Here is a 288,358-nt window from a genome sequence, read left to right as displayed (position 1 = left end):
GTCTTACAATGAAGGGGAATCTCAGTCCTATTTCATTATATAATGATCTGACAAATGATCTGGTTTATTGACATTTAAAGAGAAGACCTGTATAACTCAGACCCTTCTACCAGATCCTTTGTATACACACACATGTCCATGTTACACTGCTCCTTTGGCCAAGAACAGGAGCCATCACATTTCTATAAACACGACCTTGCAGATTCCATTGTTTAATCCTGGATCCCTGGGCATAGTCTCCTGCCATGGCTAAAGACCACAATATGGTTGCACAGCTGCACAAGGGGGTGCATTCCAAACTATACTGATCACTCCTTCATCAGGACTTTCTGTCACCCAGCCACCACTACTCTCATCTTAAGCTATCTGCTCTTGCTCCTCTTTTCCTATTACTCTGAATTGTGCATTGGCTGTGCTATGGCCCACGAGGCCCTTTTTATTCCCCTCTCTGTGACACAATAATATGGCATCATTTACAAAACCTAAACCTAACTAAATCTTTATAAGCATTGGCATTCATTACAGAGAATAATGTCTCTCCTACCCAAGGGGGGGGGGGGGGGGGGGGATACTCACTAACTAAATGCAGCATTTTCCCAACTCTTAGAAAATCCAAAAAGTCTCAGATCTGGTCTTTGTCCCACACACAGGGCCTGTAAAAGAAAAAAATAATCTATCCATTATATAGATACATTTGCCCTTCATTAGGTGATCCCTTCCCATGTGTCCTCCCTCTTCAGATCCACCTACAATTTATATAAGCACCATGGGGCATGGAGAGGGCTAAACCATAGTAAGAGGGGTAAACTCAGGAAGATGCCATTTCAAATAGGAACAATATTTGCTCCCCTTACAAACACCTGAAAAATATATCTCTTCAAAGTCCCCAACACCAATTTGATCAGCACTTTTTGCCCTCAGGGAGAAAAGCACTGTAGAAATATTGCGTATTGCTATTATTCCTGATATTAATAAAAATAGTATATTAGTGGGTATCCTAATAGCTAGAGGTGCTTCAAGTGTGTAGGTCCACTGCAAGTTATATACCAACCAGTACACCATTCAGCATGGTTGGGATACGGGGTTCTGCCCTGTTCTTTTGTCCCAGATTGCCATCTAAATGGAACCCACTGCTCTTGTCATGTGCCACACTCTGACCCTTAAAACCTCATTCTATAAATGCTGAGTATTCACATCTCAGAACTATTACAGCAAACCAATCACTGCGCTCAGGAGCCCATACCCACCACATCAATGATGTCACTAGTCGAAAAGTTGTCTGCCAAAGACAACCACTGACTCCTGCACTCACCGAGGAGAAGTTGTTATTAGAATGACACCTTTGGAAGGAACCTCAAACAAGTATTTAAAATCAATTTTTCAAGTAACTAGACAAGAAAGATTCTTTCATTGAGCAAAAAGTTAAAGTGGTTGTTAACCCACTTTCAGTCTTTTACACTATCTGTTCTGTATGATAAATACAGTGCCCCCTGTCTCTGTGTTCCATTAAAAAAATCCTCCTTCACCGTATCTCCGGTGGCTCCCGCTGCTCATGTAACCAGCTGTGTTTCCTCTCTTCCCATCTTCCAGAAGCAGAGGGCGGGCCAAGGTTTCAACCTGCACAATAAAGAGGGAAAAAGTGGGACTTTAAAATGAAGCGGCTGAAGTGTGAGGGTCAGAAAAAGGTAATTTAATTGAATTCATAATATATGATACAAAGTAAATTCATATATATACATACATACATGTGCCATTGTTGGGCACATGTATGTATGTATATATATGAATTTACTTTGTATCATATATTATGAATTCAATTAAATTACCTTTTTCTGACCCTCACACTTCAGCCGCTTCATTTTAAAGTCCCACTTTTTCCCTCTTTATTGTGCTAAATACCGGGATGGAGGCGCTAACCCGTGCCTCATTTAAAGTCCCAAACTGCTTTGCCTACTATTACAGGGATGGGAGCGGCTGGAGATTTGGATTAGTAGTGCTCCCCTGCTATCCATGTGTTAGGGTCATTCTTTAGATGTCCATATGCCCTACAGGGATATGCACATCGGGTACAGCCAAGAACGGACTTGGTCTATTGGTGTATGTTGACAACAAGTCTACTAAGTATTTAATATGACATCTCCGGTACAATTCCTATGGTTATACATGAATACTCATGTCTTTTAAATTATGCATGTCTATGTCTCTGGTGGTGATCTGCATTTGGCTGCTGGCAACGTTGGTGGCGTTGGTGGCCCCTTTTCCTCACCTATGGGAGCTGCGATGCACATTGTGGGCTCCTCCCCCTCCTCCCTGTACATATAATTTTTATGTCCGGGAGGTTCGGGTGGTTGTCCCTCCGTGCATCGGCGCCACGGTTTGCGCGCCATGCGCGTCACGTGGGGGTTTTTTTTTTTTTTTTTTTTTTCCGCGTCATCGCGCTGACGCCGCAGGTACCACCTACGTGACCCTGACGGGGGTGTTTGGTCGGCGCCAATTGCTGGGCGGCTCCACCTGCTCTAGTGTTGGCGCCCCTCCCCCCCCCCTCGGTTCACACACGTGGCGCTGGCGGCTTGTATTTGGGCTTTCCCAGTAGAGGATGGCTGTTGACACAGCCGGTCTCCTCCTGTGGTTCCTGCACACCAGTTGATTTTTTACTGGGTGATGCTGGGCTTACAGCTATCGGGTAGGTGTAATTTGGTCCTGGATTCACTTTGGTTGTTATTTTTATGTTTTTGTTTGCCCACCTTTGTTATATCACTTCATATTTTATTCTATTTTTATCACCCATACACTCACTTGTTTTACATTTTTACCCTTTCACCACACTCACTTAGCACTCCCTCTGCTTTGGCTCACTTCATTTCACACTCTTACCACACTGTTCATCCTTTTCATACCTCTGCAGGCACATCACAACCAACATATATGTTTATACTTCATCCTCTAGTTTTCACTCACATTGTTCTAACACTCTTCCTATATTTTATTTCCATACACTCTTATTCCCATACACTATTTCTCATTATCATGTAATTTTTGTAGATTTATTTTTTCACCCCACACATTTACAATCTCTTTTATTTCATTACATTTCTTTCACATGCTCATGTACATACTTTGTTTTAGATACGTCTATTTGATGATCTATATACCAGCACTGTTAGCACATGGAACTCATCTTCATACCCAGGCACCTGTTCACTTTATCCGTCGCCCTAATATGCCGCCTCAGCTCCCGGGGGGGGGCGATCTGCGCCTCCGACGCACCACGGACCAGTTACTGTTTGCTGTGTTCGCTGCCGGGGATGGTAGATATGCTTAGTTAATCTCTTTTGAAAGCACTCTATGTACTGTATCTATTCTCCTCTATACAGAGTGTGGTTTACCATATCCATATATTTTACAGGTATCTGTCGCATCTGCTCCTGATGAGTGGAGAATACATCCACGAAACGCGTAGAGCTACATTTGATGCTACAGTGATATTTACTACGTCCCGATATTAATTCAGTACATTTATGTTTACATTATGTGATTACAAACATAGGTACCGGATATGTCGCCCTGAGGCATTTTTAGGCTATGCTGTTGCTCCACATACTATTTATTGTTTATATATGTTTTTTGACTTTATGTGTCTTTACATACACCTTGATGTCTTCATATAACACATTTTGTGCCCAACAATGGCACATGTATGTATGTATATATATGAATTTACTTTGTATCATATATTATGAATTCAATTAAATTACCTTTTTCTGACCCTCACACTTCAGCCGCTTCATTTTAAAGTCCCACTTTTTCCCTCTTTATTGTGCTAAATACCGGGATGGAGGCGCTAACCCGTGCCTCATTTAAAGTCCCAAACTGCTTTGCCTAGGTTTCAACCTGCTTACCAGTTAAAAAAAAAACGAAAACTTTTTTGTCTCTCAAGAGAAATTAGCTAATCAGTCTGCTGCTTATCCTTTCACTGTCCAATCATAGGCTGGTGGAGAAAGAAGACCTGTAAATGTTACCGAAGGCAGCATATAAAAATCAGATTTTTTGCCCTGGCAGACAGGGTTGTGCTGTGTGCCAGAGTTGTATAACTCTCAGGCCGCGTACACACGCGGGGACTGTTCGCCCAACTTTGTCCGTCAAACAGTTTCGGCAAACAGTCCGCTCAAAATTAGCATGGACGGACATGGCCACACACGACGGACGAACAGTTTGCTGAAACCGTGCGCGATGACGTGAACGGCACGTACGACGGGACGAAAAATACGACGTCCTATACACTGCATTATAACTTTCGGCGTGAAAATCCTTTCTGAGCATGCACGCAACTTTGTTTGATGAACAAGCCTACACACGCGGGGACTGTCCGCTGAAACAAGGTTTCAGCGGACAGTTTTTCGGAATTTCCGAAAAACCTTGTTCAGCGGACTGTTCGCTGAAACTGTCCGCTGAAAGCCCACACACGAGCGGACTGTCCGCTGAAACTTGGTTTCAGCGGACAGTTTCAGCGAACAGTCCCCGCGTGTGTACGCGGCCTCAGGGATGAATGGACAAAATTACACATCTTTTGGCAGGTAAAACAGCTCCCATATATGTATGTGATCTGCATATTTATCTGTTTACTTAAAGTTCAGCTTTACAACAGATCTATTGGAAGCTTATGTAATCTGAGAATGATCTGTATAATTATGGCCAATGGGTGCCAGTAGCCAGGTCTTAGTGTCCCATTGTAGTTCTTGGGGGTTAATATTGGGATACCTGTTGTCAACCCTCCACCCACCCCCACCCTTCACCATAAAACTGGTGCTGTACATCCAGCTGCTCTTTGCTGGGTTTGTTCTTTTCCTTTGAAATGTGATCATGGCCAATGAAACACTAAGAGGGGGTCCTCAAGGATTATCCTAAAATCACTGACAGCATTCCACTTTGTAACATAGCAAGCTTGTCAAATGACAGGAACACAGAACATTGTATTAGAGCAAAGGATGGTATTTATAGTCTTTGTTGTAAACTTAGCATGCCATGGTTTCCTCTGCAGATGCTGAGCTTGGTACAGAGGACCAATAAGCGTGTGGTTTCATCCATTCATGACAAAATTCTGCAATTATGAATGAACTGGATACTGTCCACTTCTTACACTGCTTCTCCATAGATATACAGTTGTAATACAGTGAATAAAGCATTGGGGGTTATTTACGAAAGGCAAATACACTTTGCACTGCAAGTGCACTTGGAAGTGCAGTCGCTCTAAATCTAGGGTAGATCTGAAATGAGTGAAAGCTCTGCTGATTTTATAATCCAATCATGTGCAAGCTAAAATTCTGTTTTTTTATTTCCTCGCATGTACCCCTCGGATCTACAGCGACTTTACTTCCAAGTGCACTTGCAGTGCAAAGTGGATTTTCCTTTAGTAAATAACCCCCATTGTCAACCTAGAACATTAAGTGTGTCACTGGCAGGATCACTAGGTGAACACAAAAAAAAGCAATACAATCCTAAAAATAAAGAAATAAATCTAGTTCTGATATACGATTGGTTAAACTCTCAATTTTTTACCCCTACCTTTGCTTTACATTGATTTTTTTTAAAATAACAAATAACTTTGAGATTGAATGAAAATAACAAATAGTTTTGTGATTGAATGAATTACCAAAGAGTAGTATAACAATTTTTGTGTAGTATATTTTTTAAAGAGGTCTATACATCAAACTAAAAAGAGGGACACTGAGGAGGAAAATGCAACAGAGAGTTTTGAATGCAAAAGAGCATTGGTCCTTTGGAATAATGGATAGTTGTGAGCTATACTTGAGCTGTGACACATTTCTGTGTTGAAGCAATGCAGGGAATGTGTTGCTTGCTGGCCAGCACTCACCTAACTAAATGTAACACTGTGCAATGTTACGGTGAATGCAGATTTGTATTTAACCAAAAGATGGCAGTGTTTAGCACTACTGTTCCTCACTACCTTACTACAGGTGTACAGGGACTGCAGGGAGTTGTATGCTGGAAGCAGAACTTTCCCCACCCTGAAGCTGAAACTAAACTACAAAATCCGGAGGCAATCACCAGGTAGCGGGAGCAGATAAAAGCAAACGCACAGAAACATGGAGGGGAGTTAGAGAAAGACTTTGTTGATGTAAAGAGCATGTGTGAGAGCTGTGTTGAGCCATGTGGGCCTGGACTGGACCGAGTTAGGCCAAGAAACTGCAGAAAACCCTGTTAAGTTGAGCATTGAGTGGAAGAAGCAGACTTGTGGAGACCTGTTCACTACAGAAATGTGAGAGCCGTTACCAGCAGAGCCGCTTTCTCAAGAGAAAATGGGGCTCCTCATCGCCGGATGCTCATCACTTTGCTGATCGTTACATGGGGACTGGGTGAGAGGGTGTTTGACCCATTTATCATCATTTACAATTAAAAACAATTGCTGCCATTCAGGTTCTTCAAGTTAAAATACATGCTTCTACATAGGCCAATTAATTGTGACACATGCGCCAGTGACTTTTATGTTAGTGCCATCCTTCAAATGCTATCAAGGTCACTGTCTACAGGTTACTGATCTAAGTCAACCCCTCTGCTCCCTAGAGGGCAGAACCCTGTAGCTCCTTTTATTTTGTTCAAGCCATCTAAGGAAGGAAATTTGACACTTAAGTTCAACATCTGCAGGGCTGGCTTAGCCCTTCTTTCTCTGGGCTGGCCGCTCAGTAGACATGTGCAGAGTAAAATATTTCGTTTCGGAATTTAGTTTTCGCCAGAAAAATTAATTTATTTAGTTACTCCCGAAATTAGTTTTTATTTATTTAGTTTTTCGTTCAAAAATTGCATTCGTCCGAAAATCCACATGAATTACGGTCGAATCTGTCTTTGAAGGCTTATGGTGTCTGTCGAATGTATAAAGAAGATTCGAAGGAGCTAGTATATAGCATACTTTGTGTGTACTTTAGAACCCTATTAAAGTCTATGGGACTCCAACGTTCAAAATCTAAAGTGCTAATTTTAAAGGCTAATATGCAAGTTACTGTCATAAAAAGTGTTTCGGGAGCAGTGATTTTAATAATGATTAAAGTGAAACAATAAAAGTGTAATATTCCTTTAAATTTCATACCTGGGGGGTGTCTATAGTATGCCTGTGAAGGGGCGCATGTTTCTGGTGCTTAGAACTGTCCCTGCACAAAGTGTCATTTATGCAGGAAAAAAAGTCCTTTAAAATCACTCGCAGCTATTATGAATTGTCGGCTCCGTAATACAGAGAACACTCATTGAAAGTCATTGATAAAAAAATAAATAAATAAATAAAAAAGCGTGGGGGTCCCCCAAATTCAATTACCAGGCCCTTCAGGTCTGGTATGAATATTAAGGGGAACCCCGCATCAAATAAAAAAAAATGACGTGGGGGCCCCCCTAAAAATCCGTACCATACCCTTTATCCGAGCATGCAACCTGGCAGGCTGCAGGAAAAGAGGGAGGGACGAGAGAGCGGCCCCCCTCCCTCCTGAACCATACCAGGCCACATGCCCTCAACATTGGGAGGATGCTTTGGGGGTCTGTGATCCTTCAAAGCACCATGTCCCCATGTTGATGGGGACAAGGGCCTCATACCCACAACCCTGGCCGGTGGTTGTGGGGGTCTGCAGGCGGGGGGCTTATCAGAATCTGGAATCCCCCTTTAACAAGGGGACCCCAAGATCCTGGCCCCCCTGTTTGAAATGGTAAGGGGGTACAAAAGTACCCCTACCATTTCACAAAGAAAGTGTAAAAAATAGTTAAATAAGACAAACACACTTTTGAAAAATTCCTTTATTAAAAATAAAAAAAAAAGATTCCAGCGGTGGTAATCCACTCTTGCTATCCAGCGACGGATGATCATCTCTCCGGGGTCCAGCGATGGCTGATCTAATCCAGCGCAGTGAATCCATCCATATTCTGTCTCCACAGAGGAGACACTGCAGGGATCCTGGCGGCCTGACGTTTGTTATATGCGGAGGGCGGGGCCACCCGTCACCTGACCCCACCCCTTTCTGACGCAAGGGGAAACCCGGGCTTCCCCAGTAATGTATAGGTGACCCCGCCCCCCTCTGATGTAACAGAAACCTGCCTGTGTTACATCAGAGGGGGGCGGGGTCACCCATACGTCACTGGGGAAGCCCGGGTTTCCCCTTGCGTCAGAGGGGGCGCGGTCAAGTGACGGATGGCCCCACCCTTCACATATAACAAACGTCAGGCCGCCAGGATCCCCGCAGTGTCTCCTCCGTGGAGACAGAAGATGGATGGATTCGCTGCACTGGATCAGATCAGCCATCTCTGGACCCCGGAGAGATGATCATCCGTCACTGGATAGCAAGAGTGGATTACCACCGCTGGAATCTTTTTTTTAAATTATTTTTTATTTTTAATAAAGGAATTTTTCAAAAGTGTGTTTGTCTTATTTAACTATTTTTTACACTTTCTTTGTGAAATGGAAGGGGTACTTTTGTACCCCCTTACCATTTCAAACAGGGGGGGCCAGGATCTGGGGGTCCTCTTGTTAAAGGGGGCTCCAGATTCTGATAAGCCCCCCGCCCGCAGACCCCCACAACCACCGGCCAGGGTTGTGGGTATGAGGCCCTTGTCCCCATCAACATGGGGACATGGTGCTTTGAGGTGTCACAGACCCCCAAAGCATCCTCCCAATGTTGAGGGCATGTGGCCTGGTACGGTTCAGGAGGGGGGCGCTCTCTTGTCCCCCCTCTTTTCCTGCGGCCTGCCAGGTTGCGTGCTCGGATAAAGGGTCTGGTATGGATTTTTAGAGGGACCCCCACGTCAATTTTTTTTACATTTGACGCGGGGTTCCCCTTAATATCCATACCAGACCTGAAGGGCCTGGTAATTGAATTTGGGGGACCCCCACACTTTTTTATTTTTTTATTTTTTTTATCAATGACTTTCAATGAGTGTTCTCTGTATTACGGAGCCGACAATTCATAATAGCTGCGAGTGATTTTAAAGGACTTTTTTTCCTGCATAAATGACACTTTGTGCAGGGACAGTTCTAAGCACCAGAAACATGCGCCCCTTCACAGGCATACTATAGACACCCCCCAGGTATGAAATTTAAAGGAATATTACACTTTTATTGTTTCACTTTAATCATTATTAAAATCACTGCTCCCGAAAAAACTGCAGTTTTTAAAACATTTTTTGCATTGATACATGTCCCCTGGGGCAGGACCTGGGTCCCCAAACACATTTTAGGACAGTAACTTGCAGAATCTTTTCTCTCTGTCAAATCTTTTTTCTCTGTCAAATATTTTCTCTATATAATCTTGGACTAATAGAGGTAAGGTTAGGCACATTCGACCACAGGTTCTATAGACACAGATTGTTATTGTCAGAGTCACGTCGAATCTCCTATTCTATATCGAACTATTGTAACAACGAAAACGAAAATAAAGCATTTATTTATGTTGGATCTTTTTAATTTTTCGGATTCTGTGCTTTCGTTATCGTTTGTCAAAACGAAAACGAAAATACCTGAAATTCGGACGAAAATGCATTCGGACGAAAACGAATGCACATGTCTACCGCTCAGCTGTCGGCTAATTGCCAGCTCTCTTCTCTCTCCACAGTTACCAGCTGTTCCTGATGATGCTCGTCTGACCTGCTTACTTAAAGCCTTCCAGCTCACTTCACCTCTGCCTTCGCCTTAATCACATCACTGAAACCATCTCCTGCGGTTTGTTTAAAGACTGGCTTGCTGACATCCCTTCTGGCTCCTTATCTTGCTTGCTGTGCTCTACTTGGATCCCTGACTTCTGGCCTGGCTGACTACCCGATCTGGTTACTGGACTCTGGCTATGCTTGACTACGCTTTTTCTATTTACCTTTTTATTTTTAATAATAAACAAGTGTGATTTAATTGTAATTCTCTCTCAGCCTGATTCATGGTTTCTGACTACATCATTCTTTAAAGGGGCACATGCCTGTGAACTCTCCCTCCGCCCCTTCTCCTAAGGTGACTTTTCCTATGATTCAACAGGAGAACTGTGCCAACCATGTTGCCTCTTCAAGAGAATCATCCTATTCACCATATCTAAAAGGGACCTTTCACTTTTCACTGTGTGCCAACATAAGGGCCCCAACCAAGCCAGCAGAAGAATCAACCTTCCAGATTGATTGTGCTCAGGGACTATCTTTCTTAGAAGTAATGGTGTGCAGGAGATTTGACAGATTTCCTAGTGCTTAAACCTAGATTCTGCTGACTGAGGGCCTTTGAATGAGCTAGCACTAATTTCTTCCTAATCTCCCAGTCAGAGGGCTATTGTTTATATCTTCAGTCCTGCAAGACTAGTAGCCACGCTGTACTGTATTGCTTTTGTGCTGTTTCCCCTTGCTTACTTTTTAATCATTTTCTGAACTGTTGAATTGTCCGCCATTCTCTGTATTGCCATTAATACAACTTGATCATCTATTTTATAACCGTGTGTGCGAATTTCTCCTGTGCGGCCAAAATATACCAGTAGCTCCTTTGGGGGTGGCCCTACATAAAGAGAGTACAATATTATACTTTAGTGGTTCTCAACCTATGCACTTTTAAATGTTTTTTTTGTCATGGCAGAACAAGTAACATGGAGCACTTAGCTACCTGCAGCCTGGGAGATTGGACACTGATAAGGTCATCTCTCTGCTCATTCTGCTCTCTCCTCATGTCTGCCTGATCTTTGTCAGCATATTTTCATTCAATACACTTATTTAGCTCCCAGATCTACCGCTCTCTCTCCAGACTTATATAAATTCAAACTCAAGTGCTTACACTCATTGCATTTAAAAAAAAGTGTAATTATTTAATCATAAATACAGAAGCCACATTAATTTGTGTATTTTTTGCCTGGAGTTTGTCTTTTCTTTTACTTGTTCCATGGATATGCTTATTTCATGGGCAGAGAGTATTACGCTGATGAATCAATCAAAATTCAACCTTCATAGCTGTGACTTCATAGAACCAAAATATAATTGGTTGCTTACAATTACTTCACTCTTTGCCCTGTCCTACTATGTAGGCCTGATTGGGACTTCTTTAAATGATCTAGGTTTATTTTTGTACCACATTGAATGCACTACAGTAAGTTCTTCAACATCTGTTCCCTAAAATCGTTCAGCCCTTTTCATTTAACACTAGAACGACTGGAGATATCCCACTGCTGTGTGCCACTCAACTGTTTGCTGATGGCCCAGATGTCAGCTCAATTTCAAGGCGAGATAGAAAGAGAGACTACATATATTAACATATTCCCATCAGAAACATATTTAAAACATGTTGACGTAGGTAAATTCTTGTCGGCTTCAGTCAATTCTCTAGTGATGCAGTCAATTCTCCAGTGGTGCTTTTTATAGATGAAGAATTTGCATCTTAAGCTATCCCCGGTGTAATATCAACACATCAAGTCGGAACTACAAAGCTTCTGCCTAAGCTGGGTGATGTCTTTTAAATACTCAGGACAAAAATAAGAATGGGATAGGAATGTTGATGAATCTAGCCTACAACACTGCCAGATAAGTCTTTTTCTTTCTGTATTTGATCCCCCTCCTCTTTAACAAGAGCTCTGTATTATTCAGAAGTACAATAACAAAAAGACTTTTTAGGATCCTCTATTCTTCATAGGCCGCATCCAGTTTTATAGTTTTTGTTTATTTTAAAACTATGATGACTGACAGCTTGGGGGATACAAAAGAAAGCACAAAGGGAAAATTTTAAAGCTGTACAAACAAGCCCAGTCAATGCGTTGTAAGTAAAATGCATGTCTCCAGAGTTCTGTTCATGTTAACTCAGCAAAGTGTATTTTGGAAATGTTGGAGGTGATGTTGGCCATACACTGAGATGTATAATCCATCCAAGCGCTGCTAATATTAATCAGGGGGAGAACCCATGCCATACAAACCTAGGACACCTCCAGGGCCGGATCTATACTTCTTGTGTCTCTAGGCCAACTGTTTTGTGACATTCTCCTTCCCAGTGGACTTGTGGATTCGCTTGTCATATTTTACATACAGTAGCTGAGGTTGGAAGTTGGTAGGTCAAACGAGACTGATTACACTGTCAGAACAATATCTTTTCATTATTTCCGCAATTTGGCTCTAGGTGTACAGAGCCAGCATGATACACTGTTGTACTGTAGGTATGAGGAACAGCACAAAATACATAAATGCTGTGAGTCATGACACTAAAGTCCCATACACACTATCAGATTTTCTGCTGATTTTTGTCTTCAGATTTACCAAAACCATGTAGTGCAAGGGCCTGCCTGATTACATACAAATTGAAACTCCTAAGGTTTGACCTCATATTATATGGTTTTGGTAAATCTGAAGGAAAAAATCAGCAGAAAATCTGATAGTGTGTGTGGGGCCTACGAGTAGTAGTGATGAAGCATGTCCACCTACTCCCTCCTAATACTGTACAACCAAATTGGCCCATCTCCATGTTGGCCAGTAGGGATGAGCCGAACACCCCCCGGTTCGGTTCGCACCAGAACGGACCCCAAATTCGTACGAACTTTAGAACCCCATTGAAGTCTATGGGACTCGAACGTTCGAAATTGAAAGGGCTAATTTTAAGGGCTAATATGCAAGATACTGTCCTAAAAAGGGTTTGGGGACCTGGCTCCTGCCCCAGGGGACATGGGTCAATGCCTAAAATGTTTTTAAAAATGGACGTTTTGGCGGGAGCACTGATTTTAATGACGATTAAAGTGAAAAAAAAAGTGAAATATTTAAATATAGTGCCTGGGGGGTGTCTGTGGTATGCCTGTGAAGTGCCACGTGTTTCCCATGTTTAGAACAGTCCCTGCACAAAATGAAATTAAACGGAAATAACATCATTTAAAACTGCTTGCGGTTTTAATGTTATATCTGGTTCCTGCAATATGGTTGAAAATCATTGAGAAAAATGGCATGGGTAGCCCTCCCTGCCCATTACCAGCCCCTTTGGGTCTTGTACGCATATTAAGGGGAACCCCGTACCCATATTAAAAAAAGGAAATACGTGTGGCCCCCAGGCCCTATATACTCAGAACAGCAGTATACAGGCGGTGCAAACAAGACAGGGACTGTGTAGGTTTGTTGTGTTAAGTTGAATCTGTTTGTAATTTTCAACTGGTACATTTTTAAAGTGTAGCTCCAGTTAAAAAAAATGATTTTTAAGCTTTTTGGAAAACATAGGGAAGGGTTATCACCCCTGTATAATTTGTTTTGTCGTCCATCTTTTTTCATCTCACTTTCTGTTGTCTCCTTCCGTTTGCAAGTAGGAGATGTTTGTAAGTTGGATGTTTGAAAGTAGGGGCCTGCCCTATATGCTCTGCAGAAATGGCGGAACAAGGTGTTGGTTTTGCCACAACATTGTAAGCCCTCAAAGTGACTCTTTGTGGGCGCTGAAGCGCCCTGCTGTGAACGATTATATCAAGAATTGTAATTACATGCCATTTTTGAACAGTGGAAGAAAAATTGACCCTTGGTGGTTGTGGTGCTGGTGCCACAACACTATAAGTCCTCACAGTTACTCTGGGTGGGCACAAGAACGGGCCCTCCTGTGAAATATTATATCAAGAATTGTCCCTGTTAAACAGGGGCAGAAAAATTGGGCCTTAGGCACTGGTGCTGGTGCCACGACACTGCAACCTCTCCCATATACTGTAGTTTTAGTGCAGGAATTAGCCCTGCTGCAAAGCATTGCATCAAAAATTGTAATTAAACGCCCCTGTTAAACAGGGGAAAAAATTTGGACTTTAGGCACTGGTGCTGGTGCTGGTGCCACGACACTGCAACCTCTCCCATATACTCTAGTTTTATTGCAGGAATTAGCCCTGATGCAAAGTATTGCATCAAAAATTGTAATTAAACACCCCTGTTAAACAGGGGCAGAAAAATTGGGCTGATGGCATCACCCAGAACCAGAAATGTTCTTCCAACATATCAGCAGAGGAGGAAGAGGATAGACAATCAACATAACAGGACAGTCACTCAGCATCAGCATAGGCAGTCTTGAAGGGATGTGATATTTAAAAAAAAATTATTCGGTTACATCAGCTTCAGGTGCTTGGTAGCTGTGGGTGATCCAAGACTGATTCATCTTGATGAAGGTCAGTCGATCAACTGATTTGGTGGACAGGTGCACCCTGTGATCGGTAACAAAGCCACCAGCAGCACTGAAGGTGCGTTCCGAAAGAACGCTGGATGCAGGACAGGCCAGTAGCTCAATTGCATACTGTGCAAGCTCTGGCCAGTGATCCATCCTCAAGACCCAGTAAGCCAGAGGATTTTCGGTGGGAAAGGTGTCCAAGTGTGACCTTGCCCCTAGGTAGTCCTGCACCATGTAAATCAGACGCTGGCGATGGGTGCTGGAACCAATCATACCTTGGGGCTGTGGACTAAAAAATTGTCTGAAAGCATCAGTCAGACGGCCACCTTCTCCACCGCTCCTTCTGACCGATGCCTCAGCAACACGTTGTCCAGGACCAGGAGTTTGTAACCTCCCAGTCTCTGGGAACGCGTTGCACAGAGCTTTCTGCAAGGCCTCCCGGAGATGTCTCATCCTCTGCTCCCTCTGCGATGGCAAGATAAGGTCGGCAATCTTACCCTTGTACCGTGGATCAAGGAGAGTGGCCAGCCAGTAATGGTCCCTCTCCTTGATCCGAAGAATATGAGGATCCTTCCGCAGGCTTTGCAGGATCAGGGAGGCCATGCAGCGTAGGTTAGCTGAGGCATTCGGTCCGGAGCCCTCTGGGTCACTAAGGACAACATGATCCGCAGCTACCTCCTCCCAGCCACGTACAAGTCCACGGGTTTCTTGGGACTGTAAATCATCCCTACAAGACTGCTGCTGCTGCTGCTGATGCTGAGTGCCAGCCTCCACCTCCATGCTGACACAATCATCCTCCTCCTCCTCTTCCTCCTCTTCATCCTCTTCCTGTGTGATGGGTGGCACAGCAGGAACACTGTCTGGATAAAGGGGGCCTTGAGAGGCAAGGAAGTCCTCCTCTTCCTGCCTCTGTTCTGCCTCAAGTGCCCTGTCCATTATTCCACGCAGCGTATGCTCCAAGAGGTGGACAAGAGGTACAGTGTCACTGATGCATGCACTGTCACTGCTCACCATCCTTGTGGCCTCCTCAAACGGTGACAGGACAGTGCATGCATCCCTGATCATGCCCCACTGGCGTGGTGAGAAAAAACCAAGCTCCCCTGACCCTGTCCTGGTGCCGTAGTCGCACAGGTACTCATTGATGGCCCTCTGCTGCGTGTGCAGCCGCTGCAGCATGGCCAACGTTGAGTTCCACCTGGTGGGCATGTCCCATATAAGGCGGTTCTTGGGCAGGTTCAACTCCTTTTGGAGCTCAGCCAGCCAAGCACAGGCATTAAATGATCGGCGGAATTGCACACAGACTTTCCTGGCCTGCTTCAGGACATCCTGTAAGCCCGGCTACCTGCCCAAGAACCGCTGCACCACCAGGTTAAGGACGTGAGCTACACAGGGCACATGAGTCAGTTGTCCCTGTTGGAGGGCGGAGAGGAGGTTGGTGCCATTGTCGCAAACCACCATTCCTGGCTTAAGCTGGCGTGGCGTCAACCACCTCTCGGCCTGCCCCTGCAGAGCTGACAAAACATCCGCCCCAGTGTGGCTCCTGTCCCCCAAACAAACCAGCGCAAGCACGGCATGGCATCGTTTTGCCTGCGTACGTGCGTAGCCCCTGAAACGCCTACGGAGCACCGCTGGTTCTGAGGACAGAGCACTGGAAGAGGCCATGGAGGAAGAAGAAGAGGAGGGGGTGGAGGAGAGAGGTGTGTCACAACCAATAGTAGCATTTTGGAGGCGTGGTGGCCGAACAATCTCCAACACTACTGCACCTTGTCCTGCATCCTTCCCAGCTGCCAGAAGAGTGACCCAATGGGCCGTGAAAGACAGGTAACATCCCTGTCCATGCCTGCTGGACCATGAGTCAGCGGTAATATGCACCTTACCGCTGACCGCTGACCGCCCTGTCCAGCGTGGCAAGGACATTGCCTTCCACATGCCGGTAGAGAGCCGGAAACGCCTTCCGTGAGAAAAAGTGGCGTTTGGGGACCTGCCACTGAGGAACCGCACATTGTACAAACTCACGGAAGGGGGCCGAGTCTACCAACTGAAAAGGCAGCAGTTGAAGTGCTAGCAATTTAGCCAAGCTAGCATTCAACTGCTGGGCATGGATGGCTGGGAGTGGACTTCTTTCGCCGGTCCAGCAGCTGGGGCAGGGACATTTGCCTGCTATAATTGGACGTGGGTGTACTGCTAGCAGAGTCCCCGGAAGCACTTGGCTGTGACACACCTAATTCTACACCTTTATTCCTCTCAGAGCAGGTTTCAGAGAGGACTGAAGGTCTAGTGGGGTTGGAGATGCCAGCTGATGAGGAGCAAGGAGAGGTCCGCTTTGTTCTTTGGTGTGGGTCTTTGAGGTACGCTTGCCAACGAGCTGCATGGCAGGTCAACCTATGTCTGGTCAAGCATGTGGTGCCCAAGCGGCTGATGTTTTGGCCACGCGAGATACGCTTGAGACATATGTTGCAAATAGCAGCGGTGCGATCTGATGCACTCGTCTCAAAAAAGGCCCACACCAAAGAACTTTTAGAATAACACGCAGAGGCATCGCCCTGCACAGGCGGAGCTCTGCGGTGTGATTCAGTCGGTGTGCTGCCCCTAAGCTGGCCACCGGAGGGCATCCTGCCTCGTTGGACATGTGCCTCCTCCTCCTCCTCTCTCCTACCAGGCACCCACGTGGAGTCAGTGCCCTCATCATCCCCTCCCTCTTCATCGCTGTAGCAAACCTGGCAGTATGCTGCAGCTTGTCGAACATGACTGCCAGATTGCTGTCCTTCTTGAGCATCCCCTCTCTCTGCATTCACGCTACTGCCTTCCTCTAGCAGAGTGTCATCATCAGAGCCTTCAAAACACTGGGCATCCTCCTGGAGCATGTACCCAACACTGTGCTCAAAGAGTTCAGGAGACTCCTCAGGAGGACGTGGTGGGTCTAGGGAAGGAGTCACTGATGATGACATTGAGACGAGGGAAGACGATGCGTTGGCAGCTGCTTTGCTAGTACCCTGAGACTGGGTGAGAGAGGATGAGGAGGATGAAGAGGGCTTGGTCATCCACTCTACCAAGTCGTTGGCATGTTGCGGCTCAACATGTCCAGCTGCCAAAAAGAAGGACAAGCGTGTCCCATGGCCACGTGCTGATGACAATGCACCGCGTCCATGACCAGCACTTTTGTCTCTAGACACAGAGCCTGCTTGCCCTCTTTTATCGGCTCGCGCCTGTCTGCCTCTCCTTGCTGGCCTTCCAGACATGGTAATGGCCTGAAGGGAGTTGGGTAAAACAGCAGTTGGGTAGTGTATATTGTGCTGGAGGCATAGAACACCCACTAACTCCTGCAGATGCCTTTATTATAGAACACCAGCAATAAAGGGTAGATAAAGGGGTATACTGTACTGGAGGCACACAACACCCACTAAGCCCTGCAGATGGCTCTATTAGAGAACAGCAATAAAGGGTAGATACAGGTGTATATTGTGCTGGAGGCACACAACACCCACTAACTCCTGCAGATGCCTTTATTATAGAACACCAGAGATAAAGGGGTATACTGTACTGGAGGCACACAACACCCACTAAGCCCTGCAGATGGCTCTATTAGAGAACAGCAATAAAGGGTAGATACAGGTGTATATTGTGCTGGAGGCACACAACACCCACTAACTCCTGCAGATGCCTTTATTATAGAACACCAGAGATAAAGGGGTATACTGTACTGGAGGCACACAACACCCACTAAGCCCTGCAGATGGCTCTATTAGAGAACAGCAATAAAGGGTAGATACAGGTGTATATTGTGCTGGAGGCACACAACACCCACTAACTCCTGCAGATGCCTTTATTATAGAACACCAGAGATAAAGGGGTATACTGTACTGGAGGCACAGAACACCCACTAAGCCCTGCAGATGGCTCTATTAGAGAACAGCAATAAAGGGTAGATACAGGTGTATATTGTGCTGGAGGCACACAACACCCACTAACTCCTGCAGATGTCTTTATTATAGAACACCAGAGATAAAGGGGTATACTGTACTGGAGGCACACAACACCCACTAAGCCCTGCAGATGGCTCTATTAGAGAACAGCAATAAAGGGTAGATACAGGTGTATATTGTGCTGGAGGCACACAACACCCACTAACTCCTGCAGATGCCCTTATTATAGAACACCAGCAATAAAGGGTAAATACAGATGTATACTGTACTGTGCTAGAGGCACACACAACTTCCAATAACTCCTGCAGATGGCAGATGGCTCAAATAGAGAAGAGCTATGTATGTGGATATAGCGGTGTGTACTGGGTACAGAGCACGCAGACAGCACGCACAAGCTCCTAACACTGACTGCAAGCTCTATTATAAAAGATAGATATATCGCTAGCTATATAGGTGAGGTGAATATAGCGGTGTATACTGCGGTCAGGGCACGCAGACAACAACCACTACAGAAGAGCAAGATCGAAAAATTAGACGATAACGATCGGTGCATACTGTGTTGAAGGTACACAGAACACCCACTAACTGCTTCAGACACCAACACACTACACAAGGCCGCCGCGCTGGCGGCCTTATATAGTGTGGGGCGTGTACTACACAGCCTGAGCTATGATTGGCCACAGGCATCCTGCCTGTGGCCTATCATGGCTCTCCTCGCTGCCGGCGCTGTGATTGGCCAAGCATGTGGGGTCACAGTGCATGCTTGGCCAATCATGAGCCAGCAATGCACTGCGCCATCGCAGTGCATTGTGGGCCGTGAGCACCACACGAATTTGGCGCGAACGGCCCATAATGTTCGGAATTCGCCGAACGGGCGAACAGCCGATGTTCGAGTCGAACACGAAGCTCATCCCTATTGGCCAGCCTCATTTGCCCATACAATTATGTGGAAGGATGGAGGGGGTTGGCAGGCTATGTCACTAGTAGACATTAAAAATCTATATTAAAAACCATCCTGCGCTCAATCCAGTGAAATCCTCCAAGGAGACTATGATAAAAAAAATGACTTCAAAATGCAAAAATGCAGCCCTCCTCAGACTGAGATATCTTCTAAATACTCTTACACAAGAAAGCTTACGCGTTTCGGGGGACAGGCCCCTCCTCAGTGTTGCATCAAATGTGATAGCCATCTCACCTGCTGGAGCTGTTAATTTGATGAGCTTGATTTTATTCCAATTTTGTGAGTATAACACTGTTGTGTGTGTTTAATGGATGGTTTTGGTGGTGGTGCACCAGGTGTTTACAGCCTCTTGTGTATGTTTTTACAGCATCGGAGGGATGCATCGCTTGTTCCTTCCAGTCTGGATTGCTCAGTGGCTCTGTTACAGTTGGTCTCTATAGCAGGCGGCTCCATGATTAAGAGGAGCACCAAAGTGTCAAGTTTTTATTCCTCTTTTTTGGGGGTGATTTACTAAACCTAATGCACACAGAATTTGGTGCAGCTGTGCATAGTAGCCAGTCAGTTTCTAGGTTTTATTATCAAAGTCTAATTGAACAAGCTGAAGTTAGAAGCTGATTGGTTAGTATGCACAGATGCACCAGATTTTGTGTGCACCAGTTTTAGCATATCTCCACCATTGTTTCAATGCACCCCCTAAGCAGTTTTGTCCTGGGAGTTGGGTGTGAAGGGGCAATAAAAGCTGCTGAAGATGAATTGTATGTGAGAACCTCAAGGTGTCTGCACTTAAAGAGGAGCGAAACTGAGGAAGCTGTGTTAGGCCGCGTACACACGCGCGGACTGTTCGCCCAACTTTGTCCGTCCAACAGTTTCAGCAAACAGTCCGCTCAAAATTAGCATGGACGGACATGCCCACACACGACGAACGAACAGTTTGCTGAAACCGTGCGCGATGACGTGAACAGCACGTACGACGGGACGAAAAATACGACGTCCTATACACTGCATTATAGCTTTCGGCGTGAAAATCCTTTCTGAGCATGCGCGCAACTTTGTTTGACGAACAAGCCTACACACGAGCGGGCTGTTCGCTGAAACAAGGTTTCAGCGGACAGTTTTTCGGAAATTCCGAAAAACCTTGTCCGTCCAACTGTCCGCTGAAACTGTCCGCTGAAAGCCCACACACGAGCGGACTGTCCGCCCAAACACTGTTCAGCGGACAAAGTTGGGCGAACAGTCCGCCCGTGTGTATGCGGCCTTACATGAAATGCAGCAGAAGGCAAATGGCTAGTCATAGGTAATGCCTGAGATTGCCTTCCTACTCATCTTCTCATGGATTGTTCTGTTCTGTATCTATATAAGGAGGCTGCCTTCTTAGAAGGGCTATCTCTATGGTTTTTATTTTTTGTGCTATAAACAAAAAAAGAGAGATGCATTTGAAAAAAAAGCAATATTTTTTACTTTCTGCTATAATAAATATCCCCAAAAAATATATTAAAAAAATTTTCTTCCTCAGTTTAGGCCAATATGTATTCTTCTTCATATTTTTGGTAAAATAAAAATAGCAATAAGCATATATTGATTGGTTTGCGCAAAAAGTTATCGCGTCTACAAAATAGGGGATAGATTTGTGGCATTTTTATTATAATTTTTTTTTTATTAGTAATGTGTAGTAATATTACAAATGTAGAGACCAACAAAAGGATTATTTGAAGGGCTTTCTGCTTAAAGAGGAAGTAAACCCTGATGAGTTTACTTCCTCTTTCATTCCCTGCAAAGGTAAAGCATAATGGACTACTATGCATCGCATAGTAGCCCATTATGTGTCACTTACCTGACACAGGAGCCAGCGAAGTCGCCGCTGTCCCCTGTAGTCCGCCGCATCCATCTTCTTGGTGGGGTCTCGCAGCTCCACCGCTGCCCTACGGCGAAGCCGCGATGACGTCACTCCCACGCATGCGCACGGGAGCCGAGACGCGCGGCATTGCACGGCATCTTTGTTATCGAGGATGCCACGCTCAGTGCGCCTGCGCGCCGCTGTCTACAGCGCATGCGCTGTAGACAGCGGTGCCCGTCTTCGGGAAAATATCTCCTAAACCGTATAGGTTTGGGAGATATTTCTTGGACCTACAGATAAGCCTTAATCTAGGCTTACCTGTAGGTCAAAGTGGTTTGTAAGGGTTTACAACCACTTTAAGTCCTTCAGCAGTAACCTACTGCATCAAATGAAAACTTTGACATTTATTATGTTTAGCTATGTTTATAGCCATGCTTAGTTATGCTAGTCCCAAAGGCAGTTCTTGTCCTCTGAGAAGCAGAGGCGGACATTGCACTTGCTGAAAAGTGTGTTAGTACTGTATATCCTTTACCATATTGTCTGCAGCGTCCTCTAAATGTTTTTATAGGGAAATGTCCATACATGTCCTTGCAAATGTCTTTTGGTGGATGTACAGTTAACATTTTGGCTGGGGTGCCATTTGAAGGACTCCCTTTTTCTGTGGATGGTCTCTTCTTGTCATTTAAGAGCCTCCCTGTCTGCAGAATTGGGCTGCGACTAGGATGAGAGAGGATGCTAACTGGGCTTGAAACAGCCTGCTGAGTCCATCTCAAAGTCACTGTCCCCATTTTGGATGGCATCAGTGACAAGAAAAACATTGTAGACATTGCCCCTGTCTGGTGGCATTCTGAGATGGAAACACTGATTATTTTCCAGGCTAAACAATCTCAATATAGATTAATCCTAGTCTTAAATAACATTAACCTTTAAAAGATTTAAAGTGTTACTAAACCCAATAATATGAAAATAGTTCACCCCCCCCCCCCCCCACAGTGCCCACAGCTTATAAATCTTCTTTTTTCATTAAAATACTGCTACTATATACCTTTTTGTCTGATCTGTATACCATGGTCAGTGATAAACTGCATGGTTTCTCCAGTGCTGAGAGTTCAGGTGGGATGAGATTTCCACAACAGCCTCTATACATGCCAGCATGTGTGATGTCAATATCATGTGACCTGCTTATCTCTGAGACCAAGCAAATGTTCTATCCAGCATAAAAGACACAACTGAGCATATGCAGGTTGGCTAAGATCAAGTGTAGTATCTGTTCTTATCAGTTGCCAGAGGAGGGGCTGTGCCGCTCCCATAGGGGAGGGCAGGCAAATCCAATGGTATCATTGCAACTAGAAGGGCGGTTTCAGTAGTGACTATGCCATGCTGCCCGACAGATACTGGGGGCCGGCCCATGGTTGAGTCTGAGCCACCCGGAAGGGTGCTCCTGGTGAGGATGGGTGCTGCATTGGGTCTGGCCGGAGGGTCGGGTCCCTGGCCTTCTGGCCTAGATTGGGGTAGCTCTAGCTCTGGTCAGTTTTTCGGGAGAGAACACCGGCTCCACTCTTGCTGGGGGAGCGTAGCGCTTAGTATCCCCAAATGTAATTAGGAAGGAGTGATGGGAGCAATGGTGGGGCCTGATGGTAAAGGGCTCTCACCAAGCTCTCAGAACTTCATGCCTTCCTGCCTGGAGTGGGGGCTGCTGTTGTCTGGGTTGTTGGTCACGGTTGGTCCTGAGAGCCTATGGTGTATGTGCCCCTGGAGTGGCAGTCCAGGGGTGCCTGAAGATCACTGTGAGTGAGGGTCACTTTGATTTAAGGCACCATGGTCACTGCACCATTACATGCTTTTTTAGCACCTGGCTGGAGGGCCTGGCCATTTTATTGCACAATGGCCACCTTTTCACTCTCCTCTCCACTTATCCCTTCCCCACTTTATTTTATTTATTCCTGTGTTTGTCACATTTTTGTATTTTTATGTTTTATGCACTGTTTGCATGTGTGATGAGTAGGGTTGCGGGTCCTCAGGCCTGCTCTGAAAGTCTTGGGAGGGGGTGGACATGGCCTTTTGGCTTAGCTCACCTTCTCTCATGGGGTCTCCCTTTGGGGGAGTGCCACCGGGTACTTGGGTGGGTCTGTTTCGGCAGACCCTCCAGAGAAAGGGGTCCTTCTGGTTTCAGCCAGATGGACCGAGTGTAAGTACCCTTGTCCCCGTCTGGGGGATTCAGGGCAAGGCCCTCTGATTTTAGAGGGCTTTTGTACCCATTGCACTTTTTTGCGTTTCACTCTTTATGTGTGTGCACATTTTTTGGGCACTGGGTAACGTTTTTGAGTATGTTTCACATGCCATGGGCCTTCAAAAAAAAACAAAACTGGAGTTGAGAGACTACACCCTGTGTGAGCATCCAGGCCAAGAGACTGAGCCACTGGGCCCTGTCTAAAACCTTCTGATAGCCAAGCCATTGGGACCAGATCAGCTGGCTACCAGGTGGGGTAAGCTGAACTACACATCTTAACCTCTCACCAGACAAAGTTAATACCCTAGAGACTGCTTTTACTCAGCTGCTCAATTATGTTCTCTGCCAACACTCTTATAGGGACAGTTCACGTGTACCACCAAAAGAAGGGCCCCACCAAAAGACAGCCAATGTTAATTATTAGACATACTCTCCCCTGCTGCTGGGGTTATATGCATGGTCCTACTGTTCTTCTGAGTTCATTGATGCAGAATCTAGTTGCGCCTGTAATAGTTTTATTTATCTTTGCATTAGTCTTTTGAGGGCAAGTTAGTGAGTTAATAACTGTTCACCTGAGTTGTGGCAGAACAGGGATCCTGTCATCACCAGCAGCTCCTGTGGGGGTAAGCACTACATAGACTTAAATGCTGGCTTTATACTTAGCTGTTGACTGTTGGAACATAGTTTGAAAAATCCCCTTTGAGATTTTCGCACAGATGTGATGATTCCTGCATAGCATTAGCAATACATTGATTGTTATAAGTTGTCTGGCTTGTATTTTATATATTGCCTGTTTGTGTTTTATATTCTTTCATCAGCTCTCCTGCATAGTTCCAAGATTTTCTCCTTGGCTAAATATTTAATCATTCTCTATGTTCCCACAATTTAAAATAAAATTTTTACAGCAAAAAAAATAAAACAAAAACACAATGTAATATCTTTAAAATGTGACTTAAACGGGCTCATCTGCTAAGTTATATTACCAACCTTGATAAGACACACCCAAAACTTACAATCCTGTGTCCAAATGTGGAATAGCTCTGTATGATCCAGGAAGTAATAATTGTCAGTGATATATAGCTTTGTGTCTGCTCAATGTGTAACGCTTCATCCTCCTTTGTCATGCACCAAGTATATTGGCAGACAGATCACTTTTCACACTCATCATTGCATGTTTTGTAATGCCATATTGAAGTAGATTCTTCAAAGGCAATTAATGACGAAAGGCAACCACGACTAAACTGAAAGCAGCCCTCCCATAGTATATAATCTGCGTCTGCATTGCTCTGTTTAGGTTCTGCCAGCAGATGTTTACAGCTCAGATCCACAGGCCTCTCATTTTAGTTCAGATGATACATAAAACATATTTAAAGGGAGGAGGACCATTTATTTACAAGTTATGGTAATTTAAAGCAGGTTCATTAAAGAAAACATCAATTGGCCTATTCAGGGCAAAGTGACAGGTTCTCCCAACAGGCCCATCAGTTTATTTTTGTCACATCAAAGAGATTTCCTTTAACTTCCTACCCAGAAGACACATCAGGAATTGAGAGGGAATCTCTACAAGGTGAGGTAAAATACCCTTTTAGACAGTTGTCACCAGAACAGGTGTCTACATTAGAACCCTCTGTTCCTGTCCTGATGACATCTCTAAAGTGTTGGATATTCTATTACTTTCTGTGTTGGTAACAAAGGTCACCGGCATGACTAGACAGGGTGAATCTATCAATGGAGACACAAACAGCAATCAAAACTAACAACAGGGGTTCTAATCCTTTAACATTGTATCCAATGATCACTCCTCTTCTAAGCTGAATGTAAGCCCAGGGCGTCAATTGCCCCTGCCCCGGCCTCAGAGAAAAATGCTGCAGAGAGCTGCAGCACATCATTATGTGACAATGCCCTCTATATCATTTGGGATCCACCAACTGCTGAAAGAAGAAGGCATTTAAGAGGAGCTTTGATGCCAAGGCCCTGGACTGAGGGCTAAAGGAAAAAAGGTATGTGTAAAGGTTTTACTTTATGGGTCATGGGGTGCTCCAATTTACAAAAAAAGGCAAGAAAGAAAGTTAACCACAATAGGGAAGAACTTGACTAATCAGGTTCCATATACTGTATTATCCTCTATGACAACAAAGAATCTCACTGGTCTCTCTATCTGATAAGCAAGTTCTACACAGTTGATAGTTTGATCTTTCTATGGTTTAAGTTGTAACCAAATGGGTTAACTTACTGTCCCCCAGTGCCTTCAGGCATCATTGCTTTCTGCCACGTTGCTGCGGCAATATGAAAAGAGTGAATAAATGGACGAGTGGAGATGGGGCCCGAATGTTCCCCTCTTTGAATAGAAAATCATAAGAGAATTTCTTCAGATCAATACTGTATAAAGTAAAACATCTGGGAAGCATACAGCACAGCTCGTGAGATCAGAGCTGGCACGTGCAATGTTTAGTTTCCATAGTTGCTGCTATACATCGATATAAGGTCTGCGCATCAGGCTTGTAACCAATACACCAACAGGCCGTTATAGCCAATTTCACCTTTTTTACACACTTTCAACCAGTAACACATTTTCTGTGCATTGTTGGCTTTCTGAAAATTTTCTTAATCTACTTTTCGCCTTCTTCATGCCCTTTCTGAGCCTGCCCACTCCTACAGATTTTTTTGGATTGGAAGCCATGGCCATACCTCCAGGAGCTTCTAGCTGTATAGAATTGGTTGTTGGTGCTCTCATGTTGGCTCATTACTGCAGGTTTTTAGAGAGTGTTGATCACAAAGGAATGTCTAAAGGTCTATTAATATGTTAAGCCTTGCCCATGCAGCACCAGAGTCAAAATGAAAATGTGCATACAAAATCAATTAAATGTTAGGGCAAGGTTATGAGACTGTTATTGCTAACCTGTTTCTGAAAATATTACTTCCATAAAGCGGAGTTCCGTCCAAAAATGGAACTTCCGCTTTAAGCACTCCTCGCCCCCTTACATGCCACATTTGGCGTGTAATTTTTTTTGGGGTGGGAGTGGGGGCTTCGTTAGGAGGGGGAACTTCCTGTCCCACTTCCTCCTTCCGCTCAGGGACTGCCAAGGCGACTCCTCCATTTGCCTTAGGCAGCCCCTCCCTCTAGGTGATCTACTGGGACACATGACAGGGACACATGCTAGAATAATGAATTTGTTTTGCTGCTGATATTCACACAGAGTTCTGACAAACTGATTTCTTTATTATTTCTCGTGATCTTACAATTAGTATAAATTTTTTTTTTTTTTCATCAAATCTCCATAATAATGTTTAAAAATGTTTTTTTTTTTTTATCAAGATCTGCATTTTTTTATTCTTTTTCTAGTGCTCTCCATAATAATATTTCTCGTTTTGTGTGTCAAGTTACCACAACACCATTATTATCCATTATTATCCTGTATTTTTTAACCTCAAGAAGGTTAGTTGGTGTCAAGTATTTCTGAAAAAGAAATAGCCATTTATTCTGGGTCATAACAAAGTAAAGAGGAAGGCAATGCTGGAGAAACTGGTGAAATTTGTGAAGCCTTTGTACCCCAGGGCACATATCAATTGTTTTACATTCAAAATTGGTGGCCTGAGGAGTCCTTATAATAGTGAGCACAATCCAGTCCAGGACTACAAGAGATCATAAACAGCAGCAGATGACATATCTGTCCCCATGCTGCGGTCATACCACAGCCTGCGTCTTTTGTCATACTAGACTGAACCCAAGCCATCACTCTCTGGTCTTCTTTACATGCTTCCTTCCAGGCTGTGGCTCTGGTGTTGGAGTTGTGGCAGGTGGTGGAGGAGGAGGAGGAGGACCTGGAGGAGGAGGACCATGGTTAAACTCACAAACGTGGCTTCAGCTTGTGAGTTCACCCCTCAAACCCTTATTTAGGGCTTGATAGATCACTTCCTCACATTAGAGGCGTTGGCCCTCCTCCATTCCAGCATTTTGCAGGCTACCATGTAGGATTATTGAATACTGTGGGGGTTTCTGAGGGCTGCAGTAACCTTCATAATTAGGCCAAGTGCTGCCTCCTCCAGGTCAGTCCTCTTCCTGACACTTTTTTGTGGAAGGCCGAGGGGAGGGACCTGGGATTCGGGCAGGCTACTGGGCTCGGCCACCTCCTGGCTGCCACTTTCCATGGCTTGGTTGACACTTTCCTGTGTATGAAAAAGGGACATAGTTTTATTTTTCGGTTCATCAGTCACACACAATTTTCAGCTAATGTTGCAAATTGAATGTTAATAAATAGAAAAGACTATGATTCTGACCCCAGCATTTTTCATTCTTGTTCCAATCATTTGTGGCCACTACTGTCTATTAAATTCTTGATGTCTGCAGTGGGGATCATCGGCTTCACAAATTCAAGCAGTTTCTCCAGTGCTGCAGGGCCGTCTTTAATATTGATTGGACCCTGGGCAAAACTTTTCTTGGGGGCCCCCTCCCCATGCAGTCTAGCTCTCCACCTGCTCTGAGACGTACAATAAATAGCAGCTAGACTCAAAATCAGTTTACTGAATCAGATAAGGCAGCTATTGCGATTGGTTGCCAGAGGTTTCAGTGTATCATTACCGCTCACTGACTGGTTGCTAGAGGTTACAGAACACATTACAGCTCCCTGGTTAGTTGCTAGAAGTTACAGCACATGATTTCTGCTTGTTGATTGGTTGCTAGAGATTACTGTGGATATGACCTTAGGGGGGCATGATATACATATCAATGCCGCCTGCCCCCTCTATTTACATATGAATTCCGGTAACTTACATGTAAACACAAGGTCTCCAGGTGAGTTATCTGGGACACAGCACAGGACTAAACCTCAAGGGATGAGGGAATTTAAACCGGGATAGTTGGCAAGTATGAAGCAGCTGCTTTGGGCCCCACAACAATGACAGGGCCCAGGGCAGCTTCCCCTTTTGCCCTGCCTTAAAAACAGCCCTGCTCCAGTGGATACTATAGGGGTGTCTACATGTGTGATACTTTAACAAAAAATGTAAGTATTCCAGCTTTAGAAAGGAAATAAAATGTTCTTCAGCTTGGAACTCTGCGAAAACAGACAATTGTATGACACTTCCAAGCAATGTTTCATATTCCTAATTCTGCCATCAAATATCTGTGTGCTAAGTATACCTATTTTTAATTCACACAGGGGAGAAAAGACTTGGGACATCTGAGGACACCACGAACCCCCACCTCCTAAAGAAGGGGAAATCCCAAAACCACAAGCAGAGGATGAGGAGGGAGACATTTATGAAGTGGACAAAATTGTCAGCACAACAGGTGAGTGTCTGAGACCACAGCTTCAGGTAATAGATGTATGCCTGCATATTTATAATACATGGTGTGTTTTTTTTTATTTTAGGTGATGTGGATGTTGTGGAAGAAGAATCTAATTTCACCAGTGAAAGTGCCCAGATCCTCATCGGGGAGAGAATGGGGTGCAAGCGTGATTTAGAAAATATAAAGGAAAACATCAATGATGTTCAACAAAAAATGAAGAACATCATTGATGTTTTAGGCAGGGTATAAAACACACAAAAATTGGAACATTTTCTTGTGTATTTTTGCTTTGAAAAAAAAGTTTTAAAGTACTTTAAAAGACAAATTTTGAAGATGCACATGGTGTGTCAACATGTGCTATCTGCCATCACGGGATATCAATGTATGTGTTTTGTGGGTGCAATCCCTTCCTCTCAACTCAATTAGGTGAGAGGAAGGGATTGCACCCCCAAAACACGTTCATTGATCCCCATGATGGGAGCTAGCACATATTGACACTAGGCATGTGATCAGGAGGGAAATCCCCAATTTGAAATCCAATTTGTGTGCATCTTCAAAATTTGGCTTTTACAGGGATGACATCATCCTATCTGATGAAGGAAATATCAACACAGTTTGGAGATACTCATGTCTGATATTGCCTTCACTTTATCAAAGTTGAACTTTGAAAGTTCCTGAGTTGTGTATGTTATGCTTTGAAACATGCCTGTTTAACCCAAAAAAGGATCTTTACAATTGTACAGGACGCCATGGTTGAGTCCTGGATGGGTGCTATGTAGCACCTATATTCGGGTTGTGGTCCCTTTAAAGGAATCCCGGTAGGCTTCAGGGGGTCACCCAAAAATGGGTGAGAAATTCCGGGGATAGTCTTTAGGAGAGGACTGACTCGCGGTCCTCTCTATAGTAAGAGAGATAGTTGGTACCCGGAATTTGGGGGGCTCTGAAGTGACATTTGGGTGGGAAAGAGCCTCCCTCCCTGACCACAGGGATTCGGCATACAGGGGATTAAAGACCTCCAACAAGACAGCTCATAAGACAGGAAGTAGTAGAGAGGTGGTGGTGAGGAGGAGTAGGAGATTAACACCTGTCTGAGGAGCTGTCTTGCTGTTTTGCTGTTTTGGAGGCTGCAAAAGATCTCTGTAAGGACTCTGAAAACTTTGGGCTGAAGACCCGACTACAGAACTGTAGGTGCTTTCTTTTCTTATTTTTGTGTGCTGAAGATAAGCGGACTTTAATTTTCATTTGTGTGCTGAAGTGAAAAGACTTATTTTTGATTTAATTATAAATAAAAGTATTTTGGTTTCACCTTTTACCGGTTTATGCACTTGGTCCCGCGGAGCTAGTATCCCCAAACTTTACACAATGTGAAAAAAAAAGTTATACACCAAAGATGTTGGTTTGTTCAAAAACCCTTTTCTAACGCACATGTGAATGCACTTTGAGTAAAATGTTTTCTACTCAACAATGTGTGGCTTCTTCTTTCAATGCTCAGTAGCAATTTTTGTAGTAAGTTGGCTTTTACAGTGACAATGGGGGTTATTTTGCTAAAGACAACTCTACTTTGCACTACAAGTGCACTCTCAGTGCAGTTTCAAGTGCACTTTTGCAGTGCACTTGGAGTGCAAAGTGGATTTTCCTTTAGTAAATAACACCCACAGTGCTTTATAATTCGCCACAATCACGCCATTTTCATAAGTTCCCAAAATTAATTCATGGTGCTGAAAATTAAGAATATTTTTCTCATACATTAACAACAAAAACAAGGTGTGTGTAGCAGACCTACAACATAATAATATTTCGCTGAAGAAGAGATTGTCACCTCATGTATCAAATAAATTACATTTGCACTATTGAAGAAAATGTCCAAAAAGAAAAGGGAACTAGAAAGTTCTAGTTTTATTATAACATTTTAACATGTTCTGCCTAGTCCTCTCCTGAAGGTGGCGTAAGAACCCGATGGTCTAAGAAAGGAGCTGTGCCAGTCAGTGAACGTAAGAGAATTAAAAAAAAAAAAAGTGAAATATTCCTTTAAATATTGTACCTTGGGGGTGTCATACTATATGCCTGTAAAGTGGCGTATGCTTCCCGTGTTTAGAACAGTCCCTGGACAAAATGAAATTTCTAAAGGAATAAAAGTCATATAAAACTGCTTGTGGCTGTAATGTAATGTCGGGTCCCGGTTATATGGATGAAAAGTATTGAGAAAAATGGCATGGGTAACCCCCCCAGCCCATTACCAGGCCCTTTGGTCCTTGTATGGATATTAAGGGGAACCCCGCACCCAAATTAAAAAAAGAAAAGGAGCGGGCCCCTATATACTTAAAACAGCAGTATATAGGCAGTCCCTGGGTTACAAACAAGATAGGGACTGTAGGTTTGTTCTTAAGTTGAATCTGTTTGTAATTTGGAACAGGTACATTTTTAAGTGTAGCTCCAGCCAAAAAATCTATTTTTAAGCTTTTTGGATAACATGGGGAAGGATTATCATCACCCCTGTAACATTTGTTTTGCTGTCTGTGCATATGTTCAGAATATTTCACCTCACTTTCTGTCCCAATGACAATTGGATTTAGAAAATTTGGGGTTTTTAGGGAAACAAAGATTAGTAATAAAGCATCAGTGGAGACACCTTTTTCCCATATTAACTCTTACAGGAGAGAATTTCCCTTCCTAGGGGTAGATTTCCTCTCACTAAGTAGGAGTCGTTTGTAAGTCGGATGTTTGAAATGAGGGGACCACCTTTATATACTATACGGCCATATATACTCTGCAGAATTTTGGGCCTTAAGTGTTGGTGGTACCAGAAGACTATAAGCCCTCACAGTTACTCTTGGGGGCCCTGAAACGGGCCCTGCTGTGATATATTATATCAAGACTTCTACTTACATGCCCCTGTTGAACAGGGGCAGAAAAATTGGGCCTTTGGTAGTGGTGGTGCCACAACACTGTAGGGCCTCACAGTTACTCTTGGTGGGGACTGGAATGGGCCCTGCTGTGAAATATCATATCAAGAATTGTAATTACATGCCCCTGTTGAACAGGGGCAGAATAATTGCGCCTTTGGTGGTGGTGGTGGTGGTGGTGCCACAACACTGTAAGCTGTCACAGTTACTCTTGGAGGGCGCTGGAAGGGGCACTGCTGTTAAATATTATATCAAGATTGTAATTACACTCCCTTGTTGAACAGGGGCAAAACAATTGGGCCTTTGGTGGTGGTGGTGGTGCCACAACACTGTAAGCCCTCACATTTACTCTTGGTGGGCACTGGAATAGGCCTTGCTGTGAAATATTATATCAAGAATTGTAATTACATGTCCCTGTTGAACGGGATCAGAAAAATTGGGGCTTTGGTGGTGGTGGTGCCACAACACTGTAGGGCCTCACAGTTACTCTTGGTGGGGACTGGAATGGGCCCTGCTGTGAAATATCATATCAAGAATTGTAATTACATGCCCCTGTTGAACAGGGGCAGAATAATTGCGCCTTTGGTGGTGGTGGTGGTGGTGCCACAACACTGTAAGCTGTCACAGTTACTCTTGGAGGGCGCTGGAAGGGGCACTGCTGTTAAATATTATATCAAGATTGTAATTACACTCCCTTGTTGAACAGGGGCAAAACAATTGGGCCTTTGGTGGTGGTGGTGGTGCCACAACACTGTAAGCCCTCACATTTACTCTTGGTGGGCACTGGAATAGGCCTTGCTGTGAAATATTATATCAAGAATTGTAATTACATGTCCCTGTTGAACGGGATCAGAAAAATTGGGGCTTTGGTGGTGGTGTTGCCACAACATTGTAAGTCCTCACAGTTACTTTGGTGGGTGCAGGAATGGGCCCTGCTATGAAATATTGGATCAAAAATTGTAATTACACGCCCCTGTTAAACAGGGGCAGAAAAATTTGGCCTTAGGCAGCGGTGGCGGCGACACAACTCTGTAAAGCCTCACAGATACTCTTGTTGAGCACTGGAATGGGCCTTGCTGCGAAATATTACAGCAAAAATTGTAAGTACACGACCCTGTTAAACAGGGGCAGAAAAATTGGGCTTTAGGCACTGGTGCTGGTGCCACAACACGACAACCCCTCACAGATACTCTAGTTAAGTGCAGGAACAAGCCCTGCTGCAAAATATTACAGCAAAAATTTTAATTACACGCGCCTGGGCAGAAAAATTGGGCTTTAGGCACTGGTGCTGGTGCCACAACACTGTAACCTCTCACAGATACTCTAGTTGAGCGCAGGAATGAGCCCTGCTGCAAACTATTACAGCAAAAACTGTAATTACACACCCCTGTTAAGCAGGGGCAGAAAAATTGGGCTTTAGGCACTGGTGCTGGTGCCCAGAAACAAAAATGTTCTTAGAAGCTATCAACCTGAACATTGAGGAGGAATAGGCTAGTCACTAAGCATAACAGGATAGTCACTCAGCATCAGCATAGGCAGTCTTCAAGGGATCTCACATTCATTAAAAAATGAATTTGGTTAGATCAGCGTCAGGTGCTTGGTAGCTGGTGATCCAAGACTGATTTTTTTTTATGAAAGTGAGTCAATCAACCGAGTCTGTAGACAAGCGCACTCTGTGATCGGTTCAAAGCCTCCAGCAGCACTGAATGTGCGTTCAGATAGAACACTGCATGCAGGACAGGCTAGTAGCTTGTATATTGCATACTGTGCAAGCTCTGGCCAGTGATCCATCCTCAAGACCCAGCAACCCAGTGGATTTTCGGTTTGGTCTCCAAATCTGATCTTGCCCCAAGGTATTCCTGCACCATGTAAATCAGACGCTGGTGATGGTTGCCGGAACCGATCATTCCTTGGAGCTGAGGACTAAAAAATTGTCTGAACGCGTCAGTCAGACGGTCACGTTCTCCACCGCTCCTTCTGTGACTGACTGAAGCCTCAGCAACATGTTGTCCAGGAGGACCAGGAAATTGCAACCTCCCAGGCTCCAGAAACGCATTACACAAACCTTTCTGCAAGGCCTCCCAAAGATGTTTCATCCTTTGCTCCCTCTGCGAAGGCTGGATAAGTTCCGCAACCTTACCTCTGTAACATGGATCAAGAAGGGTTGCCAGCCAGTAATGATCCCTCTCCTTGATACCAGAAATCCGAGGGTCCTTTCGCAGGCTTTGCAGGATCAGGGAGGCCATACAGCGTAGGTTTGCTGAGGCATTCGGTCCGGAGTCCTCTGGGCCACTAAGGACTTCATGATCTGCAGCCACCTCCTCCCAGCCACATACAAATCCCTTGAAGACTGCTGCTGATGCAGAGTGCCAGGCTCCACCTCCATGCTGACACAATCCTCCTCCTCCTCCTCCTCCTCTTCCTCCTCCTCCTCCTTCTGTGTGATAGGCAGGCCTGCAGGAATACTGTTTGGATAAAGGGGACCTTGAGAGGTAAGAAAGTCCTCCTCATTCTCCCTCTGTTCTGCCTCAAGTGCTCTGTCCATTATTACATGCAGCGTGTGCTCCAAAAGGAAGACAAGAGGGACAGTATCACTGATGCATGCACTGTCACTGCTCACCACCCTTGTGGCCTCCTCAAATGGTGACAGGACAGTGCATGCATCCTTGATCATTAGCCACTGTCGTAGTGAAAAAAAAGCCAAGCTCCCCTGACCCTGTCCTGGTGCCATACTCGCACGGGTACTCATTGACATCCCTCTGCTGCGTGTGCAGGCGCTGCACCATTGCCAACATTGAGTCCTACCTGGTGAGCATGTCACAGATGAGGCGGTTCTTTGGCAGGTTGCATTCCTTTTGAAGGTCAGCCAGCCAAGCACTGGCATTATATGACCGACGGAAATGCCCACAGACTTTCCTGGCCTGCCTCAGAAGATCCTGTAAGCCCGGGTACCTGCACAAGGACCACTGCACCACCAAATTAAGGACATGAGCCAAACAGGGAACATGGGTCAAGTGTCCCTGTTGGAGGCCAGAGAGGAGGTTGGTGCCATTGTCGCAAACCACCATTCCTGGCTGAAGCTGGCGTGGCGTCAACCACCTCTGCACCTGTCCCTGCAGAGCTGCCAAAATCTCTGACCCAGTGTGGCTCCTGTCCCCTAAGCAGACCAACTCAAGCACCGTATGGCATCTTTTTGCTTGAGTGCTTACGTAGCCCCTAGAACACCTACGAAGCACTGCTGATTCTGAGGACAAATCTGCACAGGAAGAGGCCATAGAGGAAGAAGAAGAGGAGGGGGTGGAGGAGAGAGGTGTGGCAAAATCACTACTACCAGCATTTAGAAGGCATGGTGGTGGATCAAGCTCCAATATTACTGCACCCTGTCCTGCATTCTTCACAGCTGCCAGCAGGGTTACCCAGTGCGCCGTGAAAGAAAGGTAACGTCCCTGTCCATGCCTGCTGGACCATGAGTCAGCGGTAATATGCACCTTACCGCTGACCGCCCTGTCCAACGAGGTCAAGACATTGCCTTCCACATGCCGATAGAGAGCCGGAATGGCCTTCTAAGAAAAAAAATGGTGTTTGGGAACCTGCCACTGAGGTATGGCACATTCCACAAATTCTCGAAAGGGGGCAGAGTCTACAGCTGAAAAGGTAGCAGTTGGAGTGCTAGCAATTTAGTCAAACTAGCATTCAGCCGCTGAGCATGTGGATGGCTGGGACCAAATTTCTTTCGCTGGTTTAGCAACTGGGGTAGGGAAATTTGCCTGCTACGATCGGATTTAGGTGTACTGCTAGAAAATTGCCCACAAGTGCTTGAGACACCTAATTCTACACCTTCATTGCACTCAGTGCAGGTCCCTGAGAGGACTGAAGGTATAGTGGGGTTGGAGATCCCAGCTGATGAGGAGCAAGGAGAGGTCCGCCTTGTTCTTTGGTGTGGGTATTTTAAGTACTGTTGCCAACGAACTGCATGGGAGCTCTACATATGTCTGGTCAAGCATGTGGTGCCCAAGAGGCTCCTGTTTTCGCCACGCTTGATACTCTTCAGACATATGTCGCAAACAGCAATGGTGCGATCTGCTACACACATCTCAAAAAAGGCCCACACCAAAGAACTTTTGAAAAAACTGACAAAGCCAGCAGCGCCCTGCACATGCGGAGCTCTGCGGTGTGATGCAGTTGGCTGGCTGTACTTAAGCTGGCCCCTGGATGGCATCCTGCCTCATTGGAGATGTGCCTCCTCCTCCTTTCTTCTATCAGGCACCCACGTAGAGTCAGTGACCTCATCATCCCCTCCCTCCTCACCACTGGAGCAAACCTGGCATTATGCGGCAGCTGGGGGAACATGACTGCCAGTTTCTTGTCCTTCTTGGGCACCCCTTCTCTCTGGGCTCACATTACTGCCTTCATCCTCAACCTGGGTACCATCATCGGAGCCATCAAAACGCTTCGCATCCTCCTGCAGCATGTACTCGACACTGTGGTCGAACATTTCGGGGACTCCTCAGGACATGATGGTGGGGCTAGGGAAGGAGTGACTGATGCCATTGAGCTGATGGAATAGGCCGCTTTGGCAGCTGCATTGGCAGCCAAACTTCTCTTAGCCTGGGTGACAGAGGATAAGGAGGATGAGGACGGCTTTGTCATCCACTCTACCAACTCTTCTGCATGTTGTGACTCAACATGGCCAGCTGCTGAAAAAAAGGACAAGTGCGCCCCACTGTATCCATGACCAGCAACGTTGGCTGTAGAAACAGAGCCTGCTTGCCATCTTTTAATGGACTATGAGCATCTGCCTTTCCTTGGTGGCCTTCCAGACATGCTGTAAAATTGGATTAGCAAACACTGCCTGAAGTTTAGAGGAAAAATTACACCAGGAATGGCCTGCAGTCAGGTATAGGCTTGGCTAGACTAGAATGCAGTGGATATATATGTCAGTTTACAGTGAGATTTAGGTAAACTGGATACAGTATATATATATATATATATATATATATATATATATATACAAAGTAGGGATTAGGGATGAGCTTCGTGTTCGAGTCGAACGCATGTTCGACTCGAACATCGGTCGTTCGTGCGTTCGCCGAATTCCGAACGTTTGGGCCGTTCGCGGCAAAATTCGTGTGGCCCACAATGCACTGCGATGGCGCAATGCATTGCTGTCTCACGATTGGCCAAGCATGCACTGTGACCCCGCATGCTTGGCCAATCGCAGTGCCAGTAGCGGGAAGAGCAATGGTTGGCCACAGGCATCCTGCCTGTGGCCAATCATAGCTCAGACTGTGTAGTGCACGCCCCACACTATATAAAGCTGCCTTTCAGGCGGCCTCGTGTAGTGTTTGTTAGCATCTGAAGCAGTGGGTGTTCTGTGTACCTTCAACACAGTTACACACCAATCGTTTTTGGCTGATTTACTATTTTGCTCTTGTGTAGTGGTTACTGTCTGTGCCCTGACCGCAGTATACACCACTATATTCACCTCACCTATATAGCTAGTGATCTAGCTTTAATAATAGAGCTTGCAGTCAGTAGTGTTAGTGCGTGCTGTCTGCGTGCTCTGTACCCAGTACATACCACTATATACACCTACATAGCTGTTCTCTATTTGAGCCCGATTGTCATTTGCTGGAGTTATTGGAAGTTGTGTGTGCCTCCAGCACAGCACAGTATACATCTGTATATACCCCTTTAACTCTGCTGTTTTCTTGTTATTGTCTGCGTGCCCTGACCGCAGTATACACCGTGATATTCACCTCACCTATATAGCTAGTGGTCCATCTTTAACAATAGAGCTTGCAGTCAGCAGTGTCACTCAGGAGATAGTGCGTGCTGTGTGCCTGCTCTGTACCCAGTACATACCGCTATTATCCACCTACATAGCTGTTCTCTATTTGGGCCCGATTGACATCTGCTGGAGTTATTGGAAGTTGTGTGTGCTTCCAGCACAGCACAGTATACATCTGTATATACCCCTTTAACTCTGCTGTTTTCTGGTTATTGTCTGCGTGCCCTGACCGCAGTATACACCGTGATATTCACCTCACCTATATAGCTAGTGGTCCATCTTTAACAATAGAGCTTGCAGTCAGCAGTGTCACTCAGGAGATAGTGCGTGCTGTGTGCCTGCTCTGTACCCAGTACATACCGCTATTATCCACCTACATAGCTGTTCTCTATTTGGGCCCGATTGACATCTGCTGGAGTTATTGGAAGTTGTGTGTGCTTCCAGCACAGCACAGTATACATCTGTATATACCCCTTTAACTCTGCTGTTCTATAAAAAAGGCATCTGCAGGAGTTAGTGGGTGTTGTGTGCCTCCAGCACAATATAAACTACCCAACTACTGTTTTACCCAACTCCCTTCAGGCCATTTCAAAAAATGAATTTGGTTAGATCAGCGTCAGGTGCTTGGTAGCTGGTGATCCAAGACTGATTTTTTTTTATGAAAGTGAGTCAATCAACCGAGTCTGTAGACAAGCGCACTCTGTGATCGGTTCAAAGCCTCCAGCAGCACTGAATGTGCGTTCAGATAGAACACTGCATGCAGGACAGGCTAGTAGCTTGTATATTGCATACTGTGCAAGCTCTGGCCAGTGATCCATCCTCAAGACCCAGCAACCCAGTGGATTTTCGGTTTGGTCTCCAAATCTGATCTTGCCCCAAGGTATTCCTGCACCATGTAAATCAGACGCTGGTGATGGTTGCCGGAACCGATCATTCCTTGGAGCTGAGGACTAAAAAATTGTCTGAACGCGTCAGTCAGACGGTCACGTTCTCCACCGCTCCTTCTGTGACTGACTGAAGCCTCAGCAACATGTTGTCCAGGAGGACCAGGAAATTGCAACCTCCCAGGCTCCAGAAACGCATTACACAAACCTTTCTGCAAGGCCTCCCAAAGATGTTTCATCCTTTGCTCCCTCTGCGAAGGCTGGATAAGTTCCGCAACCTTACCTCTGTAACATGGATCAAGAAGGGTTGCCAGCCAGTAATGATCCCTCTCCTTGATACCAGAAATCCGAGGGTCCTTTCGCAGGCTTTGCAGGATCAGGGAGGCCATACAGCGTAGGTTTGCTGAGGCATTCGGTCCGGAGTCCTCTGGGCCACTAAGGACTTCATGATCTGCAGCCACCTCCTCCCAGCCACATACAAATCCCTTGAAGACTGCTGCTGATGCAGAGTGCCAGGCTCCACCTCCATGCTGACACAATCCTCCTCCTCCTCCTCCTCCTCTTCCTCCTCCTCCTCCTTCTGTGTGATAGGCAGGCCTGCAGGAATACTGTTTGGATAAAGGGGACCTTGAGAGGTAAGAAAGTCCTCCTCATTCTCCCTCTGTTCTGCCTCAAGTGCTCTGTCCATTATTACATGCAGCGTGTGCTCCAAAAGGAAGACAAGAGGGACAGTATCACTGATGCATGCACTGTCACTGCTCACCACCCTTGTGGCCTCCTCAAATGGTGACAGGACAGTGCATGCATCCTTGATCATTAGCCACTGTCGTAGTGAAAAAAAGCCAAGCTCCCCTGACCCTGTCCTGGTGCCATACTCGCACGGGTACTCATTGACATCCCTCTGCTGCGTGTGCAGGCGCTGCACCATTGCCAACATTGAGTCCTACCTGGTGAGCATGTCACAGATGAGGCGGTTCTTTGGCAGGTTGCATTCCTTTTGAAGGTCAGCCAGCCAAGCACTGGCATTATATGACCGACGGAAATGCCCACAGACTTTCCTGGCCTGCCTCAGAAGATCCTGTAAGCCCGGGTACCTGCACAAGGACCACTGCACCACCAAATTAAGGACATGAGCCAAACAGGGAACATGGGTCAAGTGTCCCTGTTGGAGGCCAGAGAGGAGGTTGGTGCCATTGTCGCAAACCACCATTCCTGGCTGAAGCTGGCGTGGCGTCAACCACCTCTGAACCTGTCCCTGCAGAGCTGCCAAAATCTCTGACCCAGTGTGGCTCCTGTCCCCTAAGCAGACCAACTCAAGCACCGTATGGCATCTTTTTGCTTGAGTGCTTACGTAGCCCCTAGAACACCTACGAAGCACTGCTGATTCTGAGGACAAATCTGCACAGGAAGAGGCCATAGAGGAAGAAGAAGAGGAGGGGGTGGAGGAGAGAGGTGTGGCAAAATCACTACTACCAGCATTTAGAAGGCATGGTGGTGGATCAAGCTCCAATATTACTGCACCCTGTCCTGCATTCTTCACAGCTGCCAGCAGGGTTACCCAGTGCGCCGTGAAAGAAAGGTAACGTCCCTGTCCATGCCTGCTGGACCATGAGTCAGCGGTAATATGCACCTTACCGCTGACCGCCCTGTCCAACGAGGTCAAGACATTGCCTTCCACATGCCGATAGAGAGCCGGAATGGCCTTCTAAGAAAAAAAATGGTGTTTGGGAACCTGCCACTGAGGTATGGCACATTCCACAAATTCTCGAAAGGGGGCAGAGTCTACAGCTGAAAAGGTAGCAGTTGGAGTGCTAGCAATTTAGTCAAACTAGCATTCAGCCGCTGAGCATGTGGATGGCTGGGACCAAATTTCTTTCGCTGGTTTAGCAACTGGGGTAGGGAAATTTGCCTGCTACGATCGGATTTAGGTGTACTGCTAGAAAATTGCCCACAAGTGCTTGAGACACCTAATTCTACACCTTCATTGCACTCAGTGCAGGTCCCTGAGAGGACTGAAGGTATAGTGGGGTTGGAGATCCCAGCTGATGAGGAGCAAGGAGAGGTCCGCCTTGTTCTTTGGTGTGGGTATTTTAAGTACTGTTGCCAACGGACTGCATGGGAGCTCTACATATGTCTGGTCAAGCATGTGGTGCCCAAGAGGCTCCTGTTTTCGCCACGCTTGATACTCTTCAGACATATGTCGCAAACAGCAATGGTGCGATCTGCTACACACATCTCAAAAAAGGCCCACACCAAAGAACTTTTGAAAAAACTGACAAAGCCAGCAGCGCCCTGCACATGCGGAGCTCTGCGGTGTGATGCAGTTGGCTGGCTGTACTTAAGCTGGCCCCTGGATGGCATCCTGCCTCATTGGAGATGTGCCTCCTCCTCCTTTCTTCTATCAGGCACCCACGTAGAGTCAGTGACCTCATCATCCCCTCCCTCCTCACCACTGGAGCAAACCTGGCATTATGCGGCAGCTGGGGGAACATGACTGCCAGTTTCTTGTCCTTCTTGGGCACCCCTTCTCTCTGGGCTCACATTACTGCCTTCATCCTCAACCTGGGTACCATCATCGGAGCCATCAAAACGCTGCGCATCCTCCTGCAGCATGTACTCGACACTGTGGTCGAACATTTCGGGGACTCCTCAGGACATGATGGTGGGGCTAGGGAAGGAGTGACTGATGCCATTGAGCTGATGGAATAGGCCGCTTTGGCAGCTGCATTGGCAGCCAAACTTCTCTTAGCCTGGGTGACAGAGGATAAGGAGGATGAGGACGGCTTTGTCATCCACTCTACCAACTCTTCTGCATGTTGTTACTCAACATGGCCAGCTGCTGAAAAAAAGGACAAGTGCGCCCCACTGTATCCATGACCAGCAACGTTGGCTGTAGAAACAGAGCCTGCTTGCCATCTTTTAATGGACTATGAGCATCTGCCTTTCCTTGGTGGCCTTCCAGACATGCTGTAAAATTGGATTAGCAAACACTGCCTGAAGTTTAGAGGAAAAATTACACCAGGAATGGCCTGCAGTCAGGTATAGGCTTGGCTAGACTAGAATGCAGTGGATATATATGTCAGTTTACAGTGAGATTTAGGTAAACTGGATACAGTATATATATATATATATATATATATATATATATATATATATATACAAAGTAGGGATTAGGGATGAGCTTCGTGTTCGAGTCGAACGCATGTTCGACTCGAACATCGGTCGTTCGTGCGTTCGCCGAATTCCGAACGTTTGGGCCGTTCGCGGCAAAATTCGTGTGGCCCACAATGCACTGCGATGGCGCAATGCATTGCTGTCTCACGATTGGCCAAGCATGCACTGTGACCCCGCATGCTTGGCCAATCGCAGCGCCAGTAGCGGGAAGAGCAATGGTTGGCCACAGGCATCCTGCCTGTGGCCAATCATAGCTCAGACTGTGTAGTGCACGCCCCACACTATATAAAGCTGCCTTTCAGGCGGCCTCGTGTAGTGTTTGTTAGCATCTGAAGCAGTGGGTGTTCTGTGTACCTTCAACACAGTTACACACCAATCGTTTTTGGCTGATTTACTATTTTGCTCTTGTGTAGTGGTTACTGTCTGTGCCCTGACCGCAGTATACACCACTATATTCACCTCACCTATATAGCTAGTGATCTAGCTTTAATAATAGAGCTTGCAGTCAGTAGTGTTAGTGCGTGCTGTCTGCGTGCTCTGTACCCAGTACATACCACTATATACACCTACATAGCTGTTCTCTATTTGAGCCCGATTGTCATTTGCTGGAGTTATTGGAAGTTGTGTGTGCCTCCAGCACAGCACAGTATACATCTGTATATACCCCTTTAACTCTGCTGTTTTCTTGTTATTGTCTGCGTGCCCTGACCGCAGTATACACCGTGATATTCACCTCACCTATATAGCTAGTGGTCCATCTTTAACAATAGAGCTTGCAGTCAGCAGTGTCACTCAGGAGATAGTGCGTGCTGTGTGCCTGCTCTGTACCCAGTACATACCGCTATTATCCACCTACATAGCTGTTCTCTATTTGGGCCCGATTGGCATCTGCTGGAGTTATTGGAAGTTGTGTGTGCTTCCAGCACAGCACAGTATACATCTGTATATACCCCTTTAACTCTGCTGTTTTCTGGTTATTGTCTGCGTGCCCTGACCGCAGTATACACCGTGATATTCACCTCACCTATATAGCTAGTGGTCCATCTTTAACAATAGAGCTTGCAGTCAGCAGTGTCACTCAGGAGATAGTGCGTGCTGTGTGCCTGCTCTGTACCCAGTACATACCGCTATTATCCACCTACATAGCTGTTCTCTATTTGGGCCCGATTGACATCTGCTGGAGTTATTGGAAGTTGTGTGTGCTTCCAGCACAGCACAGTATACATCTGTATATACCCCTTTAACTCTGCTGTTTTCTGGTTATTGTCTGCGTGCCCTGACCGCAGTATACACCGTGATATTCACCTCACCTATATAGCTAGTGGTCCATCTTTAACAATAGAGCTTGCAGTCAGCAGTGTCACTCAGGAGATAGTGCGTGCTGTGTGCCTGCTCTGTACCCAGTACATACCGCTATTATCCACCTACATAGCTGTTCTCTATTTGGGCCCGATTGACATCTGCTGGAGTTATTGGAAGTTGTGTGTGCTTCCAGCACAGCACAGTATACATCTGTATATACCCCTTTAACTCTGCTGTTTTCTGGTTATTGTCTGCGTGCCCTGACCGCAGTATACACCGTGATATTCACCTCACCTATATAGCTAGTGGTCCATCTTTAACAATAGAGCTTGCAGTCAGCAGTGTCACTCAGGAGATAGTGCGTGCTGTGTGCCTGCTCTGTACCCAGTACATACCGCTATTATCCACCTACATAGCTGTTCTCTATTTGGGCCCGATTGACATCTGCTGGAGTTATTGGAAGTTGTGTGTGCTTCCAGCACAGCACAGTATACATCTGTATATACCCCTTTAACTCTGCTGTTTTCTGGTTATTGTCTGCGTGCCCTGACCGCAGTATACACCGTGATATTCACCTCACCTATATAGCTAGTGGTCCATCTTTAACAATAGAGCTTGCAGTCAGCAGTGTCACTCAGGAGATAGTGCGTGCTGTGTGCCTGCTCTGTACCCAGTACATACCGCTATTATCCACCTACATAGCTGTTCTCTATTTGGGCCCGATTGACATCTGCTGGAGTTATTGGAAGTTGTGTGTGCTTCCAGCACAGCACAGTATACATCTGTATATACCCCTTTAACTCTGCTGTTTTCTGGTTATTGTCTGCGTGCCCTGACCGCAGTATACACCGTGATATTCACCTCACCTATATAGCTAGTGGTCCATCTTTAACAATAGAGCTTGCAGTCAGCAGTGTCACTCAGGAGATAGTGCGTGCTGTGTGCCTGCTCTGTACCCAGTACATACCGCTATTATCCACCTACATAGCTGTTCTCTATTTGGGCCCGATTGACATCTGCTGGAGTTATTGGAAGTTGTGTGTGCTTCCAGCACAGTATACATCTGTATATACCCCTTTAACTCTGCTGTTCTATAAAAAAGGCATCTGCAGGAGTTAGTGGGTGTTGTGTGCCTCCAGCACAATATAAACTACCCAACTACTGTTTTACCCAACTCCCTTCAGGCCATTACCATGTCTGGAAGGCCAGCAAGGAGAGGCAGACAGGCGCGAGCCGATAAAAGAGGGCAAGCAGGCTCTGTGTCTAGAGACAACAGTGCTGGTCGGGGACGCGGTGCATTGTCATCAGCACGTGGCCATGGGACATGCTTGTCCTTCTTTTCTGCAGCTGGACATGTTGAACCGCAACATGCCAACGACTTGGTAGAGTGGATGACCAAGCCCTCTTCATCCTCCTCATCCTCTCTCACCCAGTCTCAGGGTAGTAGAAAAGCAGCTGCTAACACATCGTCGTCCCTCCTCTCAATGTCATCATCAGTGACTCCTTCCCTAGACCCACCACGTCCTCCTGAGGAGTCTCCTGAACTCTTTGAGCACAGTGTTGGGTACATGCTCCAGGAGGATGCCCAGTGTTTGGTGGGCTCTGATGATGACACTCAGCTAGAGGAAGGCAGTAGCGTGAGCACAGAGAGAGGGGATGCTCAAGAAGGACAGCAATCTGGCAGTCATGTTCCACAAGCTGCAGCATACTGCCAGGTTTGCTACAGCGATGAAGAGGGAGGGGATGATGAGGGCACTGACTCCACGTGGGTGCCTGGAAGGAGGGAAGAGGAGGAGGAGGAGGAGGAGGCACATGTCCAACGAGGCAGGATGCCCTCCGGGGGCCAGCTTAGGGGCAGCACACCGACTGAATCACACCGCAGAGCTCCGCCTGCGCAGAGCGCTTCCTCTGCGCGTTATTCTAAAAGTTCTTTGGTGTGGGCCTTTTTTGAGACGAGTGCATCAGATCGCACTGCTGCTATTTGCAACATATGTCTCAAGCGTATCTCACGTGGCCAAAACATCAGCCGCTTGGGCACCACATGCTTGACCAGACATATGTTGACCTGCCATGCAGCTCGTTGGCAAGCATACCTCAAAGACCCACACCAAAGAACAAAGCGGACCTCTCCTTGCTCCTCATCAGCTGGCATCTCCAACCCCACTAGACCTTCAGTCCTCTCTGAAACCTGCTCTGAGAGGAATGAAGGTGTAGAATTAGGTGTGTCACAGCCAAGTGCTTCCGGGAACTCTGCTAGTGGTACATCCACGTCCGATTATAGCAGACAAATGTCCCTGCCCCAGCTGCTGGACCGGCGGAAGAAATTTACTCCCAGCCATCCACATGCCCAGCGGTTGAATGCTAGCTTGGCTAAATTGCTAGCACTTCAACTGCTGCCTTTTCAGTTGGTAGACTCGGCCCCCTTCCGTGAGTTTGTACAATGTGCGGTTCCTCAGTGGCAGGTCCCCAAACGCCACTTTTTCTCACGGAAGGCAATTCCGGCTCTCTACCGGCATGTGGAAGGCAATGTCCTTGCCTCGCTGGACAGGGCGGTCAGCGGTAAGGTGCATATTACCGCTGACTCATGGTCCAGCAGGCATGGACAGGGACGTTACCTGTCTTTCACGGCCCATTGGGTCACTCTTCTGGCTGCTGGGAAGGATGCAGGACAAGGTGCAGTAGTATTGGAGGTTGTTCCGCCACCACGCCTCCAAAATGCTACTATTGGTTGTGACACACCTCTCTCCTTCACCCCCTCCTCTTCTTCTTCCTCCATGGCCTCTTCCAGTGCTCTGTCCTCAGAACCAGCGGTGCTCCGTAGGCGTTGCAGGGGCTACGCAAGTACGCAGGCAAAACGATGCCATGCCGTGCTTGCGCTGGTTTGTTTGGGGGACAGGAGCCACACTGGGGCGGATGTTTTGTCAGCTCTGCAGGGGCAGGCCGAGAGGTGGTTGACGCCACGCCAGCTTAAGCCAGGAATGGTGGTTTGCGACAATGGCACCAACCTCCTCTCCGCCCTCCGACAGGGACAACTGACCCATGTGCCCTGTGTAGCTCACGTCCTTAACCTGGTGGTGCAGCGGTTCTTGGGCAGGTACCCCGGCTTACAGGATGTCCTGAAACAGGCCAGGAGAGTCTGTGTGCATTTCCGCCGATCATTTAATGCCTGTGCTCGGCTGGCTGAGCTCCAAAAGGAGTTGAACCTGCCCAAGAACCGCCTTATATGTGACATGCCCACCAGATGGAACTCAACATTGGCCATGCTGCAGCGGCTGCACACGCAGCAGAGGGCCATCAATGAGTACCTGTGCGACTACGGCACCAGGACAGGGTCAGGAGAGCTTGGTTTTTTCTCATCACGCCAGTGGGGCATGATCAGGGATGCATGCACTGTCCTGTCACCGTTTGAGGAGGCCACAAGGATGGTGAGCAGTGACAGTGCATGCATCAGTGACACTATACCTCTTGTCCACCTCTTGGAGCATACGCTGCATGGAATAATGGACAGGGCACTTGAGGCAGAACAGAGGCAGGAAGAGGAGGACTTCCTTGCCTCTCAAGGCCCCCTTTATCCAGACAGTGTTCCTGCTGTGCCACCCATCACACAGGAAGAGGGTGAGGAGGAGGAAGAGGAGGAGGAGGATGATTGTGTCAGCATGGAGGTGGAGGCTGGCACTCAGCATCAGCAGCAGCAGTCTTATAGGGATGATTTACAGTCCCAAGAAACACGTGGACTTGTACGTGGCTGGGAGGAGGTAGCTGCGGATCATGTTGTCCTTAGTGACCCAGAGGACTCCGGACCGAATGCCTCAGCTAACCTACGCTGCATGGCCTCCCTGATCCTGCAAAGCCTGCGGAAGGATCCTCGTATTCTTCGGATCAAGGAGAGGGACCATTACTGGCTGGCCACTCTCCTTGATCCACGGTACAAGGGTAAGGTTGCCGACCTTATCTTGCCATCGCAGAGGGAGCAGAGGATGAGACATCTCCGGGAGGCCTTGCAGAAAGCTCTGTGCAACGCGTTCCCAGAGACTGGGAGGTCACAAACTCCTGGTCCTGGACAACGTGTTGCTGAGGCATCAGTCAGAAGGAGCGGTGGAGAAGGTGGCCGTCTGACTGATGCTTTCAGACAATTTTTTAGTCCGCAGCCCCAAGGTATGATTGGTTCCAGCACCCATCGCCAGCGTCTAATTTACATGGTGCAGGAATACCTAGGGGCAAGGTCAGACTTGGACACCTTTCCCACTGAAAATCCTCTGGCTTACTGGGTCTTGAGGATGGATCACTGGCCAGAGCTTGCACAGTATGCAATTGAGCTACTGGCCTGTCCTGCATCCAGCGTTCTTTCGGAACGCACCTTCAGTGCTGCTGGTGGCTTCGTTACCGATCACAGGGTGCGCCTGTCCACCGAATCAGTTGATCGACTGACCTTCATCAAGATGAATCAGTCTTGGATCACCCACAGCTACCAAGCACCTGAAGCTGATGTAACCGAATAATTTTTTTTGAAATACCACATCCCTTCAAGACTGCCTATGCTGATGCTGAGTGACTGTCCTGTTATGTTGATTGTCTATCCTCTTCCTCCTCCGCTGATATGTTGGAAGAACATTTTTGGTTCTGGGTGATGCCAGCAGCCCAATTTTTCTGCCCCTGTTTAACAGGGGCGTTTAAGTACAATTTGTGATGCAATGCTTTGCAGCAGGGCTAATTCCTGCAAAAAAACTAGAGTATATGGCAGAGGTTGCAGTGTGATGGCACCAGTGCCTAAGGCCCAATTTTTCTGCCCCTGTTTAACAGGGGCGTTTAAGTAAAATTTTTGATGCAATGCTTTGCAGCAGGGCTAATTCCTGCAATAAAACTAGAGTGTATGGCAGAGGTTGCAGTGTGATGGCACCAGTGCCTAAGGCCCAATTTTTCTGCCCCTGTTTAACAGGGGCGTTTAAGTAAAATTTTTGATGCAATGCTTTGCAGCAGGGCTAATTCCTGCAAAAAAACTAGAGTGTATGGCAGAGGTTGCAGTGTGATGGCACCAGTGCCTAAGGCCCAATTTTTCTGCCCCTGTTTAACAGGGGCGTTTAAGTAAAATTTTTGATGCAATGCTTTGCAGCAGGGCTAATTCCTGCAAAAAAACTAGAGTGTATGGCAGAGGTTGCAGTGTGATGGCACCAGTGCCTAAGGCCCAATTTTTCTGCCCCTGTTTAACAGGGACATGTAATTACAATTCTTGATATAATATTTCACAGGAGGGCCCCTTCCTGTGCCCACCCAGAGTAACTGTGAGGACTTATAGTGTTGTGGCACCAGCACCACAACCACCAAAGGTCAATTTTTCTACCACTGTTCAACAATGGCATGTAATTACAATTCTTGATATAATCGTTCACAGCAGGGCGCTCCAGCGGCCACCAAGAGTCACTTTGAGGGCTTACAATGTTGTTGCAAAACCAACACCTTGTTCCGCCATTTCTGCAGAGCATATAGGGCAGGCCCCTACTTTCAAACATCCAATTTACAAACATCTCCTACTTGCAAACGGAAGGAGACAACAGCAAGTGAGATGAAAAAAGATGGACGACAAAACAAATTATACAGGGGTGATAACCCTTCCCTATGTTTTCCAAAAAGCTTAAAGATATTTTTTTTGACTGGAGCTACACTTTAAAAATGTACCGGTTGAAAATGACAAACAGATTCAACTTAACACAACAAACCTACACAGTCCCTGTCTTGTTTGCACCGCCTGTATACTGCTGTTCTGAGTATATAGGGCCTGGGGGCCACACGCATTTCCTTTTTTTTAATATGGGTACAGGGTTCCCCTTAATGTGCGTACAAGACCCAAATAGGCTGGTAATGGGCAGGGAGGGCTACCCATGCCATTTTTCTGAATGATTTTCAACCATATTGCAGGAACCAGATATAACATTAAAACCGCAAGCAGTTTTAAATGGTGTTATTTCCGTTTAATGTCATTTTGTGCAGGGACTGTTCTAAACATGGGAAACACGTGGCACTTCACAGGCATACTATATAGACACCCCCCAGGCACCATATTTAAAGGAATATTTCACTTTTTTTTTTCACTTTAATCGTCATTAAAATCAGTGCTCCCGCCAAAACGGTAGTTTTTAAAACTTTTTTTTGCAGTGACCCATGTCCCCTGAGGCAGGAGGCAGATCGCCAAACCCTTTTTAGCATACTATCTTGCATATTAGCCGTTAAAATTAGCACTTTCCAATTCGAACGTTCGAGTCCCATAGACTTCAATGGGGTTCTAACGTTCGTGCCGAACGCGGTGGTCGTTCGCAAGTTCTGGTGCGAACCGAACCGGGGGGTGTTCGGCTCATCCCTAGTAGGGATGTATATATATATATATATATATATATATATATATATATATATATATACAAAATACACTGCATTTAACTGAATCAACTGCCTGCCTAAAGTAGATTAGAAACAGTACAGCAGGAACGGTCTGGAGTGAGATCTAGCTAACTGAATAAACTGCCTGCTCAAAGTAAATGAAATTACACTCTCTCTCTATCTCTCTCTCCGCCAGCAACACACTACACAAGGCCGATGTACAGGCGGCCTTATATAGTGTGGGTCATGGACTTAACCCCCTGAGCCATAATTGGCCAAAGGCACCCTGCCTTTGGCCAGTTATGGCTCTCTTTGCTTACAGCGCTGTGATTGGCCAAAGCATGTGGGTCATAGTGCATGCTTGGCCAATCATCAGCCAGCAATGCACTGCGATGGGGTGTGACGAGCTGCTCAAATTTGGAGCAAATGCCCCATAATGTTCGATCTTTGTTGAACGATCGAACAGCCGATGTTCGACTTGAACTCATGTTCGACTCAAACTCGAAGCTCATCCCTATTGGAGAACCTAGGAGACAACTAAAAGAAACCCAGGCAGTAAATCAAAGGAAATCTTCTGTCAGTTTCTGGCATATCAATGGCCCCTCTCCCCGCAAAGTACTCAACATACTTCTGTCTTGCTTCGTGGGTGCTTTGGGGGGGCAAGGTACAAGCGCCATCAGGGTTTCTTCTTGAAGTCCGGCCTCAGGTCCAACTGAAGTTCATTGAAGTTCTCCTTAAAAGGTTGTGTAGAATGCAGCCTGCAAGGATTATATGGTTAAGTTTATATTCCGCCATGTTGATTGGCGTAAGGAACCAGCTGGCCATTATCCCAAAAGCGTTCTCCAACACTCTTCTGGCTCTGGCCAGACGGTAGTTATAAACCCTCTGGTCTAGGGTGAGGGTCCTCATGGCTTCGAAATGGTTGGCTGGTCAGAACGAACTAACAGAAAGCACTGAAAATCAGAAAGGCCGGAGCTGAAAATCAGAAACGAGCGGACAAGAAAGCACTGCAAATCAAATACGTAATATAAATAGGAACCCACAAGCACAAACAGAAGAGCAGTAACAATTAGAAAAGAATGAATCGTCTGTCACCAAACTTCTACTAACATGAGATTAGTGGAAGGAGCCCAAAGGGTGGTGCACTTGGTATTGAATACCCTCTTTCTAGTGCCGTCGTACGTGTTCTTGATTTTTGCAAATTCTGACCAACTTTGTGTGACCGTGTGTATGCAAGACAAGTTTGAGCCGACATCCGTCGGAAGAAGAGCATGGATTTTGTTTTCGGAATGTTCGATCGTGTGTATGAGGCATTACAGATTACAAGATGAAAGAGGAGTACTGTTCTTGGAGGGAGTAGTGTCACGTACCTGATAGGAGACTGAAATGATGAGGTCATCTTGTTTCACTAGCCCAGGCCCCACTGGAAGTGGAACAGAGGGTACCGAGGGACAGGAGGAATGCAAGTGCCAGCAGATGTTGATAGGCAAACTTCCAGTAGGACATGTGGTCCCAAGTAGACTGGCCAACCAATGGGTCAGGAACAGTAGCTATATTCAGTAGTCTAGCCCCCCGTTGAAGGGGCGCTACTCTTGCGCTGCAGGTTCAGGACCTGTGGCTTATCAGACCTCTAAGCAGACTTAAGGCAGAAACACTAAGTGGTGTATAGAGCTTGTACAACAGAAAGCCAGGCAGATACTCGAGCAGGACAGAAAGCCGAGGTTAGAGACAGAAGCATGGTCACAAGAATAGCCAAGGTCATCAATAGGCGGACAGAAAGGTACTAAATCATGAGAAGAGCCAAAGTCAGGAACAGAGCCATGTCAGGAATTTGTGAAAAGTCAGAAGCAGAAACCAAGATCAGGTCAGGACCAAACCGGTCAACAACAAGGGAATCATACAGGAAAAACACAGGACGCATGGAACAGCTGAAGGTCAGTCAGCATAAAACATGGGCATGAGCATCCTTTAAATAGCTCATCTGGCGCCAACAGGAATTGTGCATGTGCACGCACGCGTGCAAGTGTGCATTCTGGCGCCTGCCTGGTCACCCTTCTGTCGGAAATACAATGCACATGCGCATATCTGCGCTCCAGATGTCTCACAGGGATTCTCTGACCAGTAGTCCTATTACTGAGTAACATTCTGATCCCCAAAAGTCGGTTATCCAGCTGCCAGTGGAAGACCATTCTGAGAAGCTGACAGAGATGGAACCTAATGTCTCCTTAACCAGCAGAGTCTCTGTGCCAATCTTGCCCCCATACTCCCATACGGAATTCTGAGTCAAGATAGCTGTTTATATCTCATAGGATACCAGTAAAGAATAGGATTGCCTTCAGGGGTCAAGTCCTGGGGAAAAAAGTGTGGGAGATCCAAGATCCACTCGCCCACCAAAAAAAAATGATATGCTCATATGCACGAATGCTTCAAAAGTGGTATTTTTCATCCAATTTTCGTATTGTGTGTATAAAGCTTAACTGTTAGTACATAAACAAACAAAACAATCCTCAATAAACATAAATACGGTAATTCTCTGAATAATCAGCATTCATTCAATTGAGCTTCCATGCAAATGTGAACATCATGTTCTGATCTTTATTGGGGAATTTTATTTTGTATATAGAGTGTTTATGTGGTGAGTTTACACTTTTATTATTGAACAGAGTTTGGATAACACAGGGTTAAACGGAAAGGTCATAAATTAACTGCACATTATCTGGACAGAATGCTTGGGGAGATAGTGATGTGTTCCTGCTTAGGAGATGTATGTTAGCTTGGGGGGCTGCAAACTCTGCAGGGCTCCAACACACATTCGCTGATATTCCAACCCTTCACATATTTCCACATAAACTTCCCTCCTGGCATTAAACTTTGCAAGGGTATTGTGCTCAGCTTACCACCCCAAACTGATGTTCCTCTCCCAGCTCACCTCTCTCCCTGCATGTCCTGTGAAGCAGAATAGCTGTGCTCCTCCTCTGGGTTCTCTCATCATGTGGCACTGAAGATAGAGGAGGGGGAGATTCAACAGGACACACAGAGCAAGTATGCAGCAGAAGGGGGGGGGGGGGAGATGAGGAGACAGAAAATCAGGAGGGGAGGAGTGCATCACAAGAGGTCTGACTAAATACAATCTCTTAGCAGCAGGGACCTGATATACCCGTCAGCTAGCTGTGATTGACAGGTAGATCGAGGCAGAAGCTGTCATGGGGTCCCCTACTGGCAATGCCTGAATAGTGAGGTGTGCGGCACTTACTATTGCGAGCTGTGTCAGCAGCTGCTGGTGTAGCACCTGTCACACAGCTCACATACTTCAAAGTCTTGCAGGACACGGCTGCTAGCTAACGGGAACTGAGTTCCTGTTGTGGAAAAAGTACAGGAACTCCGTTCCCATGCGTTCCCGCAGGACTTGAGCCCTGATTGCCTTCCTCCCAAAGATGGCTGCCTGGAGCTTATAGCAGGAAACATTAAATCCTCAATAGGCTACTCACAGCCTGAAGGAATGACACAGTGTCACCTTAAGGTTAAAGCAGTGTTTGTCAACCTCTTGTCAGTCAAAGCACCCTTTAAAATGATGTACAATCTCTAGGCACCCCCTTCTAAAATGTAAAAAAATGAAACAAATAATTTTACGTAACTTAGCAACATCCACACATGTAGGGCACCCAACGTGACTTATTCTTCCAAAGCATATACACCTTTGCACATCAGTATTGACCAGTTTTGCAATGTTTCTCTCCCTCCCTTTCTTAGCTAATGTGACCCCATTGCTAATGGAGAAGGACAGGAGAGTGGCAAAAATAGATGCCATGCAGGCACCCGACCCCCTCCTTTAAATTGATGATGTCATTAGTTGTTAGGACACAGATGGCTGGAAGGTTGTAATTGTGCACAATGAAAAAAGGCAGGCATGGTCCACCGGCTGGCTTGTATACCATTTTTGGGCCTTTTGTAGGCATTTTTTTTTACCAAGGCACCCCTGAAGAAACCTGAAGGCACCATAGGGTGCCTGGGCACTCTTGTTGGAAAAGGCAGGTTTATCCTGCACCTGCCTATACACTTATACTGTAGGGCTTGCATTTTAAAAATTGCATTTAATAATGTATTATTGATTACAGAGCAGTGTCTTTTATATCAACTTGGAGTTCAACTTTCATTTATAGAAAAGTATTTGTTATACTTTAAGTATCCTTTAACTTTCTGAAGAGAAGGAGAAGGTACATGCTGAGCCATTTCTCTAATCCAGCCATATTTCTGCCCCAATGTTCCCCAGATGGTAAACAATACTCTTTAGGCATTTATCATTGCATGCGGTTACCATTATATTATGTTTCTTTGCTCCTTCTGTTTCACAAACAATGGTCATAAGCTCCAGAATAAACTCTCCTTTTGTTGGTCGTGATGTTTGCAGAGTTTAATGTACATTTGTTGTCATAAACATCGTGTGCTACTTTGTTTCTTTTTTACGAAGATGAGAGACATACAGCAATTTTTGTTTTCTGAAAACGAATACATATGGAATGATCATAAATGACTGTTTATCTTATGAAAGGAGCACCCGGCTTTTGATGAACACAATAAAGAAAAGTAAACATTAACCGAGAGCTTCTTTTTTTTGTCCAATATGCTTCTGATGACATGAGAGAAGGCTGCTGTGTAAATATGCCTGCAATTCTTCCTTTGTATTTGCCACTGGCTTTTGTTCAATGTTTCTGTCAATGGTTGTACTTTAAAACATATTTTGAAAGTACAACCGGTCTGGTTATATGGTGAGAGGACCCAAAGGAACTAAAACGTTTTGAAGTACAGCATTGCCAATTTAAAGGGTCAGGTGGGCCACTTTAACGTGAAAATTCAGCTGTAGGTGGTGTCTAGTTGGTAGAATCAGTCACCTGGGTTCTTATATGTCTTGGATACTGCTACAATGAGCTCTCCTCTGCCATAGTTCTCAACGTAACTGTTTCTGTCTAAATGGAGTTCTTGGGTGGTACAGCTCACCTTTGAATGTTTTGGCTCCTCCTGTTACAGCCTGCATCAATAACAATGGAACAAATCCAGCAGAGGTGGTGCAAACCCCTCATAATGGGCATGGCAGGTGTGTAGTTGCAGGAACTCAGTGCAGAGATCTCACTAATAGACCCCATGACAGATAGAAAAGATAGGTGTTTACCTTCCTAGGTTCTATTAAAAACTGAAATTTTATTTTAGGATAGACTGACCCTTGAAAGCCCAACTCCAGACGATTTTATTTTCCTGTTGTTTTCACTTTTGAATAGTGTTGTGGAAGGATTGAATCCCGTACCAGTTCTGTACCAGTAGGTGTCCCATTTGGAGAGGTTTTTGCCTGTCCCATAGACCTGCTGTCACACTCTGAAACACAGGGTGTCACCAGAGTAGGAAGTGGGAATTAGAGACAAATAGAGATCAAAACCTTATATAGGTTATATATATATATCTATATAGATATATATAGATATATCTATATATATACACCAATCAGCCATAACATTATGACCACCTACCTAATATTGAGTATGGCCCCCTTTTGCTTAAACAGCCCTGACCCACTGAGGCATGGACACCAAAGTAACATCCACATGAATGCCAGTACCTAAGGTTTCCCAGCAAAACATTGCCTGAAGCATCACACTGCCTCTGCCAACTTGCCTTCATATAATGCATCCTGCTGCCATCTCTTCCCCAGGTAAGTGATGCACACACACACCCAGCCATCCACATGATATTAAAGAAAACGTGATTCATCAGACCAGGCCACCTACTTCCATTGCTCCGTAGTCCAGTTCTGATGTTCATGTTACCATTGTAGATGCTTTTGGCTGTGGACATGGGTTACCATGGGCTTCACAGCCCCATACACAACAAAAGGGGTGAGTACACCCCTCACATTTTTGTAAATATATTATTATATTTTCATGTGACCACTGAAGAAATTACACTTTGCTACAATGTAAAGTAGTGAGTGTACAGCTTGTATAACCATGTAAATTTGCTGTCCCCTCAACACACAGCCATTAATGTCTAAGCCACTGACAACAAAAGTGAGTACACCCCTAAGTGAAAATGTCCAAATTGGGCCTAAAGTGACAATATTTTGTGTGGCCACCATTATTTTCCAGCACTGTCTTAAGCCTCTTGGGCAAGGAGTTCACCAGAGCTTCACAGGCTGCCATTGGCGTGCTCTTCTACTCATCCATGACATAGCTGGTGGATGTTAAAGAACTTGTGCTCCTCTACCTTTCATTTGAGGAAGCCTTATAGATGCTTTATGTCTGAAAACATGCTTGGCCAGTCCATCACCTTTACCCTCAGCTTCTATAGTGTCAGGTCACCTTGAGGCGAGGTGACAGGTGCACACCGTAGGAATCAGGAGTGCACTGCAAGGTTGTGGACCCTACGGCTGACTGCTGCAGACGGGGGACAGATCCCACTGGGGTTAGAGCGTAAGATTCCCTGGGATGCGGAGTCTAAGAGCCAGCAGGTGTTCACCAGCGCCTCCAGTGGAGAGGATCGACTTGGCTGCAACTGGCTCCAGGTCGCGACCCTCAGGGTCCCCCAGCTCACACCCACAGTAGGCAACAGGAGGATAGGGATGGTGAGGGACAAAGCCAAGGTCGGGGCCACAAGCAGACAAGAATAGTCAGGTACACGCCAAAAGGTCAGGATCACAGGCAAACAGGGATAGTCAAGACACGCCAAAGTCGGTAACAGAAAACAGAAGCAGAGCACACGGCAGGAAACAGGAAGCTAACACACAAAGGAATACACAATGGTTGATCAGCACTGATTGCCTGCAGTGCACAGGTTAATATAGGGCTCCCTGATAGGGCCTGGGGTTGAGCCATGCTTAGAGGAGAGGTTATAAAAACCACCAGGTGGAAGTGGCTGACCTCTTAGTCTGAAGACATGGGGGGAGGTAAGCAAACACAGGAAGATCACTGCATAACCATGACATATAGCAAGGCATTGGTCATCTTGGAGGTGTGTTTGGGGTCGTTATCATGTGGAATACTGCCCTGTGGCCCAGTCTCCGAATGGAGGGGTTCATGTTCTGCTTCAGTATGTCACAGTACATGTTGGCATTCATAGTTCCCTCAATGAACTGCAGCTCCCCAGTGCCGGCAGCACTCACGCAGCTCCAGACCATGACACTCCCACCACCATGCTTGACTGTAGGTTTTTGTACTCCTCACTTGGTTGCCGCCACACGCGCTTGACACCATCTGGACATAGCTCCAGTAATTCATGTTCTTAGTCTGCTTGTCTTCAGCAAACTGTGTGCGGGCTTTCTTTTGTATCATCTTTAGAAGGAAGCCTCTTCTGGGACGACAGCTATGCACACCATTTTGATGCGGTATGCAGCGTATGGTCTGAGCACTGACAGTTTGAACCCCCCCCCACCCCTTCAACCTATGCAGCAATGCTGGCAGCACTCATACGTCTATTTCCCAAAAACAACCTCTAGATATGATGCTGAACACGCGCTCTCAACTTCTTTGGTCGACCATGGGAGGCCTGTTCTGAGTGGAACCTGTCCTGTTAAACCACTGTATGGTCTTGGCCACCGTGCTGCAGCTCAGTTTTAGGATCTTGGCAATCCTCTTATAGCCTAGGCCATCTTTATGTAGAGCAACAATTCTTTTTTTTCAGATCCTCAGAGAGTTCTTTGCCACTAGGTGCCATGTTGAACTTCCAGTGACCAGTATAGGAGAGTGAAAGCGATAAACGCCAAATTTAAAACATCTGCTCCCCATTCACACCTGAGACCCTGTAACACTAATGAGTCACATGACACCAGGGAGGGAAAATGACTAATTGGGCCCAATTTGGACATTTTCACTTAGAGGTGTGCTCACTTTTGTTGCCAGCGGATTAGACACTATTTTGAGGGGACAGCAAATTTGCACTGTTATACAAGCCATATAATCACTACTTTACATTGTAGCATAGTGTCATTGCTTTAGTGTTGTCACATTAAAAGATATATTTACAAAAATGTGAGGGGTGTACTCACTTTTGTGAGATACTGTATGTGATGGATCCAATCCCACACTCCGATTGAGTGCTTCCGTCAGTATACCGCTTCCTCCCAGCCTGAATATAGATATCAGATATTCCAGCTGCTCACAAGCACAAAACAAGACGACACTTGCTTAGCTGCTCAACATGGACTCCTTTATTAGAACCAAAATGACAAGTATTTATAATACAGTAGAAGACTAAAACCTAACCTAATTAGCATGAGCTAATTATCTAATTATTGATCAAGACTAGTTGTCTGAGAGATAAGACTTTTCAGGGTAAGACTTTGTCTCCTAGCTCACTGATTGACTATTCAATACACATTACCATAAACATAAACATAGGGTTAATTAGCACAAACAACAATGTGTGGAATACTCTTACATGCCAGACTAGACTCATTTACACAACTTACAGGTGGCTGGAGTTGATAACATTAGCATCTAACAGTTTGTGTCCCAACAGTGTGATTCAGTCTATTGCTAATATGGCAAACACATATCCATGGTGTGTGTGTGTCTTGGGGGGGGGGGGGGGGGGCATGGATCTGAATCCAAGTAACACCACCTCAGGGGTCCCCAGGCATACAGCTCACAAAGAGCACTGTTCCCCCAAATGCCTGGGCCCATAATAACAAGGCAATAGGCTCGCATTCTGTCCCCTCCAACAGCCTCTGTCCCGGCTAGGTCTGTCACATTTCTCCCCTTTCGACAGGAGACTAATACAGGAGGACACCCCAGACGGGTTGACTCTGAAGTTAGTCAGTGATTCCAGTCCCCCAATGCCGGTATCCACACAGTACCCCAAACAAATTGGCCCAAACAGAGTATTCCTCACCCAGCCAACCTCTGCCTCTCTCAGAGAACATATCTACCGCTGGGGAGAGGCCTGGACTAACCCTTCTCCCTCAAGTCTTTTCAGCCGCTGGAGAAGACAGGGTGACTGGGCTCACTCCATTAAGCTGTTGGGGATCTGGGCCAACTGCCCAGCATCCCTGGGGTATACAAGTGAGGACTGAAGTTCCATCCATCGATATCAGCTCAAGCTGCAGTTGTGTGTAGGGGCCAGTAGCATTCTGCCCTGTTAGCACTTCAGCTGAGGACCCCACATCATCCACTCCAGCTGACTTTTGGGGAGTCAGGCCGACCGCCCCGGCTCCCTGGAACTCTTCAGCCGCTACCAGTGCTGGGCAGAGGTTGGTAGCACTCTGCCCGGTTGCCAGCGCTTCAGCTGGGTTGGTGTCATCATTCTGGGGTGCCGTCTGCTGTTGGAACTCCCTTTCACTGGTATTGTCTCCCAGGTGCATGAACCCTTGTTGGGGAGGGAAAATGTCTGCTTCTCCTCCTTTCGTCTCTGAAATCCACTGGGAGAGAGGGACCATCACCTTCTCACCTTGGGCCTCCGAAACTGTCACAGGTGTGGAGCAGGGGTCTGCAGTACTCTGTCCTGCTGCAAGTACTTCAGCAGGTGATGCATAATCTATGACATCCTCTGATGAACAGTCCATTAAGTCCATACATTGTGTAATCTGTGGCTGGAGAGATGAGCCAACTGCCCCAGTTCCCTGGAACTCCACAGTTGCTGCCGGTGCTGGGCAGAGTTTGATAGCACTCTGCCCTGTTGCCAGCACTTCTGCTGGGGGCTCCACATCATACGCTTTGCCTAACTGTTGGGGCAGGAGGCTGGATTCCTCCACTCCCAAACTTTGTAGCTGCCATTGGGGAGGTGAGCTGGCTGCTTTGCTTTCCATTTCCTTATCTGGCTGCTGGGATGACATGTCTGTGGTACTGTCTCCAAGGTGCACGGATCTTTGCTGGGGAGGAAAGACCGCTTTCTCCACCCTGGCCGATTGTTAAGGAGGGACAATAAACACCTCCTCTCCCTTCTCCCCATGTATCTGCTGCTGGGAAGTGATCGCTACCTTCTCACCCTGAGCATCCGGAACTGCGGCAGGTGTGGAGCAGAGGTATTGGACCCTCTGTTCAGTTAGCAGATCTTCAGCTGGAGAAGTTTGTGGTAACTCCATAGATGCTGCTGGCAGAAAATCACATGTCCCTGTCAGTGTTGTGGGAGAAAGGCCGACTACCTCTTCTCTCAAGAAGGCCGAAGCCACTGTTGGTGCTGGGCAGAAGTTAGCAAAACTCTGCCCTGTTGTCAACACTTCAGGTTTGGGGACGACAATCTCCAGAGTTTCCACTGCTGATTCTCTGGCATTTTGTTGAACGTGTTCTAGCAGTTTCCTGTATGCCCTTTCCAGATGCTGTTCCTTCCTTAACAAATGGTCCAGATCAGGTTTAAGCTCTGAGACCCCTGCAAGACCAAGCATAGCCTCTCTATATTCTTGCAGGTTCTCAAGGGTAGGTTCCCCTTCATCACCAAACACAAAACGATCTGTAAGGCTCTCCCACAGCAATCCAGGGCCTCCAAAATCATATCCCTCCGGAGAGCATTCTGTTGTCTCCCCTAAATATCCCTGCTTTGCATGCCATTGCAGAGCCCGATAATGATTGTCCAGCTCTATCTCCTGCTGGACCAGCCTGTCCAACTCAGTCACCCATTGCTCCTGGGGCCGCTCTCCCAGGAATGCCATCCACAATGCCCGTTGGTCACTGGCCCGTTGCTCTTGGGTTGGAAAGCACTTGCCCTGTTTTATACCAGGGAGCTGGAGGGCTCCAATCCAGAGCTCCTCCCAAACTGCTGCCTGAGCTCCAGGTATTCATCCGCAGACACAGTCCTGGTGTATGCTGAAAGGGTGATCCGCAGCAGCCCCAGGAACTCTGATGCCAGGTTCATATGTCCGCTGGGGTGAACGAAGACTGCTATCCTGATCTTGGATCCAGGTGGAGGTTTGGATGTCCAGACTGCAGGAAGCAACCCACTGCTTGCCACCAATGTGACGAAATGTCCCTACACTCCGATTGAGTGCTTCCGTCAGTATACAGCTTTCTCCCAGCCTGAATATAGATATCAGATATTCCAAATGCTCACAAGCACAAAACAAGACGACACTTGCTTAGCTGCTCAACACGGACTCCTTTATTAGAACCAAAATGACAAGTATTAATGATACAGTAGAATACTAAAACCTAACCTAATTAGCATGAGCTAATTATCTAATTATTGACCCAGACTAGTTGTCTGAGAGATAGGACTTTTCAGGGTAAGACTTTGTCTCCTAGCTCACTGATTGACTATTCAATATACATTACTATAAACATAAACATAGGGTTAATTAGCACAAACAACAATGTGTGGAATACTCTTACAAGCCAGACTAGACTCATTTACACAACAGACAGGTGGCTGGAGTTGATGACATTAGCATCTAAGAGTTTGTGTCCCAACAGTGTGATTCAGTCTATTGCTAATATTGCAAATACATGTCCAGAGTGTGTGTGTCTTGGGAGGGGGACATGGATCTGAATCCAAGTAACAACACCTCAGGGGTCCCCAGGCATACAGCTCACAAAGAGCACCATTCACCCAAATGCCAGGGCCCATAATCACAAGGCAAGAAGCTCGCATTCTGTCCCCTCCAACAGCCTCTGTCCCGGCTAGGTCTGTCACACTGTATTTATTATATCCTTTCCTATGTGGTTCAAAACAATATGGATGATGTTCAACTTTCAAAAAACAAGTATTTAGATGTAATCACTTAAAGAGGAATTGCAGTCTGCTCACATAATTTGTAATAAAAACATCTTTGCCATTCTGAAGCTTTCATTATACTCCTTTGCAAATTATTTTATATATACTGTGATTCTGTACTTGCCAAATATGCTGCATAAATCTCAATCCACTAAGTCTGGCTGCAACTATTTTAACTGTGGGCATCTGAAACTGCTGCCTGTTCACTTCCTGGATTTACACAAAGAGAAGCACACCTCCAGCTCTGCAGCCCTGCAGCTTTCATTGGCCCTTTTATGGCTCATCACCCCTCCCTTCCCTGAAAACTCTTACGACAGCGAGAGAGAGAGCTGTGCATGATGTCATAAGCCTAGGCCAATGACCAGACATGAAAGAATAAGTGGGCTCTATAAGGTATTTACTGGCAGAAAAAAATGTTTTATTATTCAAAGTTAAAACAAGGGCAGAAGATTTAATAGATGGAAAGCTGAAAAAATTGTTGAAGGTCCGCTTTAAGTGCTAAAAATTAGCTTTCCATTTAATTTTGATGTATGTAGTTAGGGTTAACATTCAGATATTGCTTCCCTTTAACTGTAGAATCCTAGCCTAGTAGCAGTTAGGTCCTTGATTCCAATCCCAATCAGGACATTATCTGCATGACATTTGCATGTTCTGATGGTGTTTGTGTGGGTTTCTTCCAATTTCTTCCAAAACTCTAAAGACATACTTAGTATGTAAACTCCTTGAGGTTAGGGACTGACACAAATGTACAATAAGTAGAGATGTGTTGTTGGAGCTAGAGTGGGCATAGAAAGAATCACCCCCTCTAAAATAATCACATTGTGTTGCTTTGCGGCCTGAAATGAAGACACCATTTTATCAAGCTTTATTTACTTCTTAACATCCAAGTGAAAGATATAACACCAACATGTCAGAATTAAAAAAAAATGTAAAAACAGTATCACTGAGTTGGAAAAAGAATCAAGATAGAAGGAAAAATGGATCAGGCAAATTCTTGAGGAAAATGTGCTGCCCTCTGCCAGAAAGTTGTCAATGGGAAGAAGGATTACCTTCCAACAAGACAATGACCCAAAGCACACAGCAAAAATTACCACGCAGTGGTTGAAGGATAAAAAGGTGAATGTCCTTGCATGGCCTAGTCAGAGCCCAGACTTAAACCCCATTGGAAATCTTTGGAATGACTTGAATGCTGCAGTTCACAAACGGTCACCATCAAATTTAACTAAATTTGAGCAGTTCTGCAAAGAAGAGTGGGCAAAAATTGCAAAGTCTAGATGTGCAAAGTTAGTAGAAACATATCCCAGCATACTAAAGGCTGTGGTTAACCACTTCAGTCCTGGAGGATTTGGCTGCTCAACGACCAGAGCACTTTGCTGATTTAACTGTTAATTGCGCGGTCATGCGATGCTGTTCCCAAACAAAATTTGTGTCCCTTTTTCCCACAAATAGAGCTTTCTCTTGATGGTATTTGATTGCCTCTGCCATTTTTATTTTTTGCAATATAACCCTTTCATGACTAAGCCTATTTTTGGAATTTGGCGTTTACAAGTTAAAATCCATATTTTCTGCTAGAAAATTACTTGGAACCCCCAAACATTATATATTTTTTTAGCAGAGACTCTAGAGAATAAAACGGCGATTGTTGCAATATTTTCTGTCACACGGTATTTGCGCAGCGGTGTTTTAAACGCAACTTTTTGAGAAAAGGGACACTTTCGTGAATAAAAAAAAACAAAACAGTAAAATTAGCCCAATTTTTTTGCGTAATGTGAAAGATAATGTTACGTCGAGTAAATAGATACCAAATATGTCACACTTTATAATTGCGCGCACTTGTGGATTGACGACAAAGTACGGTACCTAAAAATCTCAATAGGCGACGCTTTAAATTTTTTTTACGGTTACCAGGTTAGCGTTACAGAGGAGATCTAGTGCTAGAATTATTGCTCTCGCTCTGACGATCGCGGCGATACCTCACATGTGTGATTTGAACACTATTTACATACGCGGCACGACTTCCGTATGCATTTTCTTTGCTTCGCAAGCTCGCCGGGGCTTTAAACATTTTTTTTTAATTTTTTTATTTATTTTACTTATTTTAAAATGACTAAATTGTTTTTAAAAAAAAATAAAAATTGATCACTTTTATTGCTGTCACAAGGAATGTAAACATCCCTTGTGACAGTAATAGGTGGTGGCAGGTACTCTTTATGGAGGGATCGGGGGTCTAAAAGACCCCCACCCCTCCTTTACACTTCAATGTATTCAGATCGCCTAAAATGGCGATTCTGAATACCGGATATTTTTTTAAAACCGGCACCATTGGCAGCCGAGTAAACAGGGAGTGGCGTCATGACGTCGCTTCCGTGTTTACGATGAGGAGTTCCTCCCAAGCAGCCGGAGGAAGCGGAATTTGAATCGGTGCTCCCGATCGAGCGGGAGCACCGGTAACAGCGGCGGGAGGCGGCGGGAGGGGGGGACGTCCCCTCCCGCTCCTCCGGCATAACAGCCGAGCGGCTTTTAGCCGCATCGGTTGTTATTCCTGGATAGCCAATCGCCTGCTGAAAAAAACTGTACCGGGATGATGCCTGCAGGTGCGGGCATCATCCCGGTATACCCCCCGGAAGCCGAGTACACACATCTGCGTACGCTCGGCGGGAAGGGGTTAAATGGAAAAAGACGGAAAATTTTGAAAAAAAATGATAATTTCTACTTTTTGTTATAAAAAAATGTAATAAGCTCAATTTTAGTCATACATTTAGGTCAAATGTATTCAGCCACATGTCCTTGGTAAACAAAAAGGTCAATAAGCGTATATTTATTGGTTTGCGCAAAAGTTATAGGGTACATTTTCTGGAATTTATGCAGCTTTTAGTTTATGACTACCAATCTCATTTCTTAAGGTGCTAAAATAGCAGGGCAGTACAACCACCCACCCCCCCCCCCCCCCCCAAATGACCCCATTTTGTAAAGTAGACACCCCAAGGAAACTGCCGAGAGGCATGTTGAGTCCATTGAATATTTTATTTTTTTATCACAAGTGATTGAAAAATAACAAAAAAATAACAAAATTACACAAAGTTGTCACTAAATGATATATTGCTCACACATGCCATGGTTATATGTGCAACTGCACCCCAAAATACATTCTGCTGCTTCTCCTGAGTATGGGGATACCTCCATCGCAGTGCATTGCTGGCTCATGATTGGCCAAGCCTGCACTGTGACCCTGCATGCTTGGCCAATCACAGCACCGGCAGCGAGGAGAGCCATAATTGGCCACAGGCAGGATGCCTGTGGCCAATTATAGCTCAGGGGGTTTAGTACATGCCCACACTATATAAGGCCGCCAGCGCGGCAGTCTTGTGTAGTGTGTTTCGGCGTCTGCAGGAGTTCGTGGGTGTTGTGTGCCTCCAGCACAGCACAATATACACCTGTATCTACCCTTTATTGCTGGTGTTCTCTAATGCAGCCATCTGCAGGAGTTAGTGGGTGTTGTGTGCCTCCAGCACAGCACAATATACACATGTATCTACCCTTTATTGTTGTTGTTCTCTAATACAGCCATCTGTAGGAGTTAGTGGGTGTTGTGTGCCTCCAGCACAGCACAATATACACCTATGTCTACCCTTTATTGCTGCTGTTCTCTAATACAGCCATTTGCAGGAGTTAGTGGGTGTTGTGTGCCTCCAGCACAGTATACACCTGTATCTACCCTTTATTGTTGGTGTTCTATAATAAAGGCATCTGCAGGAGTTAGTGGGTGTTGTGTGCCTCCGGCACAGTACAGTATACACCTGTATCTACCCTTTATTGCTGGTGTTCTATCATACAGGCATCTGCAGGATGGGTGTTGTGTGCCGCAAGTACAATATACACTACACAATTGCTGGTTTTCCCATCTCCCTGCAGGCCATTACTATGTCTGGTAGGCCAACAAGGAGAGGCAGACAGTCACGAGCCAATAAAAGAGGGCAAGCAGGCTCTGAGTCTAGAGACAACAGTGCTGGTCGGGGACGCGGTGCATCGTCATCAGCACATGGCCATGGGACACGCTTGTCCTTATTTTCTGCAGCTGGACGTGTTCATGCCGAAGACTTGGTAGAGTGGATGACCAAGCCCTTTTCATCCTCCTCATCCTCTCTCACCCAGGCACAGGGTACTAGCAAAGCATCTGCCAGCGCATCCTCTTCCCTCGTCTCAATGTCATCATCAGTCACTCCTTCCCTAGACCCACCATGTCCTCCTGAGGAGTCCCCCGAACTGTTTGAGCACAGTGTTGGGTACATGCTCCAGGAGGATGCCCAGTGTTTTGAAGGCTCTGATGATGATACTCAGCTAGACGAAGGCAGTAGCGTGAGCGCAGTGAGAGGGGATGCTCAAGAAGGACAGCAATCTGGCAGTCATGTTCCACCAGCTGCAGCCTACTGCCAGGTTTGCTCCAGTGATGAAGAGGGAGGGGATGATGAGGTCACTGACTCCACACGGGTGCCTGATAGGAGAGAGGAGGAGGTGGCACATCTCCAACGAGGCAGGATGCCCTCCGGGGGCCAGCTTAGGGGCAGCACACCAACTGAATCACAGAGCTCCGCCTGTGCATTATTCCAAAAGTTCTTTGGTGTGGGCCTTTTTTGAGACAAGTGCATCAGATCGCACCGCTGCTATTAACAACATATGTCTCAAGCGCATCTCACGTGGCCAAAACATTAGCTGCTTGGGCACCACATGCTTGACCAGACATATGTTGACCTGCCATGCAGCTCGTCGGCAAGCGTACCTTAACCACTTGCCGACCGCCGCACGACGATATACGTCGGCGGAATGGCACGGGCAGGCATATGGGCGTATATATAAGTCCCTGCCTTCCCGCGGGTGGGGGGCCCGATCGGGCCCCCCCCCGGTGCCTGCGGCGGTCGGCATTCATTCGGGAGCGATCCGGGATGAGGGGGCGGCCATTCATTCATGGCCACCCCCTCGCGATCGCTCCAGACGAATAGAAATGCTCCCTGACATCACTTCCTCTCCTCACAGGAGAGGAAGTGATGTAATCTCTCCTCCGTGTCGATATTTTTCGTTCCGGCACCGAGGAGAGAGGATCGGTGAGTTGCACCAACACACCACACGTACAGTAGAACATGCCAGGCACACTCACACCCCCCCTTTACCCCCCGATCACCCCCCCAATTACCCCTGCCCCCCCCAGTCACAGTGACACCAATTGCATTTTTTATTTTTTTTGCATTGGTGTCATTTGTGACTGTAATAACTGTTAGGGCAGTTAGGGTTAGCCCCCTTTAGTTCTAATGTGCCCCCCTAACCCCCCCCCAATAAAGGTTTAACCCCGTGATCACCCCCCGTCGCCAGTGTCACTAAGGCTGGGTTCACATTGCAGCGGTTTATGAGAACGAATGTGATTCGCACCGCACTGCAGTGCAAATCACATCCGATCTCTGTGCGATTCGAGTTCAGCCATACAGATAGTATGGCTGAATTCGCGCCGCACGCGCCGCACCCGCCGCAAATTCGCACGGGACCCTTTTTTTGGTCCGCAGCAGAATCGGATCGCATGGGTGTTCACACCATGCGATCCGAGTTTGCAGATCGCACTGCGATATGCGAACTGATCTGGGGGTGTCATTAACATTTCACTGACACTCCCAGCAGTTCGCATAGGGCAGTGTGAACTGCCGCCGGGAGGCATGCGATGCGGGAACCCGCCGCGGATTCGTGGCATTCCCGCATCGCTCCAGTGTGAACCCAGCCTAATAAGCGATCATTTTTCTGATCGCTGTATTAGTGTCACAGGTGACGCTAGTTAGGCAGGTAGGTATTTAGGTTCGCCGCAACTTTTTATAGCGCCAGGGACCCCCATATACTACCGCATAAAGCCCCCTGATTGCCCCCTAGTTAACCCTTTCACCAGTGATCACCATATAACTGTTACAGGTGACACTGGTTGGTTAGTTATTTTTTTATAGTTTCAGGGCACCCGCCATTTATTACCTAGTCTCACTAGTGTACCCCTAAATTTAGGGGTGTCTACTTTCCAAAATGGGGTCATTTGGGGGGGGGTTTGTGCCATCTTGGCATTTTATGGCCTTCAAAACTGTAACGCCCTTAGAAAGCCTGAAGGCGGTGCTTGGTTTTCGGGGCCCCGTACGCGGCTAGGCTCCCAAAAAGTCCCACATATGTGGTATCCCCGTACTCAGGAGAAGCAGCAGAATTTATTTTGGGGTGTCATTTCACATATGCCCATGGCATGCGTGAGCAATATATCATTTAGTGACAACTTTGTGAAAAAAATAAATAAAATAAAAAAGTTTGTAATTTTCCCGCAACTTGTGGCAAAATATAAAATATTCCATGGACTCAACATGCCTCTCAGCAAATAGCTTGGGGTGTCTACTTTCTAAAATGGGGTCATTTGTGGGGGTTTTGTGCCATCTTGGCATTTTATGGCCTTCAAAACTGTAATAGGTAGTGAGGAGTGAAGTCAAATATTTACGCCCTTAGAAAACCTGAAGGCGGTTCTTGGCTTTCGGGGCCCCGTACGTGGCTAGTCTCCCAAAAAATCCCACACATGTGGTATCCCCGTACTCAGGAGAAGCAGCAGAATTTATTTTGGGGTGTCATTTCACATATGCCCATGGCATGTGTGAGCAATATATCATTTAGTGACAACTTTGTGAAAAAAAAAAAAAAAAAAAATTAAAGTTTGTAATTTTCCCGCAACTTGTGGCAAAATATAAAATATTCCATGGACTCAACATGCCTCTCAGCAAATAGCTCGGGGTGTCTACTTTCTAAAATGGGGTCATTTGTGGGGGTTTTGTGCCATCTTGGCATTTTATGGCCTTCAAAACTGTAATAGGTAGTGAGGAGTGAAGTCAAATATTTACACCCTTAGAAAACCTGAAGGCGGTTCTTGGCTTTCGGGGCCCCGTACGCGGCTAGGCTCCCAAAAAATCCCACACATGTGGTATCCCCGTACTCAGGAGAAGCAGCAGAATTTATTTTGGGGTGTCATTTCACATATGCCCATAGCATGTGTGAGCAATATATCATTTAGTGACAACTTTGTGAAAAAAATAAATAAAATAAAAAAGTTTGTAATTTTCCCGCAACTTGTGGCAAAATATAAAATATTCCATGGACTCAACATGCCTCTCAGCAAATAGCTTGGGGTGTCTACTTTCTAAAATGGGGTCATTTGTGGGGGTTTTGTGCCATCTTGGCATTTTATGGCCTTCAAAACTGTAATAGGTAGTGAGGAGTGAAGTCAAATATTTACGCCCTTAGAAAACCTGAAGGCGGTTCTTGGCTTTCGGGGCCCCGTACGTGGCTAGTCTCCCAAAAAATCCCACACATGTGGTATCCCCGTACTCAGGAGAAGCAGCAGAATCTATTTTGGGGTGTCATTTCACATATGCCCATGGCATGTGTGAGCAATATATCATTTAGTGACAACTTTGTGAAAAAAAAAAAAAAAAAAATTTAAGTTTGTAATTTTCCCGCAACTTGTGGCAAAATATAAAATATTCCATGGACTCAACATGCCTCTCAGCAAATAGCTCGGGGTGTCTACTTTCTAAAATGGGGTCATTTGTGGGGGTTTTGTGCCATCTTGGCATTTTATGGCCTTCAAAACTGTAATAGGTAGTGAGGAGTGAAGTCAAATATTTACACCCTTAGAAAACCTGAAGGCGGTTCTTGGCTTTCGGGGCCCCGTACGCGGCTAGGCTCCCAAAAAATCCCACACATGTGGTATCCCCGTACTCAGGAGAAGCAGCAGAATTTATTTTGGGGTGTCATTTCACATATGCCCATAGCATGTGTGAGCAATATATCATTTAGTGACAACTTTGTGTAAAAAAAAAAAAACATTTTTTTTTGTCATTATTCAATCGCTTGAGGCAAAAAAATAAAATATTCAATGGGCTCAACATACCACTTATCAATTTCCTTAGGGGGTCTACTTTCCAAAATGGGGTCATTTGGGGGGGTTTTGTACTGCCCTGCCATTTTAGCACCTCAAGAAATGAGATAGGCAGTCGTAAACTAAAAGCTGCGTAAATTCCAGAAAACTTACCTTAGTTTGTAGATGTGACAACTTTTGCGAAAAACCAATAAATATACAGTTTTTGACTTTTTTTTTACCAAAGACATGTGGCTGAATACATTTTGGCCTAAATGTATGACTAAAATTGAGTTTATTGGATTTTTCTAATAACAAAAAGTAGAAAATATCATTTTTTTTCAAAATTTGCGGTCTTTTTCCATTTATATCACAAAAAATAAAAATCGCAGAGGCAATCAAATACCATCAAAAGAAAGCTCTATTTGTGGGAAGAAAAGGACGCAAATTTTGTTTGGGTACAACATTGCATGACCACGCAATTACCAGTTAAAGCAGCGCAGTGCCAAATTGTAAAAAGACCTCTGGTCATTTACCAGCAAAATGGTCCGGTCTGAAAGTGGTTAAAGACCCACACCAAAGAACAAAGTGGACCTCTCCTTGCTCCTCATCAGCTGGGATCTCCAACCCCACTAGACCTTCAGTCCTCTCTGAAACCTGCACTGAGAGGAATGAAGGTGTAGAATTAGGTGTGTCACAGCCAAATATTTGCGGGCACTCTGCTAGCAGTACACCCATGTTTGATTGTAGCAGGCAAATTTCCCTGCCCCAGCTGCTGGACCGTCGAAAGAAGTTCACTCCCAGCCATCCACATGTCCAGCGGTTGAATGCTAGCTTGGCTAAATTGCTAGCACTTCAACTGCGGCCTTTTCAGTTGGTAGACTCGGCCCCCTTCCGTGAGTTTGTGCAGTTCCTCAGTGGCAGGTCCCCAAACGCCACTTTTTCTGACGGAAGGCGATTCCGGCTCTCTACCGGCATGTGGAAGGCAATGTCACAGTTTTTTGGATCCAAAAAAAAAAAACAGTCGGCACAGGCACAAAGCACAGGAAATTATTAAGATTTCTGGAAGGATCAATAAATACTTTTTGAACTCTCATATCCCCAAAAGTGGTGGGTTTCTTTGATGGCTTTGGAGGAGCGAGGATCTGTGAGAGAGTGCAGGGAAAGTAAGTATAAGGTGAGGGGTCTTTCCATAGATATTGTCCCATTGCTCTGCATAGTAATTATAATGAAAACAGAAAATAAAACTTAGCAGTCAGTGTGGAAAAGGTCATGGGAAGGCCTACATCAAATATGTGTAGCACTGCCCCCTTGAGGACTGCTGAGAATCACCTGCTCATCTGCACGGCCATGACCAAGTGAACCTTCCAACCCACCTGACACTCTGGATTCAGACATACTTGTAACACTGTACAGCAATAATCAAAAAACCCAGTAATATTAGGTTCTGAAATATTTTACTTGAGCCAGAAAAAGGAAGTTATTTCACAAACAGAGGTAATGAATCTGCTAAGCCGGCTTATCAGCGTCAATCCAGCAAACAAATTCCTCTCAAAGACACTGACAATGGTCCAGCAAAGTACAGTTATCTACATTTAAGTACACTATATTTAGATCCAAAGTCACCCCCTAGCAGATATTTCAGTCAAATACTTATGGGGCTATTTTAAGAAGGATGTAATCTAGCCACGCTATGCTATCCTAATGAAAGGGTAGGTCTACTAAAGGTAAGATATAGGCTTTCCTATAAGTAATGACAAAAGAGTTCCACATTGCAGATCTGATGTTCTTCTCTAGTTAGATGGAACTTGGTAATTGTAATCCGCTTGACTGGAGATGAAGCAATAGGTTCCTAGGGGTGAAGATCTAAGGCGTCTGAGTGCAGTGTTCAAGCAATCAAGTAAAATGTTCTTGGGGTAAAGATGTCTGTGCACAGTGTTCTGTAATAGTGGCAATGAATAGATAAAGGGTTGAACAGTTTGCCTTCTCGCCAGCAACCAAATCGACCCGAAGTCTTCTGGACAGGAACATGTGTAGCAGCACTCAGGCAGCAGGATCCGCTCTCTTGGTCTTCCAAAGTGAACCTTGCCCCACGCACCCAGACTGACAGGCATGCGATCCAACTGATGTTAGTGACAGGATGTCTGGCAGTTGATAACAGAGCTAGGCCCCTTAGGCCTCGGGTTGGAAGAAAGGCTCTGCATGGTAGGTCACGACCTCTCTCTCCTGGTTACACAGAGAGGTCTGTCTCGCTTCAGGCCCAGGAGAGAGACTCTGCGTGGGCTTCTCGCTCCTTATATGGTCACTAACAGCAACCTATATGTCACCGCGGAGATCCCTGGGATGTGTAGTCTTAGGCCGCGTACACACGGGCGGACTGTCTGCCCAACTTAGTCCGCTGAACAGTGTTTCAGCGGACAATCCGCTCGTGTGTGGGCTTCAGCGGACTTTTTCAGCGGACAGTCTGACGAACAAAGTCTTACGGAATTTCCGTAAGACAGTCCGTTCAAACTTGGTTTTGTCCGTCCAAACTTGGTTTCAGCGGACAGTCCGCTCGTGTGTAGGCAAGTTGGACGGACTAAGTATGGCGCATGCTCAGAAAGGGTTTACACGGCCGAAGGTTGCATTGCAGTGTATAGGACGTCGTTTTTTTTACTAGTCCCGTCGTACGTGCTGTACACGTCATCACGCACGCTTTCAGCGGACTGTCTGCTCATCGTGTGTGGTCAAATCCGCTAATTTTGAACGGACTGTTTGTCGGATTGTCTGCCGAACTTAGTTGGGCAGACAGTCCGCCCGTGTGTACGCGGCCTTAGGGTACGTGGTTGCATAGTAATAGTCTGAAGAACTATACATTCCATAATTCACTTTGTTGGACGCACAGATATGTGGTCACTGATTGCACTGATTACCAAGGGGACAAGCGATGTCTAGAAACACTGAAAGTCCATATCGCTACATATGAGAAAGTTAAGAATCTGCAATTCAATTTGCTGAAAACCTTCCCATGCTTATATACACCTGGAGCAATTCATAAAAAAAAAAAATCTGAGTTATACTTTAAGGATAGTGGGTAGGAATGTGTAAATGATTACATTATGTCCCTGTGGTCACCTATGCATACCAGAACAGATACAGCCTAGAATACACAGACATTTCTCTAACATGCTAACAGCTGCTTCCAGCTTGTTAGCCCTCGGCAATGTAAGATATAGACACCCTGTCTTCTACAGATTAGGGCTTGGGGAGCAATGAAATAGTTAGGGAGTTTAAATACACCAAATAACTCTCCAATAATCTCAATGCTGTATAATATAGAAATCCTCTATTAAAATAGAAGTTTTTCTATATGTCATCAATTCCATTACAAATTCAAAAAGGAGTTTATTTTATGTAGCAATAAGTACCTAGGGCCCTGTGGTCAGCTATGAACCTTTGGCCCACCTCATCCTATCCTATTTGTCATACTGCCTCCCTACTTTCCATCACATACTCCACGGTGTGCTTTATTAAAGTAGAACTTCACCCAAAAGAGGAAGTTCTTCTCTTCCCCCGCCCCCTCTCTAAAATATTTGGCACATATAATTTTTTTTTGGGGGGGGGTGTGCGGGTACCTAGTTTTGACAGGTACCCACTCTCACCCCCCTGCTCTCAGTTGTCTGGGACACCACAGTTGGCTGTGAAGCCACAAGAAGTCACAGTCGGCTGCCCACAGTTAACATGCCGAGGCCGGGAACCGAAGACCACTAAAGAAACAGGCTCAGGCGAACACATCACTGAATCCCTGGATGGGTGACGGTCTGTTTATTAAAAGTCTTTGTTTTTGTAGCTGCTGACTTTTCATTTTTGCAGAATGACTGAAGAACTGCTTTAAGTTCTCTTATTCATTAAATGCAACTCTCTGTCTATTGTTCTGCAAAGCTACTTTGTTATCAAGTATAATGTTGCCCTTAGTTATCTAGCATTCCTGTACATGTAGTTTATTCTCTATTCTGTTGTGTACTCTTTAGTAAGGAAATTCCAGGTTCAGTGTCTATTCTTGCCTTGGCTGTCTAGAATACATCTTCAGAATTCCTGACAGGGCTGTGATGAGGTGCTTCAAATGGGGTTTGGTGCAATATTGTATAAGCCACAGTTAAAATCCACTGTCTCCTTAAAGTATTTAAATGTGATTTCTCATGTTTGTTTGTTTTTTTTTATTTCTGGCTGCTGATGCTCTAATTGAGGTTGATGCTGCCTGTGCTGCTCCTCCTTTAAGGAAACTGACCCTTACTAGCATGGCAGCCGATTCAAGCTATCATGTTAAAGGTATTGTAAAGTCAAAAGTTTTTTTTTTATCTTAATGCATTTAGATAAAAAGCCTTATGTGTGCAGTGGCCCCCTCAGCCCCCCCTAATACTTACTGAGGTTCCTCTCTGTCCAGCAATGTCCACGAGTTTCTCAGCCGTCCATTGGCTGCCGCTGCTGTCAATCAAATTCCGCTAGCCAATCAGAAAAGAGATTGGGTGGGGCTGGATCTCCGTGTCTAAATGGATACAGGGAGCTGAGACTCGGCTCAGTTGCCCCCATAGCAAGCTGTGTTAACCAGTTCCCACAAAGGGCAATTCTGATATTTCTCTATATAGCATATTTCCTATATGTAAAGATCTGTATTTTTTGGAAAAATTACACTTTATTTTATTTTTTTTTGCACACAAATGTCCGATTTTTGGTAAAATATTAAAGATGATGTTACGCTGGGTAAATAGATACCAAAGATGGCACGCTTTAAAATTGCGTACACCTGTGGAACGTCGCTAGACTACAGTATTAGTGATGCTTTAAATAGTTACTAGTTTAAATCTGGAGCTAGAATTATTGCTCTCACTGTGACATTTGCAGCAATGCATCACTTTCATAATGCGTATGCAAAACTTTTTTTTACAGTGTGTCTAACTTTTTTTATCAACTTTATTGTTTTCACAAGGAATGAACAATCGAGCAACCAATCCTTCCAGCAATCGACCGACTGATCCTTCCTGCGATTGAACAACCAATCCTTACTGTGATTGATCGAGAGATCTTTCCTGCAATTGATCGATCATTCCTGCAATTGATTGACCGATCCTTCCTGTGATTGATTAACTGTTCCTTCCTTACTTTGATCCTTCCTGCGATCGACCGTCCGATCCATCCTTTGATCAATCTTTCCTTGCTTCAATCGATCCTTCATTCCTACCTTTGATCCTTCCTTCTTTCTTTTTGTGCTAGTAATTTTTTGCAATGTTATTCATCCTATTCCATATAGTATAATACCTGGGTGATCCTGCCTGTTCCTGTGTTCCTGTCATTTCCATGGTCTGTGTGAAACCCCTCCTCTCTCTGTCCCAGCCTTCCCCTTCTAAAACGAAACTAGAAGAGGGATGTGAGTCCCTCCCACCTGAGTCTCTCCGCTAGGGGGAAAGACCTGAGAAAACCATGTGACTGCACAGAAGCACTGCTGGGAAAAGGTATTTAGAGATTATATTACTGAAAAACAAACACACTGCCATTACCATTGCCCCATAAGAAAACCTATCATGGGAGTTTATTGTGGAGACTTTACAACCACTTTAAACTGAACAAGCAGACATAAAGAAACAATGGGATTTATTAATTAAAGCTGGAGAGTGCAAAATCATGCTCACTTCTGCATAGAAACCAATCAGCTTCTAACCTCAGCTTGTGCAATTAAAGTGATTGTAAAGGCATTCTATACATTAAGATAAAAAAAAAAAACCTTCTGTGTGTAGAAGCCCCCCTCAGCCCCCCTAATACTTACCTGAGCCCCATCTCTATCCAGCGATGTACAGAAGTGCCTCGGCTGTCGGGGACTTTCCCTCTTGATTGGATGAGACACAGCAGTGGCGCCACTAGCTCCCGCTGCTGTCAATCAAAGTCAGTTAGCCAATCAGGAGAGAGGGGATGGGGCCTAACCACAGCTCTATGTCTGAATGTACACAAAGAGTGTACATTCAGACATAGCAACCTGCTTGCAGTTGAGGCACTCAATGGGAGGAAGGGGCCTAAGAGGGACCAGAGAAGAGGAGGATTCGGGTTGCCCTGTGTAAAACCAGCAGGTAAGTATAACATGTTTGTTATCAGGAGAGAGGGGATGGGGCCTAACCACAGCTCTATGTCTGAATGTACACAAAGAGTGTACATTCAGACATAGCAACCTGCAGTTGAGGCACTCAATGGGAGGGAGGGGCCTAAGAGGGACCAGAGAAGAGGAGGATTCGGGTTGCCCTGTGTAAAACCAGCAGGTAAGTATAACATGTTTGTTATTTTTATAGAAAAAAAACAATACTTTACAATCACTTTAAGCTTTGGCAATAAAACCTGGCAGCTGACTGGTTTCTATGCAGAAATGAGCCTGGTTTTGCACTCTCCAGCTTTAGTAAATAAACCCCATTGTTTCTAACTGGAAGAAGGAGAAGCAGCACAAGGAGCCAATCAGTTCCTATGCTGACAAGAAGTATGTGGACAGGATGACAATACAGTTCATCACTGTACTGACTCTACTTTCAATGTCCAGTAAAAGGAGTGGGGTAGGTACAGTGCCTTGCGAAAGTATTCGGCCCCCTTGAACTTTTCAACCTTTTGCCACATTTCAGGCTTCAAACATAAAGATATAAAAATTTTATTTTTTGTGAAGAATCACCAACAAGTGGGACACAATTGTGAAGTGGAACGAAATCTATTGGATATTTTAAACTTTTTTAGCAAATAAAAAACTGAAAAGCGGTGCGTGCAAAATTATTCGGCCCCTTTACTTTCAGTGCAGCAAACTCACTCCAGAAGTACAGCGAGGATCTCTGAATGATCCAATGTTGCCCTAAATGACTGATGGTGATAAATAGAATCCACCTGTGTGTAATCAAGTCTCTGTATAAATGCACCTGCTCTGTGATAGTCTCAGGGTTCTGTTGAAAGCGCAGAGAGCATCATGAAGACCAAGGAACACACCAGGCAGGTCTGTAATACTGTTGTGGAGAAGTTTAAAGCCGGATTTGGATACAAAAATATTTCCCAAGCTTTAAACATCCTAAGGAGCACTGTGCAAGTGATCATTTTGAAATGGAAGGAGTATCAGACCACTGCAAATCTACCAAGACCTGGCCGTCCCTCTAAACTTTCAGCTCAGACAAGGAGAAGACTGATCAGAGATGCAGCCAAGAGGCCCATGATCACTCTGGATGAACTGCAGAGAACTACAGCTGAGGTGGGAGAGTCTGTCCATAGGACAACAATCAGTCATACACTGCACAAATCTGGCCTTTATGGAAGAGTGGCAAGAAGAAAGCCATTTCTCAAAGATATCCATAAAAAGTCTCATCTAAAGTTTGCCAGAAGCCACCTGGGAGACACACCAAACATGTGGAAGAAGGTGCTCTGGTCAGATGAAACCAAAATCCAACTTTTTGCCCACAATGCAAAACGATATGTTTGGCGTAAAAGCAACACAGCTCATCACCCTCAACACACCATCCCCACTGTCAAACATGGTGGTGGCAGCATCATGGTTTGGGCCTGCTTTTCTTCAGCAGGGACAGGGAAGATGGTTAAAATTGAGGGGAAGATGGATGCAGCCAAATACAGGACCATTCTGGATGAAAACCTGTTGGAGTCTGCAAAAGACCTGAAACTGGGACGGAGATTTATCTTCCAACAAGACAATGATCCCAAGCATACAGCAAAATCTACAAAGGAATGGTTCACAAATAAACGTATCCAGGTGTTAGAATGGCCAAGTCAAAGTCCAGACCTGAATCCAATCGAGAATCTGTGGAAAGAGTTGAAAACTGCTGTTCACAAACGCTCTCCATCCAACCTCACTGCGCTCGAGCTGTTTTGCAAGGAAGAATGGGCAAGAATTTCAGTCTCTCGATGTGCAAAACTGATAGAGACATACCCCAAGCGACTTGCAGCTGTAATCGCAGCAAAAGGTGGCTCTCCAAAGTATTAACGCAAGGGGGCCGAATCATTTTGCACGCCCCACTTTTCATTTTTTTATTAGTTAAAAAAGTTTCAAAAATCCAATAGATTTCGTTCCACTTCACAATTGTGTCCCACTTGTTGGTGATTCTTCACAAAAAATAAAAATTTTATATCTTTATGTTTGAAGCCTAAAATGTGGCAAAAGGTTGAAAAGTTCAAGGGGGCCGAATACTTTCGCAAGGCACTGTATTAACAATTTTTTATTTATTTTTGGGTCCTTGGATTAAAAATGTTGGAAGCCCCTTGGTTAAGTCAATGGAGGGTGCCTAGCACACCCGGGGAGGATTTTTTATGTATGGTTGAGCAGAGTTCAAAGTTTTACCAGGTTTTTACAGTTTCTTGAGGTCCCAACCAGTAGTGATGGCCGAACGGTTCGCCCGGCGGTCGTTTCGCGGCGAATTTCCGACTTTCGCCGTCCGCGGGTTCGAACGCCTTTTTCCGTCGTTCGCCCCGGCGGACTTACGTGTTTAATGTATACAAGAACTTTAACCTTTCGTGACACGTTTATCATGTGTTACAGGACAACCAATTGAGACATGACAGCTCATGGACACTTGGACATTCCCCCTAACCTATAAATACACCCGATCCGGTGGCCATTTTACATTCTTTCTTCTGTCACTGTAGGGAAAGGATCCTGTGTGGAGTAGGGACAGAGAAAACGCTAGCTATTTGGTACACAAAAGTTCTTTTCAGGACTGGTATAGGTGTTAGGTCAGCAGCCTGAGTTTCTTTTGTCAGTTTAGATAAAGGGACAGAGCGCTGTATGCTGCTATTTTAGGGACAGCTCAGCCAGATTAGTCTTTCTTCATCATCATCATCATCATCATCATTAGCTGTTACTATCAGGTCCACAAAAGAGCTGTTCCAGCTAATCGTTCCAGCCTACTCTTTTTTGCCAATTTGTATAGGGACAGGCAGGAAGCAGTGTGTCAGGCAGTGAGGATAATTTTAAAGACTTGCTGTTACTATTAGTTCCACAAAGGTTCTTTTCAGGACTGGTATCAGTGGTACGGTAATAGGCTTGTACACGTATAATATTCTTTCTTCCAAATATAGAAAGAATATTATACTTGACTGCTGCCCTTCTGCTGCAGTCTGCTAATCATTCACAACTCACTTGTTCCACAAAGCTCTTTATCAGGACTGGTAACTTGGTCTGTCTAGGGTGCTACGGTACATAGGCTTGGGTGCGGTACAGTCTGCTGTTCTGTAAGGACCGCTATCGGTCCACAATACATAGGGTTGCCGTGCACTACTGCTGACCGCTGCCCTATACTGCAGCAGTCCTTCATTGGTATAGGGACTGACGTACAGTCTGCTAATCACTAACACACAACCTGCTTGGTCCACAAAAGTTCTTATAAGGACTGGTAACTTGGTATAGGGTGCTACGGTACATAGGCCTGAGTGCGTTACAGTCTGCTGTTCTGTAAGGACCGCTATCGGTCCACAATACATAGGGTTGCCGTGCACTACTGCTGACCGCTGCCCTATACTGCAGCAGTCCTTCAGCGGTATAGGGACTGACGCACAGTCTGCTAAACACTAACACACAACCTGCTTGGTCCACAAAAGTTTTTATAAGGACTGGTAACTTGGTATAGGGTGCTACGGTACATAGGCCTGAGTGCAGTACAGTCTGCTGTTCTGTAAGGACCGCTATCGGTCCACAATACATAGGGTTGCCGTGCACTACTGCTGACCGCTGCCCTATACTGCAGCAGTCCTTCATTGGTATAGGGACTGACGTACAGTCTGCTAATCACTAACACACAACCTGCTTGTTCCACAAAAGTTCTTATAAGGACTGGTAACTTGGTATAGGGTGCTACGGTACATAGGCTTGAGTGCGGTACAGTCTGCTGTTCTGTAAGGACCGCTATCGGTCCACAATAGATAGGGTTGACGTGCACCACTGCTGACCGCTGCCCTATACTGCAGCAGTCCTTCAGCGGTATAGGGACTGACGTACAGTCTGCTAAACACTAATACACAACCTGCTTGGTCCACAAAAGTTCTTATAAGGACTGGTAACTTGGTATAGGGTGCTACGGTACATAGGCTTGAGTGCGGTACAGTCTGCTGTTCTGTAAGGACCGCTATCGGTCCACAATAGATAGGGTTGACGTGCACCACTGCTGACCGCTGCCCTATACTGCAGCAGTCCTTCAGCGGTATAGGGACTGACGTACAGTCTGCTAAACACTAATACACAACCTGCTTGGTCCACAAAAGTTCTTATAAGGACTGGTAACTTGGTATAGGGTGCTACGGTACATAGGCTTGAGTGCGGTACAGTCTGCTGTTCTGTAAGGACCGCTATCGGTCCACAATAGATAGGGTTGACGTGCACCACTGCTGACCGCTGCCCTATACTGCAGCAGTCCTTCAGCGGTATAGGGACTGACGTACAGTCTGCTAAACACTAATACACAACCTGCTTGGTCCACAAAAGTTCTTATAAGGACTGGTAACTTGGTATAGGGTGCTACGGTACATAGGCTTGAGTGCGGTACAGTCTGCTGTTCTGTAAGGACCGCTATCGGTCCACAATAGATAGGGTTGACGTGCACCACTGCTGACCGCTCACCTATACTGCAGCAGTCCTTCAGCGGTATAGGGACTGACGTACAGTCTGCTAATCACTAACACACAACCTGCTTGTTCCACAAAAGTTCTTATAAGGACTGGTAACTTGGTATAGGGTGCTACGGTACATAGGCTTGAGTGCGGTACAGTCTGCTGTTCTGTAAGGACCGCTATCGGTCCACAATAGATAGGGTTGACGTGCACCACTGCTGACCGCTGCCCTATACTGCAGCAGTCCTTCAGCGGTATAGGGACTGACGTACAGTCTGCTAAACACTAATACACAACCTGCTTGGTCCACAAAAGTTCTTATAAGGACTGGTAACTTGGTATAGGGTGCTACGGTACATAGGCTTGAGTGCGGTACAGTCTGCTGTTCTGTAAGGACCGCTATCGGTCCACAATAGATAGGGTTGACGTGCACCACTGCTGACCGCTGCCCTATACTGCAGCAGTCCTTCAGCGGTATAGGGACTGACGTACAGTCTGCTAAACACTAATACACAACCTGCTTGGTCCACAAAAGTTCTTATAAGGACTGGTAACTTGGTATAGGGTGCTACGGTACATAGGCTTGAGTGCGGTACAGTCTGCTGTTCTGTAAGGACCGCTATAGGTCCACAATAGATAGGGTTGACGTGCACCACTGCTGACCGCTCACCTATACTGCAGCAGTCCTTCAGCGGTATAGGGACTAAGAGTTTTGTCACAGGGTCATTTAAAAAATGACATGCAGAGGAAGAGGCAGGCCCTTCCGCAGGGGTGGTAGGGGTAGGGCAGGAGCAACAGGCTTGAGCCAAAGTGGGAAGTTGCAGAAGGTGCGTTCAATTACTTTAAAGGATGCACCAGACTTGGTTGAGTGGCTCGCTCAGCCTTACTCTTCTGCACCCTCCTCATCCTCTCGATCTGCACCCTCTTCTTCACTCTCTGCTATGTGCACCCCCAAAGACACTACCACCAACAACACGACCACCACCACCACCACCACATACCTTCCGCTTGAGTCACTGGAATTATTTTCCGATCCATATCAAGAGGACATTTCTGATGCGCAGCCACTCTTGGTATTGGATCAGGAAGAGGAGGTAGCAACAAGCGCTACTCAGCAGTCTGACGCCAGTACCCAGATCAGCCCAAGGAGGAGGTTGGTCCCCGGTGTTGCTGCCTACTCTACTTATAGCGGTGGGGAAGGTGACGTTGATGATGACGTGTCTAGTGATGTCACGTGGGTGCCCACAAGAGAGGAAGAGGAGGGGAGTTCAGAGGGAGATATGGACCAGCAGATAGGGAGGAGAAGCAGCAATGACTTACATTGCACAGCAGGGACAAAGCAGACTGCAAATGTATCAGGAGCGAGTCATCGACCATGTACGGTCACATCTGGCGCTCCCAGGACACCGGCACATGGCTCCGCAGTGTGGGCTTTTTTTAACGTGTCCGCTGCTGACAATAGCGTTGCCATCTGCAATCTTTGCAGTCAACGCGTTAGTCGCGGTAAGCCCAATACTCACCTAGGGACGACCGCCTTAAGAAGGCACATGAGCAGCCATCACCGAGCCCAGTGGGAGCAACGGAACACACAAAGCCACACTGCAGGCTCTCACCGTCCAGCCTCGTCTTCTACTTCTCCTTCTCCTCTCTCCTCACAATTGTCCTCCACTCCACCTTCCATCACGCCAAGCTCACATTTTTCTGCAAAAAGGCAGGCTTCCGTGGGCCTAATGTTTGAGCGTAAAAAAATGATGACGCCGGATAACCCTCTTGCCCAACGGTTGGCGGCTGGCTTGTCAGAACTCATAGCCCGCCAACTACTGCCATATAAACTGGTGGACTCGGAGGCCTTTCGCAAATTTGTGGCCATTGGAACACCACAATGGAAGGTCCCAGGAAGGAAGTATTTCTCAGAGAAGGGCATCCCAGAGCTATATGGCCATGTTCAGCGGCAAGTGAATGTATCTCTGGCACACAGTGTCGGTGCCAAGATACATCTGACCACAGACACGTGGTCTAGCAAACACGGGCAGGGAAGGTATATCAGTTTTACTGCCCACTGGGTGAACCTTCTGACGGCCGTCAAGCATGTAACCCGTGGCACCCGTGTAGATTTGGTTTTACCGCCACGGATTGCATGCAGGCCTGACTCTTCTTCTCCTCCTCCTACTCCATCCTCCTCCCTCTCCTCCTCAGCTGCCTCCTCCTTTTCCGCTGCTAGCGTCTCTTCCACTGCACCGCCCAAGCTCCCCAGAACCTATTCCACATGCCAGGTGAGACGTTGCCATGCCGTGCTGCGTCTGTTGTGCCTGGAAGCAAAGAGCCACACTGGCCCGGCACTCCTTTCAGCTTTGCGTTCACAGGCAGATGAGTGGCTAACACCGCTCAATTTGACAGTTGGTAAAGTGGTGTGTGACAACGGTGCCAATCTGCTTAGCGCATTGAAACAGGGCAAAATCACGCACGTGCCGTGCATGGCACACGTCTTAAACTTGGTCGTGCAGCGATTCCTTGTCAAATACCCTGGGGTCCAGGACATCTTGCGGCAGGCAAGGAAAATCTCGGCCCATTTCAGAAGATCTTACACGGCCATGGCTCGCCTTGCTGACATTCAGCGGCGACACCATCTGCCGGTCAGACGTCTTATTTGCGATTGCCCGACGCGATGGAACTCAACCTTCTATATGCTTGATAGGCTGCTCCAGCAGAAACGTGCAGTTAACGTCTACCTGTATGAACTCTGCGAAAGAAACGGTTCTGGGGAGCTGGGTTTTTTTTCACCGCGCCAGTGGCTGCTCATGCGCGACACATGCAGACTTCTGCGGCCATTTGAGGAGATCACCAAACTGGTCAGTCGCAGCCATGGCGCCATCAGTGACATGGTACCTTATGCCTTCTTTCTGGAGCGTGCATTGCGTCGTGTCATTGATCAGGCTGTGGAGGAGCAGGAGCGGGAAGATGAGGAAGTCGCAATGCTGGATGAATTCCCAGGGGGGGCTACTCTATCTGAGACAAGTCAACAACAGGAGTCTGATGAGGAGTCAGAGGAGGATGGTGCCGGGGCGGATGAGCAGGAGCAAGAAGAGCATGCTTTAAACCTTTCTGGGATCCCTGTTGTGCGAGGATGGGGAGAGGAGAATGAAGAGGACGACATTATCCTGGATGATGAGCAGGAGCCAGGCCACCACACCGCTTCCACTTTAGTGCAAATGGGGGCCTTCATGCTCCAGTGTTTTAATAGGGACCCCCGTATAAAAAGCATGAGGGTCAAGGACCAGTACTGGGTGGCAACGTACTTAGACCCCCGGTACAAACACAAAATGGCGGAAATGTTACCGCCGTCGCAGAGGGCTGTCAGAATGCAGCACTTCCAGGCCTTGCTTCGAGAAATGCTGCATTCTGCTTTTGCGTGCGCTGGCAGAGGAGCAATTCCCACTCCCAGAGAAGGATTTGCGGGTACCAATCCAACAGCGCCTGCAAGAAGAGGCCGGTTTGAAGATGTGTTGGTGACTTCGGATATGAGGTCATTCTTTCAGCCGACCCATCGACAGGTGTCATCCGGATCCAGCATCAGGGAACGCCTAGACCGTCAGGTGTCCGACTACATTGGGTTAACGGCCGATGTGGACGCTCTGAGGAGTGATGAACCCCTAGACTACTGGGTGGGCAGGCTTGACCTCTGGCCAGAGCTTGCCCAATTTGCAATCGAACTGTTGGCTTGCCCCTCATCCAGTGTCCTGTCCGAAAGGACGTTCAGCGCAGCAGGGGGGATTGTGACCGATAAGCGTACTCGCCTAGCTCACCACAGTGTTAACTACCTCACATTTCTAAAAATGAATGAGGCATGGATCTCGGAGGAATTCAACACATGTGATCAGTAGACCATGTATATGTCTATAAACAATTTTTGGAATCAAGCACACAGACCTTCTTAATTCATTTGGCTCACTTCCCTGACCCAAAAAAGCACACCGTACTATATGCCCCTACCCTCCTCTTTGAAGAGGTTGAGCGGTGTCATATTTCTACTGGGGCTGCTTATTATGAGGGGTTCCCACCATCCCTGTGCTGTGCTGACTTCCTCCTGGGTGTTCTTATTATGAGGGGCTCCCACCATCCCTGTGCTGTGCTGACTTCCTCCTGGGGGTTCTTATTATGAGGGGATCACACCATCCCTGTGCTGTGCTGACTTCCTCCTGGGGCTGCTTACGGTGCTGCTGTCAGCGCTGTATGTCACGGAGCTGCTGTCAGCGCTGTATGTCACGGAGCTGCTGTCAGCGCTGTATGTCACGGAGCTGCTGTCAGCGCTGTATGTCACGGAGCTGCTGTCAGCGCTGTATGTCACGGAGCTGCTGTCAGCGCTGTATGTCACGGAGCTGCTGTCAGCGCTGTATGTCACGGAGCTGCTGTCAGCGCTGTATGTCACGGAGCTGCTGTCAGCGCTGTATGTCACGGAGCTGCTGTCAGCGCTGTATGTCACGGAGCTGCTGTCAGCGCTGTATGTCACGGTGCTGCTGTCAGCGCTGTATGTCACGGAGCTGCTGTCAGCGCTGTATGTCACGGAGCTGCTGTCAGTGCTGTATGTCACGGAGCTGCTGTCAGCGCTGTATGTCACGGAGCTGCTGTCAGCGCTGTATGTCACGGAGCTGCTGTCAGCGCTGTATGTCACGGTGCTGCTGTCAGCGCTGTATGTCACGGAGCTGCTGTCAGCGCTGTATGTCACGGAGCTGCTGTCAGCGCTGTATGTCACGGAGCTGCTGTCAGCGCTGTATGTCACGGAGCTGCTGTCAGCGCTGTATGTCACGGAGCTGCTGTCAGCGCTGTATGTCACGGTGCTGATGTCAGTGCTCTGTATTACGGTGCTGCTGTCAGTGCTCTGTATCTCCTGCACCCTCTTGTTTGCCTACCCTGGTCCCTGACCTTCCCTCTCCTCCATTGCCTTCATTAGCTCCATAGTCCTGAATTGTCAGAACAATTTCCCAAATAAAAAAAAAATGCTTGTAGTTATCGATCCCAAATTCACCTCATACATGTATTATGCTATTGTCCAGGTGGTGGGACTACGTGCTACCCCCTAATAATTACCCCGTGGCCGCAAATTCGACCTAAAGGTTTGCGAAATTCGCCTCCCATTGAAGTCAATGGAGCCCGCGGCGAACGGTCGTTTTCGCGAACGTTTGTGTCCGTTCGCGTTTCGCGTTCGCGAAACGTCCCGTCGGAAGTTCGTCCATCACTACCAACCAGGCCAAAACTCTGTTTTCATTTGATCTTCCGCTATTTCCTGCAAATTCTGTAGATATTCCTACGGAGAATATTTCTTGCTTTAGCATCCCTGTGACAGAATCAAATGTAAAAACACAACTGGGAAAAACATAAAATAAATGGACTATTTCAGTTCAGTTTTGGAGACAATTGCCTCTTCTGTAATCCTGTACATTTCTTGGTCCCTGCTGTGCAGGTAAATGAGTTGCCCACAGGGACTATAAACAGACTCCAGACAAAGGTGTGACTTAGCCCCTGGCTTGTGTTGTATGTTGGATGTGGATGGATTTCATTGCGACGCTGGCCCAGAACTGAGTGGAAGATGTGGGGACTATCCCAATAATCTCACTTACAATGGCGCAAGCCACATTCATACTTTCCCAGTCTATCACCAAATTATCTCACAAAAGTATCAAATGTACCTAAATATAGAACCAGAGCACACTAGGATGTTATTTTGCAGTTCATAGCAGTTATAGAGGGAAGAATAAGCAACAATACCGCAAGAAAACTGGGAAAATATCTGTAAGCAGTACGGTACTGTTAGACCACCGGTGCTGATTAATCAGAGAGTGGATGAGACTTTTTTTTTTTATTGGTCCTACAATTATTTTTTAAAAGGAGAGCATTAAAAAACAATTTGAAAGTTATTTTCTACTTTTTCTCCACTGAAAATAGGGCATACAGTTATCTAAAAGCTGAACTCCAGGCAGCTATAAAAAGCACAAATTAACACAGCTCCGTAATCAATAATGCACTAATAAATGTATTTTTAATTTGCAGTGTAAGTACCAGGGATGAGCTCGGCCATGTTTAGCTCCTAGTCTGAACCTACCTAAGCTATACTGCCATGAAGCTGTCACTGCACACTTCCAATCAAAAGCAGCTCCTTGTATGTGTATGGCTGTGGAGCAAGCAACCATTCAGCTGCTTATGACTGGCAGTGTGCTGGGACAGCTTCCTGAAGGATAGCTGAGGTGGTTTCAGCATAGGATCCAGACACGTCTGGTCTCATCCTTATTAAGTACCTAAACTGGCATGGTATCAGTCTACTTCTGGCGTCACCAAGCAGAGGGTTGTTTAACCAGTTTCCACACTAAGGCCCACAGGAGAAGAATACATTTATTTTTGAGATGGTGGGCCAGTGACCAAAACAGCCATCTCCCCAGTTCTATTATTATTATAATACAGGGTTTTTATATCACCAACCATTTGTGCATCGCTTTTCAACGTTAGGGCAAACAGTACAGTTATGCCGCATACACACGACCAGACTTTCCGGCAGACTTGGTCTGGCGGACCAGAATCCGATCATGTGTGGGCTCCAGCAGACTTTTTTTTTCCCAAATGCCTGACGGACTTAGAAATAAAACATGTTTCAAATATATCCGACGGACTCAAGTCCAATGGACTAAGAATTGGGAAACCGTTCGTCTGTGTGCTAGTCTGACGGACCAAATACGACGCACGGGCAGCTATTGGCTACTGGCTATTGAACTTCCTTGTTTAGTCCCGTTTACGTCATCAAGTTCAAAACAAACTGACTTTCAAACGGACTTAGTCCGGTCATGTGTGGCTAAGTCCGTTTCATTCAGAAAGTCCATTGGACCTCTGCTGAAAGACCGTCGGACCTAGTCGGTCGAAAAGTCAGGTCGTGTGTACGCGGCATTACAATACAAATCAAGACAGGAGGAATCAGAGGACCCTGCTCGTTACAATCTAAAAGGGAGGGTCAAAAGGTTAATAATTGTGGGGGGTGAGTTGATGGAGAAAATAAAAGTACAGGTGTCAGGTGGAGGCAGGATAGGCTTCTTTTAAGAGAAAAGTTTTCAGGGATTGTCTAAAAGTGGATAGCGTATGAGATAGTCGGACAGACTGGGGTAGGGAATGTCAAAGAATGGATGAGGTTCAAGAGAAGTCCTGGAGGCGAGCACGGGAGGAGGTGACAAGGGAACTAGAGAACAGGTGGTCTTGGGAGGAATGAAGAGAATGATTTGGTTGGTATGACTGGGTTAGTGAGTTAGCTGAGTGCCGAGTTGTGGATGGCTTTGTAAGTTATTGTTAGTATTTTGAATTAAATTTGTTGGGTGGGTGGCAGCCAGTGGAGGGATTGGTAGAGAGGGGTAGCAGATGCTGAGCGGTTTGTAAGGTGGATTCATGATGGACTGAATAGAGGATAACCACTTCAGCCTTGGAAGGATTTACCCACTTCCTGACCAGGGTATTTTTTGCGATATGGCACTGCGTCGCTTTAACGTACAATTGCGCAGTCGTGCGATGCTGTACCCAAATAAAATTGACGTCCTTTTTTCTCACAAATAGAGCTTCCTTTTTGGTGGTATTTAATCACATTTGTGGTTTTTATTTTTTGCACAATAAACAAAAAAGAGCGACAATTTAAAAAGAAAAACAATATTTTTTACTTTTTGCTATAATAAATATCCAAAAAATAAATAAATAATTTCTTCCTTAGTTTTAGGCCAATATGTATTCTTCTACATATTGTTGGTAGAAAATTGCAATGAGTGTATATTGACTGGTTTGTGCAAAAGTTACAGCATCTACAAAATAGGGATATATTTAAGGCATTGTTATAATTTTTTTTTTTAATAGTAATGGCAGTGATCAGAGATTTTTAGTGGGACTGCGACATTACAGTGGACAGATCGGACACTTTTGACAGTTTTTTGGGATCATTGACATTTATAGAGCGACCAGAGCTAAAAATAGCCACTGAAAACTGTATACATGTCACTGGCAGGGAAGGGGTTAATACTAGGGAGTGATCAAGGGGTTAAGTGTTCTCTAGGGAGGTGTTTCTAACTGCGGGGGGAGTGGACTGACAGGCAGTAGAGAGAGATCACTGTTCCTGAACAGCAGATCTCTCTACTTCCCTGACAGAGGAGCAACATCGCAACCGCCGACCACGCGCACCAGCTCCGGCGGCACTCGCATGCCCCCTATAGCCCTTTGTCTTTTTGGAGAAAAAATAAACTGATAAGGTTTTACCTCTACCATTCAAAACTAAATAAAAGAAAAACTCTGGCTATTCATATGACTGCAACTAGCAATGGTAATATTCAAAGTGAGGGAAATCAGATATCATCTTTTGCCTGAGCTGACTACATAAAGTAAACGCTGATTGGCTGCTATGCACATCATCTTTACTCTTCACTTTGCACACCATCTTTGCACAGCCTTCAAAATTACCCAGATGACAGACATTGCAAATTATTTAATTACCATGGAGTTCTTCTTTAACCTTTTGCAAGAGTTATCAGTCCTTGAATGGAAAACAAATCTGACGGATCCTGGAATTTCTAATATCCAATGTGGAATTACATAGGAGCTGCCAGTTGTGCAACATTTAGGAAATGAAGTAAAATATATTAAGGCAAAAAGAGGAATGATTTGGGAACTGGAATCATATGCCAACATAAGCAAGCTGGAAGCTTAAAGCTTTAAGCTAATGATGGATAGCGGACTTTTAAATAGACATTCAAGTGGTGTGGCTGTGTGGGATAGTTAATCTCCATCTTGAATTAACATTTTGGAGGTATTTCAAAGATAAATGATTAAGATTTTCCCTTGCCAACAAAATTTGGACTAAAGCTCATATAAATACTGCAGGAGATTTTTAGATATTTTAGCCACGTGGGAATACTTAACAGTGCTGGAAGAGCAGAGATCTAAGAGAAGCCCTTTAAATGGAGAAACACTTGTAATAAGAGGACAATTGTCAAACTCAATTGTAGGCCAGATTAATAATATACAAGAGTTATATGAAGTATGCTCTGTCTTTAAGGCATCAGCCACCTGGCAAGCCCCATCTACCCTTGCCAAACCCCACTCACCTGGAAAACATACCGAACTGGTCCACATGTTTCATACCTTTTGTTTTACCTGTACAATCCAGCCAGGTACTTCTCTTTTTGATCCAGAGCAGTGTTTCTCAAGTTATGTCACAAGTGGCATCTTTCTGTCATAAAGAATGCAAAGTGTAACTGTAGCCAAACTTTTTAGTTTGGATCAGTAAAGTTTTATTGAAAGATGAAGTTCAGTGTATGGCCTCCATTTTCTTGAAAGTGGAGGTATACGTTCACAATTAAGGGAAACTCAAGGTTCACTCCAACCTACCCTCCTCCTTTTTTGAAGCCCCTGTCCACATTATATATACTATGATCTTGAGCAGTTAACTTAATGGTGCAGAGTGTTTCAGTGAGCTCACGCCAACCAGAAAGTGCATTTTCAGGGCTTCATGGCCCACTTTTAAAACAAAAGAAAAGTACAAACAAAACAGTTGTCTACACATGGGTTTCCACAATTATGCTAAACATGAAAGAAAATGTTATCAAGCCTCCTGGCTGCTTTCCACAGCATTTTTGCTCAGGCCTCCAGCCTAGGCCTTTTGTTTTAGTCCTCCAGACTGACTTACAGCATGCCTGCGCTTAAACCGGAGTTCCAGACGTTTTTGTGTTTATTAGCAGCTACAAAAAAGTGGACACTTAGGCCCCTTTCACACTGTGGCAGGAGTGTCGTTGGCGGTAAAACGGCACTATTTTTAGTGCCACTTTACCGTCGTTTTAGCGGCGGTATGCGGCCGCTAACGGGGCGGTTTTAACCCCCCACTAGCGGCCAAAAAAGGGTTAAAACCGCTCGCAAAGCGTTGCTGCAGTGGCGCTTTGCCGGCGGCATTGCCGTGCTGCCCCATTGATTTCAATGGGTAGGAGCGGTTTAGGAGCGGTGAATACACCGCTCCTTCACCGCTCCAAAGATGCGGCTAACAGGACTTTTTTCACCGTCCTGCTAGCGCACCGCTCCAGTGTGAAAGCCCTCCGGCTTTCACCCTGGATTGACGTGGGCCAGATTTTTTCAGGCGCTATACAGACGCCCCAGTGTGAAAGGGGCCTTAATGTGAGTTTTCTTCCCTCCCAAAGCTGGTTGAAGCCTTCAAACTGTGGAACCCAATCCAAAAATACCAAAACCTGGTAAAAGCTGTAAAACCACCTTTTTTCCAAAAATCACGCACATTCTGGAGCCTCTCAATCTGGATTAATATGAACCTTGTGTGCCTTTTACCTTTACTTATACAGTAGCAGGGCCTAGCACTGTCACAATACCTTAAAGTAGAACCTTACTCTCTCAATCAACATTGACTAATTTGAATCCTTATGCTGCTAGCATTAGTAATAGATATGAAAGTATATCCACTTGTTTTAAACAGTTTTTACATGTAGCCAAGTCCTGAACCTCTCCAGGCCTAATGGTGATCAAGGACAGCTGACATCCTTCTATGTAGAGTGGGTTATGAGGCATGGTGGACGCAATGCAAGGTAGATTGTAGGAGAGAGGGTTAGGGCCAGGACACCCTTTAGTAGATGCAATGCTAATTGGCAGACTCCAAGACTTCTATAGGTAGACAGCCATGCAAGAAAAGGCACCCAGCCGGACGCCACATCTGCATGTGTAGACACGCTGTCTCCTATGGCAACAATCTTGAACAGTTTCTAACAAAAGTTGCAATGAATTCTTTCACTTCTTCCACAATCTCCTCTTTCGATCTTCACTCAACTGAGCTCCCAGTCTATCACTAAACCGCTGATCCACTGCCACTGGATCTCCTGAGCTCTTCCAATCTTCTCACCGAGTATCTTCCTCAAGCATCACTCCTACGTCCCTGCCGGGCCCTTAGCTTAGCACTCACAGATACTCCTCAAGCGTCACCCCACTGACCAGTTCGGTCCCTAGCTTGTCACACAAGACTGCTCTGCAAGCGTTACCTCCGCTGACTGGGTCCCTGGCTTGACACTTGCTGAAGTTTCCCAATTCTTCACCATCCCTGGTTGGGGAGAATACTGCTCTGGTACTTGCTTCAGCTACTCACGGTCGTCCCTGGTAAGGTGGCTGGTCCCTTCTCCTCTACCTCCGACCACGACAGATTCTCCAGCGGGCAGAACAGTCACTTCTGGTTGGACTGCAAGCCACAGTCCCAACCCTACTCTGCTCTCTTGTTTCTGGATAGGCCCTCAGACAGCCTAGCAGCCAGATGCCCCCGGGACAGGCCTCAGGCTCTGGCCTAGCAGCCCAGGGCAGTACAACACAAGTCCACCCATACAGCTGTCCAGGTGGCACAGAACCCTGATCACCTGACCTCACCCAAATAAATAGGCTCTGCCAGCAGGCGAAGGGACCCAAGAAGAAGAGGGATGACTAATGTCTGCACTGTCTCTCCCAAACTGTCTCCAAATTGGTGCTAGGACATGGTGGTCAGCTGGAATGAAGAGTAATGCTGCGTGCACACGATCGGACATTCCAACAACTAAATTATTTTTTCTGACGGATGTTGACTCAAGCTTGTCTTGCATACACACGGTCACACAAATGTCAGAAATACCGAACCTCAAGAACACAGTGACGTACAACATGTATGACGAGCCAAGAAAAATTAAGTTCAGTGAGGCTCTTCTGCTTGATTCCAAGCATGCATGGAATTTTGTGCGTTGGAATTGTGTACACACAATCGAAATTTCCGACAATGGATTTTGTTGTGAACCAGCTCTCAAATTTTTGTTGTTGGTAATTTCCGTCAAAAAATTGTCCGATGGGGTGTGGGAAATATGGAATGCCCAGTGGAATAATAGCAAAATTGCTGTGGACAACTATGGGCACTCTTTGTACACTTTCCCAGACTCCTCCTGCACAACTCTTGCTTGCAGACTATTGCTCTCTCTCTCTTTCTATCTAGGAGCAGCTAGCACATGGTTAGGCCTGACACTGAATCAGCCAGGCCTTAGAAATTGCCCTTTGCAAGCAGGGACCACGGGCCCCTATAGTGTAGCAGAAACTATGGAAAGTCTCTCTAGTGCCAGCTGTCCTGACAGAGGAGGTAGCTGTGGATCATGTTGCCCTTAGTGACCCAGAGGACTCCGGACCGAATGCCTCAGCTAACCTACGCTGCATGGCCTCCCTGATCCTGCAAAGCCTGCGGAAGGATCCTCGCATTCTTCGGATCAAGGAGAGGGACCATTACTGGCTGGCCACTCTCCTTGATCCACGGTACAAGGGTAAGGTTGCCGACCTTATCTTTCCATTGCAGAGGGAGCATAGGATGAGACATCTCCGGGAGGCCTTGAAGAAAGGTCTGTGCAACGCGTTCCCAGAGACTGGGAGGTTACAAACTCCTGGTCCTGGACAACATGTTGCTGAGGCATCGGTCAGAAGGAGAGGTGGAGAAGGTGGCCGTCTGACCGATGCATTCAGGCAATTTTTTAGTCCGCAGCCCCAAGGTATGATCGGTTCCAGCAACCATCGCCAGCGTCTGATTTACATGGTGCAGGAATACCTAGGGGCAAGGTCAGACTTGGACACCTTTCCCACCGAAAATCCTCTGGCTTACTGGGTCTTGAGGATGGATCACTGGCCAGAGCTTGCACAGTATGCAATTGAGCTACTGGCCTGTCCTGCATCCAGCGTTCTTTCGGAACGCACCTTCAGTGCTGCTGGTGGCTTTGTTACCGATCACAGGGTGCGCCTGTCCACCGACTCAGTTGATCGACTGACCTTCATCAAGATGAATCAGTCTTGGATCACCCACAGCTACCAAGCACCTAAAGCTGATGTAACCGAATAATTTTTTTTGAAATATCACATCCCTTCAAGACTGCCTATGCTGATGCTGAGTGACTGTCCTGTTATGTTGACTGTCTATCCTTTTCCTCCTCCGCTGATATGTTGGAAGAACATTTTTGGTTCTGGGTGATGCCACCAGCCCAATTTTTCTGCCCCTGTTTAACAGGGGCGTTTAATTACAATTTTTGATGCAATGCTTTGCAGCAGGGCTCATTCCTGCACTACAACTAGAGTATATGGGAGAGGTTGCAGTGTCGTGGCACCAGCACCAGTGCCTAAGGCCCAATTTTTCTGCCCCTGTTTAACAGGGGCGTTTAATTAAAAATTTTATTGCAATGCTTTGCAGCAGGGCTCATTCCTGCACTACAACTAGAGTACATGGGAGAGGTTGCAGTGTTGTGGCACCAGCAGCCCAATTTTTCTGCCCCTGTTTAACAGGGACGTTTAATTAAAATTTTTATTGCAATGCTTTGCAGCAGGGCTCATTCCTGCACTACAACTAGAGTACATGGGAGAGGTTGCAGTGTTGTGGCACCAGCACCAGTGCCAATAGCCCAATTTTTCAGCCCCTGTCTAACAGGGGCATGTAATTACAAATCTTGATATACTATTTCACAGGAGGGCCCGTTCCTGTGCCCACCCAGAGTAACTGTGAGGACTTGTAGTGTTGTGGCACCAGCACCACAACCACCAAAGGTCAATTTTTCTACCACTGTTCAACAATGGCATGTAATTACAATTCTTGATATAATCGTTCACAGCAGGGCGCTCCAGCGCCCACCAAGAGTCACTTTGAGGGTTTACAATTTTGTGGCAACACCAACACCTTGTTCTGCCATTTCTGCAGAGCATATAGGGCAGGCCCCTACTTTCAAACATCCTACTTGCAAACGGAAGGAGACAACAGTAAGTGAGATGAAAAAAGACGGACTGCAAAACAAATTATACAGGGGTGATAACCCTTCCCTATGTTTTCCAAAAAGCTTAAAAATAGATTTTTTGACTGGAGCTACACTTTAAAAATGTACCAGTTGAAAATTACAAACAGATTCTACTTAACACAACAAACCTACACAGTCCCTGTCTTGTTTGCACCGCCTGCATATTGCTGTTCTGAGTATATAGGGCCTGGGGGCCACACGTATTTCCTTTTTTTAATATGGGTACGGGGTTCCCCTTAATATCTGTACAAGACCCAAAGGGGCTGGTAATGGGCAGGGGGGGCTACCCATGCCATTTTTCTCAATGATTTTCATCCATATTGCCGGAACCAGATATAACATTAAAACCGCGAGCAGTTTGAAATGACGTTATTTCCGTTAAATGTCATTTTGTGCAGGGACTGTTCTAAACACAGGAAACACGTGGCACTTCACAGGCATACTATAGACACCCCCCAGGCACGATATTTAAAGGAATATTTCACTTTTTTTCACTTTAATCGTCATTAAAATCAGTGCTCCCGAAAAAACTGAAGTTTTTAAAACTTTTTTTTTGCATTGACCCATGTCCCCTGGGGCAGAAGCCAGGTCCCCAAATCCTTTTTAGGACAGTATCTTGCATATTAGCCATTAAAATTAGCACTTTTAATTTAGAACGTTCAAGTCCCATAGACTTCAATGGGGTTCTAAAGTTCGTACGAATTTGCGGTCCGTTCGAAAGTTCTGGTGCGAACCGAACCGGGGAGTGTTCGGCTCATCCCTATTCCTGAGTAAGCACCTTGTTGGCTGCAAGGCTTTGTGAGAGAGGGACTGTCCAACTTGAGTGTTCATCCAGCTGCGAATGGCTATTCTCTGGATGCAGTCAAAGTAAGCAAGTTCTTTAACGTTTTTTGGACTTTGACATTGAGAGTACCTGAACTACCTTTCCCAACCCTCTGATCCCAAGTTGAAAGACTATTCAATGGTTTGAGTTTTGCAAATAAAATACATTCAAGTGGATCTATTGTCAGTCTCAAGTTACTGGGTCATCTACCACGGGACATCCCCTAGACGTGAAACAAGGAGAACGGAAGGTAACAGTAAGCCAAAAAATAACCAGCAGCTCCTTCGGGGGTTAGTGCTACATTTAAACGACTCTTGGACGTGTATCTTAAAGAACACAACATACAGGGATATGGGAAATGATTATCGACACTGACACACATACACCTTCACAGGTTGAACTGGATAGACTATTGTCTTTATTCAACCTTACCTACTATGTAACTTTGTTAGATGGGTTTCCTCTGGGTACTCCAGTTTCCTCCCACACTCTAAAGACATGCTGGTAAGTAAATTGGCCCTAGTCAAGCGTGTCGGGACCCTTCGGGGTAAGACCCCGCTATATCAAGATACCTCTCAACTCAACTCAGATGACCTCTGGTCAGAAGTGGCTAATAACTCACATGCTAACAACCTGATATTTTTCACGTTTCACTTTCACATACAGGTCTCCTTCCCACCCTAGCCTCTGACTGGACAGTGAAAGGACAAACAGCAGAATAATGATCTAATCATTCGGTCACTCTGCTCTTATCTCCTATCAGCATGCTACCTGCACTGCGGCACATTCCATTAAAAAAAAATAACATTTAGTGATGTATCAACGATTATCAAGCTACATTAATCTGTGCCTTGTTAAGAGTTCAGCTTTAATTCGCTTTTTAAATCTCCTTCTAGCCAGCTACAGAAACTCCACTGCGTCCTATAATTATCAAACAAAAGTGAAAGCAAATCATACATATCAATGAACGTACCTTCTCTTCCTTGTTTCCGTAATGATAGTGTAGTGCTGGAATTAAATCTTTTCCCTGTGTCAGTTTTTGCCCATTGAGATCCTCTCCAGGTGTTCTCGGTATACACCTGTCTCACCTTGCCTCTGTCTCCTGGATACACAGGTCTCTTGCATCAGAAAGACAGAAATACAATGGAAAACAATTACTACCCATTAAAGAAAGAAGAAAAAAGTGCCAAAGGAAATAAATAGAATTAAGACGTAGGTTGTTGCCATGACAAAAAAAAAAAACTTTGGGATTTCCCTCCCTTGGCCATTGTGCCATTGACATTTCAAGGTTATCAGTCTGCAGGAAGATGAGCCAGAAAGTTTTAGCACTCATTCGGAGATTCATGAATGGTGCACGGTAACCGCTGAACTCTTTCATTATAAACGCCAATGCGCACTCTGATATCGGAAAAGGCCGGCCAGAGAGGGGGCGATCCCTGGATTAAAAACTGATATGCTAAAGGTAATTGAGAAAAATATGGGATTATGTTACTTGTGTATTTTATTGTATGTGGAATGGACAATACCAGAGACGCAATTCAATTGTATCATATTGTAGCAGAAGACTGGAATCTTTTTGGAAATCACCACCTTTAAGGCCTGATTCACACCTATGCATTTTTAGTGCTTTTTGCATTTTGCAGATTTGCACTGCAGGCCATTTATCATGGTTTCCTATGGAACACGTTCTGTAGTGCAAATCTGCAAAATGCAAAAATGCATAGGTGTGAATCCAGCCTTACTGCATTTATTTCTATGCATTGTGCTACAATTAACCAATTGCAATCTGGAAGATTTTAGCCCCTTCATGACCAGGGCATTTTATGCTATTCAGCGCTGTGCTGCTTTAACTGGCAATTACGCGGTCATGCAATACTGTATACAAATTTTTTATTGTTTTTTTCATACAAATAGAGCTTTCTTTTGGTGATATTTGATCACCACTAGGTTTTTGATTTTTTGCGATTTAAACAAAGAAAGACTGAAAATGTTGAAAAAAAAAACACAATATTTTCTACTTTCTGTTACAAAACATATCCAATAAAATCTAATTTCTTCATAAATTTGGGCCACAATGTATTGTGTGCTATGTGTCTTTCGTAATAAAAATCCCAATAAGTGTATATTAATTGGTTTGTGTGAAAGTTATAGAGACTACAAACTATGGTATATATATATATATATATATATATATATATAAACTATATTTAATATATTGAAGCTTACTAATTATTAAATGTGGCAGCTGCATTAATTTCCTTTTGATAGGCATTTTCCCTCTGTTTTCACCTTGTGATCTAGCAGCAACACACCTTCTGTAATTGAGCACTCACGCTCTGGATAAAGGAAGACAGGGAGCCCCTTTGGATTGTCAGTCTGGGGGGACGGGAGTGTTATGTCGCTTACACACGAGCGGAATGTCTGACAGAAAAAGTCAGACGGAAGCTTTTTATCGTATATTCCAATCGTATGTATGCCTCATCTGACTTTTTTTTTTCGACAATTCTGACGGACCTAGAAATAGAACATGTTCTAAATATTTCCGACGGAACCAATTCCTATCGGGAAAACCGCTAGTCTGTATGCTGTTCCGACGGACCAAAAACGACGCATGCTCTGAAGCAAGTATGAGACGGAAGCTATTGGCTACTGAACTTCCTTTTTCTAGTCTTGTCGTACATGTTATACGTCACCGCATTCTTAACGATCGGACTTTGGTGTGATCCTGTGTACGCAAGACAGTTTCAGCAGAACTCCATCGGGAAAACCGGTCATGTGTACGCGGCATTAGATGTACAAGGAGATTTAGGTACACTAACAATTTGAAGCTGAACTCTAGCTAACACTTTATAAGCAGTTGCAATATGGAATAAAGGTTTTGCGTTAAAAAAAAAAGCTGATTATAGTAAGCACCCCTAGTAACGTTAAAATGGTTTGTCTCATCTCTGTAATTTATACATTCTGGGTACAGAAGGATAGCACAGGCTGGATCACCAGATGAAAATAGAACAATAAAACCTAAAAAGGAAAACGAATGTAGCCATCATCACATCTAAGAATTAGTAGGTTGCAAATTAATAAATGTTTGCTTTTGGGTCTAATACCGCTTTAATGGTGCTTTTATTTGACTGGCCTTTGTATGTTATAATTATACCTATACCACTTGATTCAATATGTTGGTTTGACTTACATTTTTCTTATACCCACGGTTTAGCATTATGCGGCCAGAATAATAGAGAGGTTTTTGGTTAGTTACATCTGAGATCTGCAAATGTAATTGTTTGGAAGAGGAGTGTGAGACAGGGAGGGATTAGAAGGACACTGATCCGGAAATTAAACGTTGCATCATTTACCCACAGAGACCACAGAGCTAATCCAAGCTGTGAGTACTTTGCAGTGTTGACACATAGAAAGTCTTTACGAAAGGGATACTACAAGCTACTGTTGTAGGTGACAGAGAGCTGGGAGTGGAGTGTCCCTGAAAGCAGAACATTGGTCTTTTTAAAAATTAGGATATTGTTTTGTAATAAGGAACTGAGTGGATCACTATATTTGTTTTTTTGCAGGACTGTAAATACATAGCACATTTTTGTTTCTGTGCTTGCTTGGTATTTTCTCTATCTCATGCTACTGACAGATTACAGTTTTGCTCATACGTTTACATACCCTGGCAGAAGTTATGATTTCTCTGCCATTTTTCAGAGAATATGAATAACACAAAAACTTTTCTTTCAATCATGGTTAGTGTTTGGCTGAAGCCATTTGTTATCAATCAACTGTGTTTACTCTTTTTAAATCATGATCACAACAGAGACTACACTGATAAAAAGTTTACATATCCCCATATCTTAATACCGTGTATTGCCCCCTTTAACATAAATGACAGCTTGAAGTCTTTTTTTGGCATTTGTGATTAAAAGTTTACATATCCTTGTGATTTTGGCCTGATAACATGCACACAAGTTGACACAACAGGGTTTGAATGGCTATTAAAGGTAACCATCCTCATCTGTGATCTGTTTGCTTGTAATTAGTGTGTGTGTGTATAAAAAGTCAATGCATTTCTGGACTTCTGACAGACCCTTGCTTGCATCTTTCATCCAATGCTGCACTGATGTTTCTGGATTCATGGGGAAAGCAAAAGAATTGTCAAAGGATCTGCGGGAAAAGGTAGTTGAACTGTATAAAACAGAAAAGGGATATAAAAAGATATCCAAGGAATTGAGAATGCTGATCAGCAGTGTTCAAACTCTAATCAAGAAGTGGAAAATGAGGGGTTCTGTTGAAACCAAACCACAGTCAGGTAGACCAACTAAAATTTCAGCCACGACTGCCAGGAAAATTGTTCGGGTCGCAAAGAAAAACCCACAAATAACTTCAGGTAAAATACAGGACTCTCTGAAAACATGGGGTATGGCTGTTTCAAGATACACAATAAGGAGGCACTTGAAGAAAGATGGGCTGCATGGTGGAATCGCCAGAAGAAAGCCATTACTATGCAAAAGCCACAAAGTATCCAGCTTACAATGCGCCAAATGGCACAAGGACAAGCCTCAAACCTTCTGGCACAAAGTCATTTGGAGTGAGGAGACCAAAACTGAGCTTTTTGTCCACAACCATAAAAGCTTCATTTGGAGAGGAGTCAGCAAGGCCTATGATGAAAGGTACACCATTCCTACTGTGAAAATGGATGTGTGCTCTACAAAGGCTCAGGAAATTTGGTCAAAATTGATGGCAAGATGAATGCAGTATGTTATCAAAAAATACTGGAGGAACATTTGTATTCATCAGCCAGGAAGCTGCGCATGAGACGTACTTGGACATTTCAACATGACAATGATCCAAAACAAGGCCAAGTCGACCTGTCATTGGCTACATCAGAATAAAGTGAAGGTTCTGGAGTGGCCATCTCAGTCTCCTGACCTCAATATCATTGATCCACTCTGGGGAGATCTCAAACGTGCAGTTCGTGCAAGACAGCCCAATAATTTACAGGAACTGGAGGCTTTTTGCCAAGAGGAATGGGCAGCTTCACCATCTGAGAAGATAAAGAGCCTCATCCACAAATACCACAAAAGACTTCAAGCTGTCATTTATGTTAAAGGGGTCAATACACGGTATTAAGATATGGGGTATGTAAACTTTTGATCAGGATAATTTGGGTAGTTTCTGTTGTGATTATGATTTTAAAAAGAGTAAACACAGTTGATTGATAATAAATGGCTTCATCCAAACACTAACCATGAGTGAAAAAAGTTTTTGTGTTATCATTCATATTCTCTGAAAAATGGTAAAGAAATCATAAATTCTGCCAGGGTATGTAAACTTATGAGCACAACTGTATATTATTCCTCACTCTCTACTATACTGGGGACTTTTTCACACACATTGAACATTGACCTTTATTTTCTGAATGATAATTTTTCCTCCTACTGCCCACCAATATTGCACCATTTTAACTCCCAGTTACCACCAACTTCAGGACATTGTCTGTGTTTCTTGTTAACAGTTTTTTTCTTACTACTGACACCAACACTGGGGCATTTTTCTCCTTCCACTGACCACCGGCAATGCTTCACACTGGCCACTGACAATGGGGCATTGCTTTACACTAACCACAAACAATGGGGTATCGCTTCACACCGGCCACCGACGACAGGGAATTTTTTTCCCACGTCACTGATCACCAAATCAGGGGGATTTTTTCTTCTCAGTGACCACCAACACTGGACCAAGTTTTTCTCCCACAGTCTGTGGACAATTTTTTCCTCTAAGGGCTCTTTCTTCGGCTTCAACACAAATTAACGGCTAGTTTACACTTGATTCAAAATAAGGCTTCGAACACGCTTTGTTAAAGCTCTCTGAACGCTAGTCAAAGGTTTACTGAGGCTGCACACGACCTGCTTCCCTATTTGCTATAATTCGATAAGTGATTCGATATAAGCGGCAATTACGAGTGACCTAGTGCGCTTCCTGAAGACGTTAACAACGAAACGTACGTCGGAGCGGTACTTGGTCATGCTATTCGACGCCACTTCCGGCCCTCTGGTTCATCGGTCTGCAGGCCTGGAACGCACATCAAAATCGAATGCGGAAGGACCTTTTCCTGGGTCGGAGAGTGAGTCTTTCGGTCAGAGCGAGCAGTCCCAGTGCCAGGTCAGGCACATAACCATGTAAGGAGCCTTTTGGCTGTCTGTTTTTTACTTATTTTTTATTAAAGTCAGTATTATGCCATGGATCTTTTTGTATTTTTTCACATTTGCCGCTTGAATCTGTGAAGAGAGACATACCATCTACTATCATTTGCATCAGTATCCATATGAGCAGGCATTATCCTGTACAAACAAAGGGATAGGGTGCGCTATGGAATTTGTTATACAGAGAGTATGTAGTGTAATATAGGTAAGAGCAGCCTCTATTATGTTTCCATCCAGATGGATGGAACAGTGAAATAGGTGAGAGAAAGAGAATAGATATGGCGCTATACCTTATTAAACTCACTAAAAAAATTAAATAAAATTGTACAAATTTTCCAGCTTGCTGGCTAATATTTTTTTAAAAACAGAGATAGACCTTGATAGACTGAATAATAAAATCAATAAATGATAAAGTGCTGGGGGTCAATCCTTATTAAATAGTGAATGCAAAGTGAATATAAATTTTCCAGAGTGCTGGTTAGTAAAATGAAATAAAACTGTACGGTCCACAAAAAATTAGATAAAGATGAATAAATAAATATTTAGATAAATAATTAGAAAAACTACCATGAATCAATCAATATTCAATAGTGAAAACTACTCAAGGTGCTTGTGACTGTGATTGTGGCACAACCAAATGAATGGCCACAATGGGGAACAATTTTCTAATTATTTATCTAAATATTTATTTATTCATCTTTATCTAATTTTTTGTGGACCGTACAGTTTTATTTCATTTTACTAACCAGCACGCTGGAAAATTTATATTCACTTTGCATTCACTATTTAATAAGGATTGACCCCCAGCACTTTATCATTTATTGATTTTATTATTCAGTCCATCAAGGTCTATCTCTGTTTTAAAAAAAATATTAGCCAGCAAGCTGGAAAATTTGTACAATTTTATTTTATTTTTTTAGTGAGTTTAATAAGGTATAGCGCCATATCTATTCTCCTTCTCTCACCTATTATCCTGTACAAGCATGGTTTGACTTACTTTTTAATTAAAGTGGTCAAACGGATCTGGTAAGCAGTTTGGACTTGCATCTTCACAACTGGTGTAGTTCTGCGTGTAAGATGGAGGGAGTCGCAAGCCTTTTTCCTGACTTGTTGCTATATCACGATTACTATCTGTTTTCCACATTCTGGATCGGCAGAATTCGGGCAGAATTCATTTTTTGTAGAGACACGTCATTGGGACTTTACATTGTCAATTATTATAATTATTTGTGGTGGTTCACCAATGTTCACTATTTCTTCAGTGTAATTATTGTCATCATATATGTGCATATTTTTACTCTGGTGATTATTATATTATTTTAAGTATTTTTGCCACAGCTATTGTAAATTAGTGGTTTAGAAAATATTTTTTGCAGAGTGCCCCTAATTATTGTTATCACTCTATAGGTGTCTTTTTCACTTCTCTAGGGAGCTGCTCTTTGTGTTTTTTTTTTTTTTTTTTTCACATGCCGCGGAATTTGAGCAGTTGAATTTCAACTGTTTTGTCCAAAGCCCGTTACTAAATAAAATGGTTAGCTTACAGTCCTGTTTACACCTGATTTTGCTTTGCTTCGCTTCAGTCTATGGCAAAGCTTGCTTAAAGCCCCACTGAAGCCTCATCGAAGCCCCACGAAGCCCCATCGAAGCTCCACCAAAGCCTCACCTAAGCCTAATTGAAGCTTCATCGAAGCACCAAGCAAATGCAAGGTGTAAACAGGACTGTAAGCTAACCATTTTATTTAGTAACAGGGGCTTTGACTGGCGTTCAGAGAGCTTTAACAAAGCGTCTCCAAAGCCATGTTTTGAAGCAAGTGTAAACTAGCCCCAACTGACCATGGACACTGTTGAATTTTTTTCCCCCAACTAACTGTGGGGAATTTTTTCGTCCCTCTAACCACTGACGTTGGGGTTATTTTTCTTCACTGACACTGGAGAATTTTTTTTTTGCCACTGACTACTGGCACTGGAGAATTTCTTCCTCTCATTGATCACCAACACCACAGCATATCATTCTCTTACAGACACTGGAGATATTTTTCCACTGGCTGACCATGAACACTGTTAAATTTTTTCCACCAAATGAGACTGGATATTTTTTTTTCTCTCAATGATTATTGACATTGCCACTTTTTTTACCTCTGTTAACCGCCCATGTTCGGGAACTTTTTTCCCTCATTAACCATCAATGCCAGGGGTGTCTTTCCTCCCACTGACCACTGATTCCAGAGCTTATTTTTTCAAAATGGTTAATGTGTGCCAACATGGACACTATTGCCAGTTATAGTAATGATACCCTTTACACACAATAGATATGAGGAAGCTCCCATTGCTTCCTTTGGAGAGGTGAAATGTTTCCTCCCACTGACCACTGATTCCAGAGCTTATTTTTTCAAAATGGTTAATGTGTGTCAACATGGACACTATTGCCAGCCATAGTAATGATACACTTTACATACAACAGATAAGAGGAAGCTCCCATTGCTTCCTGTGGAGAGGTGAAATGTTTCGCTCAGCTATATCACACTGAGTAGACCAAACAGGGCAGTGCAGATCGGGTGGTATATACATTGCAGTAATACCATACAGAAAATGCTGCGTTATATCAGTCTTGAAGTCATAATCTATTGTAACAAAATTTATTATTTAGCTCTTGTTTTACTGTCATATTGAAACCTTGGATGTTGGGAGGGGGAGGAGTCGGTACCAGAGCACCTCCCTGAATTCCTCAACCCTCTGTTTTTGGTGCTGCAGACAAGTGGGTTTGATGTTCCAAACGTCGTGGTCTGGTTGTAATGTCAAGTATTTCTGGATATGAGTACATGCCCTGATATACTCCGCTACTATGGTATATATTATTAAGGACCCCAGAATAGCCTTGCTTAATGAACCTGTTGAGGGCGCGCTTAGACAAACTCAGACTAATTTGCAACTACTTGGAAGAAACCACTGGTTGACCTGGCAGTGATGAAGCACAAGCTCACTTGGATCATGGTTAATGAGAAGCTGGTCAGTATACTTCATTATACATGTCCATGGTTGGAGAGAGTTTGGAATTCATGGATAGAATACCTTCAATCTTCTTTGTTATGGCTACTATGGTGGTAATCGGGAGTGGTGGCAGGACAGCCCCCCCCCCCCCCCCCCCCCATTTTTCTTTATTTTTCCTTCTTTTGCCTCCTTTGTGCTCATTTTCCTGTTGATGTCTATACAGGATCTTTAAGTGCTGCCAACCACCTGTTGTACTAGTGGGGGGTATTTTTTGTGCCTCAGTAGGCACTTGGTACTAGGTTTGGGAATTGTGCCCTTTAATTGGAGAGCTTGCAATGTATGTCAGTTTCCTTTTAGCATATGCAATGCTGATGCTATTCTTTACCTTTCTTGTGACCCATGTAAGTCTGCAATTACAAATGATTATTGCTGCCCTTACTTATTTGTTTGCAATGCATTTTGCTTGCGTAGTGGACTTGCATCTGCCTTTCTGATTGACGATTGAGGATGTGTCTGTTTTGGCCTTGTTCCCCCTTTTCTATAAAAAAAAAATCTTCAATAACATTTATTCAAAGGAGAGTGGGAGGAGTCACTGCATTCTCTTAAAAAGTCACTAATTGGTAAGGTTGAATAAAGACACTAGTCCATCCAGTTCAACTTGTGTGGATGTGGGTGTGTGTGCGTATTATGCCTTTACAACTTTCCATAGCCCTGTGTATTGTGTTAGCTAAGATGCCCATCAAAAAGTTGTTTTGAATTTATCGTCACTCCCTGCTAATACCACCAATTATGGAAGGGAATTCCACATCCTTACTGCTCTAACCATAAAGAACCCTCTACATAGTCTAAGGTTAAACTACTTCTCAACTTCATTGAGTGGCCATGTGTCTTCTTAAGCAACCTGAGTCTGAATAATTTTCTCTCTGTGCTAGAATCACCATTTAGATATGTGTATTGCAATTATGTCTCCTCTCAAACGTCTCTCTTCTCCAGGGAAAATAAGTGTAATGTGTGTAGCCGTTCTTCATAAACTAGATCATCTAGACCCTTTTTTAGCTTTCTTGTCCTTCTCTCCAGTACCAGCGCATCCTTGCTGGTGACCAGAACTGGCATACTCAAGATGTGGCCGAACCACAGTTTTGTAAAGCATCTGAATTATTGATTTATCTCCTGAGTACATACCCTTTTTAATGCATACAAATGGTCTGCTGGCCTTGCTTGTCGAAGCTTGGCTTTGCATGCTATTACTGAGTCTGTCATCTACTAGGACCCCCAGATCCTTTTCTATCCTCGATTCTCCCAGATGTTCTTCCTAATGTGTAACTTGCATTCACATTTTTAGCCCCAAATGCATTACTTTACATTTTCCTCCACTGAACCTCATTTGCCGCGTTGCCCACCCCTCTTTTTTATTGAAATCTTCTTCTTCTTGCCCCCCCCCCACACACACACTTGTACACACTCAGCTGCCCCCCCCCCCCACACACAAACACACACCTGTACACACTCAGCTGCCCCCTCCCCTGTACACACACAGCCTCCTCCCTTCACTTGTATTCACAGTCCCCACTTGCAAGGTGGCTTTCCTAGTCCCAGGTCCTGTTTCTACATGTCTCTGTGAGACACAAGAGCAGCTTCAATCCAAAATATAGTACACTCAAGGGGTGCACATGCAGGAAGCAGCCAGAGGTGACAGTAAAGAGCCTGACTGTGAGCTGAATAACACAGAGCAGCAGCTGCTGACGCACGAATATAAAGAGCCAGCCACAGCTACAAAGCACACGCCCTGCCTTGCCTCATTCCATGTTACCCTGCTTTCCCGCATATGGAAGGACCTAGAGGAGTGGGGCGGTTCCTCCTTGCCATGGTTTGAGCGGATCAATAACCTTAAGATGGACATCCTGCCCAAGCTTTTATATCTTTACCAGATGATCCCCATCATGGTTCCTAAATCCTTCTTTACATCCCTACGCTCTCTCGCTATCAGAAGTATGTGAAATCAGGGTTTGCCTAGGGTAAAATACAAATTACTTACCCTTCCGAAGCTACAGGATGGAGCGGGCCTACCTGCTTACGAGACCTACTACAAAGCTACTCATGTGGCATGCATCCTGGAATGGTTACCATGCCCCTTCCTGAAGGCTTCTGTCACCATAGAACAGGACTTGGCACCCGTAGACCTCCGGGCACTTCTCTGGGGATATAAAACCGACCTTGCCCATCTGCCCTTTCCCTCACTGCTAACACTCGCCTTTCTCAGACTCTGGTATAACAGGGGTCTATGTTCCACTCTGTCTTCTGACCCTTCCTGCTGTATTCCTTGTTTGATAACAATAGGGCCCTTTAAACACCCTGACTGACCTCAAGCACACTCCTTTGTACATCTGCTGCAAAGGACACCAGTTACGCCAGCAGGTTTTCATGACTGGCTCACCACCCTACATTCGTCCACGTTCACAAAGCACTGACATGCTCCCTCCCAAATCCACTGATCCCATACTGAATTTGAACGACTGTGCTCCCTCTCGGAAACACCCGGACACCTTCTCTCAACTATATACTGTGTTCTTCAAGCTCTTACACATGATAACTTACCACCTTACACCAGGGTGTGGTCTGTAGACTTGGGAGAGGACATCCCCCGACCGGATTGGCAAACCTTGTTTGATTATATATCCTGCTATTCTCAGGAAAAGAACTACACAATTCTGTCAAGGTGGTACAGGGACCCCTCCACATTGCCCAACATTTTCCCATCTACTCCAGCCTCTTGTTGGGGATGTACTTCTTCTACAGGGACATATTTACACATCTGGTGGGAGTGCCAGAGGATCTGTCCCTTTTGGAATCAGGTATTTGAATGTTATAATAAAATCTATGATGAAACACTGACACCTTCCCCTAAGATTGCTCTTCTTTCAATACTCCCTGGGTCAATAACATCACAAAAATTGAGTCTCCTCCATTTTTTCATGTCCTCAGCAAGACAGGTCATCATTTTGGAAGACAACCTCCACTCCTCCCTTGTCATGATGGGTATCGATTATGAATAATACCATAAGAATGGAGGAGATGCTGGCCCTTGACAAGGACACCTTAGGTAAATACCAGGTACTCTGGTCCCTCTGGCTCCACTTCTCAGCCTCTGATACCCTTGCCGACATGCTACAGACCACGATACAACTACCCTAAAATGCAATCCAACAGTGAAATGATGTACATGCCAAATGCCAAATGGATGGACAGGGCATGGATGGACAGGGCATGTACCTACGGGTCATCGCCCCCCCCCCCCCCCCCCCACTGTCCTCTGGTAACTCTTTTCAACAAATGTCCCCACAGCAGCCCTTGCGCTCTACTCTGACTATCTTTTCTCCACTCTCCCCCTGTCTTCTCTTCCTTCCTCTCCTCCTTTCTTTCTCAATTCTCACTCATCTTTGGGTCACTTCCCCTCCTTTTTTTTCTTTTTCATCCCTTTTTTATTTTTATTTTTTTTAATCTAATTTCTCAAATTATTTGCATACAATTTTATTATTACTCTTTGTCCCCAGTGCCAGTCATCAATGCTAATAATACACTATATGTCGATAGGAGTTAAGCTATGGGCGATAACCATTGGTCTGACTCACCACACTTGCTATCGTGTGATTGTCACCAGATTGTAATTTTAGATGTTGTTCCTTGTATTGTTTGTTAAATTGCTAATAAATATATATTCAACCCTAAACAAACCTCCAAATCGGAGCCTTTCCCTTTTATTCCTGTTCTGGTGACAACATTTTATTTTTATATAACTATATATATATATATATACACAAACCCACTGTACATTCCTTTTAAAATGAATGTCCATCTATGGAAACATAGAAAGTATTATATGAACCCTCCCTTTGTTGAGATAAGATGAAAATCTTTCTTTGGAGCCACCCTTTATGAGTGGTCTCATGACCCAAATCCTTGTGTGATCTTTGAACATCATTTCTCCAGTGTCCACAGGTACAGAATAATAGATAAAAGAAGAGTTTTACACCTTGGGCAGGGAGTTAGTGCAAGATGCGTAAGCAAGGGAAAAGCAATTAAATTACAAATTATTAAAAAAAATGTAACTTGGAACCATATTTTGAGTTGTAGCAATGTGAATTCTTTTATGGCTTCCTGTCTGGCCATCAGCTGCTCAGTAAACATATTTAGCTATGAAAGTGATTATCCTGACCTTTCAAGCATCCTCAGTGATCCCAGCAAATTCTTGGAGGGATCAAAAATACTCAGAAAGTGTAAAAAACTGTAATTTCCTGTAAATTTTTAGCAGACATAGCAGGACACAGACATTAATATCTGTAAATGTATTCTTTATCTCTTCTGTCTCTCTAAGCCATTGTTTATGATTTTATCAGAGTTTCCCCTGTTGGAACATTGTGTACTTTCAACCCAAGTCAAGGAATGTTTAGTTCAGGAATTAGCTCACAGTTTAGCCCTATGCATGAGATTAACCGAGAAATCCAAGGAGAGTGAGACTTCTTTGCCCACCCCCTGTGTAATCATCAGGAGATCAGGATTTTAAAGGAACCAGCTGCAGCACCACCAACTGGCACCACTGCATAACTACAAAATGCAGCTTTTCTCTATAGGAATAGTTGTATTGCAAACTATTGAAAAAAAAAAAAAAAGTGTGATTTTAGCCAGTTACATACTTCATATAGCAGTCCGGATGTTATTTTTCATGATGCCATTTGGAATGCATTGTTTTAAAAATCTAAAAAATCTACAAGATATAAAAAATACAAAGGAAGAGGGCATCAATGTATTTTATTCATCGTTACATTCTCATTTTACCTCCACAGAATGCAATTTACCATTACTATTCCGATTATTGATAAAGAAATCCATGAAAGAAATAAAAGAAAATAAAAAAAAATCATTCGAGAAAAATGGAGGCTGCCATTGCTGACATCTAATTGTAAATATGCAAAATGCCTGGTGGTCATCCTGAGTCTCTGGCTTTTATATCTTGAACTGCAAACCCAGAACTGATATGCAAACTTTGCTCTGATTTTCCCAATGTTTTAAAGGGTACATTTAACAGCCAGACAACTAGGGTTTTAAAAAGGAGGTCAGCTATGTCAACTTTCATATTTCTCTTAGAAACGGTTTACTTCAGCGATATAAACTACTACTGGGTAGTGGTACAAAATGTTGTTGTGTATATTCATGAGCTAGAAGTCAACATGTGGTCAGGCAACTCTCAGACTTCAGAAGGTCCTTCAGTTGTGCACCAGAGTCATCCTAATGCAAATTAATTAATGCTGTATATAGGGGCAAATATACCTTTCCTAAGTAACCTGCACAGCTTAAATCATTTAAGAATGAATAGTCAGATGTTTTTATTAGCCTACGACTGGTTCGATTTAACTAAAAGCAACATGTAACAGCAAGGCTGGGGGCAAAACTGCGGTCATAGCATATCTCATACACAAACATCTAATTGTCCTGTTTAATCTTTGGGTTATAATAAACCTGGATTTTTAGTCCTGACAATCCCACTAATGCTGAAACAGCACAAAACCGCGGGGAAGAAAATGTAATGCAATTGAAGAAAAACAATATATTTTGCACATATTTTAAATGCAAACAGGCAGCTGATAATTAAGGGGTAAAGGGGGAGTATAGTTGGTTCCCCTGACTTCATAGATCTAGGAACACTTGCACCCTCTGCATCCATCCTGATTACATTTCTGTTAAAGGTCATGAGCAGCTGGCAAGCTCTATAGATATTTTTATTTTTGGCTTTTTAATGCAATAAAAATTATCATGATGAATACATTGTTTTAGAGGCCAAATGCTCCAAGCAGACGTCTGGGAATGCAAGATTAATTTTCCTCTCACGTGTCACACTTTGTTTCTGGGGTCCCTTTATTTTTAACTCACGGGGAAAATGTATAAATATAATTGTCCTTACAAGACAGCAGTCTGTTTTAAAGGGGATGTATAATCTTATTGATTTTTTAGATATCCATACAAAAAAGATCAGCTTGATGTCTATGACCTTATAAGTATTGTTCATGTCCCTTGCAAATTTCCCCTCCGTTTTCGCTGTGAATTTCCTAAGCAGCTATTCAGCTGCAAATTAGATAAGGTTCAGGTGCATCTTTAACATTAGCTGGTGGTTAAGGAGCGGTCCAGGAAGCCGCCTACAGCGTCCTTAACAGCGGATGCTTCATTAGCCTTCAGCAGGGTTCCCCACTGACAGATGAATGTAAAAAAACAAAACAAAACATTGCTCTCAAAAAAAAGTCTGGTATGGATTTTAAAGGGAACCCCACACCAAATTTTTTTTTTAAAATGACATGTCCTCCCCCCCAAAATCTATACCAGACCCTTATCTAAGCATGCGGCCTGGCAGCCCAGGAAGGAGGTGGACAAACAAGTGCCCCCCTCCTGAACCATACCAGGTCACATGCTCTGAACATGGGGGGGGTGCTCTGGACTATGTCCAGAGGAAGCGGTCCTGGGGACCCTGAACTGGTTCCCGGTGACTGTGCTTTTGGGTAGCTTTTATTAAGACAGCTCTCACAGGGTCTCAGAGTACTGACTATACCCTTGTCCTCAGTAGAGTGTGAGCCTAGAGAAGAGTGTTCTCCCATTTACTGTGCAGTGTTGTTGAGTATCCCATGCCCTAACCCCTCTCCCGTTTAAAGTTCTTCAAGCAAAACATTTCTAAAAGACATCCGCTAGACTGAGTTACTAAAGATGGAGTGGATGGACTTCTGGTGGTGGGCAGCCTCTGCACAATTAGAGAGGAACAAGCTATCACCATCAGCTCCTGCAGAGATAGTGCTACACAAGGGATTTTCCCTTAGCTTAGTGACTGTGTTAAAAATACCCAGTGACTTTTAAAGAAAATTTTTAAAACTGTATTTTTGCTAACTCATGATCAGATGATGAAGTCAGTAGAGATGACTGAGCTTCACCTCATTCCCTTGCAATGTAAGAATTCCCTTGCAAAGTGAGAAGCCTATTTGCCTTTAGAAGCAACCCCGGCCACAGAATTGTTGTTTTTTTCTAGGCATCCCCTCACACTGCAGTAATAACACAATTAATCTATAATTATATTTGCTAGTGGACAGTAATCATATATATTTTTTTTATTTACTCTTTAGATGATCCTCTTCTGGCTGTTGCCATGATGATTGTGGGCATATGAAGCCCAATTACAACCTCCTCATGGATAACCTATCGAGATGTGCATGCCGGGTAACCAGCATGCACCTCTCGAACTCGCAAATGCGCGATGCTTCATCGGCCGTAGCGCCGATTGTTTAGCAAGTTGCGGCAACGTAGAAAGGTCCCGCCTTGTTGTTACGGCAACATAGATAACATTGTCTATACAGAGCTGTGATCCGCCGTAAATAGGGAAATTTCCTGTTGAGAAATAATGCAAATTTTGCACACATTCTTGCCCACTGACTTCTGGGAAATGATGACTCACATTTGCCCAGAGTACAGGCGAGGGAGGAAGTGATGTGGAGTGCCGTGGAGCCAGACGTGGCAGATTAGGACCCACCACCTAGCAACAGGGCACTTCTGGTAAGTATAAAAAATGAATTTCACTCCAAATGTTTATTTATAATCAAGGACTAGGAAAATCTAGGAACTCTGCTTTAAATAGTGTGGCAGTTTTTTTTTACTTTACTTTATATGTTATATATTCATTTTATATACAGTATATATACATATATATATAATTAGTATTTTTTTTAATGTTTTGGCTGTTCCTTACTACATATGGCACTAAACGCACAGTAAGAACCAGGGCCCTATTTAAAATCTAGGACAAAATTTCCTTTGATCAAAAAGTTGATTTAAGACCTTCAAGATAAGTATATCTAATTTAATGCTTGATTTATCTAGTATATACAGCCCATTGAGAGCAATGTGGCATTAAATAAACTTTAACTAACCCAGTGATAAACCCTTTCAGATGTAGACAATCTTCCCTGGACTTTAGCGTTGGACCACATTTCATCCTGGATGGTTTTGAGGAATTTAAACACATTAACAGGCTGCAATCATCATCCCAATCTGTAAAACAATGTTACAGAAAACACTTAAGTGAAGAATCCTCTTTCTGAGCCTTTGGGGCAGAAATTTTCCAAACAAATAGCACATTGCAACCTCTATTTACAGAGTTTTAACCATTCCCAGTAATTATCAACTTTTGCAGACCCTAATGTTTATTTTTTGAAGTTAAGTGTTGGAATTGTAGTGTATTAAGCTTCCTCTACTTCCGATCGTGGATCAGGAATCCAGACAGCCAGGTGGAAGAGAAGAGGGTGATACATTCAGCATAATAAAGCAATTAGATGACTTGCACCTGTAAATGCTTAAAAGAAAAGTAGCACGTTGGACTAAGCACATAGAGGCACCTGCAGTAAAACAGACAATGGCCTAGACATCAGTGGTATATTACTATATGCCTATGCAGTGTAGCGGTTGGTTACCACTAGTTACTAACATCTACCAAATCACCCTGCCGCCAGACCCCCATCTATCACCTCTGAGACAATGAGCATTAATTTTCATAGTTTTGTTGCGTTTATTTCAGGATACAGCTTGGCTGAGATAAAGGAAGATATGGGATGCCCATAGCACTTATTGAATTGTCATCACATTTGTAGAACATTGTTTAACAGCTTTAGCCTTGAACATGATGCAATTCTAACATTCACAGTCTGTTTCCCTTGCATATCTCCAATGCAGACTATTGCTCCTCTTCCTCTGCACTCACTCCTGCAGATTATCACTCTTCTTGTACAAATCCTCTACTGAAAAACTGTTAGATTCCTGTTGCTTCACTTCCAGTAATACAAAAAGGGATCACTCTGAATAACCCCAGTTTGCTGGCTGTAATTAAATGGTGTTGCTTCAGCAAATCAATAAGCCAGAGGCATGCAATACCTCTTCCTGATGGCTCAGTGAATTGGTAGACACACAGTCTCTTGGAAGTTATTACCGGAGTGCTTTACCAGGCCAGAGATACTCTGTACCTTTCCCCAACGGCCTACATGGTAATGGGCGGACTACTGTTCCCAGCCAGTCCATAACTGCAAACACTGCGTTCCCCGGCCACAGCATTCTGCATTGCTCGCAACAATTCTCCTTTGGCTTCTTTCAGACTGACCTTCTCCTGTGTGCAAGTTCTGTGTTCCCCAGTCACAGAACTTTGTTCTACTCTCCTCAGTTCTACTGTCTCTTCTCCTTCACCTATCTTCTCCTCCTGTGTGCAAGTCCTGTTCCCAGGTCACAGCAGCTGGACACCAACTTCATGGTGAAGATCTTTATCCAGGAAAACATCCTAGTGGCTCCTCCATCCCTCCTCAGCGGGGACGCCCTGCGGCAACTACCTATATCTCCATTCTCCTTTTCTCCTGCACCATCAGAACCCCTGGGCAGCATGTGACCCCAGTTTATATGGGAGGCCTGCCCCCTGCCAATACCAAATGGTAATTTGTCAGAGCTCCTCACATGAGCTGCCTGCCACTCATACCTCGGTTCCAACCTCTGTTCCAGAACAATCTTCCTGAAAGCAGGGGAGGCGCTTCTGAGTCAGAGCACAGGTGGCCAAACCCACCACTACACTAAACACTCCCAATCTCAAATCTAAACAAACAGGCCTAATTTACAGCACAGGCCTGTCTAAATTTGCCTACACTGATATCTTAAACCAGAAAAATCCTATTCTAGCACCTACCTTCTAGTAGAGGGTGCTACAACAGTATATATACTACACCAGTGATGGCGAACCTTGGCACCCCAGATGTTTTGCAACTACATTTCCCATGGTGCTCAACTATACTGCAGGGTGCATGAGCATCGTGGGAAATGTAGTTCTAAAACATCTGGGGTACCAAGGTTCACCATCACTGTCCTACACCCATTGTAAAGTGAATGCATAGATAGAAGTCAATGCCCTATACAATGCCTTGAAAAAGTATTCACACCCCTTGACATTTTACACATTTTGTTACAACCAAAAAAATAAATGTATTTTTTGGGGATTTTTTGTGATAGACCAACACAAAGTGGCACATAATTGTGAAGTGGAAGAAAATGATAAATGGTTGTAACATTTTTTTACAAATAAATATGAAAAGTGTGCCGTGCATTTGTATTCAGCCCCCCTGAGTAAATACTTTGTAGAACCACCTTTTGCTGCAATTACAGTTGCAAGTCTTTTTGGGTATGTCTCTACCAGCTTTGCACATCTTCTTCTTTGCAAAATAGCTCAAGCTCTGTCAGATTGGATGGGGAGCGTCTGTAAACAGAAGTTTTCAAGTCATGCCACAGATTCTCAATTGGATTTAGGTAGGCCATTCCAACACATGAATTTGCTTTGCTCTAAACCATTCCATTGTAGCTCTGGCTGTATGTTTAGGGCCGTTGTCCTGCTAGAAGGTGAACCTCCGCCCCAGTCTCAAGTATCAAGTCTTTTGCAGACTCTAACAGGTTTTCTTCTAAGATTCCCCTGTATTTAGCTCTATCCATCTTCCCATCAACTCTGACCAGCTTCCCTGTCCCTGCTGAAGAAAAGCATCCCCACAACATGACGCTGCCACCACCAAGTTTCACGTTAGGGATGGTGTGTTCAGGTGATGTGCAGTGTTGGTTTTCTGCCACATATAGCGTTTTGCTTTTAGGCCAAAAAAGTTCAACTTTGGTCTCATTTGAGTAGAGCACCTTCTTCCACATGTTTGCTGTGTCCCCCACATGGCTTCTCGCAAACTGCAAAGGGACTTCTTATGGTTTTTTTCAACAATGGCTTTCTTCTTGCCACTTTTCCATAAAGTCCAGATTTGTGGAGTGCACGACTGAGGCCGCGTACACACGCGCGGACTGTTTGCCCAACCTTGTTCGTCAAACAGTTTCGGCAAACAGTCCGCTCAAAATTTGCATGAGCGGACTTGCCCACACACGAGCGGACTGTTTCAGCAAACTGTTTGCCAAACAGTTCGCTCAACTTTTGAAATGAACGGACTCGCCCACGTAAGGAGGAGGCAAATCCGCCCATTTCGAGCGCGTGTACAGGTAGGCGGGGCCCGCGAAGGAGACGTCGCGGGCTCCGCCGCCTGGAATGGGCTTAAAGGGGAACCCCAACGCCGAAAAAAATCGGCGTGGGGGTTCCCCCAAAGTCCACACCAGACCCTTGTCCGAGCACGCTACCCGGCCGGCCAGGAAAGGGGGGCGAGCGAGCGCGCCCCCCGTCCTGAGCCGTACCAGGCCGCGTGCCCTCAACATGGGGGGGTGTCTTGGGGAAGGGGGGGCCGCGCGGCCCCCCCACCCCAAAGCACCTTGTCCCCATGTTGATGAGGACAAGGGCCTCTTCCCGACAACCCTGGCCGTTGGTTGTCGGGGTCTGCGGGCGGGGGGCTTATCGGAATCCGGGAGCCCCCTTTAAGAAGGGGGCCCCCGGATACCGGCCCCCCACCCTATGTGAATGAGTATGGGGTACAATGTACCCCTACCCATTCACCTGTGAAATAAAGTACAAAAAAAAACACAACACAGGGAAAAAATATTTTATTGCACAGCTCCGGGGGGTCTTCCGTCTTCGGGGGTCTTCTCGCCGGACTCCTCCGCTATCTGTGTGTAGCTCTTTTACTAGCGGAGGAGTCCGGCTTTCTTCCTCCCCACCGCCGGCCTCTTCTCCCGACTTCGGGGGTCTTGTCCCCCTCTTCGGTTCTTCTGCCGGGCCACCGCGCCTTCTTGTAGCTCTTTTACAGGCGGTGGCCAGGTCTTCTGTCGCCGCTGCCTTCCGTTCTTCTGTCGCCGCCTTCGGTTCTTCTGCCGGGCCACCGCGCCTTCTTGTAGCTCTTTTACAGGCGGTGGCCCGGTCTTCTGTCGCCGCTGTCGTCGCCGCCGCCGCCGCCTTCCGTTCTTGTTCTTCTTCTTGTTCTTCTTCTTCTTCTCCTGGAGATGTTGACTCGACGAGCTCTCCGGCCGGAATGCCAGGGCCGCGCTGTGCGGTCACTTATATAGTGACAATGGGGCGGTGTCACATGGTATATGTCACATGGGTTGGTCACATGGGTTGATGTCACATGGGGACTATGACATCGTAAGGGGGCGGGGTCACCATGTGACCAACCCATGTGACATATACCATGTGACACCGCCCCATTGTCACTATATAAGTGACCGCACAGCGCGGCCCTGGCATTCCGGCCGGAGAGCTCGTCGAGTCAACATCTCCAGGAGAAGAAGAAGAAGAACAAGAAGAAGAACAAGAACGGAAGGCGGCGGCGGCGGCGACGACAGCGGCGACAGAAGACCGGGCCACCGCCTGTAAAAGAGCTACAAGAAGGCGCGGTGGCCCGGCAGAAGAACCGAAGGCGGCGACAGAAGAACGGAAGGCAGCGGCGACAGAAGACCGGGCCACCGCCTGTAAAAGAGCTACAAGAAGGCGCGGTGGCCCGGCAGAAGAACCGAAGAGGGGGACAAGACCCCCGAAGTCGGGAGAAGAGGCCGGCGGCGGGGAGGAAGAAAGCCGGACTCCTCCGCTAGTAAAAGAGCTACACACAGATAGCGGAGGAGTCCGGCGAGAAGACCCCCGAAGACGGAAGACCCCCCGGAGCTGTGCAATAAAATATTTTTTCCCTGTGTTGTGTTTTTTTTTGTACTTTATTTCACAGGTGAATGGGTAGGGGTACATTGTACCCCATACTCATTCACATAGGGTGGGGGGCCGGTATCCGGGGGCCCCCTTCTTAAAGGGGGCTCCCGGATTCCGATAAGCCCCCCGCCCGCAGACCCCGACAACCAACGGCCAGGGTTGTCGGGAAGAGGCCCTTGTCCTCATCAACATGGGGACAAGGTGCTTTGGGGTGGGGGGGCCGCGCGGCCCCCCCTTCCCCAAGGCACCCCCCCATGTTGAGGGCACGCGGCCTGGTACGGCTCAGGACGGGGGGCGCGCTCGCTCGCCCCCCTTTCCTGGCCGGCCGGGTAGCGTGCTCGGACAAGGGTCTGGTGTGGACTTTGGGGAACCCCCACGCCGATTTTTTTCGGCGTTGGGGTTCCCCTTTAAGCCCATTCCAGGCGGCGGAGCCCGCGATGTCTCCTTCGCGGGCCCCGCCTACCTGTACACGCGCTCGAAATGGGCGGACTTTCCGAGCGGGAACAGTCCGCTCATTTCGAAAGTACAGCGGACAGGCCCACACACGGGCGGACTGTTCGCCCAAACACAGTTTCAGCGGACAGTTTTTCGGAATTTCCGAAAGACTTTGTCCGTCCAACTGTCCGCTGAAACTGTCCGCTGAAAGCCCACACACGAGCGGACTGTCCGCCCAAACACTGTTCAGCGGACAAGGTTGGGCGAACAGTCCGCCCGTGTGTACGCGGCCTAATAGTTGTTCTGTGGACAGAGTATTTGAATTGATGACCCTAGTGCAGCTAGGCAAAAGTGCTAACCACTTATCCACTGTGCTGCCTATATATATATATATATATATATCAGCATAGTGGCTTAGTAGTGGCTTAGCAATTCTGCTTGTCAACAGCAACAGTTCTTGGTTCAAATATTCCACATGACTTGGTCTACATGGAGTTTGCATGTTCTCCCTGTGATTGCATGGGTTTCCTTCCACATTCCACATTCCAAAGACATACTGGTAGGCTGATTGGCTTTTTTCTAAAATGGCTCTAGTATGAGTTTTCAATTGGCTATGCACACTCTGCATTCCATTCCCAAAGCCAGAGTAATTGGGATGATTGCAGATAGCCCTGGGGATCCACCTGGTAAAAAAACTGATAAAAAAATGATATGCGGAAAAAATGCTCACATTTTCCAAGAGTCAGATAAAACTGTATGACTATATGATATGTATGTGTGTGTATATATATATATATATATATATATATATATATATATATATATATACACTGTTGTACATATGTTCTTTGGATTTTATTATTACTGATCGTTTATTACTGATCGATTAAAGGGGCATTGTCACTATTTCTAATTTCAAACTAATGCATGCCTGAAAAGTATTAATACTTGCCTCTCACATGGCATGCATCAAAAGCTACATTAGCTGAAATAAACTTCTGTACCGGACACTTTCAGGAGTGTCGGTTAATTGGTCCCCATCTGCACTCTGGTTTCCTTTCATTTGCAGGCATGGGTTTGGCTTGGAATTTCAAAATAGTGACAGGGTCTCTTCAAATTAATTTAAAACAATTTATTTCTTTTTCTTTCTTTCTTTCTTTCTTTCTTTCTTTCTTTCTTTCTTTCTTTCTTTCTTTCTTTCTTTCTTTCTTTCTTTCTTTCTTTCTTTCTTTCTTTCTTTCTTTCTTTCTTTCTTTCTTTCTTTCTTTCTTTCTTTCTTTCTTTCTTTCTTTCTTTCTTTCTTTCTTTCTTTCTTTCTTTCTTTCTTTCTTTCTTCCTTCCTTCCTTTCTTCCTTTCTTTCTCTCTTTTTTTCCTTCCTTCAACAGTGTGCTCTTTCTCTCTCTGCATGATCCTTTCTATAGTCTTTCCTTCATCACTTTATTATTTCCAGCCACAGAGTGGCACTGTTGCAAAAGCCACAGGCTAAACTTTACATTAATATATTTAATACTGGCAATTTTTCTTGCAATGCATGCTACATAAATCGTGTAAACTAGAACACAAATCATACAACCATCCTTTCTTATTTTATTTTTTTAGCAAATAGATGAATTTAGACACCCAAGTTTTACAACATCTTCCTTCCAAGAAAGGTAGTGAAATATGTAGTAATATTTGATTATTTTATTCCATGCGCGCTGTGTTCTATGTTTGTTGTCACTGTTAGCTCTGGGTGCCTAAAAATATAACAAAGTTAATTCCCGAGGAAGGGCCAAGCTCAATCGGATCTGGATTATAACACGTCTTAGCTGTCTCTCCACAGCCTATCAGTCTTGTAGTTAATCACATGCTAAATGCCATTCTAGTTTATCTGCAAAAAATATATATTTTTATTTTTTATTTTTCACTCTTCTGGTTACCATTCCTACTGAAAGAGATTGTAATTTAAAATCTGCATCTTTTCAAACCAAATAATACAATCCAGAATCGATTCTAAAGAGATAACATATGCTTCTTGTATGATCAAAGATAAATAATGTTGAAAAAATGCAATACACGCTTCGTGCTGAAATGGGTCCGCTGATCTAAAGACTAAAGACTGTTCTGTTTTAGAGACATTTTTCTTGACTTTTTTGTTCTCTGTGCATATTTGGCACGAAAAAGCTGTCAGATCTCAAATTACAAGGCGTGTTGTTTGCATGCAAATGTGTACAGTACACACGTACTTGTTCCCCTTGCTCAGACACACGGACACACTTATGCTCATGAATGATCCCCCCCCACCCTCCACCTCCAAACGATCCTAATGCAATAGCATGCCTCCTCTGGTCCCTGTTTCTCTCTGGAGGAAGCTGTAATAGCTATGAGCTGTGTACACTGCTTTACTTAGCCAGATTTTCGTAATGCTTGGTGATATGAAAGAGGTTCATAGCTGTGTCTTATCTCTGCCTGGTTTAACGCTTCTGGTTGCCACCAGCACATGGTGACTTTTGCTCTTTTTGCTGGGCTGCAGTCCTCTCTCACTACAAACTCTGCATTGGATGGCTTAATCTGTCACTCATAACCCAGGGAGTGGTGTATTCCAAGGGGAAAACATTGTCTGAGACTTGCCAGGCACCTCTTTCACAGCAGCAAGTTTGACTTGGCTTGTCTAAACTCCCTGATCGGTTGTTAGGACTCATGTTGAGGAGTCAATCTCGCTACGCTGGAAAATCTTTGCCCTGTTCGCGATTTGTTCTTTCAACTTTTGAGGACTCAGAAAAATGCTCAGACCATTGACTTTGCAAGCTACTGAGAAGCAGTTTTCTGAACGAATTCACGCCGAGGAGCTTGTGTTTGATACTTCTTCTCCATCTGACTGCGAGCCTCCAGTCGTGACAACAGGTCTACCAGCGAGGGATGATCAGACAAGGGCAATTTGTATAGAGAAGATTTTTTTCAAGCTTTTTTGTCTGCTTCATCTGATTGAGAGAGTTCTTCGGATTCAAAGTGAAATTTACCCTACTACAAAACCTAGACCCAGCAGAGGGTTTAGGATTTCCTGAAAAGAGGAAACAGGTAGGGTCAAAATGGCAAAAGATATTTGAAGATGCAAAAAAAAAGGGGGAAACTGGAGATGGAGATACAGAGGAACAAAAGGAGTTTGGGGAAAGTGGAATAGAAGGAACTGCTCCTAATTTCATTGTAACCTAATGCTTTCAGTCTCTAAAAGGTATTTGAAGGTCCACTTAACCAATGCAAGAATATACATGTCATCAATGCTATTCAACTGATACTAACACATGTATATTTTGACACGCACAAAAGTTTCTTTAGAGTACTCTGATGCTTTTAGAGATAAGGGCTTTTGTGTTTGTAGAATCTAGGTAACTTAAGTATAACTTTGTGCATGCCTCATCGATAAAAGGTGGCATAAAATAGAGTTTGCAGTTTTGTCAAAATTTTCAGATATACTGCAATAGCTGGCATTTTTTGCCACACATCCAAAAGTAGATTTCCCGTATGAAGTCATAGTTTTCTATGTAAAATTTGTGTTTCTTTATGATTTAGGGGCATCACAGGTTTTAGGTAAAAGGCAGTCAAATCTTTTTCTAATATATTTTAAATATCAAATATCTTATTAAAAACAAAATTAGCCATTTATATTGGAGCACGGTTGCAGGACCCATCTTTACTTATATCAGTTTTCTCCTATATGATTTAAAAAGGAAAAAGTCAAGTAATACCTTGGCTACCTCAGTTCCTATTTTCTCAAAACAGGTGTGTAACAGATTTTTTGTGTCTGCAATCCTAACATTGGTTTATTATAAAAATAATATGCAATAGTTAAAAAAAAAAAATCCGTACAATATCACATCAATAATCTCCTTACATCATTCAGAAAAAAAAAAAAACGTAGTAAAGTGTGAATATTTTATTTTTTACAATTTATTTTATTAGCCCCTATGGCAACGTACACATTTTTAAATTAAATCATATCAATATCAAATTTTACCCCTTTTTTATGTAAAACCATGTGACGCTGTGATACAGTATCACACAAGCAGTCAGAAGGGAAAGGGTTACTTTGCAGAGCACCAAGCCATCTGGCTGGGCTGGTTTGGTATAATCGAGCAGATTATGTTCACAAGACTCAGAGTTTTAAGACTCCTCACCCATAGAGCAACTCAGAAATCTTCGTACAAAGCTAGCAAAAGTCAACTTCTTTTTTTCTCAACTCTGAATGAATAGAGTTCCAGAAAACTACAACTTCATGTTTCTTCACAGCCTGATGCGGATGCCATGGTTAATCCAACCGCCACGGTAAGACAAAATACCTATGATCTGGATGGCAATGTGCAGACCAGGGAACAAGCATGAACTAGGGGGCTCTGAGAATTTTAAACTACAATGCATCTATTGTATGTATACTTTAAATTAGATTTTTAAGATAGTTGAAATTGAAATCGATAATATTAAATAGATATTGAATAGATTTTGAAAAAAAAATGTTTTTCTTGCAATGGATGTCACTGCTAAGTCTTAAAGGACATATTCTTGGGTTAAGGAGAAGTTGTTGGTGAGAAAAATGAAAAATATTTTAAAGACAGGAAAAAAAAAATTGTTTTAGTTCAAAGGAATCTAGAACCAGCTCTAACAGACCTTTTACACCCCAGAGGCAAATTTTAACTCTTGACAAAGCAGTCAAAATGTCTTTCTTTCTCTGTTTTCCTGCTCAGGTAATGCACTTAAGCTTCTAGCTTAGCTACACATTTGCCACCATTGTTTTTTTAATAACACACAGTTCCACATGTGCTGGATACTGTAAGTGTTCCTGTGGAGTGCCGTGATAAAGTTATTTACTATTGCAGCAATCTCTAGGGTATACTAATTCTGAACATACCATTTCCACAGGCAGAAACTGTTACTTAATAGAGTCTGGTATCCAAAAATAACGTCCTGTTTCTTGGGGACATGTCAAACTGTTTTATTGCAGGATTTTAGTTAAAAAAAAAAAGCTTTTCACCTAAAAAGATAAAATACTCTACATTTTTTTTTTTTGTTTTTTTATGTTTAATGGCAAAGAAGTACATTTTTAAGAATAATTCACAGCTGTACAGGACATTGTAAACTGGTATTTAAGGTTTGCCATCTGGGCAGCAGCTAAGGTTGTCCACAGATATAGTGCATTATAGTTTGGTTGCTCAAGGGCCAGATCACTGTTAGATGATGCATGTCTGTTTGGAATCAGTTTCTGCAGAATGGTTGTGTAACCAATGTCACCAGTGTTTAGCAATCAAAGTAACACTTTTGATTCCAAGGTAGCATTGTAAGTTTATAAAAAAAAAAAGTGTGAAATCTTTGGCATGCACAATCATAAATGTGAGTGATGGTACAGTTGTTGCTACATGCATGGGCATAATAGATGGTTATTATGACTAAGTGCTAAAGGGAAGCTAGGAGTGTAATAACGATGAATGATTTCAACTAATTACCTTGCTGGCTTGGAAAACCATTAAATGAAGTGTAAGTGTTTTTGCAATCATTAACTTGAATGTGAGGATTCCATACGTTGACTTGGCTTGCAATTTTTTATTTTTTTTTCTAATTGTCTCAATGATATAATTTAAGGCTGTGGGCATACACTGTGCTGGAATCTCCTTTAGTAATTCTCCACTAATAGGATTGTACTGGATAGTGTGATGTAGTCACTAGCACTCTGCAGTGTGTAGAAATTGTGTCATGTGTTTATTTATTTTTAGACTAGTAATATGGAATTTGGATGTTTCCTAATTTGCTGGTTGACAGGTTGTAAGAATGAAACCTTCCTTTTATTCATACTGAAACGTTTTGCTCTCCTATTTAAATCATAATATTAAAATGAATTGTGTTTTTCTCACTGTTTGTGGATTAGACTTTAATCATTTTTACAACTTGAGTTGTAGTTTGCTAAAAATTAGGCAAAACTTATGTCTGGTGGCAGAGGATGGGAGTAACAGGGGAGTGGTCATGTATTTGGCAGAGGAAGTCTTTGCAGAGTTAACTTTATTGGGTGCCCCTTTAAAATGCAATCAGGCCCCTTTACAGTACATTAACTACTGGTAAATGTTAATACTGGCAGGTTTGTGAACAGGTGTTGTGCTGCCATATGGAGTGGTATGAAACAATGGAATGTTGGCCCTTTAATATTAGAGTGTTTTTTCAGTCAAAACGTTTTTTGATAGAGAAGGGAAAGGTTAGTACCTTTTTTATTTTTTACTGCTATCTGGGGACTTGTTAAAAGTATTTTTACTTAACCTTGTCCCAGTGACCATGGTTTTACCAGACTAGAAATGAGAGAAAATCTGCAACAGGGACAAAGAAAGCAATAAAAATCTGACACAGTTCTACCTTTCCTACCTTAGTACTTTTATTTCTGTTTTAGATTTAGATTGTTTTAGATTTTCTTTCACTTCCTGTCTGGTAAAAGCTTTGTCAACAGGACAGTGAGGGAAAGCTTCCTAACAAACCTCTATATATCAGAAAAAAACCAACAGGCGTTCAAATCTCCCTTTTAAGATATAAACTCATTTTGGTGTATACTTTTATTTTTTTATAACACCGTTAATTTAATGACTAGCCCCAATGATATTTATTAGACAATCACTGTTAAGTTATAAACTCTATTTAAAATAATGAACATTATCCATTGCTTGTTTATTTGTTCTAAGCTCAGGATAATTTTGAAATGAGTTCAGAAAATCTACACCGCGTAAATTTGTGGTCAAACATCATGTTTGTTGAGACCCAAGTCTTAGTATTCTGTTAGTTTGGACCCCAGTGTTGGTTTGCTACTTGGCAAAAAAAAACATGCAGTACATTGCAGATCTGAAAACCAGAGGGTCAAAAAATTGATGCTGGTTCCCCATTGGTTGTACACCTAAGCTGATAGAAACGGCTGTGTGCATTTCCTCTTTATTGCGGGTTTATACCTGCAACAAGGATACACTATAGTGTGCAACTAGACAATCATGTGACTTTGTTCCTTTCCATAATGGCTCATAAACCTCCAGTGCAACCATAAATATGTCTTTGATGTCTCTGATTTGCCCTGTTGATGCTCCATTTAGTTTATATATTGTTTGCATTTTTCTATAAGCACAGTATGTGGGAAAATCAGAGTTTAACAAAAGCAAGCAGCACTCTACAAGCAGCGGTTTGCATATCTAGGGTAACTGTTACAAATCTTAAAACAGGGACTTTTGATATAAAAAAAAACGTTAAAACTTTTTCTGAGCAAAGGTCTCCATTTTGATCCCATTCACACCTATGCATGCACACCTAGCACATGTCAATGCATACTGTAGCTGTGCAAACTGTTGTCCTGTATAATAATAATAAACACAGGAAGCCATTGTTTTAAAAGGTGTAAATGTACATATGTTTGATGAGTGGACATGTTTTTTTATGCATCAGCACACATCATTTGGCCTATTCATAATGTATGTAAAACACACACACAAAGGTATGACTCCAGCCTTTGATAGCCATGATCAATGGTCAGGCTTATTTTTTGAACTGTCAGAAAGTAAAAGGCAAACTCTGTTGTAATACAGGTTGGCCTGGCAAGGCCATCTCCCAGTTTTGTTAAAACCCTGGTGTAAAGTGAACACATCTTCTCTTTAACAAAACCTTAGCACTCCTTAAAGTAGTTGTAAATGACCACCTTGTAAAACAACCTATTCCGTTTAAAATAGGAATAAAAGACAAAACATTTGTTTATAGATATAAAAATACATTATAACACTCTTTTCCTTTTTTATAAGTGATCATTTTCCCTCTGTGCTCAACTGCATATGAGCTGGGGGAAGGGAAGCAGGAGTACACTGAGCCTCCCAGTAAATAGCTGTATAAGGGGGGTGGGGTTGTCAGGACAAGTCTTACCATTGGAGGAGAGCACATTGAGTTCCCAGCATAGCTAGAGAACTGACCAAGGTGTGTGTTTAGTTTTTAATAGGAAAGCAAGGGAACTATAAAGAACACACAGGATTTCACATAAAGGAAGCAATACAAAGAGAACAGGATACTTTCTCATACAAGTACATGGTACAGCAGGCACATATCAGGAATATGAAATGTTGGGGTAAAAAACAAACATAAAGTTGGTGCCATATCAAACCATGGGGTACCAAAGCTGTATAGGATTATAAAGAAATTGCATACAGGCTACCATTCCATAGCCATAACCAGATGGGTTTTAACAATTTGACATCCTACAAAAAACAAAAATTACCCCATTCATAGATCTTTTTTGTTTCTTACCTACAAATTAATAGTAATGTCACTTCTTCAGCCCACCTCCTCCTCTCCTCAAAGACTCAGTCTACAAGACCCCCAAGGCAAAGGCTTTCTATCAACTATACAGTATATCTGTCCTTATTGGAGGGCTAACACCCAACTCATTTTTAGCTTTTACCCTATATAGTATACTGAGGAAGACCTAAATAGACATTTATACCCACTGTAATGGAGTCAAATCTGGGACACCATAAACTCAAAGGCCATTGAACATGTTGCCCTAGAGGTTGGCCAAATTTGTCTGTGGGGCCTCTCCTTATCAATTTTGGGGTTGCACAAACATAGGCTTGCTCATCCACGTTTCATGGGGTTACCTAACAAAGACTGATTTATGGGAGGGTTTGTAAAACATAAAATCAAAGAGGTGTCCCAGCTCCCAATTTAGGCTTATAACTTTTGTCTTTATGGCTGCCAAGCAAATCTTAGCTAAAGCATGGAAATTGGCTACCCCAATTGTAAAGTGAGTTAGGCAGGACTCTGTTCGCTTTGCAAGAGAAGCTGTACTTTGCAAGGGAATTTTCCCCACAGCATAGTGACTGTGATGAGATTTCACTTTGCAAAGAACATTCAATCATGTGCAAGGACATTCAAACAACAGGATTTGTGCTTGCACATAATTGGAAGATGTAAGTCAACAGAACTTTACCTCATTCACTAAGCTCTGGTGAAAATTACCTCACAAAGAGAAACTTCCCTTGCAAAGTTAACAGTTTTGTTTGCCTTTAGTAAGTCAATCCCTATGCCTAAATTTCAAAATGTCTGGACGCCATGGATAACACATTACATGTCTCCAAACTTTGACAACACATTGCTCACTATATGATAAGCTCTTGAGTTTGTAATTAGCACGTCTACATCTTCCCTCTACCAAATTTAAATGTATGTTCATTCTTGGTTTAGCATGATATTTTCAACATGTAATATGATATGATTGTATTCTATATATCTTTTTGTCTTCGCCTGTTATGCTCATTTTGGAAGGAAAAGTAACTGGTGTACTGAAGTTCCTAATTTCATTTTCAAAAACTTCAGACATTCTGAACCAGTAGGCTAGATGGAGCATGCAGTAAATGAAATCACAACTGATCTGCATGCTTGTTGAATGTCAGTGACCCAAAAAGATTTGAAGACACCAGCATGACAACAAAGCTATTAGCATTTTTAGAAGAAGGCAGCAACTTTCTTTAAAGTGAACCTATGTCTTATCCATGAAACTTCCCTTTCTCTGCAGATTTTACTTGCTTTCCTTTCACCCCCATTCCACATCACTCAATGCAACAAAAACGACCCTATGTAAGTTCATTTTTTTTCTCCAGTTACAGCTTACACTGTTACCCCACCCCCATGTGAAAATGCAGGGCCAATCACCAAGCACATGCACTGTCACATGGAGTAAATCCCATGCTCCTCCATTGGGGGGGGGGGGGGCTTTGTGCAAAGGGAAGGTGAGTATGTACTGCTAGGTAATTAGGCTTTAAAGAGCACATGTTGCTTTTCCCTGCATAGAAAAAGCACTGGTTTGCCTTAAGCTAACTTTTTGATTTGACAAAGAAAAATTAAGGCCCTGAGTAACTAAACGGTTAGGATATCTTGAAACAGCTGCAATTTCAAATAAGCAAGAGGCCAAAGAGGAGCAAATATTTAAGTTAAGGATCTCTTTAATTGCTACAGGGGTCTACCCAGGTGAGGGACATGTCAGGCTAGCAATCGATCAATCTGCCAGCAGCAGGATTGCTATGAAGGACACAGAAGGGCAGTAGATAACTCATATGGCTGCATGTGTCATTTCCTTGCCAGCTGAATGATGGAGGCTTTGCTCACTTGTGAGCGATCTACATTTTACAGTGTTTTTTTCAGCAAGGGAGGCATGCTTTGCTGACAAGGAGAGACACGTGAGTGAGTGTTTTCACTGCACATTTTGGTGATGCAATAGCTGGCTAGTGACAAAATTGCTAGTGTGATAGGGACCTAACAGATGTCAAATAAACAGTTACAATATTGAATTACTAATACCAAGGTCTTGGTCACAGTTATACCAAACAACATGTTCACTATGGAAACTCATAACTTGGGTCCAAGGTCTTAAGAGAACTTGTTTGTTACAAAGTTTTATTATGCCTAAATTTTGGTTGTAGCCAATGAAGTTCTCTGTTAGTAGCTATGTTGTGTTATTCTGAGGGTTAAGTATTTGGGGAAGTAAGTCAAATTAACAGATGTGCTGTTAGGAATTCCAATGAGCTGAAATGGATTTATGACTCCATTGTCTACAAGAAAATGCCTAGAAGGGATGGAAGTAAAATTATGCCTACATTTATGTTGTAAAAGTTGAAGTTAGTCCAAAAGAAAGACTTTTGTTCGTTAGCGGTACCCAAGACTTAGCCATTTAGTGCAATTCTGAATGCAGCGTATGCAAATTCAGACCATATACTTAAAAGTTTTACTATTTACTTGTTATGATGAATGATCACAATTGTTCCTATAGTAACAATACTTGTTGTACCCTTTAATAAGCATTGACATGATTTTTTAAGAGCATTTTGGAGAATTTACTATACCTGGAGTAGACAGAATCTGGAACAGCTATGCATTGTAACCAATCCAATTCAATCTTCAGCTTGTACACTGAAGCTTTAAAAATGAAAGATAGAAGCTGATTGGTTGACATGCACAGCCGCTCCAGATTCTGTCCGTGCCAGTAAAGTCCCCTCATTCTGTTTTTACTATTCTTTGGAGTTAGTCATAATGTTTGCCTTGGTCTTTAAATGTTCTTTTTCACCGCTGGGAGTGGTGCAATAGAATACGTCTAGTGTATCATATGGAATAGATTTTTCTTTTTGTGCTTTGAATAGGCAATGATTTTGTTCCACAATTTATCCAAGACAATTTGAGTACATCGAGTACTTGAGTAAATTGTTACCAATGAAAAATGAATTGAGCAGTTCAGGGTTGTATCAACAGGAATTAGCTAAGACATGACTTAAAACAGGAGGATTAATGCGGTGGCAAAGGCTCAAGACAAAGTTTGTAGAGGTACACGGTTGTATTGTCACAGTATCTGAATTTCAGCTCACTTGTTCTTGTGAATTACATATACTGTATCTGTCACACTGGATGGGTGGGATTGGCACCACTACACACAATGGTTGCAACTTTGGAACTTTTGGAGTCCCCAACCTATCATCAGAATGTTCAATGGACCAAGTGAGCTTCCACACACTGGTCAGATTTTGCTCTCCTGCCTGGTAACCTTTTCTGCCCACCCAAAGTGTCTGAAATGGATTCGTTTGACACAAAGGAAAGTCTGATTGTCTTACAGTTCTGGCATTCCTACTCCCACGTTGATTTCTCATGTCCAGGAAAAGTATATCTAAATCCAAGACTGTGTTTTTTTTTATTCTGGATAGGGTAGGAACTGCTTAAAACCATGTCAATATTTTCATAATATTTGTGTTGCTACCTGTGTTTCATTGGAGATATTGTCTATTATTTCCTGTCCTAGAGACAAAATAGGAGGTGAGTGGAAATCTCTCTTCTGCCACTGTTCTGGTGACCATCGTAACATTTTATATATGGCTTTCTGTCCTGTTGACCGTTGTCCCTATGGGTGAATCCTCTAATGGGGGTACAGATAGCAATGCAAACCGACAGTTCTGATGCTTTTACATTCTAAAAATAAGTTTTGGCTTTAGATATAAAGCAGTCCTTTAGGCCTCCTTTGCATGGGCATTAACCCACAAACACTGGATTCAAGTGGCAAGAACCAGTGAATTATTACTGTTGGAATAACAGGTGCATGTAAATAGCAGTGGCCACTCTGCCTGTACAAATTAATGACAGGCTAACAGCGGCCGTCACTTTTCACATGTGTAGCCGCACACCAAGGGGTTATTTGCTATTAGGAACACATGTCTGAGCCTGGATGTATCTGACTGGGAAAGACTATCAGCATAGACTTTTTAATAGGATTTCAGGGCAGAAAATAAATTTTACTTTATAATGAAAATTCATTCTTTGCGCAGTCATATCTTTCCCTGAAACCCTTCCTATGGTTCCTTTCAACAAACTCCCACTGCAAACATGATGTCTGAATTCCTTTTGGCTGTTCAGGGCAATGCAGACAGCAAAGGTGGGAGAGCAAGGCATGGCATATTTTTTATTGCAATGTTCTTGTCTACACTGTTTATATTCTTTGTTGAAGAACAGCTCGCTATTTTTGCCAGGTCTAAAAGCACATAAAGCATACTTTTTCATCCATTTTGTAAGCCGACTTAGAGAAGTTTAAACAAAACTTTGTTAACGTTTACAATTCACAATTCACTTGAGTTCAATTGAAATTGACCACAGTGAAATCAAACTGTAAACCTCAAGTGTCTGCGGTAACCCTTTACCATAATATCTGCGCTATTCAAATGAACCTTCCCTATTGAACTATTTAAAAGCCAAGAAATGTGAGCTGAGAAGCACTATAAAAGACAAGAACCAGTTAAAACTATTTTTAAGCACTTTAAATTTTTTTAATAAAATGTTTTTTTTTTTTTTTTTTTACTTGTAATACCTATAGCATGAAGTATCTTAGCTTGCAGTTATTTATCTACTCAGTCCAGGACCATATTTAAAGTATATGTTTTGCGCTAAATATTTTTTCACTTTTGAATAGAATCAAAATATTTAAACCTTCTTTAAGTTTATTGTTTTCTGTCTGTGTTCCGTTGTGGAGATTTGCCTTCAAGTGGTTTTAAACTTCCGACATGAAATATGAACAAAGCATATCCCTCTATAGTGCATACTTGTCTCAATCCAGAGCACTAAACGTCATTTCTGCTGGCTGCCTTGTTCCTCTGCTATCTGTATGAGTCACTTCTAACAGGTTTTCCTGACACCAAGCGGTAAAAAGTTGACAGGGGAGGGAGCTCCAGCACACAGCCTGTGACTGACAGCTCTGTAGCTGTGTGCAGTGTGGAGGGGGTGTGTGCCTTCCTTCCAATCAGCTCTCAGCTCTCCTCACTGAGCTCTGCAGAGTGTAACAGCTCCCCATCCCCTGCTTTCTGAAAGCTCAGACAAGCTGTGCAACATCTGCTATTGAAGGGCTGTAGAAAAGAGATTCCAGCTGATAAACGGGTACAGCTTGTATAGGAGGATTTGTTTCCTCTCTGTGTATCAACTGAGGCCAGTCATTTTGCCGGGTATGTGTTATGCAGCGTACACACAACGTGGCATTCCCGCAGACTAGGTCCGACAGAATCAGTCCGTCGGACACAACTCCGCCGAAAGTCCGTTGAGAAGACCGTCGGACCTAGTTTGCAGGAAAGTCTGGTCGTGTGAATGCGGCATAAGGGTTTACAATCACTTTCACTACCTGCCTCAGGGATGCAACACAATGTGAATGGAGATTTCTGCAAGATGAAATTAATTTCCTTCTTAGACACTTGTCACCAGAAAAAGTGTTTCCTTTGAAAGATTTCTCCTCACCTTATGCTCTGCTGACAACTCTAAAATGTTGTATTTCCCACAATTTTCTGTCCCAGTGACAATAGTCACTGGGGCAATTAGAGATGATCAATCTCCCCAGCGGGATACAGAAAGCAATAAAAACTTGACAAGGACTTTAATCCTTCCAAACTTCCACAAAACTCTTTGGTAATACATACTCTTTAATATATAGATTTAAAAACTGTGGTAATTTTTGTCCTTTTGTTTTCAGTGACCACTTATGGACAGCTGTGTGTACATTATTTTATGCTAAAAGAGCATGGGTGCTCAACATGTGGCCCTCCAGCTGTAGCAGAACTTCAAGTGCTATCATGCCTCTGCTTTTGGGAGTCATGCTTGTAACTGTCAGCTTTACAATGCCTCATGGGACTTTTAGTTTTGCAACAGCTGGAAGGCCACAGGTTGAGCACCCATGCTATAGAGCAGGGGTCTCCAGACTACGGCCCTCCATCTGTTGCAGAGCTACACGTCCCATGAGGCATTGTAAAAGTCTGACATTCACAGACATGACTAGGCATGATGGGAATTGTAGTTCCTGAACAACTGGAGGGCCATAGTTTGGAGATCCCTGCAGAGCAATGTTAGTCAACTTTCTAGATATAGGAGCCTCAAGCATGGCCTCTGCAATCACCAGCTACCAATGACATCATCTCAGCCTAGGAAATGTCACCCAAGAATGGCTTTTTTAATCATAATAGGTGGAGCTTTTCTGAAACATTTTATTGTTTTTGTACATTGTGACAATAATTTAAAGTGGCCAGACTATGGATGTTAAAGTGGTTACATATTCTTGACAAGTAGTATAAGGACTTTAAAACAAAGCATCCCTGACCTCTCTAGCTGCCTGTACTGTGAAATAATTCATTCTTGAAAGTCCTTAAAGTGGAATTAAACTCTGCTTTTTGTTATTTAATTGGCCCCCTGGAGCTTTATGCCATAATATATAAGTATACACCACATGTTAGTACATTATGGCAGACTTAGCTGTCTTAGCTGTCAAACAATGCCCTCCAGGCTGCATTGTCAGCACTACTCACAGGCACTCCTATTTGCTCCAGGTCTTCCTTCCGGGACTAAGAACAACCAGGCCATGCATGTGCAGAGGAGTTACATCAATGTTTCTCAACTCCAGTCCTCAAGTATCCCAAACAGGTCATGTTTTCAGGCTTTCCATTATTTTGCACAGGTGATTTGATCAGTTTCACTGCCTTGGTAATTACCACAGCCGTTTCATCCGAATGAAATCCTGAAAACATGACCTGTTGGGGGTACTTAAGGACTGGAGTTAAGAAAAATTAAGTTGCATCATCACAACATAGTAGGGGGAGCCGTAAATATACGCTGAGCTGCACGTACATTACCGCTGACATGTAAGGAGAACCATTTATGACAGAAGAGACCAATGAGGCCTTTTCGGTCATAAAAACCCTATCTGTCAGCATTAAACTCAACATTAAAGAGGTGGTAAACCCTCATGTTAGGGCATCATAGGATGCATTAAGGTGAAAAAACTTCTGTCACTGACCAGCCCCCCTGTTTCACTCACCTGAGTCCTGTAATTCACACGTGCTCTTCCCCTCTGCCCATTGTCTCGGCTCTTGATTGGATAGATTGATAGCAACACAGCCATTGGCTCTCACTGCTGTCAATTAAATACAATGACGTGGGCACCGGGGGCTGTGTTCGCATTCTGCGTCTACGGACACAAATGCTGGACTCAGGAGTGTGCCCACAAGGTAACCCCCTAGGAGAGCGTTTCTCCTAGGAGGTTATACGATGCCATCTACACTGCCCATCACTGTGTATAAGAAGCTTTGGTAACCATGGAAACAAAACAGACAACAAAAGCTTGGATGTCCTAAATTTAATAAAATTTTCTGAAATGATCACTAAACTTAAACAGCTTTTTCATAAAAACTGTAAAAGATATCGAACTGAAAAGATATAGCCAGATAGCTGAATATTTTGTGAACATTTTAAAATTTGTTTGGCGTCTGTAGGTGAAAGTATGAAGGAGCTGAAACTTTTGGCAGCGGAAGAAGATTTTACAGATTTTAAGCATGCTTTCTTTGACTTCAATGTTAAAAAAATGTGTTAAAAAACATAATATTTTAAAAAGTTTAAATAGTAGAAAAAAAGTTGAAGAAGTCCCATCATCAACTGAAAGAGCTGAACATTTTAAAAGTTGAATGGCTTTAATAGCTGAAAGTATGCAGAGGTTATGCAGATCCAAAAAACTTACGGAATAATGATAAATTAAAAAGATGATTAATTACTAAAAAAACTAATAACAATAGCTGAAGCAGTCCACTAATAAATGGTAGTCATTTTTTTAAAAAAGTCAGGCACATTGATCCATGTATCCCATAATAAACATAGTAAAAAATCATGATTGTTACAGCATAATACAATAGAAAGGTAATAAGTATAGTAAGATGATCCCATATAGTAAACATGATTGTAGCATTGGAATATCTCTACACGTTTCGTGGAACTTTACACTCATCAGGAGCAGATGCTGCTATATATCTGAAATTGATATGATTTTTTAATCATTTAGCTATTGGTAAAAGGTCTACGATAACAGGAGAGTGTATGGGGAAGAATAAAGAGGAACAAATATAAGCCAGTGTGGGACAAAGAAAAATAACATATCGCAAACTTACAGATCACCTGTGGGTCTGATTGATAGCGATAAGGGCTGCAATCCAGCCGGGCAAATCATCAGTCCCGGGAACTGAGGTGGTATATACCTAGATAGGATGCTGGAAATTACCCTCAGAGGACAGGTGTCCCTAAGAGTGGGATAACCCAGACTGTCAAATGGAAAGTGGATAACATAGCCATAAATAATCTGTAGTGAGTATGAAATAATAATGTGTATTATTACATGTACTATGTAGTATGTTTACTAAGAGTAGATAATAGGGAAGAACCAGTGTATTGCACCAAAGAAGGGTGGAAATAACTAAATGGGAATAGCAGCTATGCAGACTTTGGAAGTACAGTGTTTCACCACCGAAGTACTTAAAAGATGTAAGAAACCTGTGGAAAAACTATTTAAATAGTAATCTTTACCTCCAACAGAATGGGCACACCCAAGCTCGCTGTCCTAAGAACAGTGCTATAAATCTAGAGGGATAGATAGAAGGACCTCATTATACAATGACTTTCATTTAAAAAGCCAGCCTCTCTGTCTGGCATAGTCCAATGCAACAAATACGGTATAAGCGTGAGTCAATTATGTACTTTGAGTAAAAATCTGAGGTCTGCAATTTTGATAATTAAGATGCATGAGGGCATGCCGGATGTCAGCTAATCAGCTTCTGCTGCCAATGTTGTTCATATTGGGTAGAATATATTTTTGCCATATATGCACATTTCCCATTTTTTGTCTCCTTAAAGAAAAATACCAGCTGACCCTGCCAGAAATCCTAAGCAGTCCACTCTGTTGCACTGGAGTCCCAAGTAGGAAATTGGGAGAGCACACTATATTTCTGGCACAGCAACCTTTGCAGCATTTTTAGGGTATTTTTTAGGGAAATATGCATGTATTGCAGATATCTACTGCATATTTTCTTTGTCCGCAAATATAATGTAAGGCAAAAAGGCAGTGGGTGTTTTATTTAAAACTAAGAATATAATTGAAGTTGACCTAACCTTTTTAATAACCATGTGGATGTTCTTTGATTGTGGTGCTGATCGACACTAGCCATTGATGGTCAATGTAAAGAGTGGGGACCCATGTTTGAAAGAGACAATTAATGGATTATGGCTTAAGTAATGGAATCCATAATTCAGGCTATTATTTTTAATTAACAGTTTATAGTAGCAAGAGGAGCAATTAATAACATCTGCTTAAATTGGAGTTTTCTAGGCTTTATGGATAGACTCCGAAAGTCATTGTCAGTTACTGCCATTAGAACAAATCAACTAGGGTTTGGATCATTTCAGCAATGCTAATTAGTCCTGGGAAGCTGCTAAAAGCTTGCAGATGTGTATCTCATATTGCAGCTGCATTAATAGGGGCAAGATTGTTTACAAAGATATGCAAATGTACTCTTCTTCCTACCCCAGACCGGGAGGATAGAAAGTCCTTCCACAAGGGAAGGGTAAATGGCTTGGGAGTTTGTGGCTAAGAAAAGTGTCTTTCATTTTCATGGAGCAGCATGATAGATAAGGTGGTTAGTACTCTTACCGGGTAAAATGTAGCTCATAGGCTTACAGCTGAACTCAAGGTAAACAGCTGAAATATATATACAGAAGCTGATTACCTGCCAAAGAATTTGTATTTCTGTCCATCATTTCTTCAGACGATGGAAAGTCGGCAGGTTCAGCAGGAACATGTGTACATATGTACCGCTGTCTATTCAACAGGAGCCTGTGTAATCAACGAGCATTTGATCAGCACTTGCAGCCATTGGTAGTGTATTCTGGTGGGTGGGGGGAGGATGCAGGGATCTGTCCATTTTTTTTTTAAACCAGCTGGTTGAAAGAAAAAAAGATTATGTGTGTGTGCCCAGCTTTACACAGCCAGCATGGTGACCTGATTTGTCTCTGCTGCAGTAAAACAACTGGGCTAGGTCACCTTCCCCAGTCCTCAAATGGACAGTAAAGGAGAAACAGCAGACAGTGACTCTGCTCTCTCCTCCTGTCAGTATGACCCTTGTCAGCAAATGTGCACTGCAGCAAAGCCTGATTGGATCATAGCGGTACTCCTTCTTCTCTCAGTCTAAATATAAAGTAATATTAAAGTGATATTAAACCCCAAGATCAAAAATGTAATATAATACAGCTTAACAATCCTTAGATGTGGTGGCTCTTTTATGTTTTTGTTTTTTTTCAGGCCTTTTCCCCTTTATTTCACCTGGTGATCTATATAGTTCCCAACTGTCCCCGATTTCAAAGAACTGTCCCTGATTTGGAACAAAGTCCCTCTGTCCCTCTTTCTTCCTCTTTTGTTGCTCATTTTGGTCTGATTTATAGTTGTATATAAAATGCACTATTTATATCTCAAAAAGTGTTTCACGGTGCTACGCTTTTCATCTTGATTCTAAATTGCTGCATCTGTAAATTTCAAGAGCCAGTATAACTGAATAGTAGTGGTAAAAAAAAAGCACTTGTCGACTTAGCCAATCATTTTTTATTTATTTTTTTATAATTCTCTTCATACATTTATAAATGATAAATTCTCTTTCTAAGGGGGCGTGGCAGGGGGTGTGTCCTATGCCTACATACTTTTACTAATAAGTGTCCACCATTCCTATCTCAAAAAGTTGGGAGACATGGATCCAGCCAGTAACACACATTTTATCCTCATTCACACGTGTTGATTATGAAGAACAAAGCAATGCTCATTAAAGTGCCTATAGCATTTTTATTACATGTTTTGGATGGATGGAGAGTATTCTTTCCTTTCCTGAAAGAATACAGACCGCAATCACAGTACTGATCGCTTCGGTATGCATTAATCACTGACACATAGTAAATTGTGTTTACTAGTTGTCAGTTTGAGAATGAAATATAGTAAACACTGTTTACTATATTTAATTTTATGAATAAATAGGAGTCTTAGATCTCATTCATCCACAGTGCAGCTCAGACTGCAGAGAAAGGGACAGTCTTCAGTCCCTTTCTCTGTCTCAAAAAAGAGACATTAGAGGGCTGTTTAGACACCTGATTTCTATCTAAAGTCCCCCCCCCCCCCAAAAAAAAAAAAACTTTGTAAAAAAATAATAATAATATAATATAAAATGTTAAAATTAAAATTTTACCTGTACAGTAAAAAAATAAAAATGAGGTTGTAAAAAAATTAAAAACATAGTAAGAGCCCTTTCACATCGGCAGGCTCTTCGCTATGCAGAGTGGACACGGACACCTCCTGCTCTCCTCTATGGGGCAGTCAGATGGAAACGGACCGCCTTTCCATTTCCATACAACTGCCATCCAATCCGCCAGATAGGTGGGGCATAGATCCTCCAGTCGTCCATTTTTGGCAGACAGGATAGGATGATGGTGGGTGTTAACAGATAGGAAGGGGTGGGACAAATTTAGATAGGGGGTTGCCCGATTTTAGTCTTGCCTAGGGCAGCACAAAACCAAACTACACCACTGCTCTAACTACTACTTTGTCTGGGCAGCTTGGTCTGTTAGAGGAAATAAAAAAAAAGAACAGACTTACTGGCTGGATCCATGGTGTGTATGTGAGCCACTCAGGCTGCAAGGAAGTGTAGTCCTGGGCCTGCTGCTGTGAGTGCTGGCTGGGAAGGAGTCCACCCACGCTCCAGACAATGGTAGATAATAGCTGAAGGTCCCAGGAGTCACACATGCACATTAGAACAAGTGGCAGCCTCAACTTGGACCCTCACCAGGCCACGCCCCCAACGTGTTTCACTCTGCCCACCGGAGCTTACTCATGGGGATCACTAGGGTGAAAATAAAGCAAAAAACAAAAAAAGGGGGAAAAAAAGAAAACTAATGCAGCCACCACATCTAAGAAGTGAGCTGGAATTTAGTACATTTTTGTTTTTGGGTTTAAAAAAAATGAGTACTGTCCATGATACTTTTTTTATTAGCACTAACATACAATTTTTCAAGTTTTCAGTGTATGTCTCCTCCTTCAAGGCCCAAGCAGTATTAATTCAAAAATTTAAAGTTTTAGCCGAATGTTAAAAAAAGACAATCTCTAAAGGAAAGGGGAAAAAAAAAACACGAAACAAATAAACACACACAAACAAATTTTTGGTTACATTTACCCAATACATTTCATGTTTTTTAAGAAACAAAAATTGAATTTATTAAACTGATACTAAACAGTATTTAATGCCACTCTATTTAATTTAATCTAAACAATCATCTAAGTAACCTTTTTAACCACTTCCCACCCGGCCAATGCATATATACGGCCGGATGGGAGCCGTCTACTCCTGATAGGACGTTCAGGAACGTCCTTCAGAAGTAGCGGGATCGCGCGTGCGCGTGCCCGCGCAGCGGCGCGATCCCGATGTGCTCGTGTCACCCGGACACGGCACATCTCAGATCGGCAGGAGGGCTCTGTGATTGGCCCTCCTGATCACATGACGGCCGTGTCTAATCACGGCTGTCATGTGATGTAAACAAACAGCCGGTTGCTAGGCAATTGGCTCTCCTCTCCTCACACAGAAGTCATCGCTGAGGAGAGGAGAGCAGAACGCTGCAGCCGGCTGATGATCAGTGAGTATGAGCTGTTTTTTACAGCTTTTTACTCACTGATCATCAGTCTAGTGTAAACACACAACACACAACACAGTGTAAACACAGTCCCCACATATGTCCCCAAAACACACATGTCCCCAAAACATACATGTCCCCAAATAATAAAAACACATGTCCCTAATAATAAAAACATGTCCCCCCACATATGTCCCACTAAAATCACATGTCCCAATGATTATCTGCACACATATGTACGTGATCACCTGCACACATATGTACATGATCATTTGCGTACATATGTCCGTGATCACACAAACCAATTATTATACACTTAACGGAATTTTTTTTACCAAAAACATGTAGCAGAATACATTTTGGCTTAAATTTATGACAAAATTTGATTTTATTGGATTTCTTTTAAAATAGAAAAAAGAAAATATTGCTTTTTTTCCAAATTTCCGCTTTTTTTGCGCTTATATCGCAAAAAATAAAAAACGGAGTCGTGAATAAATACCACCAAAATAAAGCTCTATTTGTGCGAACAAAATGATAACAATTTCATTTGGGTACAGTGTAGCATGACCGCGCAATTGTCACTGAAAGCGCTAGAGCGCTGAAAGCTGAAAATTGGGCTGGGAAGGAAGGGGGCGAAAGTGCCCTGTATTGTAGTGGTTAATAATTGTTGTTCAGAAGTCACATGATGTTTCCCAGGTCTTTACTGTCCTGTGGAAAGTTCTGAGGGAGAAGTTTCTAGTAATCTGCTGATGTATAAAGCTGTGTCTGCACAGCACTGACTGTTGCTGTGCCAGTTACTTGATATAAAAAAAGCTTTCAGAATAGAGAATCAAAATAAATAATTAATAGTAAAAAAGTGTTGTAAAGCTGCATACAAATATATATTTGGAAATGAACAGCTTAGAAGGGAACTAAAACAATATATTAAATATAGGTAAATAACCCAAATCAGTGTATATTATTTGGTCTGTGTGAAAGTTATAGAGTCCACAAGCTATGGCACCAATCATTGAAAATTGATCACACCTGATGTGCTGACAGCCTGTATTATTTTTTGAGACCCCAAAATACAGAGACAGTACACATATCCCTCAAATGACACCTTTTTGGAAAGTAGACAGACCGAGGTATTTAGTAACAGGCATGGCGGGTTTTTTAAATTGTAATTTTTTTCTCACAAATGGCATAGGCAAAATACACCCCAAAAAACATTCTGCTATTCCTCCTGAGTATGGCGATACCACATGTGTGGGACTTTTTTTTACAGCCTAGCCACATAGAGAGGCCCAACATGCAGAGAGTACCTTCAGGCAGTATCTGCTTAAAGACTAGCCCTTCTTCTGGCACATTTTGTTTACAAGTAAAAATATGTATTTTTGCTAGAAATTTAACTGTCAAACATTTTATATTTTTTGAGCAGAGGCCCTCGAGAATAAAACGGTGGGTTTTGCAAATTCTTATGTCACATGATATTTTCGCAGCAGTTTTCTAACACAATTGTACACACTAAGCCCTTGTACACTCGGTCGGACATTCCGAAAACCAAATCCGTGGGATTTTGTCTGACGGATTTTGTTCAGCGGATTTTGTCCGAAACTGTTGCATACACACAGTCGGACAAAGTTGTCAGAAAATCCAATCGTACTTAACGTGATGGCGTTATTTCGTTAGGACGGGACTACGTTCAGGCTAGTAGCCAATATCTTTGGTCTAAGAATTTGATCTGAGCATGCGTGGCACTTTGTCCAATCGGAATTCTCTACACATGATCGGACAAAGTCCGATCGGATCATGTTGTCGGAAAATTTTATAGCCCAGCTGGAAAACTTGGTCCGTCGGATACTCCGACATAAACAGTCCGATGGAGCCCACACACTGTCCGATTATCCGACAACACGGTCCTATCGGACATTGTCCATCGGAATGTCTGTGTACAAGGGCTAACACATAAATACATTTTCAATACACACAGAGACATTATAACACCCACATTTTTGGTAAAAGATAAAATATGGTGTTGTGCCAGGTAAATAGATATAAAACATGTCACTCTTTAAAATTGCACATGCTTGTGACATGGTGCCAAACTTCGGTATTTACAAATCTCCATAGGAGACACTTTATAACCCTTTACTGAGTTCTGTGTGGGGACGTACTGAGGTCTGTCTCACAGTCTCTGCTCTAATTCATCCCAAAGATGTTCTATCAGGGTGCAGGCCAGACAAAGTTCCTCCACCCCAAACTCTCTCATCCATGTCTTTATGGACTTTCCTTCGTGCACTGGTGCGCAGTCATGTTGGAACAGGAAGGGGCCATCCCAAAACCGTTCCCACAAAGTTGGGAGCATGAAATGTTCCAAAAGGTCTTGGTATGCTGACGCCTTAAAGTTCCCTTCACTGGAACTAAGGGGCCAAGCCCAACCCCTGAGGAACAACCCCACACCATAACCCCTGTCCACTTATTGATTTGGACCAGTGCACAAAGCAAGGTCCATAAAGACATGGATGAGCAGGTTTGGGGTAGAGGAACTCGACTGGCCTGCACAGCCTTGACCTCAACCCAATAGAACACCATTGGGATGAATTAGAGTGGAGACTGCGAGCCAGTGCCTGCCCTCACAATCGTGCATCTGGAAGAACGGTCAAACATTCCCATGGACCCACTCTCAAAACTTGTGGACAGCCTTCCCAGAAGGGTTGAAGCTGTTATAGCTGCAAAGGGTGGGCCAACTCAATATTGAACCCTACGGACTAAGACTGGGAGGCCATTACATTTTGTGTGCGTGTAAAGGCAGGCATCTCAATACTTTTGGTAATATAGTGTGTATACATATATATATATATATATATATATATATATATATATATATATATATATATATATATATATATATATATATAATTTAAAGGTAAAGGTAAAAGTAGAAAAAGTACATTTAAGGTGTGCTTTTATGGCCTTGAACCTATTTTTAGGTCATTGTACTTTTATTTATTCCGTATCCACTATGCCCACTGTTTTACATTTCACCTAATATTGTTCAAGATGGTCATGTTTCATAAAGACATTTTCCCATGCTTATACAGTTTAAAAGCTTTTTTATTTCACGTTGCGCCCATGTTTGCTACACCCCGTACTGACGCACACTGGGTCTAGGTGTGAGCTGAAGAATAGGCCTGTAGCAAAAACCTTTCAGCACAGCACAAAGTCTGTTACCATCCTTTTGTTGTAGTACATTGGACAAAGCAGACAAAATGACATCACTCAATCTTTTGCACACTTACCAAGTTAAAGTAGAACATCAGGCAAATTTAACATGTTCATGCACAACTCAAGGCAAATATATTATAAAATAAATGTATTTGTTTACTACATTTTAAAATACTGCCAATGTATATAGCCTGAGAAAGATCTTTGCTTTATTCTGCCATAATCCCTTGCACCGCAGATATCAGAATAAAGCCTCGTACACGCGGTACGAGTGTTGGACAACCGAGTGTTTGATTTTTGTCAAAAGGGTGTGTGCCAGGATCTTGTCTTGCATACTAACGCTACACAAATTGTCGCGCCACAAACATGAACGTAGTGACATACTATGAGGAATTTCAGCTCTTGAGCGCCACCCTTTGGGCCCCTTCTAATAATTTCATATTTGGTGAGCATTGATTCCGAGTATGCGTGTTTGTACTTTTGACTTTTGTGTGGCGGATTTGTGTACTGACAATCCGTAAGAACCTTGGACAACAGCCTGTCAAACGACAATTCCCTTCTGATTTTCATACCGTGAGTACAAGGCTTAAGAGTGGGTGGTTCTGGACTCCAAGCCAATCATGTTCCATTTTGTTGCAGGCTACTATCAGTTTTTTTCGGGACTGAAGGAAGAGGCATCAGGCAACTGATAGGGGATGGTTGTACAGGGAACACCTCCGCACTGTGATAATACTGATTAGCGCGGAACCATGAGCAAAATAAAAAAACATATATGAAGCAGTCTGTCACTTACATTAACACAGCAATGTTGTCTTTTGAGTCCACCCCGCAACGTAGGTTTGTCACCTGTTGATACTGAAAGTAGATCCATTGATTTTCCACTTTCTTTAACAGAGTGACAACATTGTTTGTTCTGCAGTGAAATCATAGCAATGTTGTCATCCTGGAGTAAGTGACATATTAAAACACGGCTCCATCTAACACTTTTTAATTCAGTAACAGTCTTTATTAATTTTTTTAATTTTCTTTATTTTTTTACCAATCAAACAGCAAAGGAAGAGAACCAATATTCACATAAAGAGTAAATACCCGATGACACAAAGAGGCAAACATAAAAAAAAAAAAAAAGGCTTTATTTCTATTAAAAGCTGAAGTTTAGTTAAAAAAAATGTCTTTCTCTACAGATTTAGTTATATTACATACCGTAGCTGTAAAATATGTCCCACAAGGTGCTGGCCGGGCGCTAAATTCTGTAGGAATCTTCACTACCGGGCTGCCCCATCCTCTGCTGCCTGTAACACATCTGTGAATGAGGGAGAGTCTGCTCAGTTCTTAAAGTAGAGGGCCACCCTGAAAAACAAAAGTACATTAAAAATTAGCAAAAAATTAGAAAAAAAAAATGATTTTTTTTTTTTTTTAAGTTACCAGAAATGCCTGTTGCTAGGCATATCGTCCTAATCTGCCTCTTCCTCCTCCGCGGTGATGTTCTGTCTTCTCTCCTCCGTGCAGCGTCTTCTGGGTAATGGGTCGCACTGTGTTCTGGGAACTGTGTGTCCCAGAACACAGCGTGTCCCATTCAAAAAGCGCTACACAACTCGCGCATGTGCAGTAGGAAACGGGCAGTGAAGCCGCAAGGCTCCACTGCCTGTTTACCTTACTTGAAATGGTGGCACCGGGACCCGAGAGCCGAGGGACAGGTCGGGCTCGGGCGGCCGACTTTGCGGGCGCCCTGGACAGATAAGTCTGCTTATTAAAAGTCAGCAGCTACAGTGTTTGCAGCTGCTGACTTTTAAAATTTTTTTTTACAGCTGGCCCTCCCCTTTAACATTTAACAGCAGGAAGAGGACAGGGCAGCCCTGCAAGAAGGTTTTTACAAAGTCTAGCAGGTTGCACATCGTGGGACCGTCTGTATGCTTTATCGGACAATTGTTGTCGGATTTTCCATGGACAAATGTTGGATGGCAGGCTTTAACATTTTCTGAGGACAAATGTCTGTTGTCAGATTTTCCGAGTGTGTGTACACAAGTCTGTCAGACAAAAGTCCAAAGTACAAACATGCATGTTTGGAAGCAAGGACGAGCCAGAAGCGGTCGGTCTTGTAAACTAGCATTCGTAATGGAGAATTAACATTCGTGATGCAAATTATGAAATCTCAAAATGCAGCGCACATTCTCTTCTTCTTTAATGGGATAATAATGAAGCTGTTTTGCTGGTGATAGTGATGGAGTTATGGCAAACACATTTTCAAAGGCTTTTTTTCTTTTTAGTGATATCAAGAATAATATTATTATGTTTGTTATTTATTTTATTTTTTTTGGTGCAAGTTACCACAATACCATTATCCCATAGTTTTTAGGATCAAAGATACAACTATGTTGCTGTTCCTTGTTAATTTTGCATTGTATTTTTTTAATGTAGCTGTCTACTCCCAAACTGTCATTTGAAGTAAAACAGAAAAAAAGCAGAAAAAAAAGAAAACAAATAAAATCAGACATGCTATCTGCCAATAGAATTTAACTAAAAAGTACATTATATGCATCCAAAAATATAGAAAATATACTAAATCAAATCATTATGATTCAACCAAAAAATAAAATAAAAGCCTCATGCATGTGTCATGCTTCTTAATATAGGGGATGCAATGCCAAAAGTTGGTGAAAGCAGGGGTCCGAAAATCATTCGGATTATTCTCCTGGAGCTCCTACAGCAAAGGCATATGACATAATTGGTCACGATTAATTAAGTAACCAATTTTTGGTCCAAGAAATCCTCCTCCTCCTGGTCCTGGACTGGACTTGGGTCAAAGCAATAACTCCAAGGCCTATAATAAATAACATGTTATCTTATCTGATTCCACAACATGGCTGTTTGACGAACGGCCATTCAGAAATGAACTGAAAAGCGTGAAATGAAAAGCGCAACATGAAAAGCGCAAAATAAAAAGCATGAATCAACACTCACCAAACTTCTACTGACACAAAATTAGCAGAAGGAGAGCAAAGGTTGGCGCTAAAAAGCTGAAAAACCACATAGTATGTCACTACATTCGTGTTTGTTGGCCGACAATTGTGTGCCGTTTGTATGCAAGACAAGTTCCTGCCCTTTGGACAAAAGTCTGCGGTTTTGTCCGTGGAAAATCCGATCGTGTGTACGAGGCTTTACCCTTACATCTCTATTAAATACTGTACTGCAGTGATGTAGGGATCAAATGCTGGAACTATAGCACCCAACAGGGGACAACGGAATCCAAAACTACCAGAAGTTTTCAATGATAAAGGTTTTGTCCCAGGCTTTAGCACTGCAGCAGAGTGAAGATAAATTGGGGACTGCCAGAGACATAAGTATAAAAGCTTATCTTTTGCAGGAAGCTGTTTTTGAGATTTTTGTTGTTGACTGCAAAAGTTCAGGTAGAGTTCAGGCATGTGTCTGGAAGCAGGCATAAAACTCTTAGGCCGCGTACACACGGGCGGATTGTCTGTCCAACTTAGTCCGCTGAACCGTGTTTCAGCGGACAATCCGCTCGTGTGTAGGCTTCAGCGGACTTTTTCAGCGGACAATCTGACGAACAAAGTCTTACGGAATTTCCGTAAGACAGTCCGTTCAAACTTGGTTTTGTCCGTCCAAACTTGGTTTCAGCGGACAGTCCGCTCGTGTGTAGGCAAGTTGGACGGACTAAGTATGGCGCATGCTCAGAAAGGATTTACACGGCCGAAGGTTGCATTGCAGTGTATAGGACGCCGTTTTTCTAGTCCCGTCGTACGTGCTGTACACGTCATCACGCACGCTTTCAGCGGACTGTCTGCTCATCGTGTGTGGTCAAGTCCGTTCATGCAAATTTTGAACGGATTGTCTGTCGGATTGTCTGACGAACTTAGTTGGGCAGACAATCCGCCCATGTGTACACGGCCTTAGATCCCATACACACTATTAGATTTTCTGCAGATTTTTTTTCTTCAGATTTACCAAAACATGTAGTGCAAGGGCCTGCCTGACTGCATAGAAATTGATGCCGCGTACACATGATTGGAATTTCGGCCAGCAAAAGACCAATGAGAGCTTTTCATTGGTTAATGCGACTGTGTGTATGCTCCATCGGAATTTAGCTGGCCGAATTCCCGGCAGCAAAAATTTGAGCATGTTCTCAATTTTTCCGATGGAAAAATTTCCGATCGTGTATATGCAATTCCGAAACACAAAAACTCACGCATACTCAGATTCAACTACGAGGTGGAAGATATTGGCTATTAGGTATTGAACTTTCTTTTTCTAGTCCCGTCGTATGTGTTGTACGTCACCGCGTTCTTGGCGGTTGGAATTTGGTTTGACCGTGTGTAGGCAAGACAGCTTGTGTGAAATCCCGTCAGAAATTTAGTCGGGAAAACTATCAGAGCTTTTTCCGATCGTGTGTATGCGGCATTATGCCGCATACACACGATCGGACTTTTCGATGGAAAATGTGCGACCGGATCATGTTGTCGGAAAATCCGATTGTGTGTGAGCTCCATCTGACTTTTTCTGTCGGAATTTCCGACACACAAAGTTTGAGAGCTGGACATCAAATTTTCCAACAACAAAATCCGATTGCATAAATTTGGATCGTGTGTAGACAATTCCGACAGAATTGTGCGTGAAAAATCCCAGTAGATCAGCAGTTTTTGAAAAACTCAGACCAGCCCATCTGGCACCAACAACCTTGCCAATGTTGCTCAAAGTCACTTAAATCCCTGTTCTTCCCCATTCTCATACTCGGTTTAAACTTCAGCAAGTCATCTTCACCATGTCTAAATGCACTGAGTTGCTGCAATGCGATAAGCTGATTAGCAATTTGTGTTACCAAGCAATTGAACAGGTGTACCTAATAAAGTAGCCAGTGAGTGTATATAAACACTATATTGTCAAAAGTATTGTGACATCAGCCTTCTATTGGGTCGAAGTCAGGACTCTGTGCAGGCCAGTCAAGTTCTTCCACCCCAAACTCGCTCAGCCATGTCTTTATGGACCTTGCTTTGCACATTACTCAAAATCATTTGGTGGAGGGGGTATTATAATGTGGGGTTGTGCTTGGCCCCTTAGTTCCAATGATGCAGCCATGTTGGAACAGAAAGGGGCCATCTCCAAACCGTTCCCACAAAGTTGGAAGCATGAAATTATCCAAAATGTCTTGGTATGCTGATGCCTTAAGAGATCCCTTCACTGGAACTAAGGGGCCAAGCCTAACCCCTGAAAAACAACCCCACACCATAAACCCCCTTCACCAAATTATTTGGACCAGTGCACAAAGCAAGGTCCATAAAGTTGGGGCGGAGGAACTTGACTGGCATGCACAAAGTCCTGACCTCAACCTGATAGAACACCTTTGGGATAATTTAGAGCGGAGACTGTGAGCCAGGCCTTCTCATCACACATTAGTGCCAGAGCTCACAAATGCACTTCTGGAAGAATGGTCTAACATTCCCATAGACACACTCCTAAATCTTGTGGGCAGCCTTCCCAGAAGAGTTGAAGCTGTTATAGCTGCAAAGGGGGTCAACTCAATATTGAACCCATGGACTAAGACTGGGATGCCATAACAGTTCATGAGCGTGTAAAGGCAGGTGTACCAATGCTTCGGACTTTATCATGTTGTCGGAAAATTTTATAGCCCAGCTCTAAAACTTTGTCGGTCGAATATTCCGACGGAAACAGTCCGATGGAGCCCACACACGGTCAGATTATCCGACAACACGGTCCGATCGGACATTTTCCGTCGGAATGTCCAACCGTGTGTACCAGGGCTAAGAAATCATGCCTGAGAACAATTTCCATGGGGGCAAGGAAAATAAATTTGAACTCTTGTGAAGTATTCTTGCATACCACAGCTGGCTACAGATTGTAACGGAAAGGTAATCTTTAACAAGCACTATTACAAATTCATCCCAAAGTCTATTTGCTTTTTGAGCCTCTCAAGCCTCTCCTTTCCATTAGCTACTAAGTGGGCTTGGCGTGGGCTGCTGCTATTTACTAAGATACAGAGCTGGTTTTCTTACTTTCCTGTCTGGAATATCATGTTTTTGGCTTTAGATAGCTGTTAGGAAACATCAATGAAACTTGTAGCCGCTACCCTTTAACTAGGTGAAGATGAGAACTCAAGGAAAGGTGATGACATCTTAGAGTTGGCAGTGATCTCTAAGGCAAGCTTTATATATCAGGATAGGATTACTGTGTTGAATAAAAATGATTCTCTGAATGCAAACACAACACTTAAGAACCCTCTTGATGACGAGGTGTTCTTGTTGAATGTGAGATAAGTAAATACACGAGAAATTATCATTATGTGATTGCATAGCCCCTTTTGTTTATTGTGGATAGAGTAGAGAGGTGTTGAAATCCCTATCACATTATTTCCCATCACGTTATTTCCCTTCATGTCCTTTCTTAGAGATATAACAGGAAGTAAAAGAACATCTGAAAAAGGAGTTCCTGTCTTATGCCGCGTACACACGTTCGGAGAATCCGTCGGAATGTGTCTTATCGGACCGTGTCGTCAGATAATCCGACTGTGTGTGGTATGCATCGGACTGATTCCGTCCGAATCTCTGTCGGACCCAATTTTCCAACATGTTGGAAATATTTCCCCGACCAACTGGGCCGGTCGGACGTAACCCGATCATGTGTAGAGAATTTTGATCAGACCAAGTGCCACGCATGCTCAGATCAAATTCCTACATCAAAGCCATTGGCTACTAGCCTGAATCTAGTCCCATCGTAACGAAATTACGTTATCACGTTCTGAAAGATCGGATTTTTCGACAACTTAGTCCGACCGTGTGTATGCAACAGTTTCGGACACAATCCGTCAGACTAAATCTGACGGACAAAATTCCGACGGTTTTGGTTGTGGAAATCTCCGACCGTGTGTACGTGGGCTTAGACCGTTGTCTCCAGATCATTTGTCCAACTTGAACAATTTCCACTTACTTCACAACTCTAATGCCACGTACACTCGATCAGATTTCTCGTCGGAAAAAGATATGACGGCTTTTCTGACGGGATTCCGCTCAAGTTTATCTTGCATACACACGGTCATGTACAACACTACGACGAGCCGAGAAAATTAAGTTCAATGCTTCCGAGCATGCGTAGGAATTTTGCACATCGGAATTGCCTCAGACGATCCCATTTTTGGATAGGAACTTTTCCCGACCAAAAAATTGAGAGCATGCTCTAAATCTTTTGCTGGCCGGAATTCCACCAGCAAAAGACCGATGGAGCATACATACGGTCACATTTTCTGCCAAAAAAATCTCATCGGTCTTTTGTGGGCTGAAATTCCGATCATGTGTACGCAGCATAAGGCTTTGCTTACACTGTGCCCTCGTTTACAACTGCCCCCTTAGGAAGCAACTGAGATTTTAGGTTCTGCTATGGCTGCAGAATCCACCTATAGGGGGCGATGCAGGTTTAACCTGCAAGTGAAAATGTAAACTTGGAGAAAACGTAGGGGCTGTTTTTGTGTAATTTTCGCTGGCTGTTGTTGTATTGGTAAACGACTCGAAATTTAGTTTGATATCTGTGTACAGATTGTCAGTCAAAACATTAACTACTTCAATAACAGGCACTTACACCCACCCCCTTCCTGCCCAGGCCAATTTTCAGCTTTCAGAGCTGTCGCTGTTTAAATGACAATTTCGCAATCATGCTACACTGTACCCTAACATAATTTTTATTGTTTTGTTTCCACAAATATAGCTTTTTTTTGGTGGTATTTGATCACTTCTGCGTTTTTTTATTTCTTGCAAAACAAATAAAAAAAAGACTTAAAAAAAAAGTTTTTCTTTTTCTTTTGTTTAAAATTTTACAAATATGTAAGTTTTCTGCCTCACTGATGGGCACTGATAAGGTGGCACTGAGGGGCGCTGATAAGGTGGCACCAATGAGGTGGCACTAATCGGCACTGACAATGGGCACTGATAGGGGGCACTGATGGGCACTGGTAGGTGGCACTGATGGGTGGCACTGATATGCAGCACTGATGGGCATTGATAGGCGGCACTGATGGGCACTCATGGGTGGTACTGGTGGGCACCGATAGGCGACATTGATGGGCACTGAAAGGCTGCACTGATGGGTACTTATGGGTGGCACTGCTGGGCACTGATAGGCAGCATCGATGAGCACTGATACGTGCCACTGATGGGCACTGATAGATTGCATTGATAGGCATTACTGATAGCACTGCCAGGCATTGGGGATGGACAATGATTGGCAGCTGCCTGGGCACTGGTTCGCATTTTCCTAGTGGTCTAGGGTGGCATACCTGGTGGTCCAGTGTGGTGGCAATCCCTGGTGGTCCTGGCAGCATCCTGGTGGTCCTGGGTGGGTATCCGAGAGGGGCTGTGCTGATAAACAATCAGGAGAGCAGCTGATCGGCTCTCCTTTACTCGTGTCTGCCAGATGCGAGTGAGGAAAAGCCGATCAATGGCTCTTCCTGTTTACATCGTGATCAGCCATGATTGGACATGGCTGATCACATGGTAAAAAGCCTCCATCAGAGGCTCTTTACAAAGATCTGTGTAGCGGTGTGTCAGACTGACACACCACACCACTGATCGCCACGATGCGAGTGGACGTTCTGGAGGGCCGTCATATGACCCGCATACCCTATATATATATATATATATATATATATATAGGGTCTGGGGGTGGTGGCCCCTATATATGTGTGTATACACATAGCAGAGACCCTAGAGAATAAAATGGTGGGTTTTGCAATTTTTTATGTCAAATGATATTTGCACAGGGATTTTAACCACTTGTCAACCGCTGTCAGCATATATACATCGGCAGAATGGCATGACTGGGCAAAGTAACGTACCCATATGTTACTTCGAAATTTCCGTTGTGCGAGCGCCTGCCACGAGCTCTGTGACCGTGCCCACGGGACCCGCAAACTCAATCACCGCGGGGATACCCACGATTGTGTCAAGGAGCTCAAGAACAGGGACATGCCAATGTAAACAGCATCTCCCCGTTCTGCCTAATGACTGTCATCGGGGCAGCGATCAGTGTTCACATCACACACGCCCATCCCCCAGTCAGTTAGAAAACAATCCCCTAGGACACACTTAACCCCTCCCTGCCCCTAGCGGTTAACCCCTTCACTACCAGTGACATTTTTACAGTAATCAATGCAATTTTAAAGCATTGATCGCTGTATTAATGCCAATGGCCCCAAAAATGTGTCAAAATTGTCCGATGTGTCCACCATAATGTCACATTCACAATAAAAATCGCTGATCACGCCATTAATAGTAAAAAAATATATATATTAATAAAAATGCCATAAAACTATCCCCTATTTTGTAGACACTATAACTTTTGCGCAAACCAATCAATAAACACTTATTGCGATTTTTTGTTTACCAAAAATATGTAAAAGAATACGTATCAGCCTAAACTGATATATATTTATATATTTTTGGGGGATATTAATTATAGCAAAAAGTAAAAAAATAATGAGTTTTTTTTCAAAATTGTCGCTATTTTTCTGTTTATAGCGCAAAAAATAAAAAACGCAGGGGTGATCAAATATCACCAAAAAAAAGCTCTATTTGTGGGAAAAAAGGACACCAATTTTGTTTGGGAGCCACATCGCACGACTATGCAATTGTCAGTTAAAGCGATGCAGTGCTGAATCGCAAAAGGTGCTCTGGTCAGGAAGGGGATAAATCCTTCTGGGGCTGAAGTGGTTAACCGCTTGCTGTCCAGCCACCGTCATTATACTGAGACAGGTTGGCACGATGGCTGCGCAAATTGCCGTAGCTGTACGTCGGCTGCTTTAAGAACAAATCAGGCGCGCACGTGCTGCCAGATTTATTATAGTAAAAAGTTAGAAATATTGTTTTTTTTCAAAATTGTCGGACTTTTTTTTGTTTATAGTGCAAAAAAGAAAAACCGCAGAGGCGATCAAATACCACCAAAAGAAAGCTCTATTTTTGGGAAAAAAGAACATACATTTTGTTTGTGTGCAATGTCGCATGACCACAAAATTGTCAGTTAAAGTGAGGCTGTGCCGTATCGCAAAAAATGGCCTGGTCATTAAGGGGGTAAATCCTTCTGGGGTTGAAGTGGTTAATGAATTTTAATGCACACAAACACAATGTAATACCCCATTTTTAGAAAAGTATAAAAGATGGTGTTACACCGAGTAAATAGATACCTAGCATGTCATGCTTTAAAATTGCAAACGCTCGCAGAATGGTGCCAAACTACGATATTTAAAAATCCCCATAGGCAACACTTTAAAAGCCTTAGGATACCAGCGGAGAGGTTACCAGTGGAGGTCTTGTGCTAGAATTATTGCTCTCGCTCTCTAATGTTCACAGAAATATCTCACATGTGTGGTGCAATCTCCGTTTACGTATGCGTGCAAGACTTTTATTCCTGTCACAAGGAATGTAAATATCCCTTGTGCCAGCAATAGGCAGTGACAGGTGCTCTTTATGGAAAGATCTGGGGTCTATTAGACCCCAGATGTCTCTTCTGTTCTCAAAAGCATCTGATCACACTAAGCCCCTGTATACACGGTCGGAGATTTCGACAACCAAATCCGTCGGATTTTGTCCATCGCATTTTGGTTGTCGGATCTTGTCCGAAACTGTTGCATACACACGGTCGGACAAAGTTGTCGAAAAATCCGATCTTTCAGAACGTGATGACGTAATTTCGTTACGATGGGACTACATTCAGGCTAGTAGGCAATAGCTTTGATGTAGGAATTTGATCTGAGCATGCGTGGCACTTGGTCCGATGAAAATGCTCTACACATGACCAGAGTATGTCCGATCGGACCAGTTTGTCGGAAAATATTTCCAACAAGTTGGAAAATTGGGTCCGATGGATATTCCGACGGAATCAGTCCAATGCATACCACACACAGTCGGATTATCCGACAACACGGTCCGATAGGACACATTCCGACGGATTCTCCGATCGTGTGTACAAGTGCTAAGATTGGTGTGATCAGAATGCTTTCCTATTTTTAAAAATGGTGCTGTTTACATGGGGGAAACCATAAGTGACAAAGTAAAGGTCACTTCCGGTTTCATATGTCATAGAGCTGATCAGCCTTGAAAAGCTCTATGGTCACCGCCAGGGGAGGGCTGGCAGCCTTAGGCCTGGGGGGCAAGTCCAGTCAAGTGGCCCATTGAACCACTTAATCAGCTAGGTGAGTCCACTGGTTGGGGGGTGTTAGATAAGTCCGCTGGTGGGGGGAGGGTGTTAGATAAGTCTGCTGGTTGGGGGGGGGGGTGTTAGATAAGTCCGCTGGTGGGTGGGGGGAGGGTGTTAAATAAGTCCGCTGGTGGGTGGGGGGAGGGTGTTAGATAAGTCCGCTGGTGGGTGGGGGGAGGGTGTTAAATAAGTCCGCTGGTGGGTGGGGGGGGCTGTTAAATAAGTCCGCTGGTGGGTGGGGGGAGGGTGTTAAATAAGTCCGCTGGTGGGTGGGGGGAGGGTATTAGATAAGTCCACTGGTGGGTGGGGGGAGCATGTTAGATAAGTCCGCTGGTGGGGGGAGGGTGTTAGATAAGTCCGCTGGTGGGGGGAGGGTGTTAGATAAGTCCGCTGGTTGGGGGGGAGGGTGTTAGATAAGTCCGCTGGTGGGAGGGTGTTAGATAAGTCTGCTGGTGGGGGGGAGGGTGTTAGATAAGTCCGCTGGTTGGGGGGAGGGTGTTAGATAAGTCTTCTGGTTGGGGGGTAGGGTGTTAGATAAGTCCGCTGGTTAGGGGGAGGGTGTTAGATAAGTCCGCTGGTTGGGGGGGAGGGTGTTAGATAAGTCCGCTGGTTGGGGGAGGGTGTTAGATAAGCCCGCTGGTTGGGGGGTGTTAGATAAGTCCGCTGGTTGGGGGGGAGGGTGTTAGATAAGTCTGCTGGTGGGGGGGAGGGTGTCAAGTCCTCTGGTGGGGGGGAGGGTGTTAAGTCCGCTGGTGGGGGGGAGGGTGTTAAGTCCGCTGGTTGGGGGGAGGTGCTAGAAAAAAAAACAACACACGCTGCCACTGCCAAAATTTTAAATTGTCATGATGACTATGCATTATTAATTAAATTTACAACTGAAGCAGATTTTCCCATTCTATTCCATTTTGTGAAGGTTATCACAGATGCCTTACTTCAGGCTGGGGAGCGTTGATTCAGTGAGGACTGGAGACACTGAGCCAGGTCCTTGCCACTCTTCGGGGGGGGGGGGGGATGATGATCCTGAAGCAGGTCTCATCTTCTCTGCAGACTACAGCTAGCCACTGCTCCCCATAAGCCCAGGAGGTCACGTGCAACGTGACGTTCTTTGACGCCGGACGTCCCCTCCCCTGACGTGCCACACACCTGGCCTGCCTCTGAGACTCCTGGGAGGTAGGAGTTGTAGTCTGCTGTGCTCACACCAGGGGCGTACCTAGAGCATTTGGCACCCGGGGCAGATCCTATATCTGGCACCCCCCCACCATAAAATGTAAAAACGCCCACTGTGTCCCCTGCATACCTCTGCATCCTTCAATATCTTTTTGTCACTACTGTGTACCCCCCCTCTCCACAACTGCACCTCTGGACCCCTTTAAATTACACAGAACCCTGCATCTCTGGACCCCTTTATATTACACAGCACCCTGCACCTCTGGACCCCTTTACATTACACAGGACCTTGCGCCTAAGGACCTCTTTACATTACACAGCACCCTGCACCTCTGGACCCCTTTACATTACACAGGACCTTGCACCTAAGGACCTCTTTACATTACACAGCAGCCTGCACCTCTGGACCCCTTTACATTACACAGGACCTTGCACCTAAGGACCCCTTTACATTACACAGCACCCTGCACCTCTGGACCCCTTTACATTACACAGGACCTTGCACCTAAGGGCCCCTTTACATTACACAGCAGCCTGCACCTCTGGACCCCTTTACATTACACAGCAGCCTGCACCTCTGGACCCCTTTACATTACACAGCACCCTGAACCTCTGCACCCCTTTACATTACACAGTCCCTTACAGCTCTGGACCCCCTGCATGTTACACAGACCCCCTACAGTGCAGACCCCCCTCCCTACCATGCAGACCCCCATCTACAGTGTAGACCCCCCTACAGTACATAATCCTCCCCTACAGTGCAGACCCTCCTACAGTACAGACCCCTCCACCCTACAGCGCAGACCCCCCCTACAGTGCAGACCCTCCTACAGTACAGAATCCTCCCCTACAGTGCACACCCTCCTACAGTACAGACCCCTCCACCCTACAGCGCAGACCCCCCTACAGTACAGACTCCCCTACAGTGCAGAATCCTCACCTACAGTACAGACCCCCCTACAGTGCCGAATCTTCCCCTACAGTACAGACCCCTCCCCCTACAGTGCAGACCCCCCTACAGTGCAGGACCCCTCCTACAGTGCAGGACCCCTTCTACAGTGCAGACCCCCCTACAGTACAGGACCCCTTCTACAGTGCAGACCCCCCTACAGTGCAGGACCCCCTCTACAGTGCAGGACCCCTTCTACAGTGCAGACCCCCCTACAGTGCAGGGCCCCCTCTACAGTGCAGGACCCCCCCTACAGTGCAGGACCCCCGCTACAGTGCAGGACCCCCTCTACAGTGCAGGACCTCCACAGTAAAGAACCCCCCTACAGTGCACAGACTCCCCTAAGGACCCATAATGTACCTCGAGCCTAAGGCAGTGGCATTGCAGGGGGGAGGTGCGAGCAGCACCTGAGTGGAGTGACATCTGTCGGCTCAGTGATCGGGGACCCGGCGCAATAATCCCCGTCTCTCTGTGGTTGCGTGACTCACGTCGCGCCGTTCTGATCAGTCCCGGCAGCGGCTGTCACTCACAGCCGAGCAGAGTGAAGCCACCTCCCCCTCCTCCTTTATGTCTACACAGTGCTGTGCATGGAGGAGGGGGAGGCGGCTTCCCTCTGCTCGGCTGTGAGTGACAGCCGCTGCCGGGACTGATCAGAACAGTACGACGTGACCACAGAGAGAAGGGGATTATTGCGCCGGGTCCCGGCTGCCCGTCACAGCGTGAAAAAAAAAAAAAAAAATGAACAAACAGCCAGCGGCCGTTTTAAACATAATGTAGGCGCCGGCCTGGGGGGAAATTTCCACCCTGCCCCCCGGCCCAGCCCGCCCCTGGTCACCGCCTGTAAATACAATCCAGCGGCTAATTAGCTGCTAGGATGTTTTTTCCAAAAAAGCCAGGCATCATCCTGGTATACCACTTGAAAGTTGCAATGTAAATATACGTTTTGCGGTCTTCAAGTGGTAAGTGGTTCTAAAGTAAAAAATAAAAAAAAGATTTTTATTTTATTTATTTATTTATTTTTGTACCTCAGTGCATTCTATATATTAAAGTGATACTAAAGTCTCATTTTTTTTTCTAAATAACGAACATGCTATACTTACCTGCTCTGTGCATTGGATTTACACAGAACAGCCCAGTCCCCTCCCTCCTGTCGCGTGCTCCCACAGCAAGCAGCTTGTTATGGGGGCACCCGAGCCGAGCTGCAGCTCTGTGTGTCTATTCAGACATGGAGCTGTGGTTCGGCCCTGCCCCCTCTCTCTCATGAATGGCTAACTGACTTTGATTGACAGCAGCAGGAGCCAATGGTGCCGCTGCTGGGTCTCAGCCAATCATGAGGGAGAGTCCCGGATGGCTGAGGGACTTATGGACAGAGATGGGGCTCAGGTAAGTATTAGGCGGGCTGAGGGGGCTGCTGCACATAGAAGGCTTTTTATCTTAATGCATTGAGGCAGGGGACTCAAACTGGCGGCCCTCCAGCTGTTGCAAAACTACAAGTCCCATGAGGCATTGCAAGGCTGACAGTTACAAGCATGACTCCCACAGGCAGAGGCATAATGGGACTTGTAGTTTCACAACAGCTGGAGGGCTGCCAGTTTGAGACCCCTACATTAAGGTAACAAACCTTCTGCCTTTACAATTCCTTTAAGGTAAAAAACTCCCCACTACTTAACACTCCCTAAACACTTACCTGGCTCCTCTCTTGATCCAGCACGGTCCTGCTGGCAGCACAAATCTTCTCTCTTCTTGGTTTCACAGGTGACACTGAGCTTATGGCTCCTGCTGCTGTCAGTCAAATAGTGTAACGAGGGAGTGGGGACATGGCTGAGCCATGCTGTGTATGTCTATGGATGCACACAGCTTGGCCCACAAGGGTGGTCCCAAACACAAGGATGGGGGCTTCATAGATGCATTCTGGGAAGGCTACATCACCAGCTCATGGTGGGCCTTGCACCGTGCGCCTGACAATTGAACTTTTTGAGATGATTGTGTACATCTCAATAAGGATTGTTTAAACTACTCCTACCTAATACTTAACTTTTAGCACTTAAAATAAAATGATATCCGGTACCAGATCAGCTTTAGTGGAAAATCAGTTTTGATTTACGTTTATAAATTCATAAACATTATAGCAAGTATATAGAAAACGCATCTCAAACTAATCTCAAATGCCTGTGTGCCCCCACCCTCAAACAGGCGAAAATCTGCTCCTACGCTCGTGCTTTGATAGATTTCAGCACTAATACAAAACCGTTCAATACTGCTTCTTCACAGTTCCAAGATTCTGCTGATATCATCTACATTTCAGAATACATCTACATGTTCCAGTTAGCTGTAATCGGCTTAGCCTTCAGTGTCTTCGTTTATTTGAAAATTAATTTTCATGCATCTAATTAGAAACAGAGCAGAACAATTACAGGAGGGATCATAAAATCACATCTTGATGGTGATTAAATCAAGATAGATCTCTTCTTCTGCCATCAAATCACAGAGGGCCCATCCATAAAATCAAAGCAGAGAAGTTTTTTGAATGAACTGGGAACCTTATAGCTTTTTATCTAGGCTAGAACTGGTGTTCTGTCAGCTTTGGGGCTTTCCTGAGAGTCTGGTGCATTTATGAGAGTATTTCTGAAGTGATAATTATTTTGAGCTACCCAAACTTACTCCTATAAGCCCCTGTACACACGGTCGGAGATTTCGACAACCAAATCCGTCGGATTTTGTCCGTCGGATCTTGTCCGAAACTGTTGCATACACACAGTCTGACAAAGTTGTTGAAAAATCCGATCTTTCAGAACGTGATGACGTAATTTCGTTACGATGGGACTACATTCAGGCTAGTAGCCAATAGCTTTGATGTATTAATTTGATCTGAGCATGCGTGGCACTTGGTCCAATCAAAATTCTCTACACATGATCGGTGTATGTCCGATCGGCCCAGTTGGTCGGGAAATATTTCCAACAAGTTGGAAAATTGGGTCTGACGGATATTCCGACGGAATCAGTCCGATGCATACCACACACTGTCGGATTATCCGACAACACGGTCCGATAGGACACATTCCAACGGATTCTCCGACCATGTGTACAAGGGCTAAGATGGTGCATTTTATAGTCCGTGTGTATTGTGGTTACAATCTTTACAATGTGGAAGGGAATAAAGAGTGGTGCAGGCATTAATCCTGCACCACTATTCTAATCTGAGAAAACAGAGCAGAACTTCAGAATTTCTGATTAGACCCTGCCTGTCTGAGGTGAGGTTGAAAAAAGACACAAGTCCATCAAGTCCAACCTATGTGTGTGATTATAGGTCAGTATTACATTGTATATCCCTGTATGTTTTGCGGTCGTTCAGGTGCTTATCTAATAGTTTTTTCAAACTATTAATGCTCTCCCACTGAAACCACTGCCTGTGTAAGGGAATTCCACATCCTTGCTGCTCTTACAGTAAAGAACCCTCTACGTAGTTTAAGGTTAAACCTCTTTTCTTCTAATTTTAGTGAGTGGCCACGTGTCTTAATAAACTCCCTTCCACAAAAAAGTTTTATCCCTATTGTGGGGTCACCAGTATGGTATTTGTAAATTGAAATCATATCCCCTCTCAAGCGTCTCTTCTCCAGAGAGAATAAGTTCAGTGCTTGGCTTTGAAATCGCGCTGAAGTAACGCAATTTCAAAGTTGCACCGGTGTGAACCAGGGCATACACCGATTTCTTTCACACGTGTACCTACATAAATTATTTTTGTGCACTTTATGGACCTATTTTACCTTTTGATGTGTACTAATATAACTAGTTTCATTTAAAGACCTTTTGCATTATTTTTGTTTTTATTTCAGTATGGTAGATTTCATTTTAGCTCTGCAGAAGTGAGCCTGATTTTGCACTTTCCAGCTTTAGTAGATAAAGCCCATTGTGTACTTAAAAGTGGGGTATGCCTGTATTGCAGTCACTAACACCAATGCTGAGGGTTATTATTACAGTTACTGGCACCAATGTGGGGGGTTATTATTACAGTTACTGGCACCAATCTTGGGTGTTATTATTGTGACCACTGGCATCAATGCTGGGGGTTACTATTGTGGCAACTGACACTAATGTTGGGGGGTTGTTGTTGTTAGCACTGACACCAATGCTAGGAGTTACTATTGCTGCCACTGATGCCAACAACGGTGCTTATTTTACTCCAACTTACTCTTCAGTGTGTAAAACATTTAGCAGGGCAGACATTTTCAGGTATTGACATCTAATGCGATGCAGTGTACTTCAATGTACAGAAATAAGTTGCTATTGTGCAGCCCTAAAGAATCTGAATAGGCACCTTTAGGAACTCACAATGATATTAACTGTATGGTGTGGCAACTTGCCATGCCTGCTGCCTTAGAAAAGTGTAGTTTTAGAACTTTTTATTTGAGCACAGGTACACTGTAATTTGACTTTAAGCTGGGCTCACACTATTGCGAATTATATGTGGGTTTCTTCACATCCAATTCACATGTCGAGAAACTGTGACCGGCTCTCAATGGAGACGGTGCACACAGCTCCGGGACGGCTGCAGAGCGAATTGCACAGGAGCCCCCTGTGTGTATTCTGGCCCGTTTCAGGTCCAAATTCAGCCAAAAATTCACACCGAAATAGGACCTGAAAAGAGAACAGGGATGCACTGGACACCTGCCGTGAGATGCTCTGCACAGCAGTGTGAACTCAGCCTTAATCTTTAATGCAAACATTTCCTTTTAAATTGTTTTAGAAATCACTGTCAAATTATTAGATTATAAAAAGTTTACTGATGCATTATCAATAGAAAAAACTCTGTTCCCATCTGTCGCCAGAAACCCATTTACTCCCTAGTTCCCCATGTCCTTCCCACAACAGTCATGCCAGGGGACATGGTTATTGATAGAGTTTTGGGCTTAACTACAGAATTTTTTGCAAAAAGTAATAACCATATCAGTAACAGCTCTGTTTAGTCTGCTCAGGCAGCATGTAATACTCAAAGGCGTGCATTTGAGCCGTTAGAGTAGATTGTGATGTTATCACTATAGTGACAGACTTGGTAATGTAAAGGGCAACTTGGCTAGGTTCACACTGCAGCCATCCGATTTTGATTCTGTTTTCAGTTTGATTATGTAGTGCAACTAGGAGGCAACTTGGATGTGGTTTTCATATTCTCTGGAGCCAATATCACACTGGAATCGTACCAAATTAGTACAGAAATATTTTCCGAAATTGCGCCATGCTTAGTTGTATTGATGTGAAGGGGCACAATTGAAAACAATGTGATTTCCATTGTCATGCAATTCTGTGTGACTCAAGTCACATCTGAAATCACACTAGTGTGAACAGAGCCTTACTGTAAAGAAATCCAGCTGCATATACAATAATAAATGCACTGCTCTTTTAGTTTGTGTTCTTTAGATCTTAAGTGCTGCAGCATGGGTTAAATGCCTTGTGTTGGCAGCACTTTGGAGAGTTGGACCTCTGCCCTCTCACACAAGCACTGGAGTAGCATCCAGATGGGCATTTCAGATTACAAGGCAAGTGTCTATGTGTAAAGCAGAGGTCCAACTCTCCTCTGCTGTTAGCACAATGGGGTTGATATACTAAACCTGGAGAATGCAAAATCTGGTGCGGTTCTGCATAGAAACCAATGAGCTTCCAGGTTTTATTGTCAAATCTTGATTAAAAAAAAGCTGAAGTTAGAAGTTGATTGGCTACAATGCACCGCTGCACCAGATTGTGCACTCTTCAGTTTTAGTCCCCTTATACATGGGCTCCTCTGCTTGCTCAGGGGGATCTCTCCGCTATGCAGAGAGGACACAGACACAGTCCCGCTCTTCTCTATGGGGCAATCGGATGGAAATGGACCGCTTGTCCATTTCCATCCGATACCATCTGATTCAATCTGCTGGACAGATGGACATCTGTCTGTTTTTAGCGGACAGGATTGGATCAGATGGCAGCAGGTGTCAACGGACATGTGTTCGCTGTCATCCGCCGCTCCTTAGGAGAGACTGGAGGGTCTGATCAGGTAAACCTAAAAAAAATTTGACCTGATCAGACAGCCTGTGTGAAAGGGACCTAAGTAAATCACCCCAGTGTACCAATGCTGCAGCACTAAGGAAATTTAAAGAAATGCTACACGAATACTGTATATATTGCTGTATATACAGTCTGACTATGTATGTGTGTGTGTGTATATATATATATATATATATATATATATATATATATATATATATATATATATATATATATATATATATTTAAATGTTCTTTTTCCTCCTGCTCTAAATCTGGCTACTGATTAGTTGCACATTTGGACTTGACTTGGTTGACTTGGCTGGGCAGACAAGCTGAATCATTATTTAATCAAGGACATGGGTCCAGGTTCCCATGAGAAAGCTGAACAATCATAGTCCCTGACTCAGAAAAGGGTCAGATATGCTCTGTATGTCAGCCGTTCTAATGGCATTCGCTGCAGACTTCCTGATCATCTTTCATACTCAAAATGTCATATTCAAGTGTCTCAGTGCCGTCTCAGTCCAGACAAATTTGATAGAGTGGTGGCTGTTTTATAACAACGTCAAGTGGACATGAGATTGGAACAAGGAGCAACACTGCATTCTGATTCAAAGTATATGTAAACTCTAACTGGATAACATTACGATTGCTAAAGCATTGCTTGACTAGGGTATTAAAGTTGAATTTCTGGCAGTCATGCCACCTGACCATCCCTCCACCACAGGTCATTACCTAAATAGAACAAACCAAACATTGCCTGGAGTTTTAATGGTCACAGCAGCCTTTTATTAATAAATATAAATAACAAAACAGAATGACCTTCAATTCAATGTTAATGGAGCCCCAAGGTGTAGGCATTTTAACTCCCTGCGACAACCTGTAAGGTAGGCCTCCAGCTGCACCACACCAACTTACAATCGGCAGTAGCCTGGTACAACCATGAATGTACAGAAATGAGGGAAGCCATACCCAAGACAGCTCCTTACCATTTCACGCTTAACCTGCTGCCCACCTTCAAACACCTTGAAACCTGCCAGCTGCCATGACTGAATGTCACAACCTAAAACAATCCCCAAACAAAAGGAAAGAACTAAACAAAAAAATTAATTAAAGTGGTTTTAAAAGCAATTTTTTTTTTTTTAAATAACAAACGTGTCTATACATAACTGCTCTGTGCAATAGATTAATTATTCATGAATTAATTCATTATTAATAGATTAATAGTTGCACAGAGTGGCATTGATCATACTTTTCTCAGGTCCTCTGCTGGCACTCCTAGCTCCATCTCTTTTGCTGGTGCCCCTAATAGGAAACCGATTCCCAGGGGGACTCCAGTGTGGGCTCGCTCCCAAGCCCCGCTGCTACAACCATTGACACAAACAGTGAGACTTAGCCCCGGCCCCCACTGCCTCGATTGACAGGACTGGCCACTGCTCTTGTGCACATCGCTGGATCGGATTGGGCATAGGTAAGGATAATGGAGTGGACTGGAGGGACCCTGCAGCAGAGAAGGTTTTTTTACTGAATGCATAGAATGGCATTAAAACCACTTTAAAGAGGAGAAAGGAGGGTGTGAAGATTCCTCAAGGGTTGCTGTCCTCCAGCCAAAACTTTCACAAGACCCTTCTGCCTACAACCACTTGGAATCCCGCCTGTTCCCTTCCGGCCACACCAATCGGAAGGTACCCAAACTCTTAGCATACTTTAAATAACAAACTCCTCCAGGACGTCAACTCCCCTTTTAACCCAATCATGTAGCCCCTCCATCAATGTCTTTTGGTTTTACTCCAGGCCTAACTTTCTTATAGTCACAACTGTGGCTTTTACTTTGCAGTGTGTAGATATGGCCTCTTGTAGTCTCCATCAGGGGCTCATGTGACAGGGTAATAACACAGGATTAAAAAAAGAAAGAATCCACTACTATGGCCATATTTAGATCCCCAAGCACATCTACAGACACACTGCAGAGACGGGATCATATGTTCCTGACACACGCACTGGCCTTCTGGTGACCATGGTCCAAGCCCATATGTGCCCTCTGCTAACCTATAGGACTAGTATTCCTCTGCCATTCACAGGCATTGCAATTTTGAAACCTTCCTGGGTGGCAGCCTATTTCTAATGGGGACCTTCGTGGGGCACTTAGGGGGCTCCTGCTCTTGATGTGCACACTACCTCTGATCCGCCTGGGTGTCATCCCACCATACCCTCTACAGCAACGGCATCTGGCTACATTCTTCTATACATAGAAGGTGACAGAAATAAAATAAGTAACTCCTTAAGTAACACCCCCGAGGAAAGGTTATACTTACCTAAATTGCAACGGATGAACAGAGAAACTATTAAATCTGTCACACACTCTCTTATGGTCATGTATATCAGACAGATTTTGGTATTATGGTATTGTGTTGCGATATATTTTTTTATATGTATTTTAAGCTTTTGAATACATTTCCATTTTTTTTTTAACTTGATGTTTATGTGTTCTGCTTGCCTTTAAAATCCCACCTTTCATGGTGGTCCAACCTTTTTAGTGTGCAATTGAGTACAACTGAGAGACAGCTGTCACCCCATAACCAAAAAAAAAACTTGAACAAAGACATTTTCTTGATGAGATTACCAGGAATTATTTTTAAATTAACATTGCAAATTTAAAAACATTTAAAACAATGTTTAACGTTTAAAATTACATTTACATCTTAAAGCGTATATGAGATTTTATTTATACATTTTTGGCAATTTTCAGTTAAAGGGTATTTAAACCCAAGAGCAAAAATGTAATACCTTGCATCTAACAGTCTTTAGATGTGGTGGATACATTTGTTTTTTTTCAAGCTAAGAATATTTTCCTCATGTACTTTATTATACATTTATTACACCTGTTGCATGCAGAATCTGATGCAGCTGTGCACAGTAACCAATCAGCTTCTTACTTCAGCTTGTTCAACTAAAGTGGATGTAAACCCTCACATACAAATATTTTATTATATCTTTTCATGTGACAACACTGAAGAAATTACACTTTCCTACAATGTGAAGTAGTGAGTGTACAGCTTGTATAACAGTGTAAATTTGCTGTCCCCTCAAAATAACTCAACACACAGCCATTAATGTCTAAACCGCTGGCAACAAAAGTGAGTACACCCCTAAGTGAAAATGTCTAAATTGGGCCCAAAGTTTCAATATTTTGAGTGACCACCATTATTTCCAGCACTGCCTTAACCCTCTTGGGCATGGAGTTCACCAGAGCTTCACAGGTTGCCACTGGAGTCCTCTTCCACTCCTCCGTGACGACATCAAGGTGCTGGTGGATGTTAGAGACCTTGCACTCCTCCACCTTCAATTTGAGGATGCCCCACAGATGTTCAATAGGGTTTAGGTCTGGAGACATGCTTGGCCAGTCCATCACCTTTACCCTCAGTTTCTTTAGCAAGGCAGTGGTCCTCTTGGGGGTGTGTTTGGGGTCATTATGATGTTGGAATACTGCCCTGCAGCCCAGTCTCCGAAGGGAGGGGGTCATGCTCTGCTTCAGTATGTCACAGTACATGTTGGTATTCATGGTTCCCTCAATGAGCTGTAGCTCCCCAGTGCTGGCAGCACTCATGCAGCCCCAGACCATGACACTCCCACCACCATGCTTGACTGTAGGCAAGACACACTTGTCTTTGTGCTCCTCACCTGGTTGCTGCCACACATGCTTGACACCATCTGAACCAAATAAGACTATCTTGGTCTCATCAGACCACAGGACATGGGTCCAGTAATCCATGTCCTTGGTGTTTTTGCCGCTCAGTTTCATGGTCTTGGCAAACTTCTTATAGGCTAGGCCATCTTTATGTAGAGCAATTATTCTTTTTTTTTTTAGATCCGCAGAGAGTTCTTTGCCATTCACACCTGAGACCTTGTAACACTAATGCGTCACAGAACAATGGGGAAGGGAAATGGCTAATTGGGCCCAATTTGGACATTTTCACTTAGAGGTGTGCTCACTTGTGTTGCCACCGGTTTAGACATTAATGGCTGTGTGTTGAGTTATGTTGAGGGGACAGCAAATTTACACTGTTATACAAGCTGTACACTCACTACTTTACATTGTAGCAAAGTGTAATTTCTTCAGTGTTGTCACATGAAAAGTTAGAATAACATATTTACAAAAATGTGAGGGATGTGCTTACATTTGTGAGAAACTGTATATATTGAGTGAAGTGAATAGCCTCAGATGATACACAGAGATGAAACAAATCTCCCTACATAAGTTGTAAATGCATATGTGCTGTCTTCAAGTGGTTGTAAACCCTTAAAAAAAAAAAAAAAAAAATCTGCAAGACAAAGACATAATGAGCTGCTAGTATGCATAGCATACTAGCTCATTATGAATTACTGACCTGAGATTGAAGCCCCCGCAGCGGTCCTTGTTCACTGCTCAGGCAGCCGACATCTCTCCAGGGGGTTACTTCTGGGTAATGCGCTGTGATTGGCTGGGGCTGTGATGATGTCACTCCCGCACATGCGCGCTGGAGCCGCTGGTAACGGCACAGTACAACTTTGCAGTTTGCTTAAGGGCGCATGTGCCGATGACGCTGGCACATGCAAATACAGGGATATCTCCTAAACCTTGCCAGCGCGAGGCACAATCTGACATAGAAATTTCTTCCATCGGCTATTGCGCGCAGGCGCCGTCTGGTAACATCAGCTGTTGTGCTGTTCTGTATGGCACATGCACAGTACATCCCGGGCACTACTCGATAGCAGGCACTATCCAACAGAACACCGGTTCAGTAAAAACCAGCCTACATTCAGTCCATGTGTATGGCAGCCGCCGACCGACTCTCTATCAGCATTCTCAGCTAATGGCAGTGAGCGCTGACCGTAGTGTTCTGGCAGGGGGGCCACCCATGTCAGAACACAACAGCTCAGCTGGGGAGATCGTTAGTACAATAGCTCCGACCAGAGCTGACAGTTTTTTTTTTCATTCAACCCATTGGGTTGAACGGAAAATAAACTCATAATGTATACCAGGCTTTAGATATGGTGTTCTGTGTATGAAAGACAGCAGGAAGTCAGCAGTGTGTGTGTGTGTGTGTTTGGGAACTGCTCTTTTACATTACAGACAGATTCCAGAGAGCTCCTTGTATGTGATGTGGGTAGGTTTACCCCTTGCACTCTGAGCTGTGTAACTTTCTCTTTCCATCTGATGTATGTATTGTAAACAGAATACAAGGCATTTTGTGAATAGACCAGGGGAAAGGAAGGTGAGAGAAAATGACACAACCTCCTAACTGTATGAAAGCCGGAATTATCAGCTGCAGCATTGGAAGAAGAGTGCTTTGTATAGTAATCAGGAAAAATAAAGTTGTAATTTCAATAGTAAATAGCAGTGCTGCCACTTTTAGCACACTTTTCATTAGAGCAGGGATGTGCAGCCATGAACATTACAAAAAAAAAAAAATCGAGCCTCAGGGGATGTAGCCCACCACTGGTAAAAATTTGGGGCTCCTACGACCTATGGTTCCGGAGATACGGGGCTACCTACAGAACGACCAGTTTAAATACAAGCTGACACACTCTGTTTGCAGCAGACTGAGAGGTTGAGCTCACAGTGCCTCTACTCACTTCTTGTCAGAGGCACTGAGCTTGGTGTCTTGGACCAATGGTAAAGTACCATTGACCCAGCTGTCCAATAAAGATGCTGCAGTGGAGGCACGCCTCTCACTGCATTGTCATAGAAGGAGCATGTGTCTAAAAGACAAATGCTCCCTTCCAGCCCTCTTTACTACAAGGAAATACATGGGTCTATGGGTATAAGATTTAACCACAATCCCGTGTTTTTCTCACACAGTTAAAAGGGAGAATGAGAATCTGCTGCTGCTGAAAAGGTACTGCTACAATCAAGCTAAATCGTATATTAATATGCTATATGTTATAACATAATAATGTATTATTTATCTATTGACTGTGAAATTACTGGTTTTAACTTCAAACTTCAATAATTTGTCTGTTAAGCCACCTGCTTGAGTACAGATTTTGAAAATAATAGTAAATTACCTTAAAAACAATATATAATAATTATTTGTATATTATTTACTTATGGTAATTAACCCCTTAACTCCTACATGTAATAATCATCTTTTTTTGCTAGAAAAATTCTCAGAACCCCCAAACATTTTATCTATCTATCTATCTATCTATCTATCTATCTATCTATCTATCTATCTATCTATCTATATATACAGTGGTGTGAAAAAGTGTTTGCCCCCTTCCTCATTTCCTGTTCCTTTGCATGTTTGTCACACTTAAGTGTTTCGGAACATCAAACCAATTTAAACAATAGTCAAGGACAACACAAGTAAACACAAAATGCAATTTGTAAATGAAGGTGTTTATTATTAAAGGTGAAAAAAAATCCAAACCATCATGGCCCTGTGTGAAAAAGTGATTGCCCCCCTTGTTAAAACATACTATAACTGTGGTTGTCCACACCTGAGTTCAATTTCTCTAGCCACACCCAGGCCTGATTATTGCCACACCTGTTCACAATCAAGGCATCACTTAAATAGGAGCTGCTTGACACAGTAAGGTCCACCAGAAGATCCTTAAAAGCTACACATCATGCCGAGACCCAAAGAAATTCAGGAACAATTGAGAAAGAAAGTAATTGAGATCTATCAGTCTGGAAAGGGTTATAAAGCCATTTCCAAAGCTTTGGGAATCCAGCGAACCACAGTGAGAGCCATTATCCACAAATGGCGAAGACATGGAACAGTGGTGAACCTTCCCAGGAGTGGCCAGCCGCCCAAAATTACCCCAAGAGCGCAGCGACGACTCATCCAAGAGGTCACAAAAGACCCCACAACAACGTCCAAGGAACTGCAGGCCTCACTTGCCTCAGTTAAGGTCAGCGTTCATGCCTCCACCATCAGGAAAAGACTGGGAAAAAATGGCCTGCATGGCAGAGTTCCAAGGAGAAAACCACTGCTGAGCAAAAAGAACATCAAAGCTCGTCTCAATTTCTCCACAACACATCTTGATGATCCCCAAGACTTTTGGGACAACATTCTGTGGACCGATGAGACAAAAGTGGAACTCTTTGGAAGGTGTGTGTCCAAGTATATCTGGCGTAGAAGGAACACTGCATTTCATAAAAAGAACATTATACCAACAGTAAAATATGGTGGTGGTAGTGTGATGGTCTGGGGCTGTTTTGCTGCTTCAGGACCTGGAAGACTTGCCGTGATAAAAGGAACTATGAATTCTGCTGTCTACCAAGAGATCCTGAAGGAGAATGTCCGACCATCTGTTCGTGTACTCAAGCTGAAACGAACTTGGGTTCTGCAGCAGGACAATGATCCTAAACACACCAGCAAGTCCACCACCGAATGGCTGAAGAAAAACAAAATGAAGACTTTGGAGTGGCCTAGCCAAAGTCCTGACCTGAATCCTATTGAGATGTTGTGGTATGACCTTAAAAAGGCCGTTCATGCTCGAAAACCCTCTAATGTAACTGAATTAGGACAATTCTGCAAAGATGAGTGGGCCTAAATTCCTCCAGGATGCTGTAAAAGCCTCATTGCACATTATCGCAAACGCTTGGTTGCAGTTGTTGCTGCTAAGGGTGGCCCAACCAGTTATTAGGTTTAGGGGGCAATCACTTTTTCACACAGGGCCATGATGGTTTGGATTTTTTTTCACCTTTAATAATAAACACCTTCATTTACAAATTGCATTTTGTGTTTACTTGTGTTGTCCTTGACTATTGTTTAAATTGGTTTGATGTTCCGAAACACTTAAGTGTGACAAACATGCAAAGGAACAGGAAATGAGGAAGGGGGCAAACACATTTTCACACCACTGTATATATATATATATATTGTTTTAGCAGACACCCTAGGGCAGTGATGGCGAACCTTGGCACCCCAGATGTTTTGGAACTACATTTCCCATGATGCTCATGCACTCTGAAGGGTAGTTGAGCATCATGGAAAATGTAGTTCCAAAACATCTGGGGTGCCAAGGTTCGCCATCACTGCCCTAGGGAATAAAATGGTGGTCATTTAAAATTTTTATGTTACACTGTATTTCTGCAACAATTTTTCAAACGTGTTATTTTTTGGGGAAAAAAAAATTAATGAATATATATATAAAAAAAAAACGCTAAAGATAACCCGATTTTTTTATTTATTTTTGTATAATGTGAAAGATGATGTTACTCCAAGTAAATAGATACCTAACGTATCATGCTTTAAAATTGCGTACACTTGTGGAATGGAACCATACTTCAGTACTTAAAAATCTTCATAGGAAACGCTTTGACATTTTTTACAGATTAAATGTTTAGAGTTACAGAGGAGGTCTAGTGCTAGAATTATTGCTCTCGCTCTAATGATCGTGGCATATATAACCTGTGTGTATCTGGCTCTTAGCCCTTGTACACACGGTCGGAGATTCCGACAACCAAATCCGTCGGATTTTGTCCGTCGATCCGACAGGTCTTGTCCGAAACTATTGCATACACACGGTCGGACAAAGTTGTCGGAAAATCCGATTTTTCAGAACGTGATGACGTAATTTTGTTACGATGGGACTACGTTTAGGCTAGTAGCCAATATCTTTGATGTAGGAATTTGATCTGAGCATGCGTGGCACTTTGTCCGATCGGAATTTTCTACACATGATCGGAGTATGTCCGATCGGAGCAGTTTGTCGGAAAATATTTCCAGCAAGTTGGAAAATTTGGCCCGACGGATATTCCGACGGAAACGGTCCGATGCAGACCACACACAGTCGGAATATCCGACAAAACGATCCAATCAGACACATTCCGACAGAATCTCCGACCGTGTGTACAAGGGCTTATACTAGCCAGCGCCTCATTTGCCACTGACCTCACCACATGTCCTTGCATTAGAGGTACCTTATTTCAAATGTACTATTTAAAAAAAAAATCCTTGAGCTCCACTTTAAGGCCCCATACACACTATCAGATTCTCTGCTGATTTTTGTCTTCAGATTTACCAAAACCATGTACTGCCTGATTGCATACAAATTAAAACTCCCAAAACTCATATTATATGGTTTTGGTAAATCTGAAGACAAAAATCAGCAGAAAATCTGAGAGTGTGTATGGGGCTTTAGTGTCTATAGATCGCATAGAAAATCTATACATTTTTGGAGAAACGAATAAAACAAAAAAAAACAAAAAACGTTTTGTTTGTTCTGAAAAAAATATGTATTACTTTGCTCTTATCTGAAAGTAGAGCTCAAAGCAAAACTTTTTTTTATTAATTTTGAATAGAACAATGGCTAGTTGTAACTTCATGTAAGGTTGATTTTATTTCCATATTTGTCCCACGGGAGAGATTTCTTTTTACTTTTAGTCTCATATCCAAAACAGAAAGTGAGATAAAATCCCTCTAAAGTGAGGGAACCCAGGGGTGTTACCAGGGTCACCAGAACTAGTGTTCACTTTGTAAGATATCCCTACAATTTCTGTTTTGGGGACAACCCAAAATTTGGGGTTTTCTTCTACTTTTGGTGATAACAGTAAGCAGAACTAATAGAGAGGGTGACTTCCTAATAGGGGCACAGACACTAAACAAAAGAGTGGCAGGAGTTCTAATTCACTTCACTTTATCTAAAACTAAAAAAAAATTACTATTAAAACTAGTACACCTACCTGTCCAGCGTTCCTGCGATCTCAGCACCCCAGCTGAATTTCTGGATTGGCTGTCAGGTGCTGCCCCCACTTGTTCTGGTAAGCGAAACTGGCTGTGAAGCCTTTTGGCTCACAGCCGGGTCCCTACTGCGCATGCGGAGGGAGGAGACCGATAAGTGGAAGTTCCACTTTTGAGTGCAACTCTGCCTTAAGCCCCATATACACTATCAGATTTTCTGCTGATTTTTGTCTTCAGATTTACCAAAACCATATAATATGAGGTCAAACCTTAGGAGTTTCAATTTGTATGCAATCAGGCAGGCCCTTGCACTACATGGATTTGGTAAATCTGAAGAGAAAAATCAGCAGAAAATCTGATAGCGTGTATGGGGCCGGACTAAAGATGCTGTTTTTTCTATTTGACTTGTGTTTGTTTAAAAACAGCAAGTGTTTGGACACCTTCACTCCATCATATGGTGTCGTGGTTGTGCACCAAGCATAGGATGATGTACATTGTGGTTTAAAAAATAAATACATTTGAGTGTTTTTTCTTGGGCTAAGGCCCATTCAGAATGAATGTGATAGCTCAGTATGCTGTAAAGTATGATAAAGTGCATTGCAACACATTCAGAACCACAATTCAAGTGGGAGTGAACAGGCCCACACTGTGGGGTTTTTTTTTTTTTTGGTAGTTTTGCAGTTTTTTGGTAGAGACAAGATGTGCACCTCCCCTTCTCATTTAACCTTGAAAAGCCTGCACCACTGCACTACAACTGTGTGCATTGTAGTGCAGTTGTGGTGCACTTTAATCATACCTCACAACTTTTTGTGATGGGAATGAGGGACACCTATTAGTAAAAGTATAAAGGCATAGGACACACCCCATGCCACGCCCCCTTAAAGTAGAACTATACAATAAAAAGTGTTAAACACACACATGCTTTTTTTAACCACTACTATTCCTTTATATTGGCTTTTGAAATTTAAAATGCAACAATTTAGAAATTGGATAAAAGGTTTAGCACTGGGAAACACTTTTTGAAAGATAAATAGTGCATTTTATATACAACTATATAGATCAGTGCAAAATGAGGGACAAAAGAGGAGGAAAGAGGGACAGGGGGACTTTGTTCCAAATCAGGGACAGTTGGGAGTAGGGATGAGCCGAACACACCCCGGTTCGGTTCGCACCAGAACCTGCAAACGGACCGAAAGTTCGCATGAACGTTAGAACCCTATTAATTACAATGGACACGAACGTTCGAAATCTAAAGTGCTAATTATAACGGCCAATATGCATGTTATTGTCCTAAAAAGGGTTTGGGGACCCGGGACCTGCCCCAGGGGACATGTATCAATGCAAAAAGAAGTTTTAAAAACTGACGTTTTTTCTGGAGCAGTCATTTTAATGATGCATAAAGTGAAAAAAAAGTGAAATATTACTTTAAAAATCATACCGCGGGGTTTCTAAAGTATGCCTGTGAAGTGACACATGTTTCCCATGTTTAGAACAGTCCCTGCACAAAATGACATTTGTAAAGGAAAAAAGCCATTTAAAACTGCTTGCGGCTATTAAAGCATTAATTAAGTAATTATTAAGTAATGTCTTGTCCTGGCAATATGGAGGAAAATCTTTGAGAGAAATGGCATCACCCCCCTACCCCAGCCCATTACCAGCCCCTTTCGGTCTTGTATGGATATTAAGGGGAACCCCGCACCCAAAATATGTTATGTTAATGTTAGGCAGATGCCTGTGTTGCACAAATGAACTACACAACACCAGCAACGAGGGGGTAGATTCAGGTGTATGCTGTGCAGGAGGCACACTACACTGACTGAATATTAGGCAGATGCCTGTGTTGCACAAATCAACTACACAACACCAGCAATGAGGGGGGGTAGATTCAGGTGTATGCTGTGCAGGAGGCACACTACACTCACTGTAACAGTGGTATCTAAAGAAGCAAAGCAAAGCTGACACTGTCACTGCCTATCCTTCTCTCTATGAACGCCACAACACACTACACAAGGCCGCCGTGCTGGCAGCCTTATATAGTGTGGGGCGTATACTAAACCCCCTGAGCTATAATTGGCCACAGGCATCCAACTTGTGGCCAATTATGGCTCTCCTCGCTGCCGGCGCTGTGATTGGCCAAGCATGTGGGGTCACAGTGCATGCTTGGCCAATCATCAGCCAGCAATGTACTGCGACTGTTGCAGTGCATTGTGGGCCGTTCTTATCACACGAATTTGATGCAAACGCCCCACAACGTCTGTTTTCGACGAACGGACGAATGGCCGATGTTCAATTTGAACATGGGTTTGAATCGAACACTGGGCTCATCCCTAGTTGGGAGCTATGCTTTAATGCACCAGTACCAATGCTGAACATGATAGGGAGTATAATTTTTGCAGTGAAGCAAAGAATTGCAGCTGTGAAACATGTTGGGAGGTGCAGCAGTAAACATGACTAGGGTACCAAAGAGGGTTTAGATCCAGTGCCTAACCACCGGTCCACCAACCACTTATAATAAAATTGACCAGACGTAAAACAGACTGTAGTTTAATGGCCATAGCAACCTTTTATTAACCACGTGCACAGTTCTTTCTTTTGAGGGGTAACGGTAAATCCCAGACTGTGAGCCCCCACATGTAGCACTAACCCCCGAAGGAGCTGCTGGTTTGATTGGGCTTATCGTTACCTTCTTCACCTCGATTTACGTCTAGGGGTTTCCCCGTGGTAGATGGCCCAGAAACTTTAGATACTGACGACAGATCCGCTTAAAGGGATTTTTATTTGCAAAAATGTAGTTAACAAACAGTCTCTTAGTATAGGATCAGAGGGTTAGGAGAAAAGTCCAGGTACTCTTAGTGTCAAAGTCAATAATAAAGAACTTACTTCGACTAAATCCAGAGAATAGCCATTCACAGCTGGATGTTGACTCAAGTTGGATAGTCCCTCTCTCACAAGGCCTAGCAGCCAACAGGGTGCCCAAATCAGGAATAAGTCTCTGCCACAGACTTTGTTGTAGAACACGTAGGAATAAGTCTCTGCCACACACTTTGTTGTAGAACACGTAGGAATAAGTCTCTGGCACAGACTCTGTTGTAGAACATGTAGGAAACTAGGACTTGTGGAACACTCATGTGGTACCAGGATCTTTCAGCCAATTTGGCGATACCGCACAAGATAGGATTCACTCAGGTCCTTCAGCCTTACCAGGCTCTTGCTAAGAGGCCAACCCTTGCGTGGCCTTCTTCTGAAGAGTCCTCCCCTGGATAGCTATGAAGTTGCTGGGCTTCTCCACAACCCGAGACAGCACCGGACCACCTCCGAATCCTTTCCTTAGTTTCCTTGCCTCAGGCTAGCCAGCCCCAAGACATAAAGTCGGGTGGATTTGCACCCCAGGCCATAGCCTTCCTGGGGGATGGTCAGGAGGACCAGGACCATGGAGTCAGAACATACTTCTGGACCAGAAACCCGAACCATGTGACATCTGCATCTTAAGTACCCTCTCCCAGAAAGCACAGCAAGAGTGACACTCCCACTGGGCGGGCTCCGAGAGAAAGTAACCTTAAAGCACCCAACCAAACTGCGTTTCCATGCCTGCCAGAAGAGACAGCGCCCCCTATGGCCAAGCCGAACACCCTATAGTCCAGTCACACTGATGCTGAGGTCAAAATTTGGAATAATTATACCCAAACCAAACTGCAGTTCAGGTGTAACATTAAATTTTAAAACATATAGCGTGTGCTCTTCAGGAGCCGGCACTGCATATATATATATATATATATATATATATATATATATATATATATATATTAATCATATTAACAAATTCACATATTAACACATGAACATCAGACAGTATTCCAGGGGCCCCAAGGATCTTGTTTGTGGGCATGCACTCCAAGTACCTGTATAACTACCATTTTAGGCCTCCAGCTGAAGAAAGCACAGACTCGGAGACAAACCAGCATTGCAGGTACCACCAGCCAGAATAATGGGAGCAAACAAAACAACCACAATACCCAAAAATCCCTTAGGGAGGGAGGGTGGGAAGATGTCCTGTCCAAGCTCTCTTCTAACTGAACTCCTCCCAAATCCTTCCTACGTACCAACTCCTGCTCCCATCTTTTCACCAATCAGGTGAGTGCAAAAACTTTACCTTACACTAGTAACTGCTACTCCTATTCTCAAACCTCTTCTGACCTAGTCATGCTGTCCCTCTGTTTATGCTTGTCCTTTACTCTGGGCCACTCTCTTCAGTGGTAGAGAACAGAGATTTTATTAATGTTAGAGTTCAATAATTCCCAATAAACCCAGCTGGAATTCGCCTGACCGGGAACATAATAGAATGTAACAGCAGTGGTAGCAAAGCAGGTCTCAGTGTGCCTACAGCATCTGTCTTTAGGTACAGGATGCAACCAGGCTGTTCCATACCCAAATGGGGAGGGCTCCAGAAAGGTTTCCATGACCCTACTCTTTCCCTACTCATCTGGAAACTCTACCTGCTGCTAATCACTGTCTCTGCCAGACAGGTAAATTGTCCCTACACTACCCACACGCAAAATGCATACCAAGCCTGGGAGCCAAGGCTTTAAAGAGGAGCTCCAGGCTTCCCCCTAAAAATTAAAAGTCAAACACTGTAGCTGCTGACTTTTAATATAAGGACACTTACTGTACTTGTCCAGGGATCCAGCAATGTCCTCATCAGAAACGATTCTTCAATAGGCTTTGGGTGGAGGCGCTGCCATCTCTAGTAAGGGAAACAGGAAGTGAAGCCTTGTGGCTTCACAACCTGTTTCCTACTGTGCATGTGCAAGTCACGCTGTACCTTGTGAATGGTCCCATAGTCTTCTGGGACCTGTGATGTGTCCCAGAAGACTGCAGGTTTAAGGAGGGGGGGGGGCAAACTGAGCCGGAAGTGTCAAAACCAGTAACCCGCTCCGTCTCCATCCCAAAAAGTGCCAAATGTGGAGGGTACAGACAAGCAAAGCTTCCACTTTTGGACGTAGCTCTGTTTTAAATAGGCTCTGCCTGACCCAGGTTGGCTGCCAGAGCTAGCAGCATCCAACTGGATAGCTTCCCCAGTGACCCAGGAAACAATAGAGGAACCATGTTCCTCTTGATCTCCCCTCCAACTGCAATGACGTTGCAGTTTGAGTGCCACCTACAGTGGAAAAATAAGACTGCACCTGCCTACATGTGTTCAACCCACTCCTGCCGCTGTATTTGGTCAAGGGGAGCAGTCAGGCAGGAGTAAATCCATAGCTCAAGCACCTATTTTTATTCCCCCCCCCCCCTTTCCCTAACCACAAGCGTAAACAAGTCCAAAATTTTATTCTGGTAGATTAATTGTCTCCTGTCTAAATTTGATCCAGTATGTGTGTACAAATGGCCTATGCACACATATTATCACATTCTGCATGCTGATCCTAAACCATGCAATTGGGGAGGGTTAAGCAAAGACCTGTTGACCTACCTCCCAAGAAAAGTTGCTACAAAAATGTTATGGAAAAAGACTTTCAAACATTTCAGGCATGGTACCCAGAGAGCTGAATGCACATATACATATGTGTCATATTTCAGCAACTGTCGGGTGTGCACAGAATCAGCTAGTTACAGGTTGCTTGGGTGTCCCACGATTAACAGATCACAGGAAGAAACTGTCGTTGGGTGGGCATGCACAGATAGTATCCCCCGTTGATAATTTTTCCTGCTTTTAGAGAAGGTCGGGATGTAGTCAAATTAAAATATAAACAGAGAGGTGAAAATGATCTTGTGCATATGCTGCATGTATTCCTGAAAGATAGCCGTGTGCTGTAAGAGTCATTCTAGGTCCCCAGTCCCACAGACTGCACTTGGCATCACTTTCTTCCGTTATCTTGGAAAAAGTTCAGATGTGGACAAATTAAGGAAAGATATGAGGAGTTCGTCCTAGGATGTATGTTTGGGTTCTGTGGGAAAGTTTCTTTTCTGTTTTTAATATAATTTCTGATAGGACAGGATCAGATCCTGCTTAACCCGCAGTAAATATTCATGTTATGATAAAAATATGGTTAACCCACTGGAAAAATAATACGTTTTATGGAAAATACATTAGCTTAATGTCAAATACTTTTTTATTATTAAATAAAAGTACTGGGAGCTGGGCCATTTCAGATGTTTGTCATATGGAAGTGGCATGGGAAGCCAGTAACTAGGAGGGCAGTGACTGATTCTTTTGCCTTGTCTACTTTTTTCAGTATAACTTCATCTGAATCAGTCACAAAGCAAAATATCAGCCGGAGAAGCCTTGGATGGAGGCAGGCATGGTCTGAATGACACACATAATCTTTAGAGGGAGTTAAGCTGAACCAAATGAGTTTCACCAGTACTTCTGTAATGGCTATTTATTTACTATGCTCAGTTTCAGGTGTTGAATGCTTTATCTCCTTATCTCGCAACTCCTTGGGCTTCTGGACATGCCCAGAGAAGATAGGATTCTCAGCCCCCCTCCCTCTGCAGCTCAGAGCGACCAGACCTAATAAGCCAGAAGTAGCTGTGCAAGTGATGTGCAGCTAGGTGGGTGGCCCTCCACCATCAGAACCTGTGTGCAGACAGCTGAGCTGGAGCCTAATAGAACGCAGATTCAGAAGACCCAGTTACTGTGTTGAACCCCAATGGCTACCAGAGTACTTTTGCTTCAGAGTGGTGGCCATCTGTATCCTTGGGCCTTGTAAGTAGACATGTGTAATTAGTTTCCTTCCAAATTCGTTTCTTAACGAATTTCTACAAATTTTTAATTCGAAAATATCCAAATTAATGAACACCCATTTAACAAAATTTTCTGAATATTGGTAAATTCGAATGTTCGAAAATTTGTAAATTCGTACATTTGCACATTCATAAATTCGTACATTCGCACGTTCGTAAATTAGTAATTTCCTATTATATTATAATTTCCTAAATTCGTAAATCTGAAATAATAATTAACTAATAATAACTTAACTATCATTAACTATTGAATTATAGGTATTTGAATTTCCTTTCAAATTGGGCTGTTAGTGAACGTAACAAATACAAATTTATCTGAAGTTACGAATTATCCGAAATAATGAATGCCGTAGCCAAACGAATGGAGCAGCCAAACGAATGGAGCATAATTAATTAATAATAATAAATAACAATAATAATAATAATAACAACGTATTATTAATTTGTTCCGTTCCATTTGTTTAGATGCGGCATTCGTTATTTTGGATAATTCGTAACTTCGGATAAATTCGTATTCATTACGTTCACTAACAGCCAAATTTGAAAGGAAATTAAAATACCTATAATTTAATAGTTACTATTTCCGATTTTCAAATTTTCGGGTTTTTTAGAATTTCCAAATTTCCGAATTTTCTAATTTATGAATGTACAAATTTACAAATATACAAATTTTCAAATTTACTAATGTACGAATTTACAAATTTAAGACTTTACGAATTCATGAATGTGCGAATTTACGAATGTTCGAATTTACGAATGTACGAATTTACTAATTGCGATCATAACGAATGACACGAAAAAAAAAAAAAGAATGAAACGAAAACGAACAAATATTTTGGCTACTTGTAAGCAGTCTACTTGTAAGCCTTCACCTGTGTTACCAGAGATACCCTGGACTGTAAAGTGTGGGGGGGGGGGCTATTTCTAAACTGTTTTATTAGTAGTTCTAAGCTAAATGCTTTGTTGTTGTTATAGAGTCATATAGATACTATGCTATGCAACCACATGTTACCCTGACTGAGCCACAGAGACATTGCTATGAAGACTCCATGTCTGTGCAATTTTCATTTTTTTAATACCCCACAGTGTATGCATGTTTTTTGCTATCCTGGACCTGTTTTGCATTATTGAATCCAACTTTACTCCTGTTTAGTGAACGTTACAGTCACTCTGTCTGATCATTCGGCTGATTAACCATCCTGGTACACTGCTACTTCCTCTTACGACTTCCGAGAAAGGTGTTTTGCTTCAATTTACCTATAAAAATGACAGCTGTTTTACATGTTATGAGCTTTCTAGACTTGCTGCTAAAAACATATCTCAAACAATTGAAAGGCTAAAATAGAAATTAAATTCAAAGCTAAACTCTGGGAATTACACAAAAATACTCTTACAGTGCTCCCCCCACCCCAGGGTCACAGTAGGGGGGTACCCCTTGATTTCCTGTGGTTGGCATGGCCCCCCAAGGGGTAATCGGTGCAGCAGGGTGGGAGGACAATTACTGAACGCTGCCCCTCTCTGCAGCAGCTGAAAGACGGTTTCTTTCCCTCCTGCTGCAGGGAGAGACACAGGCACAAGGCATCATTCTGTAACTGCCTCCCTCTGCACCGATCACTATCCATGTTCTGCCGACATCTTATTCCCCCTGTGTGCTCAGGGTCCCCCTCCCACAGCTCTGCTGGTTTACCTGACCTTTCAGCTGATACGGGTACACAGATGGATGTGTCAGAATGAAGAGTAGTGGAAGGAGCCAGTAAATGTCATTTACCAACACCTTCCTTTTTTTAATAGACAAAATGAGTGATCAGTACTGATTACTTGTGTGTCCATTGATAACTGAGCATAGTAAATTATGTTTACTATGCTTCATTCTATTAATGAACAGGAGTCTCTGTCTCCTGTTCATTCATCTTCAGAGGCTGCAAAGAAAGGATTTGAAGAATCTGTATCCTCAATTCCTTTCTCTGTCTCAAAGGTGAAATGTCAGGGGTCTGTTTAGACCACTGACATCTCACCAAAGCCCCCCAACAGCATTGTAAAAAAAAACAAATGTAAAAATTATTTTAAACATTTATAAAAATAACAAATTGTAAAAAATATTTTTTCCAAATTTGTAAAAAAATAAAAATAAAAAATAAAAATGAAGGGCCCATACAGTGTGAATGAGCATAAAAGAGTGTGACTGAGGATAAAAGGTACTTATATTTTTTTGGACTATGGACTTTTATGAACTATGTGACTATCTGCTGGAAATCGTTAATTATACTAGTGTTTGCACCTTGATATTTTTTTTAACTACAATGTGAAGTATATTCAGACTGTGTGAGCCTCCTTCCTTCCTGGCGTGAGTGAGCTTACCATCTATGGTGACTAAGGTGTCCCCCCTCCCTCCCTTTTCTCTCCTGCCTTTGATTAAACAGATGTAAAGGGTGCTTAGGGGACTCTGTTGTAAGAGGGGGGCTTTTGTGAGCAGAGCTCCCTTTTACACTATAGTCCAAAGACCCCCTCACATCAGAGACCCCCCCCCCCCCCTTAAATCAGGGTTTCCAAAGCACACCTTACATCAGAGTTTCCCTTTACATTAGAGTCCATAGATCTTACAGTGAAATTCTATGGACTCTGATGTGGGGGGGGGGGGGGCTCTGCTGACTGCAAGTTCAGATATAAAGGGGAACTCTGCAGCTTCAAATAATAAAGGGAAGTCTGCCGGTTCAGATGGAAAGGGGAACTCTGTAAGCCTGCTGCAGAACATGTGAAGGGGTCCCACTGTGGGACCATAATGAAGGGCCCTGTGATGGCAGTAAAGACCTCAGAGATCAGTGGGAATAGCCCCAGATCGGAGGGAAGGACCTGGGTCGGGGGGGCCTTCATGGTTTCTTGCACTGGGGCCCTGAAGGTTGTAGTTACACCTCTGAGTCTAAGGCCTCATGCACACAGGACCCCAGCCCCCCCTAAATGCCTTTGTCCCAGGGGCAACTTAAAAAAATGTACCTAAAGCCGTGATTAGGTGCATTCCCATGTTCAGCATTAATGCACTCTATTGGCCAAAAATTAATATATTCTGCGCATTAGAGCAAATTATTATTATTATGATACAGGATTTATATAGCACTAACAGTTTGCGCATCACTTTACAATGTAGGGAATGACTTAACGCGCATGCGTATTTGCCATTTTTTTTTAGCCCAAACACTGAACGTGCAAGTGATGTGTTTTTTCTGCGTCTAAATTCTGGTGCCTTGAAATCCATGTAACTGCCTAGGTGTGCATGAACAAATAGGCTTACATATAGGGGCATTTAGAGGCAGAAAAAAAAGTCAAAAGCCTGTAAAAGTAGCGTTTTTGACCCCCTGTGTGCAGGTATTTATGGGCCGCAAATCAATGACTAGTGCTGATCACATGTAACCGGTCAAATGATCAGGTAGGGGGCCCAATTTATGATTTTGCACACATGCCCTCTGCATTCAGAAAACACCCCTGCTATTATATTTATGTTCTTGGGTTCAGATATGCTGTAAGGGTTTATTAATATATTCTTTCCAAATCTATTACCATTGAACATTTTCTTTCGATGTGAACATTTTATTTTTCAGTGTTATAAACTTTTTTTTGGTAGTTATCATTTGTAAATGTTATTGGTACTGAAAGTCCCCAAAATACCATGCCTAATTTATAACTCCAAAAACGAATATAGCAATCACCCTTCAGGAAAGCTGCAAATAATGGAGACAAAGATGTGGTGACAGGTTCACCTTAATGACAGCTCCAGTGACGGCCGTATTATGTGGCTGCCTCCTCATCTGCATGCATTACTGGTGGGATTCAGAGCTAGGTGCCGCCTGCCAGCAGACCGGGGTTGAGTCACCAGTTAATCAGATTGTGAGGTGTGAATATAATCTCCTGATGGGAGCATTTTGCTGATGGCAAAATCAGCTTGTAGTTTAATTGTAAAAGCAGAAGTCTGACAGAGAGAGGCACAGGCAGCAGTTTAATCAATTTATTCTTTATGAGTGTCCTAATACTATATGATGGAACCTCAGTCTTGGTGATAGTTCTGACATCTGGGGATGACATAGGCCAAGCAAGTTGTGACCATTTCTTGCCACGGCTATGAAAACAGAAGTATGTTCTTCTCATTACTGCACACTCAGCCGTGTGTTGCCATTGCGTCTTCATAAGCTTCTTTAGTGTCTATCTCCGGCATGTCCCTTCTGAAAGCTTGTTCCCATTTCTTGGCGGAGCCATTGTTGCTGTTATTGGTGGGATGAACTACTTTTCAGCCCTTTAAAAACTCACACATACATACTTGCCAATATTATGATCCTGGATTCCAGAATTGCTGGACCCAGTGTGGCTATTGGTGGTCAGAATGATGGCATTGCAACCCTTTAATAACTGATGCTGATACTTAAAGGTTTCTCCCTCCAAGACTAATGCTGCTCACACACAACCGGACTTTTCGATAGACTTGGTCCGGCGGACAATCCGACGGACTTTGCAGCTGAGGTCCGCCGGACTTTCAAGCGAACGGACTTGGCCACACACGATCACTACAAAAGTCCAACGGATTCTAACATGATGACGTAGAATAAGGAAGTTCATAGTAGCCAATAGCTGCCCTAGCGTCGGTTTTAGTCTGTCGGACTAGCACACAGACAAACGGATTGTCTGCTAAAAGCCGAGTCCGGCGGACAAATTTGAAGCCAGTCTTATTTCTAGGTCCGCCAGACTTTTGGGAAGAAAAAGTCCACTGGAGCCCACACACGATCGAATTGTCCGACGGACTCTGGTCCGCCGGACCAAGTCCGTCAGATAGTCCGATCATGTGTACGATTAGCCTCTAAATATGCACAGACTACCTGCTCATGACACTCTTTAGTTATTGCACTTGTGCAGTAACTCGAATAAGATTGATGCTGTGGTCCCAGGAAATGGCTTGCATTGAAGAGGATAATGGTCACGATTAGGGATGAGCTTCGTGTTCGAGTCGAACGTACGTTCGACTCGAACATTGGCCGTTCGGCCGTTCGGCGAATTCCGAACGTTTTGGCCGTTCGCGTCAAAATTCGAGTGACGCACGCGCGGACCACAATGCACTGCGTTGGCGCAGTGCATTGCTGCCCGATGATTGGCCAAGCATGCACTGTGACCCCGCATGCTTGGCCAATCGCAGCGCCGGCAGCGAGGAGAGCCATGATTGGCCACAGGCATCCTGCCTGTGGCCAATCATAGCTCAGGCTGTGTAGTGCACACCCCACACTATATAAGGCCGCCTTTAAGGCGGCCTCCTGTAGTGTGTTACTTTGCATCTGAAGCAGTGGGTGTTCTGTGTACCTTCAACACAGTACACACCAATCGTTTTTGGCTGATTTTCTATCTTGCTGCTGTGTAGTGGTTGTTGTCTGTGCCCTGACTGCAGTATACACCACTATATTCACCTCACCTATATAGCTAGTGATCTAGCTTTAACCACTTAACAACTGCCCATTGCCGATTAACGGCTTCAGGGCGGTTGTTTAACTCAGAGAGGCCGTTAATTAACGGCCTCCCAGAATTCTGCTCTCGCGTGCCCCGAGGTGTGCGCACTCGAGAGCATCCGTGACCGCCGGGTCCATAGGACCCGGCGCATCACGGTAAACAGCCGCTCATAGCGGCCGTTTACCACGTGATTGCTCCGTCAAATGACGGAGTGATCACTTGGAAACAAACCGGCGTCATGTTATGACGCCTGTTCCTACCTCCCCTTTCTGTACCGATCGGTACAGCGGAGGGGAAAGAGATCGGTGTCAGCAGCGATGTGGGCTGCATCTGCAGTGCCCACATCGCTGCTCACCGAATTTAACCCCTCAATTCCCTGCCAATACTCTGCAATACCAGTGCATACTCTGCAGTACCCTGCCATTACTCTGCAGTACCCCGCCATTACTCTGCAGTACCCCGCCATTACTCTGCAGTGCAGTACCCTGCCATTACTCTGCAGTGCAGTACCCTGCCATTACTCTGTAGTACCCCGCCATTACTCTGCAGTGCAGTACCCTGCCATTACTCTGTAGTACCCCGCCATTACTCTGCAGTGCAGTACCCCGCCATTACTCTGCAGTGCAGTACCCTGCCATTACTCTGCAGTGCAGTACCCCGCCATTACTCTGCAGTACCCCGCCATTACTCTGCAGTGCAGTACCCCGCCATTACTCTGCAGTGCAGTACCCCGCCATTACTCTGCAGTGCAGTACCCCGCCATTACTCTGCAGTGCAGTACCCTGCCATTACTCTGCAGTGCAGTACCCTGCTATTACTCTGTAGTACCCCGCCAATACCCCGCCAATACTCTGTAATACCCTGCCATAAATTGCCATACCCAGCCATACTCAGAGATACCCAGCCATACTCGGTGATACCCTGAAATACCCAGCCATAGACGCCCCCCACCCCTCACCGCCCTCCGGTGCTTCTACCAACTCGCCAGTACGATCAAAGCCAGAATCTTTTTTTTATTTTTTATTTCAGGCTTCCCAGCCTAGAGGTGAGATGTGGGGTCATATTGACCCCCCAGATTTCACTGTAAAGAGGACCTGTCACCCCATATTCCTATTACAAGGGATGTTTACATTTCTTGTAATAGGAATAAAAGTGATCAAAAATATATTTTTGGGAAAAAAAATGTCAAACTAAAATAAATAAAGTAAAATGAACAATAAAAAAATAAAATAAAAATTAAAGCGCCCATGTCCCCATGTGCTCGCATGTGCCACACATGTGAGGTATCGCCGAGAATGTTAGAGCGAGAGCAATAATTCTAGTCCTAGACCTCCTCTGCAACTCAAAACATGTAACCAGTAAAAAAATATTTAAAGCGTCGCCTATGGGGATTTTTTAAGTAGCGACGTTTGGCGCCATTCCACGGGCATGTGCAATTTTGAAGAGTGACATGTTTGATATCTATTTACTCAGCATAACTTCATCTTTCACTTTATGCAAACATTGGGCTAACAAGTGGTTAATAATAGAGCTTGCAGTCAGTAGTGTTAGGAGTGCGTGCTGTCTGCGTGCTCTGTACCCAGTACATACCGCTATAATATAGGGCAGGCCCCTACTTTCAAACATCCAACTTACAAACATCTCCTACTTGCAAACGCAAGGAGACAGCAGCAAGTGAGATGAAAAAAGATGGACGACAAAACAAATTATACAGGGGTGATAACCCTTCCCTATGTTTTCCAAAAAGCTTAAAGATAGTTTTTTTGACTGGAGCTACACTTTAAAAATGTACCGGTTGAAAATGACAAACAGATTCAACTTAACACAACAAACCTACACAGTCCCTGTCTTGTTTGCACCGCCTGTATACTGCTGTTCTGAGTATATAGGGCCTGGGGGCCACACGCATTTCCTTTTTTTAATATGGGTACGGGGTTCCCCTTAATATGTGTACAAGACCCAAATAGGCTGGTAATGGGCAGGGGGGGGGCTACCCATGCCATGTTTCTCAATGATTTTCAACCATATTGCAGGAACCAGATATAACATTAAAACCGCAAGCAGTTTTAAATGGTGTTATTTCCGTTTAATGTCATTTTGTGCAGGGACTGTTCTAAACACGGGAAACACGTGGCACTTCACAGGCATACTACAGACACCCCGCAGGCACCATATTTAAAGGAATATTTCACTTTTTTTTTTTCACTTTAATCGTCATTAAAATCAGTGCTCCCGCCAAAACGGTAGTTTTTAAAACTTTTTTTTGCAGTGACCCATGTCCCCTGAGGCAGGAGGCAGGTCGCCAAACCCTTTTTAGGACACTATCTTGCATATTAGCCGTTAAAATGAGCACTTTCCAATTCGAACGTTCGAGTCCCATAGACTTCAATGGGGTTCTAACGTTCGTACCGAACGCGGGGGTCGTTCGCAAGTTCTGGTGCGAACCGAACCGGGGGGTGTTCGGCTCATCCCTAGTCACGATAGGGACTGTCCTGGCAAATTGGGGACATATTATTTGCACAGGTTCTGTGGTCGATTAAAAAATTGTATTTGATATACGATATATAGATGTATATTTGTTTTATATCCAACATTTTGAAAATATATACAATATTTTTACATATACAGTATTTATAGAAGAGATCATTTTAAAGCAAATAATATTGTGTTCTAATATTAACTAGTTGCTGACCGCCGGCCGTCAAATGACGGCCAGGCGGCACAGCTATTGTGGCGGGAGGCCGTCATATGACGGCCTCCCGTTTAAACAGGGATGCGCGCGATCGTGCGCGCGCATCCCTGTTTCTTCGGTGGCGGCGTGTCACGGAGACACCGCTCGCCACCGAAGGGGGTGAACAGCCATTCGTTATGGCTGTTTACCACGTGATCGGCCGTGATGAAGTCACGGCCGCTCACAGATGGTCACACCCCCTACGTGCACGGCGCATGCGCGCGATCGCGAGCGCGCTGTGCGTGCACGTCGGTGGCGGCGTGTTCCCCGGGAACACTGCTCGTCACCGACACTGGTAAACAGCCATTGGCTGGCTGTTTACCCACGTGATCGGCTGTGATCCTTTCACAGCCGATCACTAAAATGTAAACAAACCGCGGTAACGGGATGTTACCGGGTTCTCCTCCTCACACACCGATCGTGTGTGAGGAGGAGATTGCGGTAACATCTCGTTACCGCATACAGTGTACACCAAACATACTGATTGCCCCCCCCTCCCAATAAAGAGGACCTGTCACCACCCCTCATAGTACCTGTCAATCACAGTCCATCAGAGTACCTGTCACAGTCCATCAGAGTATTTGAGTACCTGTCCCAGCCCATCAGAGTACCCGAGTACCTGTCCCAGCCCATCAGAGTACCCGAGTACCTGTCCCAGCCCATCAGAGTACCCGAGTACCTGTCCCAGCCCATCAGAGTACCCGAGTACCTGTCCCAGCCCATCTGAGTACCCAAGTACCTGTCCCAGCCCATCTGAGTACCCGAGTACCTGTCACAGTTCATCTGAGTACCCGAGTACCTGTCCCGACCCATCAGAGTACCCGAGTACCTGTCCCGGCCCATCAGAGTACCCGAGTACCTGTCCCGGCCCATCAGAGTACCCGAGTACCTGTCACGGCACATCAGAGTACCCGAGTACCTGTCACGGCCCATCAGGGTACCCGAGTACCTGTCACGGCCCATCAGGGTACCCGAGTACCTGTCACAGTCCATTAGAGTACCGAGTACCTGTCACAGTCCATTAGAGTACCGAGTACCTGTCACAGTCCATTAGAGTACCGAGTACCTGTCACAGTCCATTAGAGTACCGAGTACCTGTCACAGTCCATTAGAGTACCGAGTACCTGTCACAGCCCATCTGAGTACCCGAGTACCTGTCACAGTTCATCTGAGTACCTGTCACCGCCCTTCAGAGTACCCAAATACCAGTCACCAAACCATCAGAGTACCTGTCACCAGGCCATCAGAGTACCTGAGTACTTGTCACCAGGCCATCAGAGTACCCGAGTACCTGTCACCAGGCCATCAGAGTACCCGAGTACCTGTCACCAGGCCATCAGAGTACCCGAGTACCTGTCACCAGGCCATCAGAGTACCCGAGTACCTGTCACCAGGCCATCAAAGTACCCGAGTACCTGTCACCAGGCCATCAGAGTACTCGAGTACCTGTCACCAGGCCATCAGAGTACCCGAATACCTGTCACCAGGCAATCAGAGTACCCGAGTACCTGTTCCAGTCCATCTGAGTACCCGAGTACCTGTCACAGTCCATCTGAGGACCCGAGTACCTATCTCCAGCCCATCAGAGTACCCGAGTACCTATTTGCAGCCCATGTCTCATAGAATATACGTTGGGGTGTTTACTTTCCAAAATGGGGTCATTTTGTGGGTAATTTCACTGTCCTGGTGGTCCAGGACCTTCAAAAGTGTGATGGGTAGGAATGAAATAAGATGTGTCATTTATGCTCCTAGAAGGCCTGAACGTACTACTTCAATGTTCGGCCTCTCTATGTGGCCAGGCTGTGTAAAAGTCACACACATGTGGTATCACCATACTCGGGAGGAGTAGCAGAATGTATTTTGGGGTGTAATTTTTGCTATATACATGTTATGTGTTAGAAATATCTTATAAATTGACAATTTTGTGTAAAAAAAAAAATGCGTTTTAATTTTTTTCCACATATTAAAAAACTTCTGGAAAAAAATGAACCGTTCAAAAGACTCATTATGCCTCACAGATTATACGTTGGGGTGTTTGCTTTCCAAAATGGGGTAATTTTATGGGAAATTCCATTGTGCTGGTACTCCAGGGCCTTCAAAAGTGTAATAGGTGGTTGAGAAATGAGATGCGTAATTTTTGCTCATAGAACGTCTGAAGGTACTACATCAATGTTAGTGCTCTGTATGTGGCCAGGCTGTGTAAAAGTCTCACACACGTGGTATCGCCGTACTCGGGAAGAGTAGCAGAATGTATTTTGGGGTGTAATTTTTGCTATATACATGCTATGTGTTAGAAATATCTTATAAATTGACAATTTTGTGTAAAAAAAATGCGTTTTAATTTTTTTCCACATATTCCAAAAACTTCTGGAAAAAAATTAACCATTCAAAAGACTCATTATGCCTTACAGATTATACGTTGGGGTGTTAGCTTTCCAAAATGGGGTGAATTTATGGGAAATTCCATTGTCCTGGTACTCCAGGGCCTTCAAAATGTAATAGGTGGTTGAGAAATGAGATGCGTCATTTTTGCTCGTAGAACGTCTGAAGGTACTACATCGATGTTGGTGCTCTGTATGTGGCCAGGCTGTGTAAAAGTCTCACACATGTGGTATCGCCGTACTCGGGAAGAGTAGCAGAATGTATTTTGGGGGGTAATTTGTTGTATACATATGCTGTGTGTGAGAAATAACCTGATAATATGACAATTTAGTAAAAAAAAATAAAAAAAAATAAAAAATCTTCATTTTGCAAAGAATTGTGGGAAAAAATGACAACTTAAAAAAACTCACCATGCTACTTACTTAATACCTTGGGATGTCTACTTTGTAAAAAGGGGTCATTTGGGGGGTATTTGTACTTTCCTGACTAGTTAGAGTCTCAAGAAATGAGATACACCTGATGTACTGAAGGCCTGATCAGAAGTGATCAATTTTTAGTGATTGGCACCATAGATTGTAGACTCTATAACTTTCACAAAGACCAAATAATATATACTAATGTGGGTTATTTTTACCAAAGATATGTAGCAGTATAAATTTTGGCCAAAATTTATGAAGAAAAATTACTAATTAGCAAAAATTTATGACAGAAACGAAGAAAAAGGCATTTTTTTCACAAAATTTACGTTTTATTTTATTTATAGCACAAAAAATAAAAAACCCACTAGTGATTAAATACCACTAAAAGAAAGCTCTATTTGTGTGGAAAAAAGGACGCAAGTTTCATATGGATACTGTGTTGGATGACTGAGTAATTGTCATTCAAAGTGTGAGAGCCTGAGTCTGAAAATTGGTCTGGTCAGGAAGGGGGTGTAACTGCACTGTACTGAGGTGGTTAAAGAAACATTTAATATATATATATATATATATATATATATATATATATATATATTTTTTTTTTTTTTTGATACAATGTAAAGTAGTGTACAGCTTGTATGACAGTGTAAATTTGCTGTCCCCTCAAAATAACTCAACACACAGCCAATAATGTCTACATGGCAACAAAAGTGAGTGCATCCATAGGTGAAAATGCCCAAATTGGGCCCAAAGTGTCAATATTTTGTGTGGTCACCATTATTTTCCAGCACCGCCTTAAACCTCATGGGCATGGAGTTCACCAGAGCTTCACGGGTTGCTACTGGAGTCCTCCCATTGCCAGAGGTTTAGACATTATTCGCTTTGTGTTGAGTTACTTTACATTGTAGCAAAGTGTAATTTATTCAGTGTTGTCACATGAAAAGGTATACTAAAATATGGGACATACTTTGTAGGTACAGTGGTGTGAAAAAGTGTTTGCCCCCTTCCTCATTTCCTGTTCCTTTGCATGTTTGTCACACTTAAGTGTTTCGGAACATCAAACCAATTTAAACAATAGTCAAGGACAACACAAGTAAACACAAAATGCAATTTGTAAATGAAGGTGTTTATTAATAAAGGTGAAAAAAAATCCAAACCATCATGGCCCTGTGTGAAAAAGTGATTGCCCCCCGTGTTAAAACATACTATAACTGTGGTTGTCCACACCTGAGTTCAATTTCTCTAGCCACACCCAGGCCTGATTATTGCCACACCTGTTCACAATCAAGGCATCACTTAAATAGGAGCTGCTTGACACAGTAAGGTCCACCAGAAGATGCCGAGACCCCAAGAAATTCAGGAACAATTGAGAAAGAAAGTAATTGAGATCTATCAGTCTGGAAAGGGTTATAAAGCCATTTCCAAAGCTTTGGGAATCCAGCGAACCACAGTGAGAGCCATTATCCACAAATGGCGAAGACATGGAACAGTGGTGAACCTTCCCAGGAGTGGCCGGCCGCCCAAAATGACCCCAAGAGCGCAGCGACGACTCATCCAAGAGGTCACAAAAGACCCCACAACAACGTCCAAGGAACTGCAGGCCTCACTTGCCTCAGTTAAGGTCAGCGTTCATGCCTCCACCATCAGGAAAAGACTGGGCAAAAATGGCCTGCATGGCAGAGTTCCAAGGAGAAAACCACTGCTGAGCAAAAAGAACATCAAAGCTCTTCTCAATTTCTCCACAACACATCTTGATGATCCCCAAGACTTTTGGGACAACATTCTGTGGACCGATGAGACAAAAGTGGAACTCTTTGGAAGGTGTGTGTCCAAGTATATCTGGCGTAGAAGGAACACTGCATTTCATAAAAAGAACATTATACCAACAGTAAAATATGGTGGTGGTAGTGTGATGGTCTGGGGCTGTTTTGCTGCTTCAGGACCTGGAAGACTTGCCGTGATAAAAGGAACTATGAATTCTGCTGTCTACCAAGAGATCCTGAAGGAGAATGTCCGACCATCTGTTCGTGTACTCAAGCTGAAACCAACTTGGGTTCTGCAGCAGGACAATGATCCTAAACACACCAGCAAGTCCACCACCGAATGGCTGAAGAAAAACAAAATGAAGACTTTGGAGTGGCCTAGCCAAAGTCCTGACCTGAATCCTATTGAGATGTTGTGGTATGACCTTAAAAAGGCCGTTCATGCTCGAAAACCCTCTAATGTAACTGAATTAGGACAATTCTGCAAAGATGAGTGGGCCAAAATTCCTCCAGGACGCTGTAAAAGCCTCATTGCACGTTATCGCAAACGCTTGGTTGCAGTTGTTGCTGCTAAGGGTGGCCCAACCAGTTATTAGGTTTAGGGGGCAATCACTTTTTCACACAGGGCCATGATGGTTTGGATTTTTTTTCACCTTTAATAATAAACACCTTCATTTACAAATTGCATTTTGTGCTTACTTGTGTTGTCCTTGACTATTGTTTAAATTGGTTTGATGTTCCGAAACACTTAAGTGTGACAAACATGCAAAGGAACAGGAAATGAGGAAGGGGGCAAACACTTTTTCACACCACTGTATATATTACTGTGCAAAAGTCTTAAGCAGGTGTGAAAAAAATGTGTGAAATTATGTAAATTAACCACTTGACCTCCGGAAGATTTACCTGCCTTAATGAGCAGGCCATTTTTCGTGATACGGCACTGCATTACTTTAACTGACAAATGCGCAGCCATGCGATGCTATACAAAAATACAATGTATATACTTTTTTCCCTACAAATAGTGCTTTCTTTTGGTGGTATTTGATTACCACTGCAGTTTTAATTGTTTGCGCTATAAACAAGAAAACTAAAAAAACACAATATTTTTACATTCTGTTATAAAAAAAAATCCTATGAAAAAAAAAAAATCCAATTTCTTCACAAATTTAGGTCAACCTGTATTCTGCTAAATATTTTTGATGAAAAAATAAATAAATCACAATATGCTTATATTGATTGGTTTATGCAAAAGTTATAGTGTCTACAAACTATGATAAATTTACTGGATTATTTTTTTTTATATACTAGTAATGGCAGTGATCAGCGACTTATACCTGGACAGACAACATTACGACAGACAATCCAGCACTAACTGACACTTTTGGCACTTTGCTACAGTGACAGTGCTTAAAATATGCACTGTACTAATGACACTGGGAAGGGGTTAAACATCTAGGGAGATCAAAGGGTTTAATGTGTGCCTAACCAGTGCTTTTGTATTTACTATGTAGTGCTTTTACTAAGACCCCTTTCACACTGTGGCCACCCAAGTGTTAGCGGTAAACAGCCACTCGTTTTACCGGCGCTTTACTACTGTTTAAGCAGCACTTTACAGCCGCTAGTGGGGCGCTGGCCATTCACTTCAATGGGCAGGGCGTTTTGGGAGTGCTGTATACAGCGTTCCCAAACTGCCCCAAAGATGCTACTTTTCCTAACGTCTCCTCACAGATCAGCGGGTGCCAGCAGACATCCATTGGCCGGCACCTGCTGATCGGCTTCTGCTGTGACTAATCACAGCTGAAGAGGCGTGAATGCCCCTTACCCAGAAGAGCCCGGGAGAGTCACTCTGCCGCTGTATATCTATGTTATACAGTTCAATAACAAAAATGCGGGAGAATGAGCATGTGAAAGTGTACCTGTACCTAAAGCTCCAAAAGCCAAAACCTTTTATTATTAGTTTTGGATAAAAAAGTCAATATAGGCAAAAAAAGAAAAAATCTATTTTTGTATTGCTGACTGTGTCGCAGCTTGAGATAGTCACACTACTTGTCCTAGTAACTATTGTCAGAGAATTTCTCTTGCTTTTGTAGCACTCTACTAGATAGGTGCTAGGATTAGGTGAACAGCTGTTAGGCTTAGGTAAATTTAGCCATGGCTCACTGTAGCCAATGGAGCTGCTGTACGTTATTAGGTAAATTTTAGTTTTTGCCTCGCAGTAACCAGTGTGTCTGCGTTGATTGTGTTAGCCTGTTCTATGTTTCAGTAGTTGCAGGTTTGACTGCTTCCCCCTGTTTGACCAGAAAGCTCTGGAAACTAGTGGGTTGCCTATTAGGGTCCTGCATTTTTTCCTGTAATCTCTACAATAGCCATTCAATCATAGGAATATAGATGGGCTTTGAGGTGCACCTAGGGTTGCCACCTTTTCATTAAGCCAAACGTGAATACTTCAGCGTTGCAAAGCATTTTTTTTGCAGTATAATCCCTCCCTGGTCAGTCTATCCTCCAGTATATCCTCCCAGGTCAGTCTGCCACCTAGTATAATTCCCCCATGTCAGTCTGTACCCCAGTAAAATTGTCCCCCCTACCAAAATAATTAAAAGCACTGGAAGCTGACAGGAGGGGAGCGGGGGGTAAAAGGACTGGTGCTCTGGGGCTGCCACTGGTTTCAGGTGGATTGAAACCCAGACACAGGATTTAAAACACAGACTCTCGGGGCTGTGAGTTGGCAACCCTGGGTGCACCTGGGCCATTTTGTAAGGAAACCCCTTTGCAAAGATTAAAAAAAGATATTGCTGATCTTAACACTGAAGATGGGTCGTGGATGGGCCTTCGACATTGACCCAAAACATACCACCAAGGCAACAAAGGAGTAGCACATTAAGGTCATGGAGTGGCTTAGCCAGTCTCTAGACCAGCCTTTCTCAACCTTTTCAACACAGAGGAACCCTTGAAATAGTTCTCCGGTCTCTACAACTCATGATACATACGTGTGATGGTCAGTGAGAGGAATGGTCCTTACACTTGTGGTCATTGGGAAGAATTACCTCCTTATAGACCTTATAGATAGCTAAAAAGATCAATGGTGTCTGTGGGAACTTATCTGAGAGGCAGAAATTGCCCAATGCTGAAGGAACCCCTAACAACCTCTGGAGGAACCCTAGAGTTCCACAGAACCCTGGTTGAGAATCACTGCTCTAGACCTTAAAGTGTTTGTTAACCCAAAGCATGTTATACAGCACAGTGCTTGTGCTGTGTCATTTGGCCCCCTGTATACCCTAAAAAACCTGGCTGATCCTGCCTGACTATACCCTCCCCTCTGCCACATGACCACGATAATAATGGCTGCTGAGCACCGTGTACAGATCGGCAGATTTTTTATATTACACAGGCACAGGGACACATGTTATTATGGTACAGAGAGGATAAGACAATTTAGTAGAAGTGGGTTAACAACCACTTTAATCCTATAGAAAATTTATGAAGGGAGATGAAACTTCAAGTTGCCAAGTGACAGCCAAGAAACCTTAAGGATTTAGAGTAGATCTATAAAGAAGGGTGGACCAAAATCCCTCCTGAGATGTGTGCAAACCTGGTCACTAACTACAAGAAACATCTTACCTCTGTACTTGCCAATAAGGGTTTCTCCACCAAGTACTAAGTCACGTTTTGCTTGGGGATTAAATACTTATTTTACTCACTGGACTGCAACTCAATTTTTTAACATTTGCATCATGTGTTTTTTTTCTGGATTTTTGGGTGATATTCTGTCAATATTCCCGCTCTTATGGTGTAAGTGAAAAAATATACGGTAATACATTTTTATTATAAGGTTTTTATTACAATCTTCATCCTCATTATTGATTTTTACTCTCTATTTGCCCTAACGGTGATTGCCTCTGAGACAGAAAACGAGGGGAAATGCAACATTTTGATCAACAGAGCAAGAGATGAAGGAAAATGGCTTTTCCAATGACAACTGTCTAAGATGGAAATTCTCTTTACTTTGGGGAGATCATTTCATTTTATTTCATGTTGCATCTCTATGACAAGTGAAGGGAAATCTTCAAAGGGGGGCACAGGCAGCAAAAAGCAACTTGACAGGTGTTAATGCTTTTCTATTCTATCCAAAGTTAGCAAGAAATGTTTTGGCTTACATATATTTTAATATATACTACAAAAAAATTTGTGAAGAGTCATTTTAATGATAAAATTACTGTAAAAAAAAGAGAAAAGAGAAAACCTTTCTAATAGCTCATACAGCTTAGTGAACTGACCATGATGTGTATTGAAGTACAGTAAAACCTTGGTTTGAGAGTAACTTGGTTTGAGAAAGTTTTGCAAGACAAGCAACATTTTTAAATACATTTTGATATACAAGCGATGTCTTGATATACAAGTAGCGTCATGTCACAACTGAGTATAAAAGAGAAGAGATGCGCCTTTAAGTGTAACAATATGGTTACATTTAATGAAGGTACAACATTTAGCAAGTCACATGGATGATGATTAAAACAGGCACATCTAAGTATGCAGGCATCCGGGGTCAAGTTGTCCACATAGACCATCCTCCTCACCGCCATCAACATTGTCTCTTCCACGTTGAGCTCTATGAGCGGTTCAATTGCTCTACTGCAGGGTAGTCTTCCCGGTCATGATTGCAAACTGACAGCGGTGAGAGCCAGCAGTGGGGGGGATGGTCTATGTGGACAGCTTTACCCCAGATGCCTGCATACTTAGATGTGCCTCTTTTAATCATCAACCATGTGAGTTGCTAAATGTTGTACCTTCATTAAATGTAACCATATTGCTACACTTAGAGGCACCTCTCTTCTCTATTATACTTTGTAGCTCCTGCTGGATTTTGTTTCTAATCTCCTTGTGGAGGCTGCCGGTGGCATCACTGGGGGGCCTGAGGGGGCCATGGCCCCCCCAATATTAAAGTGTGCCCCCTCATTTGCCCCCCTCAAGTATAACTCATCAAAACAGCTGGCTTTGCGGCTGTCCGACTGACTCGTCACTTGCCAGTCTCGGAGCCGCTACCTCGAGGAAGTTGGGGCTAGGTGATGTCACAAGATCTTGGGAGCTGGCCACGTACCCGTGGGCCCTGGTGGGAGCTGGCCACACACCTGTGGGTCCTGCTGGTCACTGACCTGTGGGTCCTGCTGGCTACTGGCCTACTTTATCCTTTATTCCTTTTCTGACAATATGATTGCTTGGTATGAATGCTATAGATGAATTACTAAACTGGTTAAAATATGCAGTAGTGATACCAGTATTACCATCACCGATTTGAAATGTAGTAACACTTTTTTTCAGCTAATCTGATTTTTAACTTTGACACTATAGTTATAAGGCAGTGACCCTTTAAAAGTGATACATTTTGAAGGGGAGGAGTTTTCCTGTTATAAGCATGGCAAGAAGCCCACTGCATTGTTCTGACGAAGCTCACAGAGTTGAGCGAAATGCATTGATATTTTGGTGTCCTACAGCCTGGTTCTCTTGCTGCAAACAATGTGGTCTTTTCCCCCACTTCACCCTGAATAGCACGGAACTGGTCAGGCATCACAGTACCATGGAGGTTTACTATACAGCCCCACTGCACAGTCCCAGTGTGAAAGAGCTCCATGCAATATATACCCGGATGAAGTTCATTCCAATGGTATCATGGAACGTAAGACAGACTAATTGGGAGACCTTGTGAGCCTTTTGGTGGTAACATTTCATGGTCATGGATGGACCATTGGAGCAGGCCACATGACGGGTGAGACCTATCCACGGGACGGTTTGTCCTTTATAGCTTCACACTGTGTTTTGATTATATAGACCAGTGATTCTCAACCAGGGTTCCTCCAGAGGTTGCTAGGGGTTCCTTCAGAATTGGGCAATGTCTGCCTCTCAGCTAAGTTCCCACTGACACCATTAATCTTTTTAGCTCTCTGTAATTCTTCCCAATGACCACAAGTGTAAGGACCATTCTTCCCACTGACCATCACACTAATGTATCATGAGTTGTAGATTTCTAATTTTTAGCAGGGGTTCCCTGAGACTGGAGAACTATTTCAAGGGTTCCTCTGTGTTGAAAAGCTTGAGAAAGGCTGATATAGACTCTCACACCAATACATTGCCGCAGCTTCACACATCAGAGATAATCCATCTCCACCTATATGCTCTTTCACTGACAGTCTCCATGTCCGCACCATTTCCATTTGGGATCTGTCTGTATACATCCACATGAATAACTAGTGGACAGAGTTCATCTCAGCACTTACCATACTGTTAGTTCACTGTGGTTGTTCCTCCAGAGTGGCATTTCTGGCTCTGAGTTTGTGACATTTTTGTTTCATCAGTTAATTCAAAGTATCCTTGAATTTCATGCTCCCCAGTAGGGATGAGCCGAACAACACCCCCCCCCCCCCCCCCCCCCCGGTGCGGTTCGCACCAGAACCTTCGAACGGACCAAAAATTCATACGTAGAACCCTATTAAAGTCTATGTGACTCGAACGTTCAGAATCAAAAGTGCTAATTTTAAAGGCTAATATGCAAGATATGCAACAGACAACACCAGCAATAAGGGGTATCTTCAGGTGTATACTGTGTATACTGTGCTGGAGGCACACAACACCAACTTTAACTCCTGCAGATGCCTGTATTAGAGAACACCAGCAATAAAGGGTAGATACAGGTGTATACTGTGCTGTGCTGGAGGCACACAACACCCACTAACTCCTGCAGATGCCTGTATTAGAGAACACCAGCAATAAAGGGTAGATACAGGTGTATACTGTGCTGTGCTGGAGGCACACAACACCCACTAACTCCTGCAGATGCCTGTATTAGAGAACACCAGCATAAAAGGGTAGATACAGGTGTATACTGTGCTGGAGGCACACAACACCCACTAACTCCTGCAGATGCCTGTGGCCAATTATGGCTCTCCTCGCTGACTGGCGCTGTGATTGACCAAGCATGCGGGGTCACAGTGCATGCTTGGCCAATCATGAGCTAGCAATGCACTGCAATGGCATAGTGCATTGTGGGCCGTTCGTACCACACACATTTGGTGCGAAGGGTCCACAAAGTTCTGAATTTGCCGAACAGATGAACTGCCGATGTTCGAGTCGAATACCGAGCTCATCCCTACTCCCCAGTACTTAGTATTACCGGATGCCTATTCCCAGGCTGTCAAACATAGAGTCACCTCTGTGTATGTGAGAAGTGAATGTCTGTTTGCAAGTTAGCCCGGGTTGTTTTTATTCATATTGTAACAACGTTGCCAGAATGTTTTTATACTTTTGGTGAAGGTTTTGTTCATTTTGGCTCAACGTTGGCTGTAACGTTTACATGTGTCTTTGTTGCATCAATTTCTGTTTGCATGTTTCCCATGGCTTTGGGATTGGGGAATCCCAGTTTTATTTAAGCTGAGTTGGTAGGGTACTTTTTATACTATTAGTCAGCGTGGATTATATGATAATATTGAATATATCTTTTTTTTCTCTGCAGTTTCTTTTATTTTTATTTTTTGGATGAGCACTGGTGACGCTGCTTTGATGGGCATTGGGGAGGCTGCTTAGATGGGCACTGGTGAGGCTGCTTTGATGGGCACTGATCAGGCTGCATTGATTGGGCACTGGTGAGACTGCATTGATTGGGCACTGGTGAAGCTACATTAATGGACACTGGTGAGGCTGCATTGATGACTTCTGAAGTGCATTCTATTCTTTAAAAAAAATATATATATATGTATATGTATGTATATGTGTGTGTATATATATATATATATATATATATATATATATATATATATATATATATATATATATACTGTATATACTATATATATATATATATATATATATATATATATATATATATATATATATATATATATATATACTGTATATACTATATATATATATATATATATATATATATATATATATATATATATATATATACACATACAGGATTTATATAGCGCCAACAATTTGCGTAGCGACAGTACACTTACAATACAAATAAATGCAGGAGGGATCAGAGGGCCCTACTCGTTAGAGCTTAATATATATTTGCGTGTTGTGGTTGGCCTCCCTTACTTTTGTTAATGTCCCCTCATGTGCCCCCCCTAAATTTGAAAACTGGAGATGCCACTGGAGGCTGTCATTTGTGGGTGGACATTTTATGGTTACACAATCTATCACATTACTATTATCTTTTTATATGGACTATAAACTGAAGGACTTATGAATAAATGGTTGTGGAACAAAATATTTAAGATGCCATTATTTCTTATGCGGAAATTCGCTTTGCTATACAAGTGCTTTGGATTACAAGCATGTTTCTGGAACTAATTATCCTCGCAATCCAAGGTTTTACTGTAATTTAAAGGGTTATCTCAAATCTCAGGGAAAGGCTTAAATCTGCTTTTGGATCATGCATTGCCACCCAAGAAAAAACAAAGCTGAATCCGGTTTGTAATGTGTGGCTTGTGTTGTAATTCCCTGTTAGCACCCATGTTCCACCCAACACATGACATCCTATCATGGCAGTATTTATGTCCTTGTTTGACCCAGCAGCGCTGAATGTTCATAATAGCGATACATACTTTTGTAATCTTTTGTTGACTTTAGAACGTGATTTATCAAGCATAAAAGTGTTTAATTGGACACTATGATGAATAATTCCCATCTCTGAATCTTTTCCCCATTGTGCTTGCTTTTTTAACAGAAAGAGGGGTCTGATTCAACAAGGCCGATGTATAAGGCTGCATTTGCATGAGCGTTTAGCCACAGTGCAAATTCCAGCGGGCAAAAATCTACTGATTTCTGCTGCTTGGACTTACAGCTGAGTGTGGGTAGTTAGTTGCAGTTACCAAGCTTGTACACTGCATTGACAAGCTACCGGTGGTTACAGCTGTTTGTGGCTGTTTACACAACCAACAACTTCCTGCAGTGATGGTGGCTGAAAGCACATAAATAACAAACAAATACCTGCAGGTGTAGACAGCATGTCACTACTATCCACACGTAGCTATCAATCCCTGCAGCAGGAATCAGTGAATTCCTGCAGCTCAGATGTGCACCATGGATGAACATCTGTGTGAATGCAGCCTTAAGCTAGCCATACATGAGTCGAATTCCGAAACAAATTCTGTGATTCAATGGTGCCACCATTGATTTTGAAATGAGACCAACCAAAACGTCAATTGCACCTTATGTTGCTACAGAAAATACATTTCGTGGCTGGGAGTCTTCTTTTCTTTCCAGGTCACAGTTCATGCACATTTTTTTTGATTATATTTCTCACATGATTCTCCCATCATTGATTAGAAATTCATAAATTTTTTTAAAAATTTCCAACACGCCGATCACTCAAATTCCATGGTTGTGCAAAAATCGTCCATTGCTATGGCCCACTAATAATGTGAAAGAAAATTCTTAGTTACAATTTTCGTAAGAAGTTTCTTTAGAAATTTGACCCATGTATGAACATTCCCACTGGGGGGATGGGAGGAGCCGCTGACACGTAGCAAGCCGCCGGAGCGGCGTGCGTCCTCTTCCCTCGTCGTCCCCGCCTCCCGCCCTCCGTGTCGACCGCACCGCCCGCCAGCCATCAGCTGTTCGCCTGCACGATATAGAGCGGACGCCCCAGGTGAAGACAGCACAGAGAGAGCGGGCAGAGTGAGCGTTTCCCTGTGAAGCAGGGACACAGCGGTGGGACGGCAGCAATGTGCGGAGCCCTGCGCCCCCCCCCCCTCTCCACTGAGCCGACCTGACTCCACGGACATCTCTACCCCCTCACGCGTAGGTAAGGTCACGGATCAGATAACAGTGACAGAGCAGAGGAGCAGCGGAGCGGTGAGGTGAGCAAGTAATGTGGATGAAAGAAGGGGGGATGGACGGTTGATCTCTTGTGTATCGCTGCTCACTGAAGCTGACTGAAAGTATTGATGAAACGGCTCTTTTTTAAAGTGATAAGGCGAATAGTTATAACACTCCTAATGAATGCTATCAGTGTGACGCTCACTACCAGACCACCGGATTGGTATTAATCTTGTCTGATCAGTTGGATATAAACCCTGTAGGACGAGAAGTTGTGTGAGGTGGATGGATATATGAAGGGCAGACAAACAGCCATGCAGTGTGGAGTTTTCTCTCTCTTTTACATACATTTCTCACACAGAGGCACAAAGTAGTGAGGCCGGTTAGCGCTCGCTTGCGACTATCTGCCCCTTTGCCTATTCGACATTGGACCGGCAGGTAGACACAGGTGGCAAATGCAGGTATTGATGCGGGAATTGAACTACGGCATATACCTATGACTAAAAGGGACTAAAAGGGAAGCCCACTGCTCGTCAACAGCATCTGCTGTCGCCCGTTGGCAGACTGGCATAAGGGGGAAGAACTACACCATTGTGCGCTGCCCTACTTCGCGAAAGAAGGAACGGGGAAGGGGAAGAAAGGAAAAACTTCCATGCAAAATAATTCTCTTCAGCACCCTTCCCTAATTGATAGTAGTGCCCCGCTCCTAGAAAGTGATGTAAGCAACCTGTACCCCACAAAGAGTTATAGGAAAAGGAAAAGGACCTTAGCCCTGGAAAAGGTCTTGAGTCTCTGGAGCTGACCCACTACAAAAGGAGTATGCGGGGGAAAACGAACAAAAGGGGAGGGGCGGGACCTACTAGTCCTGGGGGGATACAACGATATCTGGTGGGGGAGACAAGTACGATGGAAAACAGCCAGGAAACCCCCAGCCAGAAGACATTAAGAAAATCAGGCGCGGGCATCAGCAAAACTATGGAGACGGGAGAGGGGCGGGGAGCGGAAAAACCTAAGGACTTATGCCCAACTCGCACTAGGATGGGGGGGGTTAGCTCCCGAGAAGATGACAAGGTTAAAAGAAGGGAAGAATCGGGGAGAAAAGGAGAGGCCCCTCCCCAACCCGAAACTCAACCTGAAACTCAATTTGATATAGAAGGAGACCCAGTGCTGGCGGAGCCACAAGCGACCCTGGGCATGCTGAAAGAGATATTTACAGAGGCATTGTCTAAAGTAGAAACTTCACTTAAATCCGATATAGCTGGGATAAGGGCGGACATTGGCCTAGTACTAGGCAGGGTGGAGGAAATGGAGGAAAGAATGAATGGGTATGAACAGAAACTGAGGGACCTAAGCGAACAAGTGAAATCAGCCCAAAAAATAAATAGAGCAATCCTATATAAAATCGAGGATCAGGAAAACCGCGGAAGAAGGAAAAACTTAAGGATAAAAGGTTTGGAAGAAAAATTTAAAAATGAAGATCTTCCTAAGGTGATGCGGGACCTGTTTAATCCCATCCTAGGAAGAGCGGAGGATGAAATACTAAAAATAGATAGAGTACACCGAGTCTTGGGATATCGGCCCCAAGCCACAGAAAAACCAAGAGATGTAATAATCAGATTTCATTTCTATGAGGAAAAGGCGCTAGTACTGGGGAATGTCCGAAAGAAGGACAAGATTATGTTCCAGGAATCGGAGATACAGATATTCTCAGATCTGGCGGGGGAAACACTGAGGAGAAGAAGGCTTCTTAAACCCCTGACAGATCTGATGAGGTCATTAAATGTTCCCTATCAATGGGGATTTCCAGCATGTCTCAGGGGAAGGAGAGACGGCCGCACTGCAGTATTAAGGTTCCCAGAGGACTTAACGGACTTTTGTAATAGGCTAGAAATCCCCCCACCATCAATTCCAGGATGGGAGGAGGGGGGGGGGGAATAACGGAAGCAGTGGGGCCATGCAGTGGTCTAGGGTCAGGGACAGGGGGGGGAGAGACGGGGTATAATCACCATCAGTGGGGAGCGGGGGGTGGGGGCGGGGGAGGGGGCGCGGGTGCTTCGATAGGCTGTGATCGAGGCGGCCCTCCCAAAGAGAGCTAGGCGGGCAAAAGGTGACCTGCGGGTCACCGGGACACCTATGCGAGGAACAAAAATGGAATTTGTTCACTCCTCTGAAGGGAGGAGGGGGGGAGGGGGGTGGGGGAGGGTTAGGGAGGGAGGGGGTCGGGAAGGGGGAGGGTGGAAGGGGGGGTGGGATGGGGGGCAATCTCTCTCTCAAATAGGGGACATGTACTCTCTCTCGCTCTCTCTCGTCTCCCCCTCCTCTCGCTCCCCGCGTTGACCTCCGGCGGGGGGGGGGGCTTCCGCCCCCCCCCCGGCGGGGGGCGGGGGGTGGGGGGAGGGGAGGAGGATGAGCGAGATATGACAAGGTTGAATTTGATAACATACAATGTGAGGGGTATAAGTACTCCCCAAAAAAAGTTTAGAGTAAACAAGGAGCTAGAATTATACGGGGCGAATGTGATCTGTCTGCAGGAAACGCATATGTCACACGAGGCTAGAGGGAGATTGACATCCTGGAAGTTCCCTACATGGTTCTATGGTGACTCTACTACATGCTACGCTAGGGGGGTAGCAATAGGATTCGAGAGGAGTGTCAGGTTCGAAGTTGAGAAACAAATAGCCGACCCGGAAGGGAGATTTTTGTTCATAAGGGGAAGAATCTCGGATGGAGTATACACTTTTGCGAACATATATGCCCCAAATAGGGACCCAGATAAATTCCTAAGGAAGGTCCTGGATTTATTGGCAGAGTTCAGAAAAGGTAAACTGATAGTGGCGGGGGATCTGAATATGTGCATCGACCCTCGGGTGGACTCTTCAGCGGGGTCCCCCCGATGGACGGGGCTCAGATATAAAAAGATAAAGGCTATGCTTTTAGAATTTCAGTTGGTCGACGCTTGGAGGATTAAACATCCAAATAGCAGAGACTATACCTTCTACTCATCGGTGCATGGGACATTTACACGAATCGACTATGTACTGATTGAACATCAAATGCTCCCAGCACTCAAAGATATAGTAATAAAACCTATCTCCCTATCTGACCATGCCCCAGTTATGGTACAGCTGGAGCTAGCAACAGACCAGGCCAAAAGAGAGACATGGAGATTAAATGAAGCGCTAATTCAGGACCCAGAGACTAGAAGTAGGATCGAAACAGAGCTGGAAGAGTTCTTTATAAGAAATGACTCCCCAGAGGTTACGAGGGGTACGATATGGGAGACCCACAAAGCATTTATAAGAGGAATTTTAATAAGCATCGGGACAGGGAAAAAAAAGGAAACAGGGAAAAGGCTACAAGAGTTAAATAAGGAGATTTGGGAATTGGAGCAACGAACAAGACCAAAGGGGATCCCAGAGAGAGTAGAACTAAAAGATAAGAAGCTAGAATTAGAAGGACTTATGGAGAAGGAAAGGGTGCGAGTCAACCACTGGGCAGAGAGTATAAGATACCAGGAGGGGAATAAATCTGGGAAATGGTTAGCAAGAGTAGTGCGGGAGAGAAGAAATGTGTCCTTCATATCAAAAATAAAAAATGAAAAAGGGGAAATGAAGCACTCCACTCCTGAAATCGCAACGGTCTTTCATGGTTATTATAGCCAGTTATATAAGGTAGGACAGGGAAAGGAGAGAAGCAGGAATAAAAAAGATACTAGCGAGTATCTAACAGGAATAGAGTTCCCTACAGTTCCAGAGGATGAGTTAGAGAGGTTAGACGCCCCGGTAACGGTAGACGAGGTGGTGCGGGCAATAAGGGGGATGGCAATCGGGAAGAGTCCAGGCCCGGATGGGTTCCCAATCCTTTATTATAAAAAGTTTGAAAAAATACTGGCGCCCAAACTATGCGAGTATATGAACGCAGTCGCAGAAGGGGAAGAACTTAGGGAAGAAGCACTGATGGCTTACATAACCTTGATATTAAAGGAGGGGAAGGATCCAACAACCCCGGGGAGCTATAGACCGATCTCTCTTCTGAATACGGATGTGAAGATATTTTCAAAAGTGATAGCAGAAAGGCTAAAACCATTACTACCCCAATGGGTCCATAGCGATCAAACGGGGTTTGTCATAGGAAGGGAGGGTAGAGATAACTGCCTTAAAACCCTCATGTTGATCCATGGAGTGGAAAGCAGCGGATCCCCAGTCGCCCTGTTATCAGTGGATGCTGAAAAAGCATTTGACAGGGTCGACTGGGGCTTCATGTTCGAGACCTTAGGATATCTGGGATTAAAAGAAAAAACATTGCGATGGATAAAAGCATTTTACTCCCACCCGACGGCAAAAATAAAAATTAACGGTAACCTTTCCCCAGTAGTAAAGCTATATAATGGAACCAGACAGGGGTGTCCTCTGTCTCCAATGCTGTTTGTTCTGGCCTTGGAACCCTTGTTGGTCTCGATTAGGAAAAATGAAGATATAAGGGGAGTGAGAATTGGTAGAGAAGAGTATAAGGTGTCTGCGTATGCAGATGACATATTATTTTATGCTTCAGAACTCAGGGTGACTCTCCCAAATATAATTAAGGAGATCCATAGATATGGGAGGTTGACAAATTTTAAGATCAACATGTCAAAAACTGAAATTCTGAACATAACAGTACCTAAAAAAGAACAAGAGGAACTCCAGAGCTCTTTCCCCTTCATTTGGTGTAGGGAGGAGCTGAGTTATCTGGGGGTAAGAATTACGCCCACATTGTCATCTGTATACGCGGCCAATTATACATATATATTAAATAAGGTCAAAGAATGTTTTAAAAGTATGAGATATAAACCCTTGTCACTAATAGGGAGAGTAAATGCGTTAAAAATGTTCATTTTACCAAAATTGACATATATGTTCCAAATGATCCCAATAAAAGTTCCGCAGGAGTTCTTCACGAAACTTAAAACTCTAACTTTAAAATACATATGGGGACGTAGGAATCCCAGGATCTCTTATGCGACTCTGGAAAGGGGGAAAGTAGGAGGGGGATTAGCAGCCCCAAATTTTAGAAGATACTATCAGGCAGCAGTAATCTCACGAGTGGTGGATTGGGTGTATGACAAAGGGGATAAAGGGTGGGTAAATATAGAGAAAACACAAAGCGGAGTTAATCTAGGAAAAAGGATCTGGATACCAAGGGATTTTCGCGATTTGGGGAGGAGCACTAATCCACTAACTACTAATCTGTTCAAAACATGGGATAAAGTGGGCGAATCAAATCACTGGCAGTACAACTCACCTTTAATTTCTTTATTAGACACAAGTTTTTTTAAACCAGGGAAGGAGGAATTTGTTTATTTCACTAGATGGGCAAAAAAAGATGATATTTTACTGAAAGATGTGATGAACGGGGATAGATTATGCACTTTAGGAGAAATAAGACAAAGATGGGGAAGTAGGAACTTAGATAGCTGGAGATATGCACAAATTAAACATTTTGTTCAGACCTTGCCTCGGCCACTCCGAGGGACAGGAGATCTCAGACCAATGGAGAGAATGCTCTCGGATTCGAGCTGCAAGAAAAAAAGTATGTCCAAAATTTATAAAATCTTACAGGAGGAAGAGGACCCAGGGGAACCACTATTCCTGAAAAAATGGGAAGAAGAGTTGGGCTCCGTGGGGGATAAGGAACGTAGAAAGAAGATCTTAAAGATAGCAGGTACAATACCTAGGGACAATATGTCATTAGAGATGTCATTTAAATTAATGGCAAGATGGTATGTTGTCCCACAAAGAGCGCATAAGAGGAGAGCAGGTATATCAGCACTATGTTGGCGGGGCTGTGATAAGGTGGGAACCTTTGCACACATATGGTGGGAGTGTGGAAAGATTGGCCCATACTGGGAGAAAATTATAGAAAATATTCTCCGAATAACAGGGGAAGAGGTAAAAAAGGAACCATGGACATGCCTGTTTCACGATACTGACAAAACACTGGGGGAATATAAAAACTCATTGATCCCTCACTTATTGATTGCAGCAAAAAGCCTGATCCCAAAGAAATGGGGCACCCCCGAACCCCCATCTATGAGGGAATGGTTAGGCAAAATAGAGTGGGTAAGATCAATGGAGGAATCAATATCTAGAAGAGGGGACCAAGTGGAAACTTACTGCAGTAAGTGGGGAAAATGGCTGGAGTTTAAGAAAACAAGGGAATATCTCAGAATGAGTGGATCCGAGGGGAAATGAGGGGGGGAGCGCGGGGGAGAGATGGAGAGAGAGAGAGGGGAGGGAGGGAGCGGGTTTAGGGGGGGGTTGGGGATAGATACGAAAATGGAATGGGTAGCACACTTTTTGTAATATACTTCTTCTCTGAAACCTTAATAAAATAAACAAAGAATTATACAGAGGAAAATGTTAAAAAGGTTTGCATGTGATGTGAAAATAGCACTGCCAACAGGCAAAATTGTGGCGATAAGAAGAAGGAACTAAGGTAACAAGGGCGCAAAGTTAGCCACAATTTGATGAAGTGAGATCATGGCGTGCTGTATACTGATGCAAAAAAAAAAAAGAAAAAGAACAAGAAATTTGACCCATGTATGGCCTGCTTTAAACCCCATACACACTATCAGATTTTCTACTGATTTTTTCCTTTAGATTTACCAAAACCATATAATATGAGGTCAAACCTTAGGAGTTTTAGTGTGTATGCAATCAGGCAGGCCTTTGCACTACATGGTTTTGGTAAATCTGAAGACAAAAATCAGTAGAAAATCTGATAGTGTGTATGGGGCTTTAGGCTGAAGTCTAGTGAATTAGGTAAAGCTGTGTTCACTTTTGCCACGTACACATGGTCGGATTTTCTGAAGTAAAATGTTGGATGGGAGCTGTTTGATGGAAATTCTGACCCTGTATAGGCTCCATCGGAATTTCCGCCACACAAAATTTGAGATCTGGATCTCAAATTTTCCGACAACAAAATCCGTTGTCGGAAATTCCAATCGTGAGTACACAATTCCAACGCACAAAGTTCTACACATGCTCGGAATTAAGCAGAAGAGCCGCACTGGCTATTGAACTTTCTCGGCTCGTCATACGTCACCGCGTTCTTGACATTCGGAATTTCCGACAACATTGTGTGAACGTGTGTAGGCAAGCCAAGTTTGAGCCAATATCCGTCGGAAAAAGACCCATGGATTTTGTTTTCGGAATGTCCGCTCACGTTTACGCGGCATTAGAATACGTGGATGACTGCTGTACTACTTAAAAATGTTAGTTGCATTCAGCCCTAAGCTCTAGTTTCATTCAGCCCTAATATTGGGCTCCGAGACTTGCATTTCGGCTCTCATACAATGTGTACAGTGAGTGTTTTGATGGTCACTCACACGATTAAAATATTCGTCAACCTTGGTCCATACATTTTTTTAAAAAGCCACGAACTGCATAACATGGGTTTAAATGGCCACAGCAAGCCCTTTTATTAGCAAATTAATAAATAACATCAATAAACAATTTCAACAATGCAGATTCAACATTAGAACCAAGAAGGGTTCTTTGATTGTCCTTAAGGCACACTTTAAAACTGTAACCACCCCTCAGCCGCACCCTGATTGGCTCAAAGACATTACGCCCTCACGTATTCTTACATCCCCCCCCCAGGAGACTTAGCTCCTGGGAAAACTACCAATAACAAACCAAGTGGAAGCATCATACCCTAGATGGGCCCCCAGTTTTGTAACAATGTAGGTACACACTGACCCCCCCAAAGACCCCCTGTCCCGCCAAACTGCTGTTATTTGCATACGTATTCGTAACCACAAAATAATACCCCACAACCCTAAATACACCAGGAAACCAGAATATAGGACAGGAGGAAGGGAAAGTTTTCTGGAGTAAATACCTAGCATCCCTTGCACAACCCACCGTTGTGGCGCCACCCCTCCCATATGACAATAAGCTTCCAATCAGGTAACAAACTACACCCCATTCCCCACTAACTACCAAGATTTAAACCTTCTCTGAGCTATTCCTCCATTTAGTCTTGCCGACCCACCATCCATTCTCTCTTCTCTTGGTCACACTCTCCACCTTCTCCATTCATAAAATGTCTTGCGTTCTTTTCACTATTCTGTAATTGGAGGAGGCAAGATCATGTCATGCATACATCCTTCGCCTCTCCTCCTTGAACTGCATAATGCCTTGTGTTCAGTGAAAAGGATACAGGACATTTTATGAATGGAGGAGGCAGAGTGCGGGTGACCCACATAGACTTCACTGTATGAGAGCATAACTATATTTAACCAGCAGTAAGAGCTTTTTAGAGTTGGGATGCTTGGCTTGTTCAGCTACCACATCCTAATCATAATGCATATACTGGAAAAAAAATCACACTACTCACTACCAGTGGCGGCTATTGTTTTTTTTTTGGGGGAGTACCTCTCCCCCTGCTGTCTGCTGATTGCTCCGGCACTTACCCCATCTAGGTGGGTAGGGGGTGTCAGGCAGCATACAGTGGCTCCGTGCCCTCTCCTCCATCGGCAGCTTCCAGCAGCTCCTCCTAGGCATCCAATAGGATTGCCTGTCCTTTCAGCCAATCTAGTGACATGTCTCAAAACCTGCTTTGGCTGGGAGGAGGTTCAGTGTTACAATAGAGAATATTCGTTCGCTGTTGTAACACACCTGGGTAGCTCCGTTCGCATTCTCTGTGCCCTGAGCCCACCCTGTTTTGAAGCCTATTGGCTCTAACAAGGTGCTTAAAAAAAAAAAAAACACCCCCGCCATTGTAATTCATGCATCCGGTGTACTGCAAGGGGCCAGTTGCATGGAGAGTGGGAGGCTGTAATGGACGGGGGGGGGGGGGGGGGGTATCCGTGCACCTTAAAAATCCCACTACTTTCCTTTTTTATGGCATAACATTAGACATCGCAGCACCCATCTGCATGAGACACACTTCATTAGAGACAATTTATTATATAATATATATATTAAATATCCAAAATATCACTTTTTGCAGGAATTCATCGGTATATAAAAGTTCATGACAAAATAACAAACACATTTCTAGTCATTGAATGTCATTTTCTCCAGAGCCAACATAAGGAAATAGAACAAATGACGACTTGTGTATGTATGTATGTATGTATGTATGTATGTATGTATATATATATATATATATATATATATATATATATATATATATATATATATATATATATATATATATATATATATATATATATATATACTGTATGTTTTTTTTATATCTGCTTTAAGTTTAGCTTTATTTTACAGTGAAGTCTGAAAGTCTACAGGGTATTTGCCACGACCTGCTATAAATCCAACACTGAATAATACCTATTGTCTGTAGACACGGACGTCAACCCACCCCTCTTTCCAATTTCCGCAACAGAATAGAATTACGCTGAAATCTTTCTGAACTGAGAGCTAAGAATTTTACTGGGTTATTAAACCTATTCACTACAAGCTGTCATCCCACCGAGGCGAGATCTATTACTCTACCATGTGTTCCACACAAAATTCCATGGCAGACGGTCCCTTCTTTGCTTCTACTTTGCTTCTCTTAATGGGGGACCAGCCAAGTTCTTACACACTGGGGAACGTTAAGGATGTTTGGTGTACTGCAGTCACACACGTAGGACATAATTTATAGTTTGGCTTGGTTTACCATTTGAAAAGGACAGTTTTTATTTTATTTTTATTTTTATTTATTTTTTCAAGCTTTGTTTTTTCTTAAAAACAGACTAAACAAAACTTTTTGTTTCTAGTGACAGTATTGTATACTAAGATATATTTTGCCAGTGTTGGCAAAATATATCTTATTATAATTGGTGTCACATTAAAGCCCAACTGCACTTTTCTGGTGTATCAAAACAAAAGTCTAAGGGCCCATTCACACTAGAAATGTATGGTAGGCTGTATGGCTCCTGTGCACTTCACATGTAGTTCTATGCAGTGCAATTTCAGCCCCATTAATTTTGAATGGGCTGAAATTGCAGCGCACTAAAAGTAGTGCATGCACTACCTTTTTAAACATGCGCAAACCACATTGTGTGGTACTTTTGTACCATGTGATCCCGTGCAGGTCTTCGCACTGTGTTTGAGATCTGCGTTTGGGGTGTAATTAACTTGAACTGACCGTCGCAGCAGATCTCAAGGGCATTGCGATCTGAATGCGGTATGGGAACCGCAGGAACATGGCTCTCCCACAATGCATTCCAGTGTAAATGGGAACTTAGAGTTGATGTTTCTTAGAAAGACAAAAAGCATGGACAGTGCTCAGGAACTGAGCTGGAATTGATATGTAATGTCTGCAATGAACCACATGTATACTCAAAAATGTTGCTGGCGATTTATTCCAAAGATTAAAACAGTACAGATTAAAACAGTACAAATTTGAATGACAACGTTACCACAAGGCTGTAAGGCTGGCTCAGGCACTGATGGATCACTAGGACTGTCCAGGACAACCAACCAAGGGACACCGACCATGGAAAGCCACAATGACTTGCCAGTAGCAGTGTGTGGTGTGTAGAGTCGGACCCGCCGACAAGGGAAGATGGTGGCACTAACACTGGCAATGTGAATAGAGCCAAGCAGCTAACTGTGTCCAGGGGAAAAAGCTCCATGAGGAGCGTTGAAGGAAAGGGGTGTTACCGAAGACAACCTGGAACTGAGGCATCAGAGAAGGAACCAACGTGGAGAAGGCTTCTATATTGCCATGACTACTGGTTTCACACACTTGCATGCTTTGTCAAACACTGGAAAATGATTAACAGAAGCAATATAACCCCACTGTAGGGGCAGGGCTAGGCAAAGAGTGAATAGAGGTCTGGACTAATTGATTTGATCAATTAGTGCCCTTAACCCATTAAGAACAATTGTGGATTATAATATGATGTCCATAATTGTTCTAAATGGGTTAAGGGCACTGACTGATCAATTATTCCAGACCTCCATTCACTCTTTAACCTTGCCCCTACAATGGGGTTAAATTTCCTCTGTTAGCCATTTTCCTGTGACTTGACAAAGCATGCAAGCGTGCAAAACCGATAGTCACGGCAACAGAGACACTTGGTTTCTTTGCCGGTATCTTAGTTCCAGCTTGTCTTTGGTGACACTCCTTTCCTTTGACGCTCACCACTGAGCTTTTTCCTCTGGACACAGTCAGCTGCTTGGCTCTTTTCACATCGCCAGTGTCAATGACACCATCTTTCCTTGCCGGCGGGTCTGGTTCTACACACCACACACTGCAGCTAGCAGGTCCTTGTGGCTTTCCATGGTTGGTGTCCCTTGGTTGGTTGTCCTAGTGATCCATCAGTGCCTGAGCCAGCCTTACAGCCTAGTGGTAACTCTGTCATTCAAATTTGTATTGCTTTAGTCTTTGGAGTAAATTGCCAGCAAACTTTTTTAGTAAACATGTGGTTCATTGCAACCATTATACCCATCAATTCCAGCTCAGGTCCTGAGTGCTGTCAACCCTTTTTGTCTTCAGCATTGCAACATCTGATCCTTTGTCATTAGACAGCAGCACAGTTCAGCTGAACATATATTGCATTATGTGTTTTTTTCCTGTGATTAGAGCCTGGGACTCATCGTTTCTTTAATGTTTCTTAGAAAGCAGCATGAGGCCTGCTCCCTGTTAGCATGCTGTAAGGAATGACCCTTGCTAAGGGAATGCATTGATATGCATGAGCTAACCACGGTATCACCCAGTCAAATAAGCCCACAACCATATTAAAAAGCCAACATGCTGCAGAGAAGCACCCCTTCTCTCTGTCTGGAAGCAGTGGTCTCTCTATTGACCTCTGACATGGCCCCCATATCAAGTCAGAGCAGAAATTCTCTAATCTGGAGGGAGCATGAGCTTTGCTGACTGCAAAGCTATAAGTCTGGCTCAGCAAGGGGCATGTCGGACCTCTGCAGTAGACCACTGCTTCCACAAAGAGGCCAAGGGTCCTTCTCTGCAACATGCTGGCATGGTACAGACTTTACTATTCAGGCTATGGCTGCTTTAAAAACAAAACTGTACACACAATCGGTTTTTCCGACAACAAATGTTGGATGTGAGCTTGTTGGCTGAAAGTCCGACCATGTGTATGCTCCATCTAACATTTGTTGTCGGACTTTCTGCCAACAAATGTTGGCTAGCAGGTTCTCAAATTCTCTGCCAACAAAACTTTGTTGTCGGAATTTACGATCGTGCGTACACAAGTCCGATGCACAAAAGTTCATGCATGCTCGAAATCAAGCAGAAGGAGCTGCACTGGCTATTGAACTTCCTTTTTCTCGGCTCGTCATGCGTCTTGTATGTCAGCATGCTCCCATGTTCGTAATTGTTGGCAAACATTTGTGTGACCGTATGTATGGAAGACAAGTTGGAGCCAACATCCTTCAAACAAAAATCCATGGTTTTGTTGGCGGAAAGTCGGATCGTGTGTACGGGGCATAAGACTTTGAACACCATTTGATTTGATATCCCTTAAATGTATTAAGCTAATTTATACTGAAAGCTGAGTTAGGTTTTAAAGTAGATATATAGTGAATTTCCTGTAGCTGGATAAATCAATATGCATCATAATTTTTTTAAATAATAAAATACTTTGCTTTCATCTTCTTTCCATCCTTTGTGGCATCTTGTTGCTGCTGATCCACGTTGCATCTTTGCAGCCACTTGCTAACTACATGTGCTCTAGTCATGGCTGCATGGTCGTTGAGGGTAAGTTACACAACAGAGACACTTGTTGCTTTGATAAAGGGGGGATTTTCTTTTCCTTTGGCAAGAATTCTGTTGTGTCTTACTTACAGGAAGTAGGATATTCTTCTTGATGGGGACACTCAGCAATAAAAACCTGCCAAAGAATTTAACCCTGCTCCACTCAATAAAAAAATAGTTTTGGCTGGACAAGTTGTCTTTGAATTGAGTTCAGTCCCTGTAGTGCCTAACGTGTATGTAAATCCTAGCAATATATTTTACTTGTGGGCAGGTGCAGAAATTTGGTACCCAAGTTAAGGAAATGACACACAAAACCCAGATAAGGTTGAACAGTTATTGTATTTATGAGTTGCAGTTAAAAAGGATAAAAAGGTAGGCATCAATCTGCAATCACTAGCACTAGTAATATTGTGGTAGTTGACTGCAGCAGAACAGTTGCAGTAACAGTTCTAAGCTCTTGTAGTAACAAACTCAGTATTACTGCTAGTAACAGGTACAAAAATACTGGTAGTAACAGGCACAGTAACACCAATGTGTAACAATATATCTTCAGCACCACAAGGTATCACACAGGCATGGCCTACATTACCAGGGTGGCATTTGCAGGAGGGGTGGCTGACTGGCAGGGTGGCGGCACTGGTAAGTAGTAAGCCATACAGCAGTGTCCCTAATCTCTCCTTACGCACACAGGAACCTTTCCCTAAGGCTATTTTTCTGTCTTTGACAAGCATAGATCCTTTTCCTACACTGCTATTTATTAGCACTGCCCTGAACCAAGATGGCCGTGGAAGGTTATTGGGAGTTTTAAAGTCCAATTGGACAGCTACCTCTCATGTGACACCTATGGAGGCTGCGAGGGAAACATTACCCCCCTAGGTCTCCACTCCATCCCTGAGTGGCAAGGTGCCAACTGCTTGTTGGGGAACAACCACTTCTGCCAACACACTTATTTACTCCCTTTTGGTCTGTTGAATATATCATTAAAGAGGAAGTAAACCCTGATGAGTTTACTTCCTCTTTCATTCCATGCAAAGGCAAAGCATAATGGACTACTATGCATTTGCCCTGTCTTTGGCAAATGTCTCCTAAACCGTATAGGTTTAGGAGATATTTCTTGGACCTACAGGTAATCCTTAATCTAGGCTTACCTGTAGGTCAAAGTGTGTTGTAAGGGTTTACAACCACTTTAAAGGTGTCATATTATAACTGTTCAATAAGAGCAAAAAAATATACAGTACCTGTTGATCCTGCCAGGAATATGTGTTCTCTGCCTGTGCTGCACTTTTAAATTCATATCAGTGTTCCTAGCTACCTCTGTGGCCCACAAACCCCCTCCGCATATGTTACACAAATGTAATGTAGCCACAACATGTAGGGACTAGTAAACTGCAATATTTTAAATTTTCGTTTTTGGGTTTAGATACACTTTAATGAGAAGGCCTTTAATCACAGGAGGTGGAGAGAGTAGAATGATGCAGTTACTGTGGAACTTTTTGTAGCCAGAACCTAATCTTACCTGTAAGGAGGAGTGAGATGAGGATTCGTCGGGCTACTAATCAGGCATATTTTTATTACTTTATTACTTTGTATTATTCCTTATTATATAACACCTAAAGTTAGTATAATGTTTTTACCTCTTTTTTTAAGTTTGCATAATTGTATGGCTTAACTAGTAGCAGACTTTGGGTTTCATCATTGTACACAGGACGTGTGTAGTGCATCCAGTCTTGCTGCCCTGCTGCTGGGACTCCCCCAACCCTCCCGGGACCCCTCTCCCCTCCCAGTGTACAACAAATGTCTGCTCTGATGGATCAAAGCCAAGATCACCATATAGTCAGAGAAGAAGTCAGCAGCTGTGGTTGTCAAAAAAGAAGTCTGAATCAGCATTTATAAACAACACTGCTCCAGACTACTATTCTACAAAGATACAAATTAACATATTGTTACATTTGTATCTTTCTGTTCATTCATCTGCAGAGATGAACTTACTGTAGATCTGCAAATGATGTCAGTTAAAGCAACCTGATAAGTTGCTTAACCACTTGCCGACCACACTATAGTCAAATGATGGCTCGGTTGTCCAGTTCTGGAAGGGCATCTGTTGGCATCCTCCCAGAACCATACCTCCCTGGCTGCTTGCTTCAAGCAAAGTCCCAAAATTTCCCAAAATGTATTAACTGATAATAAATTATTGGTTACATTTGACTATTGGATATGTTCCACTATTTTTATTTTTAAATTTTTTTTTTCTCTCAGCGTTGTCTTTTCAGCTTTTTAAATCATGTTCTAGCTTTAAAAAAGTATAAAATAATGATCCCAAACTATTTACTTTCGAAAAATTGTAGAGGTCATTCCTTTTGTCCATCATTTGAAAATGTTAGTTGCAGGGTTCTGATACCTTAAATCAGTGGTTCTCAAACCTGTCCTCAATTATTCCCAACGGGCCAGGTTTTGTGAATTTCTCTTAAAAAAGATGTCCAAAATATTAAGCCATTGACTCTGATTTAAAGCACATGTGAAAGATAAAGGAAAACCTGCAAACATGGCCTGTTGGGGGTACTTAAGGACAGGGTTGAGAACCACTGCCTTAAATGACTGACCTAGAACAATTGCTGCTCTCCCGATTAGCCATGTAGACATGGGTGAAAGGCTATCTCTGTCAGAACCACACCCCACTGATGTGTTTCGCCCCTTAACATAGGGTCTTTACCAGAACTGGACAGCATATTCTAGGTGTGGCCAGACCAGAGTCTTGTAGAGTGGTAAAATTATCGTTTTATCTCTGAAATGAATCCCCTTTTTAACGCATGCCAATATTCTGTTTGCTTTGTTAGCAGCAGCTTGGCATTGCATGCCGCTGCTGAGCCTATCATCTACTAGGACCCCCAGGTCCTTTTCCATGCTAGATTCCCCCAGAGGTACTCCCCCCAGTGTATAGATTGCATGCATATTTTTGCCACCCCAATGCATTATTTTACATTTTTCTACATTGAACCTCATTTGTCACCCCCATTCATTTGTTCAGATCTTTTTGCAAGATTTCCACATCCTACAGAGAAGTTATTGCCCTGCTTAGCTTAGTATCGTCCACAACTAGAGAGATTGAACTGTTTACCCCATCCCCTAGGTCGTTTATGAACAAATTAAACAGGATTGGTCCCAGCACGGAACCTTGGGTGACCCCACTACCCACCCTTGACCATTCCCAGTACTCTCCATTTATCATCGCCCCCTCTGAACTCGCCCTTGTAGCCAGTTTTCAATTCCTGTACTCCATGTACCCTATGGTCCATACCAACAGACCTTATTTTGTACAGTAAAAGTTTATAGGAACTGTGTCAAATGCTTTTGCAAAATCCAGATACACCATGTCTATAGCCTTCCTTTATCTATTTTGGCAACTCACCTCCTTATAGAAGGTTAATAGATTGGTTTGGCAAAAACGATTCTTCATGAATCCATGCAGATTACTACTATTGATACCGTTCTCATTACTAAAATCTAGTATATAGTCCCTTTATCATCCCCTCCAAGAGTTTACATACTATTGATGTTAGGCTAACTGATCTGTAATTCACAGGGATGTATTTTGGGCTCTTTTTAAATATTGGTGCTACATTGGCTTTTCTCCAATCAGCTGGTACCATTCCAGTCAGTAGACTGTGGTTTACTGTGGTCAGTAGGAGGAGGAAAAATGCCCCATCATTGGTATTAGTGGCAGGAACAGTACACCATTGTTGGTGCCAGTGAAAGTAATGGTGCCTTATTGTTGATGTCAATAGGAGGAAGGGCCAGACAAAGGCAAGTAAAGGGCCACATCCGGCCCTTAGGCCACAATTTGGAGACCACCGGTCTATACACTTTAAATCTGAGGCATGTGTATTCTCCCTTAAATCTTGGTGTGCTTTGTGTATACTTTTCAGATCTGTGCAGTAATCCAATGTGAACCTTTACCTATGTGTAGGAGCTTCCTGCAATAAAGATTGGTCACTGTTGCTCTCTCTCTGTGTTCAGGGTGATTGGTCTTGTTGCCGCCCCTCATGTATTTATCTGCAGGCAGCCTGTAGTGGGTGGAGCTTCTGGGCCCCTTCCACAGACTAGTCTGTGGAAGTCTAGTGATGGTGCATGGTGCATAGTGATGGAGTTACCACTTATTTTCCTTGGTAATATCTGGGCACACACAAAGTGGATAGTTTGTGGCTATTGAGGAATATACACTATATTACCAAAGGTATTGGGACGCCTGCCTTTACATGAGTATGAACTTTAATGGCATCCCAGTTTTACCGTATATACTCGAGTATAGGTCGATCCGAATATAAGCCGAGGCCCCTAATTTACCACAAAAAACTGGGAAAACGTATTGACTCGAGTATAAGCCGGGGGTGGGAAATGCAGCAGCTACTGTAAGTGGCAAAGAGGGTCAACAATGCCCATCTGCAGCTGCATGTCTCACTGTGTCTATTGCATGCCTCCCTGTGTCCTGTGCATATCTACCTACCTCACTGTGTCCTGTGTATGCCTCCCTGTGTCCTGTGCAGATCTGCCTACCTCACTGTGTCCTGTGTATACCTCACTGTGTCCATTGCAGCCCACCTGTGCTAATCTTCATCCTTTGTGTCCTGTGCATGCCTCCGTGTGCCCATCTGCAGCCACCGATCAGCGTGTCATAAAAACATACGGCGGCCATTCCAGTATTCAAAAGCCGCGCCTCCTCTTCGTCTGTGATAGGCAGAACACTCAATTTCCCAGCAGTCAGTTTTCAGCCTATCACGGACATCCGCTCATCCTCGTCTGAGGTATTGAAGAAAGAAATATAGGCTTAGGGATATAATGGTTGTATGATTATAAGTGTGCACCCTCATCCCAATAGTTAGATCAATAAGGGATATGGATGTCTCCTATCTCCCATTATGGAGACATCAACAAGGGAAAATGAGTCTGAGGTATGAGGATGAGGGGATGTCCGTGATAGGCTGAAAACTGACTGCTGGGAAATTGAGTGTTCTGCCTATCAGACGAGGAGGAGGCGCGGCTTTTAAATACTGGAATGGCCGCTGTATGTTTTTATGACACGCTGGCCACCGTCTGTCTACATGACATGCCTGATCAGGTAGGCAGACGGCGGTGACTCGAGTATAAGCCGAGGGGGGCACTTTCAGCCTAAAAAAAGGTCTGAAAATCTCGGCTTATAATCGAGTATATATGGTAGTTCGTACTGTTCAAAATTTAGTTGGCCCACCCTCTGCAGCTATAACAGTTTCAACTCTTCTGGAAAGGCTGTCCACAAGGTTTAGGAGTTCCAACATGACTGTGCACCAGTGCGCAAAGCAAGGTGCATAAAGACATGGATCAGCGAGTTTGGGGTGGAGGAATATGACAGTCAACCCGATAGAACACCTTTGGGATGAATTGGAGTGGAAACTGCGAGCCAGGCCGTCTCGTCTAACATCATTGCCTGACCTAACAAATGCGCTTCTGGAAGAATGGTCAAACATTCCCATAGAAACACTCCTAAACCTTGTGGACTACACATAATAGCTCATTATGAATTACTTACCTGAGATCAAAGCCCCTGCAGTCATCCTCGTACACCACTCCGGAGGCTGGCATCGCTTCCGACATGCACGCGGGAGCAGCCGGTAACGGCACACTCACGTACGTGCCGTCGCTTTAGTACGCATGTGCTGATGAAGTCGGCATATGCAAATACAGGGGATATCTCCTAAACCATTCAGGTTTAGGAGATATCCAGGGTAGCTACAGGTAAGCCTTATTATAGGCTTACCTGTAGCAAAAAGTGTGTTGTAAAGGGTTTACAACCACTTTAAGGCTTACCTTTACTTATGACTATACATACGCTTTAAGGCTTTTTACAGATTTTACTGTTTCATTATAGAGCCTTGTACAGACATTGCTAGAGATTTAGCTTTTCTTGAAACTGTAAAAAGATTGGCATTTGGCCTAAGTGGGAATAGACTCCGACCTTAAAATAGAACCATGTAAAGTAATTGTTGAATTGTTGAAATAGTTCACATGATTCTGTTTATAAGAGTGATGTGCCTTTGAATAATTGTTAGGACAAAGGACTCTAAACCCGATTTGGTGCAAAGCATTAGAAGAACTGGAGATTGTTTGATGTTATAGGCTTTTTTTGACTGATGGAGTGTTTGTAAATTGAAATGGGGGTTATGCGAAAAGGAAGTCAAAGAAGTATTTATGACCACTTTATGTAATCTGGAAAACACTGTGTAGAGAGGAGACTGGAAAGGGAGATTAAACTAATAATGAGCATGGAAGAACTTAAGCCGCGTACACACGGGTGGACTGTATGGCCTACTTAGTCCGTCATACAATCCGACGGACAGTCCGTCATACTTTCGAATGAACGGACTTGACCACACACGGATGCACAAACAGTCCGTCGAAAGCTTGCGCGATTACGTGTACAGCACGTGCGACGGGACTAGAAATAGGAAGTCCAATACACAGCAATGCACCCTTCCGCCGTGTAAATCCTTTCTGAGCATGCGCCATTCTTAGTCCGTCGAACTAGCATACTGACGAGCGGATTGTCCGCTGAAACCAAAGTATGACGGACAGAATTTCGAAAAATCTGAAATACTTAGTACGCCAGACTGCACGCTGAAAAAGTCCGCTGAAGCCCACACACGAGCGGACTGTCCGCTGAAATGTGTTTCGACGGACTAAGTAGGCCATACAGTCCGCCCGTGTGTACGCGGCATTAGTTGCAATGAAAGTATGGGTGAACAAATTTTATCCTTAAGTGAGAAGAATTATTTAGGGCTCATTCACACTAAGGGTTGTGGGGTGTACATTTTCCACACCCAACCACTATCCTGTTTAGCTGCAGAGGCAGCGGCCAGGGGTGTACATAAGTTGCTGCAAGAAATATACCTCCTGTCATTTTTACATAGCACCTGCCAAACATGACCCATTCAAGTGAATAAGGCAGCTCTGCATGCCCCATCGCCATAGTGTGTAATGCACACAGTTGCTAGTGCAAAATTCAAGGAGATAAAGCAATCCATAAGGAGGTAATACAGCACCTCCTTCCAGCCTGACAAATGCACCTTTAAGAGCTATCTGAACATGAATCACTCTTCAGAAACCAAAGCTGGCGTGAACGAGACCATAACCACTTCAGCTCTGGAAGATTTACCCCCCTTCAGGACCAGGCCATTTTTTGCTATATGGCACTGCGTTAGTTAAACTGATAATTGTGCAGTCATGCGATGCTGTACACAAATAAAATAGATTTCCTTCCCCCCCCCCCAAATAGAGCTTTCTTTTGGTGGTATTTGATAATCGGTGGGTTTTTTTTTTTGCGCTGTAAACATAAAAAGACCAATCATTTTGAAATATAAAACACATCCAATAAAAAAAAATCTGAAAAAAAACGAATTCCTTAATAAATTTAGGCCAATATGTATTCTGCTACATATTTTTGGTAAAAATAAATCCCAATAAGCGACTGTTAAATGGTTTGCACAAAAGTTATAGCATCTTTATTTTTTTACTGGTAATGGCGCGATCAGTGACTTAAAGTGGGACTGCGATATTGCAGTGGACAAATCGGACACTAACTGACACTTTTGACACCTTTTGGAGATCAGTGACACTAATACAGTGATGAGTGCTAAAAAAATGCACTGTCATTGTACTAATGACAATGGCAGGGAAAGGGTTAACAGCAGGGTTAAATGTGTTCCTAGCAAGTACTTACTCACTGTGTGGGATGTGCTTCTACTAAGGGAAGGCAAAGATTTGTGTTCCTGCTTAGCAGAAACACAGGATCTATGTCATCCCTACTGACAGAACGGCGATCTGCCTTGTTTACATAGGAAGACAGCCGTTCTCCCTCTGTACTAAACAGCCAGCAGGTGCCTGCCACTGGGCTACTGCTGAGTGTGATCACAGCGGGAGCGGGTTGCCAATGGAGTGCGCGCACCCCAGACCATACCAGGTATGTGATCTGGTGCAGAGCAGCTGCCATGCCTCAGTAAATGTGCGGTAGGCGGTCAGGAAGTGGTTAACTTCTTCCCACCAGCTGTACTCATATATGTGGCCTCTCGGTAGGTGGGCCTTAATACCAAGAGGCCACATATATGCGGCCCTATGTAAACATCTTTCTGCACACGCCACTGAGCAGCACAATGCATATATTCAATAAGGGGCTTTCCAATAGCCAATCACATTGGTCACGTTATCAGAATGCCTGCCTCCTGGCATTTAGAACCTCTTAAAGGACCAGGAGGTGGCGGCAGGAAGGAGTTAAAGTCCAACTAGAGACAAAATATTTAGTTTTGGAAAGAGCTGGGATGGGTTGGAGTTTTGGAGTTGGAGTTTTTGGAAGCTTTTTATTGCTTTATATGTCATTGCCTGCTGATTTCTCTTCATTCCTTGTTGGGCCAGGAAGTGATAAGAAATGTCCAATGAGAACATCAACAAAAAAAAGGGAAAGTTGTATTACATTTGTATTAAATACTTATTAATTTTCCTTTCCTGGTGCCAATCCATGGCAGAATACTACTACATGTTAACTTCTGACAATGTTTTTGCTCTTCGTGACCTCTTGCATCTTGACATTTTTTCTTGAATGACACAAGGGCTGGTACTGAGGAAAAATCTTTCAAATTAGGTGAAAGACATAAAATTATATATTTTTGTGGGCTGGAGTTACACTTTAGAAGGTTCAAGATATGATATCCATACATAAGGATAGTTTTTATTTATGTAGAAAATTCAGTGGAAAGCGATTTCCTTTAAAAGACAGCCTCGCCTTTTATAAATCTCCCTGGAATAATGCCCGCTAAATGCGTTAGCTGTGCCCTATCCAATGGTCATGCGTCTGGTTGTATCCTGCACAATTTACGCCTTTGTTTATTCTCCCTTTGTGAGTACAATGTATTACCTTTTTACTATTTAATAGAGAGTTATACAATAGTTCGCTAGCCTGGTGCACCTTCTTCTTTTGCTTATGTTTTAGTTTTGGTTTTTCTGAACCAAAGGGGGCAGCAAAGCTTCAGTGCTTATATTGGTGGTTCCAGTTGATGGAAACATACAGAGGTCCATTTGGTTACCCAAGGTGAAAGTTTGTCTACTTGGGCTCCATGAAGAATGGACTGGCAGGAAGAGTGTCATTCCTGTAGTGCAGGCATTGTTATATTTATCTGGTATAGTTATGAATGAAACGGTTATGTATGAAAAACACAAGCCTTTAATGTTTTTTAAGCTGAATTCCAGGTATGGATATTGGTTCTGGAAATCACTGTAGCAGATGTCGCTATTACAGTGATCTCTGCCATCTGTTGGGTCCTGTGCCAAGCGATGGCCTTGCTGCTTGAGGTCCCTCACTCAGCATGCACGCCATTCAGAGAACACATTGCATTTTCTCTAAAAATGCAAAGTGTTCTCTGATTGGACAAGGTGGAGAGGCAGGGGATGGTGATATCACAATAGATATCAAATATGATGTTGACTTATATCTATTTCCCTTACTGCGCTTCTCATTATAGCAGTGTTTAGAATCTAACTGATCATTTTTTTTTATACATTCAGGCAAATGCTTGTTATCAATGTCATTTTATAATAACTGGGATTATGTCCAGCCTTTGAGAGTTTAGACATGTATGAAAAGGACAGTTTTAGGCCAAGTAGAGTTAGACCACACATGTGTATTATTTCTAAATGATTTAAGACAACCAATTACAAGTCTATGGCTTATTAGAGTTTCTTTAACCCAGTTGTGATGAGGATAAATTGTTGAATGCTCTGCTAGAGGTCTTATGACATGGCAGATTTATTATGGGGCTTGATTAGATGTTTTTGGAGTATTTTTAGACTCTGTTAAGTACTATTATGCATTCCAACCTTCTGCTTAGCTGGCTATTTTCTAGTGTGGGGGGGTTCAACTTAGTGGCTTTTTTGTCCTGTACTGCAGCACAAGCATCAGATTTACACCTAAACATTTTGTCGAAGACTTGCGAGTTTTGGAAAAATTAGGGTATCACTGTGCGCAATACGAATTCCATATCTCCTCACTCAGTTTGGGATTCATCAGACCTCCTTGTTGTAATTTTAGTTTAAGAAGGGTGTATATCACTTCTTTATTAGGTCAGTAACATTATAGCAGCCAGGGCATCTAGCTCAAAGCCCTATTCTAATTGATAATAGAGTTCCATTCCTGTGGATGATAAACAGATTTCAAACGCATTTGATTCCTCAACTGGTAATGGCCCCAGGGGTCTGATGGAACCTTCTGTTTACTAGATTAATATGCATGATCCTAAATCTGTGGTGAACATTCTCTCACAGATTGGTCTGTTCAGGGTGAAATTCTACTTTGAGCAAATAGATAAACTCATCAAAATATATAAAATCATTAATTGTTCCTAGTTTAGAACGTTTTGTCTGTTTTCGTTATATATTTTTAGAATTAAACTAATTTGATGACAGAACAAAGCAATAATTATATTACCAACTGTAACCTGGATATGTATGTGTAATCCATCAAAAGAAGATTTGAAATAACACATCACCATGTGCATACTATAGATTCTAGAACGGGATATTTAATAGTTCTCTGCATTTCCCGAGTGTGTCAACAATTATTGGCATCATATGGAAATAAACTATCCTGCTTTACATTTCCTGCCAAGATTCTGTTATATATTCCCTTCTGTTTTAAGAAATATATTGTAATTTATTTTTATAGCAGAATCTATAACTTTTTTTTTTAAATAGAAAAGTGTGATCCATTTGATGTAAATAATAGTATCATCTATTTTTAATAAATGTTCTTGTTTATAGATTCTAATGATATAAGTACATGGAAGCAGTATCATTTGCACAAGGGGTCTCTGCTTCTTCCTTAGTATATCAGCACAGTGATTGTGTTTTACTGTATCAAAATTCAAAACTATCAGTGGACACACAAAACATTTTATATAAAGGTTTTCCAGTTCTTATATCTAAGCATTTGTTCAAAACTGTTATTAACCACTAAAGAGGGGTGGGCAGACAAATGGCAAATGAGGTTCAATGTGGAAAAATATAAAATAATGCATTTGCTGGCAAAAAACAAAAATGCAAATGATTCACTAGATTAGCCTTTCTCAACCATTTCAACACAGAGGAACCCTTGAAATAGTTCTCCGGTCTTCGGGAACCCCTGCTAAAAATTAGAAATCTACAACTCATGATACAATAGTGTGTGGTCCTTACACTTGTGGACATTGGGAAGAATTACCTCCTTACAGATAGCTAAAAAGATCAATGGTGTCAGTGGAAACTTATCTGAGAGACAGAAATTGCCCAGTGCTGGAGGACCCCCTAGCAACCTTTGGAGGAACCCTAGGGTTCCACGGAACCCTGGTTGAGAATCACTGCACTAGATGGAAATCCTCTGGGAGAATCAAAGATGGAGAAAGATCTAGGGATCCTAATAGATGACAGATTGAGTAATAGCATGCAATATCAAGCTGCAGCTGCTAACAAAGCAGGCAGAATAGTAGTATGCATAAAAACGGGATATACTTCAGGGATAAAAGCATAATTCTGCCTCTTTATAGAACCCTGGTTAGGCCCCATCTGAAGTATTCTGTCCAGTTCTAGTCCCCGGTCCTCAGTAGGGATGTGCTGGAGCTGGACAGAGTAGAAAGAAGGGCAACGAAATGAATAAGTGGACTGGAGGACCTCAATTACGGGGACCGGCTGCAAACACTAAATTTATTCTCGCTGGAGAAGCGATGCTTGAGAGGGGGACATGATAATGATCTTCAAATGCCTCAATGGGGATCCCAGCATAGGAAAAAAACTATTCAGTCCCAGGGAAGTGTATGAGGACACGGGGCCACACATTGAGACTGGAGGAGAAGTGGTTTAACCTTAAACTGCGCAGGGGGTTCTTCACTATCGGGACAATAAGGATGTGCTACTCTCTCTCTCTCTCTCTCTCTCTCTCTCTGGTGGATGTGGAGAGTATGGATATTTTTAAAAGACTCTTGAATGTACAACTTAAAAAAACGCAGCATACAGAGATATGAAAAATTATTATAGACACTGACACACGTACACCTACACAGATTGAACTGGATGGACTATTGTCTTTTTTCAGCCTTACCTACTATGTAACTACTGTATTTAACTTTTCCCTCTAATTTAATGTTATTTCTAACAGACTGGCCACCAAGAAAGCACACTAGGTTTGTGGCCCCAGACCCAAAGATGTCATAGCAGAAGTACTAGTGAGTCAGTGACATATCACAGAGGTTGTGAGAAGAAAGAGCCACATCGGTGGTTTGCAAGAAAATTGTCACAGATGAGAGTCTTGGGATGACCATACATGTCACGATATGGTTGTAGAATAGGGCCCTATATTAACAAGTGGACAACTGGGAAGAGGACAGATTGACCTAGTGTGTTGGAGAAAAATGAGATGCTAAGCAAAACTTCATGAGATGCTATGCAAATCATGAACTGATGCTTGGGCCCTTGGGATACCAAGACAAATGGAATATCCCCAAAGAGGTGTGTATCCTAGGTATAAGGTCCATGCTTAACCTAGTGGGGGAATATACTAACTCTAATGTCTGCAAGCGGTGGCAGATACCAGAGGTAGCCTGATACAGTAGATATGTGTTTATGTGCTTTCCACTAGAAACTTTGGAGAAGGTAACATCCCAACTGATTTTTGATCATGTAGGCTGGTGGAATATGTTTTATATTACACTGTACAGGTGACCCTCAGAAACAGCAATGGTTATGATGGTGGTAAACTACTCAGCCAAGTTTTCTTTCTCCTCATGTCCTTTTCAGTAGACAGTTGGGTATTTTAGGTAGAAATCATCATATGTTGGTTTAGCCTTATGATGAATTGTAAAAAATCCAAGCAGCCTAGTTGACCATCCATCTGATTCTGAACTTTTGAAGATCGAAGTCTGGATAAGTCTAAGCAGATGTACACATGTTCTGGTAGATATTTCATGAAGAGTGTCAGGTTGTGAGTCATTAGTCCACTGGAATTTTTTCTCCATCTCGAAAATCACCTGACTGACGTATTTGTGTGCTAAAAGGGATTGTTCCTTTTTTAAGAGGAGAAAGGGAATGATTTCTCCTCAGTGAGAGATTTTCTGGTGTGTTAACAAAAGATTGCAATTGTTACAGTATAAAGGACTTCTTACGTATACTATATTTTATCTGGTTCCTCCTATACCTCTAAATTAGTAAAAGCTGTACTGATTCAGCATGTATAGAAGCAACAAATAGATGGAATCCTAAAAATGATACTACTCATTCAGTAAGGTGCTTTAGCAATATCCTCTCCAGCTTCCAGAGCCTGAAATATTAAAGTAAAACTTCACCCAAAAGGGGAAGTTCTGCTTTTTTTTTCCTACACCACCCTCCTTTCCTCTATCACTTTTGGGCACTCTTTTGGGGGAACCACAACACCCTTTACACACATAAAATGATGAAAGGCTCACACCATAGCACTAGTGACACTTTCTGCATCACCGAGGACCGCCCAGCACTGGAAGAGATCCAAAGAAAAAGAGGACTCACATGCGCATCACATAGCCAGCCTGATGATAGCCAAAAAAAGTATGCTAAGTAAGCTAAGTATGAATAAAAAACAAGAGGTACAGCCAAGGGGCATCCATGGGCAGGAGTAAGGACTAGGCATGCTAAAAGTTGCCACTCAACTCAACCAGTATTAATGTATCTCGTGGCAGCTTGTCTTAAGTGCTAAATGGCAAGCCTTACATCATGCAGCCTGATAAATCAGGACCAATGTGTTTACCATACATAAGAAACAGATGTTAGGCGCAAAAAGTGTATTGTTGATGGAATCTCATCATTGTTACAGCGGCACATGACAGAACAATTTTTGGCTGTTACTTACTTTCACAAAATAATAATGGTAACATAGCAGCAGGCAGCAGGCCAGTTTTGCTTTTTGCCACCAATCAGATTGCATTTGACATCTTTCTAAAGAAAGACAGCATCTGATTGGTAGCTAGGGGCTTATCCACTATTTTCCTTTCCTCCATATTTTTTTAAGGAAGCCCAGTGGTTTTTATTACTTGTGGTGATTTTCTGTGGCTTTCAGCTATGTATTATTACGTAGTCACAGTTATTTATTTTTTGTTTCTGTGGGATAAAGTACACACCACCAATCTGGATAAAGTTGAATCCATCATAAATTGTTCAGATTACTCATATTAATTGACTGAACAAAGTGTGTTGTTGACATTAGCCTGATTCCAACAATAAGCAGACCCAGATACTTATCTCTGAGATTTATATTCTGTATGGTGACACGGGTAGTTTATTTACTAAAGGACAACATTTTTTTTGCTTAGCTATCTGAATTTGTGTTCACTTTGAATGTCCAATCGTGTGCAGAGGAATGCAGAATAAATGAACATAATTGGATGATTGACGTGAATACAGCTTATAGTGCATGGAAAGGATTTTTCTTTTCTTTTAGCATTGAACAAAGTAAAGGGTGGGTTACACTTTCTGTAAAGATTTTATTGCTAAATGGTCTATGATTAAAACACCACACCACAGATTAATCATCCAGGTACACATTTATTTAAATGTACGATTGAATAGAAGACTTTACAACAGAGGCAACACGTTTCAGGGCTGAACCCAATTAAAGGGTTGTTTATCTTTTCACAAAAAATTAAATGGTGTGGCATTAAAATGCCCAGACCACTACATAAGCTAGCGTGGGCAGTGAAAGATAATCGTCCATGGAGGTAAGTGCTGCGGAGACATGTGAAATAGTTCACCTTTTCATATTTTGTGTGTAGTGCTACCCCCGTATGGGCCGCTAAATGATGCTTGTCCTCTAGAACTGCACTGATCTTGCTCACAAGCAGGAAATTATGTTTTTGGGGGATGCTTTGTACACATTTTGTGTACAGAACACCTAGCCATATTGTATTGAATCTTACAGAAAATGAGAGCTGCAAATTGAAAAGGAAAGGTCATTTTTATTAACATTTAATTACAATATGACTTGTGTCGCAATTCTATTTGCTATATTATCTTTTTTTATTTGCTATTTTTTCCCATGAAAGTGGAGTTACCCTTTGGAGTTACCCTTCAGTGTAGTCCATATATTGTTTCCTATCTTCAATCCCTGATAAAGGAAGCAGTTTCTAGCCCCCAAAACGCATTTTCTCTGTTATAAGATCCTCTATTCTATCATACTGTACATCAGAATAAATTGCTGATATGTGATAAAATAACCTGGATGATTAACCTGGTGTGGTGTTCTAAGTCCTATTTTCTGAAGCTGGATTGGCTGCTGATTCTTAAATTAGCTGAAGACCAGACACAAAACATTATGTTATGTCTGAGTCAAGGCCTAAAGTGAACAGTCCTTTGCCTATGGAAAGCAGTTGGCACAGGCTTACTTAAAGGGGTTGTAAACCTTTGTATTTTTTCACCTTAATGCCCGAAAATGGGCAATCATGTACGAGGTTTACAAGCTTCGGTTGTGCTGTCGGCTGCAGCTATATTTTTTATGGGTGCCGCTGCCCGTAATGGACATTTATGGGCAGCCCGAAAATGGGCTGAAATTTACAGGCTGTTGGTAAATGAATGGGCTGTTGGCAAGACTGGCCTCAATCAGGGTGCAGCACTTACTATGTGAGCTGTGTCTGCACCTGCTGGTGTAGTGCCTGCCACACAGCTCGCATACTTCAAAGGCCAGTTCTGCAGGACATGGCTGCTAACGGACGGGAACGGCATTCTTGCTGTGGAAAAAGTACAGGAATGCCGTTCCCATGCATTCCTGCAAGACTCAAGCCCTGTTTTTTCCTAACACTGGTTCATGACTGTTGTAGCCATAGAATTCATAAGCAGCAAAAACTGTGACCAGAAACCAGGAACAGAGGTGGAGGAGTTGCCCGCTGCACCTAACATAATTTATTATTTCATAGTCTCATCTAATGCTGCAAAACCCTACCTTGGCTCCAATTTACTATGCTATAATTATACATTTGTCACACAGTGCGTGTCTTTCTTTTTCACTAAAATATTTTTTTCTATACTTGCATTGGAATTATTTGATGTCACCCGTATCAATGGAGCTTCCATAGCCTTCAATGTTTAGTACATATTATTATTTATAAATATTTAAAACAAGAAATTTTAGAGCATTTTTAGAGCTGGAGTAATTGATGTCAGCCAGGAGAAAAGCAACACCCTCTTACCATTTACTGTATAAGATCTTCCTTTCTGACACAGCCCCTACGTATAGTAAAAGGCTAACTCTACCCTTTGAACTATGTTACATCCACATTTAGGGTATAACATGGTTCAAATGGAACGTCCCCCCAGATTTGGTGATGGTTAAATTCTTTGTCTGGTTTTATATTTTTGTTGGGGTGTATGTGTCCAATTGGGAGATTTCCCTTTGTTCCTTGCCTTGGAGACACAAGAGGAAGTTAGAGAAAATCTCTGTAAAATAAGGCCCCTTTTACATGGGCTATCAGAACAGGTCCGCATTTAAGTTTTTCAGGCAGACCTGACCGGACCCTCCAGTCTCTTATATGGAATGGTGGATCCGCTGACACCCACCGTCATCTGATCTGATCTGATCCTGTCTACCAAAAAAATATGGATGGTGGTTCTATTCCTCATCGGTCTGTCAGATTGGATCGGATGACATTGGATGGAAATGGACAGGCTGATTTACAGTTATTTATAGGTTAGAAATACTTAAAATTGTCCTTTGTTTAGATACATATTTAAACTGTATCTTTTTAGTCCTGATGGACAGATTTCATATATCAAATAAAGTAAACTGCAGGCTGGTCTGTTTCTATTTTTTTTTACAGCAGCCGTGAAGGGGAACAAAACAGTGGAACTGAGGGTGGACACTAAGCAGGCCTTATGTGCTATCACATGTTCTCCCGGTGTTTGCGTGGGTTTCCTCCAGATACACTGGTTTCCACAACCCAAAAACATGCTGGTAGGTTAATTGGCATCTGGCCCTAGAGTGTGTGTTTTGTATGACTGTGGTAGGGGCTATCATTTTAATAAGGAACAAATGTGAAAGGTGTTATGTAATATGTTAATACTGTAGTAATATGGGAAATAAAGTTTAATGGACAAATATATATATATATATATATATATATATATATATATATATATATATATATAAAATCAATTATATATACACAAAAGAAATATTGAACATGTAACCATTTATCATGGTAAATGTATCTCTACATGTGCTATTGACATGACATTTTCTCCACATGTCAGTAACAATCCATGCAATCCATACATATAAATAAACCAAAACAAATATGTTCAGAACTTAAGTTACAGTATGTCTAATAAAATGGAATGACACAAGGAAAATTTATTGAACACACTAACTGAAATTTATTTAAACTTGGCACAAAACTATTTTGGCCCATTCTTCCACACAGTCTTCACATCTTGACGGTTCCATGGTCCTCGTCTATGAACTCTGATCTTTAGTTCATTCCATAGATTTTATATTGGATTCAAGTCAGATGAATGGCTGGGCCATTCTAGCAGCTTTATTTTCTTTCTTTGAAACCGATTGAGAGTTTCCTTGGCTTTGTGTTTGGGATCATTGTCTTGCTGAAATGTCCACACTTGTTTCATCTTCATCATCCTGGTAGATAGCAGCAGAGTTTTATTAAGAATGTCTTGGTACATTTTTCCATTCATCCTTCCTCCAATGCAGTGGTGGCTGGTGCTCAAAATTTTTTTTTGGGGGGGGGGGGGGGCGCAAACAAACTGAAACCATGATGTTCACACCTCCAAATTTCACTGTTGGTTTGGTGTTTTTGGGGTGATATGCAGTGCCATTTGACCTCCAAACATGGTGTGTATTATGCCATCCAAAGAGTTCAATTTTGGTCTCATCTGACTGGACTATATCCTCCCAGTATTTCACAGGCTTGTCTAAATGTTGTGCAGCAAATTTTAAATGAGCTTCAACATTCAACTTTTTCTTCAGAAATGGGGTCTTGTGTGGTGAGCGTGCATACAGGCCATGGCCATTGAGTGCATTACCTATTGTTTGCTTTGAAACAATTGTACCTGCTAATTCTTGGTCTTTCAGAAGCTCCTCAGAGTTCCTTGGCTCTTGGACAACTCTTCTGATAATTCTTTTCATTCCTCTGTCAGAAATCTTGCGAGGAGCACCTAGTCATGGCTGGTTTATGGTCAAATTATGTACTTTCCACTTCTGGATTATGGTCCTAGCGGCGCTCACTGGAACATTCAGTTTAGAAATCCTTCTGTACCCAATACCATCAGTATGTTTTGCAAGAATAAGGTTGCAAAGGTCTTAAGAGAGCTCTTTGCTTTTACCCATCATGAGAAGTTTCTTGTGTGACACCTTGGTAATGAAACACCTTTTTATAGGCCATCAGTTGAGACTGAACCATCTGATATAAATTTACACTGACAAGGGGCAGGATTGCTTTCTAATTAATGATAGGTTTCAGCTGGCTTTCCATGCCTTTTTGCACCTCCCTTTCTTCACGTGTTCAGTACCTTTTCCCTGTGTCATTCCTTTTTTATTACAGATTTCTTTGTATGTATGGATTGCTACCGACGTAGTGAAAATGTCATGTCAATAGCACCTTTAGAAATATATTTACCTAGAAAAATTGTGCTGTGCAATGCTTCAATACTTTACCCTATTTTATTTATTTATATATACACAACATATATAATAGTTAATATAATCACTAATAATTTAGATTTTTCATTATTTTTTTAAATAATAAATGGATATTAGCTTTCCTGAAAATAAACATATACAGTATATTTAATGCATAAAAATGGTATGCAAACATTGCAAGCTTGGATTTATTTTGCTATCATCAATGTGTTAGTAATATGATTGTTTATACATATGTATAACTAGATATAATATATGTGTGTGTGTGTTTGTGTGTGTGTGTGTGTATACAGTAGCTCAAAAAGTGAGTACACCCCTCACATTTTTGTAAATATTTTATTATAGCTTTTCATGTGATAACACTGAAGAAAAGAAACTTTCCTACAAAGTAAAGTAGTGAGTGTACAGCTTGTATAACAGTTGGTGACGTAAAATTCGAAAAATATATGCATAAAACTATTTTTCATAAATAAAAAACGGATAATTGGCATGTGCGTATGTATTCACCCCCTTTGTTATGAAGCCCATAAAAAACTCTGGTGCAACCAATTACCTTTATAAGTCACATAATTGGTGAAATGATGTCCATCTGTGTGCAATCTAGGTGTGACATGATCTGTCATTACATATACACACCTTTTTGACAGGCCCAGATGCTGCAACACCTAAGAAAGAGGCACCACTAACCAAACACTGCCATGAAGACCAAGGAACTCTCCAAACAAGTAAGGGACTATGTTGTTGAGAAGTACAAATCAGAGTTAGTTTATAAAAAAAAATCCAAATCTTTGATGATCCCTAGGAGCACCATCAAATCTATCATAACAAAATGGAAAGAACATGGCACAACAGCAAACCTGCCAAGAGACGGCCGCACACCAAAACTCACCAAAACACACCAAACTCAAAACGCAAGGAGGGCATTGATCAGAGAGGCAGCACAGAGATCTAAGGTAACCAACCCTGGAGGAGCTGCAGAGTTCCACAGCAGAGACTGGAGTATCTGTACATAGAACAACAATAAGCCATACGCACCATAGAGTTGGGCTTTATGGCAGAGTGGACAAAAGAAAAGACAGAAGAAAGACAATACTTTCATCAAAAAACAAAATGGCACGTTTTGAGTTTGCAAAAAGGCATGTGAGAGACTCCCAAAATGTATGGATCAAGGTGCTCTGGTCTGATGAGAATAAAATTGAACTTTTTGGCCATCAAAGAAAATGCTATGTCTGCCGTAAAACCAACACATCACATCACCCAAAGAACACCATCCCCACAATGAAGCATGGTGGTGGCAGCATCATGCTGTGGGGATGCTTTTCAGCAGTCGGGACTGGGAAACTGGTCAGAGTCGAGGGAAAGATGGATGGTGCTAAATACAGGGATATTCTTGCGCAAAACCTGTACCACTCTGTGTGTGATTTGAGGCTAGGACAGAGGTTCACCTTCCAGCAGGACAAAGACCCCCAAACACACTGCTAAAGCAACACTTGAGTGGTTTAAGGGGAAATATGTAAATGTGTTGTCATGGCCTAGTCAGACCTGAATCCAATAGAAAATCTGTGGTCAGACTTAAAGATTGCTGTCCACAAGCACAAACCATCCAACTTGAAGGAGCTGGAGCAGTTTTGCAATGAGGAATGGGCAAACATCCCAGTGGTAAGATGTGGCAAGCACATAGAGACTTATCCAAAGCGACTTGGAGCTGTGATCGCCACAAAAGGCGGCTCTACAAAGTATTGACTTTGTGTTTAGGAGCTATTCACCGTACCTACAGGTAAGCGTTATTATAGGCTTCCTTGTAGGTACAAGTTCAAAAGCTGGGTTTACTACAGTTTAAGACTAAATAAAAGCTAACCATGTTGACCAGGTGCAAAGGGCACATCCTGTGGTAGGCAGTGCACAATATATATTTTTTTCATCTCTTAAAACATTTCATAAAATTTCTTAGGACACAGTTTTTTAAGGTTTAAATAAATCACTGAATTTGCTGCCTATCACAATATGTTGCCCCTTGCATCTGCTCAACTTACACAGTAAGGTTAGCTAAAATCCAGTCTTAGGTCTCATTCATATATCCTACATTACCATGGTGCAGTAAGTATACTGCAAATACCCGCACCCGGCATCTCAGATGTTCCAATATCTGCTCAGCGTGAGGGGCTGAAATGAGCCAAGGCTGTCTGCTGCTATAAACATGTATCCACATGTATCTGCACATTCAGTGGTTACCTGCCGGTAGGGATACATTTTTGCCCTTGGATAAAATCTCTCTGCATCCAGGGTCAGAAATGTGTCACTAACAGCAGGTAACCATTGTGATCCAAGATTTGTTAGTGTGTCGCTCAGGCTCAGTCGATTTGGGGAGTAATGTAGATGATACTGAATGTGCTGCAGGAGTGCCGGCAGGGGATGGAGCTCATCTCAGCTCCTGTAGTCACTGAAGGGGAGAGAGAAAAACAAAATGGTAATATGGTATGGTAATGTAATAGTGATGGGAGAGACTACCTCAGTCCGGGTTCCCACCAGGCTACACCCCAATGTGTTTTGCTTTGTCCCCTGGAGCTAAAACATGGAGACCACTGGATGTGCAGATACATGTTAACAGCAGTGGCTCTTTTCTGCCCATCACTCAGGTGAACAGGCTGAGCAGCTGAAAAAAATTGAACATCTGGGATCCTGGCTGTAGGTATTCATGGTATACTTGCCATTCCATGGCCATTTCGAACATATGAATGAGATCTAAAGCCTGGTTCAGGCGGTACGTTTTTTTTTAGTTCAACCCAGTGGGCTGAACGAAAAAAAAAACTAGGGAGCTTAGGAGGAGCTCGCTGTACTAATGAGTACACTACGGCACCACAACTGCATGCATTGCGTTCTATTCAGTTGAATGGGGATCATTTTTGCTGCGCTGCATTGCAAAGCCTCATGGCCCCACTCTGCTTTCACATGTTTTAACCATACCTCCCCCAATATAAAAGTGTAAATGATGCCTTTAAGTTTTAAAGACCTGAACCCACCCCAGGAAAAAAAAAATCTACGGCCCTGGACACCAGGGAGGGAAAATGGCTAATTGAGTCCAATCTGGACATTTTCACTTAGGGGTGTACTCACGTCTGCGGTTTAGACATTAATGGCTGTGTGTTGAGTTATTTTGAGGGGACAGCAAATTGACACTGTTATACAAGCTGTAAACTCACTACTTTACATTGTAGCAAAGTGTCATTTCTTCAGTGTTGTCACATGAAAAGATCTAATAAAATATTTACAAAAATGGGAGGGGTGTACTCACTTTTGTGAGATACTGTGTATATATATATATTTTTATATATATATATATATATATATATATATATATATATATATATATATATATATACACACACACACGCACACACATACACAATTGGAGGAACAATTATATTTGCCTTTTATACCTATAAATAATGCTGTGCCTCTTGTCAAGGGTTTATACTTTTTTTTGTTTTAAATCCCTGGTCAGTGCTGTGCCAATAGACTGTCTGTGTACGTTCTAGTATGAATTTATATTATAAATACATTTGTTATTAACCACATATTGGGTATTAGCCCAATATGTAGAAGAATAAAGTTTTTCATTATAGTGGTCATTTAAAGCCTAATTCCAGACTCAGCCCTCCACCATTACTCCCTGGAGCCACCCCTGTTTTGCTCTATTTATACTCACCTCTTTCCAAAGTCTTCAGGCCATTCGAGTGACATGCTAGGTCCTCTTTATTTTTCAGTCTTCTACTGGAGGTGGGAAGTCCTCCATATTGCAGCGAGTGGTGCTGATGTGATGATGTAAGTGTGGCTCTCTGTATCATTATGCTATGAATAAAGGGTGGTATGGTGACAGCCTCTCAGTGGGTAGGCCCATGATGTTCGGCTTCATTATATTGTCTTCAATCTTCTGGGTTGAGTGACGCTGAGTGACTGAGGATATCTAGTGGTGGAAAAGAAGTACTATGGGTACAGCTCCAGACTGAAGGTGGGCATTGCAGCTGGAGGTTTTTTTTTGACCAGCTTGAAGGCCAAATCCCCTCCAAAAAAATGTAGCCTGGGGTGAAACTTTAAGTTATATACAGCAACTAAGTTGCTATTCCAGTTATGTGATTGCAATTAGCATCTCTTTCACAAGTCACAACTCTTAATTCCTTTCACTGCCAGCCATGTTGTCCTGTATATTTACATCTAAAGGAAGAGCTGTGAATCTTTCTTCTGGTTTCATATCTGCTATAGGCTGACAGCTTGAAACTGACAGATCATCTTTCCGATGCACGTGACTTCTAGTGAATTGAGCCATGGCGATATGTACCAAAGGAGAAAATGCCAACATGTAGGAGACTTGCTATGAGTAATTAGGGGCACACCTGACATTCCAAATTGCTTGTTATTCTGTTAGCGTTAAAAACTTACAGGACCAAACACTTAAAGATGATCTTGCACTAGAATACAATCGCCATATGATAGTAGTAGAAAACTAGTAGCCCTCCAGCACTGAGCTGTCATTATTAACAGCGCTTCCATGTTTGCCCGGCCTTCTATCTAGTTTTGCCTCTTGCATGGTCCGGCGGTGATGACATCATGCACGTGGGTGCCGTAAATGTGGTCTGAACTACACATGTGTGGCTCAGATTTCATTACCTCTAACAGGTCGGAAGGGACCAATAGGGTCTCTTCTGTTATAGATACCCTACATGTCAGCTGATTTATACATGAGGGTTTAATACCACTTTAAGGAGAAGAGCTTTTTTTAAAATGTTACCAACTTTAATTTAGTGTTTGATATTAGGCTGGCCAGATTTGCAAAATAAATCTTTAGAGCCTTTTTACACTATGCATTGTGGTATTGATAGCTTTATCATAGACATTACCGTGACACATGGTAATGCATTATATTACTGTGTTGTGGTGCCATTCCTTTTGAAGGGCGCCCTAACACACTAAAGCAATGTGCATTGCAATGTTCTGCATTAGAGAAAAAAGGGTCAGGAACAATTTTTAGCATGTTAGGATGGGTTGGCAGCCTATTCATTTCAATGTATAAGTTAACGCATCACAAATAAATAAATAGGTTCTAAGGCCCCTTTCACACGGATTAGGTCAGCAGGGGATCTGTTCACTGAACCCCTGCTCATCAGAGCAGAGCAGGGGAATGACAGATCCATGTCCACTCAGCTTCTGCAGAGGACACAGACCAAGCCTGCTCTACTCTGTGAACCAGTGGGTGTAAACAGATTCCACTGTGCGTTTACCCCCGACTGCCCTCCGTTCCGCCTAGAAGGAGGAGGATGGATCTCCTTACCATTTTTTTTTAAACAGACTCGAGGTAGCCAGGTGTAAACAGATGAAAGTCAGTTTACACACCACCGGTTCATAGGGGTGAATGAAGGGTTCGATCAGGTTCACACGAAAAACTGACAGGTGGACCTGATCAGGCCTTGTATGAAAGGGGCCTAAGATTTCCTTTTATGCCTGTGATTTGCCCATTTATCAGCAGAGCACATGTAGTATCATTTAGACTGCTGCCCTTAATTACATGTCCATTTGGTGCACCTGGATACTGGAAATGGTGGTGGTAATCTCATTACTGGAAGCTTGGGGCTTTATTAGTGTAGTGATCTGGCTCTTCCAAAGACTCATACTGCTGAGCTAGCCTTTAATTCCCTCTTCCAAACAGGAAACTTTTACAGTGGAACCAAGATTTATATGAACATTCTATACATCCCGACTGGGAGCCAAAAACACGGTTGTAAAACTCTACACCTACTAATTGTTTTAATGCATGTGGATCAACAGTTAATGGCACAATAACTTAAAAATTCTACTTTCCCTAAAGTGAGTTAAAGCAGTTTTTGTAGTCAGCCTTTGCTTAATATATCAGTCCCCTTCTCCAAACGCCATTCAATTTTTTAAAAAAGAACTCCAAAAATAGAAATGTTACACCTACTTTGGGCCAGCTTGGATCATAGGAATTATCTAAGTGCCACCTCCATTTGGATGATGGGTGAAGATTTAACTTGGGTCACATTTCTCACGGCAGTTTTTGTGGCTAGGGGTGGATGCCGGCAAGGATAAGTAGACACCATATACAAGCACCTGAAGCAGTCAGTGGTGACTGTCAGATTTGTACAAATCAATGACCAGTGCTGCCATTTTTCGCATGAGCCTCCGACCAACAGAACTTTTGCCTATGGTTGGGTTTTAGGTCTAACAATGCAATTTTACAGGTTTGGCTATGAAAGATTTATATTTGCACACTTATTAAGTGGGAAGACAGATCATTTGGAAGAATGTTCCTTACACTTGTTGTCATTGGGAAGAATTACCCTCTCACAGATAGCTAAAAAGTTCAATGGTGTCAGTGGGAACTTATCTGAGAAATAAAAATTGTCCATTGTGCAAGGAACCCTTAACAACTCTTAAGAACTCCTGGTGGAACCCTAGTTGAGAAACCCTGTTGTAGGCCCTGGGAGTAGAGGTAACGTGAAGTCTAATTCCGGCCATAGATGGAGCTATTTTCTTCAACCTTTGGTTGCAGGAAGGAAAATCTCTTCAGTGTGTATACCAATGACACACAACAGAGGATTATAGCAACTATACCACTATAGCAAATAATATGTATTCTGGTAACTGTATGGGGTTAATACCTGTATTGACAGGGCCGGGTTAACATAGGGGCTATTGGAGATGCAGCTCCACTCCCCTTGCTTAACATAGGCACAGCCCAGAGGTTTGAGTGAGTCACTAATACTGCCCAGCCCTGCTCTGTGTGCAGGCTACACATGATTGATATGTAAATAGCGGCGGCATGGATATATAAATGGTTATGCATGCCACATTACTACCCTAATAAGACTACCAAAAGGCACCCTCTCTCTCTCTTACACCCTCCCTCGTTTGCTCCCCCCCCTCTCTCTCTCTCCTCTCTCTCACTCCCCCTCTATCTCATCCCCCCTATTTCATTTAATTTGTTTAAATATTTAATTTGTTTAACAAAAATTGTTTGCATTTTTCAAAAAATCCTCAGCACCAGGCCCCTGATGCTCTTAATCTGGTCCTGTGTATTGATGATATACAGTATGCAAATTAATTTTTTTACCACATGCTTTTTGGGTTGGACAAAAACATATTGCTGTTTTTTTTTTTTTTTTTTTTACAAAGGTCAGCCTTGATTTATGTGGTTTAAACTTTTTTTTTCCAAAGTCTATTTAAAATTGTTTGCCCATCTAAAACTACCTTGTCCACAGGATGACAATGCTGCTGTGCGCATTCACTGCAGAACGAACAGCATTGTTACCCTGTTATAGGAAGTAGAAAAATAATGGATCTACTGACAGGATCTACAGGTAGTTAAACTGTGTTATATAATAAAAATTATAAACAACTTTAGGGCTGTGATTGACACTCTTGTGGACATAGGGAGTTGGAAAAAACAAAGTGTGTTATCAACTGATTATCTGAGATTAACTAAGAAGTTGACAGGGCAGTAACTGTCAATTTGAAGAAGGCTACCCATATGGCATACCTTCCCTCTGCTCCAGTGCTAAAGCCTTTGTCAGTCTCTTCAGCATGTGACACTTGTCAGAATGTCAGGCCTGTATTTTCCCAATGCTCCAAGTGGAGAGGGATTAGTACACCTGTCAGTTTTTAATGCTGTCTGTGCCTCCATTGCGGAGATTCACCCTATATTTGTCCTGTTTACCATTATCATTGAAAGTAAATGAAATTACCCAACTTTTGGGTTGTCCCCAGAACAGTAATAGATCGGAAATCTTCCAATAGGTACAATAGTTCTGGTGACCTGGGGTCCCAAAAGGAATTCCTTTGATTGAGAGGGATTTCCTTTCACTTCCTATTTGGCTATGGGACAGGAAGTGAATGGAAATATTCCCAATGGGGCACAGAGGGTGAAAATAAATCTAACAGGGGTTATAACCCCCCCTTACTCTATCCAAAATGAAAAAAAGTTGTGCCTATAGTTCCACTTTAGAGGGCTGGACGATGTAACCACAGTTACAGGCGTCAACACATGTTGTGGAATAGAACCTTTTTTTTTTTTCTAAATTCCAACTCCCCTATGTACCAATATAAGATTAATGTACTTATTTTTCAAAAATAAAACAGCTTTCCATGAATTGTATACAGACTTACCTCACTTTCTTCATAGCTGTTTAAAAACACTACTAAATTACTTTTGCCTTACTTCCTGGTCAGACTTTAGGTCATGACACAGGAAGGAGTTGACCAGCTGATCTCATTAGCACACACCCTGCATCATCTACCCTCAGCTGGTTAACTCCTTCCTGTGTCATGACCTAAAGTCTGCCCAGGAAGTAAAGCAGAAGTAATGCAGCAATGTTTTTAAACAGCTATGAAGAGAGTGAGGTAATCGTGTGTAGAATAATTAGAAAGCTGTTTTATTTTTGCAAAATAAGTGCATTAATGCTATATTGGTGCATAGGGGAGCTGGAATTAAGAAAAATATTCCCTTTAAAGGGAAATATAATCTCACCAAAGCAAGGGCACACTGGGCCAGGCATCCCCCAGGGAGCTTTACCCTCACCTTGTGTTACAGTGACAACCATAGCATTGTCCCTCAAATTTTGTCCTGGGGATGTGTGGTCATCCTAACCTAACTATCCTAACTACGGAAAGCATGTACTGAAACTTAACAGAGGTTCTAACCCTTCCCCTCTCTGTCCAGAATTGAAAGAAAAGCATTTTGTCCATTTCAGTTTTGTATTGCTCTTTTAACATGTGCTTTACCTAGGCCCAAAAGATCAATAAGCACAACTGTGACTGTTGCTTCTCTTTCTCATTTAGGTGTTCACAATATACTGTAAGAAAAATAGTACTTCTCTTTAACTGTCTTTTATCTGCAGTTTTGGATTTAGCAGATGTATATGAATAGAACGATGACAAATTGTACTCAGTTATATTACAAATGACCAGTTTATGGGCTTTTTTTGTATAATATGGCCCAGTTCAAGCTGAACTTCTTCAGGCAAACAACTAAATATACAGACAAAATACATCTATGGGAGCTGTTTTGCTTGCCAAAGGTCCAGTCCTAAAAGTTAGTCAGCCCTGCCACCCCCCATAGCCCTGTCTTTATGTAACGGAAAGCTCTGCAGTTATGCACCACTTACATATGTTGCTCCGCCCCCCCCCCCCCCAGCCTGTGACTGGACATTGAAAGGAGCTGCAGCAGACTGATGAGCTCATCTTGCTGTCACCGTGCCCTCACCACCTAGCTGCAGGTTACTTGCTCTGCAGCACAACTGTTTGGATCCTTATATTGCTACTCCCTCTCCCAGACTGAGCTCTGTTGTACAGGGATTGAAAAATGCTGATGCCAAGTCAAATTTAGATACCTACACTGCTTTCATTAAAAAATATACATTTAAAGAGTGTATTAATGAATGAATTAATCCAGAGCTGCATTCATTTATGTATTTTATATCTGCCTGAATCTCGACTTAACATTTTGTAATGGGATTTTAGTTACGGCTCTACTGAGAATGACAATCCAATGTATGGCTGCTGCACTAGTTAAAGCAGCTTTGCCCTTTATTAAAATCTGTTATAGCAGCCCGTTAACACCGCTGTAATGATAGGACAAGTGTGAGCTCAATTAAGTTTGCAAGGATTTGTTGAGTCTTCTGTGCCAAAATGAGCACCATGCCAACCATTATATTGTTGCCCATATGGTTGGGATCTCAGCTAGCCAGTTTTTGTTTAAAGGCTAAGTTCACCATTTTTTTTTCTAAATCCCAGCTCCCCTATGCACCAATATAGCATTTATGTACTTTTTTTGCAAAAATATCAAAGCTTTCCATAAAATATACAGACACGTACCTTACTGTCCTACATTCATGATTCAAAATGTATCTATTGCTTCTGTCTTACACCCTTACAGACTGTGGGTCATGACACAGGAAGGAGTTGACCAGCTGACCTCATTAGCACACATTCTGCATCATCCACCCTCCTACCTACCCACCAATTCCCAGCTGCACGTTTTTTAAATGAAATGCAATCAGTCAGTGATCACCCTTCTCAATAAATACTAGACATGTGCAGAGTAAAATATTTCGTTTCGGAATTTCGTTTTCGTCCAAAAACTTAATTTATTTAGTTACTCCCGAAATTCGTTTTTATTTATTTCGTTTTTCGTTCAAAAATTGCATTCGTCCGAAAATCCACATGAATTACGGTCGAATCTGTCTTGGAAGGCTTATGGTGTCTGTCGAATGTATAAAGAAGATTCGACGGAGCTAACTATATAGCATACTTTAGAACCCTATTAAAGTCTATGGGACTCCAACGTTCAAAATCTAAAGTGCTAATTTTAAAGGCTAATTTGCAAGTTACTGTCCTAAAAAGTGTTTGGGGACCCGGGTCCTGCCCCAGGGGACATGTATCAATGCAAAAAAAAGTTTTAAAAACGGCCATTTTTTCGGGAGCAGTTATTTTAATAATGATTAAAGTGAAACAATAAAAGTGTAATATTCCTTTAAATTTCGTAGGGGGGGTTGTCTATAGTGTGCCTGTGAAGGGGCGCATGTTTCCCGTGCTTAGAACTGTCCCTGCACAAAGTGTCATTTATGCAGGAAAAAAAGTCCTTTAAAATCACTCGCAGCTATTATGAATTGTCGGCTCCGTAATACAGAGAACACTCATTGAAAGTCATTGATAAAAAAATAAATAAATAAATAAATAAAAAAGCGTGGGGGTCCCCCAAATTCAATTACCAGGCCCTTCAGGTCTGGTATGGATATATTAAGGGGAACCCTGCCTCAAATTTAAGAAAAAATTTGACGTGGGGTTCCCCCTAAATATCCATAACCAGACCCTTCAGGTCTGGTATGGATATTAAGGGGAACCCCGCGTCAAATTTAAAAAAAAATTGACGTGGGGTTCCCCCTAAAAATCCATACCAGACCCTTTATCCGAGCACGCAACCTGGCAGGCCGCAGGAAAAGAGGGGGGGACGAGAGAGCGGCCCCCCCTCCCTCCTGAAGCGTACCAGGCCACATGCCCTCAACATTGGGAGGATGCTTTGGGGGACTGTGACCCCTCAAAGCACCTTGTCCCCATGTTGATGAGGACAAGGGCCTCATCCCCACAACCCTGGCCGGTGGTTGTGGAGGTCTGCGGGCGGGGGGCTTATCAGAATCTGGAAGCCCCCTTTAACAAGGGGACCCCCAGATCCCGGCCCCCCCCTGTTTGAAATGGTAAGGGGGTACAAAAGTACCCCTACCATTTCACAAAGAAAGTGTAAAAAATGGTTAAATAAAACAAACACACTTTTGAAAAATTCCTTTCCTCTGATGTAACGGAAACCTGCCTGTGTTACATCAGAGGGGTGCGGGTCACTCCTACGTCACAGGGAACCCCGGGTTTCCCCTTGCGTCAGAGGGGGGCGGGGTCAGGTGACGGGTGGCCCCGCCCTCCGTATATAAGAAACGTCAGCCGCCGGAATGCCTGCAGTGTCTCCGTGGAGGAGACAGAAGAAGGATGGAGGATCGCTGCGCTGGATGAGATGAGACATCGCTGGAGAGATGACCGTCCGTCGCTGGATAGCAAGAGTGGATTACCGCCGCTGGAATCTTTTTTTTATTTTTTTATTTTTAATAAAGGAATTTTTCAAAAGTGTGTTTGTTTTATTTAACCATTTTTTACACTTTCTTTGTGAAATGGTAGGGGTACTTTTGTACCCCCTTACCATTTCAAACAGGGGGGGCGGGATCTGGGGGTCCCCTTGTTAAAGGGGGCTTCCAAATTCTGATAAGCCCCCCGCCCGCAGACCTCCACAACCACCGGCCAGGGTTGTGGGGATGAGGCCCTTGTCCTCATCAACATGGGGACAAGGTGCTTTGAGGGGTCACAGACCCCCAAAGCATCCTCCCAATGTTGAGGGCATGTGGCCTGGTACGGTTCAGGAGGGGGGGGGGCGCTCTCTCGTCCCCCCTCTTTTCCTGCGGCCTGCCAGGTTGCGTGCTCGGATAAAGGGTCTGGTATGGATTTTTAGGGGGAACCCCACGTCAATTGTTTTTTAAATTTGACGCGGGGTTCCCCTTAATATCCATACCAGACCTGAAGGGTCTGGTTATGGATATTTAGGGGGAACCCCACGTCAAATTTTTTCTTAAATTTGAGGCAGGGTTCCCCTTAATATCCATACCAGACCTGAAGGGCCTGGTAATTGAATTTGGGGGACCCCCACGCTTTTTTTTTTATTTATTTATTTATTTTTTTATCAATGACTTTTCAATGAGTGTTCTCTGTATTACGGAGCCGACAATTCATAATAGCTGCGAGTGATTTTAAAGGACTTTTTTTCCTGCATAAATGACACTTTGTGCAGGGACAATTCTAAGCACGGGAAACATGCGCCCCTTCACAGGCATATTATAGACAACCCCCCCTACGAAATTTAAAGGAATATTACACTTTTATTGTTTCACTTTAATCATTATTAAAATCACTGCTCCCGAAAAAACGTCAGTTTTTAAAACTTTTTTTTGCATTGATACATGTCCCCTGGGGCAGGACCCGGGTCCCCAAACACTTTTTAGGACAGTAACTTGCAGAATCTTTTCTCTCTGTCAAATCTTTTTTCTCTGTCGAATATTTTCTCTATATAATCTTGGACTAATAGAGGTAAGGTTAAGCACATTCGACCACAGGTTCTATAGACACAGATTGTTGTCAGAGTCATGTCGAATCTCCTATTCTATATCGAACTGTTGTAACAATGAAAACGAAAATAAAGCATTTATTTATGTCGGATCTTTCGTTTTTCGGATTTTGTGCTTTCGTTATCGTTTGTCAAAACGAAAACGAAAATAGCTGAAATTCGGACGAAAATGCATTCGGACGAAAACGAATGCACATGTCTAATAAATACAAAATATACAATCAGATTGCATACTGTATGGCCATCTTTATACTAGTACATAGGAGGGAATCGACAGAAACACTCAGCTGTCAAGCCCCGTTCATATCTCTGCACAGCGCAAACTCGCATTCCCAAATGCCTTTTTTTTTTTTAGGAGGTGGGGAGGTGCTTTGTAGCATTTTCACTCATCACACATAGGGCAGCCCACCCACCTGAATGGACTGCCCTACACACAGCAATCGCCCGCAAAGATGCTTCAGAATTCTTTTTTAGAGCAGAGCTTGGTGCGTTTTTTACAGTGATTTTTGGTGCAGTGCATTTCTGAAATGCAAGGAAATGCACAGATGTGAATGGAGCCTCTTGGTTCTTATCGTGTTATCGCACAAATTTCATTTTCAGGCCCCATTCACATTTTGTGTCAAGTTTTTCCCATGACATGCATATGGCAGCCTGCTGTGCTATATGTGGCTTAACCGCTTCCCGACAGCCTCACGCAGATATACTGCAGCAGAAAGGCATGTACAGGCACATTAATGTACCTGTACGTTGCCCTTTAAGAGGCGGCTTGCGCGTGCCCACCGGGAGCTCCGTGACCGTGATTGCAGCTCCCACGGACCCGATGTCTGCGGGGATACCCGCAATCGTCTCACGGTGAGGAAGAACGAGGAGATGCAGTGTCACTGTTCAGCTCTCCCTGTAATCGGAGCGCTGATCAGTGACGTGTCACATACAGCCCCTCCCCCCACAGTCAGAATCACTCCCTAGGACACACTTAACCCCTACAGCGCCACCTAGTGGTTAACCCCTTCACTGTCAGTGACATTTTTACAGTAATCAATGCAATTTTTTTTAGCATTGATCGGTGTATTAATGCCAATGGTCCCGAAAATGTGTCAAAATTGTCCAATGTGTCCGCCCTAATGTCGCAGTCATGATAAGAATCGCTGATCACCGCCATTACTAGTAAAAAAAAAAAAAAAATGATCAATAAAAATGGCATAAAAGTATCCCCTATTTTGTAGACTCTATAACTTTTGTGCAAACCAATCAATAAACGCTTATTGCTATTTTTTTTTTTTTTACCAAAAATATGTAGAAGAATATGTATCAGCCTAAACTGAGGAAAAAAATTTTTTTTAAATATTTTTGGGGGATATTTATTATAGCAAAAAGTAAAAAATAATGCGTTTTTTTTCAAAATTGGCACAATTTTTTTGTTTATAGTGCAAAAAATAAAAACTGCAGAGGGGATCACATACCACCAAAAGAAAGCTCTATTTGTGGGGAAAAAGGACGTCAATTTTGTTTGGGAGCCACGTCGCACGGCCGCGCAATTGTCAGTTAAAGCGACGCAGTGCAGAATCGCAAAAAGTGCTCTGGTCAGGAAGGGGGTAAATTCTTCCAGGGCTGAAGTGGTTAAGGGACATGTTGGCGTTTTGTGGGTTGCATGATTTTTACTGTGCGTTTTGCAGCATTTGCTATTTGTTTTGTTCACATGCCAAAATGTGGGCTTGCTTCTGTGTTTATTGTGTTGTTAACAATTAATGACACTGAAAGTGCAACTAGTAATTTTAGGTGTATAAAGGTGGCCATACACTATACAATCTGATTGTACAATCCACTTTAAATTCACCAAATTCCCAGCACCAAAAATCGCAGAACAAAAACTCTGCTCTAAATAAAAAGTTCTGAAGCTTCTTTGGGGCGATTGCTATGTGTAGGGTAGCCCATTCAAGTGGATGGGCTGCCCTATGTGTGATGAGTGAAAATGCTCCAAAACGCCTCCCCACCTCGCTAAAAAAAACGCATGTTGGAATGCGAGTTCCCGCTATGCAGAGATGTGAACGGACTTGACAGATGGGAGTGGACAGAAACACTCCCTTCTATGTACTTGTATAAAGATGGCCATACACTATGCAATCTGATTGTGTAATTAGTGAGAAGGGTGATCACCGATTGATTGCATTTCATTTAAAAAACATGCACCTGGGAATGGGAGGGTGGATGATGTAGGTTGTGTGTTAATGAGAGCCGCTGGCCAACTCCTTCCTGTGTCATGACCTAAAGTCTGTAAGGACGTAAGACAGAAGCAATAGATACTTTTGGAATCATGGATGTAGGACAGTAAGAAAGTCTGTAGATTTTATGGAAAGCTTTGATATTTTTGCAAAAAAGTACACAAATGCTATATTGGTACATAAGGGGGCTGGGATTTCGAAAAAAAAAAAAAAAGTGAACTTAGCCTTTAAAGTGACCCTCCATAAGCTGGCAGGAGATTATGACCAGCACTACCCTGTAGAAGAAGAAGAGGAATACTTACCTGTCTGGTGGGTGTTGAAGTAAATCATCTTTATCTTCATGACCCCCAGGAGCTGTTATCCAACACTTTGAGGTGTATAGGAAAATGTGTCTCCCGCCAAGTGGTGGTCTTTCTTCACACTACCCCACCACTGTGTCCTGTACTGATGCTGGGCCTGGTCCAGAGAACCACAGTGTGCGGCAAAGGATATCCTATGCAAAACACTTGAAAGTCCTGGATAACAATGGAGCCCAAAGTTTTATAAAGGGAGCTCCTATTTTTTTTACAAAGGGCTTTCGTCTAAAACCACCTTTAATTAACATTTTTGTTTTGTTACAGTGAACCTAGTAGTGCATATACAAGTTTGCATGAAAATATTTTGCCAATATCAAAATATACACACAGCCAAGAACTTGCAGGCTTCTGCAGCAGTAGATTTATGGTTTTGGTTATGTCATCTCTAAGCCAGCATCTCTATCAGGAAGTAAATGCTGACTCTTCAGTTTGATACCTGACAAAAATATGGTGATGGTGTTCTGTCAAAAGAGCCAACTCACCAAAATCTCTAATTACGTCACTTCCAGTGACTCTCCAGCAGCAGTAATTGCAGTTTTCGACGACGGCTGTTTTTCACAGAACACCGGCAGCGTATACACTATGGTACATGATATGAGTGGACATTGTTAGTCTGCCCGCTAGTAACCAACAACATGGCCGCCTCCAAGACGGCAACAACTTTTTTACTCCTTGACTGGTGTTCTGTGAAAACAGCCAAGTCGTTGTGTACCATAGTGCATACAATGCCTGTGTTCTGTGAAAATGGCCAAGTCGTGGTGTACCGTAGTGTATACACTGCCTGGGTTCTGTGAAAACGGCCAAGTCGTGGTGTACCGTAGTGTATACACTGCCTGGGTTCTGTGAAAACGGCCAAGTCGTGGTGTACCGTAGTGTATACACTGCCTGTGTTCTGTGAAAACGGCCAAGTCTTGGTGTACCGTAGTGTATACACTGCCAGCGTTCTGTGAAATCGGCCAAGTCGTGGTGTACCGTAGTGTATACACTGCCTGTGTTATGTGAAAACAGCCATGTCGTGGTGTACCGTAGTGTACAGCCTGTTAAGTGCCTCTCTTGTTTCTCCAGTAAAAGAAGTCCTGCAAGCAGCATCTTTGGAGCGGTGAAGGAGCAGTGTATACACCGCTCCTGCCCATGGAACTGAATGGGCACCGCTGCCGAACCACCGGCAAAGTGCCGTGGTTTAACCCTTTTTCATCCACTAACAATCCGCGGGTCATTTTAACCCTTTTTTGGCCGCTAGTGGGGGTTAAAACTGGCCTGCTAGCTGGTTAAAATGACCCGTGGCTTGTCAGTCCTGTCCAGTTTTCCCCTGCTAGACTACAGAACACCCTCCCCCTTATCTCCATAACATAGGGGGAGGTAATCTGTAGTTCCCTTGGAACAACATTTCTTGAAATTTCATTGCTGCAGAGGTCATTGTGTTGTCACTTCAACTTAGGAGTGTACTGAATGTCTGGCAGGTCAACTGGCATTTTTCTGTACCTTTTAGCATTTTTAAAGAGATGAAGCATTATGAAATGTGCATGCACTGCAAAGATGCACTAAATATTTTTAGACATACACTTTAATTTCAGTGTGCAAAATTGGAGAAAGTTTTCTAAATGCAGATTAATGTAATCACAGTCTCTCGTCTTATACACGTCCATCTGTGATCAGACTTCAGTGACAGCCCTGGTGAGCTGGTCCAAGAACACCCTGTGGACTTAATTACAAAAGCCTCTATTTCATGTGAACACCATAGGCAAAGCCTTGACTGAAGGCCTCAGTTCAGCTGAGGACGGCGACACAGGCAAGAGAATCATGTATTCTGATTTGAACCAGAGTGTTTTGCAAAATCTTCATATCTGCAATTGCTGGGTTGCTAAATTAAGCTTTGGCTCCTTTGGGGAAGCTGAACAATTTCAAAACTCCGATGTCACATTTTATCTCAGTCATTGAAGTTGCGGCAAATGTTGACATTCGTTAAGCCAGCTAACGTTTCTCTTTGTTTCATAAATATCCAAGGCCATTTAAGCTGCAAATTAAATTGTAAACAGGGATCGTAGGATTGCACAATACTTGGAAATGGGCCATGGGTGTTTTAGGGAGCTTTACAAAACAGATGTATTATGAAGAGGTAAAAATTTAATAAATGTATTGTTTATGCAACCTAAATGGGAACTTTTCAATTTCAAATGTATAAGTACATGTTTGATGTGAAAATTCTGTGAAGTCCAACTAAAATCACAAAAATAGAAGGACTGTGTACCAACAGTCTCCAGGTTGATTGGTACTATTACTTCTACCTTAGACCCCTTTACAATAGCAAACTGATCGGATCCACCTGTCAGCTTTTCAAGCATAATCCAATCAGATCCTCCAGGCTCCTCTATGGCACAGAGGGTGTCAACGGACACATGAACTGACATCCGATCCGATCTAAAAACAGACAGATAAGGGTCCATTCCACACCTGTCTGGCGGATCTGATCCGATGATAGTCAGGTGTAAATGGACAGATGGTCCATTTACACCTGACTACCCAAAGAGGAGAGTGAGCTGTGTCTGTGTTTACTCTGCATATGCAAAATGGATATGGTCTAGCCATTCACCTGCTCATCAGGAATGAGTGGACCGATTCCCTGCTGAGCAGGTGGACTCCAATGGAGTCTGCCCTGTGTGGAAGGGGCATTACTATAACAGCAGCTGTGCAGAACTGTGCAGTTCAATAGGCACTAGAGTAAGACCCAGTACCCTTAGTAATGTAACAGACCTGATCAGACACAACCCCTTCTGCAAGATACAAGTTGTGTGTTGAGAAGCGTGGCTGTTACTGAACGGTAACAAGGGTACCGGACTGTAAAGAGATAAGAAGACATGAGACCTTAATTGGGTTTAAAACTTATTGCTTGATATAAAGTAGTTACATAGTTGGTAAGGTTGAATAAAGACATCAGTCCATCCAGTTGAGCCTGTGTGGGTGTATAAGTTTGTGTCTATTTATGTCTACCATTTCCCACATCCCTGTTCATTGCTTTCACTAAACTGCCCATCTAAGAGTTTTATTCAAAATTATCGACACATCCTTACTTCTCTAACGGTAGAGAACTCCTTACGCAGATTAAGGTTAATCTGCTTCTCCAACTTCATTGAGTAGCTACGTGTCTTCTTAAGCGACCTGAGAATGAATAGTTTTTTCCCTATGCTGGAATCACCATTTAGATATTTGTATATTGCGATCATATCTCCTCTTAAGTGTTTCTTCTCCAGAGAGAAGATGGTTCAAATGGCAACTCTGTGTTGACCCAGCTGCTGCGTACATCACTGTCTCCACCCCTAGTTGCTGAAATAAGGACAAAGATCCATCCTCTGTGTGAAGCTGGGTACTCATGGCATTAGGCTAGACACTATTAACTGTAAGTACAGTCCTACATCGGGGAAGCCTTGCCATTACCAACCTCATTGCAAAGATTACAGGCATCTGCTGTAATGTTCAACCGAATCCATGCTTAGTAAATAAATAGAACCACGGTATACTGACTTTCTACTACAAACACAATCTCAAAGCCGAGATGGCGGCATGAGCACCTGAGAGCGGATTGAAAAATCGGCTCGGGTAAAGACACGCTGGATCCCTAGACAGGTAAGTGTCCTAATATTAAAAGTCAGTGGCTACAGTATTTGTAGCTGCTGGCTCCAGGCTCTGAGTGGCAGAGTGGATGATTTTTTTTTCTCTACTCAAAATGATAATTTAGTCCTTAAGATAAATTAATTTGCCAGCATGTACTACAAAATACATCATGCTACCCTTTCTGTGGTATGACTGCACAAATGAGATACAAAAAGCTGAACTCTGTAATAAAAAAAAGTACAAAGGTTAAATATTCATTAAGTCTAGTAGAGAAATGAGCTGTAAAACGTACCTCCTTTCTCGCTTTTGCAGGTTTCCATCGTGCACCAATTTTCTTTAACCACTTCATCCCCGGAAGAATTTACCCCCTTACTGACCAGAGCCCTTTTTGCGATCCGCACTGCGTCGCTTTAACTGACAATTGCGCAGTCATGCAACGTGGCTCCCAAACAAAATTGATGTCCTTTTTTCCCCACAAATAGAGCTTTCTTTTGGTGGTATTTGATCACCCCTGCGGTTTTTATTTTTTGCGCTATAAACAAAAAAACAAGAGAGACCATTTTTTAAAAAATCGCATTATTTTTTTACATTTTGCTATAATAAATATCCTCCAAAAATATATAAAAGATTTTTTTCCTCAGTTTAGACCAATAAGTATTCTTCTACATATTTTTGATAAAAAAATAAAAAATCGCAATAAGCGTTTATTGATTGGTTTGCGCAAAAGTTATAGCGTTTACAAAATAGGGGATAGTTTTATGGCATTTTTATTCATTCTATTAATTATTTTTTCTACTAGTAATGGCGGCGATCAGCGATTTTTATCATGACTGCGACATTATGGCGGACAAATCAGACATTTTTGACACATTTTTGGGACCATTGTCATTTATACAACAATCAGTGCTATACAAATGCACTGATTCCTGTGTAAATGACACTGGCAGTGAAGGGGTTAACCACTAGGGGGCAGTGTAGTGGTTAAGTGTGCCCTGGGAAGTGTTTCTAACTGTGGGAGTGCGGGGCTACGTGTGACATGTCACTGATCTTTGCTCCCGATCACAGGGAGCAGAGATCAGTGACACTGTCACTAGGCAGACCGGAGAGATGCCTGTTTACACAAGCATCTTCCCGTTTTTCCTCTCAGGCGATTGCGGGTATCCCCGTGGTGATCGAGTCCACAGGACCCACGACCCGACTCATGGAGCTTGCTGCTGGCGGCATGCGTGCGCCCGCTGGCCGCCTCTTAAAGGGCCACATACAGGAGGTAGTTAGTTTTCCTGTATGAGCCCTTCTGCCGACATATATCGGCGTGAGGCAGTCGGCAAGTGGTTAATGTTCCGCGTTGTAGTAGGCATTTGCAGTTCACATATAAAATTAAGGACTATGCGCCTTGCATTGTATGTGATGGCATCAGAGTGCAACAGCTGGCCAGGGCACCTTAGGAAATAGGCTTCAGAGGAAGATGGAGGAATCCTGGCAGAACAAAGAGTGAGTCTAATCCTCCACCTCTAGACTTACCAAACATTTAATCCTTGCAGTGCAGGGAGGCCCCAATGCAAGTTTTTTTTTTTTCTGGTGCCTGTCGGAGTGGTGCTTTAGGCATATGGTATTTAATAAAAGGATTATTCAGGTTTAGGAAAGCCAAACTTAGCTTTGGGGGATTCAAAAACATGATACTTGTGGAAAAGAATCTTTAGGAGGAGTGACAATGAATCTGGTTTAATTGCTGTGTCTTAAATTTCACACAAACATTGTGTTACATTTGTATATATATATATATATATATATATATATATATATATATATATATATATATATATATATATATATATATATATACACAATTAAATACCTTATTTTACCAAAATCTTTCCTTTCCGCTCTCACTTCCTCGCAAAGGCTGAGTTTTTAGTGGGTTACAGCCCTCATCTCAGCCTCAACACTCTCTACTGACAGCTTGTGAAGTGCAAACAGGAGGGATTTAAGGCGATTTGATGCCATTAATACTTAAATAATTAAATTAACTAAAAACATTTCACTCTCCCTAACAAACCCCAAGAACAAAAATATAATTGATTTCTGCTTACCAGCCCTCAGGTGTGTTGACAGCATTTTTCTCCCTTTATTTCCACCTGGTAACCCTATCAGTCCTGTTCTAGGGTTACAACACTCACTCGACTCTGTCTATGGAGGAGCAACGTTTTCACCCTAGGGCAGAACTACAGAGCACTTCCTCTCTGTTCATCTCCATAACATGGGGGGGGGGGGTGTATGTTTTGTAATCTCAACACACTTGTTGATAACATTGTTTAACAAGAGACTGCAGGGTACACAGAATATAGGATAAAACTGAATTTGTGGCAGGACTAATGCCGCGTACACATGACCGGACTTTTCAACATCAAAGGTCCGACGGAACGATTCCGGCAGACCATTCGATCGTGTGTGGGCTGCAGCGGACTTTTGATTTGCAAAAGTCTGACAGACTTTAGAAATGGAACATGTTTCAAATTTTTCCGCCGGAACTCCGCTGGACCCAGTTCCTACCGAGAAATCTGCTCGTGTGTATGCTAGTCCGACGGACATAAATCGACGCGAGGGCAGCTATTGGCTACTGCCTATGAACTTCCTTATTCTAGTCCAGTCGTACATCATCACGTTCGAATCCGTCGGACTTTAGTGTGATTGTGTGTGGCCAAGTCCGTTCATTCTGAAAGTCTGTCAGAACTCTGCCAGAACTCCATCGAATGTCTGTCGGACCTAGTCCCTCGAAAAGTCTGGTCGTGTGTACGCGGCATTACAGGTATTTTTGCACTTATCGAACAGATTTAACAAAACACTTTTAAGCCCCATACACACTATCAGATTTTCTGCTGGTTTTTGTCTTCAGATTTACCAAAACCATGTAGTACAAGGGCCTGCCTGATTGCATACACATTGAAACGCCTAACATTTGACCTTATATTATATGGTTTTGGTAAATCTGAAGACAAAAACCAGCAGAAAATCTGATAGTGTGTATGGGGCTTTAATGGTATATTTAACAGACCAAAAGAGAGCAAATAAGAGAAATCTATTGTTGAGGTATTCATACACATTGGATGAAATGTATAAATGTATGTATAGCCTTTTTTTTTTTGGTTAGAGATATGCTTTATGTAAATACTCTAAAATGTGTGCTAAGGTTTTAAAAACATTGCTTTAATATCCAACATGCAATTATATAAGTACATCTTATATAAGTACATCTGTGTATCCATATTTGCACATTAGTGCTATACAGTGGTTGCGCTTTACCGGTCTTTCTCACTATGCAAGTCTATAAGTCATCCAACTCATTGAAAACAATGTACTCCCCACATGGCTGATATTCCTGCTTGAGGTTAATTTTCACATTTCCAGATTTAATGCAATAACATAAATATAAAAATAAAAACACGCTTATAAGAATGATAGTGTTTTATTCCTGCACTACCACTGGTGATCTATCAAATGTCAAGGGCTGCTGCTACTACCGGAATGGATCACACCGTATCCACTTAATATGAAACTAAAGATATGTTGGTATTGCGCTGCCCCTACCCTCGGAGGGTTATTTAATATAGGGGCAGCGCAATACCAACATATCTTTAGTTACGCTTATAAGAATGTAACACTCACATCAAAAGAAACATATTTGTACTGTACGTAGACACTGAAAACCTCAGAATGAGTTTGATGATAATACAACTTACTGTACTTGAAAGCCCAACTCTAGTATCCTTATAACAAGCCACAGTCTTCTTCCCCTACTTCCTGAACACTTCCCAACATATTGTTTAATTTGCCAAAACTGCCCAAATATCAGAAAAATGTGTTTAAACGTGTTACATGATCATCTCTAATTTACCCCTGCCCCAGCAGAGCTGCATGAGTTGGGTTAAAAAACACTTCTAACCCCTGACGTTTGGAGTTGACTTAGCCCCTGTACACACGGTCGGAGATTTCAACAACCAAATCCGTCGGATTTTCTCCGTCGGATTTTGTCCTTCGGATCTTGTCCGAAACTGTTGCATACACACGGTCGGACTAAGTTGTCAAAAAATCCGATCTTTCAGAACGTGATGACGTAATTTCGTTACGATGGGACTACATTCAGGCTGGTAGCCAATAGCTTTGATGTAGGAATTTGATCTGAGCATGCGTGGCACTTGGTCGGATCAAAATTCGCTACACATGATCGGAGTATGTCCGACCGGCCCAGTTGGTCGGGAAATATTTCCAACATGCTGGGAAATTGGGTCCAACGGATATTCCGACGGAATCAGTCCGATGCATACCACACACAGTCAGATTATCCGACGACACGGTCCGATAGGACACATATTGACGGATTCTCCGACCGTGTGTACAAGGGCTAAGAGTTGACTAATGAGAGTTGTCTAAACAACTACCTTGCCTTATATGTAATGCACTGACAGTGCTTCAGGGAGCCATCAAAAAACGTTGTTAGTTGGTTCCAGGGGCAGAGAGTAGGTGGGATCGCATATCGCCTGCAGTCCATAGGATTAATAGAGGTGTGCCCGTGATGACCAGGGCCAAGAGGTGTCATCCAATCAGGAATTGGGAGCGGCAGGAGGGGAGCACTCATTTTGGAGGCTATTGGGGCTCAAAAAAAAAGACGTTTAGGTTTCATTTTACATGGTTTACTAATGTTTTAAGCTGAATATAGTGTAGATTCAGAAAACCTCAGTTTTGTTTCTTATTTTTGTTCTGAGATTGACAAAAATGTATTTCTGTCATATAATCCTTAAAGTGAGCTTGTCAGGATAGAAATATTGAGCTTGTCAGTGTAACTTTTTTTAAAAGGTGCAAGTTCCAGGGTATGGTAGGCTAAGATTTCAGATTTTCATAGTGCATGTTTGTTCCAGGACAGCGACATAGTAGGTAGGAAAGCCAGAATTAAATGATAGCTATATAAAAAAGTCATTTTGTTTTATTCTTGAAAAATCCTGATTAAAATATGTTTTTTTCTTTTTAGATCTTACAGGTGAATAAGGTGATGTCCATCCTGTTCTGTGTGATGTTTCTTCCTTGTCTTTGTGGCATCCACGCTACCACCATGGATAAGAGTAATTTGCCCGAAAACTCAATGAATTCTTTCTTTATAAAGCTCATGCAAGCCGACCTTGTAAAAAATAAAGCTTCCAAACAGGTGGCCAACACCAAGGAAAACCACCAGCAAAATACAATACCAAAGACAGAAATCCTTGTTGACTTGGATATGGTTGATGACAGCCTTGAAAGTGGGAAATCAGACTTTCAGCCGGTCCACTCATTGGAAGCAGAACTATTTAAGCATCAGCGTCAGAGACGTTATAATTCGCCGCGCGTGCTCTTGAGCGGCAACTTACCCATGGAACCTCCACCCTTGTATCTAATGGATGACTTTGTGGGACACTCTCCCTCAACAAACAGGACGTCACGGAGGAAAAGGTCCGCAGAGCACAGTGGCCACCGGGGAGAATTTTCTGTGTGCGACAGTGAGAGCTTATGGGTCACAGACAAGTCGAATGCCGTTGACATTCGGGGGCACCAAGTAACTGTTTTAGGGGAAATTAAGACTGGCAATTCACTGGTCAAACAATATTTTTACGAGACAAGATGTAAGGATCCCATGCCGGTCAAAAATGGATGTCGGGGCATTGACGAAAAAAGCTGGAATTCTCAATGTAAAGCATCCCAAACTCATGTCCGGGCATTGACTTCTGAAAACAAAATGGTGGGATGGAGGTGGATCAGGATAGACACAGCTTGCGTTTGCGCATTATCAAGGAAAATCAGGAGAACATAGCTTCAACTTTTCACTATATAAATTATTACTTTAAATTATATAGTATGCATGTAGCATATAAATGTTTATATTGTTTATATATTATAAGATGTTCTTATTTATTAAATTTCAGCAAACTTATATAAGCTTTATCTCCCCTCCAAACAGATCCTAAGGTCTGTGCCTTATGTCGGGCATTTCTTAAAACAAACAAAAAGAAAAGTACACTTCTGATTCCACTGCGAGCAGTATATATGACCCAAAAACTATATGTCAGTATTTGTCATACAGTATTTTCTTTGCCAGTGACTGTCTTTTCAGACTTTTCAAATTCAACTATATCAAAGATGTATAAATTGTATGCACATTATATTCAATTTCAATATATTTTACCTCGATAATTAAAAAAAGTAATATTAAAAAGAAAATACAAGTTCCATTGCAAAACAAATGGTAAGATTCCAGTGATGTTATACATTACTTATTTTGCTCTTTTGTATATATAAGATTTTGTTTTATCTACATAGACTTTTTATAATTTTGGATTTCTAAAAAATTGTGCATTTTTAGCCCGAGATGCTATTGTTGATGGAATTTGCTATAAAGTGGGTCACGTTACTGCCAAGCTTAACTACCTTAGAAGAATTAAAAATAAATAAACAGTATATATATATATATATATGTGAAAAATGATCCTAGAAAAAGAAAGATGTTAAATTTGCCACAGTACATATTAAGAGCATATTCTTAAAATATTATTTTTGGGCTTTTAGATTTGAAAATGTCATTTGGACTGTACTTTTAAACATGCATAAAAACGGTTATTTTGCAATTCTGCTTTGAAATTTTTGCAACAGGTGTCTACAAAAGTCTTGTTCACACTGAATGCATCGGGAAACACAAGAACATGTTCACCTATGGGTGGTAATGAGATCATTTTGATAGATCCAATAACTAATTTGAATAGAAAAAGGTGTCTCAGAATAGGCAAAATTTGAGACCTGATCATTTTCTGCTCTAGTTAAGTAACATTTTAAGATCTTGACCTTTCCTCAGCTTGTGACTGGACAGTGAAAGTAGAAGCAGCAGACGGATGAGGTTATCTTTTTATCACTCTACCCTCTTCTGCTATGACCTTAGATATTTTTACTAGGTTGTGAGCTCTGAAGCACAACTGACTGGCTCCATGTGATCCTAGCCTGTGACTGGACAGTGAAAGGAGAAGCAGCACTGCGATGAGCCCATCTCTTCATCACACTACTTTCTCCTTTTATCAGACTGCTTCCTGTCAAAACATGAATTGATTTAATGCTTGTGCTGCTTCTCCCTCTCCCAGTCTGAGCACTGCTGTACAGGGACTGCAAGAGGCTGATACAAAGTCAAGCTTAGGTACATAGACTGCTCAAATAAATAGACTGCTCATAAAAGTAAATCCTGAAGAATTAATTAACCCCTCTGGCGGTATTCCCGAGTCTGGCTTGGGGTGGAAGTTTTACACCAAAAGCGGTAACTCCGAGCCAGACTCGGGACCACATCACTGAATCCAGGAGGAGGTTTATATATCTTCTCCCTTGGATCCAGCGATGTCCCCGCACTGTACGAGCGGCTCATCCTCCGCTCGATTCATCACGGAGCCGATCTCCGTTCCCTGCGAGCGTTCTGATGCACGGGGACGGAGATCGGCGCCAAATTCAAAAAATAAAACACACAGTATACATACAGTATAATGTAATCGTACAGATTACATTGCTGTATGTAATTATTTCACATCCCCTTTGTCCCTAGTGGTCTGCCCAGTGTTCTGCATGCAGTTTTATATTATAAAAACTGTTCTTTATGCCTGGAAACTGGAGATTGTCCATAGCAACCAAAACTGTCCCTTTACATCAAAAATGATTTTAGACCAGCTAGAAAACAGCGATAATAAATTTGAATCACTCGCAGAATTGAGCGATAGCGATTTATGGGGAGATCCATCATCAAATACTGAAAAGTAATGACAGTGAACATTCTGCAACTGAGCAAATTTCAGTGTTTTTGATTTGATTACATTATTGAATAATTTTTATTATTGTTATATTATTATTTGGTATAATTATTTATAGTTATTTATTATATTATAATTTATGATTTCGTTTCTCAAACTTTATCATACCCGGGATGTCTGCTAGACTCTGGTTTGGACAGATTTAAGTAAATTATAAAACACCAAATTTTTATGCAAAATAATTGTACCACTTTTAGCACCTAAAATCCGAAATAATCATACCGCCAGGGAGGTTAATACAGAGTTGCAATAATGTGTGCCCTGTATATCTGCTTTAATATAAAGGTCCTAAATAAGTGCTAAGGATAGGTTGTACTTTGGTTAGGGTTTTTTGGCCACAAGTAGCACACCTAGTGTCCACAAATGATTAAATGTTTTATATACTGAAAATATATATATATACTATGCTTCAACCTGAGCCTTCATTAGGTTGTTATACTCATCCTGATCATCCATATTTGTATAGTAATCCCGGTAGCTCAGCAGACATTCATTTAGGCCTCATTATTTTCTTTAGGTGTTTCTATCATATACAGTATATGTTTTTGTTGTGAAATTCATGACTTCTAGTGATAGTCCAGGTTGTTCCTATCCTGGAGTCCCAGCCACAAATTTTTTTTTTTTTAAGTCAGCAGCTACAAAACACTGTAGCTGCTGGCTTTTAATAAGGACACTTACCTGTCCAGGGAGCCCACAATGTGATCCCCCCCCCCCCCCCCCGAGGCCAATCTGTTCATTGGATCGGGTGCAGCCACTGCCATTATATGGGAAACTGGCAGTGGAGCCCTGCGGCTTCACTGCCGTTTCCTACTGCACATGGGTGAGTCGCTTATCACTTTGTGAATGGCCAGCTTGTCTTCTGGGACACTCAGAGGTACTCCCCATTTATACACTACATCTACGGGCCTTCCTTTATCTATATTATTTTTAATTTTAAAACTCTCCACATTTTTAATAAGAAATGTCTTTTGACATTGAAATGTATTAAGTACCTAGATATCCACATCTTTAAAGCAATTATAAACCCAAAGCAAACATTTATTATTTTGTGATGGCTGCATACATTTTTTTTTTTATGCTTTCTTTCTTTTATTTTCACCTGGTGAGCCTGCTAGTAAAGGATAAAAAAAAAATGTGCATAAAGGCTGTCAATAGTCCACTAGACATATAGGGGGTTATTTACTAAAGGAAAAACCACTTTGCACTTCAAGTGCACTTGGAAGTAAAGTCGCTGTAGATCCGAGGGGGACATGCAAAGAAATAAAAAAACAGCATTTTAGCTTGCACATGATTGGATGATAAAATCAGCAGAGCTTCCACTCATTTCAGATCTACCCCTTAGATTTAGAGCTACTGCACTTCCAAGTGTAATTTCAGTGCACTTTCAAGTTAATTTGCAGTGCAAAGTGGATTTGCCTTTCATAAATAACCCCCATAGTGTAAATACAAAGTAAAATAAAAATAATTTGGTACTTCAAATGGTCGCAAATGATATTATTATGAATATAATAGAACCAACAATATTGTATACATGAACATAACAATATATGATGTATATAGACAACTTAAAGTTCAAAGTGAATGTTCAAAAGATAAATTAATCAAAAAATTTGAAAGAATTCTTGGATAAAAAATGTGCAACATGAAAATGAATCCTGTGCATGGAAAAAGTCTCTCACACTTCTCCAGGTAATATCAAATGGGAAACCTCAACGGGGTTCGGCATATGAAGTCGATGATCTGAGAGTAAGCCACTTTCGGTATCAGAAGATAGGTTCCAACATCAGAAGATGAACTCCATGGTGTATAATGATCCTCATCAAAAGTAAAAATGATGATCTATGGTGATGAGTATAAAAAAAACAAAAAACACACAGGGTATAACACTATAGTGGGTTTATTGTAAAACATGGAGTAGACAATCAAAAAAGTTCCATAAAATGCTAGTATCCTTCAGTTATAAAAACAACAATGTGCAGTAATTCCAGGAACGTCACCTCCTAATGCAGCCGCCACCATCATCTAAGGATCGGTAAACTGCAATATATTACATTTTTTGGTTTTAATTCTTTATGAAACCTATACATCTACTGGACCCTAAATATTCAAGAGGTCTGCTCACATTTTAGTTCAGATAAATAAACAAGTAGGCTTTTAAAACATGATATAGACTTAGAATGTTTATAGCTTATATAGAACAGATTATTTGTAAAAAATAAAATAAAAAAAATAACAACAATAATAATATTCCAGCACTTTAAAACCACTAAAAATGCAACTACACCAACTTTGTTTTGTAGTGGCAAAAAATAAGACCATCTGATGAGTTTTTATTGATATCTGAGTCCCCATTAAAGGGATTCATCCTATCTATTTGTCCTGTGACCATTATCACAGAGAGCGAATGAAAACCTCACATTTTCAGTTGTCACCAAAACAGAAATAAGGGGAGCTCTTCCGTGGGGACACTAGTTCTGGAAATAGCTGTCTAACAGGGGAGATTGGAGACAATCCTGTTTTGGTTATGGGACAAAAGATTGAAAATCTCCCCAAGAGAACAAGAGAAGGTATTACCCTCCCTCATCCAAGTACCTCAGGTACCTCAGTTTGTAATCCCCGTAGTGCTTACTTTATAATGGTTCATTGACTGTATTATGTTGATATGTTCGACTGTCAGCCTGCTTGGAAATTTCAGGACTACAAATATTTGTAATTTCATGTCACCTCCTGATGCACTTCTGTCATATCTACATTGCTTCTGTTTCTTTTTCTTTATGCAAAATAAAATATATTGAAACGAGAAGGTATTACCCTCCCATTCTCCATCTAAAATGAAAAAAGAAAAAGTTTTGGCTTTAGTTCTATTTTAAAGCCCAACTTCATAATATTTATTTATTTTCATTTTTGATAGAATGGGTAAGGGTTAGAACTGCTATCTGGTTATTATTGTTTTCTGCATTCTCTTTGGAGAGATTACCCCTCACTGTAACCGATGACAAATCTCAATACTGCGGAGGCAGAGGACGTTATAGCCTGACAGTAATTCTAATCATTTCTGCTGCTAAAAAAATCTCATCAATTTTAACATGTTAATGTAATTTCAAAATTTTATATTTTCCCCTCTGTAGCTTTTTTAAAAAAAAAATGCATGGTGATCCTGCCACAGGTCATTGTTTAGGTACTTAATGTTATAAAGTGACACAATGTCAATGTCTCCCAGTTGTTCTGCGTTGTCTAGCACCTAACCGAGTTTGGATGGAAACCACAAGTGTCCATTAAAATATAAGTTGTGCCAGCATAGTCCACCTGTCACCATCAGGAAACCCAACTTTAAAAACACCATGCAGCCACCATTGGAGAGTATATTTGGAAGATTCAGGTATTATTACAGTACAACAGAATCTTGTTGTCCTATATAACTAGAGCTCAAATTTCATATTCCTTTGCAAAAAAGGTTTTCAGGGTTTATTTACTAAAGACAAATCCACTGTGCACTGCAAGTGCACTTGGAAGTGCAGTCACTGTAGATCTGAGGGGGACAAGCAAGGAAAATAAAAAACAGCCTTTTTGCTTGTACATTATTGAATGGTAGAAATCAGTAATGTGTTGGAAAAGAACAACAGCATGTAATGTAAAGTTGTTAATAAACTGACAATACTGTATGCAGTATACCTATCTATGCAGCAGGTGGCACTGTAGTATTATAGTGTATAGTTTAATGTATTCTATGATATGAGATTAAGTACCCTCTGTATCTAAGTGTGCACTTGTTTGTGTTTTCTTCCTGTCTGTCTCCGTGATGATAAAAGGCATGTAATATATTTCTCCCTAAAAGTAAAACCGTTTGCTGTATCCAAGATGATTTTAATACTCAGCATGATTTTAATACTCAGCCAATAGGTTATGGGTCCCAGGCACCCAGGCATTGGAGAGGATACCCCAGCGCACCCAGCATGCACCCAGCAGCATCCAGAGGCACTGTATACAAGCTACTGGAACACGGCAAGTGGTTCAGATGTGAAGTTTACAATAATAAATCTGAACAATGCCAATCACCAGCTATGAAAGTTTAAACTACAAATGTTTTACTAGCAAAGATAACATTTGGCAAGTGTTGAATACAGACAGACCCACAGACAGAGAGCCAGAGGACTGGGGCAGGGAGGTTAGACAGGCAAAGGTAATTATATGCTTACAAGTGGAAGATGACCAGCTTATCCACATGAAAACAGAGAAAACGGCCAAAAGTATGTGGACTTCATTACAAAAGCTGCATGAGTGTTCAAGTCTAAAAAGCAAACTGTTTTTGCTAAGAAAGATGTACAAGATGAGACTACAAAGAGGCCAGCAAATGTGTGACCATGTGAATGCTATGCTAGAGATCACATAGTAGCTGCATGCCATTGGAGAGGACATCAAAGGTAATCATATTGTTGCCCTGCTCCTCTGCAGCCTTCCAGAGACATATACTGCTCTTATTAACACTTTAGAAACCAGACCTGAGCAGTAGCTGACACTGGAATATGTCAAAGGCAAATTGATTGATGAATATGACAGAAGGAAAGAAAATGTGCACTATAATGACAGAGCTCTTAAGATGTACAAAGCCACAAAGCACAACAAAGAAAGCAGAGCCTGTTTTCATTGTAGAAGGACTGATCACTTAAAAAAGGATTGTTCTATCTGGATAGTCGAGCAGCGAAAGCTAAAGCTATCCACAAAAGAAACCATCAAAGCAATTACAAAGGAAACTACAGATACAGTACATCATTGAGTGGCACCTTTAAAGTGACACAGAGTGGCAAGCCACGCACCTGGTGCATAGACTGTGCATTACAGTGCAAAAGATTTTCCTAGCAAACGGGAAAAGCATCACTTCAGAAGTTAAAGGCCGTGGCTTTGTGAACTGCATTACACCAAAAGGCAAGCAGAGTATCCTTGTCAAGAAAGTGCTGTATGTTCCAGAACTAGAAGGCAGCCTTCTATAAGTGCAAAGTCTTGCAAACAACGGTCTCACAGTTAAGTTCCAGGGTGATGAATGCACAATTCACAACAGTAAGTAATTCCTCGCAAAAGGAAAACTGGATGATCACCTATACAGACTCGTCACCACAGACCAGCAAGCCAATGTAGCTGTGCAGGAATCAGAACAAGAGGTGGAACTCACAATGCTTAAATCAAGTTCCCCACCAGATCCTGCTGAACTGCCTGAATTCAGAGATCCACTCACACTACAAAGCTACCACTACCCTGCAAGCTTTCATAAACTGTGAAAGGCACACAGTATACTTAAACCAATATCATGGGAAGGTATAGAAAATCTGCCAAAACTTGAAGCCAATAAATGGAGAGAGGCAGCAGAAGAAGAATTAAAGTCGCTTCAACAAATTAAAGCCTGGACACTCACTGAGCTCCCTCCTAACCAAAAAACTTAGTAAGTAAGTGGACTTTCAAAGTTAAGTCAGACACAGAAGGGAATATCCACAAATACAAAGCCAGACTAGTTGCCAAGTGTTACTCCCAGAAATCTGGTGAAATTTACGATGAAACATTTGCTCCCATCATAAAACACTCCACCATCAGAGAGCTTCTTGCATGCAAGTGAAACACCTAGATGTTAAAACTGCTTTCCTATATGGAGACCTCTACATGGAACAACCACCAAGGTTTGAGCAAGGAGACAACCTTGTGTGTAAACTTCAGAAGAGCATCTACGGTCTTAAACAATCTGCAAGGATGTGGAATGAGAAAGTGAACAAATTACTTACCAGAGAGGGATTCTCAAGAACTAAAGCAGGCCCATGTGTCTACTCCAAGAATCAAGGAGACAGATGGATATACATCCTTATCTATGCTGATGATATTATAACCTGTTTTGAACAAGAAGGGGATTACAATAAGATAGTTCACAAGCTGAAAGAACATTTTGAAATCAAAGAACTTGGTAACATTAGCTACTATCTGGGAATCAAAATAGAGAGAGAAGAAGATAGAAGTTATCTTCTCAACCAATCTCAGATAATCTCAGAAATCTTGGAACAACTTCATATGCAAGATGCAAAGGAAGTGAAAATGCCTATGGAACCAGGCTATCTAAAGAACAATAAAGAAGAAAACGTGCTACTCAACAAGGACATGTATCGCAGAGCAATCGGTAAGCTAATAATGTCACCACTGTGACAAGACCAGATATAGCCATAGCAATGGGCATACTATGCAGGAAAGTTTCAGCTCCTTGTCCTTTACTGGACCGCAGTAAAAAGAGTGATACATTACCTCAAAGCAACAATTCAGATGAAGTTACGGCTAACAGCAACATTAAATCCAAAACTGGTTGGATATGTGGATGCTGATTGGGCTGGGGACTACACAGACCACAAATCCAGAAGCGGATTCATCTTCCAGTATGGGGAAGTAACCATAAGTTGGTCTGGTCAAAAGCAAGCAATTGTTGCTCTATCTTCAACGCATATCAAGAAGCATTATGGATTTTTCAACTTTTTGTGGACATTGGGATAGACATGTCATAACCAATTCCGAGTTTTGAAAAACAATCAGGGTTGTATAAAGCTTAAGCAATTAGAAAGGGTCAATCTTAGGACCAAACACATCAATGTCAAGTATCACCTACAGAGAGACAATGAAGAACAAGATGTTATTGACATTCAATACTGCCCATCGGAGGAGATGACTGCTGATGCACTCACCAAGCCTTTGCTGAAGTAACGTCATAGTTATTTTCAGAAGAATTTGACAAAGCACATGCTGCTGAGAAGCGATGTTGAAAAAGAACAACAGCATGTAATGTAAAGTTGTTAATAAACTGACAATACTGTATGCAATATACCTATCTATGCAGCAGGTCGCGCTGTAGTATTATAGTGTATAGTTCATGTATTCTATGATATAAAAGAAAGTACCCTCTGTATCAAAGTGTGCACTTTGTGTTCTCTTCCTGTCCGTCTCCATGATAATAAAAAGGCATGTAATATATTTCTCCATAAAAGTAAAGCCCTTTGCTGTATCCAAGAAGCTTCCAAAGCATGGTTTCAATATTCAGCCAATATAGTGCACAGTGGATTTGCCTTTAGTAAATCAATCCCTTTGTGTGCATGAGAAATACTTTCATTGCAAGATACGTTTGTATATTTTACTAATTTGGCTCTATTAATCATTGGCCGGCCAGCTCACGCAGATATATTGTGGCTGGTTGGCTCTCCTGCACAAATCAACATACCTGTAGATAGATGGAGGGGCCACCTTGGGACTCGATGTCCACCGGCAACCCGCGGTCAGGAGAGGCAGAATGGGGAACTGCTTATGTAAACAAGGCGATTCCCCATTCTGCCTAGTGACATGACAGACTGTCATGTTCCAGTAAGCCTATCCCCCCTATAGTCAGAACACACCTAGAGAACACACGTAACCCCTTGATTGCCCCTAGTGTTAACCCCTTCCCCGCCAGTGTAATTTTTACATTGATCAGTGCATTTTTTATAGCACTGATCAATGTAATAATGCCACTGGTCCCCAAAAAGTGTAATCTGGGGTGAGATTTGTCCACTCCAATGTCGCAGTCCCACTAAAAATCACAGATCGCCTCCATTACCAGTAAAAACGATAAAAAAATAAAAGTACCTAAATCTATCCTGCAGTTTGTAGACGCAATAACTTTTGCGCAAACCAATCGATATACGCCTATTGCGTTTTTTTTTAACCAAAATTATGTAGAAGAATATATATTGGCCTAAACTGATGAATACTATTTTTTTTGGGGGGGGGGGGAGGGGTGGATATTTAATAGGAAAAAGTAAAAAAAAGTTAAAAAAATTAATTGTCTGTCTTTTTTTGTTTATAGCGCAAAAAATAAAAACCGCAGAGGTAATCAAATACCACCAAAAGAAAGCTCTACGTGTGGGTAAAAAAATACGTAAATTTTGTTTGGGTACAGCGTCGTACGACCATGCAATTGTCAGTTAAAACGACGCAGTGCCGTATCACAAAAAATGGCCTGGTCATTAAGGGGGAAAATCCTTCAGGGGCTGAAGTGGTTAATGGGCAAAGTTCTGCAACAATTCTGTTTTCCATTCATGTTTCTGACAGATGTTTTGCACAATTCAAAGCCATAGCAAAATGTAAAACATCCTCCAAGTAGCCTTATTCAATATGTTTTGTATTCATTTCTCTAGGAAATAAATGTGTCTTTTGATAATGAAAAAAATTATTTCTCTAATCTCAATGGCTTCATGATATCATTTAAACAAGTCAATCAACGCTAGCCTTTTCCAAGTGAACATTCCCTTTGGTCATTAACCACTTGCCGCCCACCCTATAGCAGATACATGGTGGCAAAGTGGTTTCAAAATCCTGACCGGACGTCATATGACGTGATCAGGATTTTGAGCCGCTGCGCGCCCCCGGGGGCACGCATCGCGGCGATCGTTGTTACGGGGTGTCAGTCTGACACCCTGCAACTACGATCTCGGTAAAGAGTCTCCGATGGGAACTCTTTACCACGTGATCAGCCGTGTCCAATCATGGCTGATCACAGTGTAAATAGGAAGAGCTGGTGATCGGCTTTTTCTCACTCGCGTCTGTCAGACGCGAGTAGCGGAGAGCCGATCGGCTGCTCCTCTGACAGGGGGGGTCTGTGCTGATCGATTATCAGCGCAGCCCCCCCGAGGATGCCCACACTGGACTGCCAGGGATGCCACCAGACCACCAGGGATGTCCAGGACAAGGTATGCCACCCTAGACCACCAGGGATTCCAGTCAGTGCCACAATGGATGCCAATCAGTGCCCATAATAGATGCCAATAAGTGCCCACAATGGGCATCACTGATTGGCATGCATTATTGTTTGGCACTGATTGGCAACCATTAATACAGTATAATATAATACAATGCCACCTATCAGTTCCCATCTGTGCCGCCTATCAGTGCCCATCCGTGCAACCTATCAGTGCCCATCTTTGCCGCCTATCCATGCCCACCTGTACCGCCTATCCATGCCCATCCATGCCGCCCATCCATGCCAATCTGTGCCAGCTATCAGTGCCAATTTGTGCCACCTATCAGTGCCCATCCGTGTCACCCATCAGTGCCGCCTATCAGTGCCCATCAGTGCTACCTATCAGTGCCACATATCAGTGTCCATCAATGCCACCTCATCAGTGCCACTTCATTGGCTCCACCTCATCGGTGCCCATCAGTGCCGCCTTATCATTGCCCATCAGAGTAACCCCATCAGTGCCCATCAGTGCCCATCAGTGAAGGAGAAAAATTACTTATTTACAAAGTTTTGAAACTTAAACAAAAAAAAACATATTTAAAAAAAAAAATCGTTATTTTTTTATTTGTTTAGCAAAAAATAAAAACCGTAGAGGTGATCAAATACCACCAAAATAAAGCTCTATTTGTGGGAAAAAAAATGATAAATATTTCATTTGGGTACAGTGTAGCATGACTGCGCAATTGTCATTCAAAGTGCGACAGTGCTGAAAGCTCAAAATTGGTATGGGCAGGAAGGTGTTTAAGTGCCCTGTATTGAAGTGGTTAAGGATATCCATCATATTAAAGGAGCAGTAGTTTGACTCAGAAAGTGGTGACACAAACTTATGTTAATACTGAAATATAATTCCAATTGCAATAAATCCAAATTTGCTAATTGTTTTAAAGTGTCCATTTTCTGACAGTTAGACAACAGACAGTCCTGGGAACCAGAGATTATCCGCTTTATTCAATAAAAAAGCCCAATAACCTACAGAAGCCAATAAGAGGACGTTATTCTGAAGTTAGACCAGTACAAGATGGGTCTTATTGGTTGACATAGGCTCAGGGGCGGATCCAGGGGGGGGCAACGGGTCAATTGCCCCCTCCGAGAATACCGCCAGCTGATGACAGCACGGCCGGTTCCGCGGGTCCAATCGCGGCCGGTTCCGCGGGTACCCGCGGGCCGGTTCCGTGAGTCCAATCGCGGCTGGTTCCGCGGGTACCCGCGGCCGGTTCCGCGGGTCCCCGTGGCCGGTTCCGCGGGTCCAATCGCGGCCGGTTCCGCGGGTACCCGCGGCCGGTTCCGCGGGTCCAATCGCGGTCGGTTCCGCGGGTACCTGCGCTGAGTGGACGGGTGAGGGGGGGGGGCAGCTGGTCGGCTTAGGAGGGCTGCTGGCCAATCAGGAAGCCAGCAGGCAGGGGAGCAGGGAGATGACATCATCTCTCACTGCCCTGCATCCCTCCAGTTCCGCCTTCACTGTGTAGGAAGCTGTGTGCAGCAGAGAGATTGCATCATCTCTCTGCTGCCTATCTTCACTCTGGGACCCAACAAAAGACCACCAGTAGGTGACAATCCGCAATGTGTGGCAGGCTACGTGGCAAGTGGCAATCCGTAATGTGTGGCAGACTACGTGGCAAGTGGCAATCCACAATGTGTGGCAGGTGACGTGGCAAGTGACAATCCGCAATGTGTAGCAGGTGACGTGGCAAGTGACAATCCGCAATGTGTGGCAGGTGACGTGGCAAGTGACAATCCGCAATGTGTGGCAGGCTACGTGGCAAGTGGCAATCCGCAATGTGTGGCAGACTACGTGGCAAGTGGCAATCCACAATGTGTGGCAGGTGACGTGGCAAGTGACAATCCGCAATGTGTAGCAGGTGACGTGGCAAGTGACAATCCGCAATGTGTGGCAGGTGACGTGGCAAGTGACAATCCGCAATGTGTGGCAGGCTACGTGGCAAGTGGCAATCCGCAATGTGTGGCAGGTGACGTGGCAAGTGACAATCCGCAATGTGTGGCAGGTGACGTGGCAAGTAACAATCCGCAATGTGTGGCAGACTACGTGGCAAGTGGCAATCCACAATGTGTGGCAGACTACGTGGCAAGTGGAAATCCACAATGTGTGGCAGGTGACGTGGCAAGTGACAATCCGCAATGTGTGGCAGGTGACGTGGCAAGTGACAATCCGCAATGTGTGGCAGGCTACGTGGCAAGTGACAATCCGCAATGTGTGGCAGGTGACGTGGCAAGTGGCAATCCGCAATGTGTGGCAGGCAACGTGGCAAGTGACAATCCGCAATGTGTGGCAGGTGACGTGGCAAGTGACAATCCGCAATGTGTGGCAGGCTACGTGGCAAGTGACAATCCGCAATGTGTGGCAGGCAACGTGGCAAGTGACAATCCGCAATGTGTGGCAGGCAACGTGGCAAGTGACAATCCGCAATGTGTGGCAGGTGACGTGGCAAGTGACAATCCCCAATGTGTGGCAGGTGACGTGGCAAGTGGCAATCCGCAATGTGTGGCAGGCTACGTGGCAATCCGCATATGGTGGCAGGCGACGTGGCAAGTGACAATCCGCAATGTGTGGCAGGTGACGTGGCAAGTCACAATCCGCAATGTGTGGCAGGTGACGTGGCAAGTGGCAATCTGCAATGTGTGGCAGGCTACGTGGCAAGTGACAATCCGCAATGTGTGGCAGGTGACGTGGCAAGTAACAATCCGCATTTGGTGACAAGTGACAATCCACATTTGGTGGCAGGCGACATGGCAAGTGACATCCTCAGGGCTCCCACTGATTCTGCAATATGGTGAGTTGAACCATTTAATTTTATATTACAATGTATTAATAGAAATAATGCGCTTCAATCATCCTGACACCATAACAACCATGGTGCCATAATGATTGAAGCGCCAATACCAGCCATTTCCCATATAAATTGCCCCCCAAAAACATATTTTATAGCAGTGCCCCTCCTGAGATTAGACTCTGGATCCGCCCCTGCATAGGCTTCTGCATTTAAAGTGACCATGTGCATTGTAACCATGTGACTATGTTCTTATACATATACATTACAGCCAAGCCATACCTGTAAATTAAATTTGCACATACTCAGCTTTTCTGCTGCCTTTACCACTGAATTCCTCTAAGATGCTGAGGAATCTTCTGCTGAAGTCCACACTAAAATTAATACTTCCTGGAGTGTCAGTCTCCTGGATCCCCCACAGTTCTCATTGGTTCCTCCTTCTCACCTCCATGCATTATAGGAGGTCAGTGGGAGGAACCAGTGAGAGCTGTTGAGGACCACAGAGAAGAAGATTTCTCATTACTGGTAAGGAGTTCAGTGTTATGACATCGGGAAAGGTATTTAAACTCTTCTTTTATGAGTATTTTTCTTTGTTTGGAATAGCGACACAATTACAAATAGGATGTAAAAAGTAATTTTATGCCACTTGTTTGTAATTTGGCAAAGAAGAGATGGACTGTACAATCTGTATCGTTTTTTTTAGAACACAAATGAACCGCTTGTTCATATATTTGCCCTCAATATCTATCACTGAATCTGAACTCTAGAAGGAGGAAATATTATACAAGAGTCATGTGTATCCTTACTTGGATCTTGGTGTGTTTTGTGCATTTCTTCCAGATTTGTGCAGTAATCCAGTGTGACATTTTACCTCTGTGCAGGAGCTTCCTGTTATAAAGACCCGTCACTGCTGCTCTCTCTTTGTGTAGGTTGACTGGTCTTGTTGCCCCACCTTTATTTTTTTACAGGCAGCCTATAGTGCGTGGAACTGCTATGCCCCTCCCACAGCTCTGCTCTCTGCAAGGGCTATATACAGCAGAGTAATGATGTCACTGTTAGTTTACAAGGTAGTAACTGCAAAGTAGCAAAGGCGTTTAGTGCAAACAAATATTGAGGGATATATTTTAATGAACATTTATGTGCCTGAAGCTCAACTTTAAAGGTTATTTGTAAAGGCAGTAGGTAACCCCCCCTCCCCCATACTTACCTAAAAACAGAAAAAAATGCCTGCTCAATAATGGCGGCTGGTCCACAAGGGGCCCCTATAGCCTGCACAATCAAACATCAAAACAATCCCTTTATAACTAACAATATGACCAACACCCTGCCAACATCTTAATGTTAAAAAATGTTAGTCATACCATCATTTATCCAACAATCAATTGCTCCATGTGTGTGGCCATGCACTGTGTGGGGCACTGGACCAACAGGTCTCCACCAGGTCCATCACCCCCTCACAAGCACGTGATCAGAGCCTGAAGCCCCAATTGGCCTCTTTCATGTTGTCCTCGGGGCGCAGAGCACTATCATCAGCTTCCGGCTTCCCCTCCCAGCCAATCGGGACAGGAGGCCAAAGACCCAGAACCCGGGAAGAAGACCGGGTCAACACAGAAGCCATGGCACTGGGCACTAGGAAAGCTGTGGACCTGGAAGGGTTCACCTGTGCCCCACATAATCCTCCAGCACCAGCCGCTACTGCCCCTTAAGGTTGCTCTCCACCTGTATCACCTCCCCTGCACACTGGCAGGTGTTGGCCCTGTTCATCACAGGCTTCACAGTAGAAGACAAAAATCTGGTCGGCCGCACATCTGATAAAATCACCTTTATTTGAACATATTCAAAATAGATACTCCACACTATACAATCTTTAGATACTCCACACTCCACACTATACTACCTTTATTTAGACATAATCAAAATAGACACTCCACACTATACAATCAAGGGAATATAGCAGTCCAGCTAACGCATTTCCTGCCAACATCGGCGCTTAGTCATATGAGTGCTATGTGCCCTTGATTGTATAGTGTGGAGTGTCTATTTTGATTATGTCCAAATAAAGGTGATTTTATCGGATGTGTGGCTGGCCAGATTGTTTTCTTCTACTTACTTGAGCATGATCTTGAGTCTCTCGCACCTGATTGGTTCAGATTGGCCATTGGCTCCTGCTGCTTTCAGTCAGAGCCAGTGGGGACATAGCAGGGCCAAGTCTCGCTCTGTGCATCTTATGGACACTCAGAACGGGGCTTGGGGCTCATTGGTTTGCACAAACCAATTAATAAACGCTTATTGTGATTTTTTTTACCAAAAATATGTAGTAGAACACATATCGGCCTAAACTGAGGAAAAAAAAGTTTTTTTTATATATTTTTTGGGGATATTTATTATAGTAAAAAATATTGCATTTTTTTTCAAAATTGTAACTCTTTTTTTGTTTATAGCACCCAAAATAAAAAAACGGCAGAATACCACCGATAGAAAGCCTTATTTGTGTGGAAAAAATACGTCAATTTTGTTTGGGAGCCACGTCACACTGCCAAATCGCAAAAAAAACGCTCTGGTCTTTGGGCAGACAAATGGTCCGGGGCTGAAGTGGTTAAAGTGAAACAATAAAAATGAAATATTCCTTTAAATATCGTCCCGGGGGGGGGGGGGGTGTCCTTAGTATGCTTGTAAAGTAGTGCATTTTTCCAGTGTTTAGAACACTACCACAGCAAAATGACATTTCCTGACAGACTCCATGGCAGCAACGTGTGGGTTAAGTCCAGCCTCCATTATCCTATAGGACACTACTCCCATAAATCTTTGCTCCCTGCCCCTGGCCGTGTTCTTTTTCTGTTCTCCTTCGAAGGACCCAGAGGTGGTCTGTCTACCTGAAGATCTGTCATTCCCGCGATCGAGGTCGGCCGATCTGCGACTCTGGGTCTGTAAAGTCGCATTACTTCGCTAAACCCTAGCTATTAGCTATTAGCATTAGAGTGGCTAGTGGAAGAGGTTGTGAGAAGAAGCCCGTGTCCTGGCCACTGGCAGGCAGGCTGCGCACCGGTCAGATAGCCAGCTACTAGCAGGTGACCTGTTTGCCCCCTGGAAAGTCCGGTGTCATCTTATCTTACCTTCGGCCTGGTGATCGATCGTGGTGGGAGTGGTGAGAGGTTCTTATTGTTCTTCATGGCAACAGTTTATGTTTTCTTTTCTTTATCTGTCTATGTCTTTTCTTTGTTTTTTGTGCAGGCATGGCGGCTGGTTCTTCCTGCGTTCCAGCCGCTGTTTCACTTCCGATTTGCATTCTCGGGCGTACTGCGCATGCGCGAGTGCGGTATGAGATCGAGGCTTGGTTTCGCGCGTGCGCGATAGCTGCAAAATGATGCTATTCGCGCATGCACATGGGCGCGGCAGTGACATCACAGGGGCATGCTATTTAAATGGGGGAATTAGCCTGCAAGCCTTAGGAATGCTTGCGGGCTATTGGGGGACATGGAATTTTCTACCGCCTGTCTATGGCCAGCCCTCTCATAAAAGGTATTTTGAACGTTGTCCTTTCCCCCTGAGGGTCCAGTGATTAGGGGGGTGTGTATCTGGTCTATCTTTTTTCCTTGTGGTTTCTTTTTCTTGTTTATTGTGGTTTCTTTTTCTTGTTCTTATTCAGCCCTTCCAGGTCAGAACAGCATCACAGCTCTCACAGAGGAAGCAACTCTTCTAAGGCCGCGTACACACGGGCGGATTGTCTGGCCAACTAAGTTCGTCAGACAATCCGACAGACAGTCCGTTCAAAATTTGCATGAACGGACTTGACCACACACGATGAGCAGACAGTCCGCTGAAAGCGTGCGCGATGACGTGTACAGCACGTACGACGGGACTAGAAAAACGACGTCCTATACACTGCAATGCAACCTTCGGCCGTGTAAATCCTTTCTGAGCATGCGCCATACTTAGTCCGTCCAACTTGCCTACACACGAGCGGACTGTCCGCTGAAACCAAGTTTGGACGGACAAAACCAAGTTTGAACGGACAAAATTTCGGAAATTCCGTAAGACTTTGTTCGTCAGACAGTCCGCTGAAAAAGTCTGCTTTGCATTCTCGGGCGTACTGCGCATGCGCGAGTGCGGTATGAGATCGAGGCTTGGTTTCGCGCGTGCGCGATAGCGGCAAAATGATGCTATTCGCGCATGCACATGGGCGCGGCAGTGACATCACAGGGGCATGCTATTTAAATGGGGGAATTAGCCTGCAAGCCTTAGGAATGCTTGCGGGCTATTGGGGGACATGGAATTTTCTACCGCCTGTCTGTGGCCAGCCCTCTCATAAAAGGTATTTTGAACGTTGTCCTTTCCCCCTGAGGGTCCAGTGATTAGGGGGGTGTGTATCTGGTCTATCTTTTTTCCTTGTGGTTTCTTTTTCTTGTTTATTGTGGTTTCTTTTTCTTGTTCTTATTCAGCCCTTCCATGTCAGAACAGCATCACAGCTCTCACAGAGGAAGCAACTCTTCTAAGGCCGCGTACACACGGGCGGATTGTCTGGCCAACTAAGTTGTCTGGCCAACGTTCAAAATACCTTTTATGAGAGGGCTGGCCACAGACAGGCGGTAGAAAATTCCATGTCCCCCAATAGCCCGCAAGCATTCCTAAGGCTTGCAGGCTAATAATTGAGGGCTGGCCACAGACAGGCGGTAGAAAATTCCATGTCCCCCAATAGCCCGCAAGCATTCCTAAGGCTTGCAGGCTAATTCCCCCATTTAAATAGCATGCCCCTGTGATGTCACTGCCGCGCCCTTGTGGTTTCTTTTTCTTGTTTATTGTGGTTTCTTTTTCTTGTTCTTATTCAGCCCTTCCAGGTCAGAACAGCATCACAGCTCTCACAGAGGAAGCAACTCTTCTAAGGCCGCGTACACACGGGCGGATTGTCTGGCCAACTAAGTTGTCTGGCCAACGTTCAAAATACCTTTTATGAGAGGGCTGGCCACAGACAGGCGGTAGAAAATTCCATGTCCCCCAATAGCCCACAAGCATTCCTAAGGCTTGCAGGCTAATTCCCCCATTTAAATAGCATGCCCCTGTGATGTCACTGCCGCGCCCATGTGCATGCGCGAATAGCATCATTTTGCCGCTATCGCGCACGCGCGAAACCAAGCCTCGATCTCATACCGCACTCGCGCATGCGCAGTACGCCCGAGAATGCAAAGCGGACTTTTTCAGCGGACTGTCTGACGAACAAAGTCTTACGGAATTTCCGAAATTTTGTCCGTTCAAACTTGGTTTTGTCCGTCCAAACTTGGTTTCAGCGGACAGTCCGCTCGTGTGTAGGCAAGTTGGACGGACTAAGTATGGCGCATGCTCAGAAAGGATTTACACGGCCGAAGGTTGCATTGCAGTGTATAGGACGTCGTTTTTCTAGTCCCGTCGTACGTGCTGTACACGTCATCGCGCACGCTTTCAGCGGACTGTCCACACGAGCGGATTGTTGGACAGACAATCCGCCCGTGTGTACGCGGCCTTAGTCGCATCACCGGCACTTCTCTTCCAAATCAAAGCATTATGGTTTCCCCCTCAAGATCATAGCACCATAGTGAGGAACAATCGCATTCCTCGAAGGCTCACTCCAGTAACTCAGCTAGTTCTTGCTGGGGGTGTAGAGCTTATGTCCCGGCAAGGAAATCTTTGTGTGATCTCTGCTATGCCAAGACTTCTAAGGAAAGGGGTGATACGGGCCAACAACTTAAAACTCTTGTGGAAAAGGTTGTTAAGGAGTCTCTCAGAAATATTGATGACCAGTACTATGTTCCTCCTGCAGAGCCTTCATGTTCTCCAGGGAGGGAGACTCAGTTGCAGGATACTCCGGAGTCCTCTGTGCATAGCCACCCTTCGGTTGCAATATCTGACAGTGACTCTGATGAAAGTGACCCCTGTGTGGGATTTGATTTTGCTCTACTTCCTCCTCTGGTTAGAGCTATTAGAGAGACTCTGAATTGGGAATATTCGGTGGCTGCCCCTTCCAAACAGAGAAAATTCTTTAAACAGTTAAAGAAGGAATGGGTTAATTTTCCATTTATATCTGAACTTGGCTACAGAAGAAAAAAAGGCTAATTCTTCTAGCCTACGTGGAAACTTGTTGGCTCCAGGCGCCGTTATTCATGTTCCAGTCAGCCAGCAAGGCATGGGAATCTACTCTCCTCTTTTTATGGTCCAGAAGAAGAGTGGGGCCTGGAGGCCGCTTATAGATCTAACTCACTTGAACCGATTTATCAAAAAAGAAAAGTTCAAGATAGAAACGTTATCCACAATTCAACAGTCTGTTCAAGCAGGGGACTGGATGGTCTCCTTAGACCTCAAAGATGGCTGTTTTCAAGTTCCCATTGCAGAAAATTTCCAGCAGTTTCTCCGCTTCTCCGCGGGCGAGCTCCATTTTCAATTCATGTGCCTTTCCTTCGGGCTATCAACTTCTCTGCTTGTATTCTAAGAAGTACTGTTGGCAGTGGTGGCTCTTATGATGACCAAAGGGATTCATCCTACATCACTACTTTGACGACCTTCTGCTGTTGGCTCAAGACAAGGAACAACTTCTAGTACACAGAGAGCAGGTCATCTCCACCCTACAGGAATGTGGGTGGATCTTGAACTTGGAGAAGTGTCAGCTAGACCCGTCTCAGTCCCTGGTGTTTTTAGGGGCCCTATTCAACACAGTCAGAGGCACCATCTTGTTACCAGAAGAGAAGATGTCAATAGTCAGGCACAGAATCCGTTCGGCCCTCTCTGCCTCTCATCTCCAGGCTCTCCAGTGCTTGAAAGTTATAGGCACTATGGTAGCGACAATTCCAATGGTGAGGTGGGCACAGTGGAGGATGAGGCCCTTTCAGAAGGGTTTCCTTCCTCAATGGTCAGGCAGCAAAACCCAGCTGATTCGGATCACCTCATCCATAAGGAACTCCCTTCCATGGTGGCTCCAACGGGAAAGCCTTTGCAATTCCCTTCCATTCTTCCCATCTCGTGGGTAATTATAACGACGGATGCCAGCAACAGAGGCTGGGGTGCCTACTGCCTGGCGGAAGTGGCTCAGGGCACCTGGGTTCTTCCCTTCAGAAGAACGGTGTCAAACATCCTGGGGTTAAGAGCAGCCTTTCAGGCTCTACTAGCATTTCGTCATCTGATTTCAGGAGCCTCGGTCCTACTCAGACTAGACAATACCACAGCAGTGGCATACATAAGAAGGCAAGGGGGTACTCAAAGTCTATCCCTTCTCCAGGAGGTGATACCGATCATGACCTGGGCTCAGAGGAACCTGAAAGATCTGACAGCAAAATATGTTTCGGGGGTTCAGAATGTCCAGGCAGACTTCCTTTCCCAAATACTTCTAGACAACAACGAGTGGTCTCTTCACGAGGAAGTATTCAATTGGATCCTGACATTGGGGCTCTCCCCGGAAGTCGACTTGTTTGCCTCCCCCTGCAACAAGAAACTGGCGAGGTACTATTCGAGGTACAAGGCTCCTCAAGCCTACGGGGTGGATGCCTTGACCGAGAAATGGTGGTTCCACAGGGCCTATGCCTTCCCACCAACTCCTATCCTTCTTCAGTTCCTGAGGAGACTCAGGTCAGAGACAGCAGAAGTGATAACCATAATCCCCTATTGGCCCAACAGGCCTTGGTTTCCACTTCTGATGCTCCTCAGTGTCAGGGATCCAATTCCTTTACCATCCAGGCCAGACCTTCTGTCTCAGGGGTCGAGATTACATCCTTGCCTGGATCACCTGCGCCTATAGGCTTGGTTTTCGAAAGGGGAAGGTTGGAGGCATTAGGCTGCCCTGAAGAGGTTATTCCCACTCTCCTTTGTGCACTAAGAAGAAGAGAATTTGGGTGAAGTTTACAAGTCACATGTCTTCAAGGTCTAGTTCCTGTAATACACTGACAGTCTGGGACGTTTTAAGCTTCTTACAGTCAGGTTTGGATATCTCTTTTTCGGTTAGTTCTCTCTGTCCAGGTGTCAGCAATTTCAGCATTCTCTGGAGTCGCATGGGCCAATCATCCTTTGGTCCACCAATTCTTCAAAGGAGCAGACAGACTTAGGCCACAGATGAAACCTAGATTTCCCAAATGGGATCTTCCAGTGGTTCTGGATTTCTTCTCCCAACTCGACAAATCTCTCTCAGTCAGGGAATTAACCCTTAAACCCTCTTTCCTGGTAGCCATAACTTCGGCGAAGAGAATCTCCGAAATTCAATCTCTAGGTGCAAAGGAACCCTTTCTCACCTTCTTTCCAGATAGAGTGGTCCTAATTCCAATGTTAGGAACAAATCCCAAGGTTACATCTGTTTTCCATGAAAAACAGGAAATCACACTTTCTACCTTCAATTCTGATGGGAGTCTGGATCCACATCCTCTTGATTTGGGAGTTACTCTAAGGCAATATCTGGATGTTACAGCTTCCTTTCGTCAAACTGACTTTCTCTTCGTTCTGTTCCACAGAAAAAATAAAGGCTCTAAGGTTTCTGTCAGATCCATCGCTGCTTGGGTGGTCCAGGCAATCCAATGGGCTTATAGAGAGAAGGGCTTGGCTCCTCCTGAGGCGGTTACAGCTCACTCTACTAGAAGTCTCTCAACTTCATGGGTGGCCTCTCGTCACGTTGCACCTGAAGTAATCTGCAGAGCGGCCTCCTGGTCTTCAATTCATACTTTCATGTCTCACTATTGTGTTGAGCCAGCGTCCTTATCTTCTGTTGATTTTGGTTTGAAAGTTCTGTCGGCTGACAGCGTTAAATAAATATTTTTGTTCAGCATTTTTGCCCACCCGGGTGTGTTTGGCAAGTTATTTCCCACACGTTGCTGCCATGCAGTCTGTCAGGAAAATTGAATATTCCTATCAAAATACTTACCAGAATTTTCCTTTCCTGGTAGACTCCATAGCAGCAGGCGTTCCCTCCCAAATGGCTGGAGTAGGCTAGTTATCGAACACACGGCCAGGGGCAGGGAGAAAAGATTTATGGGAGTAGTGCATCAGGAAAGGAAAATTACAGTATTTTGAATTTTCCATTCAATAAAGGAAAAAATGTAATTTAAAACTACTTGCCGCTGTAATATATTGTTGGGTCCCGGCATGGATCTTCTTCAGAATTTCAAAGTTGTTCACAGCCTCTGGTGAAAGCAGGAAGGGGTCGGATTTCAAAGCTTCGTAGAGGGGTTGCATCAAAAGGGAGGGTTCTGGGACCCAAGCACGGCAGTAGAAGATCAGTCCTAGGAAAGCATGGAGCGGCTTCTGTCCTTGAGGCAGGGGGATGGCCTTGATTGTAGCAACCCTTTCTTCAGTAAGGTGTCGGGTGCCTTGGGAGATGTAATGACCTAGGAAAATTACTTTCTCTCTTCACCGCTGGACTTTTTGTTTTGAAGCCTTACAACCTTGTTCAGCCAGGTAGTGGAGGAGGCTCTCTGAAAATATGGAGGCGTCACCGAAGGTATTCGCACACAGCAGGAGGTCATCAACAAACTGAAGGAGGACAATGTCCGGGTGGAGTTTCATCCACGTGTCCAGGATGAGTCCCATTGCTTTGGCAAACTGGGTAGGAGAGTTCTGTGCACCTTGGGGCATGACAGTCCAGGTGTAGCTCCGCCCCTCGTGGGTGAAAGCAAAAAGATATTGGCAGCAGGGACTGAGCGGTACGCTGAAGAAGGCAATTCGTCAGGTCTACCACCGTGAAGTATTTTGCCGTGGGCGATATTCCTGCCAGCAATGTGTGGGGATTGGGGACGATAGGTGTCTCCAAAATGGTGGCTTCGTTCACCGCCCTAAGGTCCTGTACCATTCTGCATTTCTCTGGTTCCACTTTTGTGGTTTGTTTCTTCACTGGGAACAGTGGTGTGTTGCAGGGAGATGTACAGGGCACCAAGGCTCCATTAGACAGGAGGGCCTCAACTTGTTTCGTGATGGATGCTGATTGTGCTGGTTTTAAGGGATATTGTGGTTTTCTGGGCAGGGGTGCCCCCGGTTTCAGTTGCACCATGACTGGAGGCACTTTCAAATGTCCTATGTCCTCAGGCCCTGTAGACCATAGGCATGTGGGGACCCGATTCAGGACGTCTTGGGAAATCTCGGGCTCTTCTTTCGGGTCCAAGGGTAATAGAAGGGGAATGGAGCAGAGTGCCGAGGCGTCATCAACGGCCAGTGGCGAAGTGATCAGGACACCCCAGTCAGGTTGGAAGGAGATGGAGGCTTGGAATCTGGACAAGACATCAGTCCCTATTAGGTTCAGGGGGCATGTGGGTGAGACCACAAACCTTGCCAGTAGGTCAGGAAAGTTGCCAATAGGGATGAGCTTCGTGTTCGAGTCGAACGTATGTTCGACTCGAACATTGGCTGTTCGTCCGTTTGGCGAAATCCGAACACTTGGTCCGTTCGCGTCAAAATTCGCATGGCGCTCACGGCCCACAATGCACTGTGATGGCGCAGTGCATTGCTGGCTCATGATTGGCCAAGCATGCACTGTGACCCCGCATGCTTGGCCAATCGCAGCGCCAGCAGCGAGGAGAGCCATGATTGGCCACAGGCAGGATGCCTGTGGCCAATCATAGCTCAGGCTGTGTAGTGCACGCCCCACACTATATAAGGCCGCCATTGAGGCGGCCTCGTGTAGTGTGTTAGCATCTGAAGCAGTGGGTGTTCTGTGTACCTTCAACACAGTACACACCGATCGTTTTTGGCTGATTTCCTATCTTGCTGTTGTGTAGTGGTTATTGTCTGTGCCCTGACCGCAGTATACACCACTATATTCACTATTCACTTCACTATATTTATATATCTTTAATAATAGAGCTTGCAGTCAGTAGTGTTAGGAGATAGTGCGTGCTCTGTACCCAGTACATACCGCTATAATCCACCTACATAGCTGTGCTCTATTTGAGCCCAATTGCCATCTGCAGGAGTTATTGGAAGTTGTGTGTGCCTCCAGCACAGCACAGTATACATCTGTATATACCCCTTTATCTCTGCTGTTTTCTGGTTATTGTCTGCGTGCCCTGACCGCAGTATACACCGCGATATTCACCTAACCTATATAGCTAGTGATCTATCGTTAATAATAGAGCTTGCAGTCAGTAGTGTTAGGAGATAATGCGTGCTGTCTGCGTGCTCTGTACCCAGTACATACCGCTATAATCCACCTACATAGCTGTTCTCTATTTGAGCCCAATTGCCATCTGCAGGAGTTATTGGAAGTTGTGTGTGCCTCCAGCACAGCACAGTATACATCTGTATATACCCCTTTATCTCTGCTGTTTTCTGGTTATTGTCTGCGTGCCCTGACCGCAGTATACACCGCGATATTCACCTAACCTATATAGCTAGTGATCTATCGTTAATAATAGAGCTTGCAGTCAGTAGTGTTAGGAGATAGTGCGTGCTGTCTGCGTGCTCTGTACCCAGTACATACCGCTTTAATCCACCTACATAGCTGTTCTCTATTTGAGCCCAATTGCCATCTGCAGGAGTTATTGGAAGTTGTGTGTGCCTCCAGCACAATATAAACTACCCAACTGCTGTTTTACCCAACTCCCTTCAGGCCATTACCATGTCTGGAAGGCCAGCAAGGAGAGGCAGACAGGCGCGAGCCGATAAAAGAGGGCAAGCAGGCTCTGTGTCTAGAGACAACAGTGCTGGTCGTGGACGCGGTGCATTGTCATCAGCACGTGGCCATGGGACATGCTTGTCCTTCTTTTCGGCAGCTGGACATGTTGAACCGCAACATGCCAACGACTTGGTAGAGTGGATGACCAAGCCCTCTTCATCCTCCTCATCCTCTCTCACCCAGTCTCAGGGTAGTCGCAAAGCAGCTGCCAATGCATCGTCTTCCCTCCTCTCAATGTCATCATCAGTGACTCCTTCCCTAGACCCACCACGTCCTCCTGAGGAGTCTCCTGAACTCTTTGAGCACAGTGTTGGGTACATGCTCCAGGAGGATGCCCAGTGTTTGGTGGGCTCTGATGATGACACTCAGCTAGAGGAAGGCAGTAGCGTGAGCGCAGAGAGAGGGGATGCTCAAGAAGGACAGCAATCTGGCAGTCATGTTCCACAAGCTGCAGCATACTGCCAGGTTTGCTACAGCGATGAAGAGGGAGGGGATGATGAGGGCACTGACTCCACGTGGGTGCCTGGAAGGAGGGAGGAGGAGGAGGAGGAGGAGGCACATGTCCAACGAGGCAGGATGCCCTCCGGGGGCCAGCTTAGGGGCAGCACACCGACTGAATCACACCGCAGAGCTCCGCCTGTGCAGAGCGCTGCCTCTGTGCGTTATTCTAAAAGTTCTTTGGTGTGGGCCTTTTTTGAGACGAGTGCATCAGATCGCACCGCTGCTATTTGCAACATATGTCTCAAGCGTATCTCACGTTGCCAAAACATCAGCCGCTTGGGCACCACATGCTTGACCAGACATATGTTGACCTGCCATGCAGCTCGTTGGCAAGCGTTCCTCAAAGACCCACACCAAAGAACAAAGCGGACCTCTCCTTGCTCCTCATCAGCTGGCATCTCCAACCCCACTAGACCTTCAGTCCTCTCTGAAACCTGCTCTGAGAGGAATGAAGGTGTAGAATTAGGTGTGTCACAGCCAAGTGCTTCCGGGAACTCTGCTAGCGGTACACCCGCTTCCGATTATAGCAGGCAAATGTCCCTGCCCCAGCTGCTGGACCGGCGGAAGAAGTTTACTCCCAGCCATCCACATGCCCAGCGGTTGAATGCTAGCTTGGCTAAATTGCTAGCACTTCAACTGCTGCCTTTTCAGTTGGTAGACTCGGCCCCCTTCCGTGAGTTTGTACAATGTGCGGTTCCTCAGTGGCAGGTTCCCAAACGCCACTTTTTCTCACGGAAGGCGATTCCGGCTCTCTACCGGCATGTGGAAGGCAATGTCCTTGCCTCGCTGGACAGGGCGGTCAGCGGTAAGGTGCATATTACCGCTGACTCATGGTCCAGCAGGCATGGACAGGGACGTTACCTGTCTTTCACGGCCCATTGGGTCACTCTTCTGGCTGCTGGGAAGGATGCAGGACAAGGTGCAGTAGTGTTGGAGGTTGTTCCGCCACCACGCCTCCAAAATGCTACTATTGGTTGTGACACACCTCTCTCCTCCACCCCCTCCTCTTCTTCTTCCTCAATGGCCTCTTCCAGTGCTCCGTCCTCAGAACCAGCGGTGCTCCGTAGGCGTTACAGGGGCTACGCAAGTACGCAGGCAAAACGATGCCATGCCGTGCTTGCGCTGGTTTGTTTGGGGGCCACACTGGGGTGGATGTTTTGTCAGCTCTGCAGGGGCAGGCCGAGAGGTGGTTGACGCCACGCCAGCTTAAGCCAGGAATGGTGGTTTGCGACAATGGCACCAACCTCCTTTCCGCCCTCCGACAGGGACAACTGACCCATGTGCCCTGTGTAGCTCACGTCCTTAACCTGGTGGTGCAGGGACCATTACTGGCTGGCCACTCTCCTTGATCCACGGTACAAGGGTAAGGTTGCCGACCTTATCATGCCATCGCAGAGGGAGCAGAGGATGAGACATCTGCGGGAGGCCTTGCAGAAAGCTCTGTGCAACGCGTTCCCAGAGACTGGGAGGTTACAAACTCCTGGTCCTGGACAACGTGTTGCTGAGGCATCGGTCAGAAGGAGCGGTGGAGAAGGTGGCCGTCTGACTGATGCTTTCAGACAATTTTTTAGTCCGCAGCCCCAAGGTATGATTGGTTTCAGCACCCATCGCCAGCGTCTGATTTACATGGTGCAGGAATACCTAGGGGCAAGGTCAGACTTGGACACCTTTCCCACCGAAAATCCTCTGGCTTACTGGGTCTTGAGGATGGATCACTGGCCAGAGCTTGCACAGTATGCAATTGAGCTACTGGCCTGTCCTGCATCCAGCGTTCTTTCGGAACGCACCTTCAGTGCTGCTGGTGGCTTTGTTACCGATCACAGGGTGCGCCTGTCCACTGAATCAGTTGATCGACTGACCTTCATCAAGATGAATCAGTCTTGGATCACCCACAGCTACCAAGCACCTGAAGCTGATGTAACCGAATAATTTTTTTTGAAATACCACATCCCTTCAAGACTGCCTATGCTGATGCTGAGTGACTGTCCTGTTATGTTGATTGTCTATCCTCTTCCTCCTCCGCTGATATGTTGGAAGAACATTTTTGGTTCTGGGTGATGCCAGCAGCCCAATTTTTCTTCCCCGGTTTAACAGGGGCGTTTAATTACAATTTTTGATGCAATGCTTTGCAGCAGGGCTAATTCCTGCAATAAAACTAGAGTATATGGCAGAGGTTGCAGTGTGGTGGCACCAGCACCAGTGCCTAAGGCCCAATTTTTCTGCCCCTGTTTAACAGGGGCGTTTAATTACAACTTTTGATGCAATGCTTTGCAGCAGGGCTAATTCCTGCAATAAAACTAGAGTATATGGCAGAGGTTGCAGTGTGGTGGCACCAGCACCAGTGCCTAAGGCCCAATTTTTCTGCCCCTGTTTAACAGGGGCGTTTAATTACAATTTTTGATGCAATGCTTTGCAGCAGGGCTAATTCCTGCAATAAAACTAGAGTATATGGCAGAGGTTGCAGTGTGGTGGCACCAGCACCAGTGCCTAAGGCCCAATTTTTCTGCCCCTGTTTAACAGGGGCGTTTAAGTACAATTTTTGATGCAATGCTTTGCAGCAGGGCTAATTCCAGCAAAAAAACTAGAGTATATGGAAGAGGTTGCAGTGTGGTGGCACCAGCAGCAGTGCCTAAGGCCAAATTTTTCTGCCCCTGTTTAACAGGGACATGTAATTACAATTCTTGATATAATATTTCACAGGAGGGCCCCTTCCTGTGCCCACCCAGAGTAACGGTGAGGACTTAGAGTGTTGTGGCACCAGCACCACAACCACCAAAGGTCAATTTTTCTACCACTGTTCAACAATGGCATGTAATTACAATTCTTGATATAATCGTTCACAGCAGGGCGCTCCAGCGCCCACCAAGAGTCACTTTGAGGGCTTACAATGTTGTGGCAAAACCAACACCTTGTTCCGCCATTTCTGCAGAGCATATAGGGCAGGCCCCTACTTTCAAACATCCAACTTACAAACATCTCCTACTTGCAAACGCAAGGAGACAGCAGCAAGTGAGATGAAACAAGATGGACGACAAAACAAATTATACAGGGGTGATAACCCTTCCCTATGTTTTCCAAAAAGCTTAAAAATTGTTTTTTTGACTGGAGCTACACTTTAAAAATGTACCAGTTGAAAATTACAAACAGATTCAACTTAACACAACAAACCTACACAGTCCCTGTCTTGTTTGCACCGCCTGTATACTGCTGTTCTGAGTATATAGGGCCTGGGGGCCACACGCATTTCCTTTTTTTAATATGGGTACAGGGTTCCCCTTAATATGCGTACAAGACCCAAATAGGCTGGTAATGGGCAGGGAGGGCTACCCATGCCATTTTTCTGAATGATTTTCAACCATATTGCAGGAACCAGATATAACATTAAAATCGCAAGCAGTTTTAAATGGTGTTATTTCCGTTTAATGTCATTTTGTGCAGGGACTGTTCTAAACACGGGAAACACGTGGCACTTCACAATAATACTACAGACACCCCCCAAGCAACATATTTAAAGGAATATTTCACTTTTTTTTTCACTTTAATCGTCAGTAAAATCAGTGCTCCCGCCAAAACGGGCATTTTTAAAAACATTTTAGGCATTGACCCATGTCCCCTGGGGCAGGAGCCAGGTCCCCAAACCCTTTTTAGGACAGTATCTTGCATATTAGCCGTTAAAATTAGCACTTTCCATTTCGAACGTTCGAGTCCCATAGACTTCAATGGGGTTCTAACGTTCGTAACGAACGTGGGGTCCGTTCGAAAGTTCTGGTGCGAACCGAACCGGGGGGTGTTCGGCTCATCCCTAGTTGCCAACCTTCAATGGGTTCCTTCTGGGTGTTCCATCCACTCCCACACATGCTATGTTAATGTCCGATAGAAGTGAAGTATTGGGTAATTCTTCTGCCCTGACCACAGAACGAGCCGCATCTGTGTCACATAAGAAAGTAGTGGGGTGTCCTTCAATGGGGAGGGTTATCTTAGCCAGAGGTCCTCCCGAATTTCCGGATGACACCATGACAGGGGCAGGTGACACAGGCTTGCCGGAATCCTAGCGGAGAAGGTCCATTTGATCCGGAGTGGGGTGTCATTGGTCGCTTGATCTGCCAAACGATCTTGAGCCCATGTTTTCAACTGGGCCACGAATTTGACCCCCGAATTCCAAGTATCGAGGTCATACCGTATATTCTCATTAAAGCATTTCTTCATTACTGGCCAGTAGGTGTCCCCTGCTTTTATTTCACACAGACTTTTCAAATCCCACCATGCACAACTATATGATTTCTGGATCTGCTCTATCCTTCTATAAAAAGCCATGGGCTGTTTTTCTGGGTCCGGCAGGCCGGCAACCAGGCTAGCAGCATTCTTGGGAGTGAAAGTTACATACATCAGGGGGGCCCCCGTGCCACACTTATCCCATACATCAGGGTGGTCCATTGTGTGTGGGTGATTGGCCAATGGGGGGTCGTGTTAGACCCCTTCCCCCAGGTGCAGGACAGTGTGAATCAAGTCCTTGAAGCCAGTGTTGAGAAGGGTGAGGAGGTTGAGAAGGGTATTTTGGTGACACATATGAGTCGTTGAACAGGGAATCCATGTTAGTCTCGGAATGTGGGTCATATTGTAGGAATGTAACATTATGTCTTGGTGGGACTGTATTTGGGGCCGTGGTTGCACTGGTGTCTATGTTAGTTATACCTCCGGACACCACAATGTTCTGTGCACGGGGATTTGTCTGGCTACTCTGGTCAGGACTACGGTGGGAAGGACCGGCATGAACTGCTGATGTATCCGGGCTGTGGTGAGTGGGACCGGCGTGAACTGGTGATAACTGATCCATCCCATCAATGTGGTCTGGCCCCGGAATCTCCACCACAAACTGGTCTCGTGTTTGGTCTATTGAATCAGTCACAGAATGAGCTAGTGGGGCTCGCCTTACCATCCTGGGAACCTGTCATCATCAGCGGGGTTGGTTGAGCAGAAATAGGGATGAGTTGGGCCTTGTAGTATGTTTCGGTCGATTGGTCTATCACCGGGTATATGTGTGTGGGCTCCGGTGTGGGGGGAGGCGGTGCTGGTGGGTCAGGCGAGTGAGGTGTACTATAGTGATGGCAGTTGACTGAGGGGTACAAAGATAGGTGTGCCTTGCCAACCGTCAAACATGGCGGAGGAGGTATTCCCTGTTGGTCTATTTCTTGCTGCGTAGAGGCAGTAAGGGGAGGTGCCGTCTGTGAAAGAGGGGCGGTAGACGAAGGGCGGTACTCATTTCCTGAAATACAGCAGCCATCATAGGGCGATGGCTGCCTTCTCAACTTCCTCTTTCCTAATTTCTTGTACACGTACACAATACGGCCATTTTGGTTTGTTTCCTCCTCAATCAACCCTTCTTCAGCAATAGCTTTCGCAACCTTAAACCAGGAGTTTGCTATACCTAGTAGGCCATGATCTTTTAACGGGCCTCTTTTCCTTCTCAAGAGAGAGCGCCATTCGTCTACTTGTAATCTCCCACTCAAATGCATGTCAATCTCGCATATTTTTGCTAATTTCTTTCCCTTTTTAATGGCATCTTCTCCCTCCCGTTCTAACACCAAGTCACAAGCTAGACGGCCCTCTGTGGGCCTAATCAGTTTATTCCCCATCCTTCACAATTCTTAAGTTAAATGAAAGATAGGTAGGGAGATTGAGAGAGAGAGAGAGAGAGATACAATTAGAAACTTGAGGTTGATGTAGACAATGAGGAAGTAAGAAGATCTCAAGTAATAAGACACTTAGTAAAGGCAGAGAGACAAGATGATGATTAAAAGATCCCTTGTAAGACAGTTATTGAGGAAACATGCAATGAAAATCAACAACCAATATTCAATGGGCCTTTCTAAACATTCCTAACACGTCCCAGTGCAACACCCAAATTCCTCACTCTATCTTTCTCTGCCTCCTCATAGTTTTCTGGTTGCTGAGGTTGTAGGGGACACCTTTTGCTCCCCTGTCCTCTTATTCTAGCCTCAGCCTCAATAACTGCCAATGTCTTGCCGAGTAAAAATGTCACTGGATAATGCACATTTAATCTGAATACCATCACATGCGGGGCCTCTGGGAACAGGGGTTTATAACCGAGGAGAGTTCTGTTATAACCCGGTTCTACCTTTTTAATCAGACCCCAGCCATCCTCATTAATACCAAACAACAGTCCACAGATACACTTAGGGCATGACATCACCAACAATCAATGTGGCAACCAAGGTGAAATATGGGATTGACTATTCTCACGGGATCCCCACGCCCTCGCCTCATAACAGGATGCAGGTCAGGGCTCAAGGACAAAACCAAGGCAAACATGTGAGTGCTTGCTGGGTATTTATAGGCCTGTGATTGGCCTCATGTGACACCTGATGCAGGAGGTGCTGTCTGATCCACACTGCCAGGATCCATTCACTGGTGCACGCCAGTACTGCAGCCCAAAGATGACATAACATCAGCAAGGAAAAGCTCTCCTGACAGTTCCAAACTGCCAGGAGACACCTGCTGGTGGACCTCAGTACTGCACGCCAAAAGACAGATATTATCAGCGGATGGAACATTTCCTGACAGTACCCCCCCTCAAAGGATGCTCCAACTGGTTGAAATTGTCCATAGTTTATGGCATCAAGCAGAACAATGGATAGGGGTACATCAGGCTGGGCATCAGGCACTTCAGGCTGGGCATCAGGCACTTCAAGCTGGGCATCAGGCACTTCAGGGCAGACAGCGGGCTCTGGGTCATCGAGCTGAGTAGCAGGCTCCGGGTCATCGAGCTGGGCTTCAGGCTCCGGGTCATCAACCTGGGCGGCAGGCTCCGGGTCATCGAGCTGGGCGGCAGGCACATCAGGCTGGGCAGCCAGCATGGGCACATCAGGCAGGGCAGAAGGCACATCAAGCAGGGCAGCTGGCACAGGTACATCAAGCTGGGCAGCAGACACGGGCACATCAAGCTAGGCAACAGGCACATCAAGCTGGGCAGCGGGCACATCAAGCTGGGCAGCAGGCACATCAAGTTGGGCATCAGGCACGGGCACTTCAATCTGGGCAGCAGGCATGGGCACATTAAGCGGGGCAGCAGGCACATCAAACAGGGCAGCAGGTACATCACACTGGGCAGCGTGCACTTCAAGCTGGGCAGCGGGCCCTTCAAGCTGGGCAGCGGGCACTTCAAGTTGGGCAGCAGACAGTGGCACATCAGGCTGGGCAGCAGACAGTGGAACATCAGGCTGGGCAGCAGACAGAGGCACATCAGGCTGGGCAGCAGTAAGTTGGATGTTTGAAAGTAGGGGCCTGCCCTATATGCTCTGCAGAAATTTGGGCCTAAGGTGTTGGTGTAACAAAAAAAGAGAGAATTTCACCCTGGGACTTTAGATGAGGTGAGCACCACTAAGCCAATAAAAGTAACACAAGTAAGTACAGTATATGTTTTATTCAGTAAAATTATTACAAGCATTATTGTCATCAAAAAAAGCCACTTAGTACATATAACTGGATTGAATAAAATTGGTAGTAGTAGTACAATTGTGTATGAACAATCACATAACCTAACATAAAAACATCAGGTGTACCCGACATGTTTTGCGAGTCCCAGCTCGCTCTTCAGGGGTAGATGTGTATGAATTGTACCTAGGGTGAAAGGATACAGTTTGGTATATGGCAAATACTTGGTATTTTAAGGCAGAGGATAAGAGGGGCCTAATAAGTAGCGGCCCCATACTCACCACTACACATAGCCGAGCCAACGTACGTGAAGCCTTCAGACAGTGGCAGCAAGTATATCGCCAGGGAGCTGACAATAATGCTTGTAATACTTTTACTGAATAAAAACATATACTGTACTTACTCTTGTTACTTTTATTGGCTTAGTGGTGCTCACCTCATCTAAAGTCCCAGGGCGAAATTCTCTCTTTTTTTGTTGCATATTACAAGGATGGAGGTGTGTTAGGCCGCGTACACACGGGCGGACTGTTCGCCCAACCT

At 43.7% G+C, this 288,358-nt stretch overlaps 1 protein-coding gene across 13 annotated transcripts; it reads left to right on the top strand.

Moving 5' to 3' along the window:
* Positions 1-94,908: 94,908 nt before the first annotated feature.
* On the top strand, positions 94,909-255,465 carry NTF3 (neurotrophin 3). Of its 13 annotated transcripts, XM_077468564.1 has the most exons (4): positions 118,155-118,967; positions 228,073-228,206; positions 233,672-233,729; positions 253,842-255,465. In XM_077468564.1, exon 4 carries the CDS (start codon positions 253,863-253,865, stop codon positions 254,652-254,654), a length of 792 nt encoding a protein of 263 aa, XP_077324690.1. In that variant the 5' UTR covers positions 118,155-118,967; positions 228,073-228,206; positions 233,672-233,729; positions 253,842-253,862; the 3' UTR covers positions 254,655-255,465. The 13 variants fall into 13 exon arrangements, 12 of the variants coding, with proteins under 12 accessions (XP_077324681.1, XP_077324687.1, XP_077324690.1 ...); XM_077468561.1 differs by lacking the exons at positions 118,155-118,967; positions 233,672-233,729 and adding an exon at positions 94,910-95,084; XR_013270283.1 differs by lacking the exons at positions 233,672-233,729; positions 253,842-255,465 and adding an exon at positions 230,555-231,893 and having other exon boundaries at positions 118,139-118,967.
* Positions 255,466-288,358: the final 32,893 nt, after the last annotated feature.

This window comes from Lithobates pipiens, unplaced genomic scaffold, assembly GCF_037356315.1.
Source record: "Lithobates pipiens isolate NorthernLeopardFrog02 unplaced genomic scaffold, aLitPip1_a1.2 Scaffold_8, whole genome shotgun sequence".
NCBI classification, from domain to species: domain Eukaryota; kingdom Metazoa; phylum Chordata; class Amphibia; order Anura; family Ranidae; genus Lithobates; species Lithobates pipiens.
This window is presented reverse-complemented; position numbering and strand designations above follow the sequence as displayed.

Coding starts and splice junctions, on each gene's coding strand:
- NTF3 (XM_077468554.1), top strand. CDS start 120,192: ATGGTTAATCCAACCGCCACG. Junction 120,213..253,841: donor TGGTTAATCCAACCGCCACG/GTAAGACAAAAT, acceptor TTTTCTTTTTAG/ATCTTACAGGTGAATAAGGT.